General features: G+C 39.5%; 2 protein-coding genes, 1 long non-coding RNA gene and 1 other non-coding gene across 8 annotated transcripts; 2 read left to right on the forward strand and 2 right to left on the reverse strand.

The window, feature by feature from the left end:
* Nucleotides 1–72,871: 72,871 nt before the first annotated feature.
* On the reverse strand, nucleotides 72,872–125,194 carry DTL (denticleless E3 ubiquitin protein ligase homolog). 3 transcript variants are annotated; one of them, XM_010949481.3, is made up of 16 exons: nucleotides 125,016–125,194; nucleotides 116,847–116,972; nucleotides 115,819–115,917; nucleotides 114,794–114,855; nucleotides 114,591–114,711; nucleotides 109,333–109,398; nucleotides 108,001–108,113; nucleotides 106,685–106,758; nucleotides 104,784–104,887; nucleotides 104,384–104,488; nucleotides 101,298–101,410; nucleotides 95,680–95,769; nucleotides 93,036–93,171; nucleotides 85,976–86,808; nucleotides 84,095–84,205; nucleotides 72,872–83,992 (listed from the first exon to the last, which is right to left on the reverse strand). In XM_010949481.3, the coding sequence occupies exons 1-15, from the start codon at nucleotides 125,065–125,067 to the stop codon at nucleotides 84,107–84,109; spliced, it is 2,193 nt and encodes a 730-aa protein (XP_010947783.2). In that variant the 5' UTR covers nucleotides 125,068–125,194; the 3' UTR covers nucleotides 72,872–83,992; nucleotides 84,095–84,106. The 3 variants fall into 3 exon arrangements, with proteins under 3 accessions (XP_010947783.2, XP_045368435.2, XP_074207947.1); XM_045512479.2 differs by having other exon boundaries at nucleotides 72,872–84,013; XM_074351846.1 differs by having other exon boundaries at nucleotides 72,872–84,205.
* Nucleotides 80,167–80,270, forward strand: LOC123615173 (U6 spliceosomal RNA). Its single transcript, XR_006722732.1, has one exon. It is a non-coding gene; the product is annotated as a U6 spliceosomal RNA (small nuclear RNA).
* Nucleotides 125,195–125,393: 199 nt separating the features above from the next.
* Nucleotides 125,394–198,711, forward strand: INTS7 (integrator complex subunit 7). Of its 3 annotated transcripts, XM_074351847.1 has the most exons (21): nucleotides 125,394–125,616; nucleotides 135,411–135,540; nucleotides 136,761–136,907; nucleotides 138,036–138,173; nucleotides 142,049–142,095; nucleotides 145,744–145,943; nucleotides 146,460–146,582; nucleotides 159,443–159,560; nucleotides 164,019–164,153; nucleotides 166,751–166,848; nucleotides 169,725–169,964; nucleotides 171,604–171,741; nucleotides 172,803–173,009; nucleotides 179,905–180,099; nucleotides 180,658–180,761; nucleotides 181,800–181,868; nucleotides 186,386–186,518; nucleotides 192,352–192,450; nucleotides 193,887–194,072; nucleotides 195,440–195,542; nucleotides 197,237–197,374. In XM_074351847.1, exons 1-20 carry the CDS (start codon nucleotides 125,523–125,525, stop codon nucleotides 195,509–195,511), a joined length of 2,673 nt encoding a protein of 890 aa, XP_074207948.1. In that variant the 5' UTR covers nucleotides 125,394–125,522; the 3' UTR covers nucleotides 195,512–195,542; nucleotides 197,237–197,374. The 3 variants fall into 3 exon arrangements, with proteins under 3 accessions (XP_074207948.1, XP_010947780.1, XP_010947781.1); XM_010949478.3 differs by lacking the exon at nucleotides 195,440–195,542 and having other exon boundaries at nucleotides 125,398–125,616; nucleotides 197,237–198,711; XM_010949479.3 differs by lacking the exons at nucleotides 164,019–164,153; nucleotides 195,440–195,542 and having other exon boundaries at nucleotides 125,398–125,616; nucleotides 197,237–198,711.
* LOC141574769 (uncharacterized) lies at nucleotides 177,636–195,718 on the reverse strand. The gene is made up of 3 exons (XR_012501863.1): nucleotides 195,477–195,718; nucleotides 194,829–194,938; nucleotides 177,636–178,341 (listed from the first exon to the last, which is right to left on the reverse strand). It is a non-coding gene; the product is annotated as an uncharacterized LOC141574769 (long non-coding RNA).
* Nucleotides 198,712–215,492: the final 16,781 nt, after the last annotated feature.

Below are 215,492 nucleotides of genomic sequence, written 5' to 3' on the forward strand. Positions count from 1 at the left end.
CCTACCTTCTACTCCGACAGAGTCAGAGGACTCTGAACAGCCCTGTTTCATTCTGAGCACATTGTCAGCCATTCATTCATGTGTTTGTTCATTTATTCTCCCCAATACTGAGCTCCCACTATATGCTGGGCATGATGCTAGGTGCTGATTCAGCACGGAACAAAACAGGCCTGGAGCTCTATTTGTCGAAAGGGAGAGATGACATTAAACAAACAACTACACAACAAAGAAATGCGTAACAATGGTCATGAGTGCTGGAAAAGCAGCACCCCCGGTGCTCTGAGTGTGCAGAACCAGAGACCTGACCTGGTTGGAGAGTCAGGAAAGGCTCCCATAAGGAAGTGACTTTAGAAAGGAACTTGAAGGAAATGTAATAATTAGCCTGGCAAGAAGGTGGGGAGGAACATTCCAGGCAGAGCAAACAGCATGGGAAAGGCCTTTGGGGAAAGGAGTCTGGCCTATCAAAAGAAGTCCAGTTTGACTGATATGCAGAGGCCGATTACTTCTTTAATTGAGGTGAATTTCTAAGCACATTGAAAGCTCGTTATCATCTAAGGTAAACTATGGCACTCATAGCCTCCAATTTGTTCTTGTCATGTGATTTCATCCTTCTCCCCAACAAGCAGCAGAGTCTATTTCTCTATTTGTTGAATCTGGGCTTGGCTGTATGACCTTCTTTGGCAAATGGGACAACAGCAAATTTGACACAGCAGAGGCTCTCACCGGTGGGAACCCTGCCACCACGTAAACAAGCCTGGCCCTGCCCACTTGAGGATCAGAGGCACCATGTGGAAAGACTCTCTAGCCATACCCATCATCCCTGCATGCCACTCGAGGCTCCAGATCCACGCGTGAGGCAGACCATCTAGCCCCAATCAAACCAGCTCAGATGAGAAGAATCACCCAACCAACCACAGAATCAGGGAATATAATAAATATTTGTTATTTTAAGTCATTAAGTTTTGGGGTAGTTTGTTATGAAAAACTAATACATCATCCTTATATCTTATATCCTCATATCAACTCCCTTTTATGTTCAAAGCAGTAGTTAGGCACTAGAGGTACAGAGATAAGTGAAAACTCAAAGGCTATCAGCTAGTCAGGGAGGTGTCTTACCTGTAAAAAGATAAGTCACAGTGCAGTCCAGACTGGAGAGGAACAGAAGTAGGAATTCCAAGACAGGACAAGAATGCAAATAACATGTTCAGGAAACTGGTGAGCAGTCTGGTTTGGCCAGAAGATAGAGCTTGTAAAGGAGATCAATGAGAGATAAAGTTGGAATCAGGAGGCCAGGCTATTGAGAGCTGGGCATTTGGGGTTAGAGTTGATAAATTTAGCAAATAAAAATAGGAGGTTCAGCATTATTTGGGACATATACTACAAAATTATTTGTTGATTATCTGAAGTTCAAATTTAACTGAAAGTTCTGTTTTTTAATCTGGCAACTCTGGCTGAGGTGGCAAATTCAAATGCCCACAGAAGGCTAGGAGATAAATGAGTAATATAGGGAGAGTAGAAGGCAATAGAGCAAGGTAGAGACTATGGCAAAACAAAAGAATACTTGTTCCACTTAGGGGAGCAGTCCAGCTTTGCTCCTGCCAATTACTGCCAAGTGAAAATTCAGGTCCAGTATTTCCAACTCTTTGAATACTTCAAGAAAAGTTGGAATTTTGGATTTTTATGCGAAATCTATTTCATCTAAATGAATATCTCACTGTTTTTAAAACCCTGTGTGGGCCAGATAAAACATGTCTGCCAGCTGTAGTTAGCCTGAGGACCTCTGGTTTTCAACCTCCATTTTAAGTCCTAAACACCTGAATAATATTTATTTCCTACAGTAATACTTGCCTGTAAAAAAATACAAACATCAAAGAATTAAGGTGAATGAGAAAATTTTCCTCCCCATCCTTTCCTTGAATCCTATTCCCTTCCCCAGATGTAGCCCCTGTCAACAGTCTGGGCACATATGCTTAGGATTTTGAACTTTATTCTGTAATCTGGAGATTGGGGGAAAGCTAGGATCTGCAAATTCTAGGTATATATCCTGGTAGACCTTTGTATTCATGTACAAGGAAATATGTGTGTAAGGAAATATGAACAAGGGTGTTTACTGATGTGAAAATTTTAAACATCCTAATTCCCATTTTAGAGAACTATATAAATAAACTGGTATATTCATATGACAAAATACTATATGGCACTTAAACTGGAGGAACTAGATATTCATGTATCAAATGGCTATATTCTCAATAACATCAAAGGAGTATAGAAGATTTATAAAACAAAATTATTTTCTCTCTTTCTGTCTGTCTATCTATTTTCCATCCATCTAGTTCAGGTATGAAAACATGGATCAAATGGAAACTTGCCTAACTCATTGTGTTAGTTTCCTGTGGCTGCAGTAACAAGCACAAACTTAGTAACCTGCAAGAATACAACTTTATTATCTTACAGCTCTCAAGTGAGAAGTCTATGGTGGGTCAGCAGGACTGTGTTCCTTCTGGAGGCTCTAGGAGAGAATCCTTGCCTTTTGCAGCTTCCAGAGGGGCTGTCCGCATTCCTTGGCTCTTGGCCACATCGTAACAACTTCTGCTTCCATCTCTACATCCCCTTCTCTGATTCTGACCCTCCCTCTAATAGAGACACTTGTGGTTACATTGGGCCTAGCTGGACAATCCAGAATAATCTCCCCATCTCAAAATCTTTCATTTAATGACAACTGCAAATTCCTTTTTGCCATGTAAAGTAGCATACCCACAGGTTCCTGGGACTAGGACCTGAACATCTTGGGGGCCATTATTCGGTTATGATAGTGTTTATCTGAGGGGAGAGGGAAGAAAATAGGTTGGGGGAGATGAACTAAGAGAATTTAACTTTATCTGCCAGGTTTCACTTCTTTGCTTTAAAAAAGTTATGAGACAAGTATGTTAAATTGTGATTTTCTGATTATGGATGGTAAGTGTTATTATATTATATTAAATATTATATTATGCCCTGTATATGTATTATTCCCTCTGTTAGAAAATCTTTTTCAAAATTATAACAACAAGAAAAAAGAGAAATGGCATTAGGAAGGGAATGAATGCTCTATTTTCTCCTACTTCGTATCTATGGACAGTGTGTTGTGCTACTGTGTGAACCTAGAAGGGAAGGATCAGACTTTCTTTTTGAGAAAGAAAGAGCAGAACGATAGTATTCTAGACAAGAAGGGACCACAGAGACATCCAGGCCAGTGGTTGTCAAATGGCCCTGGGAAGACCCAGCTTGGAGCAGTACTTTGAGGGACTGCGGGGGCCAAGAGAGGGGCCTTAAAGACACCCCTCATTCACTTACTCCACCCTTACCGCTCCCACGCTCCCTTTAAGCAAAGCACATCTGCTTTTATCTGGTGTTTATGTTGGGGTTCCATATAAGATGTCATAATTCAAAAAGACGCTCTGTTATTTAAGTAAACACACACACACACACTTTCATGCATGTGTACACGTATACATATACAGTTTGAAAACCACTAATCCAGTCCAAGCTTCATCACTGTGTGACTGAGGAGTCTGAATGCGGGAAAGGTAAAGTGATTCCAAATTACATAAAAGGTGTTACTATCTCTTAGTAAATCTCTCTCATTTGTGAGTCAGAGGCCAGGCTGTTGTAACCCCACAGAGGAAAGCCTTAAGATTTTCCAGTAACTGGAATTGTTTTATCTGAAAATGTTTCCTGGAGTCATGGATTCCTAGGACAGGGGTGTGGAAACAAGGAAGGAGGGGGTGTTTCTTGTGGACAAGAGATCCTTTGTTTACCCTCCTGCCTCCAGATGAGTAAAGAAACTGTTGAAAAGAGGGCTATTAGGAAGGGGAGGATAAGTAATAAATCTTTAAATCTAGAAAGCAGCTTAAAAAAAAACTCTCCAGGGTTGGGTGGGTATGCTCAGTGGTAGAGTGCATGCTTAGCATGCATGAGGTCCTGGGTTCAATCCCCAGAACCTCCTTTAAAAATCCTCCAGATCCCCCAGAACTCAAGTGGACAGAGCGATGGTTCCCCTGTGCCTCCTTTTATTCCATCTTGCTTTTGTAAAAATATGTGTGTTTTCCTTATTCTGTCTTTATAAGCCTGCTTTTTGTCTGTCGGTTTTTTAACTTTCATATTTATTACGTTTTATTTGAAGTGAAAGGACAGGTCTGGGAGTCCTCCCTCCTGGGCATGGGGTGTGTGCATGGTCGGGGGGCCTCTACCCCAGAGGATACTTTCTTTGCCAGCTGTAGAATGAAGGCTGTATGGAGCTTCAGGGGATCCACCAGCACAGAGGAGAGGAGGAGGAGCAACCAGTCAACCCAAGAACACCAGCTTGGCCACGTGCCATGAGGCAGCCAGGCCACAGGGCCAGCGCCCACTTGTGAAGACTGTTAATCTCAAGCTTTTGGCACCAGTCAAATGACTTGACTGCTAGGTAAAGAGTTGCATTAAGATATTGCCCTCAAGCCAGTTTGTACAGATTAAATCTGGGTGTAGTTGAGAGACCTGGTAACTAACATTTCTTGAACACACACCTACAAGGTGGTCGTCATTGTCCTGGGCATTTGCAGACTGTAGTGGAAACTGTTGGTAGCCTACTCAATTTCCATTTCTCCCTGTCATTCTTGCTGAAACAATCCCAGTTTTGTTCATCTATTCTGTCCTTTTGAGGCTCAGAGAAAGGTGACCCTATCTCCAATTCCAAAGGTAAGTATTAATAAGTCTAAACCAATCTTGATATTTACATTTCCCTTGACATTGACTGGTTTAGGAAAGGCCATGTGATATAATTCTGGCCAATAAAGCATGAAGGGAAGTCTATTTTGGGGGAGAGGGGGAAGGTTCTGGGAAAGAGACAACAAAAGAGATGCTTTTCCCTCTGGGTGTTGTATCTGGATGAGATTCCTGACATTGCTTGCATTCATCTTGTTATCAGCCTAAGGATGACTGTCAGCACATAAAGGAGGGCAGAGCTGAGTTCTGATATTCTCCCCTGGAGCCTGGGATAACTCTGGGCCTCCTAGTATGTGATACGATAATTTTCTTACTATTTAAACCATGTTAAATTAGGGGTTCTCTTACTTGCATCAGGATTGTTCTGACTGATATCCGTAGGTTAGTTCACTTAGTCTTCACCACTATCCATGAGGAATCTATCAACTTTTCATAGTTTAAGAAATGTATGAAGTTAATACATCTGGTAAGTAACTTAGTCCAAATTCAATCCAGCTCTGACTTCATGGAGGAGATGGCCCAGACATTGCCCTGGGGCAAGGGCAGAATTTTGTTCACAATGGTTAGTACAGTGCCTGGCCTAGAGTGGCCACTTTGAATGAGTTAGCCCAAATCCCGGGTTTACTTTATCACCCTATGCTACCACTTTAGTAATAACAGATAACTTGTATTTCCCGCAATATGATGGACCAGACATTCTTAAAAATGCTGTCATTACTAAATACCTAAAATATCTAAAAACACTCAAAAAATGTTTTAAACTTTTAAAATCTATTGCTGAGCTGGTGTGTCTGTACACCCTCCCCCACCACACACACACACACACACACACACACTCTCTCTCTCTCTCTCTCTCTGTCACAGAAAAGGAAAAACTAAATTGCCACAAAATCAAACCAATGGCAAATCTAGAGAGATAAGTGAGTGCTAAAGCCAGAGGCAGCCCAAAGGGAAATCTGTCCATTTCTAGCAACCACAAGGCCACCCAAGTTCAGGGTTAAGATCAGATACCCCAGCATAAAGCTGGACTTTTGCAGGGCTGAACTGTGGTGGGAGTGGGATACCTACAAAAGGACTTAATAAGGAATTACTTCTCTGGGCTTTTGCTCTCAGTTTAAGAGGGAAAAAAGTCTCCTTATGTGTCACCATAAGCCATTCCTCGACTCAGGTTTGGGGTCCAAATTCACTCTACTTACATATTCTGGAAAACCTCAAATTGAGAATTTCATTTAAATTGATCCTGGGTAAGTGGTAACTCTGAGTGCCTAGAAGGAGCAAGTGTAAATCCTCTCTCGAGAAACACACCAGCCTCAGCCAGTCCTCAAAGAATCCCAGCAGGTAAAGATTCAATTAATATAAACTCATAGTTTTTAAAAACAAAGGACAAAACACACAAGGAAACAGAATGCCATGAGTGAGAGTCAAAAGAAGCAACAAACAGAAGAATCAGATTACAGAGACTTCAGATATGGGAATTATCAAACCAGAATATAAATTAAGTACATTTAGTATCAGTGGAATGAGGAAAAGAAAGAAGTCTTATGGACAAAAAAAAAAAAAAAAAAAGAGAGAGAGAATGAAGAGGGTGTTGATAAAAAATACAGTTAACTTATATTAATTATTCAAACCATACAATGATATATGCATGTTGTAAAGATTCTAGCAAAGCAGAATGGAAGGAAATTTGAAATAGCAAAATAGCAAATAAACAACAAAAAACTGTCTCCAACTGAAAACTATGCATTTTTTAAAGCATACAATTATTTGATTCCAGCCTTTCATTGCCTCTGATCTATTTTATAACTCTGTAGACAGTAGAAAGCTGATAGCAATGCCAAGTCATAATTCTCACCGACAGACATGCAAGTGAATTCTATCCAGTGGAAGGACAACATATCCTACCCCCAACCCTAGAAAAACCAGTTTTCATCATCTGCAAATTCTTTGCAATATTCCTGATCTATAAATGTGTTGTCCTTTGAATTCCTTGGAGTCAGTTGTAACATCTGCCTAGCTCTCTCATTAATAATATGTTCAAACAATCTTTAATGTGTTCACTTTATATCTGCAGGAGAGTCATGATTTTTACCTTTTTAAAAAACAATTTGTCCTTATAATAAGAATTAGAACAAAATTGAATAAAAAGTGGAAAGTCCCCTTTTCCCTCATCCCTTGCAAAACCATTAGTAACCTGGTAGTCCTGGAGGGCAAGTTAGAGAGGAGGTCGTGATCAATGAGAGGTCATTGAGAGCATGCTGCCCTCCTCTGGAGCAGAGTCCACCACTATCCTAGGGGCTGCTCCCAAGGTGAGCAGCTTGCCCAGTTTTTTTGGTGCAAGAATATCTGAGTTCAAATCATGGCTCCAACACTCAAATCTGAGGGACTTGGGCCAAGTTACTTAAAACTTTCAATCCTCGGTGTCCTCATAATGGAAAATGAGAATGCAATACAACCTACCTGGTGGGGTCCTTGTAAAGATTAAATGAGTCATATTTGTAAATTATTTGAAATAGTACCTGGGTCACTGGTAAAAGTAAGTCTTAGCTAACGCTATTTATTATTGTTGGCATGACTCAATGGTCTATTTTCAGGCAAATTTCAATCTAAAAGAATATCCCTGCTTCCCAATAAAGTAGTAGTTTCTTAATCTTTCTCTTTACTATTCCTTTTTGCCCACTGTTTCTGGTGGGCTCCTGGAAGCAAACTCCACTGGGGGGTGGGTGGGCAGTAGACCCAGAGAGCAAAGCAGTAGGAGGTAAATGCCAGAAATCGGCAGAGCTGCCTGTTAGCAGAAAAGGTGGCCTTTCTGTGGCATCTGATTTGAGATGGGAGAGAAGGGAAATGATGAAATATTTGTTTTTCTCAAAATACCCTATCAACCACAGCTCTGTGGCTAGTGAGTTATTCCTACTAGTTAATGCATGTCACTGGAGGGAAGCTATCTTCCTCAGAAGACCCTGTTAAAACGCAGCGGAGCAAGTGGTGAGGCTGTATGGAGTAGTGGTTAATCCTGCAGCCTCTGACGCTAGGTTGCCTGTGTTTTGATTCCTTGGTCTGCCATCTTCTGGCTGCGGCACCTTGCACAGTTTACTGAAATTTCTTTACCTGACAGGGTTTTCAGGAGGATTAAATGAGGTGAGGAACATAAAGTACCTGGATAGTTAGTACTCAGTAATCCAAGGGTGCACACAGTACGGCCTTAGAGGATAACTAGTTCAGTGGCCTTGACCAGGATTTCCCATTGGAATCACCGAGAGTGTATTAGAATACCAGGCCTTGCCCTGGATGGGAAACTCTGGGGGCTGAGCAGACTTACTTTCCCAAGAGGGGGAGGGGCTACAAACAAGCCACGATTGTCCCCTGCCTCAGCTGGCACTGGTGCACCAGAATGTTAAGTATTTACCCTTGTGGTGCCAAAAATACTAAAGGGCCAAGCGATGTGGTGGAGAAGGCATGGGCTTGGGCGTCACACAGGTCTGTGATGAAACTCGGGCCCAGTCATTTGCTGGCTGTGTGACTATGGTGAAGGCACTTCACCTCTCAGCCTCAGTGTCTCCGTCTGTCTAGTAGAGATCATTAGAGTTTTCTTTAAGCTTGTGGGGAGGATTAATTTAGGCCTGGCAATGTCTGGTGGTCAGCCAATGTCAGCATCACTTGTCTTTTCAGGATGGAGCCCTCATATCATTCAATACCCAGGTCCTCTGAAAGATGGGAAATAGAGCTTCTGGCAGCATCCCTGGCAGTAATTGACCCGTTCAGGTGAGCAGCTGGCCCTTAGGCACTGAATAGAACTGAATTTTCTGCAGGAGGAACATCTGCCAGGTCATTGGGTAGAGTTCCTGGTGGATGGATCACTGAGGATGGGTACCAGCTCACAGGCGTTGGTAGTAGGGAAGCTGCACAGGGTAGAGACAGGCAGTGGGGAGAGGTCCACTGGCTTCTTCCCTCCTTAAAAATAAACTCCTGTGCATTTCCAGAAGTTAAGAGTCTTCATGTTAGCCTACAGGGTATTCCCTCCCTGCCAGTGAAACAAAAACATCCTACCTAGGCTGCACCCTATTGAAGAGATAGGGAGGTTCTGTGGTGGTTGTTGATGGTGGGGCAGGGATTGGGGGGTGGAAATCTCCTTTACCCAACCACCCAACCAGGGGAAGAGTCTCTTTGATGTCTCTCTCCATTTGCCCTCTGAGTTACAGACTTGTGATTGAATGATCTAATTCTCGGGATTAAATTCACTAATTCACACCCATCATGACACAAAACTAATAATATGCAAACCAGAAAAGTTTCTGAGGCTTAATCAATGGAGATGACAGACACAGCATCCCCTTCCCATCTCCCACCCCTGCACCCCAGCTGTTGTCCCCCATCTGTCCAGGTTGCGGGGGAAGCCCTCAAAGGGGCGATCTCCCCCGCTGCTCTTGGAGTCAACTAGCTCAAGATACGGCCAGTCTTTACCAAGACCTTTCCAGCCACAAGACGTTCTCAGGGTATACTGGGAATGGCGGCAGGGGGCGGAGCTTGGAACTCAATGTCAGCTTTCTTTGCAGTTGCCTGTTATTCACATTGTAACTTTTCTCAGTTTGGGGCTCTTGTTGACATTATGCCTTTATTCTGATCATTGCTGCCTCCTGCCCTGTTTCCATGAGCACATGCACCCCATCTCTCTCAGGTGTGCAGCAGAAACATCCAGGAACCCCTCCTGGAAGGTGAGTTCCTCTTCTGTCTTATTCCTCTTTACATCCCCGCACTTAGCACAGTACCTGCCGCCAAGATGGTCCTCAGTCATGGGTGCTGAACCAGTGGAGCAGCTCGTCATTGTACTGGAAGTGAGACTCAGAGAAGGGTAGCTCTGTTACCTTTCTCTCTGAGGTGGCTCTGTCTATCTCTGGCTTGACTGGGCAGAGGGCAAATGAGGGATGGTGGGAGGAGAGGGGCCGAACAGATTTCCAGCTCCTCCCCCAGGCAATGGGAAACACTTGGGATTTGGACTCTGAAACCTGAATTCAAGAGACAGACCTCCTACTTACCAACTGCATGAACCTTGGGCCATTTACTTAAGCTCTCTGAACCTCAGTTTGTTTATTTATTTCCTGGAAAATATAAGATTTTCCTTTCCTGCTTCACAATCCAAAGCATTGTGACAATGAAAGTGCCCTATAAATTATATGAATGACAGCTTTTATTCTTTGTAAGATGACTTCACAGTGTTGTGGTTCAAAGGTATTCAGCACCTACTATGTGCTAGGCACTATGCTAGGGGTTTCAAGAGGTACATAATCCAGAGGGCTGGGAAGGCACCCCAAAGAAGGGAGCCATTCACAGACCGCACTTAGCCTGGGGCTGTCCTGGGGGTTTCTGTTACTAAAGTGGCCTGGAGCTTTTCATCCTGTGGAGTCTGAAGCTGTAAATATCACCCACGTCATTCTCACTTGGCTTCAGGACACCCCAGGCTGAGTCTGTAAATGGCTCCCTTCTTTGTGTTGCCTCCATTTGCACCAGTGCTGGCCACTATCTCCAGGAATATTGAGAAATAACCAAATATAATCTTCACTGAAGCCACATTTGGATCATGGACATTGTGTGATTTCAAGTATCAGCATGCATTCTAACAGTAGATACTGTAGGAGGAAAAATTAATAGGCAGACAAATTTTTGATATTTTCCTCCTCTGCCACCTCAAGTCAGATGCTATAGATACACCAACTCTACTGCTGATATCCAGCCCCCTTGATTCCTGGCGTCTACCTCCTTCTTCTTTGCTCTCTGTGTCTCCGCCTCATACAGTTTTGCTTCCAGGAGTCCAACAGAAGCAGTGGGTGGGTGAAAAGGAAGAGCAAAGAGAAAGACTGAGAAACTACCATTTTAAGGGGAGGGGGGAAGGGAAACATAGGGATAGAGGAGTAAGAAGAACAAACTATTAGGTATAAAACAAGCTACAAGGATGTTTTGCACAACATGGGAAATATAGCCAATATTTCATAATTATAAATGGATATAACCTTTAAAAATTATGAATCACTATATTGTACACCTGTAACTTATATAATATTGTACAGCAACTGCACTTCAATTAAACAAAAACGAAACTACCACTTTATTGGGAAGCAGTAATACTATTTTAGATTAAAATTTGCCTGAAAATAGACCAGTCATGCAGACAATAATAAATTATATGTAAACACTAAACACTTGTGCATATTTTATACAAATGTCCACGTGGCCCTCCTGGGTATTTGGAGATGGTGTGAGAATGCCCCCCAAGTATAGCCTAGTGATTAAGAACTAGGAATTGAGGTCCATCAGATATAGGTGTCGAGCACAAGCTCTGCTGATTACTAGCTACATGACCTCTTGGTGCCTCAGTTTCCTCCTCCATAAATTGGGAATTATGTAGTACCCTTGTGGATGGGTTGTGAGGGCTAAGTGAGTAAAACTGTAGACTCTCCTTCACAGCGGCCTGGAGGGAAACAGTGACCCTGATGGGATCCATTTCTCTTCTCTGCTTTCCTCAGTCATTGTCAATGACTTCTCCTCTCCCCTCCCACACAAGGACACCTGATTAATGCAGATTCTTCCTCCTTCAAGGCGGGGAGCTATTTTCTTGGCTTTAAGACAGATTTCTTAAATTGTCTTCTGCAGTCACAATTGACTCAGCTGTTGCTTAGGAATTTAATTAACTAGCAATAGGAGGCTTGAAAGAGGCAAATCCCTGGGGAGTTTGGCTCCTGGTTGGCTTTCCAAAGGGTTTGAATGGAATAACAAAGATTCTTCCAGAACTTCACAGTCCAATATTGGAGCCACAGTGGCTACTGAGCACTTGAAATGTGACTGTCCAAATTAAGGCATGCTGGAAGTGTAAAGGACACACCAAATTTCAGATTTGTATGAGAAAAGAATAATTCTCAATATTTTTTATATTTATTACATGTTGAAATAGTAATATTTTTTACCTGTATATTTACTTTTGTTAATGTATCTACTGGAAAATTTTAAATTACCTATGTGGCTACTGGATGGTGCTGTTCTAGAGTATTCATGATTTAATAATGACTGAATGATACGCCAACAGTTTTTAAAAGTACCTTAATGTAGATCTCTTTTTATGAGGTAGGTATTGTTATAACCAAATTTCAGATAAGGGTAGCAAGACCATAACCCATTATGTGCTGACGATCAGTAGACTTGCTTGGCTGGAACAGATCCAAGCTGGGGGATAATCAGATGGATGAACACGGACTTGAAAATCAAGAAACCTGGCTTCTCGTCCTTGCTACACACACTAACGCTGTGTAACTTCAAGCAAATTACTGCTCTTCTCTGGATCTCAGATTTTTACTTGAAAAATAGAGACCAGCTGAACAAGAATTTAAGAGTGGGAAGCTAAGTAGCCTGTGGGCCGAATATAGCTGCAGACTTCTGTGTTTTGGCCGACCTAATATTTCAGAGTTTTTTTATTTGCATACTTTTGGGTAGAGGTCAGGTGTTCTTCTATTGACGGGCTCCTACCACTCCACACACTTTTGTTACCTGCCTCAAAACTCTTGGCTGCAAAATTTAAACTCCAGACAATGACTCCATGGAAGGACTGCTGGCTTCCTCTAACGCTGACCATTTTTATAAAAAGGAGGTCTTTAAGTGGTGATTGCTAATCTCTCCTTCTAGTCTTTTTTTTTTTTTAAATGTTACCATCTTGAGTTTCCAACAAAAACAGCACCATATCCTCCTGTAAATCATAAATATTAAACTAGGAGTAAACTTAAAAATAATCTACTCAGGGTGAACTTTTCATTCTATAGACAAAGAAAAAGAAATTGAGGGCATATAGTGCTTTTATACCTGTGTCAGTGATTTTATCATCTATCTTGGAAAGTAAGATTAAAAAAAAAGAAAAAAAGGCTACAAAATTTAATTTTTTTAAATTCAAATCTTATCCTTATTTGCAATTGCTTTACATGAAATCCAGGTAGAATTTTCTTTTTTTTTTTTTTTAAACAAGAAAAAATCAATGGGATGACTGGCTAGAAAAAAATTAATAGTGGTAGGGAACTGTCTCCCTTTCCTTGTGATTATGTTGTATAAAACTCCTAACAAAAAATAGGTAAGTGTAACCCATGCAATGAAAGTAAATAGCTAAAGGGTTTTAAAGCACTGAAAGAAGTCTTTTTGCGAGAATAATAGCAATTTGGATGTGAGCTACTGCTTTTGCATATTAAACCCAAGCCTTTGTCTCTTTCACCTCAGTAGTGTGAGAAAGCAAAATCTGATTGGATGGGGGAAAAGGAAAAGACCGTAAATAAAAGGGTGTGTTGTTTCCTGAGGGACAACCTTCCTAATGGCATTCTGCCCAGAAGCCCTTTCTTCTTGGCTAAACCACGTGATCAGGATAAGTTGAGTAACCAAATCGGGACCCCAGAGGGTCAGGAGGGACTACAAAGTTAATCAATGGCTTCAGGGTCCAGATGTCAGCCAGTCCTGACCCTGAGGCCAGACTGATCAGTGTTACTGTTGGATAAACAGTCACAGAAACTCCACATGTGATCTCTGTCTGGAGAAGCTCAAGGTCAGTGATGGAGGAGATCGTGCCCAAAGTTAGGTAGTCACAGGCACCCCGGAAGTGTCTGAAGATATGACCACCCCCACTCTCCTACACACACACACTACTCCCAGGTGTCTCTTGCTGGGAGAGAAGTCTAGTCTTGCTACAGTAGGGATTCAGGCAAGGAACACCTTCATGTAGTTTTTCCAGACACACTGTCGTGCATCATGGCCACGATCTCTATCCACAGGAAGCCAATGTCCAAACAAGGGAGAAGACAGATCTATTTTTCATTCACAGAAATATAAAAAGATAAATGCTGGAGGTTGCGTTAGGATCTGAGAAGAGGTGGAAGCAAACAACAGCCTCTGCAAAAAAGCAAAAGCCAATCCAACTAGCTCCAGGTCAGGAGAAGATGAAAATTAACAGTAAAATGGTTTGGGGAGATGTCCGTTTTTTCAACATGGCCTGTTCATTTCCTCCTGGCAGCAGGCCCTTAATTCTTGCTCTATTTCTCCAACAATGTATTCTTTCAAGGTGCATCAAGAGTCCCACTTCTCCCAAGAAGCTTTTTCTAATCCTCCAACCCACAGAGTCACTTACTTTACCATCTGTATTGTTCACTTGCCACTTAACTATGGCCTTAAGCTGTTTTTTTTTTTTAATATATTTAAATGCGTACCTCACTTTACAAACTGGGCTACAGACCCTTCACAGGCAGAGCTGTGTGCGTGACAGTATCTCGCTGAGCTGAGCACAGAGCTTTAGAGAGCAACCCTGGGAAGCAACCATCAGCCACGGCCGGGGCCTCCCTGCTCCCCTTCCCAGCGTGCCCAGGGGCTCGGCATTGTGCTGACTCTCCCTGGCTCCTTACTTCACCAAACTGGAGCCACTTTCTTTCCTCACCAGAAGGCCGAGAGAAGCAAAGAGGTGTTTATCTTTTTAGTCAAAAGATAAAGTATCTGGGAAACAAATTATTATTAGCTATTAAAGGAGGTTTATGATAGCAATTACCATTATCCAGATTTTAAAGATTTTTCCTAGAAAACCAAGCCTCTTCCTGTGGAACAGAGCTGGATCATTAAAACAAAAAAATAAAGAAGGAAAGAAAAACCTTTCACAGATTCCTTCTGGATGTTGTTATCAGGCATCTGAGGACTTTAAAAAAAAACCAACAGATATGTATCCATCAGGTTTACACAGTCCACAAGTTAAATGCAGGCGGGTCCATAAAACAAGCATTAACAATAAAAAATACAGTAGGTGGGAGGATATAGCTCAGTGGTAGAGTACATGCTTAGCACGCACGAGGTCCTGGGTTCCATCCCCAGTACCTCCATTATAAACAAATAAATAAATGAATAAATGAATAAATAAACAAATCTAACTACCTCCCCCTCAAACACAATAATAAAAAAGTAAATAAATAAATAAAAATAGAAATACAGTCCATACTGAACTGTACACTTAAAATGGTTTAGATAAATTTGATGTTATGTGTATTGTCATTATGTGACATTATATGACAATTAAAAATTGGAAAAAGGAAATACAGTCTATATATGATACCATTAAAATAAGAATCACAAGTTGAAAATGGAAAATGTGAGAGCACAAAGTTATGGTGGGAGATGGGCTAAGCTATTTTAGCTTAATAGGAGGGCAAGTACAGTTAGTAACTATGATATATCGTAAGTTAGGTAAGGAAGAAAATGACTATTAAACTTAAACATGGAATAGAGGAGGGCATTTGTTAAGAAATCATAATTGTACTTGAAATTGTACCTGCAAGTGGAATTGAATGCATAACTAAATTCTGCATTCATTAGATATCTGTTTTTATTTATATAATTCTCTGCCTTTGAAAAAGACTATGAGGTGGAGCCAAGAACTATAATATTACACAGTTGAACGTGTAACTTCATCCTTTTCCCCCTAAGTTAAAAGTCAGAACGTGCCAAGAACATAAAATTCTGGCTGGACAAATGAGGTAAGGAACAAAGGAAGGAAACGGCAGCTTCGGCCGGAGTCTTTGATGGGCACATCTGCAGAGAAAGTACAGCATAGGAGGCTGACTCTCCCTGCTCAGAACCGTTTTTAAAAAGCTTCCCCTTTGTTTGCTGCAGCATGTCTCAAACTTCGGAACACTTTTTATATATAATATATTGAGAAAATACCAGGAGGAGCTTATGAACTACACCATCAAGATGACAACAGACAGCATTCGCTGAGACTTACACGCCAACACTGTTTTAGGCACTTTATACGCACGACTCACTAAAGTCTCAGAGCAATCTGCAAGGTAGGTATTGTTAATACAGTTGGCCCTTTGTTTCTGCAGATTCCATATCTCAGGATTCAACCAAACTTAGATTCAAAATACTCAAGAAAAAAAGAATTCCGAAAAGTTCCCAAAAGCAAAACTTAAATTCACTACATGTCAGCAACTATTTCCATAGCATTTACATTGTCTGTACCATTTTGCGTTCCCACTGGCAATGAATGAGAGTTTTTGTTGCTCCATATTCTAGCCAGAATTTGGTGTTGTCAGTGTTCTGGATTTGGGCCATTCTAATAGGTGTGTAATGGTAGCTCATTGTTTTAATTTTCAATTCTGTAATGACATATGATGTTGAACATCTCTTCATATGCTTACTTGCCATCTGTACATCTTTCTTGTTTGGTAAGGTGTCTGTTCAGGTTTTTTTCCCATTTTTAATCAGGTTGTTTGTTTTCTTATTGCTGAGTTTTAAGAGTTCTTTGTATATTTTAGATAAGAGTCTCTTATCAGAATTGTCTTTTGCAAATATTTTATCCCAGTCTGTGGCTTGTCTTATTCTCTTGACATTGTCTTCACAGAAGTTTCTAATTTTGATGAAGTTCATCTCATCAATTATTTATTTCCTATTTCTAAGGCTTTAATGTGCATTCTCTTGGTGTTATATCTAAAATGTCATTGCCATACCTGAAGTCATCTAGGGTTTCTTCTATGTTATCTTCTAGGAGTTTGATGGCTTTGTGTTTTACTTGTAGATCTATATTTTTGTGAAGGGCATAAGGTGTGTGTCTAAATTCATTTTTTTCACATGTAGATTCATAGTTGTTCCACATAATATCATATATATATGTATGTAAATAAATTTTGGAAGAAAAACATTGTTAACATCTTATCCTAGTGAACTCTCTGGCACAAAGCTGGCTGCAGTGCAGTTTGGGAAATATTGACCTTCTAAATAAAGACCCTCCACAGTCTTGTCCCTCTCACCTCTGCAGACTTGGCTTCTGGAACTTTCTCTGAAAAGTCTTCCGGCCAGACTGAGCTACAGGCTGCCCTTTTCCACCTTGTTTCCACCAAAATGGCCACCCCTAAAACCTCCTTCATCCCAGAAGTTGCAGCTTTCACATTGGAAACTTTCCTGGCTGAAGTAATGTCTGTCTCTTCTGGGCTAACAGGATACTCCTCTACTTGTAACTGTTAATGGCGCTGTTCAGGTTGTATAATGGTAAGTTCTGGCTCTGTTTTTGCTCTACCTCCTAGAGTCTATGTTTTCCTTTATAACACCCCTTATGAGGCATGTTTCTTCCTTTTTGTCACCAACTGGATAAGTGGGCCATAGACAGGCTTTATCCGGGTACCATCCTGCCCTACCTGGGAACCAGTCGATGTGAACATGGTCATTTGGCTCTGTCCAGATTTGTGTATTTGTTGTAAAAAAAAAAAAAATCTGCAGGGCATGAGCAAAAGCCCACATGGAGTTCCATATACATATGTCTAAATATTTAGAAGTTATGAATCAAGAGAATAAACTGTTAAATAAAATGTTTTATTCTCCTACTTTTGACAGTTTACCTTCGTAATGACCTGGAAGGGCAATTTTAAGTGCAGAAATCTTGTGCCCCTCGGAGTTCTGTGCTGCAAAGGGGTGGCTCAGGAAACAAGGCTCTGAGCCTTGTTCCCCCCTCATCTTTTCTTCCTGTTCCTGGCCCTCTCTGAGGAGCCTCATGAGCCAGGCCATGAGTAATCCAAACTGGTCCAACTTCTGTCCACATCTCTGGTAAATAGCTGCCTGGAGGCCACCTTTCAGGCCCAAAGACCTCACATTGGCAGTGAGGTTAGCCCTGGAAGCTCGGGTCCTAGGAGCAATTCACACAGGCCCTGGAGGCGGGATCAGCAAGGACCATCTGTGCAGAGGATTCAGTGTCCCAGCTCCTTGGAGCATGGTCTAGAAGGGAAGGTGGGCTCTGGTGGCCACATCTCCTTGGCCCTGAGGACTCCTCATCCAGTCAGGAGAGGTATGGCTTAAGGAAGCACATTTCTCAGGCTTTCATGTGCGTGTGAATCACCTGGGATCTTACTTCGTAGGTCTGGGGTGGGGGCTGAGATTCTGCATTTCTAACAGTCTCCCAGGAGATGCCAGTGCTCTGTTACAAGGACCACATTTTGAATAGTAAACCTCTGAAGCGTAGTGCCGTGGCAGGGGTCCCTCTTGCTCGGGCAGACCAATACTAAGCCATAAAGGATGTATTTAAGAATAATTTAATCACTTCCATGGATGAATTACCAGTAGAACTTAGTGCACATTTAAGTTATACAAAAATAATGTATGCATAACATAGTTTTGAAAGTAGCATCAATGCCCACTCGGGGAGTTCTTCAGCCTAGCAGGACCAGGTGAGTGTCACAGCTCTCGGTCCTACCCGTTGTCTTCTTCCCGGCTTGCACCCTTGACCCCTTCCTGCGTGTGGCTAGGCCTGTGTCCCTCACTGACCAGTTAATGGCATTTCTATTAGGGCTTTGCTGTCCCCTCTGCAGACTCTTACAAATACATTTCTACTCTTCCTCATCATTTACTCCAGTCTTTTCTCTCCCGTGCTTCCCTACACTCTCGGCGCATTTCTCCTGGCAGTTTCTCTAGCAGGCTTGCTACTTTTCTAGGTCCTTTGGCCCTTTGCCCTCAGTCCTCAAGCCCTGGCTTCCGAGTTGTGCTGCTTGTCCTTGCAGCTGCTGCCTCCTGTCCCCAAGCTCCCTGACGTGCCCACTTTCCTGACACTGGAAAGCACTGTCCCGAGGCCTGCCTTCTGGCATGTGGAGCCGCCTTCAGCCAATTCCATGTGGCAAGAGAAGCTATTTCTGCCTTTCGGAAACCTCATCACTGGGGCAGGAAGTGACCCACTTCCTGGCAAAGAGTTCCCGAGAACATCTTCCCAAAGGGGAAAAAAGGGAAAACATATCTCTGACGTACGTGGATGGTTTCCTTACTTTTAACTGGCCCTGCTCCAGCCCAGTGATATGACTCAAGGCTGAAACACTTCTGCTGGTGACAGAAGCCCACCCTGTGTGACCCACTCAGGCTCAGGGCATTGGATGTGGCAGGTGTTAAGTCAGATTGAAGTCAGTTGAACTTCCTGGGACTGGAACCCTGTTTCCTATTTACTCTCTGCTCCTGTTGATCTTTCAAGGGGTGCTGCCAAATACTGGTTAATGCATAAAGTTAATTTTTACTAAAACTGAGGATTCAGGTACATCAGAATGCTGAGTCAAGCAGATCATGCCACAGGGTATAGACAGAGATGCAAACTTTCTTCTAGAAAGAGAAATAGTGTAACATGGAGCCAGGATGAGTACCTCCCTCACTCCAACCACCCTCTGCAAACCGCCAGAAAACAAAGCAAAAAAAAGTCCTGTGTCGACTGGAATACATGAGAACTTTGTCTCAGGATTATGCAAGAGACGGCTTCAGGGGGCAACAAACAGGCTCCTTCCAAGCAGTGACATGTGGATGTGCATGGACCCAAAACTAGTGCTCTCTGGTCGTGGATGCTGTGAGGGCTCGTTAGACTCATTCAGCAATGACTGCACGGGAAGTCACTGCTGACTCCAGTGTCATTTTGAATGGTTATTACAATTTTTTTTTCAAATATTCCACCCCAAATTCTAATAGTAAAAGATGTGCCTCCCACTCAAAAAGAGGAGCACCACCAACCTACGACCGTCTAAGACTCAGCAGGACCAGCCCCAAGGGCAGAGTGAAACAGAAGTGTTGGTCTTTAGGGTAGACGTTCCTCTTTCCGCTACAAGCTTCTTGCCCACCACTCTGCTGGGTTTACTTCAACGTAGAAAACTTACTGCTCAATAGCTCTTTCTCTCAGTAGTTGCAAGGTATAGTCCAGCTAGTCTAATTAGCTAATCCATGCAAATATGCAAATGGATATGGGCCCTCCCTTCCACTCAATGTATGTTTTCATGGTCTCAGAAGATCCCACCTGTCTAGTGTCTGTGGGGATAGAAGATGGACACAGGAGGAAACTTTGGTGGGAGAGAGGCTTCTACGCAGCTGTGGTCTTGGGACCGTCTTGCTCTGTGCAGTCACTCTGGTCTCTTACGCAAGTGGTGCTTGTTGCTGCTATGTGCCTAATGGGCTGGCTGACTGATTTTATGGGTGACAAATGAAGGTCTCAGGATGTTTGCCCCAGCAGTGTCTGTTAGGATAGTGTTCAGGAAGGTCGTCCTGGGAAAGTGTCTGGTGTAGCCGTGATTCACACCATAACTCCCTTTCCACGTGAGAGAAAAGGGTGTGTCCTGAAGTGTGGTCCTGGCTCAACCAAGTGGCTTTCCTGCCCTGAAATCAGGAGGTAGGAGATGTACCACATACCTGTGTTGATTGGAAAGTTTAAGCTATTTGTTTTCTCTATCTCCCATCTGTTCTTCGTTTTTCTCCTCTTTGTCTTCTTTTGGATTTAGTCAGACTTTTTTTTTTTTCATGATTCCATTTTATTTCCACCATTAGCTGGGTGTATCTCTTAAACCAATTTTTTTGGTGGTTCCTCTCTATGGTTTACAATGTACATCTTTAACCTATCACAGTCCACCTCCCAATAACTCATAGCTCTATGTCACTTCACATACAGTGAAAGAAACTCACAGACATGGTCTTCCATTCCCTCCCTCCTGTCTCTTGTGTGTAAAATGTGTAACATTTTACACTGATACATACATGCTATACACCTAAGGTACACTGAAATTATTTTTGCATTAATCGATGATCTTTTAAAGAGATTCAAAGGCAGGAACATTTTATTTTCTACTTACCCTACTATTTATCATTTCTGGTGCTCTTTATTCCATTGTATTGATCCAAATTTCCATCGCCTTCTGTCCGAAGAAATTGCTTTAACATTTTTTTTAATGCAGGTCTATTGGCAACAAATTCTTTTGGCTTTTCTTTGTCTGAAAAAGCATTTATTTTGCCTTTGTTTCTGAAAGATATTTTCATAGGGTATAGAATTCAGTTTTTATTTCCAGTAAAGATGTTCTTCCACTCTCTTTAACTTGCAAAGTTACTGACAAGAAGGTTATCATTCTTATCTTCGCCTTTTTGTACATCATGGGTTTTTCCTCTGAACTCTTTTTAACATTTTAATTTTTATCACTAGTTTTCAGCACTTTGATTGTGATGTGCCCTGATGTGGTTTTCTTTGTTTATTCTGCTTGGAATTTGAGCTTCTTGCCTCTGTGAGTTTATAGTTTATCAATTTGGGGAAGTTTTCAGGCATTATTTTTCAAACATTTTATTCTATGTCCCCTCCTCTCCTGGGACTCAGATTACTAGATATTGTCTCAGAGGAAACTGCAGCTTTTTTACAGGAGTTGGAAAGGAGGTAATTAGGTTTATTTATTTATTATTTTTAATGGAGATACTGGGGATTAAACCCAGGACCTCATGCATGCTAAGCATGTGCTCTACCACTGAGCTATACCCTCCCCTCCTGAAGCTTTTTTTCCCCCTAATCCTTTTTCCCTTGGACAGTTTTGTTTTGTTTTGTTTTGTTTTTTTTTGACAGTTTCTATTGCTGTCTTCAATTCCCTGATCTTTTCTTCTGCATTATCTGATTTGCTCTTGAGCCTATGTCGCATATTTTTCATTTCAAATACTGTATTTTTCACCTCTGGGAGTTCCATCTGGATCTTGTTTGTGTCTTCCATTTTTCCCTTCATCGTGTTTATGTTTTCCTCTACCTTCCTCAGCACGTGGAGCATGTTTTAATGTTCTTGTCTGCTAGTTCCATCATCTCTGTCATTCCCAGTTTCTACGAACTGATTTTTCTCCAGAATATTTTCCTGTTTTGACACATACTTGGCGAGCTTTGCTTGGTTGCAGGATATTGTGAATTTTACATGTTTGGGTACTGAGCTGTGTTGTAATCCTTTAAATGGTACTCTACTTGGTTCTGACATATGGTTCATTTACTTAAGAGTCAGTTTGATTCCTGCAAGGTGTGCTCTAAGTCTTGCTAGGTGAATCCTGAGCTAAGTAAGCCCAACTGCTCTGACAATTTTCTTCTGAGGACTCTGATGCTCTGTGTGGTATGAGGTCTTTCCACTCTGGCTATTGGGAACAGAATTCTGTGAGCTCCAGGAATTCTGGGGGCTCTTACTTGCCAATGTTGTGTGTGTCCCCCTGGATCCCCTCCCCTCCCAGCTTTTCGTAGTTCCCTTTCACATGCGCACAGTACTCAGCCAGAGAATCAATCTGCAGGTCTTCAGAGCTCTGTCTCTGGGTAGATCCTTCCTCTCTGATGCCACCTCTCAAACTCTAGCCATCGCAGCTTCCCTGAACTCCAGTGTCTCAATTCAGAGAGACGACCAGGCTCCTTTTGAGTTCCCCCTCCCCAGGCAGCAGCCTAGAAACTGCCTCCAGCTAGTAAGCTGAAGCAATCATAGGATTGACCTTGTTTCTTTCCCCTTCTCTCAGGGACCACAGTTCTGTGCTATTGTCCAAAGTCTGAAACCATTATGTCATAATTTGTCCAGATTTTTAGTTGTGTAAGGTAAGAGAGTAAATCTCTGGAGCTCCTGTTACGCCATCATGGCCAGAAGCAGAACTCCTCTCAATGCAGGTTTAATTATGACATTTCACATTTTACATCTTGTTTTTGCTTAGCAATAGACATTGGCCATTTTTTTTACATTTTATTGCATGATTTTGGTGAACATCATTTTATATTATGTATACATTCATCATTCACTTACCAAGCAGCCATTGATTGAGTAACTCCTACGCTCCAGGCTCTGGAGTGTGTTCAGATAATATCACCACTCTTCCAAAGCTTTTATGCTACAGGAAGGAAGACAGGTAAGAGATAAGCAAGCCATAGAGTGATAAGAGCTGTAAAACAGGACTGATGTGTTAGAGAATGACGAGGACAGCTCTTGAAGATGGGTGTTTAGGGAAGTCCTCTCAGAAGGTATGGTATGAGATCTAAGTCCTGAATGACTTTAGGGGCAGCTGTGTGCAGAATGTTCCAGGCAGAGGGAATGGAAGAGCAAAAGTCCCAGGAAAGTAGCAAGCCTGGTGTACTTGTGGAAAAGAGAAGAGCGATCTGATGAGAGCATAGTGAGCAAGGGGAGAGAGTGGTACCAGATACAACCAGCGAGGAAGATGGGGTACCAGGCTTTGTGGGGCAAAGAATGCCGTGCAAATGTGCAATTTATTTACTTAATTATATCAGTACATAATTGATTCCCTCATTCCTGTCCTATGAAACCTAAATAGGTTTTTGCATTTTACAATGTTCTATCATAAATAACACTGCAATAAAAATCTTTGTTTTGTTTTTCCCTATACTTAGAATGATTTCAATATGGCAGAATCCAAGACTGGGATTAAAGAGTCAGAGGGTAGGTGGCAGAGGCTGTTGGTGCCCTTGGGATCCATTTTACAGTCAGGGGTGTCCGTCCTCAGCTGCTGCGGGTGCTGCTGACACCTCACGCCTTGGATTACTGGAGCCACCTCCCAACGTGCTTGGGAATGACACCCCACCACAGCCTACAGCCTACAGTGGCTGACTGTGTGGGGGTAGAAAGGCACCCACCTCCTTGCCTCAGTGCAGGACAAACTCTGAGCTGCCATTTATACTCCCAAGCTCTCAGCAAGACTAGGTGGAGGTCATGCTTCTCCTGAAGTCACGTTCCTGTTAAGCTTTTTCCCTTCCTTATCCTGCTCCCCTCCCTCCCTTTCAGATCTCCTCCAGAGCACTCCCCCCATCAGTCTCTTCCTCTAGGGAACCCAACCAAAGGATATGAACCTTTTGAAGATTCCCGGTTACTTACTAAATCTTTATTAAGAATCCCATTTTTAGAAACACTCTTCCCACTGAACACAATTTGCAATTTACCCAGTTCCCGTGAAGGGAAGGAAGCACTGGGAGGTGGCGATAGGTAGTTGAAGAACTCGGATAACTCAAAGGTCCTGAGGTGAAGGACTAAAGGTAGCTGACAGCTCCACATGGAATGAGGATTAAGATTCAGTGGGATTTGGATGAGTTAGGAACACATGTCTGTGAAGACAGGACTAGCCAGACTCAACCTGAAACACGAGAAGACCATTTGAGAACATTCAGGGGAACTTGTTCCTTCTCTCAGAGACACTGAGAGCCTGCAGGATACCCAGTTAGTCCGCGAGGATTATCCCATTTTCCTCAAAAGGAGTCTGCCATGTGATCCCAGAGGCCCTGGGTTCAAGATAAGAGAACAAGAGAACAGAAACACCAAAGCCAGGGGTGGGAGCAATGGTCCAAAGAAAGAAGGGGACAACTTGAGAGATGAGAAAGAAGGTTCAGACCAGGGGAGGAAATCTTAGGGTATCCTTACACTTTAATCATGGTTCTTTTTTTTCCTCTCCTTTATGGGAGAAAACAATAGTCCCACAGGAAGGCTGAAGGTCAGCAGGGCTATCACATAGCCGCACAGTCGCAGGCACTCTGCTGCTCTTCCCCATACCCCCTCTCCTCATTCTTGAAAGAGAGGATCTTAGATAAGGGAGCCCCGGCAGAGTGTTTGGAAGTACCCTCTTGTTGAGAGTCTGGGCAGGTTCCAACCTGGCTTCCAAAGTAGGTGGTAATTCTACTGCCAACCATTTCTAAAGAGGCTGATAACTGAAGAGGCTGAGATCTAGAATCATTAACAAATTCAACCAAATGTCAGGAAAATGAGAGAAGACTATGTGCAGGAAGGCAGTTAGTCTTACTCTGGATTCCTGTGCTATCTCTACCCACGTCGGAATGAGAATAGCAATGATTAAGTCTACACCTGAATACACCCTTATGTACTAAGCACACAGAGTCCTTCAAACTCTAATGTGGCATGTCTCCTGAGCTGGACTTCTAGGCCTGTGGATGGGCCTCACTGAACCAGTCAGGGTTACAGTAATGGCTAAGACTTGCACAGGACTTTACAGCTTCCAAAATACTTTCATAAATATTATATTTAGTTGCCATTCATCTGTAAGATCACTATTCTTATTATTGCTATTGTTTTAATTTTTTCAGAATGAGTACATTGAGATGAGTACATTGAAGGCCGGAAAAATTAGATAACTTGTCCAAGATTCCATAGTCAACAAGAATCAATCCTTTTCTTCTGAGTCTAAATCCTGTACAGTTTCCACTCTGTCTGACTTGTCCCTGTCTCTGCTCACTGGAGTCTTATGTCCTAATGTTCAGGGCTAAGAGTTCTGAGATCCCAGAGAGGGCAATAGGGAGCTGGCCATCCATGGGAGAAAGCCCTCTCTCTCAAGAGGATTTTCCCGTAGGAATACCCCAAAGGCTATCTCATCCTTTTTTACTTTAGGGTACAGCTCCCAACTTCCTGAACTTCAGAAGCACTTCTTTCTCTGCCTGATTTGCTCCTCTGTTGCTCCAAAGATGGCAGGCCTCTCCACACCAATGGGTAGACAGCAAGATGTATGGACCTCTCTCTGGGAGCATGAGCGCTGCATCCCCTGGGCATGCAGGAAGTGAGTGGGGTTATCTCTGGCCACTGTGAATGTTGAGCATATTGTTTTGTAACCTGCCCCACGGGCTCTCCTTGACTCCCCCACCCGCAGAGCTGCCTGTCTAACTAATCCAGGCTGATGCGATGCCATTTCTTTCTCTCCTTATTCTAAATGAAGTATCATTAATTAGGAAGGTAAATGTTCTATGTAAAACAAACAAGTTACTTAACACATTCCAGAGAAAAATTAAATTTACATTATTTTTAGATAATCTGTTCTTTTGGGTTATCCAAATCTTTGCTGCTCTCCCTGGCAAGAGTAATTGAGAACTGACACAGAAAGAAACTCACCTGAAGCCCCAAACCCCAGAGCTTAAGCCGACTTGCAGAACAGGCGTAAAGCCTGCTGTGGAAGGAAGTTTCTAGTGATAACATTTGGGAGAGTCTGTCATCTGGAGGGACATGGTAGTAGTCATCTTAGCATTTGCAAGCTCTGACTCACAGCAGAACATGCTGCACGGTGGGGATGGACCCAGCTCTGGAGTGGATGGCTTTCCCAGGCAAAGTCACCCAACTGGCCTGGGAAGCTCCTTAATCCTCACCAGGGCGTGATTAGTATGATTACTGTTGCTAGCAGCAGCCATCAGTGCGCACAAATACCCTGCTGAGGTTCCCAGGCTGGGACATGTGGGGACAAGACTCCTCAAGAAAAGGCTACAGAAGAGCCTCTAGACTGGAGGTCTCTTCCCCAGCTCACAGGAACCGAGGCAGTCAATCCAGGGAGGGAAGGGCTGGGACTGTAATGGCGGCAGAGGGGCAGGGATGCAGGAAGCCCAGTGGCTTGTCTACCCCCTAGAGCAGTGTGCCTGCCCTTCCTTGGCACCAGAAGCAGGTTATTCAGCCATGCCTGTGCCTGCAGGGCTGTTGGTTAACCTAAGAGGTCCCTTGAGGGTGATTAGAGCTAGAAGATCCTGATTCTCTGTCAGCAACACTGAGCACAGGCTCTGGAGGCAACCAGGCAGAGATATAAGGAAAAGAGGTAATTCCTTCAGGAGCAGCTGTGGTCACACAGAGAGAGTTCTGGGTCAAATGCCAAAGACCAGGAGATTTGGGAACAGGCTGTGGAGGTGATCAGTGAACTAGAGTGGCTCCCATTCCTAACATTCTTTGATTCCAGTTGACGGGAGGAGACTGGATAAACATACATCAAAAATACGCAAATGCTAAGCAACAGGAAACATAGGGATGGAGTCAAGCCTCAACATTCTTCCCCGAGCACGATCTCTAGAGGCCAGTGACAGCAGTGACTGAAGACTGGGCACGGTGGACAGATGACGTGGGCGTGAGAAAAGAGAGGTGCTTCTAGCTGAAACTTCAGAGAGCTGGATACAGAACAGATTTAAGGAGGATTGGAAGGAGAAAACTCTATAAAAAGAACTCTCTCTTTTTTTAAACCCAGGCTGAAAATCTCTTCTCTCCTGTGAAGAGAGAGAGTGCTATTGTTTCAGCCAAGAGGTGAATTTCTTTAAGAAGGAGATGATTCAGGTGTTCCCCTTGGAAAGGTGGCTGGTGGTGAGAGAGGCGTGGGTGCAGGGAATTCAGGGCTGATTTGGGCCTTGTCCGCAGTGATTCAGGCAGATCGAGACCCTGACTTCTGTGGGTCAAAATCCTGATATAGGTCCCTCATGCAGACATGCAGGCAGTTACCATGTGGATGGTCTGAGATGCTTCTGTAACTGCTTGTAAATGTTCCAAGAGAAAATCATTTGGAGGTTAAGCTAGGGAAGGGGACAGATATGATGTTCTAAAAATAAGGGCCAAGAAGGTTTTCGAGTAGAGAAGATTTCAAGTCCGCTTCACTGAGGAAGGAGAGCTGTTTTCCGCCCCATGCACCATCTGCAAATGCATCTCTGCATGTACTCACCTCATCTGCAGTGGTGGTCTTGTTACTGGCTGCGGTCCTTGGGTTACCGAAGGCAACTTTGTGTGCCTGACACACAGTGACGCCAAAAATGCCGAAATGTCAGAGTTCGAAGCAGAGAAATGTTTGCTGCTGAGCCGAGCAAGGAGAATGATTGGCTTATGCCCAGAAAACCCCAAATTCCACAAAAGGTTTCAGCTGAGCATTTTTAAAGGCCAGCTGAGGGAGGGGCGACCCAGGGTATGTGCACAATTCTCTGACTGGTTGATGGTGAGCAATCCTTAGGCGCCAGAAGGTCTGGGGGATACGTGCTCATGATCATCAAGTAGTTAATTTCTTCCATTTGCTGGTGGGTTTCAGCATTTGAAAAAACTCAGGAAATATGCATGAGACACTATTATCTGGGTACCTCAGAGAGGAGTTACAGCAGAGAAGATGAGGGAGGGGTCTATCCTGGGAAAGCCCCACAGGGTCTTACTTGGTTACACTTGGGCTCTTTAATCAGTAGAAATTGATAAGAGGCCAGACAAGGAATTCAGACAAGGCTTTATTGGGCCTTGTGGTGTAGCATGAGGAAGCAAAAACAAATAACAGGTTCCCTTGCTCATTCTCCAAGGAGGGCAAGCTGGTTCCTTAAATGGGCTGAGGGTAGGGGCAGATCAGTGGATCAGGCCAGAGGGGTGGCTTAGGGGGTCTGCCCACCCCCTTGGTGGTGCTGTGTGCAGGGATCATGCCCAGAGCCCTGCTTTTGCTCCTGGCACCTCAGAAGTGGCAGTTGGTTTCTGGCTTTTTTGTATCTTATGCTCTGATTACTCATGCATGCAGTAATTTTTTAATATTTTTTATAATTTAATTTTTTAATTGAAGTACAGTCAGTTTACAATGTTGTGTCAATTTCTGGGGTACAGCATAGTGTTTCAGTCCTACATATGCATACACATCTTTTTCATCATAGATTACTACAAGATATTGAATATAGTTCCCTGTGTTATACAGAAGAAACTTGTTTGTCTATTTTATGTATAGTAGTATATGCAAATCTTGAGCTCCCAGTTTATCCCTTCCCACCCTCTTTACCCTCTGGTAACCATAAGTTTGTCTTCTATGTCTGTGAGTCTGTTTCTGTTTTGTAAATAAGTTAATTTGTGTCTTTTTTTTTTAGATTCCAAATATGAGTGATAGCATATGATATTTTTCTTTCTCTTTCTGGCTTACCTCACTTAGAATGATGATCTCCAGGTTCATCCATGTTGTTGCAAATGGCATTATTTTACTCTTTTTATGGCTGAATACTATTCCATTGTATAAATATACCACAACTTCTTTATCCAGTCATCTGTCGATGAACGTTTAGGTTGTTTCCATGTCTTGGCTATTGTAAATAGTGCATGCAGTTATTTTTAATCCCTTATTCTTTCTTTGTAATCTGTTCCTCCAGACATTTGTCCAGGTGCAAGCACTGCAGTAAAGGGTCCCGGGTCCCAGGTCCCAGGTCCCAGCCTGTCTCAGCACAGCTTTTAAACATTCAGGTTGATTGAATCTCCTTTGATGGATCAAAGTGAGCTAAGGGGTTTCACTGAGCTCTGACTGCCCTGGGAGGCTGGGTAAGACGTAGGAAAGCCCCTGGATTGCCAGAAAGGTCTGGGTTCAAGTCTTGCCTGGGCCACTTATTAGTCATGTCTCCTTGAAAATGTTGCTTGACCTCTTTGATTCCACAGAGTTGTTAATTATAAAATGGGGACAATCACCCCACAAGGTTGGACTGAGAATTAAATGTGATAGCATGTGGCACTGGGCCAAAAGTAGCTCCAGTTACTTCATTTCTGTGGGTGTCAGAAACACAATGGGAGGGCAGGACCTGAGATGGAGATGGATTAAGGAGTTGGATGAACAGGTGTGCCCAACTTGGGGCATTCCCTGTGCTTTCTTCCAAAGCAAGGCCATCTGGAGGGGAACCAATCTGATCCCAGGTGCCTTTCCAAGATGGTAGCCCCTCACTCCAGAGACTCCTCCACACAGAAACTGTGACAGGCTCAGGACACATAAACCAAGTGGCCCGTGCCTCACCACTGCCTGTGGCAAACAGGATCTCTCCCTGAGAACCCCCACTAAGCCCAGGCTCTGAGGCTGTGCTTGGACAACACAACACAGACACAGCATTAAGGTCCAGAGGTGGTGCCTTGGCCCTGTCTGTGGTGTGTCTCTTTGATATTGATAATACAGCCTGAGAAATAAAAAATAATTTCAAAAGGGGAAATATTAGTTAAGAGCATGTGAACAAACTTCCAATAGATAGACTTTCATTTTTCTTCTTACTTCTCAGTATTATTTGTGTGTTCTTGTATGAGATTGTGTCTGTCAGGGCTTAAATGTGTCAAGCAAGAAAGAGGAAGAATAAGTTCTAGTTCCAGCTCCAGCTCTTATTAATTGCAAGAGACCTTGGGCAAATCCTTTAATCTTGTTGAGCTTCAGTGATCTCATCTGTAAAATGGGAAGACTGGTGCCTCTCTTAAAGGATTGTGGTTAGGACCAAATAAAACAATGAGTATAAAAGCCTTAATGAATGGGGGACAAAAGTGATACAAATGGAAGCTAGTTGTTGCATGTCAAGTGTTCACTGATCATCTGCTTGAAGCGTCTATAATTATTGGGCTGACCTCCTAGGTATCTAATGACATCCTGGCAGACATCTGAGCCAGCCCCTTCTCTGCTCACTCGATCCCTGCCTCAGCCTCTTCCCTCCATTAGGTCAAATGAACTGAGACACAGCTGATCGCACTGTGTCTGGGCCAGGTCAGATGTTCCTGAATGGTCATTAAGGACTCTTAGGGACAGAGGTGATGAAAACAACTTGCTGGTATGAGTGTGAGGAGCCTTTCTCTGCTGGCCTTGCAAACCCTCTCAAGGCTCACATGGCCTCAGCCTTTCCCTCAAAAAATAAGAGAGAAGTTTCACAGGGCACGGGGAATGGGATGCTGGCTGCCACGGCCTCCAAGCTGCCACATCCACAAACTTTCCATTAAACACTTGAATATGCAAGAAAGAAATGAAAGCCTCTCAAGTTCTTTCTCGTTCCTTTTCTCCTCACTCACTCTCCTCTCAGACACAGCGAAGGTTGTAGAGAACAGGGCCATAGCTGCACAGCACGGAGGCCAGGGAGCGAGCACAATTCTCAACCATTCTGTGTAGACGGGGGCTCACAGTCTTTTGCTTGTTTTACTTTGAGCATAAACTAACTTGTCCTATCAATTTTTTTAAAGAAATAATTAAAACCATTTTCTAACTATAAAATTATATGTACTTGTAGAAAATTTAGAAAATAAAGGAAATGATAAAGAAGTAAAAAAAAACTATCCATAATTCCACCATTGCTAGCATCTCGAGTGTATTTCTTTTCAGTGTTTCCTTAGCCACAAAGGGAGTGGTATGTGTACAGTTTTGAGTATTTTTTTCACTTAATGTTCTGACATGAAAAATTTCCCATAATGCTAAAATGCTCAGAAAGAGAGGATTTTAATGGCTGCATAAGTTTCATCATACAGATGAATCATAAATTATTTAACCTATTCCCTGTTGTTTGACATTGAGGCTGTTTTATTTTTTTCCATTAAAAAGACACTGCTATTAATATTTTTGCATGTAAGTGTCCATGTCTCTGATTATTTCCTTAATATAAATTACTAGAAATAGAACTCCTGGGTCGAAAGAGGAGGAACATTTCTCAAAGTCGTGATCCATGGTGCCAAGCTGCCCTCAAGAAAATATGTACCAATCTACCCTTCCACTCGTAGTGCATAATAATATTCATTTCCCCACACTCCCACCAAAGCTGCATATTGTCTCTATTTTGATCTTTGCTATTTTAATAACTGAAAACTGATTTGCTTTATTTTTATGTAGCAACCCTGTCCTGTCATTCTAGCCAGGGTACTCGTTTGTATGTTTGCTACCTGTTTATCTTGTATGCCCTGCCTACTTCCAAACAGAATCTCAAGTGGTGCCAACTAGGTAATAAGGCCTTAAGGACAGTAATTTTCCCTCTTTGTAGCTTCTGTGCCCGGCACAGGGGTCTTCACATGCTTGATATTTGATACATGTTTAGAGGTTATTTTTGAACCATATAGAGATGTTCACTAACAGAATGGGGTAGTCTCTCTTTTGCTGATGGGTGTGGCCCTATTATGGCCTTTCTTTCACTTTTCATTGCTCTTACAGTTAATCTGAAATGCATGTAATTATTTAGTAGTGTTTGAGGGGAAAAAACCAAATCAACAACAACAACAACAACAAAAAACCCCTCTGTCTCCTCAATTGGATTATCAGTCACGTGAGGGCAGGGGATATATGCCTTTTATGTCTCTTAGAAGAAGTGAATACAGCATTGCGCACATGTGGACATTTTAATTTTTCATTCATTGATTCACCAGTTTAACAAGCATTACTGAGCATCCATTAATATGTTAGGCACTGCACTCTGTGGTGAAGAAACTTGCTGACAGTCTGATAGAAGGAATGGGGTATGGTGGTGCGGAGGATGTTATGAGAGCATTAAGGAGGGACCTCACATCCAGATTAGAGGAATCAAGGAGGGCTTCCTGAGGGAGACGGTGGCTGACAGGGGCTAGCCAATAAATAATAAGGCTGAGGGGCTGAGTGTTTCAGGAAGAGAAAGAAGCAACTGTGAAGTTATAGTAGACAAAGAAAGTATGATGCCTGACACATGAAAAGATGCTCAACATCACTAATTGTTAGAGAAATGCCAATTAAAAATACAATGGGATATCACCTCCCACCAGTCAGAATGGCCATCACTAAAAAGTCCACAAACGATAAATGATGGAGAGGATGTGGAGAAAAGGGAACCCCCCTACACTGTTGGTGGGAACGGAAATGGGTGCAGCCATTATGGAAAACAGTAAGGAGGTTCCTCAAAAAACTAAAAATAGACTTATCATATGATCCAGCAATCCCACTCCTGGGCATATATCCAGAGGGGACTCTAATTTGAAAAGATACACGTACCCCCCTGTTCACAGCAGCATTATTTACAATAGTCAAGACATGGAAACAACCCAAATGTCCATTGACAGATGATTGGATAAAGAAGATGTGAGAGAAATATAGATAGAGAGAGAGAGAGATAGACAGACAGACAGACACATACACACACACACACACACACAATGGAATACTACTCATTCATTAAAAAGAATATAATAATGCCATTTGCAGCAACATGGATGGACCTGGAGATTGTCATTCTAAGTGAAGTAAGCCAGAAAGAGAAAGAAAAATACCATATGATATCACTCGTATGTGGAATTTAAAAAAAAAGGACACAAATGAACTTATCTACAAAACAGAAACAGACTCACAGACATAGAGAACAAACTTATGGTTATCAGGGGTAAAAGGGGTGGGAAGGAATAAATTGGGAATTTGAAATTTGCACCTCCTGGGGAGTGATGGAAATGTCAGCTATCTTGATTGTGGTGGTGGTTTCACTGGTGTGTACATCTACCAAAATCCATCAAATTGTACATTTGAAATAAGTGTAGTTTACTGTACAGGAATCATGCAATAATAAAGGTGTTAAAAAAAAAAAGAAAAGATGATGCTTGGAGGAATGTATTACTGGCTTAAGATACCCAGAACTTAGAGAGGGACAGAGAGAAGGCAGATGAGGCTGGAGAGTTGGAGAGCACGCTGCATGTACAATGAGAATGAAAAAGACCAGTTTGGGGCTTCACTAGTCAGTGTGAATAGTGGCATCAATACCCAGCTCTCATATGCTCAGCATCCTACCAGCCTGACTGAAAGAAGTCAAGATCCTTGGAAGAAATCAAAGTTATTTTCAACATCTTTCCCATCAAGTATTTGGGGACTCTTTGGGGAGTACTTCCATGTTTCAGTGAAACAATCTAGGTCGTCACTTATACCATATCTAACCAGACTAGAATTCTGCAGTCCCAGGTTTGTGCTTCAACAAGGGTGCCAACGCAGGGCTGGAACAAGTACGTAGCAGTTTATGGAGCTCCGTGATGAAGTTGGAACATCACTGCTGCATGTGAAGACCAGAGATTATTGTGCCACTGCTCCAGCAAAGTGTGTAGGAAAATGCTCTTACTGGCTACAATTCAAATAAGGGTTCACAGCAAGGCTGCTTGACTTCACAGAAACAGTTCTTCAAACTTCCACACAAGCCCCCTTTCTTCCAGAAGCCACACATGCTGCCAAAGTGGCGAGGGGAGACAAGTTCCAGTGTTAAGTTACACAGTGAACCCAGAATGCCATTCCCCTGGGGAGCTCTGGCCCAAATGCTAGATCTGATTCAAGGGGCCAGATGCCTTCTCCTCTGTGATGACTGAGTTCTCAGGGCCACCACTACCTATGATTATGCCTCCTTCAAGGCCACCCCAGTCCATCAGGTGACTTAATCCAACCAGGAAGAAGGTTCAGACTCTCTCTCACAGGTTGTCCTATTCAACTTCTGTTTTAAATCAGTGGTTGTAAATGGATACACGGAGAGTAGGCAGTTGCCTGACTGTTCTTATCAAAGGCATCTGAATACCATCTCCTGCCCAGACCATATACCTGGTTTTGTTAAAGTACACAGGTTTTATTCTGCAGGCAAAGAGGATCCAATAAAGTTTATATGGTATATTCATCTATTAATTGCACTATAGTAATTAATGATTAATGTCCACAATATACACAGAGCTCTCAGAAACTGACTAGAAAAGACATACCTGGTAGAAATGGGTAAATGATATGAATATGTAATTCACAGAAGAGAAAATCAAAATGTCCACTAAGTATATTTAAAATATGTTCGTGAAAATTAAAGCAATTATGTAATTTCACTTTATACACTTTAGACTGGTAAAAATTAAGCATGATAACACCTACTGCTGGTGAAAATGAAGAAGAAATATGCATTGCTAGATGAAATGTGAATTGCTACAAGCTTTTTGGCAATCAGGCATACTATAAAATTTTAATACATATGGCCTTCACCTCAGCAATTGCATTGCTCGGAATCCACCCTGTAGAAAGAAGTACGGTTAACCCTTGAACGACATGGGTTTGAAGTGGGCATATCAATTATACAAGGATTTTTTTTTACCATAGTAAATACTGTAGTACTAAATGATCTGTGGTTGGTTGAATCCAGGCATGCAGAACTGTGGATACAGAGGATCTGCCTCTGTAGAGGAACCAAGAATATGTAGGGGACAAGCTATAAGTTATATGTGGATTTTGAACACTTGGAGAACTGCTCTCCCTGACCCCTGTGTCGTTCAAGGGTCAACTGTAAAATCAGAGCACAAAAGATACATGTACAAAGGTGTTTCTCGCTGCATTGTTTGTGGTTGGCAAAACACTGAAAACAAAGTGAGTGCCCATCATTAGGGGAATAATTGCATAAATGATAGTGTGCCCATACCATGGGGAATTATGTAGCCATTTCAAAGTATAAGTTAGATCTATGCTAATTGACTTGGAGGGATTTCCATGAAGTGTGATTACATGGGAAAAGCTATATGCAAAGCTGTATATGCACTCTGATCCGATTTTTAGAAAACGAAGACATCAACTAAGAGCAAAACAACCCAAAACCTTGTGTGTGTGTGTGTGCGCGCGCGCGTGTGTGTGTGTATTTTTCCTGTCCTGTCTTGCAAATAGGAGTGACCAATGAGATTAAATGGAAGTTTTGGATGCAGTGTTTGCTCAAGTTCTTTTCTAACTCTTGGTCTTCCCCTTTCCTTATCTGAAATAAGGATGTGATAGCTGGCACTTTTATAGTCATTTTATGGCTTTGAAGATATGGCAGTGTGGAAGATTGCAAGGTAGACAGTTGGAAGGAAGCTGGCTGCCTGATCACTTTATGGAGCCCTGCACTTCGTACACACAAGAATAAAACCTCAAGCGATGTAGTTGAGTCACTAGAATGAGGAGCCAAACACAATGTATGATTACGTGAGTGTGAAGAAAAGGTATGAAAGTACACATACCAAGTTCTCAGCAGTGATTACCTGGGGAGGGGGTGGGGATGCAGGGAGTAGAGAAAGAGAGAGGAGGGAAGGTACAAAAAAGTATTTAAATAAAAGGTGCCCTTTATTCAAAACTAAAGAGCATTATAATTCCATTTGCTTATAATTATATATTCACTTTTTCCAGGCCCTCTTCATTTCTTCCTAAAATTATCCCTCTCTCAGGGCCATCCTGTGGCAGCTGAATCCCCATAAGGGACAAGGTTTAGTTCCTTTTCTCATATGATTGATCAACATAAAAAGTTGCCCAAAAGGATTGTCATCAAAAAATAAATGGAGAAATGAGGATATCTCAGGATTGTGTGATTTCAGGTGATCATTTCTTTCTTCTGTATATTTGTATGATTGTTTTAATTTTGATATTGATCTTGTATTATTTATATAATCAGAAAAAAACCCAACAATGTTATTTTGAATTGGAGTGAGGCAAGATTGGAGGCAAGACTGGAGGCAAGATCAACTAGGAGGGCATTTTAATAATCCAGGTAAGATATGAGGATGTATTGGATGCAGGTAATGACAATTGGAAATGGAGAGATGTAGACAAGAGTTTGAAATAAGGAGGTAGAATCAATAGGACATAGTGATGGATCAGAAGAGGAGGGGAAGGCAAGATTTCTAGCTTAAATGAGTGGATCGCGAGGTGTGCCATTCCCTGAAAAGAGGAAAACAGGAGGAAAAGCAACTGTTGAAAGGAAGACAAATAGCATCTTAAAGATATGGATGCCTAGGCTCACTCAGAATCACAGCCCCTAGTCACATGTTGCAGGTGATTCCAAGGCACAGCCAGGGCTGAGAAACACTGGTAAAGACCCCAATAGGGGGCAGAGGACCAGGAAGTGTGGGACTGAGGAAACATGATCAGAGAAGGAGGAGGAAAGCAAAGAAGAGTATCAACAGAGGAAATCAACAGAGGAGGTTTCTGACACTTAGCACTGTGCTTGGTGTATCACTGGTGCTCAGTAAATGTTACTAACTAAATGACAGGACGAAGGAAGGGACAATGGTGTCAAATATTGCTGAGGAGTCAAGAAACAGAAGAGCTGTAAAGTGTCCATTGGATTTAGCATCAAAGAGGTTACCTCACACTCTTGTGTGTCAGTTTGTGTTGTTGAGTAGTGGCGGGGGCAATGGGTTGACAAGTGAATGCATGATGAGAAACTATTATATCAAAGATCTCGATTATGCCTCAGAAAACAGGTTTCTAAAACATATTTTGTGATATTGAAAAATGCTTGGTCTACCTATATGATTCTGATTCTGGTAAAAAATTAGAGGCATAAAGAGCTGATTTAAGAGCTTATGCTCTGGAGCTAGACTTCCTGGGACTGAATGTAGTCTCAGCCACTGACTCGATGTGCAACTGTGGGTAAGTCCCCCACTGGATCATGGTGAGCCTTGGGCACAACAAGCATTCAGAAAAATGTCAGTTATTTAATGTTAGACATTGCTATGTATATATGGAAACCAAAAAATGAATGGCACGCTTATAAAGTTCTTTCCTATATAATTTGTGCAAATATTCTGTAATGAACATGTACCATTTTTGTAATTAGACAAACAGGTAAAATAATATGTAACTAAAAAAAACCCACCTTTTGCTGTTAAAGGAAGATAAAGAAAAGGCAATAGTTAAAGAGTGTAAGATTGCTATTTTATGTGCTCATGATGGGACAGACATTTGCCTGTTCATGGCTTTTGGGAAAGAGGCTGAAAGGGGCTGAGGGTGATCCCTGCAGCAACAGTGTTTCTGAGAAGGGGGCGGGAAGTGAGTATGAGAGCAGTTTGAGGAATTAGCCTTGGACAGGACATGTCTTCCTGTGATTGTGGAGGAAAGAAGTGATGAGTAGGTATAAAGGCAATCATTTGTAGATGCAGAGAGAGAGGGGATGGAGGAAGTTCATGACTGATAGTCTTGGTGTCTATTATTGAAGCCAGCAGGCTGTCCTCTGAGAGGGGAGATTTTGAATAGCCACCAGAGGGAATGAAGGAGGAAACAGACTCACAGAGACACTGCCAAGTGGCACCAAGTGTCTGGCTTTGGGTGGAAACATGCCCCTGCCATGGCCCTGACCGGTGTCACCTCCATTGTAGCGGATGTACTGACTGTTCTGGCACACAGTTTTGGCGTACTTGTGGCTTCTCTGGATTTGTCTCGCAGAAACGCTATGGCTTCTGGGTTCAGGAACCTGCAAATCTCCATCTGTGCCTTTTCTCTATGATGCCTATGCTATCTGATCATGAAGGAGTCATTTCAGGACAGCGGCTTGCCTTGAAGTCTGACTTCCTGATGATTTTTGATTGGGGGCCAGTATTATATTCAGTCTGTGTATGAGTGTACATGTGCTTCCTTCACTGCTGCTATTAGGGATTTAACTTACTGGAGGGGAAGCACCTGTAATCCCTGTTTGGAAAAAATGTCTGCTTAATTGCAGTTCTCCCGGATGTGACCCACTTGACAATAAAAAGTTGCAGTGGAATCAGGTCTCATTGTAGCCAGTTTATGCATAGTTAAAATCAGGCATTTGGCTAGCTGGTTGGTAATGACTGGGTCCTCCAGAAAGATTAATTCCCACCATACATATTCTCTGATTTTATCAGGATCTCTGGTGCTTCCACCCCTCCTATTTCTGCCAATTCAGCACACCTCCTGGCATAATTTTCTTCTACATCCTGCCTGAAACCCGTGGCATGTCCTCTGGCATTCTTAGCATCCAAGATCTCTGATTTTCCTGTACATCTTCTTTATAGATCATCAGCCTTGGATTAATCTACCCATTTCCTCTGCTTCTATGTCAGGTTTACTGAGCCCTTCAACAGGGCCTAGGTTTTTGTTCTAACACAGCCAGCAGGGATTAGAGGAGCCAAAGGACAAGGATCCAGCCTGGTGGTCACTGGTGGGAATCAGTGAGACTGCAGGGCCAAGGACTGGCCCGAGAGTAGCCAGGACATTGGTTACGTACAAGGGGATTGAGCAAATATGTAATCTACTGAGGATAATGAAAACAAATTTTCTCACTGTTAGCAAAGGGAGTTAACAAATATGAAAGGGGAAGGCTAAGATAAACCCTGTGATATTGGATTGGAATTGGAGGTATTGGTGAAAACTCATGGTTTTTAATAGATGGATAAATATGGAAATAGATACAGATGTGCATTTCCTAGCTCTGTTCATTGAGAGGACAGGGGCCTAGAAGCAATAAATAACACTCAGTAGCAAGAAGCATGCTGAATACCCAGATCCTGTTTTATGAATATCACCTTCCACTAAAAGGAATCAAGGCTCCTTGGAGAAATGGTTGATTTAGGGACCAGGGCAGGGAAGTATAAGATGAGTCTAGACCCTGTTACCAAAAGTAACAAAGTGCTCAAAGAATGATGGGATACAGGAGATAACTTAAGGGATTCCTACTGGTCATATGTGTGGACAATCTAAAGATCAAAAATAATAATAATAGTAATAGATTATAAATCATTGAATAAAATAGGAATCCATGAATCCATGCAATTGACATTTAACCCCAAATTAACAATTTATAAGGCTTGTAAAAATACTTAGAAATAAGTAAGTGTATTATAACAATAGCACAAGAGCCAGAAAGAGGGTGAATATATTATTGTATGTTTCTTACATGAAGTCACATTATATTATTTCTAGATACACCTCTGATAAGTTAAAATTCATATTATAATCTCTAGAGCAATCACTAAAATAAACAAAAAATGAGAAAAAGCTAAAATGTCAATAGAGAAGTTAAAATACAAAATAACTTTTTTTTTTTTTTTGCTTTAAACAATAGAAGCCAGGAGGGGAGGTTTAAAAAAAGGAATAGAGAGTAGATGGGATAAATTGAAAATAAATAGCAAGAGAGTGGATTTAGAAGCCTGCTCTATCAGTAATTACACTAAATATAAATGGTCAAGACACTACAATTAAAAGGTAGGCTGGATAAGCAGAATGGTCTAGGAAGGCTGCACTACGATAGTTGAGCAAATACTTGAAGGAGACGAAGGAGTAAGACACGTAGATGGGTAAGAGTGTTCCAGACAGAGGGAAGAGCACGTGCAAGACTGATACAGACTATTTTTAAAACGGAGAGATGATTAGCAGTCACTGCTCTGAGGTGAGGCTACCTGGATTCTCAGTGATTGAAACATCCAGGCATATTCCTAGGATTGTATGTTGGTAAGTTATTATGGCCTCAGAGCTTTGCAGGAATATCCCTTAGAACATGACTAGTTCTGATTCTCAACTATGCCTTTTCTGAGCTCATTTATTCTCTATGTTCTATCACAAGCCCCTATACTTTACCACATACCTTCAAAGTTTATGGTGATAATGATCACAGAGTCATGGAATTAAGGACTGGAAGATATCTCAAAGGTCATCTTGCTCCCACCTCACATCTATGCCATGACTGACAGATAATGAGTCAGAGTCACACCCAGAGGAAATGATTTCATTCTCTCAGGGCCAACTCTTCATCTCATGGAAGGCTCTATTAGAAAGTTCTTTCTCCTTAGAGCACAAATCTGCCTCACTGTGGTTGAATTTTTTCTGCACCTAAGCAACCGTGATGAATGTCTTACCACATGTAGTGAATGAGACACAAAGTGCAAGAGTTTCAAATTGACCATAAGTTTCTTGGCTTTCATCACCTTCACAGGGCCTGTCAAATGGTTTAGGTTTCAAAACTTAAACCCTTGGCCTTCACTAAACCTTCCCAGTATCTTCTGTCAAGAGGCTTCCTGGACTTTTGAAGGGAAAGTAAACCAAATGGGTGTTTGTTTCTCATCAGTGAAAGCAAAGTGCTTGCAGAGGCCAGCTGGGCTATTTTTGTCTGTGGGTTGTGAATGGTTGCCAAGAATGAGCAGAGGTATTTGTCTGTGGTAAAGACAGAGACGAGGGTTGGTGGAGATGGCTACTGATGCAGGAGAAGGAAGGTTCATGAACAGGATTCGGAAGCTGAGAGCCTTGTTGAGATGGTCCTAGCTCTACCTTTAAGCTCACATCTCCTTCTCTTGCTCACTTGCGTATTCTCATCTGTGGGCTCAGGACTGCTATGGGATTCATTCCTCTAACAGGAAGCAGATATCAAGCCTTTGGTTGGACCAGTCTTGTAGTACCCTCATCTTACTGTATGATGCTCTGATTGCTGATATCTTGAGTCCAAACTCTCCTCCTCCTTTTCCTCACTAACAGGGCTCAGCATTGCTTTGGCTGGATGCGAAAGGCTGGGGTGGGAGGACAGAATCACCTGAAGTAGCACAAAATGTCAAAGAGTCAAGTTAATCCAACAGATTTGGGGACTGACTCAGGTTCAAAGACTGAGTGTCCAGAGAAACACCAACTCCACAGGCCTCAAAATCCTGGGGTTTCAGAGCCATGAATTTGCGACCAGGTAGAGCTGGGATTAAATGGAAGCAGTGGTGGGACAAGTCAATGCAGGGCCCTGGGTTATTTCAGCATTTCAAGGCCCATGCGTATTGAATATGTACACATGAATGAGTGTGAATTCAAGGTGGCTTTTTTAAAAATAGAGATTTTAAAATATAGATTTAAAAAAAGCATATAAATTAAAATACAGATTCCTGGGCCCTGCTCTTAGAAATTCTGATTCAGGCAGTCTGAACAGGACCCAGAAAGCTGTCTTTTGGAAACTTCTCCAGATGACTCTGGTGCGTGTTTGGGAATCATCAGCTTAAAGGATTGGCAGTCAGGCAGACACCTGTGCTGAGTCGCTTGTCTATTGACATCAGAACTTCCTGCCTTCAGTTGTGGGCCTATGTTTGCCTTATCTTTTCTCTCACCTACCTGGGCGGCTCTCATGTCTTGATTACCTCCCTGCCCAGTCTTAGCAGGTCTTGGGGCTACCGTGAGCTAATGATAAAGAGGCTTAGCATTACACCTGGAACTCAATAATCACTCAATAATCAAAGTCAGTTGTTTTTCTTATTATCTGATTCGAATTATATTATGTACCTGACTTGTATGACCCACTAGACTATGCAATCATATCCCTTGAAGATAGTGGAATTAGGCCAACCTCCCACCTCCTACACTAATCCTTGCTATCTCTCCTCCTCCAGGAAACTTCCAGTTTGGCCCCATTGGGTTCTCACTTGGTGCCAGTCTGATTGTCTTGGGTTTGCTTTCTGTTCTTTTGGCAGGATCTGGAGCAGGTGTAATCCCTTTTGTGTTTGTTTAGAAATGCTCTCCACTGGTTGAGGAGTTGGGCCTCCCACTCACAGTGTTTTGGTGGTTTGTTTCCATTGCTTTGTGATTGAGTTTATGATTGTGGTACAACTACTTGGAGCTGAAATGTAGTTTCTTTGGAGACAGGGGTATTTTGTAGACACAGTGTGTAATTCCTTGGACAAGGAGGGTCTCCAGAATGTAATATGCTATCTCTCCTGGCTCTAAATTATCCTGAGTGGATAGGATTCTACTTTTACAGCCAGAACTAGAGTGAATGCAGGATTCACTCATTTGTTCCTTTATTCAGCTAATGTTTTACTGTGCCAGACACTATACTAATACTGGGAAGAAAAATGGCCCCACCATTTCAGCCCAGACCCTCTTTGCCCCCTCTCCAGTCCACCAATTGCAGCACTGATAGGTTAACCTTTACTTGGTCATATTTATGGTTACCGAATACCTACTGTGTGCTAGGTGAAAAAGCTGGTAGGTTATAGTTCCTGTCTCCCAGGAGCTCACAGCTTGGAAGGAGAGCAAGCTCAGAAATACATAACTATTCTATTTCAAGTCCTGTTTGCAATGAGTAAAATGTGGTTATTCTACCAAGAGCTTAAGACTAAAAAAGGAGCCAAAATAGAAATATGTGCAGAGTACAGGAACATAAGAATTAAATTTACTTCAAAAGAGTCATTCATTTAACAAGCATTGACTAAATGCCTACTAAATGCCTCGCATTGTGCTTAATAGAGAAAAACAGCCTCTGCTTTAATGGAATAGAGTTTAGAAGTGTGGGCTCTAAAGAGTAAGAGAAATCTGAGTTTGTATCCTGGCTCTGCTACTTACTAGCTATGTGAGCTTGGGCAAGTTACCTACCTTCTCTGAGCCTCATATTTCTCATCTATAAAATAGAGGAAATAATATCTACTACATAGACTTACTGGGAAAGTTAAAGAGACTTAAAAAAAAATCTTTCAGTTTAGCTGCCCTTTGTATACTACCTTGTATAACAGTTAGTGCCTGATTGTTGCCCTAGACTGTAATTTCCCAAGGGTGGTGACTGTGTCATATTCAGTGTTGTATCTACTGTGACCGCTGCTTATGGTCCCTAGTGCACATCTGGTTTAGAGTCCCTCACACCTGCGGTTCCTGTTCCCATGCCTTGGGCACCAACCATCCAGGGGCCTCTGGCTGTACTGATTCTTATCACAGAGAAACAATATAAAGCCTGGCATGGAGCAGGAAGCTGGTGTTAGGCTCGCTCCTACCTTCCTGCAGGTTACCGATGTGCCCCCTCAATTTTATCTCCCACCCACATCCAGCTTAAACCCAGCCCTACCCCTGCCCCTTCTCTTGCTGTCCATGTCTCACTGCCTTGTCTGCCTGCTGCTGACTTCCTGCCTTACCTTGGTTCTCCACACTGGCTCTCCAGACCTGACTGATACAGCACTGTCTACTTCAGAGAACTGTGCTCACACAGGAGCGACCCCAGCTGGCCTACTCTCTCATCCTGACCCAATGCCTCAGACTCCTTGCTATCAGCTTTTCTGCCCCAGTTGGACTTCTGCTCCACCCAGACCCACCCAATAAACATGCATTGAGTTCTGAAAGTGTGCTTGGCTCTGTGTTAGGGAACACACAGATGAATGACATGGTCCTTGCCCTGAACCACATCCTTGACTGCACCTGTCTCCAACATCCACAGGCTTTTAAAAAGAGTACTGTTGGAAAAGGAGTCTCCAGCCTCCACAATGAGGTTTTCTTGCCCACTTTGATGAGCAGATAACCATATGTCTTCTGGTGGGACCCTAGATCTAGCCCTTTTTACCTGACCTGCAAGAACCACACAGAGCAGGAAGTAGTGGATTGATAAACAGTCACTGAGTACTTAGCATGTTTCAAGCACTGGGGATACGGCAGAGGCTATGATGTACTTTCTGCCCTTGCAGAGCTTGGAGATTGTGGTAGGTGGAACAATGGCACCCAAAGATGTCCATGTCCTGATCCTTGCATGCTGTGAATGCACTATGCTACCTGGCAAAGGGAGTTAAGGTTGCTAGTAAACCGACTTTAAAATAGTATAAACGGGATTACCCAAGTGTGGGCTCAGTGTATTCACTAGATCCTTAAACATGGAAGAGGGAGGCAGAAGAGTCAGTGTCAAAGTGATGTGATGTAAGAAAGACTCAGCTGGTCAATGCTGGCTTTGAAGACAGGAGAAGCCATGAGCCAAGGAATGCCGGCAGCTTTTAGAAGCTGGAAAAGGCAAGAAAACAAAAGGAACTCAGTCCTGCTAACACCTTGATTTTAGCCCAGTGAAACCCATTTCAGACTTCTGACCTTCAGAATTACAAGACAATAAATTTGTGTTGTTTTAAGTAACTAAATTTGTGGTAACTTGTGAAAGAAGCAATGGGAAACTAATGCAGAGCTCAACTAGGAAGATAGGAATTAAAGATGAGATTATAGTTCAATGTGATGAGTGCAGTGATAGGAGAAGTACTGAACTGGGAGATTACTTGGAAGAGTCCCAGTCTCAGTGGACATGGTAAGGGGGAAGTCAGGCAGAGCTTCCTGGAGGAAGAGGGCTGGGCACCTTCAGGAGAGAAATGGAGCCAGACAAGAATCTGCTGTAACCGTGTGAGGGGGACAGTAATCTAGCCCATCAAAAAAAACCCCAGGGAAGAGGTGTAGGAGGGTCTGGGCTGAGAGTGAGGGAGGCACATAAAGGATTACTCTGGACTGGTCCCTCTGCCCGCAGTTCCTCCTTTTTGGAGAGGAATTTTGCTAGAGTTTTCAAAATGTAAAAAAGTGGATAAATAAATGGTAGTAAATTCATACAGCAGAATATTATACCTCCATTAAAAAGTAAATTTAAAATCTTTTTTCCCAGAAGAAAAATGTAAAAGGCACAAATGCTTTGGCCTAGCAAGTTTCACTGTCCTTGGTTGGCAGGGGAAGGTATAGGTCAGTGGTAGAGTGTGTGCGTAGTATGCACGAGGTCCTGGGTTCAATTCCTAGTACCTCCATTAAAATTAAAAAAAAAAAAAAGCTCCCTGACAGAAATTTATCCTGCACATGTGACTTCACAGGATTTCAAAGACGAATGTCCAAGGTATCTCTCTGCTGAATGGTTTCTAATGGTTAAAAACTAGAAATAACTTGTGTCAATAGATGGGTGATTAGTTACATTTGAGGCATCCATGGTGTGACATTCCATGAAACCTATTAAAAGCAAAAGGGCAGATCCATTTGGCCTGATAAGTAGAGTAACCAGCGGTTTATCCAAACCAGGCTATTTTGAGAGTGGGATGGGACAGACTGTCCCAGGCAAACTGGGACACATGACCATACCAGTGATAAAGAATGATCTCCAAAGAAGATCTTTAGGTGAATAAAAAAGCAAGATGAATACAAGAATCTGCTGTATGAATAGCATGACTCCATTTGTGTGGGTTTTTTAAAGAAAGGATACACTCTTCTAGTTACATATGCATAAATGCTTTTTTATAAGAATATGCAAGGAGTTGATCAACACAGGTCTAGGGAGAACACTTCCACATCAGATTCTTATATTCACTTTATACTCTAACCTAAGTAGTTAAATTACTTTTATAATAAAGACAGAAAGTTGACCGGGTACATATACTGCTTTCATGATAAAACTGTACATTCAAATAAAGTCATGGAAAGCCAAACACATTTTAATGAGACATTTGCTCCCAACCTGCCTCCGGTTCTAGGTCGGCTCCCTGACTGGTCTTGTCCCTCTCAGTAAACTGAGAGGCTATAAAACTGGAGGCTACATTTTTCAAAGAAAATTTTCAGCCTCTTTAAAGCTGCAAACTCTCCATTTGAATTAGAGGAAACAGGTATCCATTTGTAGAAAATATTTCTCTTCTCTATTCTAAAACCTACTGCAGGACAGTAAATTGTTCCTCCCACTCCTTTTTCCTTCTGCACTGAAAAAGGAGCACATTTGAAAACTCTCCTCCTTTAGATAAGTTCCTTTCAAGAAGGGAAGGGTTGAATTTTAGGTCATTTGTCCACCCACTTCCTGAGAAAAGGTCACTTCCTCAGTGCTGGTCTGAGCCCCGCCAGAGAGCAGGTTGGGAAGGGCTGTTCTGCGGCTTGGTGGTTTGGTCAAATGGCCTTAGAGGGGTCAGGTTTTTCTGAAGACCTGTTGATTTCCATGGATTTTTATCACCCTGGAACTTCACTCTCAGGGAAAAGGAGGGACCAAAGCAATGAGTTCAAGAGATTGAGAGGGTGGAGGTAGTTTCCCTGAACAGCTTTCTTACAGGAAAAATCCCTGTCAGACTCGTTCTGCTCCTGCCCTCTCCCTACCCCTTGTGATCATTTAAGTTTTCTGGCCTGGAGAGCTTTCCCTCATAGTCAGGCGGCAGGAGGAGGGGGAATAATAACACCAGAAAGTGGCTGAACTGGGGTTTGACCACATCTGTCTGCCTCAAAAGCCTGTGAAAGCTCCACACAGCTGGCCCAACCCTAGCTCATCCCATCTCTCCTTCTGGAAATTCAGTGCCCTCTTCAGGCAGGGCTCTTCTCAGCTCTAACTGCCCCTGCTCCTTTCCATCCTCCAGACTGTTCTCTAGTCACACCCCAGCCACATCCTTCGCACCTCTGCTCCCTACCCAAACACCCCCACCTTTGCAGGGTACCCTTCCAGTCCTATCTCTTTCATAAGGATTTTTCTGAGAACTGATGTTATGCTAAAAAGATACTAGATTTAAAAAATTTAAAAACAATGTGCAAAAGATTATTATCATTTTTAATGATAATAAAATCATTGATTTTAGCTGTGGGGCACATTCAAACTTCGGGTTTAGCTCAGTGGCAGCCCGTGGTGGTTGCAATGGATTGTCCAGGCTGTTTTCCCAGCTGTGACCTAGAGCAGCAGCGGGGATGGCCTGGAGGGCCCCGGGGATCTCCTGCATGGGGTGAAAGCTAAGCCAGCCAGAACCAGCCTCATGGCAGGAGGTACTGGGAGAAAGCAGGCTGCAGTTTGCACATCAAATCCCAAGCTGTTTTGCCTCAAATACAAAGGAGTCACTTTCTAAGAGGAAGTCAGTTCTTCCCACAGCTTACCTAATGCCACCAAAACAACTCTTGGTCACCGTCTCTTGGAGTACTGCAGGGTACAGTGCGATCTCAGGACAGAGCCTGGACGTTCATGCATCCAGCTCCTCTGACCGGGGCATTCTGGCCATCACTGCCCAGACCTAGGGGTTCCTGTTTCCAGCTGTGTTAGTAGAAAGAGAATCTGGGCTTGAGTCAGAGAATCATAAAATGTTAAGAGGTAGAAGGGATTCAAGGAGAAATCCAACACCCTCTGACAAGGGAAATGAGGCCCAGAGAGATTTCAGAACTGGCTCCCAAATGCTGATCCTGGTATCTGTCAGTCTTCTGAAAAATGAAGAAAATAAGGACAAAGCAGTGAGTTTAAAAAATAAAAATAAATTGATTTAATTTAAGACATGCCCTTTATTCTGGTAATATAGTCTTTCCTGGGTTCTAGTGTTGAAATGCCTTTTCTTTTATGAAATGTTGTTAGGAGATGGTGAGTGATTTTTAATGCTCTTAAAAAGAAAGTAATGACTCTACTTGAAATTCCAATGTATGGATACCACGGGGTTGGGTCACTCGCCAGTGGCCATACACGTATATCTAGTCGGGGGCAGAGCTGAGTTTGAATTTCTGTTACTCACTGTTTTTTTCTAAGCCGCAGAGACAACTATGTATGACTTGGGGTAAGAGATTTTACATCCTGAGCTTCAGATTTTGATAATAAATGAGGGCTAATAAAATCTGCCCTCTGTCACAAAGTAATCATGAGGCTAAAATGAAATAATGCCGAAGAAAGAACTTCGAGAATCAAAATTTTTATACCAAAGGCTTGGTGTGATTATTATGTCAGGCAAGTGAGTCTCAAGCTGTGTGGATTATTTGCTGTGAAGACGATACTGGTTTCCTAGGGCTGCTGGAACAAAGAACCACAAACCAGTGGCTTAAAACAACAGAAATGTGTTCTCTCACAGTTCTGGAGGCGAAGTCTGAAATCAGGGTGTTGGCAGGGTCATGCTCCCTCCAAAGCTTTAGATCATCTTTCCTTGCCTCTTCCAGTTTCTGGTGGCCTCAGGCATTGCTTGGCTTCTGACAGAAAATCTCCTATCTCTGTGTCTTCCCATGGCTGTCTTCACTCTGTGTCTGTCTCCTCATGTGGTGTTCTTTTTATAAGGAAACCAATCATATTGGATTAGGGGCCCACCCTCCTCCATTGTGACCCCACCTTAATTGATTTCATCTTCAAAGACGCTTTTTCCGAGTGAAGTCATGTTCTTAGGTCCCAAGGATTAGGACTTCAACATATCTTTTGTGGGGGGGACACAATTCAACCCATAACCAAGACCATTTAGGTAAATTTTAAGTTGTATTTTAAGCAGCATCAGCTGCTCTGACTTTAAGAAAAGCAAATTTCATCCTCCCACCCTTCCAAGAAGAAACATGGTGAGGCAGAAATAAAGAGAAGTCCAGGGAGGGGGAGCATTTTGGAGGAAAATTAAAAGAGCTAGTTAATCAACAATCTTTGGCTCCTGAGAGACGGAGCACAGAGCAGCAGTGACCAGAGCTTGAAAGCAAGTCCCAGGCTGCACTCCTGGAAGAGCTCTGAACTGGAGCGCGGCTCCCCCAGGGCACCTGCACTGCCAGGGAGAGGTGAAGGAACCAAAGCTTCTTAAATCAATACGCTTGGGCCTGAAGCAGTATTTATTCATGAAGGACCTGAGCTGGGTTCTGCTCTGCCCAGAGCAGACACACTGGTGGCAGGGACGTTGCAGAGCAGTCTGGCCTTGCCAGGCCCTGGGGCCAGTTGAATCAGCACCAGCACTCTTCTTTCCTCACTGCCAGCCTCCACTTCCTCTCAGAGATTTTGTGTTCTTATCCTGACTCAAAGGTCAAAGGCAGCTGTGTTCAGTTCTCCTGAGGACTGGGCCAAGGAAGGACATGGTCACAGCAAGAATTCTGCTCAGATCTTGGGAAGAATCCATTCTCCATCAAGTTTGCGGACCCTGAAAACCTGTTACTTGAGAAAGACAGGGCTGCATTATGGCTTTTGCTGGCCCTTGGCACTGTTGCCTTTGAGGTCCCCTTCCTCCATTAAAAAAAAAATTAAAAGTTGTATTTTATATAATTTGTATAAAGATGAGTATAATCCAGGCTGGATTCATTATTATATATCCATTATTGTTATATATTTTTTCCTTCTAGTTTTAAAAGAAGCTAAAATTAAGATATTTTTGTTGGTCCTTAAAATATCATGGGCCCATGGGGGTGTTGGGTACAGTGAGGCATGTGTGGGTATGTGAGTGTGTATTAGATCTAGGAGATGACTTAAAATCAATCCAGTCTGGACACAGGGGAATGACCAAGATGACCTTTTGAGACCCGTGTTGCTGAAGGAATAAGGTTTAAGATAGCACGCCTTTTCTCTATATAGTTAGATGCTCCCTTTCCTCCTATGGACCCAGACATATATCCAAAAGGAAAGTGCATCTGTCTTGTCAATGGTTCCCTGATATCCAACTTCAATATCTGAATACCTTGCCCAACCTCAGAACAAAAATGTGTAGGAGGATGGGCAAACAGGGTGATAAGAAGGAGAGAAAGCCAGGAGGAATGACCTGGACCACTGGTCTAAACAAGAGCCCAGGGCCCGATGTTGTTGCATATCAACACAAATCCTTCCTAGCTGGGGGTCCCCCGAAACAGTTTTCTCCCGGACCATAACTGTTCATGGTTTTGAGCACAAAATATTTTATCTTCCATCTAACCTCACACTAACCCACCTTCTCCTCCATCAAGGGAAGTTGTACTAATTTTACTGAGTCTGGGAAGCATTCATTGAGTCGTTGGACTTACCTAGGGGTTAACAAAAGTGCAAATGCACTTTTTCTGTAAAGGGCCAGGTAGTACATATTTGAGGCTTTGGGGGCCTTGTGGTCTTTGTTGGGACTACTTAATTCTGCTGTCATTGTACAAAAACAGCCATGGATAATATGTAACGTAATATGGTTGTGTTCAGGTAAAACTTTATTTACAAAAACAGTGGAGGGCCAGATTTGGCCTGTAGGTTGTGGTTTGCTGATCCTTGTAACTAACCTCTTTCATTTCTCAACCATATCCTGTCCTTTCTTTCCAAAACATGTCTTGAGTGTTTTATGAGCTCTGCACTATGTTAAAAACATTATTACACCCTGTAATATTTAAGTTTTCCTGTTTTTATTTCTTGTTTCTTCAGTGACCTCAAAGTCCCTATCTTCTTCTGTCTCCTCCATGAGGCCTAAACCAGCGCTGAGCTGAGCATACTTTGGTTTCTTATGGTATTTATTACTTACATTTTTCTGGTCTTGAAATCAATGAGGAGGGCATTAGTCAAATGCACTAAAATTCACCTATTTGTATTTGGTGTTCAATCGCCCTTCCTTTCAGGCATCTGTTTTCCTCATGGTGCAACCTTCAGCTCTTGCCTGCAAGGCCCATCCCACAGAGCTTTGCTAGCAGTTAACTATACTCACCATTTGTCAGTCAACCAGGATTTATTGAGCACTTACCAATATACCCCAGACTATGCTGGTAAATGTGAAAGTTAAGAAAAAAATGCAATCTCTACTCTGTAGACTGTGGTAGACATTGGTGCCCATCTCCCAACAAAAAACCCTACATCTCCCACTAGTCATACCCTTTTGAAGTCCATTGATTCTGGTTGGTTGTGTGACCTCCTTGGCCAATGAGATATTAACAAACACAAAATAAGTAGATAAGTGCTTATACATGGGGGCTCTACTTCTGAAAATGCTCCCTTTTGGAACTCAGCTGCCATGCTGTTAGGAAGCCCAGATGACCTGCTGGAGAGGAGGCGATGTGGAGAGGCCATGTGGAGAGGCCCTGGAGGATGAGACACCACACAGAGAGAGGGGCTGGCCAGCTCCTAGCTGTTCTAACCTCCTCAACTGAGGTGTCAGGCATGTGAATGAACCCCTTGGAGCCTCCTAACACAGTTGAGCCTCCAGATGATGGCAGTTGTGTGAGTGACATCAAACCAGCCAGCAGAAGAGCCACCCAGCTGATCCCAGCCTGTTTGTAGAGTTGAGTAAATAAATACTTAGTTTGGGGATGATTTGTAATGCAACAATATATACAGGTTTCCCCCTGCTACTCAAAAACAGCGTCCCTGTGAAGCCTCTCATGAGCTGAATTGGTATAAAGTGAGAAAGCAATTACCTTTTTTCTTAAAAGTGAAAATCCTCCTTGGATTTCTTTTGGTTAGTGAAAATAGGCACTAATGGTGGTCCTTCATGAAAGCTAAGTGGAGTAAAGTGAACTTTCAAAAAGTGGGGGATACCTGTAATTGACAGACACACTAACTAGGAAGTGTGTGTGTGCTCACAGCCACACACACACACACACACACACACACACACACACACACACACACACACACACACACACACACACACACAGAATCCAACCAAGAAGCCACACAAGACCATACCTGCTGGATCAAAAGACTCATACCAGCAACATGAGTCCTTCAGAAGAGGAGGGCAGGCTGGAACAAAACCACTGAGGAAGTGACTGGGCCTGAGTGACGGATGGGAGTTGAACATGTGGAAAAGAGCAACCTAAGCAAAGGGACAACCAGAGCAAAGGCTCGTCTCTCTCTGGACTGTATGCCTTTAAAAGAAGACTCGGAGGGCTAACAGTGGCCCTGAGGACTGACTCTATCTAACGATGGACTTCCAGGGACAGTGACATAGGAGGCATTTTGGCACGTGGCTGAGACACCCTCTCATTTCTCTCAGAAGACACACGTAGGTGGCAACCTACTCCACTTACTGAAAAAGCTGATAAAATAACCTGTTATCACTTCAGAAAACTCCTACGGTTAAATCCCTAGAACCCTAAAGGGGCTTCTCTCTTAGGAAGAATAGCCAAGAATAGCTAGGTTCACACCTTCTACTTCATAAAATGGCCAAATGCTAGGTCTCAGGGCCCTATGATTATCTGTCCTAGTCCTCCTTGCTTGCTAACACGATTTGGTTTCTTATTGTTTATCTCTGTACTACCTAATCTTCGAGGGTTAATTGCTTCTCTACCATATGACTTTTGGGTTCCCTGATGGCAACGCCAGTGGTTAAGATCCAGAGTTGGGCAATTGCCACAGTGTACTGTGCTTGACTGTCCACTTGCCTGCGGTGCCTGCTAGAGCGTGAGATCCCCAAAGGCAAACATTTCTTTTATTCAGCATTGTGTCTCCCATGCTTACAAAGTGGCTGGCATGTAGTAAGTGTTCAAAGTGCATAATGAATTAAGGAGCACACCCAGAAATAGAACAACCACGAAATCAGGCAAATTAAAGTGGAAGGCATACAAGGCATAAAACTTCACTCACATTTATTGGCACGACCCCATTCCAGATTCATGCTAACCACTTCATGGACCTTTTATTCTCTCCTGGGTTTGTTCAGCAAGCTTTAGTTACATTTGGAGAAGTTAGATTACTTACATGCAGAGCTGGGATTCAACTAGCCCTTCTGTTCCCAAGTCTGTGCTACACTTTCTAGCTCTCCTGCTGGATCTGGATTGCTCCCCAACTGCTCCTATTTGGGGGTCGCCAGACAGGTGCAGGCAATGGAGGAGAAAGACAAGGGGGCTCCCTTAGAGAACTTTTGCTTAGGCCTCAGGGAGGAACTCGTGCTGAGGAGGACTAGGTGCAGACAGAAGAGGCCCTTAGAGTCTTTGCAGACCTTTTCGTGGCCACAAGGAAGGAGGGCTTAGCACCCAGCCTGTGCTGGAACAAACAAGGACCGGTCCCTCCCAGGCTGCTCTTTCCTTCCTCAGGACCGAGTTACTGTTCTCTGGAAGGACTGACAGACAGGAGAAGGCAGCCAGGCCTGCCTGTTCATAGGGTGGGGCATTACCACTTGACCCTAGTTCTCCGAAGTGTCACGATTAAGACCAGGAGCCAGGGTGGGGCAGGGGCTTGGCACTGGGGCTGAGGCCCATGAGGGAAACTGGAGCTCTTGAAGGGCAGGGCGGAGCTGGGGTGACTCAGGGGGCAGGGCGCAGTTGGGGCAGCATTTGGCAGGCAGGGGCAGATCTGAGGGAAGTGGCTAACTACACCTCTGTGCCTGCGGCTTTGCAGGCACCATTCGGCAGCTGCAGGGCAGTTCAGGTAGCCTGTGGCTGGGTCTCTGACCTCCTAGGCTCAAATCTTAGCATGGCCGTTGACTCCCTGGATGGCACTGGCAAAATCACTTAAATTTTCAGAGCTTCAGTTTCCCCTTCGATAGCATGGGACTGAAAACCTGGGCTCGGGTGACAAGTTAAAAAAGCACACCGAACATCAGTTCCCCTCCAGCTCCCTGTCCTGCTGGCTCTTGACATTAATCAGAGCCTTAAAGTTGAGCTATATCAGGCTGGGGCCACGTTATGACTTTCATGGGCCCCTTTCACTTTCCTGGGCTGCTTCCTCCATAAGAAAATGTTAAAAAAAATTATATTTTCTGACTGTATTGGTGTAAGGATGAATATAATCCGAGCTGGATTTGTTATTACATATTAATTATTATGATACTTATTTTTTTCCAATCCTAAAAGAAATTAAAATTAACGTATTTTTGTGGGCCCTTTAAAGTATCATGTCTAATGAATCCACACGCTGTGCCTAGTGGAGAAGTCGGCTCCGGTGTCAGGTCAAGAGCCATCCTTGCATCCTCTCTTCTTCCTACATCTTTGAGTCTCATTGTAGTCCAGATGGTTCCGAACAGTGAATTCAGAACTGAAGAGGCACGTCCCCCTAAGATGTTTATCAGGTCAGTGAGGGTGTGAGTTGCACACGATGCTGGGTATTCTGGTGGTGATCTTGGTGTATCTGCATTTCAGGATGTGGCTGTTTTGGAGTGGAGGCGGGTAGTATGAAACCCTACGTTGTAAAGTCCCTGAAACTTGATTGGTTCATTCAACAAATATGTTTTTGAGTATCTACTACATGCCAAGCCCTGTTATAGGAACTAGATATATAGTGCAATAAACAAAACACAAAGTCCCTATCTTCATGTAGCTTACCCTCCAGTGGAGGGAGATAGAAAAAAAAAAACAATCCAAAATTGTGTCGGGTGGTAAGCCCCAAGTAAGGGGGGATTGGAAGAGCAGGTGATGATAAGGTGGGAGTGGAGTTTGCTGTTACACATAAGATGGTCAGGATAAGGTGTTTGATAAGGTGATATTGAAGCAAAACCCCAAGGGAAGTGAGGGAGGTGGCTACCTGGTAGAATAGCATTCCAGGCAGGAGGGGAGGCAAGTACAAAGACCCCGTGGCAGGAGCATCCTCGGTGTGCTTGAGGAACAGTGTGGAGCAGAGGCTGGAGCAAGGAGAGGGAGGGGCAGAGTGGCTGGAGATGAGGTCAGACAGGTGGCCCAGGGCCAGATTGTGTAGGGCTGTGTAGGCTGTTGTAAAGGTGTTAGCTTGTAGTCTGAGTGTGATGAGAAGCCACTAGAAGACTTTGTTAGAGGAATGGCATGTTTTTACTTAGCTCTTAATAGGACCACTTTGGCTGCTTGCATGGAATTGAAGAGAGGGGCTAGCACAGAAGCAGCAGGATATGATGTGTTGCAGGTGAGAGTTTATAGGGATTTGGAACAGAGTATTAGCAGTGGTATTGCTGAGAAGTGGTCAGATTGTGGATACATAGGTAGCGCCAACAAGATTTGCTGGTATATTAGATGTTCAGGGAAATAGAGAGACAGAAGGAGGAGTCAAAGCTCCAAGGTGACTGGACAACTGGAAGCATAGAATTGGCATTTACTGAAATGGGGAAGGGGACAGGTTTAGGGAAGACTTCAAGAATTTGGTTTTGAACAAGTTAATTTTGAGATGCTTCTTGGATGAGATGTCCCCAGTTGAAGCCGTGGCCAAGGCTTTGTAGCCCCACACTGAGCAGTCTTTGGATGTGGGCTATGCAACACACACACACCCAGTGAGGGGGTGCAGAAATGAGCCAAAGAAGCTCCTTTCAGCTGATAGCATTGCCCAGAGAGGGACACAGCTGTGAACCATCCCTGGGCAACACTTCTGGATGCTGAGGGAATGCATCTCACTCCTGAAGTGGGCCAGGACTGAGCATCGTAGTATCTGTGCTGTTTGAATCCACTCCATCAGAGAACAGTTTCTCCAGGATTCTGGTTGGTCTGTTTCATTGGGAAACTTAAGGAAAGTCAGTGGGATGAACTAGACACCCCTCCCTCTGTCCCCAATACTACATCTCCCTCCTGTACCACCCATCCTAGAGTCCTCTCACTCTCGGTTGGCACCTTCACTGTTCCAAGTGGCTTATTTGGTCAGTATGACCCAGACTGTCATCCCTAAGGAATCTGAGGAGTGAGCTACCATGTCCTTCTCAGATCAAGGCCATTGCACTTTTCCATATACCTTGATAATTAGGAGTGGGAGTATTGGGAGGTGCCCCAGTGGATTACATGAGTGCCAAAGATGTCCTTCCATGTCCTCACAGTGTAACACAGCCTATCACCTTCTGATGATGAGAGCCAATCACCTTGGCCAGTGTGATGATGCTTTCATTGTCGGCTGGTCTCTTGGCATGAGGAGCCTGAAGTTACCAGGCAGCAGCCATGGCTTAAAACTTACTTAAAACTTACTCCTCCCCATGGAAGCATTCTCCCTGTGGGAACCAGGGTCTCTAGATCCACAGAGCCTAAAGTTGTAGGGATTGGATGCACAAATTCCTCAAGGTCACTGGAACGATGGTGAGTGGATCCACCTTAGTCCCCAGACCTACGTACTCTATCTACTGGGGACACAATAGTAAATAATGGTTGTTGATTAGGAAAAGACCACATCCTGAGGACAACACCCCAACTTTGTAAGCTATCAGCTCCAAGTTGGTGCCTCAGCTGCATCTTTAAGCAGCCACTTCACCACTCTATCAGCTTTTGGGTATGAGATAGGACTAGGAGATACCATGGTCATGTGCCCACTCCCACGCCTTCTTTCCTGAAGAGTGAAACCCATGGTCCAAAGCAAGGTTACACTTAATCCCATGTCAGTTGATCTAATGCTCTATAAGTTTTTGAATTGTGGTATTGGCCAAGGCTCTCCTGGCAAGAAAAGTGCTTCCAAATCTGGAATGTCAACCAGGAATATGTTGTTTTAAAATTAAACTTCCTGGTTCAGTCTTGGGAGATTGTACCTTTCTAAGAATTTGTCCATTTCTTCTAGTCTGTCCATTTTATTGGCATATAGCTGTTCATAGTGGCCTCTTATGATCTTTTGTATTTCTGTGGTGTCACCTGTAACTTTCCCTTTTTCATTTCTGATTTTATTGATTTGTACCCTCTCCCTTTTTTTTCTTGATAAGTTTGGCTAAAGGCTTATCCATTTATTTTTTTTTTATCTTTTCAAAGAACCAGCTTTTAGTTTCATTGCTTTTTTCTATTTTTTTAAAGTCTCTGTTTCTTTTTTTTTTTTTTTTCAAATGGAGATACTGGGGATTAAACCCAGGACCTTGTGCATGCTAAGCGTGCGCTCTACCACTGAGCTTTTCCCCCTGCTTTTTTTTTTCAATCATTCTTTTTTAAAATTAATTAATTAATTTTATTTTTTTGTAGGGGAGGGAGGTAATTAGGTAAATATATTTTCAGAGGAGGTACTGGGGATGGAACCCAGGACCTCCTGCTTGGTAAGCATGCACTTTACCACTTGAGCTATACACTCCCCCCTTCTATTTCATTTATTTCTCCCCTGATCTTTATGATTTCTTCCCTTCTACTAACTTTGGGATTTTTTTTGTTTTTGTTTTTTTTCCTCTAGCTGCTTTAGGTGTAAGGTTAGGTTGTTTATTTGAGGTTTTACCTGAAGCTAACACAACATTATAAATCAACTATACTTCAATAAAAATTTTTAAAATTAAACCTTTGTTTGATAATTATAAATGTATATGCAGTTGTAAAAAAAAAAAAAGATACAGAGAGATTCCATGTACTCTTTTCCCAGTTTCCCCCATGGGTAACATCTTGCAAAACTGTAGAACAATTCTACAACCAAGATATGGACATTGATTGGATTTGGACTGCCCCAATTTTACTCATACTCATTTGTATGCGTGTGTGTGTGTGTGTGTGTGTGTGTGTGTGTGTGTGTGTGTTAGTTCTACACAATTTTATCACGTGTGCAGGTCTGTATATCTACCATCACAGTCAAGATACAGAACAGTTCCATCCCCACAAGGATCTGTGTGTTGGCCTTTTGTAACCGCATTTGCTTCTCCCCTACTTCTTCTCAGTCCTTATCCTCTGATTACCACCCGTCTGTTCCCCATTTGTAAAATTTTGTAATCTCAAAATCTTTTATAAACGGAATCATGTAGTACACGACCTTCTGGAATTGGCTTTTTCACTCGGCATACTTCCCTGAAGATTCATCTAAGTTGCTGCATTCATCAATGGTTCATTCCTTTTTATTGTGGAGTATTCCACCGTACGAGCATACCAGTGTGTTTGAGCAGTCATGCATTGAGGGGCATCTGGTTTTTTGGCTATCGAGAATAAAGCTTCTATGCACATTTGTGTACAGGTTTTTGTGTGAACATAAGTCTTCCATTTCTCTGGGATTAATGCCCAGGAGTGCAATTGCTGGATCATACGGTAATTGTAAGTTTATGTATCTTCTTTAGTGAAATGTCTGTTCATATCTTTTGCCCATTTTCTAATTGGATTTTTTTTTTACTGATGAGTTTTAAGAGTGCTTCACATATTTTGGATACTAGTACATTGACAGATATATGTTTTGCAAATATTTTCACCCCATTGTAGCTTGTCTTTTCAAGCTTTTCACAAGGTCTTCCATACAGCAGAAGTTTTAAATTTTAATTAGGTTGAATTTATCTATTTATTTTTTTGTATAGATTATGCTTTTGGTGTCAAGTCTAAGAATTCTTTTCCTAGCCTTAGGTCCCAAAGATTTTCTCCTATGTTTTTTTTTCCACTAGAAGTTTTATGGATTTACATTTTACATATAAATCCATGATCCACCTTGAGTTAATGAAATATATTTTAAACCCAGTCAAGATAAACTGTCCTCTCTTCTAGGGTGAAGAAGGACCAATGTAATCAGCTTGCCATGGGTGGCTGGCTTGTGTTCTTGAAGGATGGTGCTGTACTGGGGCCTGAACATCAGTTTCTGTGCCTGGCAGGTTGGTCATTTGCGGCAGTAGCAGCAGCTAGACTAGCCTTTCTGCTGGAAGTCTGTACCAAGGTGGCCAATGACAGAGGCTATCTGACACCAACTGGCTGACTCATTCTGTCTACTTGGGTGTTGAGAGACAGATACTTTTTGTGGGTATTAATATGTGGTAAAACGAACTTCAAACTTTATGCCCATTTCCATAGGTCTATCTACATGCTTCTCCCCAGACTGCCTACCTCCTTGTCTTCTAATCTTCCTCCTTCCCAGGCCCCTGACTAATATAGCCAAGCCATCCACTAGTACTTATGAATTCTTCTATATTCTTTACCTCAAGCTATTTCATTTTCCTCATAAGGGAATGACAGATGTATGAAAGCCCTGTCTATTGGGAAGATTTCCCCTCACCACTGTTTTTCAGGGTCCCTCAGGATGGGCTGTAACACAGCACCAGTCCATTTGTGGCCTGACCCATCCATGAATCAAGCCTGGCTTTTTCCTCCTTTTTCAGCTGATCATAAGCCCCCCAACCCATGTGGCCACAAGTGTGACCTGAGGGAGAAGTGTTATGTGATGGGGTATCTGGAAGCTACAGAGCCTTTCCAACCTAGCCTCAAAGTCAACGCAGCATCACTATCATGTTCAATGCTTAGAAGCAGTCACATGTCTTCCAGATTAAGGGAGAAGGGAATCCGACTCTACCTCTTGATGTGGGCATAGCAAGATAACGTTGTACAAGAGAATGTGGGAGGGGAGCTATTGGGTCACCTTTGGAAATTACAATCTGCCACAGTGAGGCCTCCATTCTGGCTGGTGGGAACTTGAATGATTCGCAGCCCTGCATGAGCTCCAGGAATTTCTCAGCTTATAGCTCCCCAGTAATTGTTCTTCCCTGGCAGTTGTCCTGTGGCTGGCCTTGTGATGTGTTGCCCTACACATTCACAGACTGCTAAAAAGCCAAAGACTCGACCCCTTATATGGAGCTCTTTCTCTGTGTAGCTTCCTCCTTTTTGGCATTTATCTACAAATTCTAGCTGAGTTGGCTTTTCCAAACTCCGATCTCTGTCGCAACTGAGAAAGACCACTGGGCTCGGTTACAGTTTCCCAAACCATGTGTAAAATTGCAATGGTGCCACATTAGGGGCCGAGTAACCTGAAAATTGCCTCCATAATTGGAGGCTCACCTCATTTGCTTCTGTTTTGTTAGGGATCACATCTCGTCCTGCCTCTGGTCCAAAGAAATAGTTGCTCCATATCTTTGATCCAGTTTTTCCGTTGTTTATGGTGAGACAGTTAAGCCCCATTTTTCACGGGTGAAAGCAGAACCTGAATGTGTTTTGAAGACACAGCCAACAGGATTTGATTATGAGTTGGATATAGGTTATGAGAAAAAGAGAGGCATCAAGGATGACTTCAAGTTTTTGGCCTGAAACTGGAAGAGTGGCATTGCCATTACCTGAGCTGAAATCAGATTTCGCTGAGGGAGGGGGAAGGTAAAATTAGGAGTTTAGTTTTAAAAACATTAAACTTGAGATGCCTGTTAGATATCCAAGTGGGAATGTCAACTTTTCAGCTGGATATGCTGGTCAGGTGTTCAGACTGGAGGTCAGGCTAGAAATGTAAAATTGGAAATCGTCTCTATAGAGATGGTACTTGAAGCCAGGAGTCTGGGTGAGATTGCTAAGGAAGGACAGACAGAACAGATAGGTGAGAAAGAGAAGTCCAGGGACTGGGCTCTGGGGCACTCTCCAATGTTAAATATTTGGGGAGATGAAGAAGAGCCCCAGTTGTTTGTGCCAACCCCTCCTCTCCCTGCAAGTCTCTTTCACTCCCATGGCCGTGCCCCATCCTGTCTACTCAACCAGCCTACTCCTGCTGCTTTTCTGGCACTGACTTTTGCTGACCTGTTTTGTCCTGCAGCCATCCAAGTTTGGGCCTGACAGATCAGTTCCAGGACTGATCTTGGGCCTTGGAAACCTCTCCAGACAATCCATGTCCTCAAAATCCTCTGAAGTCATTTAAGATCCATCTGGCTCTATCAGGACTAACTCCTCTGCCAATGTAGAGAGTGGAAATAAGACAAATGGCCCATGCTTTCCAGAGTGAGCAGTGCCTTGCCCAGAACCTCTTATTATCTGTGGTAGTAACTTCCAAGTTGAAAGATCAGAAGAATAAGGAAATAGCAGATATATCATCCTAGACCAAGCCAGTTTCTTCTGCTTAAGATTCTGTCCTGCTCAGTATTGCTGTATTGGTAGTTTCCTCCATGTTGTTGACCTCAAAAGACTAAGTGTACTTTTTCCAAATATCCCCAACTTCCCCATAGCAGTTTATTATTGACTGGATAGTAGTAATTAATATAAGCATCATTCATCAAATCATATGCAAAAAGGGTTGTAGAAGGATGTTTGTCATAGTGCTATTTCCAAAAGTAAAAATATTAGAAAGGATCTACATGACCAACAATAGGGGATTGAGTAAATAAGTTATGGTACATCCAAAATATGCCCCCATTAAAATAATTTTGCAGATATAGGAAGATGTTTATAATATAATGCTGATTTAAACATTTTAACAAGGCTGATCAGTGTAGTCTATAAAAGTGCTTTCGAATAAACAGACTCAAAGAGAACTCCATGCCTTGAACTCTAACCATTAATGGCTAGATAGAGAAGGATGAGCTTAGAAAGGAGACTGAGCAGGAGTAGTTAAAAATACAGATATAAATCAAGAAGAGTGTTGTATCATGGAAGACAAGGGAAGTTTTTTTTGAAGAGAGAGGGAATGGTCATTTAACCACTCAACAGAGGCAAATGCTGAAGAGGCAAGATGAGGAATCAAAGATGACCATTGCACTAATTATGGATATCACTGATGACCATTGCAAGAGCTGCTAAGTAATGACCACAAAAGCCAGACTGGAGTGAACTGAAGGGAAATGGGAGGTGAGAAAGGGGAGCTTTATTTTGAGGAATTAGATGGCGTAGAGGAAGAGAGAAGAAAAACCACAGACGAGTTATGTTAAAGGATTCTTTGTTTCAATGAGAGAGATATGAATTTGTTTAAATAACCATGAGATGGACCCAGTAGAGAGGGAGGGACTAAGAACACAAGAGAGAGGTTGGGTAAATTACAGATAAGGTTCAAGAGAAGGTGGGGGACGACGGGATATAAAACACAAGTGGTGGAATTGCTCTTGGTCAGATAGTAGAAAGGTAAACTCTTTCATTGTAATTGGAAGCAAGGAGGAAGGGTAGTGTAGGTATGTTTAAACATTTGGTAGCACAAAAGAAGGACTCAAAGATGATAACTTCTGTGGAAAGTGAGGGTGGAGGTGAGGGCATCAGAGGTCTCAGGAGAGTGGAGACGGTTTGGAACAGTTTATAATAGGAGTGTGAGCTGACCAGAGAAACGCAGTAAAATTTTCATCCACCCTTTTGTCCATATGGGCTTGGTGACCTGAATTACATTGGAATCCATCTACCTGATGGTGAGACTTTCCTCAGTAGTGTTTGGTTGCTTTGGTGCAGACAAGAAAGAGATAGGCAGAGCAGTTCATCTGGGGTTGGGATTTAGCCACAGAGCAGAGGTGAAAGTTTCTGCCACCTGCTTGCAGACCTGGGTGGAGAGGGAAGAGCCAGCTGCCTGGCTCTTCTATGGAAGCACAGCCAGAGGGAAATGGGAAGAGGGCAGTTCCTCTGTCTCCACTAAGTGAGTTTCCCTGCAGTTCACCTTCCAAACTTCCTGTCCGTGGGAGAGCTGGCCCTTTGTTAGTCTGACAGATTCCCCACGTAGAGCTCAGCCCCGCTGAGCTGTTTCTGCAGGCTTGTCAGGAACAATCCCTTTCAGTCTTCAGAAAGATCTTTTTATACCTGCTGCTTCTTGATCCATGCTTGCGAGTGCATGAGAGGGACAGGGCCTGACCCTTGACGAAGGTCATTGTTAAGGTCTAGTGAGGACCAAACAGCCTTCTTTAGATACTTCAACTCACTCAATACTCCAGTGCCCACACTGCCTAAAAGAAGCAACGGGGTTTCTCTTTCCTCTGGCCCTTGGCTTCTGTGGAGAGCAACATAGAGTGAAGACACATATTTCCCTCAGCTCTGTGCTTTTTGAGCACGGAGGAGGTACGGGGCAGCCAAGTTATAATCTGTGCATGTGTGGCCTTCCTAACTGGTTGCTGGACCAGAGTTGGTGATGAGAAGGGAAGGGCTAGTGGAGGAGGATGGAAGCAGTGGTGGAATTAGGTTCCAGCTCCGACACAGGCCTCAGCTGTGGCTTCTACTGCTTGGAGAACAGAGAGAGGATGAACACAGAGGTGAGCCACCAATGGCTCTGCTGACAATGGACAATGTTCCCCAAGCCGGCTAGACTTGGGCAGAGAGCAACCCCCTTCTCCCCCTCGACCCTGACATACACTCTCCAATCAGGGAAAGGCCAACCCCTGTTTCCTATGTCTTTGCTCCCTGTGGGCAGGGGATACCCATTTAAATGATAAGTCTCTGGTTAGCTGATGATGACGGGAGGTCCCTTGCTATTTCTGGGCTGGTTACTTCAGCTACAACCTGAGAGTTAAACGATGTGATTTCTTAGGCTCCTTCAGTTCCAGGTATAATTCTGACTGAACTGGAATGACATCAGATTTTAATTGTCTTATGGTCATGGGATCCCAAGGCCTTAACACACATTGGATTAACAGAGTCCCAGCACTGGTCACAGGGCTGGTGGGGGTGTTGTGGGGGCGGGGTGGGAAGACAGAATGATTTAGGATGACTCTGCCCTGAAGAAAGGGTTGAGCCCCATTTTTACTCCATTTTTTTAGGCTTCACTTTCTTCAACTGTAAAATGAGACTTGAAAGCCTAGAAGATCTTTAAGATGTAGTTCTGATTTTCTATACCTAACGTCTGCCCTCGGACAATTTTGAGCCTCAGTGGATAAATAATTACTAAACTATTTGCTTGACATATGCAGTGCTATAGTGGAACATAGTCCCTATCTTCAAAGAGCTCATAATGTACTTTAAAAAATAATAACCCACATACATAGTACAATATAGTATAACACGCAGTATCATCAAGGTCAAATGAATAACACAGACACCAGGGGATGACTGTCTCTCAGCATGCTGTAGGCTGCAGGAGTCAAGATTAGAGCTTGCTTCCTTTTGGCCTCCTGCTACTTCAGCTCTCAGAAGGAACTGTATGAGGGCCAGACGGCCAGCTACAGCTCTGGCTTCTTCACTTGCAAACTTTGGGGAAGTTACTCAGCCTAAGCTCTAGTTTTCTGATCATTAAGATGGAGATAATAAAAGTACCTCATTGCCACATTATTATAAAGATTAAGTAAACTCATAACAAACTGGGTATGGGGGGAGTGTACCTCAATGTAATAAAGGCCATATATGACAAGCCCACAGCTAATATTATACTTAATGGTGAAAAGCTGAAAACTTCTCCCTCAAGATCAGAAACAAAACAAGGATGCCCACTCCTACCACTTTTATTTAATATAGTACTGGAAGTCCTAGCCAGAGCAATTAAGCAAGAAAAAGAAATAAAAGACCTCCAAATCAAAAAGGAAAAAGTAAAACTGTCTCTATTTGCAGATGACATGATATTATATATAGAAAACCCTAAGACTCTACCAAAAATTAACAATCAAATTTAGTAAAGTAGGGTGCAAAATCAATATACAAAAATCAGTGGCACTTTTATACACTAATAGTGAACTATCAGAAAGAGATATTAAGAAAATGACCCCATTTATAATTATATCAAAAGAATAAAATACCTAGGATACATTTAACCAAGGAGGTGAAAGATCTGTACACTGAAAACTATAAGACATTGATGAAAGGAACTAAAGAAAACACAAATAAATAGAAAAATATTATTTGTTCATGGAAGAATTAATATTGTTAAAATATCCATACACTCCAAGGCAAACTACAGATACAGTGCAATCCCTATCAAAATTTCAATGGCATTTTTCACAGGAACAGAACAAACAATCCTAAAATTTGTTTGGAACCAAAAAAAAAAAAAAAAAAAAACCATGAATAGCCAAAGCAATCTTGAGAAGGAAGAACAAAGGTGGAATTACCATACTTCCTGATTTCAAACTATATTACATACCTATAGTAATCAAACCATATGGTACTGGCATAAAAACAAACACAAAGATCAATGGAACAGAATTTAGAGCTCAGAAATAAACCCATGCATATATGGTTAATTAATTTTTGACGAAGGAACCAAGAATATATAATGGGGAAAGGAGAGTCTCAATAAATGATGTTGGGAAAACTGGGCAGCCACTTGCAAAAGAATGAAACTAGATCCCTACATGACACCATCCACAAAAATCAACTCAAAATGGATTATGGACTTGAACGTAAGACTTGAAAACATAAAACTCCTAGAAGAAAATATAAAGGGCAAGCTCCTTGACCTCGATTTGGCAATGAGTTTTTGGATGTGACACGAAAAGCAAAGGCAACAAAAGCAATAATAACAAGTGAAACTGTATGTAGTTTAAAAAACTTCCGTATAGCAAAAGAAATGATCAATGAAATGAAAAGGCAACCTATAGGGTGGAAGAAAATATTTGCAATTCATATATCTGATAAGGGGTTAATATCCTGCAAAGGTTTCCTCCTGGACCCAGTTCCAGCATGTGTGTGTGTGTGTGTGTGTGTGTGTGTGTGTGTGTGTGTGTGTGTAGGCTTCCTGACTCCAACAGCAATTCTCAGATGCCAGCAGTGTCCAAAAATTCAGCTCAATTCTAACCTATCTACCCGGAGATAGAATCAGAAACCGCAGGTAAAGGGCTCAGTCCCACAAGATTGAGCTCCACTTCAGTTGTCACCTGTACTTCTGACTGACTGGCTATAAATAAGAGGTTCCCATGACCTCTCCTTGGGTTTGATTAATTTACTACAGCAGCTCCCAGAACTCAGGAAAACCTGTTTTCTCACTAGATTACCAATTTATTATAAAAGGATAATAAAGAATAAGAATCAACAGCCAGATGAAGTGATACATGGGGTGAGGTCCCGAACAAAGGTGCTTCTGTCCTTGTGGAATGTGGGACCCGACGTGGTGGCACACAGAAGTGTTCTGGCTTCCCAAGATAGAAGCTCTCCAAAAAGGATCAAAAAGCTGTCCTCATACTCATGAGTGACTAAATCATTGGCCAATGGTGATTGATTCAACCTCAAACAGCTCTCCCCTTCCTGGGGATCAGGGGGTGGAACTGAAAGGTCCAACCCTCTAATCACACATTTGGTTTTCCTGGCAACCAGTCCCCCCCCACTCTTAGGTGCTTCTTAAAGTCCTACTCGTTCACATAACAAAAAATACCTTTATCACTCTCAACACTTAGGCTGTCCCAGAGCTTTTGAGAGCTTGAGCCAGGAATTGTGGACAAAGACCAACTATATGTGAAAAATATATTTTGGTCTTCTGAATAATCAGATATATATTTCTTATAAATAACAATGTTACAATCCTATACACACACACACACACACACACATATAAAACCACATACAACTCAATAACAAAAAACCAAACAATCCAATCAAAAAATGGGCAGAGGAACTGAATAAACATTTTTCCAAAGAAGACAGACAGATGGCCAACAGATACATGAAAACATGCTCAACATCACTAATTACCAGGGAAATTCAAATCAAAACCACAAGGAGATATCACTTTATATGTTACTGTTGAATGACTATCAAAAAGACAAGAGATAAGTGTTGGTGAGAATATGGAGAAAAGGGAACCCTTGTACACTCTTGATGGGAGTGTAGGTTGGTGCAGCCACTATGGAAAACAAAATAGATGTTCCTCAAAAAATTAAAAATACAACTCCCATATGATCCAGTAATCTCACTTCTGGGTATATATCCAAAAGAAATGAAAACAGGATCTTGAAGAGATATTTGCACTCTCACGTTCATTGCAGCGTTACTCACAACAGCAAAGATATGGAACAGCCTAAGTGTCCATCAACAGATAAATAAGATGTGATACATATTACCATGGAATATTTTTCAGCCATGGGAAGGAAGGAAATTCTTCCATTTCCAACAACATGGATGGACCTTGAGGGCGTTATGCTTAAGTGATAAATGTCAGACAGAGAAAAGTGAATACTGTAATGGTACCACTTACATGAGGAATTTTAAAAACAAAGTCAAACTTATAGAAACAAAGAGTAGAAAAGTGGTTTCCAGGGGCTGAATGGTGAGGGAATATGGAGGGGTTGTAAAAGGGCAAAAAATTTCAACTACAAGATTAACCAGGTCTGAGGATCTAATGTAAACTATGATCACTATAGTTGATACACTGCATTGTAAAACTGAAATTTGCTAAGAGAATAGAACTTAAATGCTATATAAAAAAAGACAAATATGTTAGGTGGTGGATGTTAGTTAACTAGGTGGGGGAGGAATCATTTTACGATGCATACACATATCAGATCACCATGGTGCACACTTTAAGTATCTTATATGTCTATTATACCTCAATAAAGCTGAAATTTTTTAAAAAAGTATAAGTTAAACTATAACATGCTCATAATCAAAAGGCATTCCTCTTTTTATCAACAAGAAAAAAGCTTTTAATTAGGAACAATGTTTTTTAAAAAGTTATAATCCAAACAAATAAAAGAGATTAGAGATTATCCATATAAGGTATTTAGCATGCTGCCTGACACCTAGTTAGTACTCCATAATGACCCATTTCCCACCCTGATCCCTAAAGAAACCCAGCTGCGGGAATGTGGTTCTATATTAGGGAAGACTGGGGACAGCTGGCCTCGTCTGATATGACCCTCGCTTAATGCAAGGTCACCCAACTGAAAGTCTAAGTCCGTGTGTATGTAGGACCTGCAGTGGCAGGAGCAGAAGGAGCAGACCATTGTCTAGGCCTAAGGGTGACCTCTGGTCCCTCAGAAAAAAGGTCCAGGTGCAGGTGGAGTAAGGTCAGGATGAGAGAAGATCTGTGTGCAAGTGACAGAGTGTCAGGGAGGGAGGACAAGGAGAAGGAGCAAGATGGCGGGGTACACAAGGTAGGTTCAGAACACTTGCTCCGGGCACATAAAAGAACCTGTTCTGCCTACATCTAGTATGAGATTGCGGCTGCCTTGCTGAGTTTGTTTAGGTCTCATATTTACCCAAACTTTTGGAGTTGTTCTATTTCAGAGGCACATGCTCACCCAAGATGAGTCTAGAATTGAGCTGACCATAGATGGTAGAGAATCTTACAATGATTTCCCTTCTACTCAATTCATGACATGAAAAAGACCTAAAGCCATGGCCACTGGAATCTTTGAGTGTGGACAGAATCTGGATCAATATCTGTGTGCAGTGAGAAAGAATACACAGTGTCATGAAAGGAGATCTCGGCACCAAATTGTGTGTGTGTGTCTGTGTTAGTAATATGCTAAGGAAGGCTTGAACTTTGTGGGAAACAGTACCCAGCACAGTGCCTGGCACACAGTGGACATGAGTTACATTTTTTTGGATAACGGAATAAATGAACAGATGTGTGATAGACACTCAGTAAATGTTGGCTGCTTATTTTGCTTCATGTGTTTAAAAACGAGGAGACTCTAGTTATGTGCTTTCCTTCGTAAGTAAAATTAAATTCCTGATGCACCATTAAAAGACCATTCACTTGGTATTTACGTGGTGTGACCTGGGCTCTAGTCCCAGCCCTACCACTACCATGCCACCTCAAGTAAATGACTAATTTTCTCTGTGTGTTTTAAATTTTTAATCTATAAAAAGAGGAGGCTGAATAAGCACATGTTAAACCTCCTTCCAGGTCTGAACTTTAGAGATTATTCTGTGGCTCTGAGATAAGAGTTCCCGTGTGCAAAGTCAACTCAAACACAGGGGGACCAAACCCGTGAACCTTGTCTCACTAGCATTGTGTTGGAGCTGAGCTGCCCTGCAGTACTTTAGGTCAGGCATCCTTAAACACAGATCTGCAAAGCCCCCAAGGTTGATCAATGGGCTTCATAGGGTCTATAAATTTGCAGCCCCACCCCAACATTCTTATAAGCAACATTTCGTATATAAATATCTTGTGAATTTTCCTGGGGTGTGTATCCCTAGATTTCAAAGATTCCCCAAAGTGTGGATAACCCTCAAATGGTTAAGAAATCCTTCAGCTTTTCAGAGGAAAAGTGTAGAAACCTATGTTCCCAATACTACTGCATTTAATCTAAATCAGTAAATCTTGGTTGCAGCCACAGAAAACTAATGAAATTCAGAACAAAGGTCTGAGCATTTCTATGCATGAGACAGTCATTTTGACTACAGGTGAGTCGACAGATCAATGACAAAAAAAAAAAAAAAAAGCTATCACTACAGGACAATAATCTTTGAGCTGGGTAGAATTCCACCCAGGTAGGGTTATGTGAGGTACCACATAATATACCACACAGAGAGGTATGTGTCAGCAAGTTCTCCAGTGTAATGATAATCTCTACTTGATAGAATGATGTCCAAGACTGTCCCAAAGAGTCAGGTGGCAGTGATGGAGAAGGGGCCCACACCTGTAGCCATCAATGGTTCAGTTCTTAGACTGGCACAAACCAGGGGCAAGCAGGTGGAGTGAGGGCCAGCTGAAAGAGGCAGAGACCCCGCTGGGCTCTGATCACTGCTGTGCTGTAGACTTCTTATGGTGATTCAGTGCAAACCACTCAAACCTGTCAGATCCCAATTCCTTTATTTCATAGGGGTTAGGGGTATTCAATACAAGAAGAGAGAACCTGAATTCTCTAAAATCCCAGAGAATTAACAGGGTTTATTTTTTAAGAGAAGGAGGAAGTATATAGGAAGATAGGGGATTCACCTAGAGGCCAGACTTGGGGGCCCTGAACGGAACTAAGGGAGCTTGGGGGTTTACGGTAATGATAGAGCCACGTAGGGCCATCTTTGGATCTATGTGTTTAGCAGCAACGAATCCAAAAGCTTGTCCCAAAGGCTCTCAGGACCACTTAGCTCAAGATGTCAGAACCCTGTGCTCATGGAGTCACAGATTTGACCTTTGTGTATATGTGACTGTTTCCACATGAGACTGAGCCCTGGTCCCAGCCAGTAGTCACAAATGTACATCAACGGGGACACACAGGGGACTGGTTGGGAAAGTGTGGGTGGCATCCTCACCTTTGGAGAATGAGCCTTTTTTGTGTGGGGGATGGGTTGCTGGGTATATTCCTTTATTTATTTTAACAGAGGTACTGGGGATTGAACCTAGGACCTCGTGCGTGCTAAGTGCGCACTCTACCACTGAGCTATACCCTTCCCCCGATCCCTGCCTCGGGAAACCAGCTCAAATACACTCAAGCTCAAACTACACTCTTTGATCTCTCAGGTTTGGAGCAGGGTGTTTGGAAATGTCTCACAGGTCATGGTCATTTTGCAGTCATTTTAAAAGAATGCATGAGCAGGAAGAGAAAAACGTTTCCTCCTGAGGGCCGTAGGCTAGGGCACTAGCCTAGCTGCACTGCTCAGCTGGACTGACTGCTGATTCTTCTTCAAGAAAGGAAGGAAGGAAATGACCCTCCTGGGGGGAAGCCGTAGAGCTCTTCTTTCCTTGCAGGGCCTATCTCTCTGGGCACCTGTCTTGCTGGTCATCCAGGCGCCCGGGGAGAGTTGTAGAGGAGTGTCAGGCACACGAACAAGAGGGCTGGGCCTTTGACGACAGCTCCCAAAATAGGGTGCCGAGCCCTACTTCTCACTTTCCCCCTGCGCCCTGTGAGAGGCTGGCTCCATCTCTGGAGCTGCCACTCAGCAGCCCGAATGCACAGAAATAGGCTGGGTGCCTCGACCCAGGAGCCACGGCCCCCTCCTCCAGCAGGGTCCTGTCCTGCATGATGGGTCCAGGCAGGGCTGTGTGGGGATGGTCTTGGCCTCCCCCTCTCACTTCCTGTCAGGCAGTAATCCTATTACAAGATGGAGCTTCACTGTCTCCAGGTCTTTGAAGGTGTCTCCTTGCCCTTCGGCTGTACAGCACCAGTCAGCCGATGACAACACTTCCCCACCTCCTCCATCTTTTCAACACACACGCTCTTTCCATCTTCTTATCCTAATGAAAACAGGGCCTGCCCTGTTCTCTGGCTCTCTCCGGAGCAGGCAGCTTCTCCCCTCCCCTGGGTCTCAAGGTCAGGAGAACAGGCTGGCATTCTCCAAGCTCCTGGTACTTTTCCAGGCCACGGCTCCCCCACCCCATCTTGGGCAGACCACCCCACCTCACAGGCCACCCTGTCCATTCGACTGATCTCCAGCCCCCTCTTACCCTCCTCAGTGTTTAGCACCCGCCTCACAGCTTTCCTGGCCATTTCATCCCTGATGCTTGTTTTTGATCCTTCTGATACCCTGGCTTCACCATCATTTTAAAAACCTAAAAATGACTCTGCCCAACTTGTCCCTCACTGTGATGAATGTACCTTGGACATGGCATCAGAATAGCCCATGGCATTCCAAATTTTCACAGCCCTGCTCTGACTACAACCTCCTTAACTCATTCTACCTGTCAAGGTATTTCATTCCTCACCTATTGTCCCTTCCCAGAACCTCTTGCTTCCTCCATATCCAGCCTGGACCCCTTGGCCTGCTGTTTCCAGGGTGTTCATGGAGCCCTCATTCTTTATTCTTCCCTAGGTCCTTCCTTGCTGACTCTCCATCTTGGGTAATCTCCAACTCAGCTTTCTTTGCCTCTGTTCCCAGACTGCTGAGCTCTGCTGGAAATTTAAAAGCTTTCTGTGGTATTTGAACCCTAAACAAACCATCCCATTAAGACCATGTGTTTCTGACTTTCTTCCCTAATATTTGCTCTTCAAGGTAGGAATTTTGGCGCCTCAGAGCAATTGTAAAAAATTGTAACTTAGTATGCGCCTGGCACTTGTCTGAGGACTTTACATGTACTAACCCAGTGAATCCTCCAATGACAATGAGGAAATTACTGTCTTACTTTTCTTATTTTTTGATGAGGAAACTGAGGCTTAGAGAGATTAAGTATATTGCATAAGGTCACAGAATTACTAAGTGGCGAAGTCAAGATTAGGGAATCTGGGTGAGACATACTGTTTCATCATGAAGTGATCATAAACTCTGGGGAATCTGTTGACCTTCATCAGAGCTCCTCCTGCAGTTTGGCAATCTTTTAATTCTCTTTTTTTTTTTTTTAAACGTTTTTTGCAAGGGGGGTAATTAGGTTTTCTTTTTTTTTAACTTGTTGGAGGTAGGGATTGAACCCAGGACCTCCTGCATGCTAAGCTCTACCACTGAGCCATACCCTCCCCCTCAGCAATCTTTTAAATCATCCCTTGTTCACTCCTAATTGGAGATACTTATATTTCGATTCTGACTCTATCATTTTCGGTGAATTGAGACCAGAGACCAAAAGTATCACTTCAGGAGTCCTGGTGAGGGTCTAGAATCTCAGAAACACTTCCATTCTCTCCTCTCATGTCTGACTGAATCAGCCCCCACATGAGCTTCCCTCAGGACACCATAGACCACAACCCCAGATCCCTCCGACTAGCTGGGCTGCAGTGTCCTAGTCTCCATTTTCTTGGGAAGGGAGAAGACATGGCAATTCTAATGGTGGTTATTTCAAGCCATTTCCATGTGATCTGGCTTTGGAGGCCGGGACTTAAATCTCTCCTCCACTACTCACTAGCTTCCATGGGCAAATGATTTAAACTCAGAGAGGTTTGGTTTCTTTACCTGTAAAATGGGAATAACAATGATCCCTTTAATAGGATATTTACTGAAGAGCCCAGCATAGAACTCATAGGGCACAAATTAGGCAAATACTAGTCCTTTCCTTAGCTTCCCCACATCCACCTTGTTTCCTCATTCTTTGCAGATGACTTTGAAACTTTCTTTCTCGGTGAATTTCCTCAACTTCTCTAGTATCTCTATCAAAAATTTCTCATGTACAGTACAACTTTCTCAAAAATGAGTTGGCACTTTTAAGTATTTTAAGCACTATTAAGGTAAGGGCCTTAATGTTTTTCAGACCCTTTGTCACAGTAATTCCACTCCTCGGAATCTTTTCTGGAGAAATGCTTAGAAACGTGTATGTGTAGTCTATGTATAATATTCTATAATATAATTATAAGACATATATTTTAAAATATTCTATAATGAGATTCTATATTCTATGTTTTCACACATACATAAAGATGCTTGTTGTGGAATCACTTATCCTAGAAAAAAGTACAAAGCTTCTCTGTATTTTTGCTCATTATTTTCTTCCTTCTCTCCTGCTTCTGAGAAACAAGTAACTTTTTTCCTCCCTAGATTCAACTAAAAAGTATTTTGTAAAATAACTTTAAAAAATTGTAGAACTAACATATGCTTGTAGAAAATCTGGAGAATAAAATAAATCCCTTGTGAGTCTGCTCTCCAGTGCTGACTGCTACTTATATATCTTTAAAAACAAAATTAGATATTATACTTATTATTTGGTGATTTATATTATTTCCTATCTCTTTTTCTATCATTACAATAGTATCTTCCCTAATACTCATTTCTTAATTTATCTAACGAACACCCTATGATTGTTGGAAACTTTAAGCTATTTTTATTTACTTTTTTTAACTTTTGAAAAGTTGAGTTATAGTTGATATACAATATTATGTTTCAGGTTTACAACATAGGGATTCACAATTTTTTGAAGTTTTACTCCATTTATAGTTATTATAAAATATTGGCTATTATCCTGTGTTGTACAATATAACCTTGTAGCTAATTTATTTTATATATAGCAGTTTGTATCTCTTAATTCTCTACCTCTACCTTGTCCTTCCCCTTCTCTCTCCCCAATGGTAACCACTAGTTTGTTTTTTATATCTGTGAGTCTATCTCTTTTTTGTTATATTCACTACTTTGTTTTATTTTTTAGATTCCACATACAAGTGATATCATACAGTATTTGTCTTTCTCTGTCTGACTTATTTCACTTAGTATTCATCCATGATGTCACAAATAGCAGAATTTCATACTTTTTTATAGCTGAGTAATATTCCACTGTAAAAATATCACATCTTCTTTATCCATTCATCTGGTTTTTTTTTAATTAGAAAATGTTTTTTTTAACATTTTTTATTGATTTATAATCATTTTACAATGTTGTGTCAAATTCCAGTGTTCAGCACAATTTTTCAGTCATTCATGGACATATACACACTCCTTGTCACATTTTTTTGAGTTATCATAACATTTTGTGTATATTTCCCTGTGCTATACAGTGTAATCTTGTTTATCTATTCTACAATTTTGAAATCCCAGTCTATCCCTTCCCAACCTCCACCCCCCTGGCAACCACAAGTCTGTATTCTCTGTCTGTGAGTCTATTTCTGTCCTGTATTTACGCTTTGTTTTTGTTTGTTTGTTTGTTTTTGTTTTTATTTTTTAGATTCCACATATGAGCGATCTCATATGGTATTTTTCTTTCTCTTTCTGGCTTACTTCACTTAGAATGACATTCTCCAGGAGCAACCATGTTGCTGCAAATGGCATTATGTTGTCGGTTTTTATGGCTGAGTAGTATTCCATTGTATAAATATGATGGACACTTAGGTTGTTTCCGTATCTTGGCAACTGTAAATAATGCTGCTGTGAACACTAGGGTGCATGTATTTCTTCAAAGTAGTGTTTTTGATTTTTTTCAGGATTATATGTGGCACTGTGGTGACTGCAGCTGCATCTTTAGGCACTTCCTAAATGATACCCTTGCCTGTTTCTGTTCCTGATGCCGTCCTTCCCAAGCCTCCATTTCTGGGACCTTGAGCCGCTGCCTCTCCATCTCTTCCATAGCATGGACCCTTGCCTCTGGTCAGGTCCCTTCCCATTGGCTTACAAATATTACAAATCGACTCCAGGCATATCTGCCCTTCAAAACTCTCCACCTTGATTCTTCTGGGCTTTCCCTGCCTTCTGACGGCACCTCTGGTCTCACAGGTAGGGCTCTTCCTTCTGCTTAAGGCAAAGCTCTCTGCTTTCGGGATCCCTTTCCTTCCTGCTTCCATCAATTATCCCTGTTCCTGTCTTTAAACTCTCCCCCCTTTCCTGCCTCCTTTCTCCCAGCGTACCATTCATGTACCTTCCCATCCACAGATCTTGTCCTGACCATGACCCTCCCCCTGCCCCAGTACTGCTCTTCTCAGCCCAACTCCGTGGAAGAGGAAACTGCACTTGCCATCTCCCATCTCCTCCCTGACTGCTGCCTGGCTCCAATATTGCCTTCTAAGTTGTCAAAGGCAATTGCTATTATTTGTTTTTCATCTTGCCTGACTTTGTTTAGTTTTATTCCTTGAAACTCTGTCCTAAACCATCCCTTCCTAAAATGGCTGAGTCTCAGTCACTTCCATCAGGTCTTCTTTCTCTAATCACCCTGAAATTCTGGCTTCTCTCCACACTAATGGTCCTCAAGGTGTGGCTCCCAGACCTCATTATCAGCATGGATACAGATTTTTAGGCCCTAACTCAGACCTCCTGAATTAAAAACTGGTGGAGTAAAAAAAAAAAAAAAACCCAAAACAGAAAAACAAAAACTCAGGTTTGAGAACAACTCAGCTGCATTCTCCCTGGCCCATCTCCTCTCTAAGTTCCCCTTTCATTGTTCTTTTCACACCTAATAGTCCTAAAATTCTTCCCACCCAGACTGCTCTCTGGAGCTCCAATCCTATACATACAGCTACTTTTAGGGCATCTCCACAGCTATCCACTAGGCATCTATGAGGAAAATAATCTCTTCCCATAATCCTATCATTTCTACTGGATCCCTTTCCCCTCAAATGATACCACCATCTACCCAGCTGCCAGTGTCAGATTCTGGGATTCACTTGATTCCTCTCACATTTACTCACCTAAAAAGACACAAGTTTGCCACTTCGGGAGCATCACTTGAATCGGCAGTACCCTCTCACCTGCACGGCCACTGCCTTCTCAGGCCCACTCCCCTTACTGCTGGAATTACAGCAATCACCTCCTAACGGGGTTGACTGCTTGAAGCCTGGCCCCTTCCCAATCTACCTTCCATACTGCCACCAGAATCGTATTTCTAAAATAAAAATTAGATGGCGCTTGTCCCCTGCTTGGTCATTCAGTGGCTATCCAGTGCCTTGGAGATAAAGTCCAAATCCTGCCGAGTGGCACAGCGGAGGCCTCTATGCCCTGACTCCCGCTTCCCTCCGCAGCCTTGCCTCCGGCTGATCTTTACGTCTCCCCTCTGCTCCAGCTTGGGGGGGGGACTGGGGTTACTTAGAGTTCCTCTATCAGGGGCTCCTTCTCACATCCTCAGACCATTGTTCATGCTGTTTTGCTATTTCCTTTATGAGGAATGCCCTTCCTTCACTTACATCTGGAGATTTTCTCCTCTAGGCCTCAGCTCGGAGTCAGCTCCTGTATAAAACCTTCCCTGGGCGCCCAGGCTCAGGTGGATGTGCCCACAGCCCCCACATCATGCCTCCATCAGAGTCCTTACCAAATTATGTTCTGTTCTCTTGTTGTCTGCCCTAGGAGTCTGGCAGCAGTGTGACGACGGGCCTCTGCATTATCTTTGCTAAGTGCAATGCCTGACGCATTGTAGGTGCTCGGCAAGCAGCTACTTAGTAGGAGAAAGACTCCTTTCTCTTTTCTTGAAAGGAATCTCTGTTTACCACCTATTTCTTAAACCACCTCTATTTTTTTCATTCCTAGCCATATTTCATCCCTATTATGCTACTGAAACAGCTCTTGAGAAGGACAAAGACGTGCTGGCCTTACCATAAACTTCTGTGCAGCAGTGAACTAACCAGTTCTCAAAGAATTCTCTTCCCGGGGCTCCTGAGTGGACACTTTGTGAATTCTCTTTACATTCTGCACTTTCACTGGTTTCCTTTCTTCATGCTTCTTGCAGCTGCTCTGCCAGGCACAGGGGTGGGTGGGTGGGTGGTGGTGGTGGTGGTGGTGGTGGGAAATGTGCCGTGATGTGCTGATAAGCTGGCTCTCTGGGGAAAAAAAAGGCCCTGATTTGTAGCTTTTGTCTGTTCCATGGTGTAAATACTCTCACCAGACTGATTTCAGGCTACCAGCGTTTTAACAACCAGCTCACAAAATTCTTGAATATTTAATAATTGGCTTTCACGAATATGAGCCAGCTCTAGCATAACGCTGGGGATGCGGAAACAAATAAGACTGGTTTGACATCTAGGAAGGTATAATCTAGTGCTGGAAACATAGACTAATTCCAAGACAGATGCGATGAGCACTATTATAGTGCTTAAACAAGGCACTGTGGGGTTGAGTGGAAGGAAGGCTTAATTAGGAAATTCTGTGAATACTTCCTATAGGAAGAGAGGGGTGTTTGAACTGGACGTTAAAAAACAAGGACTTTAAAGGCAGGCATAAGGGGTAAATACTATTTCAGGCAGAAGAAACACCTTGAACAAAGGCAGGACAATACAGTCTTTAGGGGAATGGCTAATAGACCAGTAGGAACTGGATGCAAAGAATGTGGGATACCAGAACGGATTCTGCCACTATCTACAGTTTTGTGACGTTGCTCATGTTGGTTAACTACCCCAGGCCAGTTCTGCATCTTTAAAATAAGAATTTGATTTCTATGGCCCATTTATGCCTTGATTTGATGATTGACTTTGGGAAGAGAAAGAAAATACAAGAGTGGTTAAGGATAATGGAAGAAATGTATACAGTGTGGAGTTTTTGGGCGGCTGACTGCTGCATTGTTAGCAATGCTGGAGAATCCTCCCCATTAGTTCCCTCTGCTAACTTTTGGCTTAGTCCCAGTTATGAAAACCCCCAACCCCATGTCTGAGCCTTGCATGGTTTGCTGAAGGCTCAGTTCTTTTTCTTTTAAACTGAATGAATACACTGAATCCTGACAGTATATGTAGAAGCAATTTAGTTCATTCTTCTGCTTGGAGCGGGTCAGAAGATTTTCCTTTTTCCTTAGAAAGTATCAAGATCTCACAGGATCCCCTAGTAACTTATTCTCTTTGAAGAATTGTTATTAGCCAGTCTATCTAGAACTTCCTCATCTCCACCTCTTGCCCGTCTTCTCTCGAGAGCTATCTCATCTTCATTCCTTTTAACACTGTGAATCATAAAATATATACAGAAAAGTGCATAAAACATAAATGCAGGATATAATTAGAGCAAACATGCATGTCTCCACCAACCAGAGCAAGAGACAAAACCCTGCCATAAACTAGGAAGTCCCGCATGTGTTATTTCCTAAGTACAACTCTCCAGATGGAATCATTGTTTTGATTTATTGTAATAATCATGTTTTGCCTTTATTATCCGTATATGTATCCCTCAAACACTAATTCAGTATTGCCTGTTTGTTAACCCTTGGTTTGAAAGGAATCATATTGTATGCATTCCTTTATTCCTTGCTTCTTTTGCTCAACATTCTAACATTTATTCACATTGTCATGTGTAGCTAGTTTATGTTTTTTAATTTCATGATTATATAGTGTTCTGAGTATCCCAGTTTATCCATTCTACCGTGGACACTTGGGTTGTTTCCAGCCCATGGCCAGTGTTAACAATGCTGCTGGAACATCCTTGTACATGTGCCCAGTGCATGTGAGCTTCCCCAGAGCACAGGGGTGGTGCCCAGTGCATGTGAGCTTCCCCAGAGAACAGGGGTGGGATTGTTGGGTCATAGACTATGTGTATCCTCATCTTCATCCTTCACTCTCGCCCTTGTATTTGTGGGCAAGCCTTTCTTCACTTTTTCTTTCCTAAAGAATTCTAACTTCTGTGCCTTTGTTTCCATTTTTCTAGCTTTTAATCCTATTCGTCAGCTTTCTTGTGTTCTTAAAATGTTAATCAGTATTGGTTCAAGTTTCTAGATCTATGTATCACCTTTCTCCTATAGTTAAGAATGGTTTCCACCCTCAAGGAGTAGACTTTTTATTACTCAAGTAGGGAATGTATTTGGAGTATTTTAAGAGTTCTTTTGAATGTGTACACAATGGAAAGAATGTATTTAATCAATAGAGGACCAGGGACAGATATCTTTCTGTGAGGTATGGGCATTAGTACTGTGGGCTCTTGAGTCAGACCATCTACAAGCTGCCACTTGTTCGCTGTGTGTCTTGGGCAAGTTACTGAACTTCTTTTGTGTTAGTTTCCAGCTAAATGTCGATGTCAAAGTGTGGATAACAATTACACCCACTTACTGGGTTACTGGGCATGTTACATGAAATAATCTAAGTTTGATCAAAAGAAGTTTATCAACTTGGTCTTCAGACAGGACGAACTGAGGAAAGACAGGCATTCAGAATGCCTTCAGGATGTGTGCAGTGAAGATACATACTATGGGTTTGTTTATACTGAGCCTAAACACTGTCCACCCCTCCTTGTGGGATGGCTGGCTTGAGGAGGCATGTGAGATGCTGCCTCTGGCCACAGAACAGAGTGAAGTGAAAAGACCCATTTGGGAATCAAACCCACAACCCTGGCTTCATGCACTATTCAGCTTGTCAAAATAACATGAAAAAGGAGAATGTGAGTGGGATTAGAAATACTGGCAAAGTAAACAGGAAGGCACGAGGATACCACAGGGTAACAACAAGTTACTCTAAACAGCATCCTCTCTTTGTGCAATTTGTTGTACAGGAGAGTTGGCTGGAACAGAAACCATTCCTAATCATCAAAAAACCACATTCTAATTGTCCTGGCCCTGCAGGCACTCCATATATAATTCCCAACGTTGTTGCTTAACATTCCTTGGTTTTAGGAGGTAGTTTTCCAAAACTGGGTAATTACAGTTGCCACACTTAAAGGCTAATACCTCATTACCTGATTAGGGAGCTGAGAAATGTTCATCATAACCATTCTCTTCCTCATCCAGAACTTATTAATATTCATTTCAACTTGTCTGCTAATTAACCCCTTTGTGAAGACATTGATTTTTGGACTCTGAGTCTTACTCCCACATAAAGCTATCTAAATCCAATAAGGCTTTTATGGAAGCAGCATTTCCAACTTGACATTAACTTTTGGGTCAACTGTCGACTCATTACAGAAGCAACAATGCATACTGGATTTTAATTTTTCAGTTCCTGTACCTCTATACTTCAATAACAATAAATCCTCCTATTACGCTTCTTTTAAAGTAATTCTTAGAAAACTGTGTTGGTATGTACTGTAGGGGATGGGGAAAAGATGGAAGAGAAGTTAAAAAGAGAAAAATACTGGTGCTGAATGATTTTCAAGTAATGTATTATGATGGTATTTGCTAACTTCACGTCAAAACAGCAAGGTCACGTGGTTTATTTATAGTTTGTTGTTTCAATAATATATATTATCTGGTAACATATTAGGGAAGGGTCCATTTGCATAATCACTTTTAGACTCTGATTTAAAAGTAAGGTTATTAACAGAAAAAAAAATCAGCCCTTAATAGCTTCATTTAAATTGATAAATTTGGAACAAACCCATGAAGCGGTCCAGCATGGTAGACTGTTTGCCAAGGGACAGATGCCGGCTCCTAATAAGAGAATGCCAAATTCTGTAAGTTCTCATAAATTGGAAACCAGGGTCTTGAATAGCAGCAGTGGCAGCACAATTTGGTACCCAGATGCCAACTGAAACCCCAGCGTTGGGTTTGTCCACCAAAATGTCAAACTTTCACAGCCAGTATTTGGCACCAATGTGATAATGGCAATAAGTACTACCAGCACCGAAAAGAAGTCCAGGGAAGACTCTTATTAAGTGAGAGAAAAGAAACCTCCTCAACCAAATGTCTGACTCTGAGATTCTTAAACAGTCAGAGCTACCAGTAGAGTAGCATGGCCTGTTTTGAGCTTCACCTCTTATTTGCCTGCTCGCTGGCCAGGGAACACAATAGCCTATCAAGCGATTAAGACTTGGCTCTAAAGGCCCACCAGCTGCAGCTTCCTCCCCAAAGGTGAACACACACATCTTAAACAATGTAGCGGAGCTGGGGGGCCGCGCCCAGGAAGCGGGAGGGTGGGCTTTGTGTGAGCAAAGTCTTTGGCTTGCTTAAGAGTTTAGGATACAGATTTATAAACTCTAGCCTCTTTAAGCACTGACTGTATGAAATAACCTCTGTAATTTTCATGTGTGCCTGGTGGGAGTCATGAATCTTAAACTCCTGGGGAAATGGAGATTTTTTCCCCAGAGGACTATTTGTTCCTTTTGAAAAGTGCTAGGACTGGGAGGCCCAGGCAACATTAGGAAAAAAAAACAAACAAACAAACCAAAAACGCTTCCCAGGTGATTCTGATTTAGTTCCCGTAACTTTGAGGATCACAAAGGTAGTAGGAAAGGAATGAGTCAGAAGAACTGAAGTTACTTAAACCTTTATGTTCATTTATCAAATAGTTAACAACTCCTGTCCACCCTGCCTTATGAGAATAATAGCTAACAGTAATTGTTCAATAAATATTTGCTTTTATGTGCTGTTAGGCACTATCCTAAAGGCTGTACATGTAATTACCACACCATCCCATGGAAGCTGATTCACAGAGAGGCTTAGGAACTTGCCCAAGGTCATACAGCTAGGGCTGAAACTCAAAGCGAGGCAGTCTGGGTCTAGAGATCATGTTTTTAAGTGTTATTTATAATGTTGTAAAGACTATAAAACATGCATGAGTGCTCACTTCAGAAGCACATATACTGAAATTGGAACAATACAGAGATCAGCATGGTCCCTGTGTAAGGATGACATACAAATTCGTGAAGCACTGCATATTAAAAAAAAAAAAGCATGAAAAAAAGCATTTTACTTTGAAAAGTTAAAGGTGCTTTAAGTGGCAGTTGAAGGAAGTTTCTGGAGGAGAGTCTGCATCTACACAGCACTTGCTATGTCATAGCTGCTCAGAACTTCACTCAGAGGACTTGAAAATCTGATCTTGAAAATTTTCCCCTCAAATGCTGACTTTAGTCTACTGAAGTGCCACAAAGTGACTCTTTTGACAACCGAAAATAAAGGGAAGAACTCTGCAGACCAGGTGGCTCACACAGGGCTTGGCACCCAGGTGATGAATAAGTAAGTGTTGGCTGAACTGAATGCCTTCCAATCAAAGGCATTTGAAATATGTTATTCATATTCCACAAAATGGCTTGAATTATTTAGAATGTCAAAACGGGAAAGGGCATGTGGCAAGTTAAGGAAATTAAAGAGAAACAGGGTATAAATGGAATATTAAACCTTTGAAATTCAAAGTAAAGAACCTGGTTAGATGTCCTTGAAGTCCCCTTTTCTGGCTTAGCAGGGAAGTGGGAGGGATGAGCTCTGGGGATGGAATAAGCTTATGCTTTAATATAAGACCCCTCACTTGTATTGTACATACTTGCTGTAGGCATTCTGCTCCAAACAAGCTGCTTAATAATTTTTAAAGTGACTTTACCTTACGTCATTCCTTAACACCCCTTACACTTTTTAGCGTGCACTCAAATGTAGCTCAGAAATAAAACAGGTTTTTCTACCACTTTAGACAACAAAGTGGGTCTCATAACAAGCTGAGCTTGTATTCCTGGCATCAGATCTAATGAAGTATTAGACTCACCCCACGTCCAACAAAATGCTGTATTTGGCCTGCCTATAACTTCCAACTAATCTCTACAGAGCCAATGCAGAGTGCAGGTTTTTCCATAATTCCTAAGAATTTAATGAGTAACTAGTTAATCCGAGATGCATGGTGATCCACACCAAGGGAAGGCAAAAAAACCTCCAATGAAGACCTATATGAGCAGCAGTGCGATTCGACAAGCCAGAGGTCACCTGGGTCTGCATGCAGCCCTTTGTAGAATTAGGCAGAAACCACCGGAGCTTAACTGCCACAGTGAGGACAATAACTCAGTTTCTCTAGTACGACATTCTCACCCAGTCTCTCTTGTGACACACATCTGTAAACTGCTTGGCTTTTGCTTTACAAACAGTGAGAGGAAGTCCAGTTCTTCTTGGACTAGGAAAAGCAGAAAAACAGATCTAAGAGCAACAGTGTGTCTGCTTTGATAGGCTCTCAAAAAGGCATATGTTAAATTGATATGTAGCCTATCCAAGATCATGGCCGTAGGCTAATTTCAAGCTGTGGGTTAAAGCAACTCACACAACACACACATTTTTTAAAAAGTTATCTTTAGACATCCATACTGCAGAGTTGAGGTTTTAAAAAAATGCCTCCTATACAGGGTGTCCCAAAAGTCTTAGTGAAGTTTTAAGTTATTAAGGCTGGGGATATGAATAGTGGGCTGAACCTGCCTCCTGCCACCCCAACAGCAATAACTATACATGGTTTTGATTTATCATCAGTTAAATGTGCAGCCTAGGTTAAGAGACATTTTAAAGGACTAATTAGTCAACCCTCAGAAAAGTAAATTAAGGGCCTGTGTTGAAACAACCAAAAGGAAACTCTAATACAGCTTTGTAGTAATAGTGCTTGGAGTACATTCAAATGGAAAAGCTTGGGCTGGAAATACTTGTTTAGAAAAAGAACTACATCACTCCACCCTCCTTTATCAAGTAATCCAAGCCATCTTAAACGCTCAAGGTCTGATCAGGCAAGATGTATTTTATTAAAACTCTTTCAGTCTGAACTAGATCACGTCTTTGGGAATAAACAAATTTTATTCAATGAACAAGGAGAAGGGATTCTTGATTACTACTATAGTTCTCTTGTGTAGCCTGCTTCTAGGTTAATGCAGAAAGCTCAGAAAAGAACATCAGATAAGGCAAAAGGCTTTATTATTCAGGAGCAGCTCAAAGTCTGACACTCACACAAGCAGGGATAATTATTATCTCATTACATTTGACCTTTGGCACCCATTTGAAGTACTAGTTTTCCAAGTGGGAATGTTACACCCTGTAGACTCTCAGCACAGTTTCTGACAGCCACCTTTACCCCCAATTTCACTCAGTAGAACTGTCAGGAGATGTGCCGGGAAGAAAATCATGTTTAGTTCTCTTTTTCATGAATCTTTTCCCCACTGGCTTTCAAATCAGAGAGAGCATTACTGGCAGGTATTGATCATAAATAACACCTTCCCATAGTCACACACTCAAAAATCAAACATCAAATACAAGTAGTATTCCTAAATATTCCCTTGATGCTGTGGCAGATTTTGTGTTGAAAACAGCAATTCTATGGCTCCCCTTTATCTAGTTTTCTCCTTGGATAAAACCAGGAGGACCCATGCTTAACTGACCTATGCAGTTCTGGTTGTTACAGCTTAATTTATAAGAATCAAAGGAATTAAAGTGTTATCATTAAGAATAGACTTTAAAATTACACTAAAAACACGAATAAAGTCTACACAGTCCTTAGGGATCTGGATAAAATGAATCGCGTTTCATGACTAGAAGGAGACTCCCTTCCAAGGACACAGTACATACCTAACACATGGAGCTTGTTTCTATGAGGTTCCAAAGGGCTAAAATATAAAACAACGGTTCATTTTATGTTGATCAATAAGGGATATTCAAGATACTTTGCACATTATTAACTTAGAGTCAGTCTATATACTCTCTCAAATATCTGGAGAAAATCCCATGGCTTTTTGACTCGACTCTACTGGATTATTGCTTTTTATGGAAATGAAGAAAATCCCCCAAGTCAAGTTAAAGCCAAGGTTTATTTTTTAATCTGGGTTTTCAGTTCAGACCTACTTTTATAAAAATGTCAATAAGAAATCATTACTTTTTCTTAAAATCTGATGACTTAATTTTTTTTAAAAGTTGCAGCCCTTAGAGAACTGAGGACTGACTTCAATCCCCAGCTTTAGTGTATGACTACTGATTTTATAACCATCTTCCTCCAATAAATGGCAAAAATCATGATCTCTTCTAGAACGCAGTGTTGGATTAGAAACAGTAGTGGATTGCTTGGTAAAAATATGGGGACCTTAGATCTCACATGGGAGATATATTTGGGGGGAAAAAAGACAAAGGTTTCTAGTGTTGTTCTCCTAGTTTCTCCAAAGACATGGTATTTATCACTGCTTTTAAAATAAAGATGATTTTAACTTAAGAGATCATATTTTAACACTCATTCAATAGTAATGTACTTATCTAAACATCACATTTTACCACGTACTTAAAAACCCCCACAAAAATGTAGTGAAAAGGTTATATATATTTTAAATGAAACTGTATTTGTTGGAGGCGGCACAGACCACCTTCTTCTTCAGCAGTTGGCCTTCACAGACAGGCCTCCTGTTGTGGCCAGCAGATACTTTTCACGGTGCACAGAAAGTCTCAGAATAACAAGAGACAAGTCTTGTTTTTTGCCTCTGAGCTGGGATGTCATTATTGTACAGAAGATGCATAAGTTAAAAAGTAAAGACTACTCAAAATGTTACAGAGTGACACACTTACTTTATGAAATTTAAACACAGCACTCATCCCAAGGAAGCTGCCCGTGGCACACCGTGGTAGAAGAACCAGACTAGGTACGTTTCGGAGTTGAAAGGATTTTCTCTAAAAATGAAAAAATGGTAGCTTTTTTAAAGACCAGAGTTACAGAATCACTCTGTTGTACTTTTTATCTTGTTTCAGTGGGCCAAAGTTCAGTTAACTCACTTAGGTTAGAATCTATAATTCTGTTGACTGTTCTGGACTACAGTAGTCATCTTGGGGCTTTCTATGGAAGTATGTACAGATTTTCCGCATGGAGCTGGGAGTAATGGTGACCTAGAAGAAGAAAGTTTAGATTTCAGAGATTTTCTAAGACGGAATTCAGTTGTTACCTCAGCACCTTATCACTAAAGGGTATTTAGTCAGCCAGATTTCAGTCTCAAAATACTTTGAAAGCAATGTCTCTTTTGGTTGATTTGTATTAAATATAGAAAAATTTAAGGCAGCAAGGAAGGAAGGCACAGACTTTTCAAGTGAACAGAAAATATGTACCAGTTCAGCCTCCTAATAGGAATCAAAGAGGTTACAATGACCATCCTCTTTGAAATACTGAGTGACTCTCCCAAATTTACAAATGAGATAGATACTCAAATGGAGACACTACCGTCTTCTGAAGTCCACAATATCAACATGAACATCAAGAAAAACAAATTCTTTTAAAGAAACTTTAGCTACAAAGATTGAAATTATAAACCAGAAATATCTTGGATCAGCACACTATTTTTAAAAGTACACTATTTTTATATGTACACATTAGTGAAAACAATTTTTTATTGAAATTACTTTTCTCCTAGCACATAGCTTGGACCAGCTCCCCTGAAAAAACCAGGAATTTTGGCTATGGGCAAAGATCACCTATAGTGATAATTTTGAGAGAAGAAAAGAAAGACTCATTTTTTTTTTTTTAATATTCTGTACCAACATCTTGCAAGTTTGTGTTTGAAGCAATCTTTAAAATATTTCTAGTTTATCTTTCCTAAAATTATAGGATAGGTTTCATGACAGTAGGAGGAGGATATGAACACTTACTACACTGGCCTAAGGTTATCTAGCTTCTGCCCTTTAAAAGGGCAGATGTTGCTGATCACGATTCCTGGAATGGGTTTCAATCATTCTTCCACCTTTTCCCTAATACAGAGAAAGAGCTACTATGAACTACAGGAGAAAATTCCTTAACCCACCTCCCACTTAACTTGCAAACTAAGTAGCAGAAGCTTTCTATTCCCTTTGACTGATGCCCGTAGCTCACCCAATGCTCACAGCTACTTCTGCCCCCACCATTATGAGTCACTTGCTTTTCCAGTTCACAAAGCTATTTCTGCCAGAAATATCTGTTTTTGCAATTATCTAACGTAAATGAGTCCTAAAAAGATAAGTAAAACTAAGCTAAATGTTTAAAAAAATGCAGAAACAGGTGAGTTGCCAAAAACATCGCTATAAGCAAGATGATCATAAAGATTGGGGAAAATAATCATAAAAATCTAGAAAGATTCTACACTTAAATTTCTTTATAAGTATCTAAATTTTGCTTTATTTAAAAAATCATAAACTATAATTACAAATTGAAAATCTATTTATGGATGTTGGGAACTTGCCCATGAACTACAGCTTTGTCTATAAAAAGAGGTTGTGGGGGAAATTTTTAAAAAGCAAGGGGATGTGGTGGGGGGGGGATAATATAAAACAAAGGAGAGGGAAGATACTTTTGAAAAATCATCCTGGAGGATGAAGAAGGCTTTGATGAATCAGGCAACAGGGCTGAAGGGTATGGACCTTGACAGAAGGGATTTTAATGGGACTAAATAGGGTTGCCAGAAAACATACAGAACATAACCAGTTACATTTGAATTTCAAATAACAAGTAACTTTTTGGTATAAATATGTCCCATGCAATATTTGTCTTGTATTTTTATGTACTAAATCTGGAAATCCTAAGAATAAATAGATTTACAAAAAAAAAAAAAAAAGCATTCTGACTTCTGAGAAGAGATCTGTGTCTGCCCCTGTCAAGTTAGAAAATGCATCTTCCTACCACTGCCAACTTACCGGGCCTGGAGAGGTCTTTCCGCTCTGTCTCCTAGAGTTGGGGGTTTGGGACGGTGGACTTCGTGGAGATGAATTCTCAGCCTTTCGTTTGGCTGCCATGGCCAATAACCAGTTTTTATTCTCTGGGGAGCTATTTTCTTTGCCTACCACTTCAGAGCCTTCTCCACAAGACCCCAAAGGAAGAGGTAGCGTTCCACAGCCTTCTGAAGCATAAGGACTGGCAGGAGAAGGAGGCTCTGAGACATTCATACTAGCTCCTTCAATCTTGCCTGGTTTGGTAGGACCTAGAGAGTCCTTACCAAGGTCTTCCTGGTTACCAGCAAGGCAGCACAGATCTAAATGGAGCTTTTCAACAGGGTCATCAAGCTCAGTCACACAGCTGCAACTCTTTACACACTTCTGTTTCACATTCTCCAGACAACTCGAGTCTAGCCTCCTCTTTACTCTATTTCTAGACTCAGAGCAAGCCACTGCTTGGGATGATTTCAGGCTCACAGGTATGAGAGCTTTTCTTGGAGATGTGATCTTGTTCTCAGAAGCAGGTGGAGTGATGGGTGGTGACAAGGAAGGTGCTTGGGTCATCCAGTTTCTAATGGACATCTTGAAGGATGAGGGTGGCTTGGGAGAGACAGAGGACATGGAGCCTCTTCTGCTGATGGGAGACCGGGTCTTGGCAGGAGGGGTTTTAAGAGAGAATGTAGGAGTATTTGAAGGAAGAGGGAGGTCTCCAGCACAGCTTGGAGCACAAGCTGCTGATGACGGGGAGGAAACAGACGGACTGCTCTTTACTCTGGGGGCTTTGGCAGGAGTACTCTGGCTACTCGTCACTGTTACTGAAAAAGAAGAGGGTCATGGAAATCAGAAGTGAAATCCACAGAAAATCCCTGAATTCTTATAAAGGAAAATTATAGCTAACTTAATCTTCCAGGGGTTGATTTCCTAGTGAGTAGATCACCTAAATCATTTGATTCTTATCCTTTTAGCATTCCCCTTCCCCTTTCCCAACTTCCAGCCTCCCAAACACCCTGTTGTAAAACACATACCTATAAAAATCTAGAAAATACAGAAAAATTAAAAGAAGAAAAATTTTAAAGTATCCAGGTGAACTACTTTTAGTGTTTTTTCTATACCTGTGCATGTGATATAATACAGCTCAAATATTTTCTACACAAAAATGAGACCATAATGTACAAAATATAATAGTAACCTGCTTCTTAACATATCATGAATATTTCTCACATTAAATACAGAATTACATATATATAATTTTTAATAGCTACAAAGTATTCTACAGTAACAGTAAGGCATTCAGGTTAATGATATTTTGTTTTCATGAGAGTTGCCATTAGCATCCAGTATATATTTTTGAGTAATGCTAGGACAGAGCAGCACTGTACGGTGAGGAGTACACAGGTCCAGAAGCTGGCAAAATCACCTATTAAGTGATTTGAGTACAACCTTTCACCCCCTCTGCCTCAGTTTCCATATCTATTAAATGGAGATAGTTTTAAATCTCCATGAGAAGTAATTCCATCAGTTACTTATTAGGGTTATCAGGCCTCATGTGGCTTTCCACTTTAATTTACAATTTACAATTTTCCACAAGCCAAAGAATTCCAAAGAACATTTCAGAAACTCAATGCTTGCTCTCTGTAAAGCAAATCAAATAGTGGATAGAACTCTTCTCTATGTGTCTTGTCCCTTGTTTATAGGCAATGACAAGTACTTCAGGCAAATTCCTATAAACTTCATGCTTCTTCTCCCTTGGACCTGAACAGAGACAACACTATGTTTTCCCACTTTCCTTCGGAGATTTTCAGATTTCTGAAATAGTGTTCCTGTCTTCAAATAACAAGGAAAGGGCACTTATTTATTTCTCATTCACCAAGTGTTTGAATTATAACTCTGATATTTAATTCGAATTGCTTAATTACTAAACTGCATTTATATGCAACTAAATTTTGGATGGGCTAACATCTTTCTTTCAGCTAGAATAAAAATTGACAACTATTAAATTCACAGATTTACCATATGATCCAGCAATCTCACTCCTGGGCATATTTCCGGAGGAAGCTCTAATTCAAAAAGATAGATGCACCCCAATGTTCACAGCAGCACTATTTACAATAGCCAAGACATGGAAACAACCTAAATGTCCATTGACAGATGACTGGATAAAGAAGATGTGGTATATTTATACAATGGAATACTACCCAGCCATAAAAAACGCCATTTGCAGCAACATGGATGGACCTGGAGATACATACTAAGTAAAGTAAGACAGAAAGATAAAGAAAAATACTATATGATATCACTAATATGTGGAATCTTAAAAAAAAAAAATGACACAAATGAACTTATTTACAAACCAGAAACAGACTCAGACATAGAAAACAAATCTGTGGTTACCAGGGGGGAAATGGCAGAGGAAGGGATAAATTGGGAGTTCAAGATTTACAGATACTAACTACTGTATATAAATAAGCACTAAATTTCTTGTGTATAGCACAGGGAACTATATTTAATATCTTGTATTAACCTATAATGATAAAGAATATAAACTGTACTTTAATTAAAAAAAGGAATATATATGTACATGTATAACTAAAACATTGTGCTGTATACCAGAAATTGACACAACACTGCAAACTGACTATACTTCAATTAAAAAAAAAAAAAGAAAATACAAATTTCAAGTTAACCAAAGGAAACAAAAAAGTACTAATTTCAGTCATTTAGTTACCCTGTACATTTTACACTTTGCTTTTCCCTACTCAAGCAGCCTTGCCTCAAGACAGAGAAGTTCTACAAATTGACTTTTGCCTAAACTTTTCTCATCAACTATATGTTTAGAAATGGTCAACATGATATTGCTCCTTCAGCAAAAACCACTACTGGAAAACCCCATTTTGTCATAATGTGGTCTAGAAGGGGAGTTAGTGATTAGGACCTGTCCGCAGAGCAACTGCTGGTGGTTCTCACACTCTAGAACTAGAGCCTGATTATAGTTATTATTTCGGAGGAAAGCAACTTTACATGTGCTTCACTTCAGTTCAGGTCCACGGTCACTCCACAGCCCCTAAGTCAATGGTTCCATTAAAGTGGGCTGAAGAGATGTTTAGGGCAGAAAGTCCTAAAGTGGTATGCATCTTACAATATGCAGATTCTAAGGCAGGATCCAGGGAGAAGGAAAAGTTGGGCCAGGGACAAAGCAAATATATGTTTCTGATATTTAAGTGGCAGATATTTGAAGTGTTTACTAAAGGTCAGCGGGAGATCTGATGTGGTGAAAAGTTGGGGCATTTCCTCTTCCTTCAGGATGTTATTGTCAAATTCTCTCGCTCTCTAACAGTAATTCAATTATAAAAGTAATAAATGTTCATGGTAAAAAAAAAATCCAAACAGTTACAGAAGGAAATAAGGTGAAAAGTAAAAGGTCCTCTTTCTTTTTTAATTGAAGTGTAGTTGATATACAATGTTGTGTTAGTTTCTGGTGTACAGCGTAGTGATTCAGTTATATACATACATATTTTTTCATATTCTTTTTCATTATAGGTTATTATAAGATATTGAATATAGTTCCCTGGGCTATACAGTAGGATCTTGTTGTTTATTTACTCTGTGTACAGTAGTTTGCATCTGCTAATCCCAAACTCCTAATTCATCCCTCCCCTCCTTTCTCCTTTGGTAATAATAAGTTTGTTTTCTGTGTCTGTGAGTCTGTTTCTGTTTTGTAAATAAGTTCATTTGTGTCAATATTTTAGACTCCACATATAAGTGATGTCATATGATATTTGTCTTTCTCTGACTTACTTCACTTAGTATGATAATCTCTAGGTCCATCCATGTTGCTGCAAATGGCATCATTTTATTTTTTATGGCTGAATAGTATTTCATTACATAAATATACCACAACTTCTTTATCCAATCATCTGTCGATGGACATTTAGTTTGCTTCCATGTCTTGGCTATTGTAAATAGTGCTGCTATGAACACTGAAGTGCATGTATCTTTTTGAATTAGTTTTCTCCAGACATATTCCCAGGAGTGGGATTTCTGGATCATATGGTAACTCTATTTTTAGTTTTTTTTAAGGAATCTCCATAGTCCTCCATAGCAGCTGCACCAAATTACATTCCCACCAACAGTGTAGGAAGGTTCCTTTTTTTCCCACACAGTCTCCTGCATTTATTGTTTGTGGACTTTTTAATGATGGCCAGTCTGACTGGTGTGAGGGGATACCTCATGGTAGTTTTGATTTTCATTTCTCTGATAATTAGTGATATTGAACATCTTTTCATGTGCTAAAAGGTCCTCTTCTCAACCTTCTCATTTCACTCTTATGCTCCTGTGTATTCCATAATTTTCTATGTGCCTATTAGCACACACACATTTATGTGTATCATACCTTAAAAAAACCCACAATGATTATATACACACGTGTATTCTGCAATTTGCTCTTTTCTCTGAACAGTGTGTCAGAAGAGTGAGTCATCAACTCTTATGGACCAAGCACTGCATGAGATCTGAGGACATGGTAGCACAGACTGGGTTACTGTCCTGAGGGCTTCTTGAAAGTCAGTTCCTTTGAGGAATCTAGAGAGCTTACTAATAATCAGTCAACTGCCAGCAAGGGGACGCAGGAAAGAGCTAAATGTTTATCTCACAGAGTAAGAAGTCAAAAGATAATGCTGAAAATTGCAAAAACATCCCAAAAGAAATAGAAATACACAAATATTATTTAGAGATAAAGACATACGTATCAAAGAATCAGCTAAAAGATTTGAAAGTGGTTACCCCTGGAAAGGGGAACCGTGGGGCAGGGATTCTGGAGACTGCTGTTTACCTTACTTAGCCCTGTAGAGCTAGTTGACTACTATTAAACGATTAACTTAATTTTTTTTTTTTTTTAAGAAAGTAGAAACAAAAAATAAAGGCATTAAAGACTTTATAGAAGCAGCCTTTGAGTAAAAGACCCCTCTGGAGTTCAGTTCTGGTTACAGCATCTTGTAAGAGACTAAGTAGGTCATCAGAAAAATGAGCATATATTCTCTCACTTTCAACTCTCCGTTACCTTAGGCCTTGATGGCTAACATAAAATGAATGTTTAAGTTTGAATTTCAAGCTTATTACTGTATATCTATTGGTAACACCTGGGTCCCCTTTGGCTGGTTCAGTGCTTAGACTTTTGTTCTTGGTTCACTGGCACTCTCTTTAATACCATCCCCACCAAATCTCAGTTATTACAAAATGCATATTCACGATCTCTCCAATACCTTGGTTTCTCAGTTTCTTGATCTCCTTCTTCTACAATATCCTTGTCCTTTCACTCACTTAAGCCACTTATTCCTTGATCTTATTATTACCAATACCTGCAAATCCTCCATTATCTCAATTTCAACCACCACCTATTTTCTCAGCCCCCTTAGCACTCCCATTCCAACAATCCTTCATCCCCAGGGGATCCTCAATTCACTGATCTTACCATTTTTACTTCCAGCCCTACTATACCCTCACTTCCCTCCTTACCCAGTTTTATCTATGTGCATAACTCCCTCAGCCCTCTGCTCACTTCATCATTCTTGTGGATTTAAACCACCTCCCTGGTTAAAATCAACTATCCACTGACAGTGTACCTGTACCTATGCAGCAGACAGACACCATGCTGACCGCTCACTTTCAAATAATGAGTGCTAGCCCCAGGCTGACTCTTTCTGCCCAACAGTCATATTTCCCTGGTCCATTTACTCTTCTATTCTCCACATGGCTATTGCAGACTTTATTATCTTTCCTCAGATTTCTACCACCTCCTTCCCTAACCCTTATTCTCAGTTGATGATCTTGATTCCTATCTAAGAAAATAGAAGCTATCAGAACAGATGGGAACTTCCAGAAGTTCTGACCATCCCATATATCCACCTGTCTTCACTGTGCCTGTATTTCTACCTTCTCTCTAATTACTATAGTTGAAACCCAAATCTTCTCCTCCTGCAGTGATTCCTATATAGGTCAATGGCAACTCCATTCTCCTAGCTTCTCAAGCCCAAAACTCTGAAGTTATTCTTGATAACTCCCTCGCATCCCACATCTGATCCTACAGCATGTTCTGTTGGCTCTATCATGTAAATATATCCAGAATCTGAAGACTTTCATCATATCCTCTGCTACCACTCTGGTCCAAGTCACCATCATTGCTTCCCAGATTATTTCAATGAATTTTTAAATTAGCTTCCAGCTTTTATCCTGATCTCTTTACAATTTGTTTCCAACACAGGAATTAGAATGATCAAGTTAAGAAAAGTCAGATCATAATACTCTTCTATTCAAAACCCTCCAACAGCTTTTTGTTGGAGAATAAAAGCCAAAATTGTACAAGAACCTTATTTTTCCACTATTCCCCTCCCTCTCTGTTGCTTGCTTTAGCCGCAACATTAGCCACTTTGAGGAACAGGAAATATGTCAGGCCTGCTCCTGCTTCAGGGCCTTTGCATTTGCTGTTTTGCTTGCCTAGAACATCCTCTAAAATATCCACACGGCTTACTACTTCACTTTCTTTACTCAAATGCCATCTTTTCATTGAGGCCTCCCTGGGCACCTAATTTAAAATTTTAACAGCATGCTTTGCTATTCTCCTGTTTCTGTTTTCCTTTTTCCCTGAGTACATATTGTTATCCGACAAATTTTTCTTTAACTTGATTATTGCCTCTCACACTAATATGTAAATTTTGTTCACATCTTTGGGATTTTGATTCTTTTGTTTATTGCAGAATCTCCAGCAACTTAGAACAGTGCCTAGCACAAAGTAGATGGTCAATAAATATCTAAAAAATAAATCTACCAACATATTCCAGTGCCTTGTGTAGATGATAAACATAGTAGTGTTCAGAAAATACTTATTAAAAAGAATGAATGTCAACAAGATGGTGCTTTCCTTTAATAATATACTAAAATATACTAAAATAATCTTACTAAAATAAGATCATAGAATCCAGCTCATCACTCTGCACTGCAGAAACCAACCAAACTATAAAAAACTTAGAAAAATGCATGGGATCCTTACCTAGGTCGGCTCTTGCTTCTCTTTTCTTCTGAGAGGCCCAGCCCACTATGGAGAGTTTATCTCCTCCTGATTTCTCCTCTAATCCTCTATTTAAGCGCCAGACTTTCAGTGTATTGTCATCAGAGCAGGTAGCAATCTAATGCGAACCAGGAAGGGAGTTAATAAGTTTCAATCAAAGACTCATAACAAAGTAAAAAGTAGGGCTCATGACTGGAGAATTAGTCTGTCTGATATAACAAGATATAGAAAAATATTATCTGAAAGGTCACATACTTTCATTTCTTGCTTTCAGGAATCATTCCAGATTTCCAAAGAAGTGGATTCTTTAGTTCGTTACTTATATACATTCTGCTGGTATGTCTTTTGTGACCAGTCATTTCTTACCTAACCTAAAGCTCTACTACAAAACCAGGTTCATTTTATTCTGAAGAAGGTGGGCAAGTCCTTATCTTTACCACCCTCTATGTAACTATGAAACTTATAATTAAGATGTCCTTTTTACTCTTTCTTTTAAATGATCAATCAGTGTATGTCACTGACATTCAATTTCTATGACTTTCTTCTGAATTCTGCAAGTTCTGGCTTATTGCTAAAGTAATGGGGTCATTTCTAAGATTAGACTTAGTCCATGACTCTAGTATGCTATGACAAGTAGAATGAAGCCATTCCTTTAAGATTCTTTTTCAGATAGGTAAAGGAGCAATTTGGGAAAACAACAAGTTCACTAGGCTGAAAGAAGTTAAAAACAACCTTTGCCCCTTTAAAAATATCTGACCATTCCTGATCTTGGTCTCAAGCCTTTTATGGCAGAGAAAGTCCAGCTTGAAGAGCTTGTGGCAATTGGCCACTGGTACCAGAGCTGTTCCCCAGCATTTGTTTATATAATTTCTCTATTTCAGTCACTAAAGAGAAAGAAAAAAAGAACACACGTTCTCTTAAGTCTTGGCCCCCAAGAGACTGGCAGCTTTTTCCTTTCCTTACTGGGAGGCCAAAAGAAGACACAAATATTTAACTGCTCAGCAAGAAATGCCTGGAATCCCCAGTTACTCTATAGTCTATTAACAAGTTATTATTTACAGAGCAACTAAGTCTGAGTGTCTGAAAATTTAATTCTTTATCTTATTTAATTCTCACAGTATAAAAAGCCTTATACTCAAATAACCTCATCTACAAAATGGGAAGAAAGTTATTTGTCCAAGGTCTCCACAATTAAGTGGCAGAACTAGACTTTAAATTGAAGTTTTTCCAATTTCAAAGTCTTTTTTTTTTTTTAAAGTGGTGTTTTTTTTAAAGTGGGGCTTCTCAACTACAGGCTAGGGACAAAATCATTTTAAAGAATTTTGTTTGGAGGAGGGAGGTAATACTTATTTATTTTACTTATTATCATTATTATTTTTCTTTAACAGAGGTACTGGAGATCGAACCTATGACTAAGCATGCACTCTACCACTGAGCTATACTCTCCCCAACTAAACTTTTTAAAAAGGTGGTTGTTAAACTAGTACATGTAAATAGCTCTGCCATTTCTTTTGTGTCTTTTCTGTGTACAGAGATAAGGACGATATATGATGAATGGAAAAAGATGACATAATTAACTAAATAATTTTTAAAACCCATCTTAGTTCTATGAAGATACAGATCCCACATTAAAAGCAGATATTTCACTGGAAATTACATGAAATCTTACAGGAAAAATGTCATTGGGATGTAATTATTGGTGATTAAAGCAGTGATTTCAAAAAAAGGTCTATCATGAAGCTCACACAGAAATGGTTATATAGGGATGTAGAAATAAAAAGAATCCACAGGAGTACTAAAAAAGCAGTACTAGAAAGCAAGCAGGGATGCCATGAGTAAATCAGACAACGAGAAGATTCTGGAAGATAAAAAAACAGACGGGAACAATAGGCAACAAAACTTCAAAACGTCACAGGTGAAAAGGAGATCTCCACGGGAGGGACATTTCCTGCAAACCCAGAATAACCCAAAGAGTTAGGTAGTCAGCACTGGGAGGGTGAAACCCTTTACATATATGTGGTGTTTGCTTGTTTCTGGGAGTTCTACGTTTCAGGTTTTCTGTTTATTCGCTTTTAAATATCACTAGTAAACAAATTTTGTGAGCATATTGTCTTCTTTCCAGAGAGTCTAAAACACTTTGGAGTTACTTCTTATGTAGTTTAGCCACAAATAACCTAACATGTTAAGACTTCACAGTAACACTTTTCAGGCATGTGAAAACCCAAACTGGACTGTGAAGAACAATCAAGATGTTACCTTTAATACACCACCATTGCTAATATGTAGAACATTAGAAAGATGAGTTGTCACCTAACATTTTCTTTTTACCTTCAATTTTAAGATGAAATTTTAATAATGTTAAAAACTTAATTCTACGTTTAGGAAAGGAATGACTTCAGGGAGCCAAGAAATCCATCCTTATTCCTAAGGGCATAATGCAGGTTCTCTACTGGAAGAAAAAAATAGACTATGTGTGATTAATAATGGTATAGATCCTGGGTGGCCTCTAGGGCTTTTAAATGTCTATTTAAATGTAAAAGTTTATATAACTCTCAAGGTAACTTTGGGAAAACCTACAAATCTGTGATCTGCTTTTAAAATCAACTACAGAGATTGGCTTACAAACCTTTGTGAAGTCTGATGGACACCAGCACACAGATGTGACCTCTTGAGAATGACCCAGGAGCACAGTAGGAGGATGCCAGGGTGTGGAGACCTATTGCACCATCAAAAAGAAACAAGCAAGTCAGCAGAGCAGTGTTTAGGTCTCCCAGACAGAGGCACTGAACTGCTCCTCATCTGTGCCTTAGAGAGCTTTAGGGTTATTACCAAAAGCCCCTAGACATGCCTAGTTATTGTTCAGAAAAAGGGTCTCAATGGGCAATGAAAGTATTTCTGTGATTAATCTGAGAGAACAGAAAGAAAATAGCCAAAATAAGTAAACGATATGAGCTTAGATACCAGGTCAGGTCTTGTTTCAAATTAGGACTACTTAGGTATACATATTTTGGCTAAAATTCAAGACTGAAAGGATGAGGCTTAGCTGCTAGGCAGTGCACTTCAGGTAGAGCCTAGACATTTAGATCTTCTCTAGTCGGCTAACTAAATCCTGAAGATACCTGAGATATGCTAATAGATCTCTTGGGACAAGAGGACAATCTTTCTTCCAAATGAAGATTCACTGATTTTTACTGAAGTTCTAAGTTATACTCCTTCATTTTGAAGGGGCATAAGCTATATTTTACATGGCATTTTGGTACACTTTTTGGGGAAGAAAAAAATTTCCTCTAAAGTTTAATTTCAGTTCATTTGCTTCTTGAGTTTTCAAGTAAGTACTACCACATTTTAATGTATAAAGAAGGCTCACATTGTGCAGTACTACGCATGTGATGAAGAATCATATTTTCCCCTTCATTGGATGCCATTAATGATATGCATTTGACAGCTGAGTCATTCAAGAGCTGTCAATCCCTGTCATAGGCCATGGAGTTAATGAGTACAGCATGAAGTACAAACTCACATAACTATTATTAGCACGTGTGTTTGAAAAATAGAAATTACTCTTTTCATTTTCCTGAGGCTCTGAATCATTACTCATTCAGAAAGTGAAGGTACTCATGAAGAAAGTGGAGGCACTCTGGAAAGAATATCTGTGAGAATGACTAAGCTTAGTAGAGTCCTCAGATCATAGTCAAGAGATTCGATCCCCTGATTCATAAGGTTGTCCAATTCAACTATTACTACTCCTCTCTTGGGTTAAATGGCACATAGTAATGACTCAAAAAGCCAAAGAAGACAAGGAACAGAATCTAATTAGTCTTGCTGAGTTAATTAAAGTGTAACAAAAAAGAAGGCTTTTTCCTGAGGTCTGAAAGGATCTCACTTACTTCCTACTCTTACAGTGCCACAGAGAACAAGAACTCGTTCTCCCACAAGATAGCGTATTTTAGAAAAGACTTTCAAGGTAGTCTCTAACTATCTCAGTAGTCACAGAAAGTCTCAATGGCCCCAGCCCATTAAGTTCCTCTTTACCCAGGGCCCAAGGAAGACTGGTAGCAGCAAGTGAAAAGGAAGAGGAAATCCTCATGTCCTCCTGACCCTCCCTGGTAAGAACCCATTACTTTACTCCATTGGTTTACTTGCTTGTTGCTTCTAGCTTTTCATTTCATGATACTGCCCTTCCTCAGTTTCTCAGGTGTTACAATACCCAGAAGAACCTGAATATCTATACCAAAGATTAAAATGAATGTCAGGGAAAAACCAAACAACCACCAATAGAATGTATGCACATTTCTGCATTTATCCATAGGATTTAAGAGGAAAAAACAAAGCACCTGTTGGAAAAACTTTTTACAGTTTTATAAGACAGGAGTAATAACAGTAACAATAAAAGTTAACATTTATTAAATGATTACTATGAGCCAGGCACTTTACATAGCACTGAAAGTGAGGGGAAGGTTCCTCAAAAAGTTAAACATAGAATTAATTACCATATGACCCAGCAATTCTACTCTTAGGTATGCACTCCCAGGAGAATTGAAAACATATGTTCAAACAAAAACTTGTACACGTATGTTCATATTAGTTTTACTCATAAAGCCAAAAAGTGGAATAATTTAAATGTCTGTCGACTGATGAATAAATAAATAAAATGAGGTCTGACCACACAATGGATCATTCAGTCATAAAGAGGAATGAAATATTGATACAAGCACAACATGGATGAACCTTGAAAACTTTAAGTGAAAGCAAAGTCAGACATAAAAGATCATATACTGTATGATTCCATTTATAGGACATATTCAGAATAGGCAAACCCATAGAGACAGAACATAGGCTAGTGGTTGCCAGAAGCTGGGGGCAGGATAGAATGGAGAGCGACTTTTAAAGGGTAAAAGATTTCTTTTTTGGAGTGATGAAAATGTCTGAGAATGAGATAGTGGGGATGGTTGCACAATACTGTGATTATACTAAAAAAATCACTGAATTCTACACTTTAAAATGACTACAGTGGTGAATTTTATATTATACAAATTCTATCTCAATAAAAAAAAGTAGAGGGAAGGGCATGTTGTGGGCTGAAATGAGAACTAATGTCCAACAAGTTTTTATGAACATTAGTAACAAATGTTTTCACAGTTGAGGACTATCCTAGTATCGTTACCTTCTTGGTGTCTACCTCAAAGAAAATTAATGTCTTCTAATGAAATCCAAGTGACTTTTAAATCCTTTGTTTTTAATCAAATAAGTTTTTATTTATTGTCACTTTGTTATTATAAAAACATTGTCATAATTACATGATTGCATTTTTTAAAAGCCTCTCTCTATTCTTAAATAGGAAGAGGAGACCGTGAAGTCCAAGAGACATTTACATCTGTGCATCCTGGGAATGGTCAAAACAGAGAAAATTGTCCTCTCTTACAAATTCTAGTTGTTATAGAATAAAGACTAATTTACGGCATGAAAAATTCCAAAGTTAAAACTCCCAGAACTATGAAGGTACTTTAGAAGTAACAGGCTCTAACCTGCAGACCTCATATAACATTTTGTATACTTGAACATGAAAAAAGATCAGCACCTTTCCTCAAAAAATCTCCTTACTCTACCCAGTTAGAAACCAAACCTAATCTTCATTTCTGCCATGAGATCATTTACACTTCCTAAAGTGTCAGGCTCAATGTTTCGCCAGTCAGCGGTAGAATGACGGTGCCAAATCAGTTTATTTATAGCCACTTCAATACTATTCAGTGGCTATATCAGAAATGAACCAGGGAAGGGGAGGGGTAGGGGTGAGGGCAGGACAAGGGGTAGGAAACTTAAAAAAAAAAAAAACTCCTAATATTAAATCTTTTTTATTTTTAATTTAAATCTTGGGCCTCAGTGTCAGAAAGTCTAATTGTATTATGTCTCCTCTTTGCTGGGCAGTGGTGAGAATTAAAAGGCTATTCTCTTCTGTCTTGAGATCTAAAACTACCTTCTTTAACTCTGTTTTCTTGTGCCCATGGGCTTTTTGGGCATAGGAAAATCCTAATACCTGAGGGAATTCTGACGTGAGAGACTGAATACTCAGTTTATGTGGACTTGTTTTTATACTACACCCCTCCCCCCTTTTCTGATCATGGAAGAGAGAAACTGAGCCATCTCACTAGGCAAATTCAATTTTAGGAGCAGTAAGTTTGCCAGGATCTGTAATATCAGAACCTGCACACTCAGTTATGTGTGGACAGGCAGGAGAACATCATGTCTGAACCACATCATTCAGCACCAACATGTGACCCAGCCTAGAATTCAGAAAGGGTCACCCATGTGTGTGATAGCCACTGACTGGATGTCTGAAAATGGGTTACTAACAAACAGCCAAGTATCTTTACTGCCTGTCTTTAAAGAGAGAAACCATCCCCCAACCCTTATTTCCTGAAACAACAAAACAAAGGCCTTCGTATAGAGAAGAGAGCTAGGGAGGAGCTTTAAGATCTGGCAATGAAACTACACACACACACACACACACACACACACACACACACACACACAAAATGTATAATTACATATATAATTATGTATATACAATTAAACTTATTTTAAATGATTAAAAATGACCAGTACATAAGGTTTTCCCCCCCATAATCCTTTATTATGGTTTTTGGTACTGTCTGATTTTTTTTTTTTTTTTAAGAAAGAAACTTAAAAAGATACAGACCTTGGTAGAAATAAAACCCTTTAGCTAAGCTGGGAACCAAAGTAGAGAAAGAAATATAGGTGAGACAATGAGGGAAGGAGAAAGGGAAAAACAAAAGATAATAAATACAAGGAAAAGACCAAATTTGAAACTCAAAATTTAAACTGTAAGACAGAAACACTAGTGCTAGTCACATGAAGTTTAAAGTTCAAGTCAGAAGAATTTTATAGACAATAAGCTAGTAAAGACTCTTATCACAAGATGGGGGTCTCGTGTGTGTATTTCATAAGCCAATTTTCATTTAAAAATAAAGCAAATAAAAGAAATCTGCTTGCAGAAAAAGTCAACACAAAAGCATCTTGGATAGAACTATACCTCCATCTTGTGACCATCTAGGATATTATTATTAAAACCTTTTCATAAGGCAGTGTTGCATTTTTGCAACTCTAGGTATACAGAGATATCATTTTTTAGTACCTTCTCCAGGACCAGGTGAAATTAAGCTGAAGAATTATGCTTCATACCTGACAGGATCTATCCCTGTCCTACACTGAAGATATGACCTCCTAGAGGTTGGCAGGACTAAGAATGATAGTTTTCTCCTGAGAAGGGATTTGATGATATTGAATCCATGGGTCTATACAGTTTTAGACATGACTCTAAAATGAAAACTGTATGAACTCTGATCATTCAATTCACCAATGTCAAGGACATTTATGAAATTATAGGGCAATCTAGAAGATAATTAGTTTCTAGCCCTAGGAAAACAATGCCTTAATTGCTCTTCTTTCTCTGAGCTCACAGACATTTCTATAATTTATTATTCCACAAGAGCCATTTTTCAGTGGTCAGCAAATGCCACTTGTATAATATTTTAGTTTTCCCCACTGGACCTCAAATGGACATCTTTAAATTTCTTAGCCTATAGTGGTCACTTTAGAACCACTGTTTACTTAAAAAGTGAAACACATATAGATACAATTTGTGTAGAAACGAGAAATCTATAAAATAAATAAATGAGTAAACAATGCTATTAAATATATACAAAACTGATAAAGCAGCCACATCTACTTTAGTTGCCTGAAGATTGGCCCCTTACAGGAGAGTAAAGAACACAATTATTAGACAAATATTTTTGAGTGAGTGTTTTGTGCAAGGCTCTATGGGTGACCTGGGTGTAGGGTTCTAGGATCAAAATACTATATTTTGAATGAGAGTTTGAAAACACAGGGCAGAAGGCAGTACAGCAAATTTTTCTAGGAAGTAAGACAAAATATTTAAGGTTCTTTCCAGTCTTCTGAATTCTCCACTTCCTGATAATCTGTAGAACTGTTGGAGGATATGGATTGCCAATTTCTGAGAAGCTCTTAACATGAAAGTATGATATATTCTGTGACAACCTGAATGAGGGTTTGGCTAGATTAGGAGATAAGAAGTAATTTTTACTGAACATCTGATATAGAAAAGCTGAAGTTTGTGTTTATATTAAGCTTACCTCTTCTTAGACAGAAGAAATATTTGCAAGAATATTTAAATCTCATCTTTGTGGGGAAAATTTTCTAACTTACCTTCCAGATGTAGGCAGCTTCATCACTTGAGCCACTGACTAAAAATTGGTCATCTGGACTAATACTGGATTTAACATAAAAGGTAGAGTTCTGATGTCCATTGAAGACAGCCACTGCAAGAAGAACAAATTCAAATTTCTTGGTTCTTGTTATTTCTAGTTTTCAAATAAATGCAGGCAGTATACATGTTATAACAAATTTTATTAGTGTATTAATTACTGTAGCAGATGGTCAATTCATAGTCACCAAATAAAAAAGAACTGGACCTTGGCAGAAAATTAAAGGAAATCCTAGAAAGAGGCTTTACATTAGACCCAATATCACGATCCGAGCCCAAATACTTGGTATGGAGCTGGCTATAGTGAAGAAAGTGATATTCTTACCAAAGAGGTTACCAAAGGGGAAGGGTGGGGGGGACAAATTAGGAGTTTGGAATTAGCAGATACAAACTACTATATACAAAATAGATAAACAACAAGGTCCTACTATATAGCACAGGGAACTACATTCAGTATCTTGTAATAAACTATAATGGAAAAGAATATGAAAAATATACATGTATAACTGATTCACTGTGTTGTACACCAGAAACTAACACAACATTGTAAAACAACGATACCTCAATTAAAAAAGAAAAGAAAGAAAGTGAAGATATTCTTACAGGACAAGAATGGAGCCAGTGTCCAATCTTTTAATAAAATGCTTTTATTAGACCCTCTCTTCCCACCCCAGGCTAGGTTTTTTCCATTGCATTATACATTAGTCTTTCTTCCTCTTAAGACTTCAGACCTCTTGAGGATAAATTTTGTATCTTATTCTTTCCTCACTAGACCCTATAGTGCTTTGAACAGAGGTCTTCAAACAATTGTTGTATGAATAGGTAAAAATCAGTGAAAGAAGTTAAGATTTAAGATAGCTTATTTGAGATGTGGGTATCTTTTTAATCCAGCATTTTAAATAGCCTAAAGAGTAGAAGTGGCCGGTGGGGTTAAATTGTACATTCATTTGTAAGATACTCCAACGAGGTTAGGTTCAGACTTCTCACTATCCAATCTAGCATAATGTGCTCAACATGTCCTTCTATCCTAAGGAGACCAACATCTGCAGTCTCCGGCATCAGAACACTACTAGGAAATAAAAGAAAAAAACTCAGGTATTGGAGGATTTAAGGATACATTTAGGCCAGAAAAAAATATTTCACTCCAGTTTTCCAATGGGGGTGGGTGGGGAGAATTAAGTGAATCAATGGCTTTCCATAAGTATTCACAAAAATCCCTTCCTTTTGCTAGAATAAAACTAGAAAAAAACCTTTGTATTTATAGCTTTTCAAGAAAAAGTCTGCATATCAAATACCCTCCACATCAAATACTATTACCGTGAAAGTTAAGCAGGATATGAATCAATTCAGATATACATATTATAGACCTACTATGATATATAAATCCCCACAAAATAAAGTTTCCTTTATTCTGAGTACAACTCCAAGATTATAATTGTTCATCTTTCTCAACTCTAAGCTTTGGCTGGAAAACTATAGACCAAATTTCCCACTAAACCCCTAAGTGTTTATTGCCCTCTGCTGGTCTACTAAGAAAGCCAACATAAAGTACCCAATATATATTTCAAACCATGTGAAAAATCCTTCTAAAACCTACATTGACTTTAATTAGCTCGATTTAATCTTTCTTTGACAATTTGGGCTCTTAAAATGCTTCCGAGCCATCCTTATGAACATCTCTTAGTATAATAAAATGCTGTGAATTAGAAGTATGGGAGATTAAGTACTGAGTCCAAGACACTTTCTAAAGTTTTGAAAAAGACAAGCATTACCAGATGTGTCACACACACATGTACTCAAGTCTGTCATTCAGTTTCTAAGGAATGCATCTATCTATCCACCTACCTACCAATCTATATATGGGAGCCAATCAAATTATTTTAGGAACACAGGAAAAAAGGTTACTAAATTATTAGTAAAGTAGCCTTGGGCATATTTGTTTGATGGCAGGACAACCAAATTCAAGGCCCCTTTTAGTGCCACACTATAACAAAATGATACAGAAAGAGCTCTTGAATAGCTGATAATATAATTAGGATTAGGCTTTTATCTTTTGGGGAGAGATTATGTAGAGTCTGTTTTATATGACTAAATAAATTAGAAGTTGTCCAATTTCTGATTCCGTTCAGGAAAGAAAGCAAACAAAGTTATAAAACCTCTTCCCTTTTCCAAATACTCTTACTCTTGTTTACACACCAGACCTAAACCAGGGCATTAGAAATGCCAAAAATGTGATACTGCCATTGGTATCAAAGTCCTAATAATGGCTTGGGGACAGTCTTTGGAAACTCCTGTAAGAGTCTAGCTAAATTTTATAATATTTTGAGATTTCCTTTTTTTTCTCAACACATCTTACTTTAGTGGGAACTGGGTAGCTCTGAGGATTGGTTATAGAAATCAAAGTCTGTCTCTGACAGAGCTATGCCTGAGAAATAAGTAGGTTACTAGTATGTAGCTTGCTTAAGTAACTGATAATGTTCTTAAAATGATGTAACTCAAATAACCCTTAAGAGTATGCTTGAGAAACTTCAATTTTTTAAAATGTCATTTATCAGTTTAAAAATCGCATTCCACTTACAATTTCTTGAAGAAAAAAAGGTAAGGTTAAGGAAAATATCCAGAGATAAAATAGCCTCTGTCCAACATTAAAGAGAAGGCTGAGGTAGGTAGGAACTATTTTAGGAGCTTAAAAAACTAAGCCCCCTATTTTTAACGAACCCCCAAACAGGACAAAAGCTGAGCAGAACAGCCTTCTCTATCCCATAAATTGAGATAATTCTAAATATAGTTCAAAGGGGCATACTTTGGGGAGAAATTAAGTCACCATATGGAGCAGGATTCTGTTCACTTGTGAAATCATCACAAGGTAAGTACACCTATGAAAACATCACTGGAACTAATCAAAGACTCCAAAGTCCTCGTATGTCTTAATAAATCTGGTATAGAAAAAAGTCAACATTAAAGTACCGTTAACAAAAAAGTCCATATTCGTTTCCAGGTAAGAGAATCTGAATGACTAAGATCCTACCTGGAGAAGTCTTTAATCCAGTCATATTGAACATGTAGATGTTGTCATCTGTGCAGTTAGCGAATAAAGTAGAGCCAGTAGAATCCAAAATCAGACTTGAGTATCCTGGAAAAAGGAAACTTTAATTAGCATGTACTGATGACAGAGTAGAACTGAGATGAAAATGATCTTTTTAGATCATTTCACAAGAAGAATCAGCAGAATTCTTCCCTAAATTATATAAACCAAAATTCTTCTGAGTTTTTATCTTTTGAACTTCAAAAAGATACTTACATACGTTAGAGTTTCTCAAGTCTATTGAGAATAATAGTTGCTGAAAACTAGCTTGATATTTATTTTAAAAATTTTAACAAAAACTCATATATTCAAAAAAAGTCCTACAGAATATACAAAGGCTTACCTAGTTTTCGAGTGCTGCTACCTGGGTACAGGAAAGACTTGGATGCTATGGGTTCTTGTCGATAAGCAGTATAATTCTTACGTAAATCCCATATTTTGATTACCCTAAAAACCAAGGTAAAGAAATATTTTGTAGTCCTTCTCCAACACCAAACAGTTTCAACTACATTTGAACATAAAATGACTTTAATCTAACTCCTCTGGCACATCAACCAGGTACAGTGAAGATATCTCATTGGGAAACAGACTGAACTATCTCATACTGTTGTCTCCAATATCAGGCTGACAATTCTGGCAGAACGGAAACAGATGTGATCTGACCCACTGATACACTGCCCTGAGTTTACTTCAAGGGAGCGGAAAAGGAAGATGAAGGTTAAGTGCTGATAGTCATTGTTTCATTGTTTTCAGAAACAAAACAAAACAAAACACCACACTTCCTACGCCTTTAATATTTCGCATGTAACCTTTGACATCACTAAGTATTATGTATGCTCTGTCCCTATGGTTCTATCTCTACACATTAACTCCTTAAGTAATCTAGTCTAAATTTTCCTATGAAATAGTTATTTTTTTCATTTCATCTACTGAGATAATTTTCTTAATTTTCTACATCTAGTCTGTAGGCAACTTAAAAGCACAAGCTTGGTAAAGAAGGGCAGTATCCTTGGAAACAAAACTTTCACAGCAATTTACAAATAAAACTAATAACCTTTAGATAATCCTTCATTTGTGCCTGAGAATTTGGTTCACAGAATAGTTTTAGCATTCAGAGGTCACAATAGAAGTCCTAGTTTATCAAGCCGTCATCTTTTTAAATTACAATTTTTGAAGGGGGATCTGTCTTGGAAGATATAATGGGCAAAATGGGGGCAAAGAAGAGTGCTTTAGAAAGAAAGAGTCCCTATACTCAATGAACTTAAATTCCGGCCAAGCAACCAATCAAGAAGTACCACAAACTTATCTGGAAGCGAAAAATTCAGATCAATAATGAATGGAAAGTATGTGAAAGTCCTTAGGCCTTATTATCAATCTAGTTAGATTACTCCCAGAAATGCCAGTTACATGTCCAGAATCATATTCCTTCTTTTAGGATATTATTAAACCTGAGAAAATAAAATCCAAAATTACAGGCATACCTCGTTTTACTGTGTTTTTTTTTTTTACAAATTGAAGGTTTGTGGCAACTCTGTATAGAGCAAGTCTATAGTTCATTTCTCCAACAGCATCTTCTCACTTCATGTCTCTGTGTCACAGTTTGGTAATTCTCCCAATGATTTCAACTTTTTCATCATTATTATATTTGTTACAGTAATCTGTGATCAGTGATTTTTGATGTTACTATTGTAATTGTTTTGGCATTTTTTTTTTTAGGAATAAAGTATTTTTAAATTAAGGTCTGTACATTGATTTTTTTGGACACAATGCTATTGCACACTTAACAGATTATAGTATAATATTAACATAACTTTAATATATATATTGGGAAACCAAAAAATTCACATGACTCACTTTACTGCGGTGGTCTGGAACCAAACCCGCAATATCTCTGATGTATGCCTGTAACAGAAATTTCACTCCTAAAAATAAGACTTGTTGATTAAATTATATTGCCCAGACAAGAAAGCTACCCATCCAGCTTCTCTGCAATAGCAGCAGCAGCACTGTTTCTGTGTGCTAGACAGTGTGCTAAGTGTGACACGTTATCTCATTTAATTATTTGAGCAAAAGTCCTACTGGGTATTTTCCAGTGTGATCTGTAGTTCATCTTCTCAGCTGGGTACTCACTATGTTGAAAGTTAAAAGCACACACATAAAATTATAATGGGATTAAGTGATTCCCCATCACAGTTCATGAAAGACAGCTCATCAAAAGAACCAAGAAATAAAGACTTTTCTTACCCATCCACAGCTCCTGCTGAGACTAATGTATTCTCATCTTGAAAGAGGACCACAGTAACACTCTGCTGGAAATCCTAACAGCACAAGGAAGAAAAAGAAAAGAAAGAAATCCTATTTTGGGTATAACAATCTTCACTATCAAGAGACCAAGGTGCTAACATGATGGCTTTTCCCCCAAAACTTATCTTCCCTCTCCAATCATCCTAATTAGATATATATGCAGACCAAAAAGTAATTTTAGCAAGAAAATGACCTAAATATCAAATTATATTACATAATATGAACACTTTGACCTATACTCAAAAACAAAACAAAACAAAAGAACAGTAACAAAAACAAAACTAGTGATGAAAAGATTTTTGTACTTCTGTAAGCCTACTGCCTCTACTTGGAATCATCCCTGTGTATCCTTAGGAAAGTCATTTAACCTGTGCCTGTTTCATCTATAAAATGTTGCCATCTACCCAGATTATCATACAGGAGTGTCTAAAGAATTATGGATGAAAGATGTTTACACACTCTGAAAAATCTAAAGGAGCTCAGTGGAGTTTTATCTCCCAATTGCTTTTAAGTTTTCTTAACTCAGAATCTGATGAAATGTCTGAAATGTTACTTACCCTGCCAGTTTCATTCATGTCTGTGCCGTTTTAAGTCTTAATGTTCTAGCAACCACTTCCCCACTTCTCCAAAACATTAATTTAGACCCCAGACCAGGAATATTAGAAAAATAAACAAAATAAAGTAAGAACTTCTACTGATGATTTTTTTTAAGAAAAAAGATGTATTATGAGCATTATTTGAGCTTTGGAGCTTTGACTACAAGATGCTCAAGAGGTACCATACTCCACCCAAATATTTCTCAATATATTTAATAATCTTCTGCCAAATATTAAAAAAAAAAACTCTCATCTTTTCTGTAGTTTGTATTATGGAAACAACAATAGGGATTGCTTTCTCCTACACAATACTGTGTCATGGTACTTAATATGCTTCTTCAAACAACCCATTCCTCTTTCCTAATGAATCACATTCTACTGCAGATGAAGAGTATGCATGGAAATTTCTAGGATGAGTCTCAGGAAGCTGAATGTTTAACATATTACCCAGGTGACTCTGTTGTACACTAGAGTTTGAGAACCACTACTGTAGGTACTGAACAAGTATTAAGCAATAAACCACTGATATCAAGAGGAAATGAAGATTCTCATTCACTGCCTATATCTCTAGCTCCTATTTTATGCCTAATGAATTCCTTTAAATGAGACTCCATCTTATTGTCAAGATCTGCACACATGTATTCAGCTATAAAACCTTACCACAGAAGGAGCAAGCCCTTTTGAATTCTGTTTCTTCTTAGGCTTTGAAGGGGTTTGTTTGTCTAAGGTATTGTGAGCTCCACTGATTTGATTCACTTGCCTATAAAATCCATCTGAAAGATATTCCAAGGAAATTGGTTTAGGTTTCAGAACTTCATACCCATGCTGAATATAATATTTATATATAAAGTCTCAAAATTAATTATGTTCTTTATCAGATTAGTGAAACTAGAAGCCAGCAGAGATCCTGTACTACATCTCTTGTGGTGATACTATAATGCATGAAAAGGAAATAAGCATATGGACATTTACAGCAGCTCTGTTTATAATTGCCACAACTTGGAAGCAACCAAGATGTCCTTCAGTAGGGGAATGTATGAATAAATTGTGATATATCCAGAATAATAATGATATATTACTCCATGCTAAGAAGAAATGAGATACCAAGCCACGAACCAATTTTAAATACACATTACTAAGTGAGAGAAGGCAATCTGAAAAGGTTACATACTATGTGATTCCTATTATCATTCTGGGAAAGGCAAAATTATGGAGATGGTAAAAGATCAGTGGTTGCCAGGGGTTGGAGAGGACAGGATGAAGAGGCAGAGAACAGAGAATTTTGAGGGCAGAGAAATTATTCTGGATACTATAATGGTAGATACATGTCATTATATATTTGTCAAAATTAGTAGAATGTACAATACCAAGAGTGAACCATAAAGTAAAGTATAGACGGACATTGGGTGATAATGTGTCAGTGTAGGTTCACCAGTTGTAACAAATATCCAACTCTGGTGCAGGATATTAATAGTGAGAGAGGCTGTGTGGGGACAGGGAGTGTATTAGTACAGAGAGAACTCTGCACAGTCTGCTCAATTTTGCTGTGTATCTAAAACTACTCTAAAAAATAGTATATTAAAAAGTAATTTTTTAAAAAAGGAAGTAAGCAGGGAGATGATCATTGCTTTCTGCTTAATGGCATCATGGGGCAATGTGAGCATAATTATATTTAATTTAATCCAATTCTTTAAAGCTTCAAATTTAAAAATATTAAAATAAAGGATCATTTACTAGTGAGACCATGTATTAATAATTTCAATTCCATCAATAATTTAGGTAAATGGCATTACAGTTTACAAAACAATATGAGGTAAATACGGAGGATAATACTTGGAACATTCACTAAGATCCTGAGAATTGAACAGTGAGCCGAATTGCGGGATTATGAACATGCGCCCCCTGGTGGTAATGAGGTGAAATCACTAACTCTTTCATTCACCATAATGGGGCAATGCCACATTTATCAAAATCAAAATGGAACTAGATTACCTTTTTTGTTGCACCTGGTGTCCCAGACCATAATGTTGCCATCTCTTCCACCTGTACAGAAGACAGCTGTAGACAAAAAAACAGTTTATCAAGAAGTCAACAAAAGCAGTCAATGACACATACATTTCAATGTAAATTTCCATGAGTATCTATTATATGCTAGTACTGTAATTGGTTGGCACTGGAGATTAAAAATGATAAAATATATAGCTCAACACAAATAAGAGAAAACAAAGCTGTGAAGGGAAAGGATTATAAAGAACTCAAAATGCTTATGTTGAGCAAAAACTTTATAGAATCCTTCCCTGTAAGTTCTCTTAAAAATACATAAAATACTATACTATATATACTATACTATATAGTAAAGTTGTAGTAAGAATATGATAAATAAGCAATAACCAAAATATACTGAGTGCTTACTAAGTGCTTTTTTATAAATTACCTCAATCCTTGTTACCAGCCCTATTGGGTGAGTATTATTATCCCTGTTTTACAGTTGAGCAACTAAGGCACAGGGAGGGTCAGTAACTTGCAAAGGTATTTCTGGCAGTATGAAGCCAGTTCATCCTCCAAATCTTCAAACCTCCAAACCTCCAAGTTGTATTGTCTCAGGATAAAAAATATGGACCAGATCCATATAAAATTTGTGAAAGAGGTTGCCTCTGGGGATGGGAAAAGGGCAATGAGATTGGAGGAAGGGACACAGGAGAATTCCAATTTATCTGTCATGCTTTATTCTTTAAAATTAAACCTAAAAAACCTGCTCTGTTTCTGAAAGAGTGAGGACTTAGCAAATTAAGCCACCTGCATTAGCTATACACTCTGGTCAAAATATAAAAAACAACTACCTGAGGGCCCTATAAAGATTGAACAAAAACAGTTTGTGGAAGGGTGTCAACACCTGAAGCAAGTGATTGGCCTACAGCAAGTTACTGGCTTTTCTGTGGTTTTACCTTGAGGGCAGCCACAATTGCAGCATCACTACCAGGCAGCTAAAGTGCCCATAGAAAGACCATCTTTCAAGCTAGAGGAACTAAGGAAAGGAGACCCAGGGCAACAAGAGCTGCCAGAGGGAGTGGAGAACCCTGGACAGAGCAGAGAAAGGGAAACTCTAATTCTATATTTAAACTTAGCACAAGTCTCTGGGTCACTCCTAAACCATATATATGGGAAAACTAAAAGCAGCTTGCAGCTAAGACTTAAATTAAAGTATTGAATTGAGATCAGATCTTCTGAATTAACTGCCTTCCTGCAGGTTTAACTGTATACATAATATATAATTTGAGTCTGATTTAACTGACTATTAAAACAAAAACATCAACCCTTTTCTATGCAATATAACAGAATCCAGGGTCCAATATACCATTTGCAATGCCCAGGGTATAATCTTAAATTATTTGTCATAGAAAGAGCCAGGAAAATAAGTCATTCTCAAGGGAAAAGAAATCAATAGAGGCCAACCACAAAACAACCCAGATACTGATTTATCAGGTCAGGTTATAACACAGATATAACTATGTCAAGCGAAGTAAAGAAATAAGACACCCAGAACCAATGAAAAGATGAGAAATCTCATCAGAGAAACGAACAGAATTTATCAAATACAAATGGAAATTTTAGAACCAAAACCTCCAACTTTTGAAGTGATAAAATTCACTGGATAGGCTTAAGAACAGAATGGAGAACAGAGGAAAAAGTCTGTTAACTTGGAAGCCAGGTCAATAGAAATTCAATTCGAGGAAGAGAGAAGAATGAACATTATGCTAAGTGAAGGAAGTTAACTACATATTATATGGTTCCATTTATTTACGTGAATGTGCAGAATAGGCAAATCTATAGAGACAGAGAGTAGTTTTGTGGTTGTATAGGGCCAGCGTAGATGGAAAGTAATGCTAATGGGTTCTGGTTTCTTTTTGGGCTGATGAAAATGTTGTAAACCTAGATTGTGGTAATGGTTGCATAACTGTAAGAAAATTAAAAGCCATTTAAATGTACACTTTTATGGTATGTTAATTATATCTCAAGGTTAAGAAAACTAAAAAAATGAACAATGCTTCAAAGATTCATGGGAAAATTTCAAAAAGTCTAATACATGAATAATTGGAGTCCCAGGAAAGGAGAGAAAAATTGGGCATAAAAAAATATTTCAAGAAACTATGGCAGAGGAGGGAGGAGGGATACCTCAGTGGCAGAGCTCATGCTCAGCATGCACGAGGTCCTGGGTTCAATTCCCAGGACTCCCATTAAAAAACAAACAAATAAATAAATTCGCCTAATTAACACCCCCTCCGAAAAAAAAAAAAAAGAATGGCAGAAAGTCTCTCAGATTCAGTGAAACCCCTGTGTAAATTTACAAATTCAAAAATGCTCCGCAAGCTTCAAACAGGATAACTTTGAAGGAAAACATACCTAGTCATCATAGTCAAATTGCTGAAAACCAAGATAGAAAATTCTGAAGGCAGTCAGGAAAAATAACACATTACATGCAGGGAAATGATTTGAATGACCAGAGTTCTCAAGAGAAACCATGGAAGACAGTGGAACAGTATATTCAAGTAATGAAAGGAAAGGAACCCATGAACTCAGGACTTTATAGCCAACAAAAACATCCTTTAAGAATGAAGATAAAATCAAAACAAAATTAAAATAGATGAAACTATTCAGGAGAAGGTAGACATTGAAAGGAAAAGAAGGTCAAATACCGAGTTCTGGACCATGCCAACACTTCAAGTTAGGTAAAGAAGCGGAGTTCACAAAAGCAACTAGGAAGGAATAAAGAGAAAGACTGAGAACCAGGAGTGGTATCACAGATTCCAAAGAAAAAAAAATTTATAAATTTTAAAATAAATGGTCAGAAGTGTCAAATATTGAACAAATAGAAGGCAGGCTGATTTCAAGAAGAGAGATGGGAGTGGAAAACAGATTGAACCAAACTGAGATGAGGACATTTAACCAGCTTTTGATTACACTTAAGAAACTTAGAAGAGATAGGAAGTAAAAAAGGATGATAGCTAATGGAGCATACTAAAGGTTGTTTCCTTTCAGACAGACCACAGATATAAGCATAGTCTTTCTTATGGAGAAAGAGCCACGAGAAGGAGAGGAGGCTATAGGAGCTGTGGGGATATAAGAGATGGCATAAGGTCTTGGGGAGAATCAAAAATGTTTCTCAACCTTGGCTGCACATTGGAATCCTTTGAGGAATTTTTAAAAAATAGATGCCTTGTCCACGTCCTAGAGATTCACATTTAATTGTTATCTTAAAGAACCTCTCCAGATGACTAATGTGCAGTCAGGGCTGAGAACCAGTGGTTTAGCAAGAATGACTGTTCTTAAACTGGATAATGAAGAATGAAAAAGAAGGTGCAAATTTGAAGGTAAGTTTGTAGGAGAGGAAATGGAAATACACTTATAATCATTTTTAAATACCCACTAAAAGTTCTAACAACTCTTCTGTCACACAAAACACATCTGTGAGTAACTGACAATTAGACATGAAAGCATTTTTCTTGTTTACAGGTAGTAGATACTTAGAGAAGGCAAATTCCATTAGTATAACTATGTCTTATTAGGATTATTTGTATCCTGCCCTTGTAGTGTTGAAAGAACTGTATCATGATCTTTTCTACTATGCTACTTACAAAAAATAAAATAAAACACCAGGCATTTATATGCTCCTCAGTTTTGTGTGTGTGCGCGCGCGCATTCACACCTCACCTCATTTTTATGCTTATGATATTTTTGTGAGTCAAATAGAATATGTATTTATCTCATTAAATGAGGAAATGAAGATTCAGGGAGATAAAAGTGACTTTGTCCAAGAATTTAGAGACAGAAATCAGAACAAAACACAGGTGTTCTATGGTTGTAAAAGTGTGCCTTGCACAAGGGCATTTGGCTGAGGGAGTAGGGGGTAAAATCAAATCTGTGAATAACAACCAAACTATGTGGCCTTGGAGGCAATGTCCAACCACACTAATTCACACTAGGACATCTGTGGACTACTGGGCGCCACGATGAAAGCCTCATTTACTGCTTTTTCTACTAGACTATATTGGCATAGATTCAATGTACAGAGTTTTAAAAATTAAGCAAAGGGACCAAAAGATAGTGTTTCCCTTTTCTATTACCCTTGAAATAAACAAATCTACCTTTAGTAAATTTTCATGATCTTAAATTATTTTTATAAACTCAGAGTGAACTCTGACATAGGAGTATAGTAAACTAGAACACAAGCATATCTAACTTTATACAATAGATGTGTTAATGAAAAGTTATGAAGAGGTAAAAAACTGTATCATGTATTTCCTCTTAAAGGTTCCAGTCTCAAGAGCAACCAGACTAGATTAAAACTGATCTTTTTTTAAAAGTCCAAACGAGCTCAACAACTCAGTTTAAATATTCCTCAGGTGCTCAGGTGAATAAATGAAGATATTCCTTTTAAAAACAGAGTATTTTTAAATGATAAAGGAGATTGCAATGTTTGTCTCTAATAGTCTAAGATTAAAGTCAGATAGATTCAGCCACTTCTTTGAGATAAATGTTGATTGTCCCTTATTTAGTGAAAAACAAATAGAAGAAGAAGAAAACAAAAACCAGAAATGAAGAGCTCATTCAGACACTCCTGCTAAGTTTTTCCCTAGTCGCTTAGGTACTCTTCTGTATTGTATCACTCTTTAAGTCTTCCTTCTCCTATAATAGTAAAATAAATATAGAAAGATTAATTGTGAGTAAATAATAGTTGAATACATATGAGGGAACTGAGCCATTTAAAGTAACTACATGTTAAATTTTTAAGTAGAGAATCATGTCCAGTTGATCAGGTTTCCCACCCCAGCCTCATACCCATTTAAATTTTACAAGCAGAGTTAAAGTAACTATTTTACAAGGAGTTAATCAGTGTCCAGTACTGGGTTTGACCTCAAATGCCATGCAAAGTTGAACAGAGGTATTGTGGCTATTTGTGAACTTTTACCTTATCTGCAAGATTATAGAAAAAAAAATACTGAAGATGCTTGACTTTCAGGGACAAGCGGGAGATAATGTCTATTAGAATGGGAATAAAACCCAACTTAATTTCATTGAGGTTTTCAAATCATGTTAAGAATCTCAAATCATCTACGTAGGTGAAGGAGCAACTCTTGACAGGGGAAAGGCTGGAAAGAATTGCAGCTTATTACCTCACCATGAAGCCATAAATACTATACAGTGGAACATGAAGGAGGTTAAGGAGATGAAAGAGGATAAGACAAACCTACCTTTCTCAAACTTAGAAAAGGCAACTGACTTGAGACTGCACTGGTGACCTTTGCACGTTCCAATCAGCTCACCAGATTTTACATCCCAAAATTTGGCTGTTTGATCACCTGCTGCTGTAACCTTTCAAAAATAAGGTATCAGTTTAATAAAGCAACCCTTTACAAGTGTTTACCCAGATCCCAGTAAAATGAAAGTCACTTACAAGCTTAAATTCACCAGGGACCCAGGCTAGGTCAAAGACAGCATTCCAGTGAGCCATCCACTCTAAACAAAGAAAACGGTGAATGTGAAATGTTTAGACTATGTTCTGTGGTAGCCGTTTCAACAACAGTTTAAAAGTCTTGAAAGCTGTAGCAGTCAGCACCCAAAGAGAACTGCGGACTCACACGCATTGCACGTTCCCTTCACTACCACATCACACTACCATTTGCTATGAAATTGCTTTCCATGAGGTGACTAGTAGTATATTCTCTCAAATGGAATCTGTGAAATATTCTCAGTCTTCATCATGCTCTCTGAATGGATTCTAAAGTACTTTAGTTTGATATTCAGAGTGCTGCTCACTTTGGCCATATCTCTCATTTTCTCTCTATTATTCCAACCAAACTAGATCACGTTCTATTTCCATATTATATCCTATGCTTTCCTATCTTTGGCCTTTGCTAATGCTTTTCCCTCTACATGGAGTGTCCTATTTCATCTCCATTGGTCTAAGTACCACAGTTCAACTCAACTGTCCCAGCCTTCATGAAAAATTTTCCTCACCTTCTTTACTACATGAAAGCTTTTAGTGACACCTGTGGCATTTTCTTTGTATTTCTTCTAATTCACTTAAAGTCTTTGCTTTATTTTAGTTATTTCAACAGTTAATTTACTAGTCCCAATTTAACAGTCAGCAGAACTTTGCCTTATGTATGGAAGATGCTTGGTCAACATAAATACTTTAAAACAATGTTTCCCCCAACCACATTAAGTATAAAAAATTTAACTTTTCAAAGAAGAACTGTTTTTAATCCTAAAATGTATTTTTCTTAATTTTCAGTAAAGACTTTGCTGTAGTTAACAGTTATTGATAGAAAGTCAGTCTCCACCATTTACTTTCAGCCTGGTCCCTAAACAGACTTAATCAGAAGTGAATATCATTGGGGAAGTATTCCAATAATAATTTCTTTGAGGCTTTATGAATTAAAAATCATCTTAAAATAAATATTTTAGACCTCGACTTACCTTTGACGCACTTCTTTCTACCGGTTTGTGATTCTGTGTTATATAACCTAACAAAGCCTTCTTCATTGGCAACTGCTAGTATATGTTCCATATTGGGAGCTAAAACAAGAAATAAAGAATTAAATATATAAAGAGTAATAAAAAAATCTTAAAGCTGAGTTTAAAGCTATATAAACAATATAGATTAATTGAAAGCAACAAAGTAAACAAAGAACCTGTTTAAAAAGAGGTAAGATGGGAGAGGGTATAGCTCAAGCACTAGAGCACATGCACAGCATGCACGAAGTCCTCGGTTCAATCCCCAGTACCGCCTCCAAAGAATAAAAATAAATAAGTAAACCTAATTACCTTCCCCTGGGGGAAAAAAAAAAGAGGTAAGATGATTTCACCCAAATAGCAACTGCTATGATAGAAAGTTTTTTGAATTAAAAGATTGCTTAAAATTTGCCATAATATCTAATTCAGTAAGTGACTCATAAACATCAAAATAATCTTCAAATAGTATCTTATTTAGAGAAGGGCTGAATCAAGGGTGACATTTAAAACAAGAGTGGTATTGACCAATGGCAAATAAAGGCGTATGATACTGGACACTAGCAGACTGTGTCTATTAATTTTATATTCCCTTTTCACAATCTTTTACTTTTCCTTTCTTCAACTTTTAATAGTGTGGACAAGTATTTCTATTTTGGTTAATATGATCCCCAATGCATTACATAAAGAGGTAGATTCAATCAGATCAAAAGGGGAAGAAGTTTTCATGACGGCTGAACCTTTGCAATGCTTTCCCCATATAAGTTAAAAAAAAAGTGGTGCTATAATAGTCTTATGCTTTAGCAGTAGTATATAATTACTCATAGGAGTTAAGAGAAGTCTTTCATAAATCAGAAGAGAACAGTTATTAGAAGAACTCTACCATCTATCTAACTTACTCTTTCTTGAAAGGGAGACACCCCAATATATTTTCACTCTGAAGTGTAGAATAGATCATTTCTGACCAAGCCTAGCTTATGTAGTAATTCTCTTACCGGAGGAGAAGGTGCATCCAAAAGGAGGAACTGGGACTCCTGTTTCTCCATAGGAAGTGTGCTCATCATTATAGTTGCACTGATAACCAGTTAGAAGGGACTGTAGAGGGTACTGTGAAGACCATCCTAAAATAAGATACAACTCTTTACAGAATTCCAACATATCATCACATTTCAGTACTTTTAATAAGTGCAAAGGTAAAAATTTATTTTAAAAAATTTTCTGTACTTTAATATAGATCCACACATTATCCGTGGCCCTCTAGAATACAGTTTCAGGTATTTCCCTAAGGGGTCCTAAGAAAAAAATGAAAGCACGCTCAACTTCTGGTGGATATAGTTTTGTGCTTATCATCTTATACGGAGACTCTTGCTAATATATTTAAAACTGCAAGAAACAAGTGGCCTTAGTTATAACTTCTCTTTCATTTCTGATTTTATTGACTTGGGCCCTCTCCCTTTTTTTCTTAAAGGCTTATCAATTTTGTTTATCTTTTCAAAGCATCAGCTTTTTGTTTCATTGACCTTTTCTATTATTTTTTTATTCTTTATTTCATTTATTTCTGCTCTAATCTTTATGATTTCTTTCCTTCTACTAACTTTGGGTTTTATTTGTTTTTTCTCTAATTCCTTTAGGTGTAAGGTTAGATTGAGATTTTTGTTTCCTGACGTAAGCTTGTATCACTATAAACTTTCCCCTTGGAACTGCCTTTGCTGCATCTCATAGGTTTTGGATCATCCTGTTTCCATTTTCATTTGTCTCTAGGTATTGTTTGATTTCCTCTTTGATTTTTTCAGTGATCTATTGGTTGTTTAGCAGCATATTGTTTAGCTTCCATGTGTGTGTGTGTTTTTGCAGTTTTTTTCTTGTAGTTGATTTCTAGTTTTAAAGTGTTGCAGTCAGAAAAGATACTTGATGTGATTTTAATTTTTAAAAATTTACCAAAGCTCATTCTATGGCCTAGCATGTGATCTATCCTAGAGAATGTACCATGTGCACTTGAAAAAAAATGTGTATTCTACTGCTTTCAGATGGGATGCTGTATATAATCAAGTAAGTCCATTTGGTCCAATGTGCTATTTAAGACCTATGTTGATGTTGATGATTTGTCCATTGATTTAAGTGGGGTGTTAAGGTCCCCGACTACTATTGTGTTACTGTCAATTTCTCCTTTTATGCCTGTCAATATTTACCTTATGATCCTATGTTGAGTGCATATATATTTATAATTGTTATATCTTCTTCTCGGATTCATCCTTTGATCATTATGTAGAGCCCTTCTTTATCTCTTGTAACAGTCTTTATTTTAAAGTCTATTTTGTCTTATATAAGTATTGCTAGTCCTGCTTTCTTTTGATTTCCATTTGCATGGAATAACTTTTTCCATACCTTCACTTTCAGTCTGTATGTGTCTATAGATCTGAAGTGAGTCTCTTGTAGACAGCATATATACAAGTCTTGTTTTTTGTAGCCATTGAACCACTCTGTGTCTTTTGGTTGGAGTACTTAGTCCCTTTACATTTAAGGTAATTTTTGATATATATGTTCTCATTGCCATTTTGTTAATTGGTTTGGATTTGCTTTTGTAGGTCTTTTTTCCCCTCTCTTCTTCTTTTGTTCTCTTCTCTTGTGATTTGATGACTATCTTTAGTGTTATGTTTGGATTTCATTTTCTCTATTGTGTGTATATCTATTATAGATTGTTTGGTTTGCAGTTACTACGAGGTTTTTATATAGCAGTCTATATATATACATGATTGTTTTAAATTGATAATCTCTTAATTTCAAATGCATTTTAAAAACCCTGCGTTTGTACTCTCCTCCCCTCATGATTACTGTTTTTGATATCATATTTTAAATCAAACTGTTTTATGTATCCTTTAACTGCTTATTGTGGATAAATTACAACTGACACTACAGAAATACAAAGGATCATAAGAGACTACTGTGAACAAGTATATGCCAATAAAATGGATAACCTAGAAGAAATGGACAAATTCTTAGAAAGGTACAATCTCCCAAGACTGAATCAGGAAGAAACAGAAAATATGAACAAACCAATTACCAGTAATGAAATTGAATCAATAATTTAAAAAACTCTCGACAAACAAAAGTTCAGGACCAGATGGCTTCAAACATGAATTCTATCAAACATTTAGAGAAGAGTTAATCCCTACTCTTCTCAAACTATTCGAAAAAATTGCAGAGGGAAGAACACTTCTGAACTCAATCTATGAAGTCAACATCACCCTGATAAACCAGACAAAGCAAACACAAAAAATGAAAATTACAGGCCAATATCATTTAACATAGATGCAAAAATCCTCAACAAAATATTAGCAAAATAAATCCAATAATACATTAAAAGGATCATATACCATGATCAAGTGGAATTTATCCCAGGGATGCAAGGATTTTTTTCAATATCTGCAAATCAATCAATACAATACACCACATTAACAAACTGAAGAATAAAAACCATATGATCATCTCAATAGATGTAGAAAAACTTTTTGATAAAATTCAACATCCATTTATGATTAAAAATCCTCCAGATAGTGGGCATACAGGAAACATACCTCAACATAATAAAGACCATATATGACAAACTCACAGCTAATATCAGACTCAATGGTGAAAAGCTGAAAGCATTTCCTCTAAGTTCAGGAACAAGACAGGGATACCCACTCTCGCTACTTTTACTCAACATAGTTTTGGAAGTCCTAGCCACAGCAATCAAGAAGAAAAACAAGTAAGAGGAGTCCAAAGTGGAAAGTAAGAAGTAAAGCCTTTACTGTTTGCAGATGACATGATACACTACACAGAAAACCCTAAAGATGCCACCAGAAGACTACTAGATTTCATCAATGGATTCTGTAAAGTTGCAGGGTACAAAATTAATGTACAGAAATCTGTTGCATTTCTATACATTAACAACAAAGTGTCAAAAAGAGAAATTAAGGAAACTCCATTTATTATCACATCAAAAAAAAAAAAGACAAAAAAAAACCCTAGGAATAAATTTATTAAGGAGGGAAAAGACCTGTACTCTGAAACTACAAGACACTGAGGAAAGAAACTGAAGATGACACAAACAGATGTAAAGATATACCATGTTCTTGGATTGGAAGAATCAATATTGTTAAAATGACCACTCTGCCCAAAGCAATCTACAGATTCAGTGCAGTCTCTATCAAAATACCAGTAGCATTTTCACAGAATTAGAAGAAATAATTTTAAAATTCACATGGAAACACAAAAAACCCTGAATAGCCAAAACAATCTTGAAAAAGAAGAACAGAGCTGGAGGAATCACACTCCCTGACTTCAGACTATACTATAAAGCTACAGTAATCAGTAATCAAAATAGTATGATAGTGGCACAAAAACAAGACACATAGATCAATGGAACAGAACAGAGAGCTCAGAAATAAACCCATGCACTTATGGTCAATTAATCCACAACAAACAAGGCAAGAATATACAATGGAGAAAAGACAATCTCTTCAATAAATGGTGCTGGGAAAACAGGACAGCTACATGTAAAAGAATGAAATTAGAACATTCTCTAACACCATATACAAAAATAAATTCAAAAGACCTAAATGTTAGATGGGATACTATAAAACCCCTTGAGGGAAACAAAGGCAGGGCACTCATAGACATAAATCATAGCAATATTTTTTTTGATTCATCTCCTAAAGTAGTGGAAATAAAAGCAAAAATAAGCAAACAGGACCTAATTAAACTTAAAAGCTTTTGCACAGCAAAGGATACCATAAACAAAAGAAAAGACCACTCACGGATTGGGGAAAATATTTGCAAATGATGAGACGGACAAGGGATTAATTTCCAAAATATACAAACAGCTCACACAGCTTAGTATCAAAAAACCAAATAACCCAATCAAAAAATGGTCAGAAGACCTAAATAGACATTTTTCCAAAGAAGATATACAGATGACCAACAGGCACACGAAGAGATGCTCAACATCGCTCATTATTATATAATTATGTATATATAAAAGAAACATTCATTCTAAATAGTTACTGAGAACCAAATGTTTAGTAAGCATCAGAGGAAACAATGAAGTTACAATCTACACAGCTATCTAATTAACAAACTCATATTTTAGGGTACTTTCAATTCTTACGTATCATCAAAAATACCATTTGGAGAAGACATCTTAGCCTCACATAACCTCAGACAAATCTAGTTTGGATGTTCATAGTAATAACCTGGAGGAATACAAAGGAGGCAAAGAAATCCAATCCAAATTTAGTAATTATTCCTGTGGATATTAACTCAAAGCCAGGTATCATTGTAAACAAGCCATTAAAGACCACTAAAATAATACGAATACAGTAATTAGCTATGTTGTTGAGTACACAAATATCCATCCACAGAATCAATTTAAAAACAAAAGCCTCTGTTCTGAAGTTATATAAATGTATACTGGTGGTTTTGAAATTTTTAAGAAAGATTAATGACCGCAACTCACAAATTCAAAAGGACCAAATCTTGAATAATGCACTGGAGACCTACTTCTTTACAATTAAACAGTGACCACCACCCCCCCAACACCCCTCACCCCAACTCTGCCTCACTGCCTGTAGATTATTCTCCAAAGACTAACAAATGTTCTATCATGGCTTAGTAACTGGTCCCTATTTACCCCTCCACTTCTGTGCTCTGGACAACACAGGCTTCAAGGACCAGCCCCATAAACTACTTTTGGATCCTCATTGTCCTAGGCTGTTTCCAGTAAGAACTTGTAATGCTTTCCCCTACAACACTCATTTGGAAAAGGCTATTCTTTCCTCAGCATCATACAACTTAAGCCCCTGGGGTTTTTAAATAAGTATGAGAGTTTTCAGAGAATTAATTTCCAGATACTCAACTTCCATATATGCACTTCTAAAACTGACCTGTCTGCGAAGGTCAAAGCTCTCTTTTCCCCCTGTCTTCATCACTACCTTTCCTCCACTTTTCAAAAGAAAGGCATCTCCATTCCCCAATCTTATACCTTGCATTGACCCAAATTATAAAAACTTCTGGGGCCCCAATTAAGAGACAACTGGATAATTCATTTAATAAAAGTATCATAAACACCCAAAATCCATCTCTTTAAAAGACACACTTCCAATAAATTTTTTGATTAGTTACTGATATTAGTGATCCATGTTGTTTTGATCATACTACCTTGCATACTACTAATAATTGTAATAAGTCAACCTAGAAGAAACTTAAAACTTAGAGACTTATGATCACAGAAAATGCCAATTAAAAAAAATTTTTTTTACACAAAGGCGTAAGATAGGGTGATGAAAAAATGACTTTTCAAGCTTAAAATCAAATTATATTAGAATAAGTTCTGTGGGAGAAACAAAGTGGACATAAATTCAAAGGGAAAAAACAAATATGTAGAATATCTAACAGTTAAAGACTGTTTATATTTTTAAAAAAATGATTGATCTATCAAATCACTATAGTATTTATAGTCTATAAGATACATTTTAAAGACTGATGTAGTATTTTTATTTAAAAAGGTCAACATTCATGATATGGCCAGAAATTATATCCTTTGTATTTGTTTAAACTTATGATAAAAACTTTTAGATACCAAACTAAAAATACACAGAGTAATCAGTTTCCATTTTAGAAAGATCACTGGCAGCAACGTGGAGAATAAACTGGAGAGGGAAACTAAGAGGGCATTTAGGGATTTGTTATAGTCCAGACAAGGTATAAGAGAAATAGAATGGTAAGCACAGGACAGATCCAAGATATGGTGAAGAGGCAAAATTGGTGGGGACACAGAGAAGGACGGATTCCTGAGATTGCAAGGGAACTTCTCTGAATGCGTATCTTGAGGAAAATGGAGGAATTCTGATTGACTCTCAGGTTTCTAAGGGGAAAGACCAATTTAAAATAGTGAGACCATTCCCTAATGTAGGTAATATAGCAGGTTTGGGGAAAAAGTGAGTTCGGTTTTGGGTATTTGAGTTTGAGATGCTTATGGGATTGACCATTTGAGTAAAGATACTCATACATCTCTTATAGGAATGGATGTAAAGTATAGGGAATGGAAGGCTGCAAGTAATAGTGGAAAAAATCCTTGTTACAGCCATGATCACCCACAGGAGTACGCAGAAATAGAAAAGGAGCCTAGGATTGAACACCCTCCTGGAAGGGGAAAGAAGATGGTCTTATAAAGTTCAGTGCAAGCTATAAAACATTGAATAAACTTCAGTACCTAACACATGACAATGTATGAGTATTTGGGGGCTCAGGGTGGGCTGCCCCCAAACATGTCACAACAGCACATTGATTATCTTAAATTGAAGTTGCTTGAGAAGCAGCTGATGCAAGAAGGAAACTGTGACCCTCCTGTCTCCCTGAAAAGCGGGAAATAAATCTCTCACGTGAAAGGTGCACTCCTTGCTTCTGGAGGTAGGACAGACACCCTTACTGTCAGACAGGGAATTCAGAGCCAAGAAGTCTGTATAAACAAACCTTGTTACTTCTTTTAATTTACTACCTCAAGCCCAAACTGTTTAGATTCTTCACTTATTAAGCACCTCAAACCTAAATATTTTTGTCTTGTCAATTCCTCACAAATTTATTGTTTCTTTATCTTATAAGTATAAAAGCTGCCTACTTTGGCCACTTTTTAGATCCCATTTCTATGAGACCACCATGCACATGAATTAAAATTGGTTTCTTTTTCTCTTGTTAATCTGTTCTGTGTCAATTTTATTATTAGTACAGACACAAGAACTCAAGAGGGGTAGAGGAGGAAATCTACCCTTTCACAATAAGTATTTGTGAATCAGAGAGAAAAGGGAAGAAGTAGACAGACAGAATGAAGAATCAGGAGAAAATCTGTCACAAAAATAAAGGCTAAATAGCTTGCTCCAAGTCACATAGATTAAGTGAGGAGTGGAAGTGGAATTAATTCTCAGGAAGTTTAACTCCAAAGACAGACCTCTTAACTACCATGTTATACTGACACTCATGACACAGAGGACAGAGAAGTTACTTGAGCAAGGTGGCAGGAGAGGCAGAAAGAGAGGCATTTAGAGTATAATTTAAAAGACTGTCTAAAAGGTAAGGATGGTATAGTTTTAGATTAGGGGCAGGAAGCTGAGGGACTACTCCCAGTATCCTTCTCAATATCCTTTTCCTAGACCTATGCCTTAAATATAAAAAGTTCCTTTCTGACGTTATTTTCTTTCTGTTTTCCACATGGTTTCAAGGGGGAAAGAAGACATAGTCCATCTTTAAATAAATGAGGTTTCATTTGTACCCAAGCTTAGTCTGTATAGGAACTCTCTTACCAGAAACTTAAAAAGTTTCAGGTTGATGACACCCAGACATAAGCTTAAAATTCTTATTGCCAATGTTTTAACCTAAGAAATTTCAAGAACTAGAGAGAATAAGTTGGATTTCCACATACTAACAAGGAAATATTTCCAAGTTATACCGTTACAGTGAGAACAAAACATTTTAATCTCATTTCTTTAAACAATACTTATTACCTCTGGCACTGAAAAACATTTGGAATAAAATACTTCAGTCTATTAACAGTGGTCATTTCCGCCGGACGTGCTCATGGGCATTTTTCACTCTATAATTACGAGTTTTTATGCCTATGTATTAATCTGGCTGAAAAAATTTTGACCATGCTAGAAGCAGGTGTTCTGTCTTCTCTGCTTGACTGAGTTCCTTAACAGCGGGTCATATTCAGCGGCGTATACAGCAAATAGTAGGGCTCACTAAGGTTCTGCCACAAATGAATGGATTTACAAATGAATACGAGTCTTGACTATCTCACAAAGTTGTTGAGAGAATCACATAGACACAAATGCACGCGTTTTCCAGTCTGTGCAAAATAGACACAAGCCGCAATGGAGGCCAGTTAACTCAACATCCCCTCCCTCCGTCAGCCTACATTACGAATCAAAAAAATCTCGATTACGATTAAAAGTATTTCAAGGGCACGAAAGTGCAGCTATCTTCAGTACGCCTCGCTAACACGAGCTCACTCTGGCTGTGGGAGAACTCGGAGGCTGGGAAACAGAACTGGAGTCGGCACTGGTCCGAGGGGTTGTTCCGGGGGAGGTGAATCCCGCCGGCTACAAGCAGCGGTTAAGGCCGTTACTCACCGTTTCTCGGGATGCCAAACTGGGGCTGGCGGAGCACCGAATTGAAGAGCATCGGGGCCAGAGGAAGAGGCTTAACTGAGGGAAAAGCCGTGGAAATACCTCCAGATTCAGCAGAAATCCTAGCTTTGCGCCCCTCAGAACTCGACAAGCTATTGCCTCCAACTCCCGCCACTGTAAGCCCCGGCCACCAAACTCCCCGCCAAACTGACGTCACGCCCTCTGATTGGCTCCCAACGAGGCGTCCGGGCGCGTCTGAGTCACTTCCCCCTTAGAATCCCCGCCTCCTTTTCTCCCAGCCGCGGGAACCGAGAGTTCAAGAGCTCCCTGAGCGCCTGCGCGGGGGGCCGCAGAGGCGCTGGCGAACGGCGGGGAGGCCAAGGCGCATGCGTAACACGGCTTGACAAAGCGCGGAGGAAAAATCCGCGAGAAGGTGGTGGGAGAAGATGGCGGTGCTGGGGCTGAGTTTGCAATCTTTCTAAATAGGCTAGCCGAGTAACTATTCGGGTCATGGCTTCAAACTCAACTAAGTCTTTTCTGGCAGATGCCGGCTATGGCGAACAGGAGCTGGATGCTAACTCTGCCCTTATGGAATTAGACAAAGGTATTCGAAAGAGCGGGCTGAGCGGGTGAAACGGTGTGGGGGGAAGTGGCGCCACCAGGCGGTGGTAGCCTCGGGAGAGGCGGAGAAGGCGCATGCGCTTGGCTTCCCCGGGCGGGGGCTGGCGCATGTGCTTTTGGTGAGGCCAGGGGTTTTGCAGCTTGGGGCAGTTGCAGGAAAATTGCAACGTTACTGGATTGGCCTTGTACAGCTGAAAAAGTAGAGAGCCCCAGTGATGGTCCCATTTTGACCACTTGAGAGCACAGCCCCCCACTATTTTCCAAGAAGTTTCTAGAAATGCTAAATTGAAGTTGCAAAGTTAATTTTCAGTACGTTCAGTTGAGACCAGGTCTTCACCAAGAATGCTATAAAATCTTGCACCGACTTTATAGCATTCACTTGACTACTGTGACTGTTACCTGCGGGTTACTAGGAGGTTATATACGACCAAGGCTATCCGAAAAGCATAGCCCCTGCTCTTTTCTCTGCAGACAGATTCCTCAAGTTCTGTTTCCTTACGGGGCCGGGGGGATGGGGCGGTGCTTGGTGTAGTAGAAAGAGCTTTGGCTAGGCTGAATTAAATTTCAGTTCTGCCCATTTTATGATCATGGACAGGTACCTAACTTCACCTAACCTCGTTTTTTTCCTCTGCACAGCAGGTACAGTACCGTTGAGCTGGCAAGATTGTTGTAAATATTAAGCAATGGTATGCAAAAGAAGCCTTTATAAATGCAAAAGAAATAAGCCTTCTTTCTTAGTTATGGATATGGAAGGCAAGGGCAGATTATTTGCCAGTATAGAACTCAAGTATTAAAATGAAATCTTTGTTTCCGTGTACCTAAATGATTTTTATTGAATGGGGGAAACATTTTGTCACTTGGTATACAGTTAATTTTTGATTGACTGTAGCTAATGTGTAATACGTTGAGAACCGGACTAGAGGTCAGAAGGATCTTTCTTTAGGTTCACTTTGAGCTACTTCGTAGTTCCCGGACTTGGACACTATTAACTTTTTGGAAATTCTTGTTTGTTTTTTAACCTGTAAACCCTTAAAGTGGATTGGTCTAGGTAAGAGTTTCTCGGGCTTTTTAAAAAAGCTTTTGACTCCTTTTGATCAACATAAAAATGTCACAACACTCCAATAAAATATTTCTTTGGTTGAGTCACAATATCTTTAGTGTATCCCCATCAGCCAAGAAAATTGATGCTTTGCTTTCTCTTACCAAAACTATAGGGCTCTTCCCCTCTGAAATACAAAATCGTAACTTTAAATGTGTTTTTAAACATTGCATAATCTTTTCCTCCCCATTCTGATAATGCCTGTCTTATTCCTCAGTGACAGCTGCAGGTCTGGATATCTAATATTCCTACTGATTCTAAAGACATTTTCTACCACTCTGGCCCAGGTGGGCTCATCCCATAATGACAGTAGAACAGTCATATAGAATAGAATCAGGATAGGGGTCTGAAGAAATGAGAAATCTACATTTGTGTAATTTCTAAAAATTTTCAGTTGTGGTTAAAAAAAAAAAAAATATATATATATATATATAAAATGTAATTTTTTTCTTAAGAGTTGAAATAGTTCAGATTTGTAAGAAATGGGTGGTTATTGAGTGTTTAACTGTAAACCAGGTGTCTGTCCTAGATAACAAGTAAATGATCATGTTCAATCGTCCCAGCAATGCCCTGAATATTTTACAGATAGAATTTGATCTAGGGTTACTTGAATACATGGATGCCCCATGGATATGGAGGGAGGACTGTAGTGAAGAGGGAATTGTAACGGTCCAAGAAAATCAGAGGCTTAGGCCAGGGTGGTTACATCGAAGCTGTATGAAGTGCTGAGATTCTGCATGTATTTTAAAAGTAGAGCCAGCAAGATTAACGAATGAATTGGTCGAGTATGTGCGATTCAGGAAAAACTTAGAGGCTTTTGCTCTGAGCTACTGCAAGTATGTATTGCCATTTATTGAGTGAATGAAAATCATATCACTTTGGGACTGTGAAATTTAAGATGTCTCTTAGACATCCAAATGGAGATGTTCAGCAGGCAGTTAGGTATACAGATGAGACAGCTGAACTCCATTATAAAGAAATATCTGTAGCACTAGTGTCCTAAGAAATACACTTGGGAAATGCTGCCATTTATAACCTGTTGCACTTGGTTCTGAGCATTTTAAGGAAGCATGGCTGTAAGCTACTTGTTTCTAATCCCCCAAGGAATAAATGGATGCTCTGTTAAAGCTGACTCCAGCCATTTAGGATATAGTTAGTTCCACAGAGAAATAATCGTTTGTGTGATAGCCATTCATTCATTGACAAATACTTGCTGATCACTTTCATTGTGTTAGGCGTTATACTCAGATTTGGGGCTATATTAGTGAACAAAACAGCTTCAAAAAGCTCACACTCTAACAGGAGGAGACAGACAGGGCTAGATCAAATATGGCCTTGTTAGGACAAGAAGTTTGAATTTATGCAAAGTGCATTGGGAAGACATTGAAAGCTTTTAAGGAGAAGACAGACATGGAATGGTTTACATTTTTTAAAATAACTTTAGCTACTATATAAAGGTCTTTCTGTTGTCCTTTTTTTTTAAAGTTTTAAATTGATAACCCTGCTGACTGAGCTGTGAAGACAGAGCATATACAGAGTTAAGTGTCAATCAAGTACAATTTACATTTATCTGACACATTTCATCATATGGATAATCATTTCTATAATATAGGCATTACAAAGGACATATCTCACCTAAATTACTCTAATTAGTGTAACTTTTTCACTAACGTGACTTCTGCATTGTCAGTCTAGATTATTAATTAGGCCAGCTGATGGGAAGTTGCCCCAATGATTTAGGAAAACATATGCAAGATCTCCTTCACCGTGGTGAAAGGAAGAGTCTCCCTTAAGTGACATCACTTAGCTTGTCTGTTTTCTGTAAGGTTGACCTTGGGAAGGGTGAGATGAAAGAGCAATGGGGAAGAGAGTGGCTCCCTTTCTTGCTCCTGGGCGATGGGAAGGGAGGAAATGTAGGGGGTGGAGTTGCTGCTTCAGGTGTTGATCAACTTAATGCTGCGTGGAAAACTTGATGGCCTGTTAAATGAAAAAGTTTATTATGAAATAAGAAATTGATGTAAATCAAGACAACTATCTGTTCTCCCTTATTTTCCCCTTAGATGCCATCACCTCACTAATGTTCCAAAACACCTGAGTTCTCAGAGTGTAGAAAAGGCCACAGATTGCTTTTACACTATCCATATTGGCACAGGTATAGTTGGTGTTATCATAAACAAATACGAGGCCTTGGAAGTACCTCCATATCCGCTACTAAAGAGAGAGGTCTCTGCAGCCAAGTTTGTACCAGGTGACTAATTCCAAGCCATAAGTGATTCAGAAGTACACAGGTGACCCACACTCAGTCAGTCAAATCTTTCTCTGGAGAATCTGTGCTTCCAGACTAAACTTGGTCTCCTAGTGTGAGAAGTGGACATGTAAGGTCATGTAGATGTGAGGCTGTGGTCAGACTCTTAACAACTCAAAGCCATATAAAAACTGGCATTATAAAGGACTGATGCTTAAAGCCTAGTTGGTAATCCCTTGACGGACCATGAACTGATCCAAAAACCCAAGCCCCTTCTTCAATTCTTCCTGAAATTCATAGATTCACTTTTATGTATGGCTAAGAGCTACTATCTTGTAACTTAAAAGTGAGTTTTTAAATATTCCTAAGAATTAGTATTCATAAAATTAATTCATGATTCTAAATTAGTGTTCTTCGTGCATACTGCACAATGTTGCATCCATTCCCACCATGTATGTTTACAATTTCTGAGATTCGGGGGAAGGATGCTTTATTTTTAGTGCATCATCAGTTGAATTGACTATCAGTTGTTTCTAGGTTTTTTAAAAATATAATTTACTGAGATGTTACCATTAGCAGTTTATTAAGCTGTGGGTTGTGAGGTTACCTTGGTATAAAGTTTGGTACTTACTTGTGCTTGTATTTCTCCCCTCCCCTATTTTTAATGAATAGACTTTAAGATGTTAAGATGTTATGGTTACATTGTGAATCATCCTCACCCCTTAACTAAAGCAAATGTATACCACGAATTCTAAAATGTCCTTACATAGTAATATGTGTTAGCAATGTTCTTTAAAGTGGATATTAATCATATTCACAGTCTTTTAGCATCTTTTGAACATTCTTCCTATACTTGAAGAATGGCCCACATCACAAGCCATGTGTCACCAAGGTGGAAGTAAAAACTCAGCTTTCTTACTTTCCCTTGCAAGAGCGCAGCATGTGAACTAGGCTTTGCCAATCAGACAGACCTCCTCCAGGCTCTGTGATTCAGGAGTTTAGAAGTGCAGGAAGGCAGAGTTGAAGGGTACACTCGCTGTTCCCTGCCCTGACAGCAGGAGTGTCTGCAGTGTTCATAGTGCACAGTGGCAGCAGCAAATGGCTACAACATTCCTAGATGACAAGACAGCTAATTCTAGCATTTGCTGCTTCCCAGCAACGATCATTTTCCTCATCTAATCAGTTTGGCAGTATGGAGTCAGGTGTTCTTAGGAGTTTAGCCTTAAAACTGTTCATTATTTTAGTAAATACTCAGCAAAAACTCATTTTCTGCCCAATCAGCCCGAATTAGCTTCTGTTGCTTGCGGCGAAGAACTCTGCCTGATAGATGCTACCTAGAAAAGTATGCTATTTTGAAAACTTGATTAATGTATCACAAGTCTCAAGTTTACCATAATTTATATTATTCTTCAATTCCTTGGAATTTCATCCCTCAGAGTTATACCACTCTGAAATTACAGTAAAATATCTGTTCTTTAATCTTAACCTCTGTCCTCTAGTGCCTACTAGACATGTATGTTAGTGTAATAGTTAGGACCAGATTGCCAGGATTTGAATGCTCTCTCTGCCATCTGTTAGCTATTGTTTCTTAGGCAAATTGCTTACCTATTCTTTGCCTGTGTCCTCATATTTAAAATGGGGGCAATAATGATACCTAACTTCTCTGCTTATAGTGAGAGTTTAATACATGTAAAATGCTTATTAGGGTGACTGACACAGAATAAGCACTTAATGTGCACCGTCATCATGATTAACTGCTATTTTAAACATTCTTTATTTTCATTCAGACCTCAGTATACTCACCTCGCTGCTTCCTTTCCTATCAGTCCCTTCTGGTTTTTCCTTCTTTATGCAGCTTAGATTTTATGGTCTCTCATTTCAGTAACTTCATTAAGATTCTTACCAGTTCTTTAAATTGTCATGCAAGGCTCTATTCTAGTCCTGTGTGCCCAGAGGCAGCCAAAAATTGCTGGAGAAGGTCATGCAGCAGGATCTATGGCTATTATCAGAAATGGTGCAAACCCAAACTGGCCTTCAACACAGCTCTGTAATACTACAGTGTTTCCTTAGTCAAGATTCTCCCACCTTCTTCAGTGGCATTTCGGATCTTTAAATTTTTCCCCCCAAAGCCAAAAATCTTGGGTTTTATGTGAAATCTTATTTCATTTTAAAAATTTGACAGTGGACTCAAAACCTTTAAAAACATTGGATCATAAAATCATCCTGAAGGCCAGATTCAGCAGCCTACCTTCAACTCCAGTATAGGCAGGCCAGACAAATAAGATATAAATGGCAAAAGATAGCTTGAGGATCTACTTACCTACCTTCTCAAAGCAGCTAAGCAGGTGCCTGGGCCCCTGCCCCGGAGATTTGGTAGGTTTGGAGAGAAGCCCTAGCATAGATATTTTTGAAAAATTTTACAAATGTTTCTGATGCAGAACCAGAGCTGGTAAAACACTAGCCTAACAAAATGTTCTACACATTTTAAATGCAAAATAAATTTAGAATGATGAATTTCACTGCTGCCAAATGGATTCTGACTGAATAAGCAACTTACAGACAACTTGTTTTAGTTCTCCCTAGTCTACCTGCATGTTGCAGCTGAATTAAGCACTGTTTAACCCCCAGCACTGAAAAGGAAGAAATCCCTTAACAGTGGCATTCTTAGGATCATTGGTCTTTTGATCACTGGTCTTCTTCCTCAGTTTGGTTGTAGCTGGCAACAGAAAGTGAATAACGCCTCTTAAACCCCTCTAAGAACAAGATCTGATTGGGCTGAGCATCTGTTTTGGTGCTTGGCTTATGCAGGAGTGAAAATTGGCCTAGAGCAAGCAGGCGAGGTACCCACTGCCCGAGCCTAGCATTGTTGCTAAATCATAGGTCTTAATGCCCTTCTCTCTTCTCTTGCACCCAAGCATCAGACCCTGACTTCTCATTTCCTCTCTCCTAAGGCATCCTAAGGAGATAAGAAATGTACTGTTCTTTAGCTCATTTAACTTAATGGCCCTGTTACAGGAATGAGGGTCTGCTTTATCTTAATGAAATAAAAGTTGACAACACTAGAGAAATCAAAACATTTCTCTGGCCAGATTCAAAATTATGGTACATTTTGATCCACTTTGGTGTATTTTAAATCAGCATGTTTAAATAAATCAATGTGGTCTGTGCTTCTGTTTGTCAAGCAAAAGGAAATCAAATCATACTCTGTTGAGGTTTCTCCCTGTACGTGGACTGCTTTCTGCTTCACCTTTGTCACCCCAGCCAAGGTTAATTTACTACACACAAAACTTTCCTAGCCATTGCATTACCCAATTACTGAGAGAGAGAAGAGGAGGAGGAAAAAAAATCCAGTCACTGTGGGTTTTCCCAGCAATCCCTTCCCCCAGCACACGTTCGTAAGCACACATCTCTCCCGTCTCTCTTCTTTCACCTTAATCTCTGACTTGCCTTTTCTCTTCACCCCTTCCCTGTGTCCTTCACTGCCCTATCTGTGCATCCCTTGACCCCTTTTTTCAAATGAGGTCTTTAGAAAAACTTCTAAGACTACATGAGCCTAGAATGTCCCTGCTGGCACCGTGCATTTAGTGGGAAAAAGACTCCTGTAGCTTCTAGTGACAGTTTTTGTATGTATGGAAGTTGGGAGGGTGAAAGGTGGGGGAAGAAGGGAGCAGGCAAGGAAAATATCTAAATATCTGTTAGAAATTAGAGTGAATTTTGAATTAATTTTCCCATAGGAACTTTTATTATCTATAAGTGGTTATTAGATTATGGTGTAATTATGTGTGCTGTTAGTGCTTTTTTTTTTTTCTGTGTGGAAATACATTCCAAGTGCCAAATAACTAACATGAGTACATTAATGGAACAAAATTGTAGAAATTGCATGTGCAGATTTATTTTGTGGTTGTCTTTTGTATTGAGACTCAGTGGCGACCAGTAAAGAGCCCTCTTTGGACTGGAAAGGAAAAAAACCCACAAAAGAAGAGCTGTGAGTTGAGTTTCATTTTGTCTCACTGAGGACTGTCGACCTGGAAACAGCTCAATAGCTCTGAGGAACTGCTCCCAGGAAGTAGGGGGAGAGGCCAGCGTATATGATTTTGACTAAGGAGTATGTGCAATCCAGCAGACATCTCGGTGTAAGGTTACTGCTAGTTAGAGGAACAGGTATCTCAGTTAATCATTTTAGTGCTTTTCTAAGTGTGGGAAGATGCAAGAATCTGGGTTCATAAATATTTTTCCTGAAACATAACTATCTAAAGGCCTGTTTTGCCTGTTTTCCCTAAAGCAGAGTGCCTCATCCTGTTCTTTGTCCTGAATTCCTCTCAGGGTGTACTATATAGGTCAGTGACAGCGGCTGATGACTTAACCCTTGTCATTAGCAAACTGAATGGCGAGCGACATTCTTTGTTTTACACCTCAGGCAAACATTTCCGTTGTCATTTTTTAGCAATGAGCAAACTTTACTGAACAAAGATATTCTAGGGCACTTATTGGTGTGCAGATGTAATCAGCATTTTGTAAATGGCAAAATACTAAAAGAAATATTTGAAGGTAATGTTATTAATTCCAAATCAAGATATTCATTCTTAATGATTTTTTTTAAAGATTAAACATTAGCTCTTTGGTTGGTTTTAAAAAAATCAGATTCATTAAAGTGTAATTTGTGTATAATAAAATTCACCAAACGTATGCAGTCATGAAACCACTACCACAGTCAAGACATAGAACAGTTCTTTCATTCCCAAAACTTTCCCTGTGCCCTTTTGTGGTCAGTCCCCCACTCTAGCCCCTGGCTACAACTGATCTGCTTTCTCCCCATTGTTTTGCCTTTTCCAAAATGTCATATAAAATAGAGTCATACGGTATGTAGTCTTTTGCATCTTAGGCATTAGCGTAATGATTGAAATCCTCCCATGTTGCTGCATGAATCAGTAGTTGGTTCCTTTTTATTGCTGAGTAGCAGTCCATTGTATGGATATATCACAATTTGTTTATTCGTTCACCAGTTGATGGATATTTGGGTTGTTTCTAGTTTGGGGCTATTATGAATAAAGCTGCTGGGAACATTTGCATTTACAGATCTTTGTATGGACGTATGTTTTCAATTCACTTGGATAAATATTTAGAAGTAGGGTTGCTGAGGGTATAGTAAGTGTATATGGCCAAACTGTTTTCCAAAGAACTGTGTGGTTTCCCATTGCCACCAGCAGTGTACGAGAGTTTTAGTTGCTCCATATCCTTTAGTTGCTCCATATCCTCATGAGCACTTGGTATCTTTAGACTTTTTAAATTTTTTTGCCATTCTGGTAGACGTTTAGTGGTTTCTCTTTGTGATTCTTAATTTATATTTTTCCAATAACTAGTAATGTTGAGCATCTGTTCATGTGCTTATATTTTTCAAATCTTGCCCATTTAAAATATTGGGTTGTCTCATTATTGAGACATAAGAACCATGATGAAGTCTTTTATCAAATATGTGTCTATAAATATTTTCTTCCAGTATGTGCCTGGTTTTTTTATCCTCTTAACGGCATATTTTGAACAGCAGAAGTTTTTAATTTTGATGAAGTTTAACTTACCACTTTTTTACTTTTATGGTTCATACTTTTTGTGTTTTATCTAAGAATTCTTTGCTTAACCCAAGCTTATAAAGAGTTCCCCTGTATTTTCTTCTATATAGTTTATAACTTTAGCACTTAATATTTATGTCTATGGTTCATTTTGAGTTAATTTTTCTATATGGTGCAAATTAAGGATTGAATTTATTTTTTTCTTTTCCTTTTTTTTGCTTATGGATCTAGTTGTTCCAGAACCATTTGTTTAAAAAAATGTCCTTTTCACATAGAGCTATCTTGGCCCCTTAGCCCCTTTGTTAGATCATTGATTTGAGACTTCCCTTCTTTCTTAATAAAAGCACTTAATGTCAGGACTGTTCATTGAAGAACTACATTAGCTACCTCCCACAGGTTGTGCTCTCATTTTTGTTGAATTCAATTTCACTTCTTTCACTGATTTCATCTTCTTATTGGTTATTTATAAGTATGTTCCTTAAATTCCAGATATTCGGGAATTTTTAGATATTTTTCTCTTACTGATTTTTCATTTAATTCCACTATGGTCAGACAACATATGTAATATGATTTCAGGCCTTTTAAATTAATTACAGCCCCAAATAGTCTATCAACTCAACCTTTTAAAAAAAATAGTACCTTTTTTATTATTCTATATCTAAAAGTGGTGCTTTACGAAATTACTATTTCATATACCATTTTTATTTTTAAAAAGGTCACAACTGTACATTTCCAAAGTTGTTAAGAATGATTGTTATTTTACTGCGTAAATAATTTTACTGTGTCATACTCTGTTGGTATTTGCTGTTTTCTCTATTGTAGTCACAAATTTATAAGCTCTTCTTCCCTTTTTGTATTTTTCATAGGTCTAAGGTCTGGCAAACTTGGTGAACAGTGTGAAGCGGTTGTTCGCTTTCCCAGGCTCTTTCAGAAGTATCCATTCCCCATTCTCATCAATTCCGCATTCCTAAAGTTAGCTGATGTTTTCAGAGTTGGGTGAGTCTTTTTAAAAAGCCTCAGTGTTGTAAAGCACTTTGTTCGGTATTTCTTTGTTTTACATTGTGGTCTGTATTCTCTTTGCCTTTTAGGACTTCCACATAGTTTGTTACCATTTTAGTGGGCACACATGGCAATCTGCAACACTTTTTGGTGTGAAATTTAACTCATTTTAAGTAGAAATGAGGAGTATAAGTCAGAGAGTACTAATTTCTTTGGGAAACAGGACAATGCAAATTAAGACAATCTTGGTATATTATCTTATACTTTGGAAATATCTGTAGCTTTGGGCAGATTGTTTTGAGAAGTTTCTGATTTAATATAACAGCTTATTTTGTAACACGAAATTACATGTTACATGAGATTACATGTTACATGAGAATATGAGTCACTGGGAAGTGCCTGAAACATGTAAGCAAGCACTGAATAAACACATACTTCTTTTTTCTCTCTGCCGTTCCCTCTCCCATGCCTTCCACCGGTTCGTGCACTCATGTGTTTATACATATACACACCAGATCAGACTTGGAGAAAAGATGTAGAATGAGCTTGAGAGAGGAGGAAGACCATTTGACCTCTTGGTCCTGGTTATAATATGATTGGGGAGATTTAGTTTGGCTCCAGAGCTTCTGTTTACATTATTGCTGTTTTGGTGTCTTGCTGCAGGACTGCGGGCATTGCTAAAAACAGCTTATGGTTAGTACTCATCTCAGGACATTTGGTCCTCTGCATCCCAGAGTTCCACATCCACAGGTTCCATGAACCACAGATGAAAAATACTCAGGAAAAAAAAATTATGGAATGTTCCCAAAAGCAAAACTTGAATTTCCTCCTGTGGTGGACAACCATTTACATTGTATTTACAACTGTTTACATAGCATTTACGTTGTATAAGGTTTTATAAGTTATCTAGAGGTGATTTAAAGTATGTGGGAGGATGTGCAAGTACCGTGCCATTTTGTATAAAGGACTTGAAAACCAAGGATTTTAGTATTGGGGGTTGGAGGTCCTGGAACCAGTCTGCCCCCTCCCCACTGCCCCACCAGTGGATTCCAAGGGATGACTGTACAGACTTGAAATCTTTAAGTGGTAAGAGAATAGTAAGATTGAAATACATTGTCCTGTTGCTAAAATTTAATATCATTAATATTGCTTTGATTTCTAATTAAATAGTACTTTCCTCAGTTGGTCGAATTAATTTTATCTCTCGTTTTTCATAGAAACAATTTTCTGAGGCTCTGTGTTCTTAAAGTTACTCAACAAAGTGAGAAGCATTTGGAGAAGATTCTAAACGTGGATGAATTTGTGAAGAGAATTTTCTCTGTGATTCATAGTAATGATCCTGTGGCAAGAGCCATCACACTCCGGTATGCTCTGTCACTCTAATGAGTCACCGCAAGATTATTTGAGTTGTAATTATGTACCCAAAAAAGGCAATATACTTACTTTTATCATTTTGCATATTAAGAATTTATTTTTGTTTTTTCTACTAAGACTCAATGCAAAAATATAGTAACCATCCCAATCTGTAAATGCTTTGCAGTTAAATATGTGGAATACTGTTTTGACAGCTTGTGTTTGAACTATTCCTCTTTATAGGTAGATGTTCTGACCTGATAACTCAAATCCGAATACGGCTTAGCCTCAGCTTATTTTGAACTTTTACCTTCCTGACCTTGTTCTTAGTGTTTCATGTCAGTTCTCTGTATTAATCCTTGGTTATGTGCTTATTTTTGTGTATAATAATTTATATCCGGACTCCTTGGAAAATGCCAGATATGACCATCTTAGTTTCTTCAGCCTTTTCTTTTCTTTCTTGGCATTAAACATTTAAAAAAAATTTTTGTTAGAGTTCTACTTTGTAAGCCTTACATCCAGCTTGAACCTTATCGTCTTTTTAGATCTATTATCTATGGAATCATATGTATAATTTTTGGATTTTTGAAATTCACTTTTCCAAACTCCCCCTTCCTCGCCCTTGCAGATTCTGATATGAGCCCCAGAGGGCATCCTCTACCTCTCTTCCTTTGATGTTGAGGGGAAATTAGAAAATCATGGTACCAGTATTTACTGATACGGAAAAAGGACTGGAAAGTCTTGTATTTTTACTTTGTGGATCGGCTTAATAGCAAAAATGTTGTACTCTTAATGCTTTGCTAAAATGGACTTCTTTGTATAATATTGGAAAATTGATATGTTGATGCCTTAATAATTCATAAGTTTCTTTTCTGGGCTGTTTGGTACTTGGCATGTACTTCAAGATGATTTTTTAAAGTTTTTGCTAATGTTAGATAAGCCATGTTAATTTTTCTGACTTACTGAAGTATAGAAAAGTGTTCGCATCTGAGTCACTGCTTGATTCCTAAAGTTGATACTTCATTAACCTGAGATTTATGGCATTACCTACAAGCTTTAGTTTTGGTAATCTTGCTGCTGCTTTTTTGACCATGAGCTTATTGTATTTCCTTCCTTCTTGGGTTTCTCTTTTTGTGTAGGATGTTGGGCAGTCTGGCATCAATAATTCCCGAGAGGAAGAATGCTCATCACAGTATTCGTCAGAGTCTGGATTCACATGATAATGTAGAGGTTGAAGCTGCTGTTTTTGCTGCTGCAAACTTCTCTGCACAGTCAAAGTAAGCAAAGGCCTTTTATAATTTGGCTTCCCAAGAGGTTTTGAATGAGTAACTCATTGATATATATATATATAAACACTAAAGGATACAGAAAAATTTAAGTGGCAGGGTATACTTTCCAAGAGGGTTTAATCATGTTGGGAAAACAAAACTTAAATCCATAAAACAGAAAAGCTAAGTACAGATGTTGGCATTAACTGTAAAGGAAATTAGAGTTTCCAGAAAGACAGGATCAGCATAGAATTAGAATAGCTGGGGAAGGCTTCATTGGGCAGCTGAAGCTTTGTCCACTAAAGAGCCTTCCCCAAACATATGCAGTCCTAACACAAAATTGCTGCTTTTTTTTTTTTTTTTTTTATTGTCTTCAGTTTAGCTTTTTGGCATTTGGCATTAGAGCTATGCACAGTATTGACAAACACAGTAACTTGAACTGAAACCAATTTTAACCCATTTGGGATGTCATATCCTAAACTACTATCTTACAAAACAGTATATATATATAATTTTGGGTGGATGAAATGTTATCATGATTATATTACTGTGTTTGGCTTGCTTGACTATCCTCTCTATTATTCCCTTTAATGACTGATATCAAAAGTACCATTGCTTTCTGGAGGACATTTTGGTAATTTGTATTTTGCCTTACACATGTACATCCCTTTGACCTAGAAAATCCACTTGTAAGAACTTATCCTGAGGAATCAGCAATGTGTACTGACATTTGCTTGTAAGGATGCTAGTTATAGAGTTACAGTGACCAAAAAAGTTATTAGCAACCTAAATTCCAACCAGTGTGCTTTGATAGATATGATCATACAATGAAATGTTTTATCAGCTTTTTTAACAAATATTTTTAGAAACATGTTTGGATGAAGGAAGGATAAATTAGAAATTCAGGATTAACATATACACACTACTATATATAAGATAGATAAGCAGCAAGGACCTCCTGTATACTGCAGGGAATGTATTCAGTATTTTGTAATAACCTATAATGGAAAAGAATCTGGAAAAGAATAGATACGTATATCTATAACTGAATCACTTTGCTGTATATGTAAAACTAACACAACATTGTAAATCAACGATACTTCAATAAAAAATAAAAATAAAAATTGTATTTGGAAACAGGTTACATAGTAGCTTATATAATATTGAAGATTTGCTGAAAAAGTATATTTATGGAATAGAAAAAAGGCTAGAAGGATTCATATAGAAGTATTGTCTCGGGGTAGTAAGCTGGTATCTTATTTTTATTTTATATTTTTATAAATTTCCATATATCCTGCTAGGAGCAAGTTTGGTTGTATAATTAGATGAGTAATAAATGTTATTTTTTTAAATAAAAAATAGTATTTCCATTAAGAGCCTTTGCTAAATTTGGATAGGACTTGAAATAGTTAATCACCAATGGTCTTTCTTCATATTTTAATTATAGGCATCTTCATCTCTTCAGTTGCTCTTATCAAACTTTCAGAATTTCAGGATTACTCACTGGGAAAGGAGAGTAGAGAATAGAAAGATACAGTCTTTAATTTAATGATCAAAATTAGTAGGTGTGGCAATAATTGAGGAAGAGAAATATCCGAGTAAAGACAATTCCTATTTGCTCTTTTGAAAATTGGCATTTTTTTTCTTTTTGTGAGTCACTGATATTGAGAAAGCTTTTTAAAAATTACGTTTATTGGATAGGAGTTCTATCTACTGAACAGTTACTGTCTGATCACCATTATCAAGGTGTCAGTACTTTAAATCTATTAGATTAAGTATATACTTTATGTACTTGCAGTAGCTCCAAAAATGGTTTTCTAAATTTAGTTTCTAAATTTAGAAATTTGTGATTTAGTGACTAGATTTTATTTTTGGTTCAGTTTTTCTCTTGTGTTGTCATCAGAAACTAATTTTATCAGCTGTTGAATATCAAAGTAACATAGAAACAATGTGATTCTTCATTTATAGAATTGAAGACAAACATTTAAATTGACGATTTGTGTAGAAGCAATTTTTAACATACCAGGCTTCAATATTTATGATATTTAAAAATAACAAATTAGTGCAATCGGAAAGCCTGAAGTGTATCTAAATGTATCAGAGTGTGAAATTAAGGAAATATATCTTTTTGAGATTAGCATTTACCTCTTCCCCCAGAAATGATGACCTGGCTTGCGATCAAATATCTCAGCCAGTAGGATTTTTGTCTTAGTATCTCTATCAATTTTGGATCTTAAACAAATTAAAGTAACTGACCAAATAAGATCTTAAGAATTTATTTAATCCTATTTCCACCTGTCTACTACTGTAACCACAGGTACCTTGTCCTGGAAAAAGTTTTAATTTTAAAGAGCTAGTCACAAAGCAGGAGTTGCAAACCCGGGTGCCTTTAGGGACCAGGGAGGCATCGTCAGTGGAGCAGTGCCCTCTAGTGATGACTGTGGGGAACTGAAAAGCACACTCACCACCATCTAAGTGGTAGGTGCTCCTTGGTACCAGCCGATGGTAACAGTGCAGGACTGTATGCCTAGTGTTGTCAGATCTGATTTTTTGAGGGGGCAAAGGTGGGGCTGTGGAGAATCTGGAAAACCAGATTATTCTGTTTAGTCTCACTGTATGAGACTATATATTCTTATTTTTTTAATATTCTTAACATATTCTTAATGCTGACATTAAGAATTTTTAAAAATATTATTAGACAAAATAAGAAAGAAAGAAAGAAAACTTCAGGCTTTAACTTGCAGCTTATTGGCCCTAAAGGCCCATAAAAGATTTTTAAACTTTGAATTGTTATAAAAGTTAGTGAAGAAATACTTACTGAATATTCATCATGTCCATATGCTATTTTAGGGACCTGGAATACAGGAGTGGAAAAGATTAATGCCCTATTGTTAGGTAAATGACAGAATTAAGTAAACACAGAATAGTTTCAGGTGCTCATTAATGTTTTGGAAAAATAAAACAATTTTGTAATAAAAAATAAAACAATTTTGTCATTGTGATGATGACCTGAGTGAGCTGCTTAGGTAGAGTGACTAAGGAAGGCCTCACTGAAGAGGTGACATTTGAGCTGAAACAGTGCTGAAGAAGAGGCAGCAGTCTAGAGGAAGGATGTTCCAAGCAGAAGGAATAGCAAGTACAAGAAGGCTCTGAAGTGCAAACAAGTCATCTCTACGTACCTAATACACTTCTTGCCTTATACCTGAAAGCCATTCACAACCTACTTTTTCTTATGGAACGTGAGGCTGATATCTTAGAACAGTGGTTTTCCCTACAGAGGGGAGGTAATTCATGTCTTATGTATCATTTATCATGGTTAAAATCATAGTATCTGTATCATACTTGTTTATATTAATGTTTTATCCCAAATATTCTTGTTAATAGCTTTGTGTTATTTTGGTGGCAACAGACTCAAAAGTGACACCTCAGAAAATACACATGTGTAATACTTTTTAAATGGCTAATTTTAAATAGTTTGGCTTTTAGTAAGATGGTACCCATATTTCTTATATTTTGTAATCATCTTGTATGTTAAAAGCTTTTCTTAATTAAAAGTATGTCCTAAAACATAGACTGAGGTAGTGACCTTGAGTCTTTCAGTGTCACTCAGTGATGCGAAATGCAACAGTACTCATAAATCAGAGGCTTTTTCCTTGAAAACTATGAGAACAGTATTGGCATAAGCCCACTTGCTGGTCGAAATTTTGGTTTCAGTTGTGTTTCTTACCCCATCCCCAGCACCTGACCTTTGGAATATTAGTTACTATTTGAAGTGTTGCTTTTCTCCTGTGCTGACTGTCTTCTGGTTTCTTTGAAGTCTTTAGAAAACTAAAGCAAATTAAATTTTTTGGTTTTAAAGTTTTCACTGTTTTCTCTTTCCAAAGGGATTTTGCTGTAGGAATCTGTAACAAAATCAGTGAAATGATTCAAGGTATGTGTGCTTCATTTAATAGTATGAAGTGATTTAATGGGATTTTTTTATATATATATAATTTTTATTGATGTATATAGTCAGTTTACAATGTTGTATCAATTTCTGATATATAGCATAATGCTTCAGTCATACATGAACATACATATATTCATTTTCATATTCTTTTTCACCGTAAGTTATTATAAAATATTGAATATAGTTTCCTGTGCTATACATTATGAACTTGTTGTTTAACTATTTTATATGTATATTAGTATCTGCAAATCTCAAGCTTCTAATTTATCCCTTCCCACCCCTTTCCCCATAAGTATTTATTTATTTATTTAGTTAGTCAGTTATTAAGTACTTAGTATGTGCTAGTCACTAGTCATTCATTTTTTTCATTCAAATAATGGTTATTAAGTATCTTCTAAATGCCAGAACTATTCTAGGTGCTTAGGATACAGTAGCGCACAAAACGAAGTCCTCGCCCTCATGTAACCTACATTCTAGTGGTGGAAGGGGTGGTGGAGGCAAGAGACAAGTAAATGTGTGACATAACAGGTGCTATGGAGAAAAAGTTAGGTAAGAAAGACAGAGAGTCCCCAGAGGAGATGGCAGAGTGGAAAGGGGGACATTTCTGTTTTCTATATTGTGATCAAGCAAGACCTCTGATAAAGTGGTATTTGAGTGAGAAATGCACATGTACAGGGGAAGAACACTCTGACCTGGAGGAGAGCAGTGCTGCTAGGAACTCTGGGACTCTCTTCACTTTGCGAATATCTCCAGGGTCTTCCAGTTGCAACCAAAATCAAATCCAAATTCCTTTCTGTATCCTGCAAAGCCCTAGTTTTCTAATCTCATCTTCCATGCCGTGCTTCACATGTGTTACCCCACTTACCCTCATAATACTCATAAAAGGACACTTTGGGGTATAGCATTGCACAGCTGTAGAGAGCACCACTTTCTTTGTATTTCTCTAAATGGCAATTCTTTGAATTGTGCAACTTGGCAGGCTTGGAGAGGTAATCCTATTGTGTCTATTTTACAGAAAAGGAAATGGAGCCACAATAAAATCATTTAATTGAAGACCAAGATACAGTGATTGAGCTTTGTCCTGTTCCCCTCTATTTTCTTTGTCTTTTTTTTCCCACCCCAGAAAAGGGATACCCTGCAGAAAGCTGTCATTAAAAGGAAGCATCACTCATTCATTGAGCAGGTTTTTATTGAATGCCTGCCATATCAGACAAAATCTTGGCAGGAAACAGTTGTCACACTTGAATTGAGATATTTCAAGTAGAGTTTAATGAAAGAACCATTTACAAAGGTGTGGGCAGGGTAAACTAGGAGATAAGGTAGTCCTGTACCCGTCTGTGGTGCAGGAGAGGGAGTGAGTGGTTACCAGAACCTGGCGTCATGTCAAGAGAGCCACTTCGAAAAACTGACCTTCAGTGTGATGTGACCTGATATGACCCTGCAGAGAAGGAACCAAGGAATAAACACTCTGACCTCACTCTTCTTTTCCCGTCTGCTGGGGCTCTCCACTGACTTAACCCAAACAGGGCAAATAGGAAGGGAGTTGATGTAAGCTATACAGGTGAGCCTCCTGGGGTGCTGAGGATTCTCTGTAAGTGGTGGTTACACAGGTATATTCTTATGTAGAAATTCATTAATATGCATATTTAAGATTCATTATTGTTTCTTAAGTTTTATTTGTAAAAAAAAAATCAAAGCAAATGGACAGTAATTAAGAGGTAGAGTGTGGTAAAGGAGAAAAGCACTGGGGTAGGTGGGTAGGAGTGGGGTCAAGGTGGAGGAAGATTGGAGACCAAGATACAAAAGTGGGGGGTGAGTTTTAGGAATAAAGAAGTATCCTTATATTTAATTTTGACCTTTTTTTTTTTTTTTAAAGAAAGATACATGTTAAGGTTATGTTAATTTTTTAATATTTTTTTTCTTAAGAATAATTTTAAGCTGCTTGTGTTTCTGCAAAGTAAAATCTTGAGTCTCACTAAACCTTCAGTAAAAATGTCTATAAACTCAAAGAATCTCTCTGACTACTGGATTGAGAATAGACTTGCAGAGAAGGGAGATTTGAGACAGCAGTCTGCCATGGGGAAAGGTCTAAGAACGGAAAATACTTAGGAGACTTTTGCAATGATCCAGTTAAGAGGTGGTGGAAATGGACCAGTGTGATAGCAATGAAGGAAAAAAGACATAGTCAGATTTGGGTTGTATTCCGAAGATAGAAACCAACAAGATATGTTAATAAACTTGGATATGAGTGTGGGAGAAATAAGGGAATTGGGGAAGACTCCAAGGTCTGAGAGCTGTAATGATGGAGTTATCATATCCTGAAATGGGAAAAGTTTGGAGGGGCAATTTCATGGAGAAGGTCAAAAGTTCTCTTTGGGGCCTATTAAGTACAAAATACTTCTGAGACTTCCCAATGGAGGTGACCAGAGGGTAATGGGATGTACAATCTGAAGTTCAGGGGGCAGGGAGGAGCAGGGAAGGTGGTCTTTAAAGGCATATAACTGATAATAGAAGCCATGGGACTGTATCAGCTCAGTCAGAGAAGAAAGTACTTAGGGTAAGAAGATAATTTATTACCAGCCCCCAGGAACACCAGAAATTAAAGTGTGGATAAAAGAGGAGAGTACCAAGAGACAGAGAAAGAACAGCCAGAGAAAGGACAAAAACCAGGAAGAGTGTGAAAAAGCAGAAGCCACTGAGAAAGAGTTTCAAAGATAGAATGGTCAGCAGGGTCAAATGCATTCAGTCCTTAAGGATCAAAACAGTAACATAAGCATGATATGATCCTGCAGAGAGAAAACCAGGGAGTCAGATACTCTAACCTAATTCTTCTCTCTCCCATCCCCTGGGATTCTTTGCTTTGGCTAAACTCAAAGAGAAACTGTAGGGTAAGGGAGTTAGTTGATGTCAGCCTCTCGGATGTTGAAATGCTATTATGTATTCACATTAATGGTTATTTCACAATGGCAAAACCAGTGATCTGCAGAGATAAATTAGCTTTTGGCATTTGTGTAGTACATTATGATTGACAATTTTTTGTTGACAATTTTTTGTTCACTGTCACTGCAAAACCATGCTGTAGAAGAAAAGACTTATTTATTTAGCTCCAGTGTTGAATAGGAAAAATGCTTTGGAGTTATCTCCATGGGGTTCCAGCTGTGTAGGCAGTAAAGAAAGGCATTGCTACACAAAGTTCAGAGAACTTCAAAAACACTCCACACACAGTCTGTTCACAACCTGATCTTGACTTAATATTGAAGGAAATAATTAAAATTATAAATAAAATCAAATTGTAGCTGTTGAGTATATGTGTATATGTATACACATATCTGTATATCTTTTTAGTATGCTGTGAGAAGAAATAGGCAGTAAATATGACTGCTTTCTACTGTGCCTTTTCTACTATCAGCATGCAGCTTTATAATCACCCCAAAATTAATGTTAAGGTAAACACTTATGAAAAAAGCTGTTGAACTTATTGATTCACTCTAGTATAATTATCTTTAATGTTATAAACATAATACTGTATGTTTTTAAACGGTCCTTTTGCTATTTGAATCAGACCTTTTAAATGTGAAATATGATCAAGGATGGTAATCAGAAATCTCTGAGCATTCTTTCTGCATCTAGGTTTAGCCACACCAGTAGACTTGAAGCTGAAGTTGATCCCCATCCTGCAGCACATGCACCACGATGCAATCTTGGCATCCAGTGCTCGTCAGCTTTTACAGCAGCTGGTCACATCCTATCCTTCCACCAAAATGGTGATTGTTTCCTTGCACACTTTTACTCTGCTGGCAGCTTCGTCTTTGGTTGATACACCTAAGCAGGTAATTTCAGTTTTCTTTAAACTGCCTTTTCTTCAGTAAACTTATGTATTAAGTATATGTTAAAAAAAAAAAAAAGGAACCTATATGTTTTGATAATACTAAGATCATTTTAGGAGAGATATATATATTTATAGGTATAGATATATACATTAACATAATTTCCTTTTGCTTGCTTTTTCCTTCTCTATATTCAAAGTACTGATTTGGGGGAACCCTTGAAGAAAATGAGGTGGGGGTGAGGTTACATAGCAGAGCATGGAATTGGCAGTAAAAGAAAAAAAAAGGAAGAATTGAGTGTTAAAGGCCAGGTCTTGTGCTAGAACCTTGCAAGGTAAATGATGGTATATTTTTATACATGAGGAGAAAGAGGCCCAAACATGGGCACATAGCAAATGAATGACAAGGCTGTAATTTGACCTGAGCCCTGTCTCAAATCTAAAGTTTCACCAAACTACACTGTATCCCTAATGATAATTTCAGTGACAGTATTCATGGAGTGACTTACTTCCTTTATAGATTCAGCTTCTGTTGCAGTATTTGAAGAACGACCCCAGGAAAGCAGTAAAGAGACTTGCTATTCAAGATCTGAAATTACTTGCCAATAAAACACCACATACTTGGAGTAGGGAAAACATTCAGGTATGTAGAACTTTGAACATTAATATTTTATACAGAAAAATAATACAGCATTGTAAGAGAGCAAATTGTTTTGCTTTATATTTTTGTATCATCTTTGTTATCTTCTAAATGTTTGAATATGAAGAATTTCTAAAAGCATTGTTGATAGTTGTAGCAGAAGTTAAAAGTGATGAAGTAAATATATAAAGCGTCTATCCTTCATTTTTTTCCCTATTTTATTTTCCAGTTTTATTGAGATGTAATTGACATACAGCACTTTAAAGTGTGCAGCGTAACGATTTGACTTACATCATGAAATGATTATTGCAATAAGTTTAGTGAGCATCCATCATCTCATCTAGATACAGAAAAGAAATAGAAAACAATTTTTTGTGTGTGATAAGAACTCTGAGGATTTACTATCTTAACAACTTTCATATACAACATACAGCAGTGTTAGTTGTATTTATCATGTTGTACATTACTTCCCTAGTACTTACTTATAACTGGAAGTTTGTGCCTTTTGATTGCCTTCAGCCAACTTCCCCCTACTCTGGAAACCATAAATCTGATCTTTTTCTGTGAATTTGTTTGTGTGTTTGTTTTGTTTTTGAAGTGTAATTGAGCTACAACACTACATTAATTCCTGTTATACAACATGGTGATTTTTTTCTGTACATTTCAAAATGATCACCACGATAAGTCTAGTTACAATGTTATCACCGTGCAAAGGTATTACTAACTGAAAAACTTATATCCTTTAATGTTTAAGTTTTATTTTAGTGAATTAGACTTGCCTCTCAGTTTCTTTTTAATTGTCACATTACAATGCCAAGGCTAATTGAGAAGCCCAATTAAATTGTTTATTTTATTCCTGTTATCTTTACTCAGTGTAGGGAGAACAATTTTGTTGCTCACTATGATTTATTAGGGAAAAGGTGCTGGCTGGGTAACTTGGCAAAGTATATTTCTCCTTTTCACAGGAAGGAAAATACTTTTTTTTTAATTTAGAGGTTTTTTGCGGGGGAGCGGTAATTAGGTTTATTTACTTATTTATTTATCTTTGGAGGAGGCTCTCAGGATTGAGCCCAGGACCTCGTGCATGCTAGGCATGGACTCTACCACTTGAGCTATATTCTTCCTCCCCAGAAAAGACATTTTTAAGTTTTCTTTTGTAAATACCAGAGCAGATCTCAATCTCTAGACTTTTAATATGACATCTTTTAAAGCATTTTTTAGGTTAGATTGTTTTATATTTTATCTTTTCTCAAGGTGGAACCCTATTTGTTTTCCCATTACTGATAATAGATGCACCACTTTTTAAAAAATGCTACTTAAAGTGAAATGGAATATTGTTAGAATTCAGCCTTTATTTTCATGGATTTTATTATCTCTTGGTATCATCGAAGCTATGGTGTAACAAAAACCTTTGAATTTCAGATTATGAAAACTAAGCTGCTGTGTTTATTTTTTGTTTGTTTGCAATTTTCTAAACATATTTCAATGTGTTATAATTGATAGTCACAAATGTCCCAAGACATAAGGGCAGTTATTAGTATTTGCATTTAATAGATGAGCAAATTAGGATTCGGAGAGACTTAATATGCTTAAGAGAGCTTCTTAAGAGGACTTAATTAAGAATCTAATTAAGAGTGCTCTGTCCTCTAGTGCTTTTTTTCTACCAAACATACTGTCCAAGAAGAGAATGTGCTTAGCCACTTTAGGAAATCAAACCCAGTGAGAGCACTGTATTATTCCATCTCATTTCTTTCCTTACTGTGAGACTATACATGCAGAAAAGTATGTAAAATATATAGTTAATAGTTTAAATCATAATTGGAAGTGAAAACGCATCTAACCACCATCCAGCTAGAAACAGCACTGCAAAATCACAGAGCCCTGCTTCCTTTCCCTCCCATGGTTCTCCCTCATCAGAGCCTTAACACCCACCCAAAGGAAACCACTGTCTTGGATTTTATGATAATTACTTCTTTGCCCTTTATAGTTTGATCACATATATGTATGCCTCCCTAAAAAACATTATTTAGTTTGTTTTTACTTCTTTTGCGCAACATTACACTAATGAGACTCATCCATGTGGTTGTATGTTTTTTCCCTTTAATCGCTGTACAGTTGTCCCTCAGTATCTGTGGGGGATTTGTTCCAGGACCCCTGCTGGAATCCAAAATCCTCAGATGCTCAGATTCCTTATATAAAATGGTGTAGTTTTAGCTTATAACCTACTCATATCCTCCTGTATACTTTAAATCTTCTCTGGATTACTTACTAATAAGATGTAAATACTAGGTAAATTGTTATAAATAAAATGTAAATACAGTGTACATAGTTGCTAGCACAGTAAAAATTCAAATTTTGCTTTTTGGAACTTTCTGGAATTGTCCCCCCCCCCCAGTATTTTTAATCTACTGTGGGTTGAACCTGAGAATGGGGAAGTCGTGGATACAGAGGGCTGACTGTATAGTATTCCATTATATGGATGGACCACAGTTTGTTTGCTCTCGATGAGTTATTTCTAACATGAGACTCTTGCAAACAGTGCTGCTATGAACATTGTTCTGTTTGTGTGCAAGAGTTTCTTTAGAGTGTATACCTGAGAGTAAATGTACTAACTTACAGACTGTGTGTATCTTCACCTTTACCAGATGTTATCAAACTGTTTTTCAAACTGACTGAAACAATTTATATTCCCACCAGTTGTGTATGAGAGCGCCCATTGATCCACATTCTTGTCAACACATAGAATTGTCAGACTTTTACGTTTTTGTCAGTTTAGAAGTTGTGGTTTTAATTTCTAATTCCTTGATTACTAAAGTGAACATCTTTTTAGTATGTTTATTGGCCATTTGGATTTCCTCTTTTGTGACATGACTATTCAAGTTTTTTGCTTATTTTTCTACTGATTTGTGGTCACTATATATTCTAGATACTTGTACTTTACTGGTCCTTGGCAATTCTGTATAAATTTCAGAGGCAGCTGGAAATTCCATTTAATAAAAAAAGTCGATAATTTTGTTGACAGTGCATTGAATAGAAAGATCAGTTTATAAGAAATTTATGTCTTTTCAATGCGAAGTCTCCTAATGCATGAACGTGTTATATCTTTCCATTTATGTTTAGTTCTCTTTAATGCATCTTTTGCCTTAGTCTGTTTTGTCTGATATTAATATAGCTACTTCAGCTTTTTCCTGGATGTATTTAGCTGGTAGATGTTTGTCATCTTTTTACTTCCAGTCTTCATATATCTTTATATTTCAGACACATCCTGTGTTAATTCTGCTGCAAAGACCTTAAAACACACTTTTAACTCCATTTACGTATTTCTCTAAACTTTTATATATTATTGTCATGTGTCTTAGTTCTATCTTTTCTTATCAGACAGTTTTGTTACCGTTTTTCTTTTGCCTTTGGAAAGTCCTTTAGTGAGGGCCTGTGGTTGTCTGAAATGTCTTCATTTTACCCTCAATCTTGAAAAATACTTTCTCTGGGGATAAAGTGCCCAGGGCAATGAGGATACCGTTCTATCATCTACTGATTTTTATTTTTATTGCTGAGAAGTAGCAGTACTCTTCTGAAGCAGTTTTTTTTTTTCCTGCCTAGAAATTTTTCTCCTTAATTCTTCTTAATCGTGTTCTGCAGTTTCACAATGAAATATCTGGTTGTAGATTTCTTCTATTTAAAACCATCTAGACTATTGATTTTCCTGAATCATAAGATTGGTGTCTTTCACTAGTTCCAGGAAATCGTCCATCATAATTCTTTCATATATTGCCAGTCTCTTATCTTTCCTTCTGTATCTCCAGTTTAATGAATGTTGGCCCTTCCATTAATCCTCCATGTTCCTTCCCTTCTTATTTCCATCTCTATCTCTTTCTGCTGTGTTCTGGATCATTTTTCCTCATATATGTTTTAGTTCAATAATTATCTCTCCAGCTTATCTAAAGTTCTTCCAGATCTTTCTCTGCTATATATTTCTGTTGGTTCTCTATTTTAGTACCCTTTGTCCTTAAATATCGGTTTTTTACCTTGAGCTACTCATTTTCTTTGGGAAAATATATGTGGAAATTCTTCAGAGCCCAGAATGAAGAATGCATTCCTCTGGAGAAGATTTGCATTTGCTTCTGTTAGGCAGGGAGGTCAGATAGTGAGATAATGCTGTAGAGAGAAATAAACTCAGGGAAGGGGATTAGTGAGCGTAAAAGATGGAGGTTGCAGTTTTAAATAGGGTGGTTGGGGAGCGCTCAAGAAGTTGACACTTGAGCAAGGACCAACGCCAACTTCATGGGCCTCTGAAGGAAGAGCAGACCAGCAAGAAAGGGCCTAAGGTGAGAGCATTCATGAGTCTGCGGTCAGTGTGACTATAGACTAGGGGAAATAAGTAGGAGATGCTGTTAAACATTCAGTTGGAAGGAGGAGATCATTTAGGGTCTTTGAGTCCTTTGTAAGAACTAGAGCTTTTGCTCTGCATGACATGGAGTGTTATTGGATGATTTTGAGCAGAGGACATTATCTTTTCTTTTTTAATTGAAATATATTTGGTATATAACATTATGTAACTTTAAGGTGTACAGTGTGTTCATTTATTATGTTTACATATTGTAATATGATTTTAGCTTAGCATAATGCTTAATGTAAATCCTCCATGTTGTTACATGAAGCAGTAGTTCATTCCTTTTTACTGCTGAACAGTATCCCAGTACGTGGACCACAGTTTATTCATCTGTTCACAAGTTGATGGACATTTGCATTGTTTCCAGGGTTTGTTTTTTTTTTTTTTGTTATTATAAATAACGTTCCTATTGTACAGATCTTTGTAGGACATTTCTTGGGTAAGTATGTAGGAATAGAATTGCTAGGTCGTGTGGTAAATTTTGTTTAGCTTTGTAAGAAACTGCCAAACTGTTTTCTATAATGACTGTACCATTTTACATACATACCAGCAATGTATGAGTTCTAGTTCTGTATCCTTGCTAGCACTTTTTATTGTGTGATTTTGTAATTTTAGTCATTTGAATAGGTGTTTAGTGGTATCTCATTGTGGTTTTAATTTGCATTTCCCTAATGACTAATGATGTTAAACATCTTATCAGTTTGTCATCCAGATCTTTTTGATGAAGTGCCTGTTCTAATGCATAATGTATGCAAGTACTATGCCATTTTGTATAAGGGACTTGAGCATCTGCAGATTTTGGTGTCTGCAACAGGGAGGAGGTCCTAGAACCCCTACAGATCCTGGGGTACAGCTGTATTATAATAATTTTGCTCTTTTAATTTCTGTGAGAGCAGGTTTGATTTCCTCTTTGACCATGGAATTAGTTTAAATAGTATTTTTCCTTCTTATTTCTTATTCTTCTTTTATCCTGTTTATTGAGATACAGTTGACATATGTCACTCTTTAAGTTTAAGCATAATGATTTGACTTACGTATATTGTGAAATGATTACCGTGCTGAGTTTACTTAGCATCCATCATCTCGTATAGATAAAAGAAAGAAAAACCAAAACAAGAAAAAAAAAAACTTCCTTATGATGAGAACTTTTAGGATTTACCCTGACAATTTCCCTATATGTCATGCAGCAGTGTTAACTGCAGTCATCATTTTGTGTGTGGTATTTATCTTATAAGTGGAAGTTTCTGTTTTTGAAATGATAAGCTTTTGCTGATGGAATTTTTGTTGTTGCTAACCGTTTGTTATTAAGTCCTAATTTTAAAGTTTCTTTGTGGCCCAGTATAGGATCACTTTTTGTAAACTGTGCTTAAGATTGAAAAGAAGGTTTATTTTCTATATTATGTAATATATTAAATATATATTAGATAATATAGATAAATTATGTATGTATTATTACTAATATAATATAGTATTTTAAAATAAAGCTGTATGGAATCTACTGATAATACTTAAGTATGCTACATCTTAGTTTTTTTCTCTTTTTGATCTGTGAAGTTTTGATACTCATTAGCTTCTCGTGCCAATTTATGTCTGTTTTAATTTAAAAATCTTAATGCTGTCTTGTTCCATAGATGGAACTTCTATTAATGTAAAAGAATCCCCTCTTCTGTTTAAAGCTTTTTTTGCCTCAAGTTCTGTATGTAATGTTAATTTGCCACTTGTTTATTTTTCTTCACATTGTATCTATCACGCCTTTGCCAGTTTTATTACCCTCAACCTTTCTCTGTTGTTTAGGTTTGATTCTTATAGATAGCATATATTGAGACTTAATCTGAATGTTTTTTAGTAGTTATAACATAATTTATTTACATGTATTGCTATATCTGAGGGTTTTTTACTTCTGTTTTATCCTCTTATTTTAGACTGTTTATAATGTGTTCTTTTTGTTTTCTTTGTTTCATTAGTTTCCTTTGTTATTTTGATCAAGTTTTCTTTGTTCCTTTATTCTTCGTGAATTAAAAGATTTTAGTATGCTAATTAAACGTTTTTACTTGATCTACCTCTATAGTCAACATATTAATATAAGAACTTATGTATCTCTATTAAAAATGAAAAGTATGGTGGTTGAAATGTTGCAGATTTTAGCAGGCTTAAATTCTTCTCTGTTCTACTCCCCTTCATTCCCCCGACACCCCCTCCCATGTCTTGTTAAAATAATCTGGAATTTCATTACCAGTTACTTCGTTTTATACTATGCAGTTTCTTTTTTGTAGTAAATTTTTTCATAATATTTGCATTGAATTTCATAACCACATTAATGGTTACTGAAATGTTCATTGTTTTCTTGATTTCACAGCTTACTAGTGTTTCTTCATTATACCACATCTTCCCTGGAATTTTTCATTCTGATTTATCTTTATCTTTCTTGTGGCTTTTATCTTTAGTTCTTTTTAATTGACAATATTTATTTTTTTAATAAATCTTCCACAAAGTATTTTTTCCCATTGTGCCTGAAACTTGAGCATATTGATTTTAATTAAATGGATATGGTCAAATAATCATTTTTTCAAGGCCTAGGTATGTTTTTGAAAATGTTGGGATAGAGCAGGGGTAAACACTTCTGATGATTTAACCTTTACAAGGTAATTGTTGGTTGATTTCAAATTTGAATTTTACTCTCAGTCACCAAGAGTAATTATTTTTCTTCTAGGTCTAACTCGCTCCCTCTTTTCTTTTTTCATTCTTTCCTTCCTTCCTTCCTTTCAGCCATTCTCATCACTGCTGATTGATTTTTGAGTTTTGTTATGTCAAGTATAAATTGTGTCCATTCCATTGCCACTTTTACTGGTGTGTTATAATTTCCACCTATAATTGAATATTTTAGGTTTAAAGGAAATATTTTCATTCTGAATGTTTTAAAAACCTGAAAGAAGGAAGGGCCTAAATCAAGGGCCAAGTATGGTGTAATATTGTTAAGGTAGTCAAAAACAGAAATAATTTCATAGGAACAAAAATATCTTTTCATGAGTTTGTATTTTTCTTTGGGTTTTTTAAATATCTTAATAGGATATCCATTTTTGTTGATCAGTATTAGTAGTTCACATTATTCTGATATTAGGGTCTTATCTGAATAGATTGATTTTTGCAACCTGTGTTACACAGCAAAAGATTTTTTGTTCTGGATATTCTCAAACACATAATTTTATTTTTGACTTGATCTCTCCTAAGATTTCTGATTTGTACCTTACCAAGTCCTAGGAGGAATGGCAAGTTAAACATGAGAATTGGTTCTTTAAATAATCTTTTTCTTTGTAGTTAGTACAATGGGGACGTAGAAAATTTAGAAGTATTATGTCTCTGACAGAGTATGTATGTATGTATGTATTTATTTGAAGTATAGTCAGTTTACAATGATGTGTCAGTTTCTGGTGTACAGCATAATGCTTCAGTCATACATGAACATACATGTATTCGTTTTCATATTATTTTTCACCATAAGTTACTACTACTATATTGCATATAGTTCCCTGTGCTATACAATATGAACTTGTTATCAATTTTATATACATATATTATGTATTTTCAATTGAAGTGTAGTTGATGTACAATATTATGTTAGTTTCAGGTGTATAACATAGTGATTCAACATATAAATACATTATGAAATGATCATCACAGTAAATCTAGTAACCATCTCTCCTCATACAGAGTTACTACAATATTATTGATCATATTTCTTGCTGCTGTGTATCACATACCGTGACTTAGCTTATTTTACGATGGAAACTTTGCACCTCTTAATCCCCTTCACAGAGTACTTTTAACGTGACATTTTTCTTTATTTTAAAGATTATAAACTTTTTGCCATACTTTTTGGAGCACTTCCCTGGTGGCCAGTCCCATTCTAGAGGAGAAGCCCCCACTTAGGAGCTGACCCAGAAAACAGTAATTCAGGACAGTCTCAGTTGAACAGTGAGTTAACCCAGCCTAGAGAGAGAAAGTGGTCTCAGAAATTCAGACCAGTTAGTCAGTGACAGTGACAATGGTGGTGTGTGAGAAAGTGAGGGCCATTTGAAGAGTTAGATTTTCCCTTTTTGTTGATATGAAAAATGGTCCTGGTAAGAACAATTTTGTAATAGGTAACATCCTTAAAACAGAAACTTGAACCAGATTTCATTATTGAAATACGCCTGACTTGCTGCCTCTGGGGAACTTTGTGATGTGCTCTGTAAAGCTTACTACTTTGAATTCATGGACCTTTAAACCATTATTTATGGAGAGCATTTTAGGTGTTCAATATTGTGCAAAGTGACAGAAATTAGAAGATAACATTGTTTATCGTAAGATTTTTCTAACAGTCTGTTCAGTTTTTCAAATGGTAAATTTTTTCTTTGCAATTATTAATATCATTATCATCTTATATAAAATGTCTCACTTACCTTCTTGATTATCCCCAAAGGTTACACTCTGTAAGGGGTCATTTTGAATATGTGTAAATACAAGACATAACCTCTGGGGCTATTTGATAGAGAATTTTATTCCTGAGTACAAACTAATTAACCATACAAGGCAGGACAATTTAGGCAGTAAATAGTGGATAAGTGGAAATATTTAGGCAGTAAATAGTGGATAAGTGGAAATGGCCCAAGAATTTGAATGAATAAATTAAAACTATAGTATTACCTAATAACAAGCACTTTTTAAAAAAAAAGCTGTTTTGAACTTCAAAAACAACATCTGTATCTTCCTTTATTTCTTCATCCCCTACTCTTTAACACACTTGCATTTGGATCTGTTTCCTTATTACTTTGTTTAGTTACTTGAAAGATCACTGGTGTTCTTAATGCTAACTCCAGAGGCATTTTCTGCCGTTATCAGCTTTCCTTTTGATACTTTTGACACTGTCAACCTCCTCTTTCCCTTGGCTTCTTTGGCATGTAACTGTCCTCACTGACTTTGCCCACTCTCTAAACTGTACGTTTTTTGTATTCTTCCCTGCCCCTTGTCCTCAGAGTGGAATCTTTGAGTTGAGTTCAGTCTGGGGGCTTCTTCCATTTATTCTCTGCCACTCGGACGGCTTCCCTTAGCATCAGGACTTGTATTCCCCAGCAGTCTTGCCCTCTTACCTGAGCTCAGTTGCCCTCCCGCACAGTAGTTCGCACAGGTTAGAAAGTGCTTCAACTCTCGGTAGCTATTTAATATTACAGACGATAGATGTCACCCTCCACCTTATATTTTATTTTAAATTTCGCTTCCATTCTTTTAATGCCAGTACATTCACGTGTCAAAATTCAAAAGCTACAAAATGATATGCAGTAAAATATGTCCCACTTACTGTCCTGCCATACACTCAGTTCCTTTGCCCAGTGGCAACCAATGTCTAATTTCTTATATGTTTTTCCAGAGGTGTTTTATCTGAAAATGACAGTTCTGTACAAATCTTTACCCCCACTTTACAGACAAAGAAGTTGAGGCTCAAAGATTTCAGTAATTGGCTCAGATCACAGAGATGATAAGTGGCAGAGCCAGAATTCTAATGCGAGTCTTTCAATTAAAAATCTGCTTCGTCTCAGATTCCAAATGCCTGGTGGATATTTCTTCTTGGACTTCATATCTCTTCCTGTGTTCGATTATTCTGCTAAAATTAGCTTATCCACATAAATTCTCAGTCTTCATCAATGGAATCAACATTCTCTGGCCATCAGGTTTGAAGTTTTGTAATAGCAATTGAATCCTACCGTCGTATATAATCCCCTTCGGAGCATCTCTCACATTCACCCTCTGCTCTCTGTTTCTACCCCAAGTTCTAGTTCAGGCCATCATCAGTCACAACCTCCCTGAAGTACTGCCGTAGGCTACAGGATGGCTCCTTAACTCAGCTTCCTTTATTAACTTGTTCTGTTTACCATTGCAAAGTAATCTCCCCAGCACCTTAGATGACATCATTCCTCTCCAGTGGCTTCCTTTTCCTTTCTCACCAGGTTTAAATTACTCTGCCTGATTTTCAAGACCCTCTACAGTCTGGCCTGATCTTCCCTACTCTCTCTTAGCCTTTGTCCATTTGGGATGTGTCTCAGGCCACAAATAAACCCTTCATATTCTGGCCTAATCGCCCCAGTTCTTGTTTGCATCACCTGGACTATCTTCCCTTCCATTACCAGTAGAAACCTACTTTATCTTCCAAGTCTATTGCCATGGCCTTCCACAGTAATGTTTGCTGCTGCTATTTTTGTTATTAACTAAGTTTTTCTTTCAGTTGAAAAATTATATGTGCACATGATAAAAATTTCACAGAATTCAAAGGTGTATAGTAAGCAAAACGTAAGTCTGTCCATCTCTTCCCTCAAGTCTTATGGATCGTTCCTGAATTTTTTCATCCATGTGCAATCATGTGTATGTCTCATCTTTTCTCTGTACAAATGAAAATATACTCCATGCATGTTCTGGATTTTTTATCACTTAAGAATGCATTTTGAGAAACATCTCGTATTAGCATATACATCAACTACATTCTTCTACCAGCTGTGTGGGACTCTCATTTTATTCCCAAACCCCCACTGATGGACATTAGAGTTGTTCCCAATATTTCTACCATTGCCATTTATATTGCTACATTGACTAGTTTGTTTAAAAAAAAAAAGTAGCTTTGTGAACATGAATTTCTAAAGGAAATTTGGGAGCTCAATGATATATATATCATTTGGGAGCTCAATTTATATATATAAAATTTCTGTATTTAATGCCAGTTACCCATCAATGAGATTTACACTCTTTTACCTTTCTATCAACAGTGTGTGAGAGTGCCCATTTCCCCACACTGTTTTCGAAAAGTGTCATGTATTATTAAACTTTAATCTTGGCCAATTGGATTGGTGAAAAGCAACTCTTGTTTTAATTTAAATGTTTCAAATTATGAGGTTTAACATTTTACACTTAAAAAACATTTGTATAATTTTTTTCTGTGAAGTGCTGATTTTTCTTTTGGGTTGGTTTCCTTTTCATTAGTAAGAACTTTTTATATATTAAGGTTATTGGGCCTTTGTTGATCTCACATGATAGGAATTTTTTTCCAGTTTTTGTCAATTATCTTTTTACCTTTTCTTTTCCCATGTTAACTCATATTACTATTACTTTTTACAGTTTTGTTTTTTATTTGCCATAAAAAAGAAATAAGAATCTAGTTTTACTTTATCCAGATGACTGTCCAGTTGTCCTTGAACTGTTTATTGAATAGTCTGTCTGATTTGAAATGCCATTATCATATATTAAATTCTGTATGATTTGCATCTATTTCTGGGACCAATTCTTATTGATTACTGCCCACAAGTAATAAAAACTTACTTGTTTTCTATAGTTTTATTATACATTTTAATATTTGGTAGGACTTGTTTTGTCTTTCATTTTATTTTGTCATAATTTTCTGCATATTTTCTGTTTTTTATTTTTCCATGTAATCTTTAGAAATAGATTATCTGATTCCCCCTCCCCAGGATTTTGTTGATATTTTTATTGAGATCATATTAAATTTATTGTTTAACCCTTTCTGAAATTTTATTTTTAATTGTTCCCCTAGTCTTTCAGTTTTGCTCACTATCTGAAACTTTGTGAGAGAATGGGAGTTAGTTTAATAACAGGACAGTTATTTGACCATGTAATTACATACAGTAATGTCATAGAGTCCTAAGAGTAAATGTAAGGAATGAGCCAAGAGTCACTGTACTAGGAGCATATATTCAAGGTTGACTGCAGTGACAGAAGAGCTAGCATTTTGATTTTGGTAATACTTCAGACTACCTTAGTCAAGAGTAGAGTAAATGACTTGAAATGGAAGAGGATAGATAGCTCACTCACTTATTAACTAGATAGAATGCTACACTCTATTACATAAATAAATTAATTTAAAAATATACACACACACACACCCTCCAATATTCATCTCTCTTGTAAGCAAAATATGTTGAAAGTTCTGCTTGTGAGAACTAAATAGTATGTAATTCATAATGATCTGAATAAAAAGTCATTCATGATGGTTTTTTTATAACAGACTTTATTTTTTACAACAGGTATAGATCTATAGAAAAAGAGAGGAGATAATACAGAGGATTCCCAGATACCCACATCCATGTTCCCTAATTACTGATATTTTACATGAGTATGGTATATTTTTTATAGTTAATAAACCAATTTTGATACATTATTAATTATTATAAGCCAGAGCTCGTACTCTGTCCTGGTTTCTTTAGTTTGTACCCAGTGTCTTTTTTTCTGTTCCAGAATCCCATCTAGGGTACCACATTATGTCTAGCTAACCTGTCTCCTTAGGTTCCTCTTGGCTCTGGCAGTTTGACCTAAGTTTTTTATCATGGAAAAAAAGATACAGTTTTTCTAAAAGCTAGAAAACTTAAAACGAGTAGATAATTTTAAGGTGTACTGATGTTTTAACTTCTGTGTTCCTTTCTCTTCTGCATTTCAGGTACTCTGTGAATGTGCCCTCCAGACTCCTTATGACAGCTTAAAACTTGGGATGCTGTCTGTTCTTTCCACACTGTCAGGGACCATCGCCATCAAACATTACTTCAGCATAGCTTCAGGTAAAGAAATGAAAGGAAATAATACGTGGATAACATGCTAATCCTTTATTCATGTTGATTTTTCAAGTTGTTTCCTCTATAAAGCTTTAGAATTAGGGAAGGTTTCAATTTCATACTCTGTTGTATGCTGTATTTCAAAGTGATTTCTTAACTAATCCCTATGATAATAAAATCTTGCATCCTTGGTCTTAACTCAAGGGTTTTCATAGATTTGTGCTTTTTTGCATTTTATATGGGTGAAATAATATTTTTGAGGGTGCTTAAAATAGCTGGTTTGCTTTTGTGTGTCTCTGACTCAAATTGCCCTTTGGATTTAAGTACATTTCAAAGGCCAACTGGTGGTGAATTTTAAAAGCAAATGTCATTTGCTTCCTTTTAGGCATGTATTATCCCTCTGGAAAATGATTAAAATAAAAACTTACCCCAGTTCAGTAATGCTTTCCTGGTTGCCTATTCAAGATGATTTAACTCCAGAATGCCTTTATTAATGCCCTATGAGGAGCTTACTTACATAACAGAATTAAGGCTTAATTTTTTTGTTGTTTTTTTTAGTGCAAGTTTTGTGAAACCTCTGTTGCTTCCTTTTCTATTCAGTTAATTTGATTTGAATTAATTAAGGAACTACACTGTGCATTTGTCTTTTTTATGGCTTCACACCATGTAAACTTTATGAGTAAAGGAAATTCCCCACCATGTAAATCTTAATAGGAAGCTGAAAAGACCTGATACTCTATTGCCAAGCCTCCTGCCAGCTAGGGTACACACATGTGGCATGGGCTCAACTGATCATTTTCATACTACAAACTAAACTGGGAGCCAGTAACAAGAAGTAGAGATGTGGGGGAATCCGCTCTAGTGATACAGCAATGACCACAGCAACATCCAGTTTCCAGGATACACTGTAGCAGGAATGTCTGCTCCGTCTAGTACCTTTGGCAGTAATATAAGCTGTGACATCAAGGAACAGTAACAATGGTGGTAATGTCTTCACTGGACTAGTTCTGTGCATGGTTTGGGGTATGAACGTGATTAATGTCTAGCCTCAACTTTTTCCTGTCCATCTTAGTTTCGAGCCTTTCCAGTAATTCTGTGAGGTACCTCTGTGTTAGTTATCTGTTGCTACATAATAAATCACTTCAAAACTTAGTGACTTTAAAAACCACCATTGTTTTGTTCTGATTGTCAGCAATTTTTACTGGCCTCAGCTGGACAGTTCTGTTGGTCTCATCTGGGCTCCGTCATGAGACTGCAGTCATCTGCAGCCTTGACCAGACTGGATGGTCTAAGGTGGCCTCATCACCAGCTCGAGGTTGGAAAGGCTTTCAGCTGAGACACCTTGGTCTCCTCCTTGTGACTCTTGGCGGGCTAGCTTGGGCTTGTTGACATCATGTTCTTAGGGTTCTAGCAGCAGCCAAAAGAAGACAAGTCACCAGCATACAAGCACTTTTTAACCTTTTGTTTATACATGTTTTTTAATGTCTCATTGGCCAAAGCAGGTTACATGGCCAAGCCCGGATAGGTGGGGAAATAAACACTTCTTGATGCAAGGAGTTGGAAAATTACATTGCAAAGGGGCATGCCTACAAGGGATGAGAGAGATTATCACAGCTTTTTTTTTTATCAACGATCTTTCTTATACCGATTGTGCTTTCAATAAATTCTTTTTCTGCATAAAGCAGTGAGTCTCAGTTTCTTAGCTTGCAGTTAGTATCCTTGACTGATGTCACATTTTGAAAGGGCTACAGTAGGCAGAGTTATTATTTTACCTTATAATTTATAAGAGCCTTCCCATACAAGGTCTCATTGCTTCTGTACAAGTAGTCTTTCAAGTGAGGCACAGGCAAGGGAGTTTATAAGAATTAAAAGTGAGGCTCACAGAGTTTCAGTGATCTGCCCAAAGTCACATACTTATGAAGTGTCTGAGCCTAGACCTGAGCCCAGGGATTCTGACTCAGGATTCTTTTTTATACTAAACTGACCTAGATACGAAATGACTTTCCTTTTCTTTATTTTTTAATTCCAAAGACCTTTGCAAGCATTATGTCAGGTTATAATATTCAAGCACTTCTCAAGCTAGATATTTTATTTGTCCTTTTACTGAATTTTATTAAATTGCAGTTTGTATATGGAATTCAGCAAAAGGCTTAAATAACCAGATTAAGTAATGTTCACAAGAAATAAAAGTCAGGGATTTTTCAAAGTTACATTCTTTCCATAGATAATAGCAAATGTTTAAACATATTTTCATTGATTAGATTTGTAGTATAACTAGGATAAATAGTTCGTAAAGCGAAATTAAATTTAGTGTGTCTAAATTATCCCTAACAAATGGCTCTTAAGCATATAAGATGTTCATTGTCACACATACCTAAGCAAAATGCAAATTAAAACAACACTGAAATGCTTAACCAATTCATCAGATTGGTAGAGATTCAGAAGTTTGATAACATGCTGTATGGACCAGGGTATGGGTATAACCTCTCATCCACTGGTGATAGAAATGTAAGTTATTAAACTTCAGCATAGGTAATTTGGAAATACTCATCCAAATTATAAATGCATCAGAAATTCCCTCTCTAGGAATTTCTCCTACTAATTTATTTGCACATTTGAACAATGACATATGTATGAGGTTATTCATAGCATCATTGTATGTAATAGCAAAATGTTATCCATCAATAGGGGATATGGTAGCATAAGACGGTCTATCAATAGAGAACTCATTACTCATGACTCATGACTCATGACTCATTACATAAGCTGCAATAGAAATCAATGCAATTTACTAAAACGAGTATGTGATGTGGAGTAATCTCCATGATAGTATGTTTAGAGGGAAATAACTCAAGGTGCACAACAATGTGTAAAAGGGGAAAAAAAGAAAGGAATATATGTTTGCAAATTCATGGACTCTTGGAAATGTTACACAAGAAACATAACATTAGGTGGACCAGGAAGACTTTCCACTCACTTTTTACCTTTTTCTTCTGTGAGTTGAACCTTTTGAACCATGTGAATTTATCTTAGTAAATTATTTCTAAATTAAAAAATTAAATTGAAAATAATAATTTTATCCCTAAAACAGTTAACATAGAAAAGTGCTAAAAAATATTAAATTTTAAAGGAAGAATATTGGCAGTATCTCCTTACCCTGATCGTGTCTGAATTTTTTACTTATATTGGTGCGCTTAGGGGAAAAAGTTTTTTTAAAGTATTCCAGAAAGTTAACAATAAGGTCATGCGGTTTGTGGGTTTGGGGATGATTTTTGTTTTTTTTCTTCAGATTTTTCTGGGTTTTTTTCAAGCTTGCTTTAGTGTCTTGATGAGAAAAAAATAAAGGAAAAAGCAAGTTGCAAAACATGTTTGTAAATTTATAGATGCGTCTGCGTTGTCCATATCACATGGACAAGAAAAAGAATAGAAGAAATACAGTTTCCACAGTTTTGTAAAAATGAACTTATAGTTTCATCTTTCAAATGTTTTACCTATTTAAAAAACTCTGAGGCTTTACCTAAGCTAGTGATTGTATGTTAAACTGGAAATCAGTAAGGTAACCATATGTCCCACACTGCCTGGGGTAGTCTTGGTTTTTGCCTGATGTTATTAGTAACAGTGTACCCTTCAAACGTCAAAAAATATGATTGTCCTTGGTATAAAAGACAAGGTTGAAGTTGATAGGAATCATGGAAAACAAAGCAGGGGTGGGGGTAGGGGGCAGATAAGATTTAATCCTGATTCTTCTTGAAGCTCACTCACTTATAACTGAGAGCTTCTCCACTATAAATAAAAATATTCACAACATAAATCTTATGGTGCAGAATTTCAAGTGTGAATTTTAAAAATTACTGCAAACTACAGGATAGAATTTAACGTGTAAAGTACAAGGGTAGTGCATAACTAACAGATTTTATGACCTTGATGGCAAGATGCTTAAAATCTTGAGCCTTAATTTTTTTCTGTAAAAATAAGGTGTTGACTCAGATGATCCCAGAATCCTTTCCACTAGTATAACTATATGCCAGCAATTGAGGTGGAAACAGCAAAACTTAAAATTTTTGTTTCTCTTTTCTTTCCTCTCTTGAACGTAAGATTTTATCCGACCAGAAGTCTACAGTGACATCCATTTTAATGAGAATCCATTTGACCTCCCAAGACACAATCTGTAGTTGTTTTGGCTTTTGAACTGTATTCTTTGGTCAATTTTTATTAATATTTTTGTGAGAATTTTGTAGATCCTAATCATTATAGAACCATTAGTATGTACTTACTCTAGATTCTTTGACAGGAGAAAAAGAAACAGTGATGTATATTGATGATGGGGTAGAGGGTAGAAAACTTTGTTGAAGTTTATTGTGAGAGATTTTTCTCTTGAAAATGATAAAAATGAACCTGTAAGCTCAACTGCTTTTGAACCATGTAAATAAATTAAATCTGTGCTACTTTTCTCTGCTTGTTTAGGAAATGTGGGTTCTTCCCCTAGATCCTCTGATTTAGTTAAATTAGCCCAGGAGTGCTGTTACCATAATAACAGGGGCATTGCAGCTCATGGAGTGAGAGTCCTAACTAATATAACTGTCTCTTGTCAAGAAAAAGGTAAGTTTGACCGAGATTGATATTATATGTAAACTTTTAGATTGGAGTTTGGCCAGAATCCTGTGTGTATTTGGTTTTTTAATCCCTTATTATTTTTAGCCTATATGCTTTTATCTCCTAGTTGCCTTCTCCTGAATGTTCTTAGGGCAGATTTTTCTCAAGACTACTTAATATTTTGGGGAAAAAAATGAGGACTTTGGGATTGTGGAATTGAAAGGTTTTATGGAGCCTTGCCCGTTTCCTCCGAGTGCTTACATTCGCATGTACGGTACCATGGCTCAGGGTTGCTTATGACTGTACGGTGGTTATCAGTTTGTTCACCTGTAAAAAAAAAAAAAAATCTAGAAAATTTAGAAAAAAAAATCTGAAGTTATCAGTGGGCTTAAATACCTAGGGGCAAATGAATTAACAGAGCAATGTGATTAAATTTTCGTAGAATTTATCTCTATTTATCTATAGCATTAAACTGATTTGCATAATTAAGAAGTACGTGCATAGAAAATAATGCATATTTTTTTTCTTAATATCTTTTGACCTAAAGACTTGAGGAAGTTCCTGCTGGTGTTCAAAAACAGGAAATGCATTTTGGATATTTCTTCTGTTTCAGTGCTTATTTTGATCTTTGTTAAGGATCATAAGATCCGCAGTCCTTCCTGTCCCCACTAGGCTTCAGCACCACTTGTTACTAGCACCTTTTTTCCCTAGCATCCTGGCCTTCACTAGACACTGTTTGCCAAGCCCCTACACTAACTCAGGAGACATTTCTTTAAGTTTTATGTTGATTTTGATTTGAATAGCTAAACTTGTTTTATGTTTGGCATAATAATAAGTATTTTCTATCAAGTAACACAGAAAATTGCTGTGTGTTCTCAAAGCTGACATATATTAACCTAAATATGGTTAAGTAGTATATTCAGAACTTACTATTACCTTTAGAGAAATTTTTAGCCCGAAGGTAGTAAAAAGATGGTGTAGTACTACTGTTGGTAAGACATGTAAGAGGTTCATTCCTTATGGTCTGGCTTAAAACATTAATAAGATTAAGTGGAGTCTTGATTACTTCCTTAAAGTGGTTCCACTTTCATGAGAAAGTTACATCCTAGGTGAAAATAGACCTGCACGATTTATGTCTAGTTTGGAAGACGTGCTACATGGTTTGCTGTTCTTAGTATTTTCTTTAGCTAAGCTGGCGACACTACTTCAGTTAGGTTTTATTTATACCTTTGTGGCTTTAGATCTTGATTTAATGTATGTGTGTTTATTTTTTAAATTATGTTAGTTTCAGGTGTACAACATTGATCCAGTATTTGTATATACTGAGAGATTATCACCGTAAGTCGAGTTAATATTTATCACCATACATAGTTGTAAAATTTTTTTTTCTTAGATGAGAACCTTTAAGATCTACTCTCCTGACAATTTTCAAATATGCAGTAAAGTATCTTTAACTATAGTCACCATGCTTTACATTATATCCCCACAACTTATCTTATGACTGGAAGTTTGCACCTTCACCCATTTTGCCCAGCCCCCATTCCCTACCTCCCACCTCTGGCAACCACCAACCTTTTCTCTGTATCTATGAGCTTGGTGTTTCTTTGTTCTAGATTTCATATATAAATGAGATCATACAGTATTTGTTTTTCTATGTGTGACTTATTTTACTTAGCATAATGCCCTCAAGGTCCATCCATTGTCGCAAATGGCAGATTTCTTTCTTTTATTAAAAAAATGGCTGAATAATATTCCATTGTATATATACACCACATTTTCTTTATATATTCATCCATCAGTGGACATTTGGGTTGTTTCCATAGCTTGGCTATTGTAAATAATGCTACAGTGAACATGAGAGTGCATATGTCTTTTCGAATTAGTGTTTTTGTTTTCTTCAGATAGCTACCCAGAAGTGGAATTGCTGGATTGTGTGGTAGTTCTATTTTTAATTTTTTGAGTAGCCTCCTACTGTTTCCGTAGTGACTGCACCAATTTACTTTCCCACCAGCAGTGCACAAGTGTTCCCTTTTCTCTATATCCTTGCCAACATTTATTATTTTCTGGCTCTTTGATAATAACCATTCTAACAGATGTGAGGTGACATTGTGATTTCAGTTTGCATTTCCCTAATAGTTAGTGATGTTGAGCATCTTTTCATGTACCTGTTGGCAACCTGTATGTCATCTTTGGAAAGATACCTGTTCAGATTCTCTGCCCACTTTTTAAAGCACATTGGGTTTTTTGCTGTTGAGTTGTGTGAGTTATATTAACCCCTTATCAGATGTATGATTTGGAAGTATTTTCTCCCATTTGGCAGGCTGCCTTTTCATTTTGTTGATGGTTTTCTTTGCTGTGCAGAAGCTTCTTAGTTTGATACAATGTATATATTTTTATAATCTTCAATAAAGTGGTGGAAATACAGAAGTCTGAAGATAGCATTTGCATTTCAGAAGTAATGCCGCATGTACTTATTGAGGAAAGTTAGCTTTACGCATTGAAGTGTCTCTTAAATCTTTGACTCCTTAATGTTTTTTTCTTGTAAGTGTGTGTATTTAATCTTCTCTATTTGACCACTAAAAAACCTTGTGTTTTTCCTCTAGACCTTTTGGCACTGGAACAAGATGCTGTTTTTGGCCTGGAATCCCTCCTGGTACTTTGTAGTCAAGATGATAGCCCAGGTGCTCAAGCCACTTTAAAGGTGAAAACATCCATTATTTTAATATAATGTCTATTTTCATTGCCTGAAGTGTGAATTGGCAATCTCTCTGTAAAGGGTCCGATAGTAAATATTTTAAGTTCTGCCTACAGGGTACTTTCTCTCACAACTACTCAGTTCTACCATTATAGGACAAAAGTAGCCATGGATAGTGTGGTTAAAAAAAAAAAAAAAAAAAAAAGGAAGAGTGATGGTGTGGCTGTGTTCCAGTAAAACTTTATATTTACAAGAACAGGCAAGATTTGGCCCAAGTGCAAGTTTGTCAACTGCTGGCTTAAACAAGTATTTGCCTTTGATCTTCACTTCCAAAACCAGCATTTTGAGCGTTGTTATTCCAAAAGATAGACAAAGTAAAAATTTGAGCTTCAGCCTATTTTGCCATCAGTTGAAAGTGTTTATTAAGTTGTAGTAGATACATATGATGGTCCTAGATAATGTAAAGCAAAGCTAAACAGAGCTCCTGCACTTTTGGAAGTTTATACTCTGAGGTAACACTGGTAAGATGTAACTGATGAAATTACTGCAGCCAAACTCACAGATGTGTAAGTGTATACTAATTTCTGGAGTATAGAAAGCCCTAGTTTTTAAGTAAAGTGAAGAATGGCAAAATTTTCACTTTCACGTAATTATAGAATCATCTTAGAGCTATTTAAGATTTTTTTAAATGTGAAATGAGGCTATTACTGGAGTGAAACATGAAATATAATTTTTGATGGTACAAAATAAGAAAAATAGGATTAATAGAAGTAAAAGACTGCTAGGTAGGCATTGGAGAATGTAAGAACTATAGCTTGTGTAAGGTATAGTTTGAGGGAAGTCGTGACTTACTTTAGCATGTTAAGAAAAAGAGCGATATGGTCATAGTGATGAACAATAAAGGTATTAGTACCATTAAAATAAAGCTGATAACCAGGAGGTGGTGAAGGAAGTAGGCAGCATGTGATTGGTAAGTCCCTGGGATTGGAACCACAATACATTTATTTAAAAGGTTTAAAAAGAAAGAAAGCAAACCAAAACCTCTTCCCACCAATTGTAGGTGTCAGTAAAACACTGGACTCAGCCCAGTGGGACATGTGTAACTGGCCGAGAGAGCTCCCATCTAGAGGATACTGATATTTATGTAAGGGACTATAATACCAAGCAGAATGCAGCAAGTTCTCTGGTAGTATAAACAAAAGTGCAGTGTGTAGTTCTAATGAGAGAACAGAGTGGGGAGTGATCAGTTTCAACTAAAGATATTAGGGAAGACTTGAACAAGTAGATGCCATATGAGTTGAGCCTTGAAAGATGGAATAGAAGTTCAATATTGATGAAAGGTCATTTGAACCCGAGACCACTGTTGTGAAAGACAGGAAAGCAGAAATGTTCTTGGTATGTTGGAAGGATAAGGAGCCCACTATGGCTGGGTGATGTAATGTGAGATTAGAGAAGTAGTTTGTGGCTTGATCATGGAGGATATCAAATATCATGGGAACTTTGGCTTGATTCTGTAAGTAATGAAATACTAAAATTTTAAGTAATGGCCATGCTCTAACTGTTGTTGTAATTATTATTGTTATTTAAATATGTCCTGCATATCACAGGGAGCTGTGTTAAATATCTTGTAGTAACCTTTAATGAAAAGAATGTGAAAACATACGTATGTATGTATATGCATGGCTGGGACATTGTGCTGTACACCAGAAATTGACACATTGTAACTGACTGTACTTCAGTCAATCAATAAATAAGTCTGTTATGTGCCAAACTTTATTGAAGGCTTGTATGTACGTTTCTTTCAATCTTCACCATAACTCTAGTGAAATTTGTTCTCCTCTTATAGTCACAAGAAAATTAAGTCTCAGAGAGAAAAAAGTTGTTCAGAGACACCTAGCCAGTGAAGGGCAAGGTGACCTTAAACTCCGGGTCTGTCAGACCCTAAGGACATGATTGTTCTTCCTAACACGCACTGAAAGCTACATGGTTGTAGCATGAAGGATGCGTTAATGGGCCCATCTTTTCAAGAGATTGGACTCAGGGAGACACTTATGTTGTGGTAGAGAGAACAGAAAGGAGCTTAGGAGGTGAATATTAGACTTGACAAAAGTGGAAATGACCAGATTTAGCAGTTTGTCGGCTATGTAAGTGAGAAGGCTTCTGGGTTTATAGTTTGGTGGCTGAGATTTAAGTGATGCCATTAACTGGCCTGAATAGAATCTCTAAGGCCAGTTGGTTCTTAGATTTCTATTGAGAAATACAAGGGGAAGTTAGAAGGCTTCTCCCTACTTCCATGTTCTTAAGAGTCACCTAGGGCACTGGGACTCTTTTAAAACTTCAAAGTCTCAGTAACCCAAACACACACACACACATACACACACACACACACACACACACACACACACACACACAAAGTCAATCCATTAAGCTGGGATTTGGGGATGGATAGGGCCCAAGAATCTATATCTTTATTGTCTTTATCTGTGTCCTGGGAGATGCTGGCATAGGCCTACAAACCGCACTTTAGAAGCGGTTCTTGAAAAGTAACAGAAGTGCAGTAATAGTGACATTCGGTTTGGCATATATTTGGCTCTTTCAGTATTCTTCTTTATGATTTTCATCTCAAGTTTTAGATTGAATTGTCTTAGATTAAAGTTAGTAGTTAATGTATAATCTTGTCTTGTTATTTTAGTTTTAAACACGGTGCACTTTGCCGATCTTAATATGGGTTCAACATGTCAAGTGTTTCTTATGAAGAAAAGTGTTAGGCCTCCAAAAATCCTTTTCCTTGATTTTTCCTAGTAACTTGTAGAGTTATTTGCTTTAAAGCTTCACTTCATACCTTCAAAATGTAACTGGTCCATTTTCTGTTCAATGTGCAGATTGCTCTGAATTGTATGGTGAAGCTGGCCAAGGGCAGGCCCCACCTCAGCCAGTCGGTGGTTGAGACCTTGTTGACTCAGTTGCACAGTGCTCAGGACGCCGCCCGCATCCTCATGTGCCATTGCCTGGCTGCCATCGCCATGCAGCTGCCTGTTCTGGGCGATGGGATGCTCGGTGACCTCATGGAGCTCTACAAGGTGATCGGACGATCAGCCACAGACAAGCAACAGGAACTTCTGGTAAAGAGCCACTTTTCAAACCTGTGGATGAAGAGGATCTGGTCTAGTGGGAATTACTTTAAGAAGTCAACGTTACTGTTTGACTTAACCTGTTGTTTATTTTGCTTTTTAGGTTAAAAGTAATTCGCTAAGACCAAGGGCATGCTGAAGTCAAAATAGGGTTGGACCAGGAGCTTTTTACTATTTCCACTTTTGGTATAGAAAGCCGCATCTAGTTCAGATATAAAACTGCTTTCTTCCTAAGCCCCGTCAAATCAGCTTAGTGTAGCTAAAGCCTTCAATCTGATATTTTTGTTTTATTACAAAGGACAAAATGAAAATGAAGGGTTTTGGGTTTTTTTCTTTTTAATACAAAGCAAATAAATAATGAACCAGGTCCTGTTTTGTATTTCCAAATATATAAGTTAAAGGCCTGACAATATCTCTGACCATAGATTAACCCAGTTCCTCTTTGCCAATCCAGGACCTCTTTAGCTGCGTAGGATCCAGTTTAGGTTTTAGTACATTCCTGGGGTTGGGAAAGGTACATGCTTAGAAAAAATGGAAGGCATGGAAGCTATATAATAGTGTTCAGTTGAAGTTCTCCAGGGCTGAGAGTAGACTACATTCCAGATAGACATAAATTAGATGTAAGCTTTAAGCTGGCCACTCCATATTGTTTGTGGTCCTCTGACTTTATGGCTTGGGAAAAAGCATGATGAAATTTCTTACTCATGCCAGTTTTATGTTTAATCCTGCAGGGGGCATTGTGTAAAAGATTGTCCCCATCTCATCATTTGCTATCAGGAAAGGTTAGCCTGATGACAGACGAAGTGGCAGTGGTTGTGCGAATCATGCAGTTATCACCGTGTGTACGGATCTTTGTATGTGTCAGCTTTGGAGTACCAAGAAGCACTTAGCCAAGTTTATTTTTTATTGAAGCAACATTTTCTGTTAATGTTCTTTATCCCTTTTTTGTTAGTACTAATTCAAAGCAGTTTTAAATTATGAAACATATTATTCAAAAAAGCATAAGAAATAATACAGTGAAAACTCTTGCATCCATCATCTGGTTTAAGAAAAAAGTGGTGCCAGTACAGTTAAATTGTACGTCCCTGTGTTTTTCCCTGATAGTGTCTTCTTCCCTCCTATCAGGGTAGGTAACCACTATCCCGAATTTGGCGTTTATCATTCCCATACATGTTGTTATACATTTGCTACATCAGTATATATCCTAAGATGCAATCTTTTTTACGTATTTTTAACTTTATGTGTTATCATATGTGTAACCTTTCACATTTTGCTAACTAACCTTTTACATTTTGCTGACTTCTGCCTGTTTTGTGCGAATCATCTTTACTGATGAGTGTATTTCTAGTTTATCCATTTCAGTGCTCTATGGTATTTCATTGTGTGGTTATGTCATAGCTTATTTATCCATATTTATGGGTATTGTTTCTAGTTATTTGCTGTTATACACAATGCTCTGAGCAATGGATTAAATTGCTAATGACTTCAAAGGGGAAATTTAATAGATGTCAAAGAAAGACAAATTTTGTTACTCTTTGGTAGACTAGTTTTTCACCCTTTTGGGTAAAGTTATCTATGACACTGGATAAAGTCACATGTTTTTCTTGACTTATTTCTTGCTCATTGTTAGGTGAGCTTGGCCACTGTGATTTTTGTAGCCAGTCAGAAAGCACTGTCTGCTGAAGTAAAGGCAGTGATTAAGCAGCAGCTTGAAAGTGTCTCCAATGGATGGACTGTGTACCGAATTGCCAGACAGGCATCCCGGATGGTAGGTATTGTCCTTCTGTGGGAACTGGGTTGGTGAAAATGGCAGGTTACAAACCTTAAGACTGTGTGATTGTTACTCCTAGTCACAACTAAAGATAAAGGTGGAAGTATTTGTTAATCATGAATTGGAAAGATGATGAAGAAAAGGACCTAATATATGTTGTTATGGGATGTTCTTCAGGAATTCCAAAAATATGAGCCCTTTCTGGCTGTAGGTTTTTAGCGCCACTTTGATTTTGCTTGGTGCTCTCGTAAGCACAGCTCCCCCCACCCACTGTTTCTGTCCTCCCTTTTCATCTTTCTTCCCTCTCTCTCCAACCTTATCATTCTCATGTGGAAACAGGAAAGTTCTAGTATGCTGTTCCCTTCTCAACCATATAGAAAGCCTAACAATTTTTATTAGTTTTGTTTGAGAGGAAGTACAGAGCTTGGATTGTGTAGAATTTCTCTGGGGTGAGTCCAGAGAGCAGAGTTTGGGAAGCATTATTCTGGGTGATTGAAGCACATGTTCTTATTTTATAGTGTTTCTCTAATGGGAGAAGGAGCACGAGTGACAGGACATTTCTTTTTATGCCCAACTGTCCCAAGCATCCAAGCACTGCAGGACACCGAGCATCCCTCGCCCCAAGACATTAAAAAGCATCCCATCCCCGCAACAGCTACCTTTCCCTCGGTCATTTGCAGAGGGTGCCGTGCTCCGCCTGGTAACCGCCTGGTGGTGGTGTTCTCCCCACCCCACTAAGTAGCTCACACAGAATGACATACAATAAGTATTTAAACTTTCTGTATTTTGAACTAAAATTCTAGACTTGAGTTATGGTTAATTCCATTTACTTTCTCGGGAACTGTTCCGGTAAAGAACTTCAGACATTATGTTGCGTAAAAGCAGCTCAGCATGTTTTCTTTGAAGAAACGCCTAGACCTGAGTCTCGTAGAGTTATGTAAGGTGAGGAGTGATTGTTAAAACTTAGCCAAGGTTTGGGTTTCTCTTTTAGCTGCTACTTCGCCTAATTCACATGTAAGAACCTCATCATGCCTCCCTCCCTTTTTTTTTTTTTTTAGGGTAATCATGACATGGCCAGAGAGCTGTATCAGAGTTTGCTGACTCAGGTTGCCTCAGAACATTTCTACTTCTGGCTGAACAGTTTGAAGGAGTTCTCACATGCAGAACAGTGTCTCACTGGGCTGCAGGAGGAGAGTTATAGTTCAGCACTTTCTTGCATTGCTGAATCTTTAAAATTCTACCACAAAGGGATTGCTTCCTTAACAGTGAGTCCTCTTAATTCTCCTTTGGTGACGATGACTTGGTGACAGTGGTCGCCCTTCTCTTTTTGGGATATCCTGTTTTCACCTTCAGAAATCTGCTGATATATATGTGTTTGGCGTTAAAGTAATAAGTAGGACATGGAAGTAGATTGTTAACCCCTCCCCCACTTTTTAACATTCATAGATTGATGAACATTTATCATTTTGTTTTTATCAAGTGTCAGGTACACATATGAAGAGGATTGCTGAGTCCGTGCAGGAAGGATAAGTGGAGGTAGGATCCTCCCTTTCCAGACTCCTATGTAAGACCCCAGCCTGGATCACTGCTACTGTCAGACGCACATCCCCCACCCCATCTCACCTGGCAACTAGCTACTTGCTAAGAAACTATAGAGTTTCTCACTTTGTAAATAAAGAAGAAATTACCAGGGATGCTAGTGCCTCACTTTTTACCCCTCTGTGATATCCTCCCATGCCAAATTAACAGCCAGCTATTTCTGTTTTTTTCTGCCAAGAAAGAAAGGCGGTTGCAGAGAGAGCAGATCCTTAACATTTCCTTGAAACTAGTTATATTCCTAAATAAGAACCTGTTCCCTACAATGAGCATTTTCTATATTAATGCAAACACTTTTTCCCCTTAAGAGTAAGGAGTTCGTATAATCACCTTTGAACATATATAAAGTATTGTCACATGGCTTTAAAAGTTATATATATTTAGATGGGTCCATGAAACTTCTGGTCCCTGTTCATATAACTGTTTACATTTATCACATAATCTAAAAGATTTTTAATGGTGGGCCATCCAAAAAGAAATGCTTCAAAGTAGAACAAAGAATAGACATGTCCAAAAGAGAGATTATTCAGGTTACTGTGGGTGCATATCTTTTCGAGAATGAATTTTTAGGGAGAAGGGATTGATTGCTGTTTTAAAACAGCAACATAGGAGTGGCTCTCCTTCATTTTAAGGGGTAACATTGACTACTGTGATTCTCTCCTCTTGATTATTTGAGGAAAAGATTATTGTTGCCTGTATCAGGCTAATAAATACCTCAGAAAATCAAAAGGTACGGTTATTAGCTCCAATCAGTAGGATTATTTCTTTCTCTAGTTTATGTGGAGCAGAAAATTGTTAATCATTCAGTACAATGAATAAGAACTGTGAAACAGATAGGCTCACAACACAGTGAGACAGATAGAATTAATATTATGAAAAATCCCACTGAATATTTAATAGTCTTTTAATGATTTGTGTGGTATGTGTATTTAATGAGGCTTGGCAGTAGTTAAGAACTTGATTCTGATGTAGGAAGAAAGTACTTGATGACAGAAGGCCCTTGTCTTAGTCTCCGTTCTGCCATTAACACATTGTGACCTAAGGCAGGTTATTGGAACTCAAATTATCTTTAGAAATGGTGTTCCTGCATTCAACAGACGTAAGCACTTGCTATGTGCCAAACACCGCTTTGAGGATAAAAAAAATCAGGAAATGGTTCTGCACTGGAGAATATAGTCTAGAGAGGGGAAGGCAGTGTGATCCTTACAGTCATTTGGAACGTCTCATGTTTCTGGTTATACTATCAGGGGTTTTTTTTAAGATTTTTTTAAAAAAAACTGTTAATTTAACAAATGTGGATTTGATGTTAGCTTTCTGTTTTTAACTGAGATGATCTGAGCATGAATTGCTCCTTTACTCCCTGACACGTGGATGATCTAACCTGAGACTGTCCAGCTATGAGGATTGTGCGTTTGCTCGCTTCAACCGGACTAAACACAAGTTAAAAATTCTGTGCTTATGGGGAGCCCATAGCAATGTTGGGTGTCTGATTTCCCAATACAGTGATTAGTGACAGAGTTATCTTGTTTCTTAGGAATAAAAATTATAAAAAGTGTTTGTATTAGTTTTCTGTGCTGTGTAAAATTACCACGAATTTAGTGGCTTAAAACAATAGCCATTTATTATTTTACAGTTTCCGTGAGTCAGAAGTCCAGGTATGATTTCACTGGGTCCTCTGCTCATGTTGTCACAAAGTTGCAGTCAAGGTGTCAGCCAGGGCCGGTCTTGTCAGAGGCCTGGGCTCAGGGTCCTCTTCTAAATTCACATGGTGTTGGCAGGATTCATTTCCTCACAGCTGTAAAACTTGTAGAAGCTTCGTGGCCAGCAGGAGAACCTCTGACCTTCAAGACCCTCTTTTAATGGACTCACCTGATGAGGAGAGATCTACCCAGAATAATCTCCCTTTTGACTAATTTAAAGTCAGTTCATTAGAGACCTAAATTACATCCTTAAAATCTATCACCTTTGCCATATTCCATTAGTTAGAAGCAAGTTACAGGTTCCACCCACACTCAGAGGGAGATTATACAAGGTGTGGAGACCAGGGGGCATGAATCAGAGGAATCATTTTAGCAATCTGCCTACAATCGTGGGTTATTTTTTATTTTATTAAATATTGAATCAGTATGACGCCTACATATATACATATATATTATGTATATTTTAAAAATATCAAATATCCTTACTGATCACCAAGTTTAGGAAATGAGACATTGCTGTTGCCTTTAAAATTCATGTGTGCCCCTCCATGTTTGTATACTGTTTCCTACCTCGCTAAGGTAACCACCATCCTGAATCACGTGTGTGCCATTCCTTTGGCTTTCTTTACAATTTTAACATGCTTTTCTTTAACTCTTAAACAAGGTGCTGTTTTATATTGCTTGTTTTTGAAATTTATATAAAAAGGAATCATGTATTTTTCTTTTGACTTGCTGTATCTAAATTATGTTCCTAAAATTCATCCGTCTTGTTGCATGAAGCTGTAGGTCAGTTTCACTGCTGTATACCCTTGTATTATATGGTTATATATCAGTTGACTTTTCCCATTCTAATGCTGATGGAAATTTTTATTTTTCAAGTTTTTTGCTATTAATAGGGGCAAGAGTATCCGTTAGCTGTGAACATTCTTGTACATATTTTGATGTACCTATGTAAAGGTTTTTCTAGGAGACTGACTCTCAACTGTACATGATTTTTAGCCCCATTTGACAGTATCTGGAGACATTTATGACTATCACAGCTTGCCAAGGTGTTACTGGCATTTAGTGGGTAAAGGCCAAAGATGCTGCTAAACATCCAGCTTGCCTCAACAAAGAATTATTCATTCCAAAATGTCACTAGCAAACTGAGGTTGAATACCTTCCTCTAGGGCAGTAGTCCTCAGTCAGAGCTGTGTATCTGTCCCCTGCTCCAATTTAGAAATGTGAGAGTGTTTCTGTTTGTCCCAGTGACGGAGGGGTTAGGGGGACTGCTGCTGGTCTAACAGTCAGTGGCTGGAGATGCTTGATCTCCTGAAATGCTGAGGATACTCCTGCCCCTATTAAAAGATACTAATCTCAGATACCACCTAGGAGTGGAATTGGATAAGTTACGTACATCTTCAGTTAACTAGCTAATACCAGGAGTTTTCCCACAGTGGTTTTACAGATTTACAGTCTTCCCAGCAGTGTATGGGTTCCTGTTACTCTACATTTCCCCCTCACTTGGTACTTTCTATAAGTTATGATTGGCATTTCCCAAATTACTAGTACAATTAAATTTTATCTACATATCTGTGTATTTGAGATACCATTACTATATAACATTGTACTGGTTTCAGATATGCAACACAATTCAATATTTGTGTATATTGTGAAATGATCACTGTAGTAAGTATGGTGACAGTTAAAATCCATCACATACATAGTTACTTGTGAAGAGGACTTTTAATATCTCTCTTAGCAACTTTCATATATTCTATTAAGTATTTTTAAAATTTACTTCTTCCAGTTTTATTGGCATTCGGCACTATGTAAGTTGAAGGTATACAGCATGATTGACATACATACATCATGAAATGATTACCATAGTAAGTTTAATAAATATCCATCATCTCATATAGATACATTAAAGAAATAGAAAAACAACTTTTTTATATGATGAGAACTCAGGATTTACTGTTAACAACTTTCACGTATACCCTGCAGCAGTGTTAATTATCTTTATCATATTGTACATTATATTCCTAGTACTTACTTATAACTGGAATTTTATACCTTTGACTACCTTCATTTAGTTCCCCTTTCCCCCAGCCTCCTATCTCTGGTAGCCACAAATTTAATCTATTCTTCTATGAATTTGTTTGTTTTTGAAGTAGAGTTCACTTTCAAAGTTCCTAATACACAACATACTGATTTGATATTTGTATGTGTTTTCAAAATGATAAGTCTACTTGTCATCTGTCACCATACAAAGATACTACATAGTTATTGACTATATTCCCCACATGGTACATTATGTACCTGTGTGGCTCATTTATTTTGTAACTGAAAGTTTGTACCTCCTAATCTCCCTCACCTATCTCCGTCCTTCCCCCACCCTCTTCCTCTCTGGCAACCCCCTGTTCTCTTCATGACTCTGTTTCTGTTTAGTTATGTTTGTTCATTTGTTTTGTTTTTAGATTCCACATGTAAGTGAAATCATACAGTATTTGTCTTCCTCTGATTTATTTCATGTAGCATGATATCCCCTAGGTTCATCAATGTTGTCACAAACGGCAAGATTTTCTGTACTTTTTTATGGCTAATATTCCATTGTGTGTGTATACATAACACGTCTTTATCCATTTATCTGTTGATGGAGACTTAGGCAGCTTTCATATCTTGGCTATTGTAAATAATGCTGCAGTGAACTTAGTGATGCATATATCATTTTGAATTAGTGTTTTTGTTTTCTTTGGATAAAGACCCAGAAGTGGAATTACTGGATCATATGATAGTTCTGTTTTTAATTTTTTAGGAACTTCTGTATTATTTTCCATAGTAGCTGCACCAATTTACTTCCCCACTAGAAGTGCACAAGGGTTCCCTTTTCTCCATATCCTCTCCAACACTTGTTATTTGTGGTCGTTTTGATGATAGCCACTCTGACAGGCGTGAGGTGATATATCATTGTGGTTTTTGATTTGCATTTCCTCGATGATTAGTGACGTGGAGAATCTTTTCATGTGCCTGTTGGCCATCTATATGTCTTCCTTGGAAAAATGTCTGTATAGATCCTCAGAGGCCCATTTTTTAATTGTGTTATTTGTGGTGTTTTTTTTTTTGTTTTTTTTTTTTAATGTTGAGTTGTATGAGTTCTTTGTATATTTTGCATATTAATCCCTTGTTAGGGGTATTGTTTGCAAATATCTTCTCCCATTCAGTAAGTAGCCTTTTTGTTTTGTTGATGGTTTCCTTTGCTGTGCAAATTTTTTTTAGTTTGTTGTAGTCCCATTTGTTTTTTTGCTTTTATTTCCCTTGCCTGAGAAGACATAATCAAAAAAATATTGTTAGTTATAAGTCAGTCCATAAGAGCAGCAGTAAATCTCTCTCATTATGACTACATCTGGCTTCTCTTTCAGTTTTGTAATGCATGTTAGGACAATATTGCCAGTGTTTTTTTGTCCGGTAAGATGGTCTCTACTATTTATAACAATGTCATACTCACCTACTTGTATCGCTGACCCTTCTAAAGTTACTGACAAGCAGTAAATTAAAAATAGCAAGTAGCTGCTTAAGGGGGAGAGGGAGGGAGGATTTATCTTCCTGGAAGAGCAAATCAAATCCGCAAGATATTGAAAACAATTGAAATGGTCTCTTTGGCATCCTAATCTGTGCTATTTCACAATTAGAACAAAACAATCCAAAAATTTGAGAACCACAGAATTTACTATATTGAGTATAGTTATTACCTCTGGTTTATATAGTTTTGTATAGATGTAGCTTTGCAGTTTGAGAGGGATACCAGAGCAAGTGTGTGTTCTAATAGAGGATACAGGAAGTGGCTAACTTACCTGGAGTAAAATGTGAATGCTACCAAAAAATAAGACTTATGATTTGACAATGAAAAGTAGAGAGAACTACTCTGAGGTCAATATGTGATACTTGGCCGGATGGATAATGTTGTAACTTAATTCTAGAACCTCAAGTCACATACCTGGCTCTCCTGCTTAAAGAACAGTGTGAGACAGGATCTAAGAAACAGCAGCATCAGCATGTTTTGAGTCATGTCAGAGAGGAAAAGTAATTTCATTCATGCCTCCATTTATTGTTAAATTAGCATATTTTTGGTATGCCTTTTGTTGAAAGCGCCATGCTAGGTTCTCCTCTAGGGTAGTTGCTAAACAGTTAAAGGTTGTCTTAGTTCTCTGCCCACACTGGCTTGACTTACCATTCTTTGTCCCTTACCTCGTTAATGCTGTTTTTTGCTATTCTAGGCTTATCCCTGACACCCTTCCATTCTCACTGAACCTTATTTGTGTGTTACAGCCTATTCTTTGGTGGACATTCTGAAGTGTCTGATCAGAAATTCTCTTTTAAAATTGGTCGGCTAGTTATGGGAGAAAACAGCCATGAGGCAACATGCTTTTTTCACAGTGACTGTCTAATAATACACTTCTCCTGCCCTTACCTTTCTTTTCTCCCCACTCCCAACTTTTAAAAATTCTGTTAATGATTCCAGCATGAGAATTTCATGTTAGAAAGGTAGGAAGGTGATAAGGACATTTAGGGGGGATTGGTAATGTCCAGGAAGCATCCCTCGTGTGATATCTTACTGATGATGGTCTGTCTAACCTGCATGTTGTGGGGTCTTTGCAAACGCAGGAAGTAAGGAACCTGAATTTTGACAGAACATAGTTTTTCAGAGTTGATACTAATAACGATAAGTTTTTCTTTGTAATATCACATCAGTCCCCTTATAACGTCGGTGTTTATCCATTGGTGTTAGAACTACTGCTCTTTTGCACCAACTATGAAGACTTTGTCCTGCATGATCTTCCTGTTATGCTTACTTTGTCTTAAATATATATTTTTTGTTCCCCAGGCTGCCAGTACACCACTGAATCCCTTAAGTTTTCAGTGTGAATTTGTAAAGCTCAGGATTGACCTTCTACAAGCCTTCTCTCAACTTATCTGTACTTGTAACAGCCTCAAGACAAGCCCCCCACCTGCAATTGCCACAACAATCGCCATGACCTTAGGGAATGACCTTCAGCGGTGTGGTCGCATCTCCAATCAGGCATGTCTTAACTTTACTTTCAGTGCAATTTTTATTCACACTTGAGAGGTTTTTGAGGTTAAGTTGTGAGATGAAAAATTCTGAAGTTTAAAAATCAGTGGTTTCGCTCACTGATAACATCAAATGCTTATAAACTCATCTGTCTTGCTAAAAATAGGCTGATGTCTTATTAGAACGACAAAATGATTGATGATGTCTCACTTGATGCTACATTTTTATGTAAAGAGAAAGGACATTTTAAAGAAACTTTGGGATGTTTGTAGCTGTATTACTTATTTTAGTGGAACTTTGAAGAAGCTAAAAATGCAATGCTTTTTGTTTCTGTACATCATAGATAAATTATTATAATCTTGTGCACATTTGTAGCTTCATTTCCATTTTTGGTAATTTTCCTTTAGCAGAGTTTATAAAACTGAACGAATTGAAAATGAAAAAAGCTGAAATATTTTTTGCATTTTTTTATTGTTCGAGGATTTTTTCTTATGTCTTGAGTTTTGTGTTTTTTATACATTGATAGCATGTTTGTGTATCATAATTGATATTTTTCCTTCTTTATAGATGAAACTGTCCATGGAAGAATTCCGAAGCCTTGCTTCCCGATATGGGGAACTTTATCAGGCATCTTTTGATGCTGATTCGGCAACTTTGAGGAATGTAGAACTGTATCCTAAGCTTGCCCCAGTATTTTTTGGTCTTTCAAGTATTCTTTTAAATGTAGAGTAACTACTTCACATATGCTTAACTAAAATATAGATAAGATTACAAATTAACTATAAATAATAATTTCTCCTATGAGATCTGCTATGAGCAGTATAATTTTACTTTTTAACTTCAGCCAGGCTTTTAAAAAAGTGGTGACTCAATGGTAGTCTTTTTCCACCTCTGGGAAGAGCATCCAAGACTGAGGTCCTACCAGTGTTGCACGCTTTGTGCTCACTTGAGCTACAATGGACAGCACAAACATTTTTCCACCAGAGAACCATGTTCTGTTTTGCTTCACCTTTCTTTTCTTCATAGCTAACAGCTAGTTCCCATCACCTTTATTAATGATCTATTCAGTTGTTTCAGGCATCACTTTTGTTCCCTGAGCCCTCTTTAAGTTCTCCATATTATCTTACTAGCAGCCTCAGATCCTTTTTGAAAAGAAGGAAGTGAAAAATTGCTTTTAAGTTGTAGGACCTATAAATCAGTAGTTCTTGGCATTTTGGTTTACTGATTGAAAACCTAATGAATACTGTGGACGCTCTCCCCTAGAAAATGCATATATGCACATACCCTTCCCCCAAATTTGCATACAGTTTCATGAGGGTTAACAGATCCATTGACCAACCCCCAGCCTAGGAATCTCCAGAGTAACCACTTATTTAACTTTATCAGTGAAACCCCTGTGTGTAATACAGATAAAAGGTTTCTGTGATTAAATCACAGAGCCTGGTGCTTGGTTCCTCTTTCCCACATTAAATAGCCTCTGAAGTACTTTTCTTGGGACAGAATTTGAGAATTTGAGAATCACTATTACAGACAACATAGAGCTCTTAAAAGGAAAAAAAATAGAGCCACAGACTATTGAGTCAATAACATATACTTACCTTCACTAAAAATACGATTCTCATCTTGCTTTAGTTAATATTCAAATAATATAAAGTCTATAGCGCATTTCTCCATTATTATATATAATGTGTAACCTTAACATAATCTAGACAGCAGCAGAGCTGTTTACTGATATCTCACGCAATAGAAGCCCTGATTTTGGATCCAGAATCAGCAAGGTATTTAAATAGTTTATATTACAGAATACTTTCTAATACGTTATCTTACCTAATCATCACAACATTGTTTTGGAAGAGGTATAGAAGAAGAAACAAAGAGGAAGATCTCTAGCGTTTGCCTAAAGTGTTTGCTTTTTTTTCCCAGTGGCAGATTTTTTTTTTTTAATATTTAAAAACAAAAATCAACCTCCCAAAAAAACACCCCCAAATAGTAACAAAACCTTTATTTTCTGTTTCCATTGTTTACTTACCTCTTGCCTCCTTGTTTTCAAAATAACTAGGAAGAAATTCTTTGAATTTGAACATTTTCTTCTTGTATATTATAACTAAACTTTGATGTGAAAACTTGAGTTAACAGTATAATTAAGCTTAAACTTGAATTTTTTATTCTTTGGTTTCCCAAACAAAAAGATATTCCTCTTTTTGCTTTATTAAAATTTTTCTCCATTCCCCAATTAACTAATTAATTATTCAGAATACTTTTATTAAAGAATGGTCCAGTATTTTTTCCCATTGTAGTATTCTGTTTTGGAATATGCCTTTTTAGCTGTATAATTTTCAATCTAGTAAGACCTGTGATTCCAAGATCAGCTTCCTCAGAGAGAATATAATAAACAGAACATTTTAAATTTCTCTTTTGTAAAGCATTGACTCACCATTTCTTTTCAAGGCAGTACCAAAATCCTTGCCTTCTGTTTTAAAGTGCTGCCTACTCTCAGAGTAGGCCACTTGGCTATTTTTTTTCCCACTCATCTGATTCATTTTAATATTTTCATGACATAACTAATTTTTACTTAATTCTTTCACTTATCCTTTTTTTAATCTATGTTCATTTTCCCCTTTGACTTGTGGTGCTTTCTTTTTTTTAGTTTCTCCCTTGTAAATAAAAACAAAAATTTTTTTTAACCTCCATATTTTTCAGTCTGTGCCAGTTGATACTTCCAGACCCACGCCATTTCTGATCATGCTGTACTCTACCTCTGAGCACACACATGTTGTTGTACTGTCGGTTGACATAAGAGAAATTCGTGTTTTTCTTGATTGATTTTTAATAGGCGCATTGTCAGCGAGGATGGGGTGAAGGGAGTTATGCAGCCAGCTCTCAAATGCTACTCTCCCTGTCACCCTCTCCACTTCCTACCACCTTTCTTCACCCTCCTCCATCCCTTTTTATCCCCTAAACCCATTCCCGTAGCCTTTGTGCTTTATAGCAGTGAAACACTGGAAAAGATTGTACCTTGAAGGAGAGCTTTTTGGGTTTCATTAGAAGTAGTGTACAACTGCAAAGAGTAGATTCCTTCTGAAACTTCTGTTCTTGATACTGTGTATTTTCTGCCTTTCAAGTAAAGAAAGACCTGCTGTAAAAAGAACCTCAAGAGAGTACAGCATGGCATCGATACTTCACTGTAGTTTTTTTAAAAATCTGTGTGTCTCATTCATAGCCTGGAACGTTTTTGGGGATAACAGACCTTATCTTGTTCACCTTTGTATCTCTAGCAACTAACGTTGTGCTTGAGCCAGTGTCAGTAAGCGTGGGACAGGATGGGGTTTATGTTTATAATTATGAATGTTATTATCTGCCTCATATCAACCTTTTAGGATTATTAAGAAAAAATATTTTGAGATGCTCGTCCATTACATTTTTCTATTCTAGCTTCTTATTCACTCTGTTGTGATTCCTTTGTATTTAACTTTTATTTTTACTGCCTGAAAAATAAGGGAATGATGCCATTCAAGTACAGGACTTTCCCTTTTATTGTAAACAACTAGAAACCTAGGTAAAACGTGCAAGTTTAAATGTAAGTTTGACTATTTTCAGACACTGGACAACAGGTAGCCTGGGAATGTAATCCCTCGGGGAAGAGACACGAATAAGGTAAACCTACTTTAGCCCATGCTTTCCTCTTCCTGGAGGCACTTTTTAGACCACCTCTCAGGGATTAAACAAAGTAGAACACGGTGGTCTTACCTAGTTTAAAAAGATAGAGATCAGGGTTCAAAGAACAAAGGAAGCTAGAATTTGCAGGAGAAAGCTTTCCAGAGAAAGAGTGCTAGAAAGCATAGGCTGTGAATCTTCGGTTGAATGCTAGTCAGTGTGAGTCACCATATTGTAAAACAGGAGAAAAACTAAAGTGGAGGACTTAAGATTTCAAGACTTAGTATAAAGCTTCAGTAATTAAGACAACGTGTTATTGGCTTGGGAGTAGAATGGAGAGGCCAAAATAGACACATTAAGTGTTTACTTGATTTTTGGCAAAGATGCCAAGATAATTCAATGGGGAAGATAGTGTTATCAAGAGATTGTGCTAGAACGCACTATATATATAGGGGAAAAAGTCTTGACCTTACCTCACACCATACCTAAAAATTAATTCCAAATGTATCATAGATCAAAAAAGACAAAAGACAAAATTCCAAACTTTCTAGAATACTACATGGAGAAAATCTTCATGACCTTGAGATCAGCAAAGATTTCTTAGGACACAAACAGCAGTTACCATAGAAAAAAATTTGTTTTATTGGATTTAGATTTTTAAACTTCTGCTCTTTGAAAGATGCCATTAAGAAAATGAAAAGATACGTTGCAGGATGAAAATATTCTCAAACATATTCTATCAAAGTACTTGTATTCAGAATATTTAGAAAACTGCAACTAAAGATAACCCAATTTTTCAGAATTGACAAGAGATTTGAATAGACACTTCAAAAAAGAAGATATATTAATGTCCAATAAGCACATGAAAAAATGAAAAATGCAAATTAAAATCACAAGCAGATCACTAACACCCCCTAGAATAGCTAAGAGTAAAAAGCCTTTAATACCAAGTATTAGTGAAATGTGGAGGAGCTTGAATTCATACATTGTTGGGACTGCAAAATGATTCAGCCACTTCGGAAAACTTTGGCAGTTACTATATGACCACTGATTCTATTCTTGCTCAAGAGAAATGAAAACATATTTCCACAGAGACTTGTACAGAGATTTTCTTGGCAGCTTTATTTGTAACAACAAAGATTCGAAAGAGCCAGATGTCTCTCAACAGGTGAATGGTTAAATAAATTGTACTATATCCATACAGTGGAATACTTCTCAGCAATAGAGATGAATGGCCTATTCAAATATGCAAAACACATTACTGACTCAAAAATACTGTGCTGTAAAGGAAGCTAGATGCAAAATAGTGCACCTCATGTCACTGTTTATGTTCAGTATTAGGAAGCATCTCATTTACAGTGATAAAAAGCAGACCTGTGGTTGCAGGAGGGCCAGAAGTAGGGATTGACTAGGAAGGGTTATTTCAAATGGGTGAATTTTTGTGCTTTTGTAACTTATATCTCAGAAAAGTTTTTAAGTAAATAAAGGAACACTTCTTTTGTAGGAGGTGGAACAGTGAATTCTGATTTTATACCCTTTTATTAGAAGGTCACTTTATAAAAGACTAAAATCTTTATGCTTTATTGTATGGTATAGTTTTCCTTAAAGTCCATCATATAAACGAGTTCAGTTCTTGTCTTAATGGAACTTAAGATAGAGTATAGAGTAGGGAACAAAGCCTTGGAGCCAGGCAGATACAGCTAGGAAGAAGTGAATCCCTGACTTTGTGAATATATACGTGTGATGTCCTCATACTGGGCCACTTACGCATAAACTCTAGGTAAGTAATGATGCCTATCTCGTAGAGTGGTTGTAATGGTTACACAAAAACCTATATAAAGTACCTAACTGAAGTGCCTTGCACATAGTAGGCATGAGAAAGATAAAAAGGGAATAATAGGAACAGTGTTACGCGTTTTCAAATAGCCCTATTGAAGTTTAGTTAGAATGTGGGAGTTCTGCCGCCTTTTCCCATTTAGAAATACTTTGAGAAATATCTTTGGGTTTGAGGCAGTAGAGGAAGAAGGAAGAAATCCAGGTAAAACTTCCAGTCTGCTCTATATGCTAGCTCCCTCCTGTGCACTCTTGTGCCTTTCACCTCCTTGCTTTAGATTCATGCCATTTCCCCAGCTATGAATGCCCTCCATACTTTCCATCTCCTCACATCTTATCCCTCCTACTTGCATAACTGATTTGTTCAGGACCGATCTCTTCTATGACATTCCTTAGCTCCCTCCCTATTCTGACTACTTGCATATCTTTATTGGTTATCTGGCACTTATCTGCTGGCTTTAATTAATGATAGTTACCTAGCAGATGTCTTATGTCTCTTTCACCTCATGGAAAGGACAAGGTTTAATCAAACATTTTTATACTGCCTAACAATCAAAGTGATTAAGACTTGGATAATTTGAAGTCAGGTCTGGATTTGAATTCCAGCTTGTCACTTACTAGTTATGTAATTGAAGGCTAATTACTTAACATCTCCAAGCCTCAGTTTTCTCATCTGTGAAATGGAAATAACAGTGCCTACTTCATTATCTTAAAGATTAAATGAAAGTGTGTGGGAAGTGCTCAACACATTTAGACTCTAAAATAGTTACTATATTGGTTGATTAATTTATGTTAATTTTGACTTCAGTTTCCAGGATTATGGATCTACAGGATCAGCCCATGCTGATAGTGAATATGAGAGAAGAATGATGTCTGTATATAATCATGTCTTGGAGGAGGTGGAATCACTCAATCGGAAATACACCCCTGTTTCTTACATGGCAAGTCACATTTGTTTTACTGAATTTTTATTATGTGGAAGTGAGTTTTTAATCTGTCTCTGGCACTTACTATGTGCGACTTCAACACATTAACCTCTCTGTGCCTGTTTTGCCACAGAGTTAATACAGTACCTACCTCATAGTATTATTGTGAGGATGAAGTGAGATCCATGAAAAGCACTAAGCACACCTGTAGCTGCCACCTAATCACTAACATGTCAGATTTGCTCTACCAGAGTACAGATAAAACTTCTTTTTTTCCTTTTTTAACAATAACTTAAGTTCTGATTGTTCTCAACATTGGTTCCACATTAGAATCACTTTGGGTTTTTTTTTTTTAATACATTAATATTCAGGTCCTATCCCCTATTAATTCTGAATCTTTGCAGTTGAGGCCCAGGCATGAGTATTTTTATTTTATTTTATTTTTTATTGAAATATAGTTGATTTACAATGTTGTGTTAGTTTCAGGTGTACAGCATAGTGATTAAGTTACATAGGTTATTACAAGATATTGAATGTTGTTCCCTGTGCTATGCAGTAGGACCTTGTTGTTTATCTTTTTTATATATAGTAGTGCATAGATGTTAATCCCAAACTCCTAATTTATCCCTCCCCTGCTTTCCCCTCTGGTAACTATAAATTTGTTTTCTGTATCTGTGAGTCTGTTTCTGGTTTGTAAATAAGTTTATTTGTATCATTTTTTAGAGATTCTACCTACAAGCACTATCATATGATATTTGTCTTTCTCTGTCTGCTTTACTTCACTTAATGTAATAATCTCTAGGTCTATCTATGTTGCTACATATGGCATTATTTCATTCTTTTTTATGGCTGAGTAATATTCTAGTGTGTGTGTGTGTGTACACAAATATATACGTTGTGTATATACATATATATACGTTGTATGTATACACACACACACCCCCCACATTTTCTTTATCCATTCACCTGTTGATGGAAATTTAGGTTGCTTCCATGTCTTGGCTATTGTAAATAGTGCTGCTGTGAATATTGAGGCGTATGAGTCTTTTCAAATTAGTTTTCTCCAGATACATGCCCAGGAGTGGGATTGCTGCATTATATGGTAACTGTATTTTTAGATTTTAAAGGAACCTCCATACTGTTTTCCATAATGGCTACACCAATTCACATTCCCACCAACAGTGTCAGAGAGTTCCTTTTTCTCCACACCCTCTCCAGCATTTATTATTTGTAGGCTTTTTAATGATGGCCGTTCTGACTGGTGTGAGGTGATACCTCACTGTAGTTTTGATTTGCATTTCTCTAATACTTAGTGATATTGAGCATCTTTTCATGTGCCTGTTGGCCATCTGTATGTCATCTTTGGAGAAATGTCTGTTTAGGTCTTCTGCCCATTTTTTTATTGTGTTGTTTGTTTTTTTTGTATTAAGCTATATGAGCTGTTGGTATTTTGGAAATTAATCCCTTGCCAGTTGCATTGTTTGCAGGTATATTCTGCAGACTTTAGTATTCTTAAAAGCTCTCAGGTGATTGTGTCATGCCACCAGGGTTGAAAACCATTGGCCAATTGAAACAGAAAGAACTGGGCTTACTTTCTCACTGTCAGTAAGTCATTCTGCCAGGTGATGCCACTGTCTGCTGCTGCCCACTGAATCGCTGCTGCCTTTGGCACTGGCGAGCACCTGTTCTTTACTCAGACTTCCCCGTGACTTCCCAGTCATAGGACAGACTGACATTCTCACCCAGATTTTCTCCTCCCTGTCTAGCCATTCTCCAGGGTTCTCTTCAGCTCAGGTGGCTTAAATATTAGACACTTACTTCTCACAGTTCTGGAGGCTGGGAAGTCCAGAATCAGGGTGCCAGCAAATTTGTTCCCTGGTGAAGGCTCTCTTGCTGGCTTACCAACTGCTGCTTTCTCACTGTGTCTTCACACGTCAGAGATGGAAGTCTCTGGTCTCTCTTCCTCTTCTTATAAGGTCACTAATCCCATCACAGGGGCTCTATTCTCATACCTCATCTAAACCCAATGACCTCCCAGAGGCCCACCTCCAGATACCAACAAATTGAGAGTTAGGGCTTCAACATATGAATCTGGGGACGCTGGCACATTTAAGTCCATAGCACCATCTTTAAACTTTACCCCTTGGAGAGTTTCTCTTGCCCTGCCCACACATTGGCTGCTGGTATTCCCTGAAGCTCTCTTCTCATTCTGAACTCTCATTTATCAAGTGTTTTAGAAGAAACTGACAGGATATGTCATTAAAGAGTTAAATTAAATTTTAAGGATAGATGCTTCCGTTGACACATTGCTTTCCACATAAGATTGTCAATATATATTTGCTGAATTGAATTGGCACAGGTAGCTGTCTGATACTGAGACTGGTTGCTTAGGGAAATTGTAAAGATTATCTGTGGGAAATAGACACACCTGTATGAGACACTGATTAAATATTTGCATGTTTCCTCTGAGCTCCACCCTAAGAAATTAAATAGATGCCAGACAGTAGCTCGAGTCTGATGGAGTTAAATCCACTGAATATAATGGAAAGAACGGGAATTTCCCACCCAGTGGGGTACACAACACAGAGAAAAGAGCCCTAGGTTCAAATTCTGCCTCTGCCACCCAGCAGGTCTGTGATTTTAGAGAAATTACCAACATCCTTTTCTATAACAAGGAGAAACATCTACCTCATAGGTAGATTGATTACTGTGAAGTTAAAGTGGAATAATGCCTACTGCCTAGCACAGTGCCTGGCATGGCATAGATATAGAATGGTTAATAAATGTTGATTTCCTTTTTCCCCCTTTTTAAATTTTATTTTATAGATTTGACACTTTCTGAACACAAAATACAGTTCAACAAGTATTAATTGAATCCTAGGAATAGAAAAATGACAGGATTTTCCCTCAAGTTGTCCATTGTCTGATGAGAAAGAAAGATTTTGTAAACAAATACAGTACAGTAAATGTGCAGTAACTGAGCTCTGCACAAAGTAGAGTTGTAGCACAAAAGGGAAGGTAATTCATTCAAAGGACAAGGGAAAACAGGGTGTGGATACAAGTCCGAGAGAAAATGTATCTGCATAAGAGTTTTCCAGGCGGAGAAGGAGAGGTAGAGAATTTCAGACAGAGAACAACATGTTCAAAAGTAGAGGCGTGGAACAGCAAGATGTCTTCTGGGAACAGTGTGTTACTGCTGCAGCAGAATGCACAGGCCAGGGCCTGGAGCAGGGACCGGTGAGGTGGGCAGAGGCCAGATGACTGAAGGCTTTGAACACAGTCTTAAGGAGTTTGGACTTTATCCTGTAGGCACTGGGGGCACTCTTGGAATTTTAAATGGGTGTGGGAGAGAAGCAGTTAAGCTAAGGTTGTACATTATTGTTATGTAGAAGCAGAATAGGTAATGGCTTGGAGAGCTCGAAACTAGAGAAGAGTGGTTACCAGACTTTTGCAGTAGTCTGGGTTAAGGGCCAAATTAATTAAATGGCAGCAATGAAGAGGAACAGATACGAAAGAGATTTTTTAGGTGCAGTGTTTTCAAGGCTTGATTTTTGTTTTTGTTTTTTTTCTTTAAATTCAATGTGAAAGGATGGAGACATGACCTCAAGGTTTCACAGCGTAGGTGACCAAGTGCATAAGTGGTGTATCCTTTACTGAGAGAGAGAATATAGAGGGATAGTGGAAGAAGATGAAGGTTTCATTTTTAAACATGTTAAACACAGGCAGGTGGATAATAGGGCTGGTGTCCAAAGGAGACAGGCTGGGATGCATGTAAGGTCATCATGAGCTTAGAGGTTCTTAAAGTCCTGGGAGTGGAGAAAATTGCCTGTGAAAAGCAAATGGACTGAGAAGATAGAATGACTCAGAAGAGCATCAACAATGAAGGAACAAACAAAGGAAGAGAATCTTAGGAAAGAAGATGGAGAAGGGAAGAATCAGAAAAAATGAGGGCAGGGACCATTACATGGAATTTCATGGAAGAAGAGCATTAGCAGTTGCCACAGAAATGTCCAAAAATACAAAGGCTGGAAAGTATTGGGTTTGGCAGTGAAGAGCGTGTTGGTGATGCGCTAGTTCTTCTGCTGGTTTACTAGTCATGATATGTGATTTCTCATCTCCAGACTGGTACCTCAACAGTAATCTGCAACTGAGATACCTGTGGAATGTGCCCAAGGGGCTAGTGGCCTCAGTGGCAGTCTGAGTGGGGAAGGTCCCAGTGGGGGGCTGCAAATCTACATCTATTCTTTTGAAAGGGAAAATGGTGCCATTTTGCCCGAGAACAGCCTGAGGGCCCTTGGGCTTCTTTAAAGATGCTTCTTTCCTTAAGCCCTATTGTGGCCTCAGAGGTTCCATCACAAGTAGGATGTTCCTGCAGATGCATCTCAGATTCTTTGTTGCAGGAAGATAAATACTGCTGTTTTAGCAGTTAAACCTGAGTAGACCCAGCGTCTCTAAATCTGTGCTGTGGTTAGATCAAGTAATAGACCTGGCATTTATATTATGAGTCTGTCAGGCTCAAAACGTTCAGTAACCTGAAACCTATGAGGAGTGGATTCTTCTGGCTTTTAGCCTTAATGCCCGACTTTTTAAAAATGTTTACAACATAGGCAACTAGATGACACCCTGCTTGGAAGCAGGAGCTTAAGGACAGACAACAGACTATCAAGTGGAGTAGTTTTCAGCCTGTGGTCCTTGCGGGCCACAGAGAGAGAGCAGTGGACTGAGGAGGGTGTGGTAGACCAAGCAGGAATAGTTCTAGGTCGCCCAAAGTTACAGGTGTTCAATGCTGCCTTTTTTTTTTTTTTCCTGTTAAATTTGCAAATCATTGGTGAAATAGAACAAAAATCACTGAATAACCTAGTCAAGTGACCTAGGTTCTGGTCCCAGCTTGTCCCAATAGCTGTCTGGGCCACCTGTGTCAGCAGCAAAATTAAGGATTAGACTGGGTGATCTTTAAAATAGCTTTGATGGTATCATGGGTGTATACTTATCTCCAAACTCATTTTATATACATTAAATAGCTTTTGGTCTGTCAGTAGTACCTCAAGAAAGTAGTATAAATAAACAAATAAATAAAATCTTTGAACTCCTAAATTCTGGTTCTGTGACCCCTTTCATAAGACTCTTTAAAAGATTCATCATAGTAGTTCTGTTCCTCTGCAGTTACACTGAGATTTTCAAAACTCTGTTAAATTTGTGAAATAGATTTTAGAAATAAGATATTTTATTAAAGTTTCAGTGACCTGTAGAGTTGGACTCTGTAGTCACTCTTAATCTGAATTCCAGTAAGTCTCCACTGTTACTCACTGTCTGGGGATTCATGGCCACAGGGACAAGGAAGCCACCTTGTAGAGATGGGATGGAGAATGAGGCAGCTCCAGGCTGAGGTTCCCCATGGGATTTGGTGTTGAGCCTCAGATGTTAATATTCCGCTCTGGCTTCTTTACCGCATGTGTACTTGTTCACCGTGTCATACTTTGCCATGTGATGGTTACTTTATATATTAGTACCTAAGATAACTGTGTATGTCTGGTAGCTCTAAGCTCTATAGAAATGCAAACTTTATGCATTGCTTGGCCTTGAGGAATGTGGGTTTTCTCTCTTCTGTCATTTTTTTATTGAATATACTTCAAAATAAAGTAGAAGTCTGTAATTGTACTCCTTGACAGGAGTGATTTGACAAATTTGCACAGTTCCTGAGTGTTATGTCTATTACCTGACTGGTGTGTACTTCTGTAATAATCTTAGGATCATTTGTGGTTTTTAAACCTCTTCCTGAACGTAGCTCTTTGTTGATGAAATTTGGAGATTGATTTTCATTTGATTTAATTTCTTTTTCCACCCGCAGCATACAGCATGCCTCTGCAATGCCATCATTTCTTTGCTGAAAGTTCCTCTTTCATTTCAGAGATATTTTTTCCAGAAACTGCAGTCTACCAGCATCAAGGTAATACAGGAAGAACACTCTGGTTAATATAGTTTAATACCTTCTTTTGAAGGTTGTCTTCTGAATTACAGGGGACATAGCTCTGCTTCAGGATCTTACCTTTGTTTTTGATAAAACTCATACTCTTTAGCTGTAAACCTTTGCTCCCTTCATCAAGTGGTTTGGTGAAGGGAACAGAATTTGGGAGTTAAACTCTCCTCTCCTTTCTTACCTGACGGTGTCAAATGCAGTGTGACAGGCATTTGGGTGCCTAGAGTTTTGTCCCTGTCTCCCAGAATAAGTTGAGTGGTATTCGTCAGAGTAGCCCACAAGGATCTTGAGCTGAGTCCATGTCTGATCAGCCTGTTCAGACCCAATTTAGAATGAATCAGGTCCAAAATATCACCAGCCCTACCTCCAAAGCACTTTTATCTTCAAATAACAAGTTTTGAGGAGTTGGTAAATAAGTAGAAGTTAGTATTTAAAAGTATTTAAACCATTCAAAATTCAAAAGCTATTTTTGATTCAGAGAATGAAGTTGTTGGAAAGGGGGGGGGGGGCGAGTTGTTACTTCCAAGAGATTCCCTGGATTATTCCTATTAGTAAATGTCTTTGGTGCACTTTTGCATCCATTTGAATGTTTTTCATTGCAAATAACAGGATATTCCATTTCAAAATGACCTGAATAATAAAGAAAATTGATTACCTAGATAAGAGGTCCTGAGGTAGGGTGTCTCCTGGGTTGATGAGTTCAACAGTTCAACAGTTTTACCAAAAAGACCCAATTTCCTTCATATTTTTATTTAAGCAAGATTTGAGCTTTGTGTAATTAAAATATATTTAGGATTTTTTAAAATATTTTTTTTTATATTTAGGATTCTTACTGTTTTTAAAGAAAAACTACTCTAATGAGAAGTTAAAAATGTCAGTTGGAAAAAAAAAATGTCAGTTGGTTTATTTGTGGAAATTGACTTTTATTCCATGGTAACTTGATTGTATATGTAATCCTAGAATTTGGGGTTCATTTGCATTTGAATTTAGTCTATTTAAAATTACATAAGACCGAACAGACAGCAACTGGACATGAAAATTGACATAGTGCATTTCCCTACTGGAGTTGGTTCATTGTCAAAGAAATGCCGCACCACAGAAACTGGGAGAACAGTGCCCTGGCTGTTCTCTCCTCCTCCTCTTTTCTTCTCAAACAGAACTGGCACTGGGGGAGGTGGGAAGGGGAAGCAGTGGAATTTAAAAGGAGGCATTAGGGATAAGGAACCCTTGACTTTAAAGGTACATCAGTTTGGTTGTCCCAGCACAGTCAGGTCATTAGGGGTGTGTGTGTGTCTATGTGTGTGTGAGTAATGTTTTAACCTATTATCAACAATCAGCACAGGTATGTTTGTTGGAAGGAAACTTGCTCTTGGTTATTAGCATTCATTTTAATGTTGGCATTCCAGCTTGCTCTGTCACCATCCCCCCGGAACCCTGCAGAGCCCATTGCTGTCCAGAATAACCAGCAGCTGGCATTAAAGGTAGAGGGAGTGGTTCAGCACGGATCTAAACCAGGACTCTTCCGTAAAATTCAGTCTGTCTGTCTGAATGTTTCGTCCACACTACAGAGTAAATCCGGACAAGACTACAAGGTAATCTAGAAAAAAGGCAGAATTGTGATGTGATTTTATCAATTCATGGATGGAAATTTTCCATTGTTTTTCATCATTAAACCGATTGTAGTTATACCTCCCAAGGGATCAGATGGACCTGAGTTAAAAGCGTATTGGGGTGTGAGGGGGCTGATAAACACTTCTCTTTTCCCTGCCTGAACCAGTTGATAGACAAAGCATCCAGGCAGGCAGAGATCAAAATATGAGTGAAATATGAGTCTCATTACTGTTAGAGCTGTGTGGAAACCTAGCTCAGGTGCCTGGCAGCAGGCACTGCCTGGTCTTGTACCTCTGAACTGAATCTTCCCACCAGCCTCAGCCAGTACACACAAGAGCCTGCCCCTATAAAACTGACAGGGGCTGGAGACAGCACCCTACAGCCCAAAGGAGAAGGGAAGGAGGAGTGCTTAACTCCCCATCCCCAGTTCCTACCCCACAACTTACCAATCAGGAGGGCTCACCTCCTCACCCAGAGGCCAGAGCTGTTCATATAATGACAGATCCCTCCACAGGGAGGGAAACAGCAGGAGTGGGGAGTAACTCCTGCCCCCCCAAAGAACACATCTCTTTATTATTCCTCTGTTTTAAGTAAATTCTAGCATTTTCAAAAAAAAAAAAGGATCATCACATTGACATACAGTGATCGAATAAAGTAAAATCTTTCCTTCAGGATGTAACCATAGGCATTTGCTGCTTTGAGAAATCATGAGATAGATTAACCAAAATCATGCTTACTCTGCTAGCCGAGGCCACGGTTCTGAATCTGTGCCCATGAAATACCACCATTCCAAATGTAGGATGTTCCCTTCTTTAGATATCTCTTTCCAGTTCCTTGGTGGTTTATTCTAGTAAAGGGAACAAGTGCACAGTTGTAGGAACCGAGTTGTTTGAATGCCCAGATTGGTGTGTCCGGGTATACGTGGGGCATGCTTGAACTGAGGTCCACAGCAAGGAAAGGGGTATCAGAAGAGATACAAAATGAGAGCATTTTATTCTCTTTGGTGGTTTTAGGCTAGAAAGGGAAGGGAAGGTCTGAGGGAAGCCATCACTACTTTGGGTACTTTGGTACCTTTCTCTCTCTCTGCCGCACTCTGCCCACTCTGATACGGCTCAGCCTTCCTGCTCGTCCCTCCCTCTCTTTTGACTTCCATGGCACGAAACATGGAGCCTGATGTAGCCACTCAGTAAATATCTGGTGGATGATGAAAAACATCAGTGACTGTATTTATAGCACAACTGTTATGTTTGGGTGATCTCTGTTATCACAGAAGATCATAATTAGAATTTATATAGTTGACTTATCCCTGTCTGAAGCTCTCTGCTCACTGTAAGTTTGACCATTCAAGCCAAGAAGTACTACTGGCCTTCTCACTGCTGACTTACCTCTCAAGACGCATTGGTTAAAGTCAAGAAGCTGACGCAGTAAGCCCGGCAGTCCGTGATTGCTCTGTAAGTCTGTAACTTGCTCTGTAAACTTGCAGTGAGTTTGCAACTTAAAATGCATCGTCCATTCAGAGTGATCAGGTTGCCTAGGCCTCTTTCTGGTCCTTCTAAGGAGGTTCGTGTTTGGTAGGCATATTCTTTAAGGAAATAAAAACCCTGCAAAAGTTGAATATGCAAAGAAAAAACAAAAAAGGACTTGTAAAAATTCTAAGATCTTTAATTGGTTGGTGACTTTATTTCACTAATGTTACAGGTCAGTATCTCTGGAAAACTTACTTCGTGATAACTGCGTATTGAGACCTGAAGCTTCAGGGCACGTTTATATAATTAATTGCACAACAGAAGCACACATAAACATAGAGCTATCTGGTCAGTTATTCATTCTGATTCCCTCTGTATGCCTTCTTAGAATGAGTGTCTGTCTTGACATACGTCATCTTGGGTACAAGGAAGGGTACACCTGCAGGTGTTACTCTGTTTTTTGAAGGACAAAGACATGAGTGTCTAGCTAAAAGCTAAATAAATGTATAAGCCTGTAAATCTGTGTTTTATAATATATTGTACTGCCCATCTGAACAAGGCACTGATTTTTAAGTGAGTAATGTACCAGTTCTAAAGTTAATTTGTTAAAGAAGGGAAGAACTGCTCCATTACTTCAGTAATATAAAATCAGACTAGCCAAGAGGGAAAAAAATATATGTTTACTTAATATTATGTTCTTTTTCAGTCTTTTAGATTTTAAACTCCCTGAAACAGGTGGTTGCATCCTCTTTCTTTAGAATATCTCTTCACAGGCTAAAGAAAAATGGGAAATGGAGTTAGGGTTGGGTAAGCAAGTGTGGAGGAGAAGAAATTTCTCTTTTACCCTCTTAGGGTCTTCAGCTGGACCTAAGATTGAACAGCCATTAAGACAGATTAACAGGAAGAAAGCATGCCAGTTTGATTAGAATTTTACATGTATCTGGGAGTCTTCACAGGAGAATGAAGTCCCAAAGAAGTGACCAGAGCAAAAAGCTTAAATACCTTTTAGACACGGAAACAATAATTTATGACGAAATGACAAGATAGAGGGGTTTGGGCTGGGGGCAGTAGGCTGAGGGGAAGTGACGAGGAGGTCTGTTGGGGGGCAGCAGGGGAGACTAGTGGAAGATAAGGGTTATTGTCACAGGTTGGTTTGTGACAGCGTCGATCGCCAGTCTCTGGTGATAAGGATGTTCTTCTGTTCCTCGTGCAGGGAGGTCCCCTTTCTCATGGGAAATGTTTACAGCAAGTTTCATGGAAAATGTATGTTTTAGGTAGAAAGGAGCAGGTCAGAGAGCCCTTTCTATATCTGTGTTGTTTCTCAGGTGCCTTTAGCTCAAAATAATCTGTATGCCACAGCAGCATATCTTAGGGTGGTGTGTTCTGAACTCCTTCACAAGAAAGAAAGGCCAGCACAAGAGAGGAGGCTCTTTCTTCTCAAGGACAGTGAGGAGGTAGTGTCACCTGATGAGCGTGGGCCCTGGAGCTCGCCTGCTTGGGTTCAGTTGCCCAAGCTTCACTCATTAGCTGTATGACCTCGGAGAAATGACTTAACCTCTCTGGCTCAGTTTCCTCATTCATGAAGCAGGGATAATACTAGTACCTACCCCTTGGTTGTTTGCAAGGATCAGTTAGCGCTTACAGCAGGGCCTAGCTCATAGTCAGTTCTTTCCTTCCAGATACCCATTGACAATATGACCAATGAGATGGAGCAGAGGGTTGAACCTCACAACGACTACTTCAGTACCCAGTTTCTGTTGAACTTTGCTATCCTCGGAACACACAACATCACGGTGGAATCTTCGGTGAAAGACGCCAATGGTATCGTCTGGAAGACTGGTCCCAGGACTACCATATTCGTAAAATCCCTGGAAGACCCTTACTCCCAGCAGATTCGCCTACAGCAGCAGCAAGCCCAGCAGCCGTTACAGCAGCAGCAGCAGCGGAACGCCTACACGCGGTTTTAGTTATGCCGCAGGTGCACCACAGACGTCCCAGGGATCGATCGAATTGGCGAAAATAGTTTGCTTTTTTCATGTGCATTAAGACATGAAAGTTAGACTGGAGAGTCCATTTATTCAGTGGTTTCTTAGTGTAACATTCTGAAAAAAAATTTTTTTTCTTAAAAACTTTGAGAAATAATTGGGTTCCTAAGCAGGAAGATTTCCCCCTTACTCAGTCTTAAACCAAGTTCTTTATCTCATGTTTAACACTTTCGTTGTTCTGTTATTATTGTTTTTACTGTTGCTGAGGCTTTTCTTTTTCTTAAGAAAAGTCACATATTGGGATTATTGAATTAGTAAATTTGACTGCTTTTCTACCAAAATATCGCTTGCTGCCTGACCTAGACCTTTAATGCTGAACTGGGCCTTGGGAAGTTCTGACCAGTATGTGCTCGGTTGACCCAGAGTAGTAGAAACTGAGCCCTCCCGTTGATGGACTTGAAAGTGTGCCCTGAAACGTCCAGTCTCGTGGATGGTGAGAGCCTGCGGTCTAGCAGAACTGAAACATCCTGCTATATTATTTCAACTGTTTACCTATATGTTCTCTGCTAAAGCAGTCTTAATTTATTGTTTTAGTATTTAATTGACCCACAGAGCAGCTAACAATTTCATAGAAAGATTGGAAATTAGTCATTTGTTTTCTCTAAAATGTGTGTGATTATATGTAATATGGACTTTTAAAATTGTTCGTAAGAGTGAAAAAGTCACTCACATTTAACACCTTAATGTTTTAAGTTAGGAGGGCAGATCCTTTCCTTTGATTGGCTTAGCTTCTTCTTGGCAAGTTAGGGAAAGCCAGACTGGGTTGTCTAGATACAGCAGTCCCTTTGTGACACAGTTAACCTCAGTCAGTTGGGATGCTCAGGGAATAGAAGTTTTCTGGTTAGCCAGAAAACCCCTTCTTTTCTGTTTCAGTACTGGTTGAAAACCATTATAGACTATAATAATAATATGCTTTCCTGTCTTAACACAGTGTAATAGCTATAACTTAACTGGGATCATTCGGTGCTTCAGGATCATGATTTCTAAACATCCGGGACTGAGGGATGCAGACATTGATGATGTGGGCGCTTGGGCTGGAAGCAGCTCCCAAGATGAAGCAGGGCACATCCCCCGGATGCTTTCTTTTTTAATAAATCTCAATTTCTTTGCTTGTTTTGCCTGTTTCTCTTTAAAGTTGACATTGGCTCAAAGGAAGGGATAGAGTTGAAAGAAAAAAAATGAGTTTTGGGGTTTGTGTGTGTGTAAGTGTGTAAGTAATGTGGTCTCTGAGGGTGAAAGTGATTGGCACTCGGGTCCCTCTAAGACCGGTTGGCTTCCATGAGCTGTTGTCCCAGCACAGTGCTTTGCTGCCAGTGGCCAGGACATTGTCATAAAACACGTGTGAACCTGCAGTGTCCACTGTGGACGACATCCTCAGAGGCAGCCCAGGTGGACCCAGCGCACAGTTGTCACAGCATCTGGGAACATAGGCCTTAGGAAGGATTGTGGGAGCGGAGTCGGGGAGGGGGGTGTGCTGGGCCCCTTGCCCTTCTGCCAGCTGTGAGAATTGCTGGACCAGAAAGCCTTGGTCCCGCTGTCAGCTCCGATGAGTTAGTCCTGTGACCTGAGCAAGTCACATCATCTGTGTGGCAGTTTCCTTGTCTGTAAAGTGACTGGTTTAGGCAGGACCTTTTAACGCCAGTCTAGAGTTTTGTGATCAGGTGACTGAAAGACTAAAGACATAAAAAAGGTTCTTACTTAAATTGGGAAAAATCTTTTTTATTTTCCTTTTTTTTTTTTTGAGTGACTATTTCCAGAATGAAATATTACAATGTTGGTTTCAGGTTTCTGATACTGATTCAAGGAAGAATTCTCCAGGAAAAAAAAACAAATCTTGTAAACCGCCAATTCCCTCAGTTCCCTTTGAGACCTTCCCATAGTTTATGTTCTTTAAAGATAGGCTTTTAATAGCCATAGTTGTAAACTCTTCGATTTGATATACTGTAAGGCCCCTGGCGCAAATTGAAAGAAATTTCAAAATAAAAACAAATGTGAGTAGTTCAAAGAGAAAAGTAAGTCTATGAAGCAAAAAAGACTATTTTACTTCAGTGTGTCCATTATATCCAGAATTGGAACTCTGTCTGATTTTATGTTTGGTATAACATCTACTGCATTTTTGGCATCAACTGTTCAACAGTTACTTGAGGTGGAGGGAAACCATTTATAACTGCAACACTACACTAGTGAATGAAAAGAAAAATCCTCAAGGAAAGATGCAGAGAAGAAAGGTAAACATACTGATTATTAAGTGAACATGTCCCCTGGTTTTTAGACATATGGGTAACATAGGGCACTGGCTGATTGATTCTAGGAAGACAGGACTGATTTTTCTCAGTGTTTAGTGACTACAGTATAATCTGATGACTAAGAGCCCAGTTTCTAGAGCCACACTGTCCAGTTCCAGATCCTAACTCGACCTCACGTTGTGACCTTGGACAAGCTAGTCCATAATCTCTTTATGCCTTAGTTTCCATATTCCCAAAATTGGGAAGCGTAATAGTGCTTCGTGGCTTAGGTGTGAGGATTAATGTGTGTAAAGCACGTAGGGCGTGCCTAGCAGCATGGTAGGCAGATACACATAAGTGTTTGCTGTTAGTATCCTCCCCAGTATTTTTCACAGTGTTAGATCAATTCTTAATCTTAGCATTTTATTTATTCAAAATAAAAGTTACATTTTCTCTGCTAGTAAACACAGATTTAACCGATCTTCCCTCATATTCAATTTGGGTATATTGAGTAATAACAAAAGAACTTAATGTTGACCTAAATAAAATGGAAGTTCTGTCTACTACAGTGCTGTAAATACTATTTAATTAAAATACGTAAAGACATACAAAGAAAATTATGAAAATACTTTTCAATAATACCTATTATCTTCAATGGTGATGGCAGTAGTATATTGACTATGTAGAAATTAAAGTACTGTTGTAGTCCAGCTTAAACTAGGAGATCTTATAATGTGATCTTTCTTGCTCAAACCAACCAAGGTAGCAGGTAATTTGCAACTGCAGGATATCAGTCACTCTTCACATTGAGATGTGGTTCAGAGAAGAACAAACCAACCAAACAAGGTCCTCTGTCTAGAGTCCCAGATGTCAGTTTAAGTTCTATTTATGAAGACTCACTTGCCATGGATCCTTGGATAGGTCACTTAACCTGGCCCTGCTACCTGGTATGCAGAGTAAATGCAGTGCTGTCAACAGAACTCTCTGTGATGATGGAAATGTTCTAGGTCTGTGCCGTCCAGTACAGCCGCTGGCCACATGGAGCTGTTAAGTATCTAAAATAAGCCTAGTGTGACTTAGTCTTTTATCACTTCTAATTCAGTTAAGCTTAAATAGCCTCATGTGGCTGCTGCCTATAGAAATGGTCGGTGCAAGAGTAAGGAGTGAAGAAGTGAGATTCACCACTACCTTAGGACCTAGATAATCCTTAAGTAGGTTTCCAGTTAAGGGGTCTACTTTGGAAATCTTTGACACACCAAAGCTTTCACAGGGAAGAGTGTGGATGACAAGACATCGGGGGTCTGTGTGTTTGCTTTGCTTCTAATAATACAATACTGTGTTGCTCAACCACCCAGCCCTGTTCTTTCTATAATTATAGTGCCCTTGGATTTAACCTTTATCAGTCACCAACGTTAAAAGTATGATGGGATGTACTGAGAAGTCTGAAAGTCTGGTGAAGTGGCTTGGATTTCCTACCAGCAGCACTCCAGGCGGTTACAGTCTTCCTCTCCATTTCTCGCCCAAGGACACACAGACATTTCCATGCGCTGTCTGTGTATTTTATTGGCATGACTGGCGCTGGTCCACTAACTGTGGTATCTCCTGTCTAAAGTACTTTCATTTTTAATTGTAACTGAGATTTAAGCAAAGTCATGCTTTTTTCCTTAAATAACATACCAAGATCTAGAGTCCTTGATTTTCACATTGTAATGAAGAATGCTAAATATTGTAAATTTACTTTTTTCAAATCTACTACAGTTATAAAATATTTTTCAGTCTACATTTTTCCCCTTATCCTCCTACTTACTTGCTAATGTCTCCCAGAGCAGTTCTCTCCTGTGTAATCATGTTTGTTCAGCAGTAATTGTCCTCTTTGCTTATTACTTAGATCTGGTTAAAGATTGAGAGTTAGTGAAATGAGTTTAGGGACTGTCTTCCTTACAGGTCATGACTGCGGATCTAACTTCTGTATAATGATACTTAACTGGCGATCTGAGACTAAGAATATTTTTAATTGTTGCTTCCAGATAATTTTTTAAAGTAAAATTAGAAAGTGGAGTTAATACCAAATTAATTAGAACAGTCAGGAAGATGAACGCAATACCCTCAAAAGTCAGGATGGGTTAAAGAAAATCATTGTATGCAGAGAAGAAAATACTCTACTTCACCTTTGGGTTTTCTTAGGATATTTCGTTTGTGGATTTTGATAAAATTTGTCTGTGGCTTATTTGTGTTTTAAAGAAAAGTGTTTAAAATAGAGGACTGTGACAACTAAAATAGTTAGACTGAATTAGACTGAGGAATTATGAGAAGATAGCAATGTTTAGTTCTGTTTCCTAAGACCGTGGATGGTGGGAGGAGGCTGGATGCCTTGAGTTCCACCCACCTTCCTCCTCACCCCCTCATTGGAAGCAGCAAGGCTAAAGATGCTTCCTGTTTATGTGTCATCTCACCCTGAGGAGATGAGCAAAGTGATGGTGAATTGTTAACACTTGTGTCCCCCACCCTTGCTTCCCCTTCCCCACGCCTATCACCAGCAAAGGCAGATATCATGTGATTAAGGAGGGTCCGCTCTGAAGTACTCCCCCCCTCACGATGACAGGAGAAGTGATGAAAAGCCTACTGTAGCAATGCAAGTGGGGGACAATGGGGGTCCCTGAGCTGGGGTGGGAAATGCAGGCAGAAACTGACAGGGAGAACCCTCAAGCAACTAGTAGTCTCATTTGACAGAAAAGACCTACTTTTAGAGAATGTGGTGAGGGCTTTATAAAAGCTGTTGACAAAGCACAAAAGATGCCATTTCTGAAGTTCTAACAACACCTCTCCTTGTACGTAACAGTCAGGACAGGCTCTTAGGTAATTAAAAAACTGGCCCTCATTCGGCGTTTTCTCCTTTTGCAGCACTTGGAATTCAGTGTCCCTTCCTTTTCAGCAAGTCTCTTTTTGACATAATCAGAGACAACTGGGTACCGACTAGGAAGCCAGAGAGGAACAAAAGAACATGGGGAAAAAGATACACCCCTAAAGTGCAAAGTCAATATTTAGCCTGGAGGAGATAGAGGCTTACTCAGAATTAAATGTCTCATGTTGCAGAAACTGCTGCTGCTTCTGGCCAGGCCATTGGAAGACACGAACCGTGCAATGTCACATTTCAGGGTATGGGGCATTAGGCAGAAATCACTGTAATCTCAGAATCACTTAAGCAAGATCAGCTCTATCCTACTTAGTGGTCACAGCGTCCCTCAGGTTGCTCAAGAGTGTATTAGCCCTGCCTAGAACTGTCTTTCTCAGGGAGTGAGTGCATCTGGAATCTCCTTAAGGGCCCTTGACACAGGAGAGGGCCCACAGGTCTGTCCCAAACACCACCTCCCCCTGCCCTGCTCCCTCATGTGGCAGTCCAAGTTAGCTGATAGAAAGCAATTTTCCTCCATCCTAAGCACCAAGGTAACTCGGCTGACATCACAGGGCACTGTAGCTCAGTCAGTAACCTTTGTCTGTTTGTCTGAGTAGGAGTTTGTAAACTTGGACAGATTTCCCAGATCTGTGTGAAAGGCACAGCGAACAAGCACACAAACAATTTTGAAAACAGGTGATCCTTTATTTATTCACCAAGTACTGACTGAACACGTACAGGGTGCTAGGACCTGGGAATACGGCGATGGGCGAGCTCCATGGGTTCATGGCCGTGGCACTCCTTGTTTTTGCTCAGACCACAGACCATCGGAGGGCAGGCTGTGGGAAACCCTCCCTGGCCTTCATTATGCTGGTTGGGCCTGAGCTTCCTCGGTGGTTGATCACTTTCTCCAGTGAAAGGGGAGAGGAGTGGGCCTGGACAGGGCTCTCCAGGTCAGAGTCGCTGCTAGTTCCTGGGTGGCCTTCAGAAAAGCTCTCTCAGCCTGAGCGTCTGCTCCTTTGGTATCTAACCATCTTCTCAGTTCACTAAGCCTTTCTTTATATCCCACCTAAACCCCTCATGACAATCTTAACCTCCTGCTTCAATTCTCTGCATTTGAAGGGATGGAAAGCTCCCCAAAATCTTGGTCGTAGAGAAATAGTTCTAATCAGAATGCAGTCTCCCCTTGACCCCAGCTACACCACATTGGAAAACCCATCTAGCCCTCCGGACCCAGCAAATACCCTGGCCCTGATTCCTCCAACCAGACATGATGCTCTGTTTTCCTCTGCAACCAGTATCAAATCCAGTCTTGTGTATGATCTGCTGCTCCCTTGGAGTGGGCCTGAATGTGCATAAATGGTGGCTAAAGTGCCTGTCTCCTGTTAATAGGAACAAACAGCTTCCTCTACCGACCCACGCCCAACATCAGACCTCAAGCTATTCTCTGAGTCTTGGATTCCTCTCATCAACATCCGTAGCTTCTTCATCTGTGAAATGCGGGTACCTGCCTGTTGAATAGTTGTGAAGATTAAACAAAGCCGGCTACTGACGGGCCCACCAAACATTGGTTGCCTTACACGTCTGTGGTCGAGTGGCCAGCGTGGCCTGGTGGCCCAGAGAACAGTGGGGAAAGAAACATCAGTCTTACAAAGCAGAGATGTTTCAGATCAGCTCTGCCTTGAAGGAAGTCGATGTTCCAGGTTGGAGGACTTAACGGGACTAACATTTCTTAGACTCAAGGAATGTCTGCTTTTCTTGTGGGAGGAGGGTGTTTACACCCATAAGGCTCCCCTGTCAGTACAAGCCGTGAGCCCTGGGAGAGGGAAACAACTGGAGAATGATGAGCCAACCCAGGCTTCTTGGTCATTCTGAGCTATTTAGCAACTGCAAAAGAAATGGGCTTATATCCCAAGTTGGTCCTTGCCATCTAATCTATTGAACATAAGCCCCATGATTCAATGGACATTTACCACCTGACTGATCAGAATGACTTCCCCACTGACAAGGTTTTGGAGAGCTTACCATCTCCCCCAAACACAGACATGAAATAAAAAGACTTAAAACTGCAGTAGAAAAGTTTAGGTTGGGCATAAGGAGAAGTTGGTGAACTGTGAAAACAATTAAATACTAAAGGAAGAAGGCATTGGATTGTGAGCTATTCTGTTTAACCACAGGGATGCATTTGCCAACAGCCTTACTAGAGGCAGAGGGGTGGATTGTCTAACTCCTCAGCCCCATTCTACCAGCAGGGACTCATGCAGGCTGCAGGCTGCCCAGCGAGGGTTTTTTGCCTGGGAAATGGGGTGTGACCCAACTTCCCACCAAGCACGTGCCCTCCAGACAGAGGGCTCAGGCATGGCAGCAGATATAAATAACCTCGCATGACTCTTCCTGTCCTTAGAGCAAATGACTCTGGCCATTGCCCAGGATGGGATCAGGGGAACAGAACAGGAGAAGTGGGAGGAAGTGGGAGGAACTGGGGGGAGGGAGGGGTGGCCTTGACAGCTGAGAGGAGGGGTGGTGAAGAGGTGGTTTTCTCTCACCTCCTAAGTGTGTGTCTGAGTGTGTTTGTATGAGGTATGTGTCTGGGCAGGGAGCAGAGCTGTCCTACTTTTGAGGAAGGGGGACTGTCCTCTATGGTGTCACCTCCCTTCTGTTCCCACTACCATCACCCTCACTCGCAGCCTCGTGATGACTGCCTGGAATATCGCTTTCATTTCCTGTTTTCTCTGCTGCTAGTATCTGTCTCCTCTCTTCCCACTGCTTCCTAATTCACTCGTCTTGTTCAAAACCTTTACTCCCCCTGGTTCCCAATACAGCCCAAATTCTTCAACGTAAGACCCTCCACGATGAAACTGCAGCCTGGCAGCCAGACCTCTCACCCTCCGTGGATATCCCAGTCTGTAATAAAACCAGCTTCCTGGGCATCCCGTGAGCTCAGTGTGCACATTCTTACCACTGTGACTTTTTTCCTTTTATCCCACCACCTAAACACTCTTTTCTCCACCACTGACACCCCTGTCCATCACTCCATGCTCTGATTCTCCAGCCAGGCACAATACGATAGTCAGGGTTCCTCCATGGCCTGTATCATTTCAACTTTGTGTGTAGCAGTCAGACTGCCTGGCCCTCAGGGGCAGCGTAAAGGTGGACACGTGGTGGCTAATATGACTGTGTCCAGCTGATGAGAACAAACGGTTCCCTCCACTGTCCCCGCCCTCCACTGTCCCCGCCCTCCATGACTGTTCTCTGGCCTCCAGCCCTGGTTCACATCCCTGCATGGAGCAGTCCCGACTGGTCTGCTTGACTCAGCGTTCACCTCAGAGGCAAGAGATGGAGATAAAGTTTTCTACTCTTTCTGAGCTGCCAGCAGGGTAAAGGCAGGAACACAGCCCGCCGACATTGCAGATGCCCAGAGAGGGCCTGGGGTGCATCGCGGGCTCTGATCTGAGGTCGGAGGCTGGATGGAGGGGACCAGAGCCTAGACTCGCAAGAAAGTTTAAAAAAGAAAAAGAAAAAAAACCATTCATCTGTCTTTTTCCTTAGAGTCATGTCCATACTCCTCCAGCAAATGCCTTCTTTCTCTTGGTCAGAATTTGGAATATGTTGTTCCTGTGGGTGATTTGGGTTTCACTGTTTTCCAGCCAGGCTCTTCCCTGTCCACGTTCCTCCCTCCTTCCTTCCCTCTTTCTCAAGGACTGAGCGTGTGCCTGTTGCATGCAAAGTCCTGCAGCAGGTAGAGACCCTGCTCTTGGGAAGCTTTGTCAGCAGCTGTCATATATGTCAGCTTGATCTTTGTCCACGGTGCTGAGGGGCTGCGGTGCCACAGAGGTGAAACTTGAGAAGTCCACCGCGCTGTATAAGGTACTGCCCAGAAGATCCTTTAGGAGGTGGAGTGGGTAATGGAAGGTACCAAGGCAGAGAAAGGCAAGGGGAGGATTCTCTCTGCTCCAACCCAACCGGAGCCAGCTGCAGACCAGACTCAGCTCCAATCTGATGATTTTACTCCTCTGCGGGTCATCTAGCAGATCGCTGGCCAGCTCATGTTTCCCAGTCACCTCCAGTCCCCCATCTGCTCTGATCTACAGCTTCTGCCCCACAAGCTTTAGACCACAGACCTCCTTCTGGGTGGCTGGACTTGTGACAGGATAACCTTGGAGGTCATCCAAGACCATGTTTTTTTGCTATATGTACAGATGATATAAAAAGACAGCCCAACTGAGTTCCTGCCCAAGGTTCCCTGAGCTGCCCTTATATCCTTATAATGCAGTGAAATATTCATCTTTGTGCTTTTTTTTTTTTGGACACTCCCCAGCACATGATCTTTCCCTAGTCAGCGCATCCACAGCGCCCTGAGAAGTAGAGGATTAAAGCAATAATACAAAGACAAAACATAACCAAAAAAAAAAATGTTCAGTCTTTTTAACATCCAGAATAAGATATTGAGAACATAAAGGGATTGAGTTTGGGCTAAAAAATTGAAAAGAAAAAGAACAGTGGGATAACCATGGCTGCTTTAGACGTATTGACTTTCTCATTGTTCCCTGAACCCCAGGGCCTATCACATCTCCCGGCCTTTGCTGGTACTTGGCATCCAGCATACGAGCTCTTTCCCACATAGTTCTGCCTATCAAGCTTATTCCATCTCTGAAGATGTACCCAGGTTGAAAGTCCTCCTCCCCAAAAAGCTTTCCCTGAAAGCCCCATAGAGCTGGGTGCTACCCTAGCCTTCTGGTCTACTCACCACTTACATACATCTCCTTGCTCACATAGCTGTCTCCTCTTCCACCTAGACTGTGAACATCCAGCAGGAGGGTTGTGAGTTCATCTCTGCATGCCTGGCGTCCACCATGGTGCCTGGCACATAGTTAAGTAGTCAATCAAGTTTAATGACTTGGTGCAGAATTCAGTTTCAAATGACCTAGTCTTAGTACAATTTCTGGTCCTAGGAGCCTCGCCACTGAGAATGGATTGTAAACTCAAGAGCTATCGCCCAGTCAGCGCTGGACATTTCTAGTTCTCAGTCCTCAACTCAATAGCTCAACTGCGGTCCTGCAAAGGGCCCAGCACTCAGGCAGCCTAACACTGCAGCCACGGCTACAGGGATGCACTTATGACCTGGCCCAGACGCTGCAGCCTCCGAGTAAGAGTCAGACCTGGGCTCGGCTCCTTTGTGACCAAGGTGAAGCTTTGTCTTCCCTGTCTCTGGTCTTTGGTATCTCCATCTGTCATGTGCTCGTAGATCCTAATTAGAAAGCTCTTAGAGGTTCCTGAAAGGACTGTTATTGTACAGCGGCACAAAGTGTATTATGTCACAGTGGTGTAACAGCACGGCAAATAACGTAAACTAGGAATAATAAGGGCACTTATTCCCAGAAGCACATTGATTGAAACCACAAAAGCTCCTTGGAACAGGGCTTGAGGATTATAAAAGCCTGAGCAGTCAACAACCCCTGTGGGAGGGGAGCCCATACCAGGCTATGCTGGAGAGTTCCTTTGGTCAAGGTGGGCAGGCCAGTTTTTTCCGTCAAGTGATCTTACTTTGGTGAAATTTCCCTGCTGGAAAGAGCCCAGCCTATTTGCTGGGTTCTGGGGAGAAACGGCCATTACTTCCGCATCCTGTGCCTAAGAAGCAAAGAATTGGCCTTAGCACAGCTCGGTTCACTTTACATTCTCTCTAGAAGACGGATCTCCAGACAATGGAAATATCATTGCCACTTTGCTTCTAAAATTCACATAGCAGAAAAGTCATCTGGGGTCACATCTTGACCTGCCATTGCTACCGCTGGATCAGCAGCTTTGGGAAACCACCCAGATGTGCTGTGTCTATAAAAAATAGAGCCACCTTAACAAACAGGTCATCTTGGAGTGGAAAAGTATGTTTAAGCATGGCTCCAACAGCAGGAAAAGCAGAATCTACAAAGAAAAAGAATGATGGTTCTGATTGCACAACTTCTGAATAACAAACAAAGCACCCTAAACCAAACTAAAAGAAAAAAAAAAACATTATGCTAAGTGTTATGTTAAATGAAATAAAACAGAGAAAGACAAATACTGTAGGATCTCACTTATATGTGGAATCTTAAAAAAACCACTCGGATGCAGTGAACAGACTGGTGGTTGCTATAGGTGGGGTGGGTGCAATGAGTGAAGGTGGTCAAAAGGTACAAACTTGCAATCAGAAAATAAAAAGTCATGGGGATGTAATGTACAGAACGGTGACTATAGTTAATAACACTGTACTGTATATTTGAAAGTTGTTAAGAGAGTAGATCTTAAATGTTCTCATCACAAGACAAAAACAGTTGTAACTGTGTGCAGTGATGGATGTTGACCAGACTTACCGTGATTTTACTTCACAATATATACAAATATTGAATCATTATATTGTACATATGAAACTAACATAATGTTATATGTCAATTATATCTCAATAAAAAAAATTGTACCTTCTCTCTGCATCCTTTCCTAACTGAGCTAGCAAGTTGTCTGATTTCATATGTGTGTGTGTGTGTGTGTGTGTGTGTGTGGGTTTTGTTTCATAGAGAGTCTATTTATTTCCATGTTGCATGCTTCTGTGTTGTGCCAGCCCCAGGAAAGACAATTACTGGGGCTGATCTAGGGTCTGCAGCAGCGGGCAGGGGTGGGTTTCCCTCCAGGGGGCTGCCATTCATGAACCTGCTCTCCCTAGACAACCCCCTTGCTTTGTGTCTCTATATTCCAAATTCCAAATTTCAGGGAGAAAAAAAAACTGGTCGGTCCAATCTGAGTAAGTCACAGCATAAACTTGGTTGCCTGGAAACCCCGAGGGGTGTGGAGATGGCACACGTATTTGAAGAGGGGTTAGGGGAGGTTGAAATGTTCCCAGAGCAGAGCAGCTGAGCAGATAACCCAGTGTGTCCACTGCAATTCTGAAGTGTGTGTATTGGCCTTTAAAAAAATTTAGATACAATTGACATATAACATTATATTAATTTCAGGTATACAACATAGTGATTTGCTATGTGAATATATTACAAAATGATCACCACAATAAATCTGATTAACATCCATCACCACACAGTTACAATTTTTTTCCTTGTGTTAAGAACTTTTAAGATCTACTCTTTCAGCAATTTCCAAATATACAATACAGAATTACTTACTATATTGTCACCATGCTGCACATTACATCCTCAAGATCTGGCCTTTCTCATTAGTGTCATTAAATCACTGAAATGTGAAAAGCAGAAGGCATGAAGGTGACCGATGATTGCCTTCATATTTATCAAATGTGTGGTAGATTCTATTTGGTTTATTTCTCTCTGATAGTGAAAAGCACCAGGTAATCATTTGCTGTTAAGTGATAGTAGTCGGACTTCTAGGTTACTTTTTGATATAATGTGTGTTACTGTTGTATTAGGTACTGTAAGGATTACATGTCCTGATTTTAAGTCATTCACTCAGCAAGCACGGAGTGAAGATAAGTGCGGAGACATGGTGGCTTTGCTAGAATAGCCCGCCATCCAAGGTAGGAGCTCCTGATGCACAGCGGCAATAAACCAACGGAAGTTAACGTTCATCTTATCTTTTAACCCCTGGCCTGTGTTAGTGATGTTGTACCTGTTTCCAAACAGACAAGATTCCTTACTCGGGACAGTGAGCACAGCCAGCTATTCCAGCAGGAGGTGCAGGAACACATGCTCATTGCAGGTCTGCACTGGGCAGAGCCTTCCTCACATTCTGGGGGCATCAGAGAGAGGTGGAGGTCTATTTTCTGCTCACAGTCTCCTGGAAGAGACAGGTACACATCCTGGTGGCTCCAGAGTTTCTACACAGGAAGGCCTGAGGGCCCTCGGTGGTTGAAAGGGGGCTTGGGAGCCCACTTGCTGTGTTGGCACAGGATTTTATCCAAACTGGGAAAACATCAGTTGTTCATGACAAAAATGGGGGTGAATGTGTGTGGGGATGGGGTGCTGGTGGAGGTGAACAGGGGGGTGGCTAAAGCCCCCACCCTGCTCTGGAAATCAGCACTAGGCACAGGGAAAGACGCATCCCACATACACGAAAGAAACATTTAAACACACAATGGGAGTTCGAGAACCAGGCCCCTGGGACAAGCTCCGCCGCTCACAGCCCAGGACAGGTCATTTTCCCACCTGGGCTGCAGTCAGGGCTTTGCTGGCTGCCCATGGCACTCCAGAAGGTTCCGAGGACAGAGGCAGGGCAGGTGTGATATGTAGCCAAACAAAACAAACCTTGTCAAGCCAATCTCAAGTAAAGGCCACTGCTCATCTGGTTTCTCTGGTCAGGACATCTGACCTGGATTTCAGTGGCCTTGCAGAATCCACATGGCCCTAACACCCAGAGGAGTTATACAACTGGGGGATGTCTGTGGACGACAAAAGGAAGAGGTGAGGATAACAAAATCTGCATGACTGAAAGAAAACTGCATTGTTTAACTGTAAATTTATCCAACCAACTACTGATGTGATGTGATGTGATGTGATACATGACATGATATGCCATATGATGTGATGTGGTATGATATGCTGCATGACATGGTATGATATGATATGATGAGATAGGACATATGACATGGTATGATAGATGATATAATGATATACTATGCTGGCTTCCAATTCCCTTCTTACCAGCAAATTGGAAAAGCCCCTTAATCAAACATGGCTGAGGATGCGGGTAGAAGTACAGGGTTATATGTCGGAAAAGAACAGAGGTTGGGCTCACCATAAAGTGTCTGGCAGCCCAAATCTGCTACTTACGAGTTGTGCAGCTCAAGGCACATTAGTGGAGATCACGGGATCTCAATTCCCTCATTTGTAATTTGGAGAAAATACAACTACCTCACAGAGCTGAGGATTAGAGGTCAACATGGATACAAAGTATGTGGCATGTATAGATGCCCCGGACCAGAAGCTACTTGCTTTATTCTTGTTTGTAATACATTATTCTTTCTCTTGCACATTCCAGGATCTCCCAGTACTCTCCTGCTGTTCACGTCTCATGTCAAACCAGGCAGCAGTGTCCTTTCAAAAATTCAGGGTGCCTAATTCTGTACGGAGGAAAGTCTACTGTTAGACACTTGTCCCAGCTCTTAGACAGAGTCCCAGCAGAGGCCTGAGTCACCCATCCCAGCCTCTGCCTGCAGTGATGGGACAGTGGTACACGGCCACAGGGTCCCAGCTGAGGAGGTGGGGGTGGACGGAGATAAGCGAGGTCAGCTGCCTGGATTAAGGATAACTCCTCACGTTGCTTCCAAGCCTGGATACCACGACTTTAAAAACTGTCTCTGTTTGCTTCATTGATCCATATAGACTAGCCAAAGCCTTGAGAGACTAGGTGACTCCACCAAGGTCACACAGTGAGCAACAGCAGAGCTGGGATTAGTAGCTCCAGCCTTTGAGCCATTGCCACAGAGCTGGAGGAGACCTTGAGCTCATGCCAGTGGAAATTTCAAACCCAGGCATGCAGTGTCCAATGGGTCAGCAGCATACCATGTCGATTTTTAAAATATCCCCTGGAAATTTTCCCATCAAATAGTTTTTATATTAATTCATTAAAAAATTTTTTCTTTGGCATCAACTGTAGGTAACATACAGTGCCCATTAAGTTCTCTCTGAGAGTATTTATTTCCTCATCCAATGATGTTTCCTAAATGGAAATCAGGAGTGGCAGGCTCTGGCAGGATGTCCTGGCATTCGCCTTAGCTGGATGCCAGTTTATGTTAAATCTCCAGGCTGCTTGCCAGACACAGTCTTGTGATGGATGGGAGAGTAGGAAATAGTGTGAAAGTGAATCAGGCAGAGGCCAGAGGTAAGAGGAGCTTGAGACAGCAACTAACACAAAGGTAAGATGAGCAGAAACAGGATCAGATCTTCCCATGAATACATGGAGATGTGGAAAGATGAATGACCAGAGGGGAGGCGCACCGGGGAGGCAGAAGGACTGGGTGTGGACATGAAGCAAAGAAAGGAAGCAGGAAGCTCCTTAGTCTGGATTCACCCAGTGACATTTGTCTTAGTCAGGATTAAGTTATGGAAGCGGGAATACTATGAGTAATGTGGCACACGAAATTTATTATAAGAATTAGATCTTACACAATTTTGGGAGGAGCTGGGTAAGCAGAGATCTGAAAGTTGTTGAAAGACGACAGAAAAGTCACCCAGCAACCCTGGTGAGTGCAGGTAAACACAGCAGAGCTTATCAAAGCAAGACAGGTCTGGCTGCTGGTCTTTGGACCAGCATCTTTGGAAGGATGCTGGCTCTTTGCAGCTACTGCCTCTGAGTTTGCAGTAAGCCATCTGATGGTGTGTGTGGGGTCGCTGCTGATCAGCAGGACCAGTGGTCACGGAGGAGCAGGGGAGAGAGGGGCCACTCCCAAGCCAGATGCCGCTGCTGCACCGCTGCCTCCCACATCTCACGCAACTTTACTTTTGGCCAACTGTCACCAGAATCACACAGAGAAGAGGATGCTAGGAAATAGTCTCCAGTGTAACCAAGGTGACAGCTGAACATTCCAGCACTGATCTTGGAAAGACGGGAACACACCCAGTTCACAGATACACACAGCCTAGCATTTTTGAAGTTTCAGAAAAGCACATGGTAGAGAAGAAAGCTGTCAGAATGTTTCTGTTCATTATACCTCTGGGTTGCAAGTGAAAGAAATTCTAAAACAAAACTGGCTTAAGTGAAAATGAGGCTTTAAATGAAGCTTTGGGGAGGGAGACCTTGGGGGCAGCCCGAAGAATCCAAAGAATAATGGCCAGCTTAATGGGAGGGAACTTGACACTTCCTTGTTTCCGCCTCTGTCTCTCATAGCCTCATCTCTGGATGGTGGCCTCATTCTCCCAGGCTGCTCACATGGCAGCTCTGGGGTCACAGTTATATAGCAACTTGACCAGAAAGAAGAGTTTATTCAGAAAAAATCCTGATTTTTTTTTTTTTTTTTTTTTTTGAACAGAGGGATGAGTCCGTTGATGAATCCCCAGACCAATTGCTATGGCCAGCTGAGTCAGATGTTGTTATGGTTAAGCTGGGGTCACATGTCCACACCTGTGACCCTAGAGGAATGGGCCAGGGTGCTTTGATCAGCATCCCAGAACCATATGGAGGGAAAAAGGAGCAATTCCCCAAGGAAGGAGTTTCTGTCCCCAGAAGAGGGGAAGGACGTGCCGCGCAGACACAAGTAGCAGCTGTCCACCTTGGTGTCCCAGGGACTGACTGAAATGCTCCCCAAATCCATGCCTCTCGTTCTTAGTCATTTTCTTTAATGTTACAACCCCTGCAGCAAGTTTCTGATTACACTTCACTGGTGCTCCTGAGAGAACTGCCACAAGGAGGGAAATACTGCCTTGTAAAGGGTGATGATCAGGTGATAATAATCATCTCAGAGACCTACAGACTAAGCAATTTGGTCAAGGCCACTCAATTATTTAAAAAGGAGAACTAGGGCTCTGACACATATTCCCAAGCAGTACATTAACAGCCTGCTTTATGGAGCGCCCTGTGGAGATTTGGGCCACTGTGAATCCATTTTCCAGAGCCTAATCAGATTGTTTTCCTGGACCCGAAAGAACAGACTGGGGCCAGAGTGATTACTCGGAGGTCAAAGAATAAAAGACATGATTTACAATCCGACTTCAACACAGAGGCTGGGGGAGGTGATGCATGGTGTGTGTGGGGGGAGGTGCGTGTGTGTGGACTGCAAGGTAAGAGAAACGTCACTGAAGCAATATACTTCTTTTCTAGGAGGAAGGGAACCTGACATTAGGCTTTTGAGTGCCCTGAAAAAGGCAGGTAATTAGTTACCCACTCTAAACAGAGTTTACAATGCCCAGATAATCTAAGACTTCTATTTTAGCCAAAAGTGTAATCTGTGTCTCCTCTCCTATTTGTCTTTTATACTTTTCCACACTTGGCCATGCATCAGAATCACCTGTGGAGATTAAAAAAAAACTTCCTGAACATCAGGTCCCAACCCCTAGTCCTCGCACCCTGCCCCGCACGCTCCAATTTCAAGCTCCATGGAGTGCGTGCATAGGTGGGGTAGGAAACAGCTCCTCATGGTTCAAAGAGTTCTCCATCCTTCAGAGACATCTTGTGGGCTTTATCTTGCCTGATACCCCACAATAGTGGGAGTGAGCCCAGGCTGGGAAACCAGGGATACAACAGTTAACTGGCATTTTTAAAGGTCAGACAATTTATAAGTTGTGGAACCAGGCAAACCAGAATCTGGATTCTTCTGATCCTGATCCAGTCAAAAAGGGCACCGAGGGCTTCACCTTGACTCACTGCGGAGGAGTAGCCAGTAAAAGAGGTCTAACTAAGAAGGGGAGGTCCACTTCCATGAGCAATCGATCAAAGTAATACTCTTAGGTAGCATCCAGAAATTAGCACCTCTGACAGGCAGGGCTCTTCCTCAAATGCACCATTCATGTAGTCTTTCCTTGCCCAATGAAGGTGCCCTCTTTCCTGCTGTGGCAGTTACTGCTGTGTGACCTTTGGAAAACTGCTTGACTTCACTGTTTGTTGGTTTCCTCATCTACACAATGAGAGTGTTGGGCTTGGGTCCTTTCTGCTCTCATGCTAGACTGTTATGTCTTTTATGAGGAGCCCTTGGGCATGATAGGACTGCAATGGGATGAAAAGAGCCCTCTGTTTTCTTCATGTCCATTGGACAAAGCCCTTTATGTTGCAATATTGTATTTTAAAAAGTGTAAACTGTTATGATCCCTGGAAAAGGTGCATTATGACTCAGTCACAGTCAAGG

Source organism: Camelus bactrianus, chromosome 23 (genome assembly GCF_048773025.1).
Source record: "Camelus bactrianus isolate YW-2024 breed Bactrian camel chromosome 23, ASM4877302v1, whole genome shotgun sequence".
Taxonomy (NCBI): Eukaryota; Metazoa; Chordata; class Mammalia; order Artiodactyla; family Camelidae; genus Camelus; species Camelus bactrianus.

What these genes read in the sequence shown, in the direction of transcription:
- INTS7 (XM_010949478.3), top strand. Translation starts at nt 125,523, where the DNA reads ATGGCTTCAAACTCAACTAAGTCTTTTCTGGCAGATGCCGGCTATGGC. An exon ending in TGGTTGATACACCTAAGCAG is followed by an intron (nt 145,944 to 146,459) that starts GTAATTTCAGTT and finishes CTTCCTTTATAG; the next exon opens with ATTCAGCTTCTGTTGCAGTA. An exon ending in GGAGTAGGGAAAACATTCAG is followed by an intron (nt 146,583 to 159,442) that starts GTATGTAGAACT and finishes TCTGCATTTCAG; the next exon opens with GTACTCTGTGAATGTGCCCT.
- DTL (XM_010949481.3), bottom strand. Translation starts at nt 125,067, where the DNA reads ATGCTCTTCAATTCGGTGCTCCGCCAGCCCCAGTTTGGCATCCCGAGA. An exon ending in AAGGGCTTGCTCCTTCTGTG is followed by an intron (nt 106,759 to 108,000) that starts GTAAGGTTTTAT and finishes TTGTGCTGTTAG; the next exon opens with GATTTCCAGCAGAGTGTTAC. An exon ending in TGGATTAAAGACTTCTCCAG is followed by an intron (nt 101,411 to 104,383) that starts GTAGGATCTTAG and finishes TTCTTCTTGCAG; the next exon opens with TGGCTGTCTTCAATGGACAT.